The sequence below is a fragment of the Rhipicephalus microplus genome, chromosome 4 (genome assembly GCF_043290135.1).
Source record: "Rhipicephalus microplus isolate Deutch F79 chromosome 4, USDA_Rmic, whole genome shotgun sequence".
Classification (NCBI taxonomy): Eukaryota; Metazoa; Arthropoda; class Arachnida; order Ixodida; family Ixodidae; genus Rhipicephalus; species Rhipicephalus microplus.
The window spans coordinates 109106845-109395202 of record NC_134703.1 but is presented as its reverse complement, the minus strand read 5'-3'; the positions used below and the strand labels follow the sequence as shown (position 1 = coordinate 109395202).

At 45.4% G+C, this 288358-nt stretch overlaps 7 protein-coding genes across 10 annotated transcripts; 2 read left to right on the top strand and 5 right to left on the bottom strand.

Moving 5' to 3' along the window:
• Positions 1 to 23125: 23125 nt before the first annotated feature.
• LOC142813977 (disintegrin and metalloproteinase domain-containing protein 10 homolog) lies at positions 23126 to 33939 on the bottom strand. The gene is made up of 4 exons (XM_075891942.1): positions 33786 to 33939; positions 32281 to 32483; positions 24324 to 24455; positions 23126 to 23331 (listed from the first exon to the last, which is right to left on the bottom strand). Exons 1-4 carry the CDS (start codon positions 33856 to 33858, stop codon positions 23314 to 23316), a joined length of 426 nt encoding a protein of 141 aa, XP_075748057.1. The 5' UTR covers positions 33859 to 33939; the 3' UTR covers positions 23126 to 23313.
• A 7666-nt stretch (positions 33940 to 41605) lies between these two features.
• Positions 41606 to 60799, bottom strand: LOC119185355 (disintegrin and metalloproteinase domain-containing protein 10). The gene is made up of 10 exons (XM_075893147.1): positions 60727 to 60799; positions 56009 to 56159; positions 52894 to 53015; positions 51653 to 51909; positions 49096 to 49428; positions 47685 to 47871; positions 45668 to 45855; positions 43578 to 43767; positions 42690 to 42846; positions 41606 to 41639 (listed from the first exon to the last, which is right to left on the bottom strand). Exons 1-10 carry the CDS (start codon positions 60797 to 60799, stop codon positions 41606 to 41608), a joined length of 1692 nt encoding a protein of 563 aa, XP_075749262.1.
• Positions 60800 to 72207: 11408 nt separating this feature from the next.
• Positions 72208 to 76304, bottom strand: LOC119172266 (histone H4 transcription factor). The gene has a single exon (XM_037423311.2). The coding sequence runs from the start codon at positions 76218 to 76220 to the stop codon at positions 74754 to 74756; it is 1467 nt and encodes a 488-aa protein (XP_037279208.2). The 5' UTR covers positions 76221 to 76304; the 3' UTR covers positions 72208 to 74753.
• Positions 76305 to 77340: 1036 nt separating this feature from the next.
• Positions 77341 to 102943, bottom strand: LOC119184930 (uncharacterized). Of its 2 annotated transcripts, XM_075893486.1 has the most exons (11): positions 102607 to 102943; positions 102453 to 102515; positions 101575 to 101703; positions 98553 to 98720; positions 97107 to 97237; positions 95036 to 95101; positions 92022 to 92064; positions 88406 to 88672; positions 86681 to 86788; positions 83523 to 83800; positions 77341 to 82268 (listed from the first exon to the last, which is right to left on the bottom strand). In XM_075893486.1, exons 1-11 carry the CDS (start codon positions 102688 to 102690, stop codon positions 81989 to 81991), a joined length of 1617 nt encoding a protein of 538 aa, XP_075749601.1. In that variant the 5' UTR covers positions 102691 to 102943; the 3' UTR covers positions 77341 to 81988. The 2 variants fall into 2 exon arrangements, with proteins under 2 accessions (XP_075749601.1, XP_075749602.1); XM_075893487.1 differs by lacking the exon at positions 95036 to 95101.
• Positions 102944 to 103186: 243 nt separating this feature from the next.
• Positions 103187 to 127840, top strand: LOC142814568 (PTB domain-containing engulfment adapter protein 1-like). Of its 3 annotated transcripts, none has more exons than XM_075893488.1 (13): positions 103187 to 103343; positions 110523 to 110653; positions 111104 to 111121; positions 112321 to 112385; positions 112964 to 113035; positions 113122 to 113220; positions 114122 to 114259; positions 117945 to 118061; positions 118970 to 119089; positions 119774 to 119878; positions 122108 to 122258; positions 124135 to 124310; positions 125635 to 127840. In XM_075893488.1, the coding sequence occupies exons 2-13, from the start codon at positions 110593 to 110595 to the stop codon at positions 125719 to 125721; spliced, it is 1209 nt and encodes a 402-aa protein (XP_075749603.1). In that variant the 5' UTR covers positions 103187 to 103343; positions 110523 to 110592; the 3' UTR covers positions 125722 to 127840. The 3 variants fall into 3 exon arrangements, with proteins under 3 accessions (XP_075749603.1, XP_075749605.1, XP_075749604.1); XM_075893489.1 differs by lacking the exon at positions 103187 to 103343 and adding an exon at positions 109131 to 109264; XM_075893490.1 differs by lacking the exon at positions 111104 to 111121.
• A 1662-nt stretch (positions 127841 to 129502) lies between these two features.
• Positions 129503 to 192750, bottom strand: LOC119172816 (CRISP/Allergen/PR-1). Its single transcript, XM_075893146.1, has 10 exons — positions 192596 to 192750; positions 164511 to 164660; positions 162599 to 162818; positions 153385 to 153472; positions 149305 to 149474; positions 146857 to 146954; positions 143450 to 143601; positions 141335 to 141472; positions 138524 to 138801; positions 129503 to 130218 (listed from the first exon to the last, which is right to left on the bottom strand). The coding sequence occupies exons 1-10, from the start codon at positions 192748 to 192750 to the stop codon at positions 130132 to 130134; spliced, it is 1536 nt and encodes a 511-aa protein (XP_075749261.1). The 3' UTR covers positions 129503 to 130131.
• Positions 192651 to 268703, top strand: LOC119172815 (trypsin-like serine protease domain-containing protein masquerade). Its single transcript, XM_075893485.1, has 8 exons — positions 192651 to 192836; positions 193543 to 194799; positions 196746 to 197414; positions 203307 to 203455; positions 219332 to 219423; positions 223683 to 223960; positions 225387 to 225541; positions 268231 to 268703. The coding sequence occupies exons 1-8, from the start codon at positions 192764 to 192766 to the stop codon at positions 268396 to 268398; spliced, it is 2841 nt and encodes a 946-aa protein (XP_075749600.1). The 5' UTR covers positions 192651 to 192763; the 3' UTR covers positions 268399 to 268703.
• The last annotated feature ends 19655 nt before the right edge of the window (positions 268704 to 288358 follow it).

Below are 288358 nucleotides of genomic sequence, written 5' to 3'. Positions count from 1 at the left end.
TGGTTAATTAAAATGTAATTATTGTGCATATCTGAGGTACCATAACAACACGTCGAAGTTTTGTATGTGTGGCTTTATACTAGAGAAGGCACACACAAGTAATTCTAAGGATCGTAGTGTACATCCCGCTGCGCTGATAGTGCAACGCGACGCTCGAAAAGGTAAGTGCTTCCAACGCTTTGCTGAGACGACACGGTGGTGGCGCCTGCCCGCCGCTTTGCGTTCTACACCTTATCTCAACTCCGAGACAAGCGCGCATCTTTCTCCGCGGGCGCGCACGCCTTCCTTCGTTTTCGAACTGCCAGATGGCACTAGTATCTAACGTGCCTCGATGTGCTCGTTCGCCTCCGCTACACGCTCGAGGCACTAACGCAGCGCCTCCAGAATACCATTCAACAATTTTCTTGCACAGAACATCAAATAAATGTTTTGTTCGCTCTCTCCAGACGCGAGACTATCGTTTTTCGACGACATATGCAGTGTAACATGCCGATTCGGGGCCAATTTTTTATATGTTTGGAAACCGTGTTACACGCACCGTCGACGCAGGGACGTACTTGTAGCGATGCTGCGATGTCGCTACAAGCACCTCAGTATGTCGACAGCACCTACCGCTGTCGCCGTTTACATACGTTGCCGTTGCCGTTTTGAACATAATAAGCTGTGGTCTACTTCAAGTGATAGCAATCCAGCAATATCGCTTAGCAGTGCACCGTGATTCCCGATAAGCGACGTCCTGATGGGCAGCGCGAGCGGCCTTCGGTCTCCCCATGTCGGTGTCTTCACACTCGAAATATTGGCGGCCGGCTTAAACAGTGTCACTGAAAAAATTTGTGTTACCACACCGGCGTTCACGGGCTGAAATTTCAGCACGATATTGAAACATCATACTGAGCTGCTCAATGATGTAACTACACAGCTTTACATCAGTCGAACTTGTAAGCTAAACAATTGCATAGCGGTATATACATGTACCGAATAGGCCTAGCAACCTGGAACGCCTTTTCATATTTGCCCCGAACGACGCAAGACACTCACAAAAGTGTTTTTCTGGCTGCCAATCCCTTTCAATTGACCTCTGATGATGCCCATAGAGAAATTGACCATGCTAATCATCGCCGATCTGTGCAGAGGAGAGCGGGCCAGTCTGCGGCAACGGAATCGTCGAGGGTGTTGAGGAATGCGACTGCGGCTACAGCGAAGCCGAGTGCCACGATCCATGCTGCTACGCGCGCCGCAACAGCGTCAACGCCAAGGGGTGCACGCTAAGGCCCGGCAAACAGTGCAGGTGAGAGGTCCAACTTCGGGATGGACCACTCCGAATTGTGGTACACATTTGACGCCGAAGCTTTCCAGACTTTACGGGTCTACCACGCTAGCGTGCAAAACTCGGCGGATGGCGGAAGGAGGGACGTGATGCGCGTTCAGCCTAATTCTTGGAATTGATTAGAGCAAGAGAAAGAGTTTCTATAGTTCTGTGTTTTTTATGTCATGTTCGTTCCGCGGCATTCTGACGTGTTCGCGGTCTCAATAGAAAAAACTTGAATATTGCTACCGTTGTGCTTGCGAAAGTTCCGCTTGTAATAGTAATCGCACGAGCGATGTAGCATAGGTTGTCAGTATAATTGTCAGAGAGGTTCCTTTTTTGTGTTACGAGCAACTAATGGAACCAACAACAGGCGGTACAATTTTTTTTGGAGGGAGGGGGGGGTATGTTCATTGTAGCGATTTTTTTATAAGTTGAAAGATATTACAGAGTACGAAAAATTACCCTTTTTATCTGTAGAGTCCGAGCCCACAAGCTTCGAATTACGCGTTCAGTTGGTCGGCCACCACCGCCTCTTGCAAAGATGACAAGCCATGTGACTCCTGAAAAAAAAGAAGAAAAGAATATTCCCACTCGCCGCCTGGAGTTTGAATGGCGCTGGTTCACACTCCCAAGTATTAAAAAGACACTGAAGTCAAATAACAATTTACGTCAGAGTGAAACCTTGATTGATTGATATGTGAGGTTTAACGTCCCAAAACCACTATATGATTATGAGAGACGCCGTAGTGGAGGGCTCCGGAAATGTAGACCACCTGGGGTTCTTTAACGTCCACCCAAATCTGAGCACACGGGCCTCAGAGTGAAACCTTAATGTACGACATCTAAAACGACAATAATATCAACAACAGTGCCCCATTTACCGAGAAATTAAAGTAAATTCACAAGAACACAAGCGCCGCAGTAGGACATTTTCAAAATCATCTTGATGACATCAGACGGACTGCCAACAATTATACACTAGTAATCAATGTAACTGCACTAAATAAAGAACCTTCCATACATGAAGAGACGCAATAAAATGCTGCTTGTTCGTTTCTGTTTGATTCATGAAAAAAAGAACCACCGGACTTTACTGTGGGGAATGGCGCGAGTGGTTCAAAAATTCAATTTTCACGTGATTATACAGGACAGGTAATGTCATCTAGCGGGGCGCAGTTGAAACAAAAACGTCTGCAATCTCGAAGCCATTGGCGAGAAATTGATCAATGGCCGTCGCTGCTGCTGTGACTCCAGCTGCTTTCGGTCTGCTGCTACTAGCGCAGTAAAGCCGGACAACGTTTTGCACGGCAATAGTAACGTGAATCGGTCCGCTCGGTCCGTTTCTTGAGGCGGGTAATTTGAAGTGCGCTAACCTGGTGCGGACTACCAAAACAGGATTTTATTTCAAAATAGTCCCTCCCTTGGCATAAAAGTAACACTACGAGGTTTCTGGACGCTATTTCAACAATCAACGTCGACTTAATAATTGTATTTTGTGTCCTTTTAAGCAGACATGAATACTACAAGGGTAGGACCTTCATTGTAGCACAAAATAGAGCATTGGACGGGTAATTCGAAATTTATGTGGTCTATCGCACCGAGAAGGGTAAATTTTCGTTGACCATTCTTTTTTTTTCAACTTAAGTGAGCGCCATGAGCACATTTACAATACTGATAAGAAACCTAAAACAGTGATCCTGTACTTTCTTCGGCTTCATCATTTGTATGCTTAATTCGTTATTTAGGAATGGTAGGATAACTTGCAAATGCGAAACGCCATCTTATTTTATAACTTCAGCTCATCACTGCAGTTCATCTTCTCTTTATTTTGGTTTGCCCACGTGTTCTTTGTAGCCCTACTACCGGGCCCTGTTGCGACAAGGATTGCAAGCTGGTGCCGACGACGACGATGTGCGCGCCCGAGACGGAGTGCCGCGAGAAGGCCATGTGCACGTATCCTCTTTGTGATTGATTGATCTGTGGAGTTTAACGTCCCAAAAACACTCTATGATTATGAGAGACGCCGTAGTGGAGGGCTCCGGAAATTTAGACCAGCTGGGGTTTATCCTCTTTGTGGACTGGCGCCGCTTAAGTTCACTCACGTGATACTTCTGTCTAACTTACTGAATGTGGTGTAACACCCGCTCTGTCAATTCAGCTGTTAAAGTACCACGCTTGTAAGCTCGAGGCTGCAATTCTACTTATCAGGGCAGCCACATTTTCAATGTGGGTCGTATGCAAAAGCCAGCGTGTGCATGGTCAATTTTTATGAAAGGGAACACGCGAGCGCGTTGTCTGCGTGCTCTGGAGTCTGCTTGCAGTGCGTTCATATGGGAGTGAGAGCAACTAAAACCTCTATTCACGTCATCTAGTGGACAGAAAAAACCCCTACCGGTCCTCCTTGGTGATATAGAACCGGTGGCAAGATTGCGACCCCTTTCACAGCAATTACGCGAGCCCGGTCACTTGCGATATCGTGATCGTTGGCGGGGTAACTCTCGAGAGCGCAATTTCAAAGGCCTGTGGGTGTTTTAAATTGTCATAGTTCGTACGGGAATCGAGCAGATAGCTAGCCCTCGATGAAGCGCGTACTGTTCCCAGCCTTGACATGACATGCAGAAGCAACAATGCCAGCTGTCCACCTGGGAAGCCCAAAAGCAACAACACCGTCTGCCACAAGGGTTCCCAAGTGTGCGTCAGTGGAGAGTGCACTGGCTCAGTGTGTATCAAGTACGGCTTGAAGGGTTGCACCCTCGTCGGATCGCAATACAGCGCTGACCAGCAGTGCTTGGTGGCCTGTGAAACGGAAGATGGTAGGCCTGTATACATACTGTATATATAATCCAGTGTATATATTTATTTATTTATTTATTTATTTATTTATTTAATAACGCCAGTTGTATCGTGAATCAGACACGACGCACGTATTGTCTTCGGCCTCGTGATAAAAAAATAATTGTTTACTGACACATAATAAAACACACGCCACACAAGCTACTAAATGCCACACAGACCAAACTGCTCGAATATCTCTCCTCAACGTCGCCGTCTTTCTTTACTGTCCACAGAAGGGCACGCGCATTTCCAACACACGGAGAACCAAGGGGCCCGAAGAGCCGGTAAGGAAGAAGGCTGTGCTACTTCCTTCTCCTTCTCAGCCCACGCTTCGGGCGCCGGGCCTAGTGTTCTCCGTGCGTCGCATCCAACTAACGATACCACTAGCGTTAAAGGGCTCGTTTCGCTGAAACTACGGCATCACTGGTAGTGAGTGAAAAATCACCATCTTACGTACTTTAGAAAAATCAAGAACAATGCAAATAAAATATAATTTTAAAAATTGGCAGCATATCCTCGGGATGAATGTTGGAGAGTGGGGCGAAGCTAGGTCCGCACGCCGCTGCCGCGCCGCTTGGGCCTCCCATTCTCGTACGCCGGGATCTTGTCGGCGCCACTGCGCAGCTTCACGGCACGCTTCTGCCTCGTGTGCTCGCACATCGGGGTTCCGTCTTCAAACGCGAGCTGCCGCCGCCTTGTGTGCACGCCGCTCTGCAGCCTTGTCCATCCGCCGACTTTCTAAAGGCGCGCGCGCACCAGAACGGCTTTTAATTACTGCACTGCGCCCCCTAACATACGGTGCCGCCGACAAACACGCGAACGTCTTCGTGTGACGTCATTCCTATTTTCCCGCGTGCTCGCACATCGGGGTTCCGACCTCGAGCGCGAGCCGCCGCCGCCTTGCGAGTATCATACTATTTATCGGCAAACCGTGAATCATTCAAAGTAACACCAGAGCGGGAGGGTGGAATCCCGACTATGTTGTTAATAGCATGAAAACCACGTCGCAGCAAAAATACTTTTATCTGTGCTCAGAGTACCCCCCCTAAATCATTCTAATTGGTGATAGGAGGGGGATAACAAGCACTGAAGAGAGGGGTGTGCTGACACAGGCTTTAGCTGGAGGGGGCGATCGTTTCCATCGCCTCTTTTCTGGATTCACCGCTGGCCTATTCCCTCAGGAACACGTAGTGGGTGCATAGCAAGTTCGGAAAGGTTTCATGCAATATGTTTGAAGTACGAACTAGGAACAGCATATCGCTATCGCGTTCAACTCCTAAAGGCGAAGCTTTAGGGTCTCCAATTTTTAGTAAGTGTAGCGATGGCATGACATCACATGACAACACCCATCTCCCTCCTCCCCCTTCTACCAACTTATGTTGCGAATGCAGTTTAGGGACACTCCAGGCGAAAATTCAATGATGTCGTAGTGGTGTTCCGTGAAAGGATTAAGTGTGAGAGTATCTGAACGCTCCATGCAAGTGGCCCGCCATGGAATCGAGAGATTGCATGCTGGCGTAGTATTGCACTAACGTAGCTGGAAGAAGTTTCGGGAGGAGCCTCCCTGGTGTACGCGGGTAGTTCCTGCGCTGTGCACGGAGGCAGTTTTGCAGGTGCCGTGCCAGTTGGCACGTGATCCTAAAGAGCGGGGGCGAGGTTGGACTGGGCGGAGCCCACAACTGCTCCGTAAAAAAGCTTCACGTTGCTCGCGATTCGGCGTAGGCCTTGCTTTGACATCATTCAGAGGGTGCTAAGCTGGCCTCAACACAGGCGGCACTGCTGATTTTTGTTACTCCACTGGTGCCCCATCACTAGTCACAAAATTCATAATACTCGAGCTTTACGCTAAATATGTTACCAAATCAACACTTTTTTTTGCCACATCACCTTGACGGCAATCTAACATTTTTGAGCAGTCTTGTTGCTTCTGTTATGACTGCAAATCTGAGCTCACTATACTATAAACACGTGCTCGAGTATAAACATTTTTTCTTATTGTTTTCAAAGTAGAAAAATTGATCACGTTATTGTACATTTGTCAAAGATAAGGAGCACAATATAAAGACTTCAGAGTTGTAAAATACAACAGTGACAACACATGAGTGTCCGCCGTGATGGTGCTGCTGTTGCAGCGCGCAGATGGTGATCCGAAGGTTGCAGGTTCGAACGCGGTCTTGGCGGTCGTGTTTAGATGTCAGAGCACGTTAAAGAACACCACACGATCGAAAATTTTTCGAGCCCTCTGCTTAGGCATGCCTCATAATCTTTTTGTGCTTGTGACTAATTTTAAATCTACAGATATTTTTTACAACGCAAGAGCTTAAGTTTTGTATTTATGCTATCCAGTCTTTGGCCTTATTCCGCACTAGTTACCAGCACGTGATACTAAGATTAGACATCTATTGTGGTCCACCACGGCAGTGATTTCAAATGTATTTTTCAGGAACTTCGTAATTGCGCTTGCTGGGAGTAGTTAGTGCTACATGGAACTTATTTCTATCAGGTCGGGCGTGCGGCCAGTACTGTGAGAACTGCGTCGTCTGAATGCGTGAATTAACTTCCGCCTTCTTAAAACGGAGCTGCTCTTTTAATCGAGCTGCAAATTACATCCACAGGAAAGTGCAGGGAGGCATGCCGACACGCCAAAATGAAGGCGGTCTGTGGCGTCAAGATGTTGCCAGGTGCCATCTGCGACGGCACCCGTGGTTTCTGCGACGTCTTCCAGAAGTGTCGCCGCTCCGACGAGCAAGGGCCGCTCACAAGGCTGGAGCAGGCGCTATTCGGTGGCAAGACAATCAATACTGTCACGGGCTACATAAATGTGAGTGAAACTGCGCGTAAATTTCGACTCGAATTCGTTAGAAATCCCATCAATATATTTCACAACACTTAAGTTCATGAGCTGATTCACCTTCCCAACATAACATCCTGTTGGCTAAGACGAATAACGAAGAACACTTGCAGACAAGAGATCGAATTCGTAATGCTTTTATTTCGTACTCTTTGACATCGATGGGTCGCTGTCGCTTATCTATGTAGCAGTGTCATGATCACACTCTAAGAAAAAAAGTGGGTGTGTCTCTCTTTGAATAGTCCGGATATTCACGTAAATGACACTCTAAAGAAGCACGTCAACGCTACAGTAGGTCACATGACTCTCAGCACACAGTATAATGACCCCGAAAGAGAGTTGACGCAACTCCTTAAAGAGAGTAATATACGTAGTAAGCTAGAACACTCAAGAAATAGCCAGAGGGCTATTTATTTTTATTTTCAGAGTGTACATGAAACTCTCCTCTTCAAAGATTGTTATCGCAAAAGCTCCGTGAAAACTGCAGTTCGTTTCTTGCCGTCGTGGTCACACCGACCCCGTGCTTCGCGTGTATGGAAGTTCCAGTACATCCTTTCGGCCCCCGCGTCGTTCGTGGTGGCCGCATGGCAAGCGCACCGTATACAAATCACTCCAGTGTCAGAGGAGATGGCGTGATTATAAGCGCATCAGAGGAAGCAGATGAGCGCGCTTCTCCTTCAAGACTTGCATAATGACACGGGAGTGTCATTATGACAGCACTAAATCACCTGGAAGACTATCAAGCAGTGCTACACGAGATGATTAAAAAAATACTCGTGCCGAGTATTTCTGTTCTTTAGTATTGAAATGTAACATGAATACCGATGAACACGCTGTTAAAACCGGCATTTGCTGTGGGCTATACACGCGATCAACTGATTTCACTGCGCTCAGACCACTTCGGAGCGCGCAAACTATGGTAACGACAGGCCACCAAAAAGTGCGGAGCATTGATTGGTCCACCGCTTTCTAATGAATTATGCACGCCTCTTCCGAAGAAATAAGAAACGAGAGGGGAAAAAATACGATGTGCAGGCAGGGCACTGAAGGCGGAAAAAAAAAAGACTCGGAATCGGTTGGCGCAGACCCGTACCCTGAAATTTTCGTTTTGTTTTGTTTTGGGGGAAAAGGGTGGCGCTTGCTAAAGGCCCAGGAAAATACACGAGTTCAAGAAAAGACTGAGTAACCAATAAGCACCTGCGACAGCTAGCGCCCCGGGCGTTGACAGTGCTCCTTCGGAACTATAACGACAAGGGCGTGGTACCACAAGCCTGGAAGCACTCGGAGGTGACCATGGTACCCAAGCCAAACAAGCCATTCTCGATTGCGAATCTTCGTACCATTTCCCTTAGGTCTTGCACTGGGGAACTGTTTGAGCACAAGGTAAACGAGCGGCTCACCATACACCTCGAACACAATGGTCATTACCCGAGCACCATGTTCGGCTTCCGCTAAGTGCTTAGCACACAAGACGTCCTCTTGCAGATAAAGGAAGATATTGTGCTCCGCTTGAGCAAGCACAGTAAGTCATCAGTTCTAGCTCCGGACGTAAAGGGTGCATTTGACAATGTGAGCCACGAAGCCATTCTGCGTAACCTCGCTAGCGTCGATCAAAAACACACGACAGCGCCACGTCCCAGACTTTTTTGTCGAGGTGAAAGAAGCATCAGGCAAGTTTCACTTAGTCTCCTAGCGGTTCCTTTGCTGCCATCACTCTCGAGTGAGATAGGCGCATATTTATTTATTAATCGTTTCTAAGACAGTGTGATATATTTTCTGCTACTTATAGGAAGCAGTTCAAACGAAGTGGGGCCAAGCCGCACCTTGTCCGTGTAATAAGAGCCAAGAAAAAATACGCTTGATCACAGCTAATGGAAAGCCTAAAACAGAAAAAAAATCGGCAGATCCTACATACCTGAGAAATCGACGTTATGCGAAGCATGCGGAGAGAAGATAACCGTGTTGTAATATTTTTACTGACGACACGGTTATGAAATGAAGCTTGATTGATTGATTGATTGATATGTGGGGTTTAACATCCCGAAACCACTATATGATTATGAGAGATGCCGTAGTGGAGGGCTCCGGAAATTTAGACCACCTGGGGTTCTTCAACTTGCACCCAAACCTGAGCACACGGGCCTACAACATTTCCGCCTCCATCGGAAATGCAGCCGCCACAGCCGGGATTCGAACCCGCGCCCTGCGGGTCAGCAGCCGAGTACCTTAGCCACTAGACCACCACGGCGGGGTAGAAATGAAGCCTAATATATTTACAAATGTTGCACGCAAAGACACACGCTGAAGGGTTGCAGATATTTATGTAATCATTTTGCACTGGTGCAACGATTCCATCACGAACATCAGCATTAGCAACACCAGAAGCGATAAGCTTGTAGGAAGCGGAAGTGCTCGTGAGAATGGTAGACCTGGACGCTGCCACATAAATCAATTTAAGCAGATGCCACCTAACTACAATTGACGATAAGCCCTCGTGGCGGCTGTATCATAGGAGTACACATGTAATGTTTATAAATTATGATAGCCAGCACTGCAACGCCAAGTCATGTTTCACGAACATCGGGGTCTATTCGAAAAGTAGTTACGAGAACTGGCGTGGCTCGGAGGGAATACTTGATAGCCACGCAAAATGCTGTGGTTTGGTTCCTTTTTGGCCCATCACGTTTATTTTTTGCATTCATCGGGCCCATGCTGCCATTGTCATCTCTTTAATAAAGCGCCACTCACCAGTTTCTCAAAAATACAAAAAAAACGAGCGCAAATTTCTCTCCTGATAATTTTTGTCCTTTTTGAGCACTTCTGTGACGGAAACAGTAGTTCCCGCAACGTCGATAGCGTAAATGCTGTCGATTGGTTCATATACGCTAAATTTCAAATGTGTTTTGTCTTCTGCACTGTTTTGCCATGCAGCTGCCCATCTGTTCTTCCTTGACGCGCAGGAATATTGTAGTGGTATTGCAGGGTGGTCAGTAGTTCTTTAACACCGACACTCTGATTATCCATGCGTGTTCTCGCCGTTCCTGGAACACTCACCTGTGGCACATACCCGCATACCAGTGTAACACACGCACCCGCGAGATTGTGCCACTGTCAGGCGGAAAGCGTTTGACGTAATACAAGACTGTATTGTGACATCATTCATGTCTTGACCAGCGCTTCATGTTCATCAAACCATCTTACCCAGCCATACTATTTTGGTTCACGCCAAGTTAAGGGGGTGACCACGAAAGCACAAAGAGAGAAGCGGCTAGATAGACATATACGCATATAGACAGCAAAAGTGCTTGCAGTACGCAAAAAAATGCTTCGCATTTAAAAAAGGTGCAGAGTTCGTCGCAGGGTCTATTAAAGTTGCATGAAACAGCCAACGAGGACGAGAAGAATACGCAATCTTGACTTGTATTATTCAGAAACGTTGCCTGTAAAACCCTGAGAAGCCATAGGTCGGTCAACGCTCACGCCGTACCTTTCAAATCGAACTCGCCTGCACGTCTGTGACTGGCGTTCCTTCGAGGGCCGCATTTGTTTGCGTTCGTGGGTACCAGGATTTCGAGTTTTTTGCATTTTTTGCACGGCGATTCTAGTGTGAGCTTTAAGGTTCAGTGTTTCACTTCCTCCTTGCCTGCACTCACGTCCGTCCTGCGCAGGCGCATCCGTTCCTGTCGATAGTGTACTTTCTCATAGTCGTGGCATTCATGGTGCTGTTCTTCCGGTGCTTCTCGGTTCACACGCCGAGCAACAACCCGCACAAGCCGAGCAGGAAGTTCAGGGAGACCCTGCGGAACCCGAGGAGTTTCTTCGTAAGTAAACTTTGGTAGGCAGTATTGCAGGTTAATGGCGAGCGCTCCGGGACAGTACTGTACACGCATAGTTTAACATCATGCGCATGGGAGCAACGCTGCGATGATACCGAGAGACAACGCAGCTTTATGTAGCGAGGCGGCTACATGACAGCTTTGTTCTCTTTAAGTAATGCCGAAACTTGTAAAAAACAGTGCGTACTCGTGTATACAGAAAGATATGCCAGGGGGTCCTAGTAATCATGGCCAGTTGTAGGTCCCTAGTAACGTGTTTTAGGACGCAACCAACTCGCCCTTAATTGCTGACTTATTACTAAATGCGTAAGTTATTAATAAGGTCTTACAGACAACCATGCCAAGGAAAGTATAGGCGATGTTATGACAAGTTATTGTAATGTAAATGTTAAGAAAGAAAAGTCTACAAAAATATAAATTGCCGCGGGCAAGGACCATACCTGCGACCTCCGAATAACGCATCCGATGCTCTACCAACTGAGCTACCACGGCGGTTAACATCCCTCCACAATATGAGGTAATAAACGGTAGCTATCTCCCCATCTACTTTATGGGGTATTGTTACTCTATAAAGTGAACAGGGGGTTAGCCACCGTGGCAGCTCAGTTGGTAGAGCATCGGGCGCGTTATTCGAAGCTCGCAGGTTTGTTCTTTGCTCATGCCACGTTATCTTTTCTTCTTTTTTCCATAGCGTTTACATTACAATAACCTCTAATAACATCCTCTATACATTCCTTAACCAATTGTCTGTTATATATTATTAATATTATGTCCAACAAAAGAAAAACGAGCCCTTGAATGCACACTTCTTTTTTAAATGCGTAGTTTATTATATGAGACACCACTGAAGAACAATCTGCGTTCCTGTTTTTTTCGTTTCTCCCATTTTCTTGAACAGTGAGTCGGCAATTGGAATGCACAACCTTAACTCTCAAGATATTGTACTCTTCCAGACGAGGGAGTGTCTTTAAGCAAAGAACCGCCAACTCTATTTGGAGCATGAAGGCATGCTTTATTGCGACTGTTGTTTCATTCTTGTCCGTTACATTTTTTTTGTTATTTTAGCACAGCGTTTTTGTTATTGATATTTTGAATGGTAGTGTAGCAATCCTGCTAAAATCCCAGCAATACCTTTTTGCTACGCAGTTTCTTACGAAAACGCCAGCAGGTTGCTTTCGCCCAACGTATTTTCGGGAACTAATGTTACTCGCTGCAGAGCTCAGACTGCCACATTTCGTTGCTTCACGTGAGCTCACAGGCTTCAGATCCTTATTATGACGTCAAGTGCTTTATGGCGCATGGAGAACCCCAAAAAGCCATAATTTATCCGAGGTTCTTTGACTATGGCTTACAATTGTGCCACTTTCCCACATATCGCTGCGTATAGTGGAAGTCGCCATGCACTGTCAGGGCAATGATGCGTCAGATTACTGGGGTGATTGATCAAAAACGAGTGTGGGAAGATTTCTGCCTCTACTTGCAGTTACCGAAAGTTTTCTACACGCCTCAAATTGAACCTCAACGACGACATAAGTAAGATATTTTTCAAGATGGCATGCTTTTTGGACTTTCCATATCTCTCGCAGATGAAACCATGAAGTTACTCAGCGTGGAAGCCCTTCCGCGTCCATGGACTACTGCCACACGTATGGCTACCTGGCGGTGCAATCTGTGTCGCGTCGCCTTTGGCTGTGACGCCCCATTTTTTATTGTCTGCTTCGAAAAAACATATACGTTTGTTATGCTTATTTCAAATAATCGTCAAATACATGCCTTAGGAGCATTACTTGAGCAGTGTCAGTCTGCTGACGGCATTTCGTGGTGATTGCCGCTTGCGTCTAACTTTGACCATCTTAATATCTTGTGTGCGTTATTGTCTACGTAAATTCTACTCACTGGACGCCTCGGATAAGCTGAGCTTCTGTTATAAGTTTAAGGCAGCTTTGCGTCGATGCGTGAAGTACCGCGTTACCATGTCGGTTAGAATCTATGCGTAAACTGATGCGGCTTGCTTGCAAATTTTTCACGCTCTTTTACGCGCATATATATATATATATATATATATATATATATATATATATATATATATATATATATATATATATATATATATATCCACACGGTTGAGCTTTGATTGAGGCCTGCCCAACACGATGTTCTAAGACTATGTTGTGTCGTTATCCTTTCAGGGCATCGTACGCTCAACTATGTAGTCATGCGTCTATGCGGGACGGCCACCGCTTGCTTATGTTTTTAAAGACTATAGTCTTTTTTGGGGAGCTTAGATGCAACAATTTTGGTTTGGCTTTGTCTGTTTGTCCACTCTTAACGCTAACCGGGTATTCTAAGCGGCACCAGCCGATACCCCAAACGGTCAACCCCATTCGCAGCGCTCACCAATGTTGCTCAAGGTTCAGCGTTCATTCTTGTGTGATTGTCAATTAAAAAGCAATTATAACGCATATATGAGCCACCATAACAACACCTATATATTCTGCATGTACGTATTTTAATAGAGCAGACATACATATGTAATTCTAAGGACCATAGCATTTATCACGCTGCGCTGACCATGAAACGTTTGCACGAAAAGGCGAGTGCTTCCAACGTTTTGCTTAGATGACACGGTGGTGGCACCTACCCGTCGCCTTGCGTTCTACACCTTATCACCTCTGATCACCTTCTCAGGGCCACGCGCTTCGTATTCCAAAAAAAAACTGCCAGATGGCACTCATGTCTCACGTATGACGTGACTTGATGTGCTCGTTCGCCTCCGCTGCACACTCGAGGCACTCTAACGCAGCGCCTCTAGAATAGCATTCACCGATTTTCTTGCGAGAACATGAAAGGAATGTTTTGTTCACTCTCTCCACACGCACGACTATCATCTTTCAGAGGACGTTTGCAGATTGACTTGCAGATGCGAGGCCATTTTTTTATTTATTTGCGTGCGTTTTTCTTGCTATTCAGTCAGCGTTGGTTCCAAGATGTGTTAAAAAAGTTTGTATAATAAGCTCAAGCACGTCCGTACTGGTCGATGTTTTTTTTGTTATATCAAATGAACCAATGTAGGGACAGAGAGAGGTCGAGAGAACGAGAAAATGATCGTGCCACTGATTCGAATACTAAGCACGAGCAGGGAGTGGCAAAAAAGAATCTGCTATAAAGATTAAGAAAGAGAGAAAGAGAAAAAGATGACCCCGTATCTCCTTGTGATCTACAAATGTCGTCGAAAGACGATAGTCTTGCGTGTGGAGAGAGTAAACAAAACATTTATTTCATGTTCTGCGCAAGCAGATCGGTGAATGGCATTTCGGAAGCGCTGCGTTAGAGTGCCTCGAGCGTTCAGAAGAGGCGAACGAGCGCACCGAGTCACGTCACTCGTGAGACATGAGCGCCATCTGGCAGTTTTTTTTTTCTGAAAATAAAGCGCATGTCTCTGAGACGGGCGTGCGCGCTTGTCTCGGAGGTGATAAGGAGTAGAACGCAAGGCGACGGCTAGGTGCCACCACCGTGTCATCTTAGCAAAACGTTGGAAGCACTCACCTTTCCGTGCAAGCGTTGCATGGTCAGCGCAGCATGAAAAGCGCTATGGTCCTTAGAATTAACTATGTGTGCCTTTTCGAGTAAAAGACGAACATGCAGAATATATACGTGTTGTCGTGATACCTCAGATATGCGCAATAATTGTTTTTATTTGACAATCGCACACGTATGAACGCTGAACCTTGAGCAACATTGGTGGGCGCTGCGGATAAGGTCAGTCGTTCGAGGTATCGGCTGGTGCTGTTTAGAGTACCCGGTTCACGGTAACGGTGGACAAACAGACGATTGTACAGACAGACAGACAGACAGACAGACAGACAGACAGACAGACAGACCAAAGTTTTTGCGTCGAAGGTCCCCAAGAAAGACTATCGGCTTTAAAATAGAGAATCAAGGAAGGTTGCCCATATCTGTGGTCACTTCATGTTTGGCACCACTAGTATGAAGCTGTTTTTCTTTTAACGCGATAGTAATTAAAGAGCTCGTTTAGCAGATATTTCGGTGTTGCCGTTGGAATCGGCGGCGGCGTCGTTGCTTGTGAGGGAAAAATCATCGTATGCATAATCAAATCTAGAACAATTCAAACGAAATATTCTAGAAAATCCTAGGTCAGAGTGGAGATCTATCCCCACTTTGCGTGGCAAGAGGGCGTTTTCCCACAAAGCAACGTGTCTGCTTGGAACTGCAGTGAAATAACTTTTTCTGCTTGTAAATGCAGCGAAAGTAGCATACTTCACAACCATGCACAAGCATCCTGTATACGTGCATCGCAATACAACATGTAATATCGTAGTAATAATGCGTGGTACCCGCGTATATTGCAATCAGGCGCCAACACACCTTAATATGATGACTTCATGGTTTAAAGTGGGCCACCCACTACAAACCTGAAGTCCACGTAGTGGGTGCATAGCAAGCTCGAAAAGATTTAACACGCACAATTTCCCATGGTTTAAAGCATGTTACCCATTACATTGCATGCAGCCGTATGCGAAATCTTCACTGGCAGAAGCTATTTTGAACGCAGTACACACTATAGGATATCACTATCGCGTTCGACTCTCGAAGGCGAAGTTTTAGGGTCTCCCAATTTTTTTTCTCTTCTTATTGAACATTTCCGCCTACAAATTTTGTCTTCATCTGACCATCATGATTAAAGCTCGTCCTATATTGACCTGGTTTAAATTGTGAACAGTGCACGCGGTAAGGACTACATAGCATCAGGCAATGAATTTGCTGAAGGCTAATGGGCAAAGTGTACGAGAAACTGCACCGGCATACAAGTAGAGGATGATAAAGTTGATGAAGAAAGTGATGTGCATGAGATAAAGCTAGAGTAGAAGGCAATAATTACCGAGTTATTACGTGGACGCTTTCTGTCGCGACAATGGAGAAAAACGCTAAAACATATGGCGCCAGGGTTGTGTATTATTACTGAGCAGAAGTGTAAAATCGCCAGGCACAATATTACTGTACTATTTACCGAGTGGGTGACTGGCCACCCTTTACAAAAGGTTCTTTATTAGTTCATTGTAATACCACCGGCTCCACAATAGACAGCTTCTTGGGTGCACACATTGCCTAGTGGTTGCCCGCTGCGAGGAGGGTACTTCGCTGCGTCGTGAAGTGGTGATGAGTTATGATGTATTCGGCACTTTGCGGCTGTGTTTGCACTAGGCATAAAGTTGATAGCGGGCTCTCAGGCCTCTCTTCAAGCTTAGGCTGTAACTCTGCTGCGTGTTCCGCGCAGGCCTGGCAATTTGTGGTGTGCTTGGCAATTTCAAGGCTATGATAAATTGTCTTGAATAAGGCTTGAACTATTAAATGAAAAGGTGAAACCCATACAACATGTCCATTTTATGCGTGCAAAAAAGCGCCACAGGGATGCGGCATGCCCCAATGCTCGACGCGGGCCAACTGAAAATCAATGAGTTGTCAGTGGGCAAAAAACGCGAGTGCTGAGAAGATGGGCCACATTCCATTATCCTCTGGTCCAATAAACCTGAGGAATTGAGAGCATGGGTGGCAAACGCCAAAGGAGATTTCTATACAAGCGTAGCCAACAACTCGTACCCTTTGGCAATTACTCTATTGACAAACACCCAGGACGAACGCTTCTGCTTCGCCTGGTAATCATGTGTACGGAGGACTTGGAGGCTTATTATTATTATTATTATTATTATTATTATTATTATTATTATTATTATTATTATTATTATTATTATTATTATTATTATTATTATTATTATTATTATTATTATTATTATTATTATTATTTGCTCTGTGAACGAACCAAACAGCTGCCCTAAGTGTAACCTACTTGGGGCAGCCCCACTTCTTTCACTGCATACCGTGATACACAGAGTTCCCTATAGTTCCATGCCGCGATAGAAGTCTCCCACATCAACTACCCGAGTCATCCCCACTTCCCACGACCGGTGTCTTTCTTGCTGTCACGGTGTCTTACGCCGTGCTTGCTGTACCAACACAATCATTATCATCAGCAGCAGCAAAAGAATGGGGCTCTCGAGCGTAATTCACCGCGTGCTCTCGAGACAGAAGAAGAACTGAATCGAGTGGTTCGAGATGAACGCCCGTCTCGCGTCTGCTTCTGGCGGCAAAAGATCCAGTCGTGGATACAAGAGCGGACTCGGCTTCTCTGGTAAGCGCCGTGTTACGCATTCACTGGCGAGAGATGCCTTGCGTGGCAACTGTAGTGTCATGGTTTAAGTACCGGTTTCGGAAGCGGTTGGCTGGCCCCTAGAGGGCATTGTACTTATGTGTATATAGCGATGCTTGTGTCATATAAAGAGTGTTTTCCGCCCGGGTCTCGGCTGTGCCACATTCTCCTCCTTCCCGGCCCGCGCTTCGGGCGCCGGGCCTCTCGTCCGACGCACGATACAACAGCAACCTTAATCCTCGACTATAGGGTATCTGGTGGTGGCAATCACGGGTCAGCGCTCTTGTGCATTAGTGTAAACATGTGTCTTGTGCATATATAAGTGCTCTAGCGCCTTAGTGCATAGCTAATGTAAAGATGCGTTTCGTCGTTCTGACGCTGCGAGTGTCAGAGGCCACGTAGAAAGAAACGTGTTATTGAGATCTGCTCCGCCAGGTGCCGTAAGTAGAAGTGTTCATCTTAAAGCTGAACATTTTGACAGAGGTGCTTACCTGCATGGTTGGGATAATTGACTTAAAAAGAGCTTCGACAAAAAAAAGTGTGGGGAAAGGGAGGAGTTATTTTTCGACCCTACGGAATCATCTCTATTCCTTCTTCGGGAAGGTGTGGAGGTGTAGAGTGAACCTTTAACTTCTTTTACAAATGATGAAAATAAGTGTCATCTCAAATACAGGATAACCCGTCTTCTGTGCAAGAAAAAAAAACAGTGATACCCTAGACTGTCTTTGTCTAATGTCGTATAAGCACTATCCAGTATTGCAGTATTCAATAGTATGAACCAACTAACTTCCGTTTACGTAGGACTGACGCAGTATGTCGCTATGGCTCCTTTTGTGGCTTTAAAAAGACAACCAATTTCACGTTGGGGCTAGCTCTCTTTACGTTACAGTTGCGCGAGTCCCTTAAAATGCTCAATGTATGCCCTTAAACTGTTCTATTATGAGCTTTTTTACCATTCGCTACGTGCAAAGAACAAATTACCTGAACGCATTGCATTCTGGAATGCATTACGCTGCATGAACTTCAAAAGGTGGTGATATATCATAGAATTATTGGTACAATCTGTCGCTTACAGGAGCGTGCCTTGGTATTAGGACGTGTCTAAGTAGGTGTCAAAATTTACATCAGGTATTTCGCACTATGTGCATTCCCATGACAACGCAATGCATTTTGTAGCTAACGGGAACCAGCAGAAGTGCTCTACTTTATTGGTTGATTTTTGTGTAGATTGTTGCAGTTTTCCTGATTGGCATTGTTGACTGCGCGGCAGTATGAAGTCAGTTGCCCATCAAGGCAAAACTGTACGGTGCCACATAAACGGACATTGCTAAAAACGTGCGCATGATTTGAAAAATTGCTGTGGAGCTGCTGAAAAATCCAATTATTATACATGGCACTATTGTATTTTATCTTGCACGACTGTTTGTTTCCATAATGCTCAAACAGTTCCATGTTTCATTACATACTGACCAGGAGGAAAATCGATAGTAACGTCGAATAACACCTCTGTGCAGGCCTTTTCAGCAGTGCGCAAGATACCGTCGAAGATTCGACGTGGAAGCCAATACTGTGCTTGGGCATCACGTTCCTGCTTGTAGGTATAACCATCGTCGTCATGCTGTTAACGGGAGAAAAGTCCTTGGAGACGCTTCGTCACTGCAAGCGCCTGATGTGCACGGACCCGTACGAAGCTCTGGAAAGCCTTCTGAACTACACCGTAAAACCTTGCGATGACATGCACGCCCACGTATGCAGCCGGTGGACCGGCCACACCGAGCACGTGGGCTTCCTCCAAGAGTCCTTCGACCTTTACCTCACCAAGATGCACGCCATATTCGAGACCTCGGACGTCAATGTCATTGGCGAAGGGCTCAGTGACGGCTTGCGGATCGGCGGCGCCTTATTCACTCAGTGTCTCGCTGCCATAAAAGGAAAGAAAGTGATTCGGAAGGACGACATGGATTACATTACGCGGACTATCCTCCTGACCCGAATAATTGACAGCAAGACGACGCAGGATGCCTTAAGGGAGGGCACGGAAATCTCGTTCACATACGGCCTAAACGGCTTGCTTACGCTGCGTCCTCAGCGCCTGGACAACGACGCGGTGATGTACGCATTTCCGGGAAGCACAGTGAAGACGTACTTACCAGCGAGCGCGGACGTCAAGCAGTGCGTCAGCCATCTACTCGCCTCCATGACCATTGTGACGGACGTGCAGACGCTCACGACTACGGTATTGTCCCTGGATCGTGCCGTCGCAGCTCATTTTCGTCGTGCGAGATCCTTGCACAAGAAAATACCCGCTAAGCGACTTCGGGAAGAGTTCCCCACCCTGGAGGCATTAGTCGCGAATCCCATGGAACGTCTGATCAAGATGTGCAGCTTGAGCAAAGGGTATCTGCTCGTCCGCGACTACGAAAACCTAATGACATTCCTTCATATTCTCACTCAGTCTTCTGGCTTGGACATCTCCTGGTACCTCGTGGTCCAAATGCTGGTGGACCTGCTGCTTTTCGACTACGTGGCGAGATACAAGCTGAGCGACAAGTGGCAGGCATTGCGCACCTGCTCCTTAGCCGTGAACAAGGCCGTGTCCAACGTCTGGTCATCACTGAGCAGGCAGCTGATGTTGAACAAGACGAACCACGACCCTATCGCCAACCTCTTAGACAGCGTAAGGATGGAGCTGGCCGCCAACAGCAGCTACATGCACGAGTACCTGAGCGGCAAAGCCTTTTTAGCATTGCAGGAAGTCGTCAGAAATATTTCGTTTGTCTCTAATAGCGAGCTGCTCCAACTGCAACGCAAGCTAGTCCTGGGAACCGCTTTGTTGATGCCGTCCAATCATAGCTTCGTGCGCTCCTACGTAGACGTTAAACAACAAACGCGCACCGCATCGCTGACGTGGCCGCCTGGCGTCGTCTGGGACATCGCCGCACTTCTGGAGATGGAAATGACTCCGCTGTACAGGGAGGAAATGAACTCCGTGTTCCTGTCTACTGCCCTCGAAATGCCTGATGTCTTCTACGCCGATGATATGGATCACCTGTTAAACTACGGCGTGCTAGGGGCTGCGTTGGTGAGAGAGCTGGTTCTAGCCGTCACTCCGGGATCGCAGCTGGACACGGCTGACCTGCTTTGGTCGTCAGAGGCGGCCGGGCAACTCCTCGAACGATTAGCGTGCTACGCGGATGCAAGCGTACACCATCATGAGCCTAACACGACTGACATTAGGATGGAACTCTTTCCTTGGGTGGCGAGCGTCAAGGTTGCGTACGGTGCTCTAAAGAGAAACTTCGGGATTGCGCGGCTCGGCGATTTAACGTGGAAAATGATTCAGAGGCAGTTCTTCCTTCGCTTTTGCCTGGCGGCTTGCCATTCGCCGAGTGCTGCGGTGCTAAGTGCTCGCCACAAGCGCATTTGGCCTCTCTCCGGGAATGCCGCGTTTATGGAAGCATTCGACTGCCCAGACTCGTCACCAATGTCACGTCACCCATGTCAAGCAGCCATACCGTCACCTTGGTGACCAATCGTCATCTCTTACGCTTGCTTTGTTTTATCTGCATTCTATATTTTTTTCTTCATATTGTTGTTCTACCCGATAGGCTTGAATGACCAACTAGCAATTCTATTTTCCGAACTTAATACACCTGAACGTTTTTATTCTCAGACATTAATTTGCGCCTGGAGGCGCCTAAATGTATTTTAATACCAGCCTAAATGGCTGCATACATGTGATCTCCCTTGCGGCAGAAGACGCAAAGCAAGAAGCATGCAGCATGTAATTGCGTTGTTTCGCGTAAAACTTAGAGCGGTCTATATATAGTATGTGTATTTCCTAACCAACATGTTTATAGTAATCGCCGGAAAAGCACGCGTACGCCGTACGTTGATATCCAATGAGCGACCATAGCACCTCTGTAGCGGCGTTGTTGGGGAACTGCTGTCTGTGGTTGCACGTGCTTCTTGACTCTCGTTGCGGTAGGGCTTGCAGACAGAGAAAAAATATATATTTGTGAGGAGACGTCTATGTGTATACATGACCTCAAGATACGATGTATTTCTCAAACACATTGGAGACAGCACTATGTGCTTATCAATGTGCTGCGAGCACATTTCGTAGCCTGCTTTTTTTTCGAATCCGTTTGGCTGTAGGACCTAAGAAGAATGACGATTACTGAGTATGTACCGTCAAATGGACTAACTCCTAAACAAGAAGCTGTGGCTAGTAATATTATCTTGAGGACCCCTTGTCTCATACTCGGTACTAATCAAACTAGATTAATTATCTTTGCTGTTTAGTTACTATTGTGACCTTGAAAGGAAAATTACGAAGCTATTGCAATTCAAACCTCAAAGGAGAAAACAAACGAGGCCGTGGAAAAAGCCTAGAAGTACAGAAGTGCACTTGTTTTCCTCTGAGCATGGCATAAATGAAATGCAGGGGTTCGCCTGAGTAGCGAGTGAAACTCTTTACAGCGAAAGCTGCTATGAGATCACAACTCGGGTCACGCCCAGCGCCGTAGTTGTCCGCTGCCTCCGGCAGGCGCCGCCGCCGGTGTCCGTAACCTAATACCAATGGCCCAGTGGGGCTCGAATCCGGGTCCACTGTGTACCAGCGCAGTATTCTATCACTGAGCCACGCCGCTGCTTGGGACTTGTTGGCAAACTTGCCTTATGCGGGCTTCATGTCGGGAAAACAATCTCGTTAATACGACTTAAAAAGCGTTTTAAAATGGCGAGAGAACAAGCAGTCATCGCACAATGCGAATAGCGTAACGAGTGGCTCTTTCAATGTTCCAACCCATTACAAAAGCTTGTTTTTTGTTCTGCTATTAGTTAGCTGTGGCGCATACCTACTTCAGCCATGTTTCCTCATTGTCGTCATCCACCGCAGAAACATTGGCACGAAATTGCTCGCAATAGTTTAGTGGATACCACGCTTCTCAGAAGAATGATGAAAATAGCATAGCGAATGCTGGCCTACTACCCTCGAATTTCTATAATTACTGCCGTAGTGTGCATCAAGCAAGTCTGCTTGCAGCGGTTACCCAATGAGTGTTTAGAAAAGGCTGCAAAAGGCCACTTTTCTAGCTTTCGCTGTGGCTGTTCTGCGCCTTCCACGCAGGCATGGCGTTTTTTTTTATTATCATTTTTGGTAATCGAACATTACTAGATGGTATACATGATTGGTATACTGATTTGCTGTGCCAGTTATCAGTAATAATCGGAAGAAAGTTGCTGAGCCCCCGCTCCCTTTTTTTAGTGTGTGTTTGGCATAACATAACACCAACGAACAATGAAGCTGGGTAAAATGGAGGGCACATTACGTTTCACTGTAGTACTATATTAGCATTTTACAGATGCAAGTGGACTTTTTCATTATTAAAGCGGATGAAAAATCAACTTTACTATTTAGGCAATATTCGGCAGATATACACCTTCGGAATGAATGTTCAGCGAAGCATGCGGATGGATAATGAGTGTGTTTTATTTTTCTTTTATTGGGCGAGACGTCATGAAGACAGAGTAAAAAATATATTTGTGGGGAGACGTCTATCTGAATACATGACCCCCCTTTTTATGTATTAATCCACGTACATGCATATATGCTAAACAGCCACATAGCTTTTGAATGCGAATATTTTCTTAGCGAACTTAGCGAGCGAACTTGGCGAGCGTTACTTCCGGCTACGCAACTGGTTTCCAACTATCGTACTGTGTGTACTGCAAGTGCAATTGCAAAGGGGCTGCTACACCTCCATTAGTATAATTACGGTATTTTTATTCTAGTTTTCATTACGGCATGAAGTCGCGTTGTTTTGCTGTTTTCTTGCGATAGCAATTATAAGGACACTCTCAGCTTGATTCGGCTGCCGGCGTCACCGTCATTCACCGTATATGTATACGTATTTGTATATATGAAAATGCAAGAAAGAAAAAAGTCACAGCTTTGCCGCAAAGTCGAAGCAATGAATGGTGACTTTTAAGTGATACCCAACAGTGCAATATTTACGTATGCTCACATGCAAGCTTCCAGATCGTGGTTTGAACAGTTCAACCAATAACGCTTCAATCGTACGTATGTTTATTACAACATTCGAAATCAGAAAACCACACATAGACCCTCCGAAAACACAGCGCGTGGTAGTAATGTTTGCGAATATTCTGTCGCCAGCGATTGTCGGCCGGCATCACTGCTCCGGGGGGTACGATTCCGTGGTTCTGAGCACCGACCTGGCCCGTCCGCGTCTCACATTCGTCGCGGACTCTGCAAGATGTAGGCAAGCACGTGAGAGGACGCGATGTTGAGGTGGCGCACTGAGTGTTGCACACGTCCACGCGCATTGCTGTCAGCAGGTGTTTTTTTTTAGTTTTTATGAACAAGTGCGTGCATTCTGAGGAAGAAAAAAAACCGATTTATTATGTGCAGACGCGTCACTGCGGATGTTTCTACTGCTTTCAACATAAGTGTTTTCCCTGAACGTTCGAATACCTCACCTGATCTTTATAGATTACATTGGGACAAAACTTGTCATATAACACAGTTTTGGCTTAGTCTCCATAAAGTTTGAAGACAGCATCCCCGAGCGTTCATCAGGTTCTAATTGAGCAGTTGGGCATGATGACGCAAAAGGATAGCCGCACTAAAACATAATGAAAAGATTCGGCTTGTTTGAGTGATTACACGGCTATATACACAGGTATGGACACAAACAGGGCAGTGAAAGAAGGGTCGGATGTCCCTTCCCCCCTCCTGAAGGGGGTGCTATGTTTGCTCCTTTCTACTCATTCGGGCCTATACTGACATTGTTCATAGTGCAAGGTTATAGTGACGCAGGTTATTGGAAACAATGGCAGCCGAGAACCCTCCCCGCTGCATAACGAAAGCTGCGTACTTCCAGACTTTAACCCAGTAAAGTATAATTCAAAGAACAGGTCTTTGTAGCAAGAACGTTACTGCTTCATTTTTTATTATTCTGCTTCTACTGCGAAGCTTTCTTTCTTCATGACTCTACGCTTCCCGTCTACGATTTTAGCTCCCTGTATAAGGTCAGTTTCCTCCATAGTTCGACTTGCCGAAGGGTAACATATACTCGGCGCTTCATGCAACTTTAACCAAACTTTAAAATTAAAGAGGCGTAACAGTAACAAACGAAACAAATAAGCGTCACTTATACACCTGTAATGGTTTTCAGGAATTTAGAGAGCACAGTGCGGAGTGGTTATCCTGTGATGACAATATATAAAATGTAGGCTTACGAAGGCTTTCAGACGGTTGGCCTGTGGTCTCAGCGGGTGGCTGCTCGGCGTGTGCACGGCGAAGCAGTGGAAGAACAGCGCCATGAGGGCCACGAACAGGAGCAGGTACACTACAGACATGAACGGGTGCGACTGCGAGGCAAAACGAAGCAGCAGCTGGTATCGTCTCACAGTCCTGCAATCACCTGCAACGTACACTGCACAGCACCTTATTATTCAATTAGGCGAGAGCATACAGACCCATTCCATGTTTGTAAACAGCGGTATGTGCCGTCGACATACTGAGGCACTTGTAGTAACGTCGCGGAGCGCAGACTCCGCCCATCCTGAAGCTCGACACCGCCCTAACGATCATGTGACAACTGGCACAGCAGCTAAAAAGCTGCCTCTGAGCACAACGAGTCGAAGAGCCTCTACCTGAACACGCGGGACGTGCGACAAGCTCCCCTCATGCAGTTGTAGGGTGCGTTAAAAACACCAGACAGTCGAAATTTTCAAAGCCAGAAGCCCACCACTACGACGTCTCTCATAATCGTATCGTGGTTGTGGGTCATCAAACTAGTGATATTAATATTAACGTTTTGTGCATCACGACTCTCTGACGAGAATATACAGACCTCCTAAATAATTTCGCATGTCTCCTTACAGGGAGTCATATGTAAAAGGCAGTCATATTTCGCAAAAGAAAGAGTCAAATGATTTTTTGTTTTAGACTGCACGTGAGCAGTATTGACATAGACTCAAGTCACTCTCGGTCCATCGCCACGCATCTGCGAGTAACCTGCACACCTGTACAAAACAGCCAGCCGCCGCAGGCGAAATACCGGAAGTCGCAACCTTCACAGATCAGCTTTGTTGTTGTCCGGAGCCAACACAGTCCGTTGCGAGTTGTTTCGTGGACATTACTAGTGGTCATCTGCCACCAAAACTACTAGATTTGACGTGCTGAATGTTCGAAAAGTATGCCACGAAACATTCTTTGAAGAATGAACCAAGAGTTCCAGCCTCTGATGAACATAGATGTTTAGCAAATATCTCACCATCGCGATAGACCCAATAGCCTAGCAGAAGTAGCAAGTCGGCAGAATTCATTTGTAGAACAAAGTTTAGACATCAAATTTATTATGCAACTGCGCTTAATCCATGCAATGCAGAAGAACGCTGGTGATTGGTCCACCAAGGTTCGATCTATACGAGCTTTACAGGATAACACTTTGTCGCGAATAATTGAGAAATGATAAACTATGAGCAGTCTGCTTGCTGTATGAACACGCCGATGGAAGTGCTCCTTGTTCCGCAGCGCCAGAACAAGAAACCAAACGCTATAGGTAATAAATTCGCAAACGTCGCTCATGAAAAGACTACGCATGTTGACAGCGAGTGACCAAGAACCATCGAACGCCAACTGGACAGATTGACAAGAACTCGTGGACTCGGGGATTAGCACGCGCTTTATCGTTTGCCCAGATCCGTTATCAGAGCGGCATGGGCTGTCTGCTTACGGCGCATGCCCGATTCGCTACGTCACTGGCCACGATGTCGTCAAAAACGAGTGCCCCAGATAAATTTTCGCCGGTTACTGCAAGAGTGCCCGACCTTAAGGAGAGGAAGCTGTAGGCTGGGTGTGTCTGAGGCCGTCATTTTGAATTGAGCTTAACTAGTATTTATTCACCATGTTTTGCGTAAGTGTGTCCACAATTACGTGCTTGACAACCTCGTCGTCTATGAATTCAGCCATGTCAGCTCGTGTTCGACGGATACGACGCTTCATATGGTACGTGGCCGGTGAGTCTAGATCGACATACCGCCACCACTTTTTTCTTCTCTGGTTCTTCTGAGGCACGCAATTATTGTCGTTTTCTCGCTCATCGAAACTCCCATATTGCCCGCTTGAGCGCTGCCGGAAACCTCGTCGAATTCTCATTTTTTTATTAACAGAGAATCACCACAAAAACGCGCATTAGGGTTTAGTTGCAATACGAATAATATCGGGGGTTTTACGTCCCAAAACCACGATACGATTATGCGACACGCCGTAGTGGAGGGCTCCGGGGATTCTGACCATCTGATTTTTTTATTATTTTTTTTCATGTGTGCCCCGCCGCGGTGGCTTTGTGGCTAGGATACTCGGCTGCTGACCCGCAGGTCACGGTATCAAATCCCGGCTGCGGCGGCTGCGTTTTCAATGGAGGCGGAAACGCTGTAGACTTGTGTTCTCAGATTCGGGTGCACGTTAAAGAACGCAGTTGGTCGAAATATCCGGAGCCGTCCACTACGGCGCCTCTCATAATCATATGGTGGTTTAGGGAAATTAAACCCCAGATATAATTATCATTTCTTTACGTGCACTGCCATCGCAAATTACATGGGCCTCTTTTAAAAGCATGGTGTCCTAACAGTTGAAAATATCTTTAATAAAATGTTGGCGACTGTTATGTACTGTTATGTATGTACGGTTTGAGCGCCGATATATTTAGGAATGTTTATATCATAGAAAACAATAAACGTAAGCTTTTCGAAGAACCACCTACTACAGTAACAAAATTTGGACCAGCTACACAAGATAAAAACCAGCACAGCTCATTTTTTTTTGTTTTTAAATTCAAACAGCGCGGCCACCACCATAGTGAATGAAAGTTCATCATCAGCAATTTTTTTAATGTATGCTCAACTACTCGGGCTTCGAATATGATACGACTATTCTTTTTTTTATTCTTCTGCATAGTTTTTGTGCATGTCTTAAAAATGCACATGTCTTAAATTCTTTAAATCCAGACATGGTCATGTTAAAAAATTTTAACTGCTGTTCAACAGCCGTATTTGCATTTAAATGCTTTTTTGTACGTGTCTTAAGAGTGTCTTTACAAGTGTTTATTTCTTTTTTCCCCGCTCTTTTTGTTGTATATCTGTGCCTATTATACTTTCGCTGAATTGAATTTATGAATTTATGCTCTACATAGATGGCCCACCATGTTGGTCTAGTGGCTAAGGTACTCCGCTGCTGACCCGCAGGTAGCGGGATCGAATCCCGGCTGCGGCGGCTGCATTTTTGATGGAGGTGGAAATGTTGTAGGCCCGTGTGCTCAGATTTGGGTGCACGTCAAAGAACCCCAGGTGGTCGAAATTTCCGGATCCCTCCACTACGGCGTCTCTCACATAAATATGAGGGTTTTGGGACGGTAAACCTCACATATCAATCAATCAATTATGCTCTACATAGATGTACATACATACTGGATGTTGTGCACTATTGCGGGCAGGGCAGAAGTCTGCGCGCTGTCAGGCATTCAGTTGCCTTTTCACCACCCCTTTACAATCAACGGCTGTATAGGTGATGTATGTTATCAGTCATGAATAAACTTTAAACTTTATATACCAGTACGCCTCATTGAAATGTGACTGCAGCGGCCGGCATCTAAACCGCGACCTTCGTTTCAGCAGGCGAGCTCCATAAGCGCTGATACACCGCGGCGGACAGTCGTAAAACGAAGCATGCCGTCGCTGTTCTGAGACCACAATGGCCACATTTCGCTCAACTGGCTCGATCCTAGTTGGCACATGGATGAAATCCAGATTGAGCCAACTCTGCCGGCTGATTCTGTGTCTTACTGCTGTGAATTTTCCTGGTATGAGCATTTTACGGTGTGGTAGAAATGTTCCCGCCGAGTAACTGGGCAACTGCTTATAAGAGCTAGCTATGAACTCTGGCCACAGCTACTGCTACAGCGTCCACACGATTTTAGGGGCGAGGCACTTTGTGGTTACACAATGTCCGGTCGTTGTTGTTGAGGCTTACCTCGCCATTGTTCCTAGTTGAAGCGCAAGTGCGAAACATCTGTGTGCAAAAGCGTAGATCTCTATGATCTTCGCTTCAGCCTTTTTTTGACTACCTTTATTCCGGACACTTAAAAGCAAGCCTTAATATATCAAATTATGTACAGACTTACTTGTATGGTATCCTAACTATACTATCTAATATAAATATTTATTTTAGTTTTTTCTTTCACTTTTGTATAGTTGTGTAAAGTTTGCTCATTATTTTTTTAAATCTGTATTTCTGTATAGTACTTAGTCTTCCGTCAAAAAATTCTCATGGTATCAGTTTTTTACACGTATTTTATCTTACTATGGGAGAATTGGTGTTGACGTTAACGTGTTATGTTAAAGTATGTGTCAATATCTGCTATATTTTTAAATTTGAATTTTGTGTCCTACTTTCTCTAAAAAGAAGTAAATATGTATCTTTTTGTTCCACTGTATCTGAGTGAATGTATGGATGAAGGGACTTTAGTCAGAGAGAGGTAATCTGCCTTTACTCTCTTCAACCTAGGCAATCTTCTTTTTTTGTCTGAATAAACATTGAATGAATGAATGAATTAAAAATTATTATTTATTAATGAACACCATTTACTGTAGTTTTTTAAAAAGATAGAAGACCACAACACCATAAAAACACCAACATTCAACCCCCCATCAGCCAAGCCATAAAGCGAAAGGTTAAGAGGAATAGGAAGCCAGAAGGAAACAGAAGAATAAATAAAATCAGAACAAGATAAAGAGCCACAACATCATCAAAGCGGCAAAGTGGCGGCGTCAACATGTCAACAAACTGAAATATCTGCGAACAAAAAATTACCAAAAGGTGGCAAACCAGAAAAAACTAAATAAAAGGTCACAACGTCGTAAAGTCTCCTGCATTGAACCACACATCATTTAAAGCAAATGACAAAACAGGTCGTTAACAAGAATAAATAAAAGGTAGTTGACTAGCACTCAATGCAAGGCCACGATTCAAGATCCCATGCGCAATGCTTGGCTTACCACCACATAAGTAAACCCTTTTCTCTTCTACCTTAGGACGGCTTGATTGCGACAAATGTTACAGCCTTCGTCATTCGGTATTTTTCATCATCAGCGTCGAAGAACGGGACGGCTTTAAGCTTTCCTATAGTAAAGTGCTTATAGTACTCTAAATCATTACTCACTTTTTCTAAACATACGGCTTGAGGCCCTTCAATAGTAGAGTACGCCGTACTCTAAATTGTTTACTGTTTTGTCTAACCACAATGGCTTTATGCTCTCCCATAGTAGAGCGCCATGTACTCTAAATCATGAAACACTTTTAAATGCGAAGCATTCTTAGCGAACTTTGGCGACATTGAGTGTATCTATCTATCTAGCCGCCTACGACCTATAGCTCTCCTGGCCGTTCCGATAATGATATCGATACTATGACGATATTATGACGATATGACCAGCATGAGTGACTAGTGATAACATGAAAATCATGACATTTATATCATAATTTTTATGATTTGCATTCAGCGGTCTTGCTGCTCTTCCGGTGGTTTCGTTCACTTGACATGCTACAAAACTTGTATGGTATGAGATGGCTGCATGGCGAACACAAGTGACAAACCCTAACGTGTAAATTATGACATGCATGTAATGAAAGCCATGAGTCATGACTACACGCCACGCTCATGGTGCGCGTGCGGTCGTTTCACTAGCTTCACATATACTGAATTAGGTAATACGTGACGTGAATGCACGGCGAACGTATATGACTGGTGCAAACATGATAATCATGAGATGCGTGCCATTTTAGTACATGACAGCATACCACGCTCATGAAGCGCTCGCGGCCGTGTCGCTAGCCTCACAAATACCAAATTTGGTACTACGTGACGTGAATGAATGACGAAGGTAAATTACATGTCCAAGCATTATAATCACGATATGCATGTCATGTGAAACATGACTACATGCTACGATCATGGCACATTCGTGGCCGTTTCTCTAGCTCTACATATAGCAAATTTGGTGTCCCGTGACGGTAATAGACGACGAAGGCAAAAAACACGTCCAAACATGATAGTCATGATAGGGAAGTCAATTATGGCTTAATTTACGTCTGCCTCGTAACGTTCCGCAGATTTAAAAGTGGCATATCAACCTTCCTCAATCGTGCTTCACATATAATTGATTCCGACAGTACGTGGGATCTGCAATTTTTTTCTAAACAGACAGACTGGAACGGCTTTCGGCTCTCCCATAGTAGAGTACCTGTAATGTTCTGAATTGTCAAACAGTGCTTCTGTACAGACTTCAACGCAATTCAACCAACGGCGCTCCTATATCACACCACTCATACGAAGCCGGTACGCGAATTGCTCAGGAACGCACTCACAGCTTTCAATTGACGTGGCGCACAGAGATCCTTAAACTACCAACGCAACGTAGCAGGAGATGAGGCGGCGAGATTGCTTTTGTGTGCAACCTGCTACAATGCGATAAAAGGTGTTCGAAATGTTACTGGGGTCTGTGCCAGAGGTAAGACAGAACCTGCGCGCAATGTACAGACGTTATTGCCACGGCGTCATGAACCCGGATTTCGCGCTTGCTGGCGCCACAACACCGTGGTGCTCTAGTTCCGTTCTGGTCATCTGATAGACGCCAGAGCGAGCGTTTTATGTGCGAATTCGACCCTGCCTTCCAGGTAACATTAAAGCAATGTTGTGAGATTCAACGTGGGGCCATTTCGAACCATTCTGTCATTATCATGGCGAGCCGTAAATCACATGGCACATAGCCGTTCTCTATCAGCAAACAGTCAATTCTAGGAGCGCATGAGGAAGGTTTCGCTTCGTACATTTTTCTTCGTCTTAGCATAATACTAGCAAATGTGGCCTATTTAAGCACAATAGTCATTCCCGCGCTTTATATGATTGTGCACGTTGAGAGGAACAAAACTTGATTTTGAGCGAAGGGGCATAAAAGGGGGCACTCCGGAGTAAGTTGGTTGGGACCCTTGAGTCCAGGGCCCCGCTGGCTTGAGCCGTTCGTTTAACTTTACTCAGAAGTGATCTAGGGCCAAGCTGGCGATTTGTGCCTCCCACTGGTCTGAATTTCCTACAATAGTGTTCAGGCTATAAAAGAGGAGTTCAAATTCTACGTGTGATATAAAGTTGGCAAACCACCACACCACCGACAAGAAACAACAAGAGCTTAATTTGGGCGAGTTGGTTCAGCGTGGTTATGCTCCAGTAACAGCGCTACAACTTCAGGAAGGGAGTTCAGCCCTCTTTTCTGTGCCTTTTTTGTCTCTTCCTGAATTTTTCGCGCTTTTACTAGAACATAACCACTGACAAGAAGTTGTGGTACTTGATCATGGCGTGCATCCGAAATCTGAGCGTATTATTATATATGAGCATGAAACTAAGTGCCTAATAATTAGGCTCAATATCCAGAACACTCACAGAGTGCCTTAAGCATTCGCATATGGTGACTCGACGGCAAGCGCCGTCTTCCTCTTCTCATCAGTGGATTGTATTGATTCCCCTTGCCCCCCTTCGAAAACGTCCTGCACTCAAGACTCCAGGAATGAGGGCATTCTTAGCTTTTTGCATCTCACCTGGTTTGGCATTGCCTCCGTGATCAGCACACCTTTGTTCAAGTGATTTATATGTGGTGTTTAACGTCCCAAAACCACCGTATGATTACGAGAGACGCCGTAAAAGAGGGCTCCGGAAATTTCAACCGCCTGGGGTTCTTTAACGTGCCTTTGTTCAAGAGATTAGATGATAATGAGGTGACGTATTTTGGCGATCTGTGACATATTGTGCTGTCACGTGACGGCTTCATCACGGGATCACGTTATTTGCACCACTATATTGTTTGCGCGGGCACCAAGGGACACCGGCGGGGAGTTCCCACATTTGAAGAGACACCAACGGTTTCTGCCTTAAAAGTTTAACTACGTATTCATTCTTCGTGCTTCGTGTACATATACTTCATGGGCCAAACACGCTCAATCACAAATTTTAAATGTTCACTGATCGTCGGCATACAGAGGTTTCATCATTAATGATCCGCGCGATTTCGCGCTGTTATAGAATAGCCCGAGGCATGTGAACACATAGCATACATAACTTAACAAGCACAAAAGCTGGCTCACCCTAATATATTCTTCGACAGACTTATAGGTTTTAGGCGCAAACAGCGCATCCTCAAGTTTCGTCAGCGATCCGAGCTCGTCCGAGTAGCGACACTTCTGGAAGATGTCGCAGTAGCCATGTCCATCACAAACGGAGCCCGGTGGCATCTTGGCCCCGCAAAGCGACTTCATGGCGGGATAGTGGCAAGCGTCGTTACACTTTCCTACAGACAGCGCAGAGACACATTGCATCAACATTGTGTACAACGAAACCTGCATGCACAGTTCTGTTACAATGCATGAAAGTAAACGTCGGGTAGATTCTCACTAAGGGCGCGAAAACCGAATTGTTCGTTCACCCTGGCCTAAATAATTTGAATTACTTTTAAATGCCAAGCATTTCTTAGCGAACGTCAGTGACTTTGAGCGTATCTATCTATCTATCTATCTATCTATCTATCTATCTATCTATCTATCTGTTATCTATCTATCTATCTATCTATCTATCTAGCCGCCTACGACTTTAGCTCTTCTGGCCGTTTCTATGACGATATGGATATTAAAATTGGTATGACATAACATGACTGTATGACGTCCATAAGGGACAAGTCATAACATGAAAATTATGACATGTATGTCATAAATGTCATGATTTACATTGCATGGTCTTGCTGCTCTTGTGGTGGTTTCGTTCACATGACATATTGCAAGACTGATATGGTATGACCATATGGTATGATATGGTATGACCATATGGTATGATATGGTATGACCACTGCATGGCGAACAGACCCTAACGTGGAAATCATGACATGCATGTCATGTAAGTCATGACTACAGGCCACGCTCATGGCGCGCTCGTAGTCATTTTGCTAGCTTCAAATATACCAAATTTGGTTTACGGGACGTGAATGGATTACGAAGGCGTATGACTGGTGCAAAGATAATCACGAGATGCGTGTCATGTAAGAACATAACTACATGCCACGCTCACGATGCGCTCACAGCTGTTTAATTTGCTTCACATATACCAAATTTGGCATTACGGAACGCGAAGGAACGACGAAGGTAAATGACACGTCCAAACACTATAATTATGACATGCGTGTAATGTCAAACATGACTTCCTGCTACGCTCATAGTGCGCTCGTGGTCGTTTCGCTAGCTCCACATATACCGAATTCGGTATGAGTAGATGTGAATAGACGACGAAGGTAAATGGCATGCCCAAACATAATTATCGTGACATGCGTGTCACGTAAAACATGACTACATGTCACGCTCTTAGCGTGCTCGCAGCCGCTTTGCTAGTTCCATAATACCGAATTTGGTATTACTGGACGCGAATAGACGACAAAGGTAAATTGCACGTCTAAACATGATAATTATGACATGAAAGTCATGTATGGCATAATTTACAGCCGCCTTCCTTATCCATGCTTCACATATTATCGATTCCCACTGTACGTGAGGTCCGCCGATTTTTCATCATAGAAAGCAAGAAATGAGTCATTTCTTTGCCGTACCTTCGTACTCGCAGGCGATGCGGCACTTCTCGTCGACCGTGTACTGATTTCCCGTAAGGAAGCACGGCCACATGCCGTATTTGAGGCAAATCGAGCCGACACATTCGCCTGCGATGCACACCCGCGTGCCGCTGTTGCAAACGGTGTTGTTAGGCTTCGCTTTCCCCTCGGGGCAGGAGGCATTGAGGCCACTGACCATCTTGTGAAGGATCGTAGCTCCGTAATGACCCGCGGGCTTTTTAAATGCGTAGCAGCTATCAAAGCTCAATCTGGTGTGCGTACCCACCTTTACTGCGCACGCACAACAGTCGCCCTAAGTATTGCCAGAACATTCTCACGCGCTAGCGCGTTCTGGTGTGCGTAAGCGCCTTTTCTGTGCATGCACAACAGCTGGCCTATAAGCATTGCCAGAACTTCCTCACGCGCTACCGCGTTCTGGTGTGTGTAAGTGCCCTTTCCACGCACGCACAACAGTCGGCCTAAGTATTGCCAGAACATGCTCACGCGCTAGCGCGTTCTGGTGTGCGTAAGCGCCTTTTCTGTGCATGCACAACAGCTGGCCTATAAGCATTGCCAGAACTTCCTCACGTGCTACCGCGTTCTGGTGTGTGTAAGTGCCATTTCCACGCACGCACAACAGTCGGTCTAAGTATTGCCAGAACATGCTCACGCGCTAGCGCGTTCTGGTGTGCGTAAGCGCCTTTTCTGTGCATGCACAACAGCTGGCCTATAAGCATTGCCAGAACTTCCTCACGCGCTACCGCATTCTGGTGTGTGTAAGTGCCCTTTCCACGCACGCACAACAGTCGGCCAAAGCATTTCCAGAACAAACTCACGTGCTAGCGCGTTCTGGAGTGTGTAACTGCCCTTTATGTGCACGCACAACAGTCAGCCTAAGCATCGCCAGAACTAACGTTCTAACGCGTTCTGATGTGAGTAAGTGCCTTTTCTGCGCATGCACAACAGCTGGCCTAAGCATATTCAGAACGTACTCACGCGTAAGCGTATTCCCGCCTACGTGAGGGGCTGAGTAAGACGTTGTGGCCTCTCCCCTTACACTATCTCAGCAATCATACGATTGCGACGGGGAACGAGCTTCTGCAGACGCGCGATGAACCAACGCGTCGTTTGCACGCGCTAGCGTGTTTAGGTCTGCGTAAGTGGCTGCTTGAGAAGTCGTAGTCTCTCCATCTTACACTCGCCGCAATCACATGGTGTGGTAAGGGAACGAAATGGGGCAGACATGCGATCAACGCACGCGCTCCCGCGTCGCGTGGAGATGAACCCGCCTGGCGTGCTTCAGCAAGAGTTCAAGACGAGTGACAGCAACTCAAACTACAGTGAATACATGGTGTTCTCCTCTTGCGATGACGCGTTAATACCGCGCTATGTACCCGTGGTGAACGTAACTTCAAAGGGACACTAAAGGCAAATGTTAAGTCAACGTTGATTGTTGAAATGGCGGTCCAAAAACCTCGCAGTGTTACTTTTGTGCCAAGAAAGTGCTTATTCTGAATTAAAATCACGTTTTAGTAGTCCGCATCGGAATAGCGAACTTTCACTTACTCGCCCAAACGGAACGACTCACGTCACTGTTGCCATGCACGACGTTGCCCGGATTTACAGCATTGCCACCGACACTAGTAATAGCAAAGCGAAAGTAGTGGAAGCCACAGCAGCGACAACGGTCATTGAACAATGGTCTCTCGAGGTACAGCGGTGTGGCGAAAAGCTTGTGCACTCATCTCGCCCTTGCTGCTCAATCACAAGTTAACGTTCTCGGACTTTTCATAAAATTTCCTGCTTCAACTTTGCGATTGGAATGCGTCAACAACGTAGTGTCTATTCCCGTAGGACGGTTTCAATGGTAAATCATCAACTGCGAAGACGTACGTTTAGCACAGAACAAAAGATTAAAAGAAGCGACCATTGGCCAGAATGTGTCGTGCTAGACGTTTTCCGTGCTGGCTGTACTCGTTATTCCGAGCGTTTTCGTCCGTTTGTTGATTTATTTCATTCAAATGCATCTAATACCTCCGTAAGATGTGTATAGATTAACTTAAGACGTTACTGCAATACGTTTATTGTATTAGGTCTTACATGGATGTATTGAGAATTTGGTCATGCTAATTCTCTGTCCTTTTGTTTTTCATTTTGCGTATTCTACATATTCATGAGCACGTAGCCATGCTCCAATGGAACACCCAATTTCAGCGGAGTGTTTTCACACCGAACAATGCTATGCTATGCCCGTTAAGAAATTTAAATGAGGTAGTAAGTCAAGGTAATTAAATGCATGTAAATTAATTGTGACTATACCAGTTGCACAAACTAATGCATTCAAAAGTGTACAGCAGGTATTGGCGTTCCAGTGGTACAAGGAGTGTAACATCCCGGCGGAATTGAAATGCACACATAACAAAGGATACGAGCACAACGCCTCTCCTCGGCATTCCGTTGCAGGATGACAGGGCGTGATGGAGGTATGCAGGTTACAGTGGTTGTCGCAGCATGGTCCCTGCGATGGACTGTGAGGCAGAAAGCGTGCATTGAAAAAAAATGACGTCGACAAATTAAACCGCGGCGAGCACAGCGACGGATTTGTTCTCGCGTGCGTATGTGTACCGCTTTCCGACACCTCCCTCCCTCTCTCTCTCTTCTCCCTCTATCAATAAATATATATATATATATATATATATATATATATATATATATATATATATATATATATATATATATATATATATATATATATATAGTCTCTTGAAATTTGGCGCGAATTGAGTTGGGTATACGGTGTCTGCAGCCAGTTTATTCTGCCCTATTATTTTTCAAATACGACATTTAAAATTGCATGGGCGTTAGAATGAAGTACGCAACAGAAGCAGTAATAAAGACGAGGTTTCGTATCTGGCAATTGAAAACACACCTCGGACCCACTTCATGTGCCGTTTCAAGGACATCCTTTTACTGGTGGAAGAGTGCAAATATAAAAAATAACGTCGCCTGTCATTTTTGAGGCTTTTGAGAAGATGTGGGCCTGAAGATTGTATGGAATTTGTGACCCTGTACGGATTTTCAAGTTGGCATTATATTTTACTGAGTTATGTCTTGTCGCTGCAAATTCGCAATGATGAACACGTTAATGAATGATTAGGAATCAGTGTTGTACGCGTGGGGTTCATTGAGGCACTGCGCCATCAAGCTGTGGTGTATAAGTTGGTAACTTTGTGAAAATTTCGTTTCTTACAAATGAGTTTCTTGTGCTTCGAATGGCAGTCTGCGCAATAACATTGCTGGGAGCTACACTATGCCGCCATGAAACGCACATCAGCGGAGCAATTAGCTCGAGCACTATCGGTGCCAAATGAAGTGTGAGCAGCGGACTGAGAGCACGGCCAGTACAAGTCATCTGCTGCCGCCATCTGATATGGGCGGACGAAGCCGGTCGTTCATAGTTTGGCGTTTGTTCCCTTTTGATTTGACTCCTGGAGCACCTCCTCTGTGGTTTTCACCAAGATGCATCGCACTGTTTCCCTGGCTAAAGCGGCTGTCAACCGCGTGCAGGAAGCGAGTCACCCGTAGCTTCTCGACAAGAACTTTCAGGTGTTTTTCACAAAGGAAACGCGGTTAAACTTCAACTTCCACGTCGATGTCTTGAAGTGTTTTTTGTGCGGGCGCCAAATGCGGTCGGGGAACTCGACCTACAGACAGCGAATCTGTGACCTTGGCCGATTGCCTCTGCTTACGCGTCAAGCACTTGCATCGGAATCCTGCTGTGCCCACGTTATTGATTGATTGATTGATATGTGGGGTTTAACGTCCCAAAACCACTATATGATTATGAGAGACGCCGTAGTGGAGGGCTCCGGAAATTTAGACCACCTGGGGTTCTTTAACGTGCACCCAAATCTGAGCACACGGGCCTGCAACATTTCCGCCTCCATCGGAAATGCAGCTGCCGCAGCCGGGATTCGAACCCGCGCCCTGCGGGTGTGCCCACGTTATATCCGTCACCTTGGGACAATTTTATTGAAATATACAAGTACGTGTTATAGATGTGCTTTTGTTCGCGTTTACCTTGAACGCGGCGATGGCGTAGTGGTTAGAGCATCCGCCTCGCATGCAAGAGGTCCGTGGTTCAAATCCCGGTACCGCGCAGTTCCCAACCGGATTAAAAAAAAAAAAATCCGCGTGTTGATGGAACTGCAGTAAGAGGCCTGGGGTGCGGCCTCACCGGCAAACACCGCCGAGAACGCACTCCCTCACCAGAGAAGGATTGGCCACCCTGGTGCAGTATCTGGCCACTACCTCCCACATGCTTACGTCAAATAACTCACGGCCCTCAGTCCCCAGCAGCTGCGAAGCAACTGACCACGGCGGCGGTCAGATCTGCAACGCAGCAGAGGGTGCTAAGAATCTCTGGATCCGGACAGGCCGCCATTGGAACCTGAACTTGGCAACGTTTAACGCTAGAACCTTATCTAGTGAGGGAAGTCTAGCTGTACTATTCGAGGAGCTAGAGGGTGTTAAATGGGATATAATAGGGCTCAGTGAGGTTAGGAGGACAGATGAGGCCTATACGATGCTACAGAATGGGCACGTCCTTTGCTACAGGGGCTTGGCAGACAGAAAAGAACTGGGAGTGGGGTTCCTAATTCACAGAAACATAGCTGGCAACATAGAGGAATACTATAGCATTAATGAAAGGGTGGTAGGTATCGTAATTAAACTGAATAAAAGATACAAGATGAAGGTAGTACAGGCTTACGCGCCTACATCCAGCCATGATGACGCTTCAGTTGAAAGCTTCTATGAAGACGTGGAATCGGCAATGAGTAAGGTAAAAACACAGTATACTATAGTGATGGGCGACTTTAATGCAAAGGTAGGGAAGAAGCAGGCTGGAGACCAGGCGGTAGGAGATTATGGCATCGGTACTAGAAATGCCAGAGGAGAGCTACTAGTAGAATTCGCAGAACGCAATAATTTACGGATTTTGAATACCTTCTACCGAAAACGAGAAAACCGCAAGTGGACATGGAGGAGCCCTAATGGCAAGAATAAGAACGAAATAGACTTTATAATGAGTGCACACCCTGGAATCGTGCAGGATGTGGAAGTGATTGGCAAGGTACGATGCAGTGACCATAGAATGGTACGGTCTCGAATTCGCCTAGACTTGAAGAAGGAACGACAGAAACTGATACGCAAGAAGCCAATCAATCAGCTAGCACTGAGAGGGAAAGTACAGGAATTCAGAGTGTCGCTGCAGAACAGGTACTCGGCTCTTAGTGAGGAAACGAACTTTAGCGTAGATACAATGAATGATAATCTGACGAGTATAATTACGGAGTGTGCAGTGGAAGTTGGAGGCAGGGTAGTTAGACAGGACACTGGCAAGCTTTCCCAGGAAACGAAGAACCTAATTAAGAAGCGTCAAATCATGAAAGTGTCAAGTGCAACAGACAAAATAGAACTGGCAGAGCTTTCGAAGTTGATCAATAGACGTAAGGTATGCGATGTAAGAAGGTATAACATGGAGAGAATTGAACACGCTCTGAAAAACGGAGGAAGTGTCAAAGCATTGAAGAGGAAACTTGGGATAGGCAAAAGTCGGATGTATGCACTAAGGGGCAAAGAAGGCAAAATAACTACCAATATGGATAGGATAGTTAAAATAGCAGAGGAGTTTTACAGAGATCTGTACAGTAGTCGAGACAACCACGACCATAATACTATAAGAACTTGCAGTAACCCAGATTACACCCCACCAGTAATGATAGAAGAAGTCAGAAAGCTTTGGAGAGCATGCAAAGGGGCAAAGCTGCTGGTGATGATCAGGTAACATCAGATCTGCTGAAAGATGGAGGACAGATTGTGTTAGAAAAACTAGCCACCCTGTTTACGAGGTGTCTCTTGACGGGAAGAGTACCAGAGTCTTGGAAGAACGCTAACATCATCTTAATACATAAGAAAGGAGATGACAAGGACTTGAAGAATTACAGGCCGATCAGCTTGCTCTCTGTAGTATACAAGCTATTTACAAAGGTAATTGCTAACAGAGTAAAGAAAACATTAGAATTCAATCAACCAAAGGAACAAGCAGGATTTCGAACAGGCTACTCAACAATTGACCACATTCATACTATCAATCAGGTAATAGAGAAATGCTCAGAGTATAACCAACCACTATACATAGCCTTCATAGATTACGAGAAGGCGTTTGATTCAGTAGAAATATCAGCCGTCATGCAGACACTGCGGAATCAGGGCGTAGATGAAGTATATATAAACATTCTGGAAGAAATCTACAGGGGATCAACTGCTACCATAGTGCTTCATAAAGAAAGCAACAGAATACCAATCAAGAAGGGTGTAAGGCAGGGGGACACAATTTCCCCAATGCTATTTACCGCGTGCTTACAGGAGGTTTTCAGAAGCCTAGAATGGGAACAGTTAGGGATAAGAGTCAATGGAGAATACCTTAGTAACCTGCGCTTCGCCGATGACATTGCATTGCTGAGTAACTCGGGGGACGAATTGCAACTCATGATTACGGAGTTAGACAAGGAGAGCAGAAAGGTGGGTCTTAAAATTAATCTGCAGAAAACGAAAGTAATGTACAACAACCTCGGCAAGGAGCAGCGCTTCGAGATAGGTAATAGTGCACTTGAAGTTGTAAAAGACTATGTCTACTTAGGGCAGGTAATAACCGCAGAACCGAACCACGAGATTGAAGTAACTAGAAGAATAAGAATGGGTTGGAGCACATTCGGCAAGCACTCTCAAATTATGACAGGTAGATTGCCACTATCCCTCAAGAGGAAGGTATATAACAGCTGTATCTTGCCGGTACTTAGCTACGGAGCAGAAACCTGGAGACTTACAAAGAGAGTTCAGCTTAAATTGAGGACGACGCAGCGAGCAATGGAAAGAAAAATGGTAGGTGTAACCTTAAGAGACAAGAAGAGAGCAGAGTGGATTAGGGAACAAACGGGGGTTAAGGATATCATAGCTGAAATCAAGAAGAAGAAATGGACATGGGCAGGGCATGTAGCGCGTAGACAGGATAACCGCTGGTCATTGAGGGTAACTGACTGGATTCCCAGAGAAGGGAAGCGGGTTAGGGGGAGACAGAAGGTTAGGTGGGCAGATGAGATTAAGAAGTTTGCGGGTATAAATTGGCAGCACCAAGCACAGGACCGGGTTAACTGGCGGAGCATGGGAGAGGCCTTTGTCCTGCAGTGGACGTAGTCAGGCTGATGATGATGATGATGATGATGACCTTGAACGCACAACCAGCGCAAGCAATGCCTCCTACGCCTGCAACGTTAGCAGCTATGCGAGCAAAGAGCGGATAAGATAGCTATGCTCCAATGTCCATGCATAAAAGTTACCCCCGTCTGTATCGCAATTTATCCGTCTGAGTCCATTTTGCCCCGGAACACACCGGATTGTGCGCGCTTGCTTTTTTCGGTAATACAGCAGTCATAGCCGCTCCCGTGACCAAGTCATTTAGAAATTCACGTCCTCGGTGCTGTCGACAGCTATTTCAGAGCTGATTGACATCTAAGAAACTAAAACATAGGCCGGCATTCCATACTTATCGGGCAGATTCGATTACTTTTTCTTTTTTTTTCTTCTTCCTTCATTCTTTCCTTACTTATATCCTTTAATTCCACTACCCATCCTCGAGCCGACCTGTTGAGGTGTCATCGTAAAGATAGACAATTACGGGCGGCACTTCTCTCTTTCTTTTTTTTACATAGTCACATAGTAATACTTATCGGGCAGAAAGTCCTATCTAAAATTGCCTATCATTGCTCAAGGGCATTTTTTGACGCCCCGGAACTGCAAGTGAAATGACATTATACAACATGTTTTTATAGATTGTGAAAGCTGATGTCCAGGAGAATAAGTGGGGAGAGCTCAAAAAATATTAAAAATGTTTTTTAATTGCCATCAGAAGTTCCCTTTGCATGCTCTGGAAGTTAGCGCAATCATATATATTTATTGCAGAGTGTTAATAACACGCTTTGGCAGTTTTATAAGTAAGCATGTTGAGAAAGTTGGGCGGAAAATAACTGACCTTAAGCACAAATACGTCTATATTGTTGATTTACTGTGCTTCTAAAAAGATATCACAGCAAAACTAGCAAAAACTAATTGCGAATCTCTTCTTTCCACTCATCGGGCAGCAATATATGAAATTCTGAAAGAAATTCCAAGAGGTCGACCAGCCAAGTTTTGATCGACCTTTACGTGGAATTACCCTATAATGGGTTGGTTGTGACTTCCTTTGTTTCATGGTTTATGCGACAAATAGCACTCGTCTCGTTACCACTGTCTCACTCTTCCTGGCTGTGCAATCCCTACATTCGCTCGCCGCGTCTTTGCTTATCGGTGACATGTCATAACTTCACGTGACCGTCTACCTGACCTGCAGCATCCGTACATGCACAGTATGCCAAGTAAGGGTAGACCTCAAGCGGCCCTCGCGAGCTTTTTAAACATGTATGGGAATGGGTTGATCTCAAAAACAATGTCATGCTTGCTTTTGCGTGTTCCTACACTGCAATTGTTAAATTGCATGGTTGCCTTTGGGTATCCCGGCATTGCAGTTTGAGGATCGAAGAACCCAAGAACCACTATTCGATTTTACGAGCTTCCATATCTAACAATCCGCGCATGGTCATCAATTTGTTAAATCGTGTTTTAACTTTACGTAGTTTCTGGTTTTCCAGCTTCGCCGTCATGTCGTTTCCGATCGGCGCAACGATGTGCATATGTTAGCACCGATGGCGCCTTACGGTCAGACAAATGCGGGTATGTTCCTTTTCACATGGGCAACAGACTGGAAAACACTGACGGTAGCAACACCGTTCTCCGACGTATTCATACCTGCAAGCAGCGCCTGGCTTGAGGGTGCACCCTCGAGCCTTGACGCTGTTTTTGCGAGCGTAGCAGCACTTTTCTTGGCACTGGGACTCGGTGTAGCCGCAATCACACTGCTCCTCTCCTTCGACCAAGTTGTTGCCACAGATCGGTCCGCTGTCAGCTGTGCGAGAATTGAGATGGAATGTGGGAGAAAGTTTACGAGCAGTCTCTCTAGCATATTCTTTTGTGCTACGAGAATAATATTCACTTCACAGCTATCCATCGGTTACCAGCTGTGACCTGCATGTGGAGAAAACCATTGAGTTTCCTAAAATTCAACTACAGGAGACTCTGGCGCTGCTATCGCTGAACTACCATAGGAATAATAGGTAGTGCACAAATATGCGTAGTTTTCATGCTTGCGACTTCGAACACGCTTGAGGCCTTGTTCATTGCTGTGATGCGGACCGTAGTGAACTTCATGACCTGATTTGATTTGCTGAGCTTAAAAGGTTAAGGTGGTGAAGTGCAACTGCTGAACATTGGCGATTTTCACCTTGTGACAAAGCGGCTCCAGATCACGAGATGCCAAACGGAGTCGAAAGAATGAAGATTAGACAATTCCGTGTACTGCCCAACATTCCCATGCTGTCTGAAGCACCAAGCTCCCGTAGACACTAGCGCCACAGTTCCCTCTAGTGTATTTATAGGAAACACTATAGACGATATCTTAAAACTGCTCTGAGTTTCAAGACGTATTCGATATTTGGAACGGGTTGTAAAACACTGGGTCTGTTTAAGCCGGGCGTAAGGCGCAATTCGTGTACTAGAAAAACCGCGCAGAATGATGACATTTTTGATCCGCCGAAACTATGACATCGTCTAAGGCGAGGTGATCTTTGAGAGCCTTGCCTTCGAAGCAGTTCTCCCGCTTGCTGGTGCCCTGCAGCATGGGCGTGATGACGTTGCTGATGTTTGAGATGCTGCACGGCGAGAAGTGGTGGTTGTTGGGAAGGGTGCCTTTCGTGGTCTGCCAGTACATGATGTAGGTACCAGCGTTCTTGTCCTTCGGAACGCACGGACTGCTATCTGGTTCGTCGTGCTGCGGGGCAAGCACATTCGGCAACGAACGAGGATCGCTCTATACGTGTTTTGCGATTCAAACAGTTATTAAGGTGGAGCCCTTTGATGCCTCATCAAAGGTGAATAGTGGCCGTCGGTGCCCTGCACCATCGGCGTCAACACAAGTAATGCAAAAAGAAATTATCATCATGTGGCGACATCACCGTGTGACGTCGTCATGACGTCAGAGATTGCGAAAATTTGTGAACTCATCGTAACGTCACAATGGCATCACATAACGTCACGTCGCATGATGACGTCTTCACAAGACATCACCGGTTGGTCAGAGGTAGGCCAATCACAGAGGCAGTACAATACCAGGTGATATCCAGAAAACTTGCAATTCCTGCGATCCTGGAGGTGGTGCAAAAGTAGGTTACGCGCAGAAAGCTATTGCAGAAAGCAGATTGGTGAGTGAAGAAGAAGGGACTTTCGTATTACAATTGTTCTAATAAGCGAATAAATAAGGAAACATGTGCAGTTTTTGTAGGTCCGTGTTTTGAAGACAGTACGTCACCACTGGCATGAACGAGCCAAAACGTAGCACACTTGCCTTTGCATTCGGAGAGTAGCGGGTTGCATTGGTCTCCGAACGTCAGCTATTTCAGCTGACCGAGACGTGTGTTGTCGCGCGAGTAGTTTGTGAGTGTTTGATGATCTAAATGCTTTGGTATAGAGCTTTGAAAGGACAGCCCTATTCTACTGCTGCATCTGCTGGATGTTACATATCGTGCTTGACTCGGCATAGTAAAGCATAATGCGTGGTGTGTAGCTGCCTTCTATAGCAATATGCACCTTGCTTCACCGTACAGTAACGCACCATCTCTCACTATTGAGCGAAGCATCGTGGTATTTGCCAGTGCTGCGTAACATACTTAGGAAACGCTTATATATAATACTATGCAAGACTACGTTAGATTGATTCTTGTACTACGTGAATCTCAACAAAAGTGAGCATTGGCATTTGCGCGCGTTGCTGGACAGACGCACGTAAGAGACAGCACTAATTCACCCGTTCACCCAAAGACAGCATGCTGAATGGCACTCACATAGCGGCACAGCTAGTGTGTGCACAATTCTATTCCTCGTCCGTGAAAAGTTGCAGATTTTCAACAATCGGAACGTTTCGTTCCATTTATTTGAGATTTTTTTGTGTGCGCTTGCCTTCGAGCACAGCTTGAGACAAAAATAAGATATCAAATATCCAAGAATGTGGATGCAGTAATAACTACAGAACACAGAGCCTTCAGCATATGTATTAGAAGTGTGTGTGTGTGGGGGGGGGGGGTAGCGGTGCTACACTTCTTTTCCCACACGAAGGAAGGCGAAAAGTTTGCCCCATGCTTTCACGGAGTTTAACGTGTCCCGTGACTACTTAAAAAATTCGGATTATGGCCACGCAGAGTTCTGGCCATAATGACGGCCAAAGACATCCAGTTATGCATGCCAAGAACTGCTCACTCCAACATTTACTCCCGGAAAGTCATCAGGGTCGAACGGCAAGCTGCTGCGAAAAGCACGCCATCGTTTTATTTTCATTTAGTTTTTCTAATATATATTATTTACGAGGGAAGTTGTCTTTTGGACTCGACCAACGTGGGAGGGGGAGCGGCGCACTGTGATGGACGTTCACGACAACCTATACCGTGCGCACGCCTGGGTTTAGTTCAAAGATCCTCGAAAACGCGGATGTCAACTAAAACAAAGTGAAACGTAAAAGCAAAGCGTTGATAATCATCAGACCACGTGTCAAACAGAAGCACGTACCCTACGCACACGCTGCGTTTGTATTGTCCGGGGAAAAAAGGGGGTGACAATCATCAACTCCTTGCCATGCGTGAAACATGAATCTCCCTCGCCATTCAATGCGGCGCACTCACGGGGGATCCGAAATTGTGTCCCATCTCGTGGCAGAAGGCGGTTTCGCTCACTACGCGGGCCACGTGGTCGCCGTAGTTGAGGAACGAGATGATGCCCGTGTTGAGGCTGAGCCTGGACAGCCCGAACTTTGTACCCGACTTGTCCCTCGGCACCAGTCGGTTCTTGTCGCACACGCCCATGGTGCTGGCTGTGGAAGAGAGTGCACTAACTTCACAGTTGAGGTCATCACGTGCCGCAGCTGCATAACACGACTTTCGCATTTCAGGCACTACTTAATTAGTATACCTTTAACGCTACGACAGATTGTGGAGGAAAAAACCTCTGTGAAGACAGCAAGGTCCAATTTTCTCAAGACTGTTCAATAATATCGTTCCAGCTGTATTCTCAAGTGCATGAAAACGCGTACACAGTTAACTCAACTCTGTGACACGCACATGATATAAACGCGTCGTCTATGTCTTCTTCTCCTAAGTTCAGTCTATGCTTGCCTCTTAACTAGTGCCCAAGTATAGTTTGCAGTGCAGCAAATATTGCGATTCGCACAAGCAAGCAAGTAACGCACTGTCCCCTTCTGGTTGTTGGCAATGACGTAGCATAAAATGTCATCAAAAGAAGCTTGCTCATCATGCATTCGTTTAGCTGTATTTATTATTCCGTGCAGCGCATGTTCCACTCTCCGCTGTCCCTGTAAAGGTTCGAGATGCCAGAGTCTGCAGGTGAGAGGAAGTCGCAAGCTTTGAAAACTACAAGTTTAATGGTGTTGCTTGAGTTTCACCGCTCCCTCGGTGTATTTGGGGCCTGGAAATAAATAGATTGTAAAGGTCAGGTGACCGCTCTCTAATTCTTTTTATTAGTGCCTCCAGAGGGATATACTAATAATGGAAGGAATTATTTCCGAGCAGTTTCCGAGCAGCCGACGTTTCTCAAAGCGGTTACATAAATGTGTTGCTTCTCGATATACTCTGAGTAAATTCTGTCCTTACGCTTCTCATTTTCTAACTCAATAAATGCTATACACAATGATCAAAATTTTCCTCAAGTAGCATGCTTTTTTATTATTACTTGAAACGTCATTACTTTATTACTGTTGGTTTGCACATATGCATATAGACGTCGGTAGAACTCGTTGTTGGTCTAGCGTGTGATACCAACGCTAATCAAAAGAAGCGTTAGTGATCCCTCCATTAGTGTACGCAGTGGAGAGAAAGCGTTCTTCGGCTGCGCACGTGTAATCACGAATTTCAATCTTGCCTCATACGCATTGTCTCTTGTTTTCTGCAATTTATTTGGTAATTCTGCCTATGATTAAACGGTACGTGTTTGCACGAATCCGCGTATTCTTCCTTGTGAGCATTCTTTTATGTATTTCATGTTGTTTCACAACATATTTCTTTCAGGTGTATAGCTTTGCGCTCTGTTTTCGATAATAATGGACATGAAACTAAACCGCAGTTTTTCCTGAATGTTTTCACCCTTGAAGAAACACTGCAGAGAAAGACATCATTTTTCTACATTTGGCGAATTATTCTCTCACAATACCGAAAACTCCACGCTGGACGCGGGAAAACGCGCGAGAAGAAAAAGCGGGTTACGACGCAATCTTCACGTTTCCGCGCCAGTTACCCTGACGTTATAAATTTTCACGTTGTGTATAATAGGGCATACGTAGTTCCTTATCAGTAAACATTAAGTACATTGATCTCGGAGAGAGCCACCGCCTCCTCTATACTATACAGGCACCGGCTTAACATACAAAGTTTCGGGAAGCTTCTTAGTCAGTGTGGCCAAAGCGTGAAGAAACACTTCAAAACGCTTGGCGTCACCATCGGAGATCTCGGCAAAAGTTTAACAGTGATACTTTCAATAGTAATTTTCTCATCTGTTAATAAGCCTATGGTAGCGACTTCAACGACACTAGAGTATAATTTATCAGTCGTAACTAATTATTGTTTTACTTTGGTGTCCCTTTAAACGGAATTCCATTTGTAGTAATGGCGCGGGAGAACAAGGACTGACCGGTCGCATTGGCCACGTAGGCCAAACCAAGGACGCCATTGGCGAAGTCTCGATAGGTCCACGTGAACGCCAGGCAGTAGTCGTCGTAGTTGGCGGTCCGCGCTGTGGTAAGCAGCAGCAGGGCCGCGTCCATGTTCTCCTGACAGAAATCGGTGGCCTTGTTCGCACAGCTATTGCTATCGTTGATCTGCGGCAGTCATGGCGGCCATTTTAGTGGAGTTGACCAGTACCCGCATACCCGTAAATATTTACCGATGGGACAATGGGGTAAGCTTGCAGACTTGCTGAGGAGGTGGCAAATCTCTGTTTGGCTAGTTGATGCTTTTGTGGTTTTTGGTATGTTCGCATAACATGGTAATCACTCATATGCCACAATATTAATTATTGATAGCGGGGCTATAGAGAAGCACGCAGAAAAAAAATGAACAAGGACATTCTTTCTACGTCCTTGTCAAGTCACATGAAGTCACTATGAGAAAAATAAATGTTCTCATTTGTCCATTTTTTCAGTTATTGCACTTTTTGTTGTTGTTTTTGTTGTTTACATTTGTCAACTCTTCCATGCATTGTCAGTTGAATTAGTGTGTAAGCCATAGGGTGCCCCTCTTTTTTTCGCTTGCGCAGCCTGAATATAACTTTGTTGAGATCTAATCATGCGACCGAGATCTAATCATACGACAGTGCATGTTCTACCGATGCAATGCACTGAAACGGTTCATTGAATTAAACGTGCGCTGCGGCGTTATAAGAATATATTTATAACATGAAAGCATTCTTTTGAGTGACATCGTCTTACGCAGCCGCTTCTTTGAGAGAAAAGCCCTGCAACACTTTTTCAGCATGATCGGGAAAAGCTGTCGATGTAGTCTATATAGGTAGGTATAGGTATAGGAAAAACCTGAGCCAAACAATATAGCGCAGCACGCAGCCTGAAATTAACCATTTTTATAAACGTAAGCTAGAAATCGCTTCCTTTTCTCTCAACAAACCATGCTGCAAACTAAAAGTCCACGGTCATAGGCTGCTTTAAGCATCCTGCGCCTTATGCAACAGCGCGACCACCGAGGTATGTCTGCACGTGACTCGGAGTGGTATCAAAGTAAAAAAATATAAAACTGTGAAAGTGATTAAGGTCACGACGCGCGCTAACGAATGAGCGTAGTTCTGGCCATGTGTCATCCCCTCTCCCCTGCGTAGCTTTCAGCGATCTCGCTATCACGTTGAGAAAAGGCGCTTCAAGCGTGCGGCAAATCCCTGTAGACCCTCTCGTCCTGACTGTTTCTCAATTTTTTTGCCGCTCTCAATTCGTGATGCAATAGGTTCTCTTAATGAACGCATTCAATGAAGAATTGGAAAAGTCTGGCAGAGCCCCTTTAAGGTGGTACATAGACACATACAGAGGGCGCGGTACCTGGACTTTGTGCACGACGAAACTGACGTCGTGAATTCCGTGGAAGTCCGTGCGTCGGTAGAGCTCGGAAGCGCGAGCCACGTGACCCGCGATCAGCGTGGAGATGCGCTCGCGCGTGCGCACATCGTCGCCGTCCAGTTCCAGGTACTTCTTGTACAGCAGATGGTCGATGGCGATGTGCAGGCCGCAGACTCGCAATGTCGGTGCGCTGTCCTTCACAAGGCTGGCCACGCTGCCAACGTTTTCCGTGTTGGGGTACAGCTCCTCAGATTCGTGCTCTTCTAAAAGTTTCCTATTCGTCCAATGCTCACTCCTGGTACTGCGCTGCGTTTCCTGGATGTTAACGTGGGAAAGACATCATGCAATGGACAGTGCTTCCAAGAATTGGAGGACATTTTGTAAATTTCAAGGCGTATTAGGCGAAAGCATACGTCCATTCAACCTAATGTGCGGTATTTTTTTTTACTCTCTCTCTCAGCAATCATGTGATGACTAGCGGCACATAGCAATAGTTGCACCACTACAGCTGAGGCCTCTACCCCTTACTCTCTCTCATATGTAAGGAGTATACAGGGCACAGATGTTGCTATACGCCGCTGTGTCATCACGTGATTGCTGAAACAGTGTGAGAAGGAGAGGCTAAAGCAGACGCCGTTCCAGGGCCCGAACGGACGGACGCGAGTATGAGATATGAAAGGCTCCCGCCTTAATACGTTACGCTGGCACAAACATCCACAATCTCATTCGAATATATAGCATATGCTTCTTGTTTGCTATTTATCACCACACATCTTTCCACCCTTGCATCCCCTTTGTTTGTGTGTTTATTTATTTATTTATTTATTTATTTATTTATTTATTTATTTATTTATTTATTTATCTGTCTGTCTGTCTGCCTACCTGTCTGTCTGTCTGTCTGTCTGTCTGTCTGTCTGTCTGTCTGTCTGTCTGTCTGTCTGTCTGTCTGTCTGTCTGTCTGTCTGTCTGTCTGTCTGTCTGTCTGTCTGTCTGTCTGTCTGTCTGTCTGTCTGTCTTTCTGTTTTTCAGCTTGCCCCTCGTGTATTGTACCTCATGAATAACAGATCTCGAGTCATTCGCCTGCTCATTGAAAGCGAAAGCGTCGCACACTTCACAAGGATACGGACGGGAGCGAAGGTGTATTCAAGAACCAAAACGTGGCTGCCGATTCAAGCCTCAGTCGGGTCAGCTACACCGACCGTCCCGGAAAGGCGCTGGTCGTGGGTTCAATTCCGGGGCCTTGGCGAATTTATCTTGAAGCAGTCAGTGGCTTTCCTTTCGGAGAAATCCGAATGGATTTCCTTGCGGCTTCACAAACGGGTGGTTGTCATTCATCCCTTTCATAACCCTTTCGCCAACTAGCAAGTTTCTGCAATATTAATTTCTAATATCCTCGTTTAGCATGTGAAATTTCACATAGAATGTGCGTCTAGAACTAACAGATGTGCACTAGCAAGGCAGTAGGTAATTACATACACTCTAACTCACATTGGTGCAAAATGTATTTGAAATCTAATGCAGCAGTAACCAGCGCAAGAATTCTTAAAACACAGTTGTCACACAGCGACTGCTAAAGCTGATGATGTAAGCGAAGTCCGTGACATGACCGCATCGGGGGAAAGGCGCGCTGGCACTCCTTTCCAATCTGGCCGTGATACCGCCTCCTAAAATATTGGTTGTGGTGATTTCCATTGTTACCACGACTTCAATGGTTACCGTGGATAAAGTCCGCAGATCATCTCTGACTAAACAAAAAAGATTGCCTCACTGGTGCACTCGGCAATGTTCTCTGATGGTGAAATCAGCGGCCGCCTGGCTCGCGACGTCAGTCTGGAGAACGCACTTCATTAGGGCAGGCTTGCGTGCATCCGCTCTTAAGCAGGAAAAACCACGTACGTCTATAGTTGTAACCGAATATAGTTAATCTTCTTATGTAACAGATCTGCTGCGACACCAAGAGTTGTTGACGTAACTGTCAGCAACTGGCAAGTTGTCAGCAGACTTTCTAAAGTTGTAAACTGCCATAGTTGCTCCTAACGGGGCCACTAGGAAGAAAGCTGTTTCCTTGGCTGATTTCTGGAGGACTCGAGAAGCATCGACACTGATTAGCTGAATGAATAAAATCTGATCTGAATGCCTATTCCGAAATGTAGGGCTTTTGTTCCACTCTTTTGTTTCAACAGATTATGACCGCATGTGTCGCTTCATGAAAAGACTGAGGGAGACCAGTTATGTCTGTGTGTTTCATGGACATATTCAGTGGACCAAGTCACGCCTGCGCTGTCCGGGCCGATAGCGAACGGTAATTTATCTTAGAAGTAACTGCTTACTGCTCTACCATAGTTCAAGTATTCAAAATAGTTAAACATTTTTGCAGAACAACCAAATTACTTGACTTTTCTTCGTTCAGACGTGTAGGACGGCTTTATGCCCTCCCATAGTAGAGTACGAAGTACTTTAAATTGTAAAACACTTCTCCAAAACTCAAAAATTAATGCGCGAATGAATAACGATGTTTCATAGTACATATATCTTGTACCCGTGATGACGGCCTTTCGGCTAGCTCGGTAGAAGCCGCAAGCTCCTGCATCCAACGCGAGGTCTCGCTGTTGACGCCGCACCATCCTGCGTCGGGCATTCTGGCGTCTTTGGCGGCGTACATCACGGAGTGGAAGGGCGTGCGCCGTGCGAAGAACTTGTGCGCCCCTTCGACGTAGAAGCGACCCCAGCGGGACTGGATGGAACCTTCGAAGACGCCGTCGTGCAGGCCACCGTATACCCGACTGGAGGGATCGCCTGCAAATCCAAGGAGAGAACTGAAGGCGTGTCACCTATCTCCGTAGCTTCCGTTGTAAGTCTAAAGATTGCATCCAATACACAAAGAAACCAACATTATTACGTGTTTTTCACGTTCAATTGTAGTTTGACGTGTACTTTACGGTAATAATGAGCCACATGATCAGGCAAAGCCATTGGGAGAAAACTTTGAACCAAGTGAATCTATACGTCGTGGTGTTCACCCCTTCGCATTATGTGAATTCTTTCCTGTGGGTGAAGTTTATTAAACGCGAATTCTTGTTTTGCTAACCAAGTGCGTCGATTCCTTGTTGTAGTACACCTACGGTTTGCATTCTTAAACAACTCTATTTTTTTTTGTTCTTTTACTGTGCGCTGTTTATTGGTTTCCTTTATCGTATTCATATAAGCCCCGAAGTTTTTGCTATTTTTAAGTATGTTGTGTTAAAAATCTAACCCACTCTCCTCTATGGTGCCTTGGGGCCGGAGGGTACGGAAATAACTAAATATACAAATACACAAATAATTATAAATAAATAAATAAATAAATAAATAAATAAACGCACTTGGGCTGTTTCTGACTATATAACCGCCTACATCTTGATGCTCTCGTACAGTCACCCCCCTTGTGGTATAACCTATATACCGGAATTGGCATAAGAGGGCGTGTGTGAAGATGAACTTCTGTCAGCGTTCACCCCCTTCTACTGGGAAACCTTGCGCAAACCTATATGTATGTCAATTTTTCTTTACAATTGAAGTAAATGCAAAATACATAAGTGTTATATTCAAGGCAAGCTTACGAGCACAAAATTCAATTAGCAAAATTTGTATATTAGATGTTGTAGCCTAAGTCAACGGAATAAAAAAGGAGAAAGTGTGCGTTTAGCTTGCGTAGTTGTCAGCCGCATGACAACCAGTGAAGCGGTACTTGCGAGAGACGAACGAACGTCGATAATAAAGACCGCGGTTGGGTTTTTATACCAATCAGTTCGCCGCTGTAGATGTGACCTATGTCCGGCTTCACTCGACCGCGGCTCGAAGTCTCGAACACGAGGTCCTTGTGAAAGGCGGACGCATCTGGCCTCAGCTTCAGATGAAACAACCTGCAAAACGAAGATATTTCTTCGCAAAACAACGCTTCCCCGTGAAACATCGCTGAAACGAGCCCAGCGATCCCACAAAACACGCATCGCATCTTCACGTCGAAGGAGAGTCTGTTATGAGGGCAAAGGCTTAAAAGCGAGAAATGACCCTGGGCGGTGGCGCCCCGCGGCGGTGGTGTATAGTGGCTAAGGTACTCGTCCGCTGACCCGCAGGTCGCGGGATCGAATCTCGGCTGCGGCGGCTACATTTTCTATTGCGGCGAAAATTTTTGTACGTTCGTGTGCCCAGATATGGGTGCACGTTAAATAATCACAGGTTATCAAAATTTCCGGATCTCTCCACTACGCCATCTCTCATAATTATGTGGTGGTTTTGGGACGTTAAACCCCACATATCAATCAATAAACCATGGACGGAGGCGTCGACACGAGTGATGCAAAATGTCATCGCGTGATGGCATCACACTATGACGTCGTCATAATGTCACACGTACCGACATTTGTAACCTCATCGCGACATTGTCGTGCCGTCCCTGTGTCAGTACATGACATGGCCACTTGGACAAACATGGGCTGATAACGGAGGCAACTGCAAAACCACGCGAGACGGATAAGCTTTCAGTTGCTCCCACGTCGGAAGCAGGGATAAAGGATTTTGTGTGTGGAAAGCTTTCAGGCGGGACAACAGTCGACTCAGATGAAAAATAAGAAAATAGCTATCGGTAAACAGGAAGGTGGGCCACAGCGGCGTAGTTCATTGTTTCTGACTGTGGTGGCGACAGTCGACCAACTCCTACAGTGACTACTGAATCTCATTGCGGTGATATCGTAAATAGAAGCCAATACTGAGGTTTCGGAGAATGGAATAACTTCACCTCCTCCAAGGCGACTGCCTAGATTGTCTCGCATGGGTGGCTAGTGTCTTGTGCTTAAGTAGCTTTCTAGTATGGTGGAACTATACACTCAAAGCTGTTAGCAAACACTTAGCGTAACACTTCAAGAATGCAGTGGCAATGTCTTCAAAGCTGAGCGTCAAAACATATAGGCAACGTCAAAGTTTAAAGTTGCCTATCGAGCTCAAACAAAATTAACACAGATTTTATAGGAGACGGCTTAGCTGGCTGCTCCTGCTAAATAGTGGCTCAGAATTATTCGACATAAGAGCGTATTTATCTGAAGGTCACACGTTCTGTCACTACCAGTGGGAAGTTGCATTTCCATTACTTCACTTTCTTCAAATGTGCATGCCGATTATACTACAATGCATTTAGATCAGTACAATTAACGTGCCATACACCTTCCTTCACTTCATGGTCCGCTGGTTTTTGTTAATTTTCGATAAAAACAAAAAGTCAAGCCCTCTAAATTGCCTTTTTTCATCTATTTATCAGTAGATTGTGCTTTAAAGAAGAATACGCTTTCTAGAATCAAACCCGTGACATTTTTTCTAAGGATTATCGACACAGCCACTTCTTCACATTCATGGTATGTAAAAACAAAATGTGGCTGGTCCTCCTATATATAAGTCGGTATAACACGAAAGTTAAACGTGTATTTACAGAACATTTATTGTGCACTATTTCAGCAACGGCAACAAATTTCAAAGCGTATTTTAAACGAAATATATTTTTGAACGTCACTTCCGTGGCGGAAGTACGTCCGCGGAGTCATGGGGCACCCCGGCATAAAACGTTTTCGTGTTGAAGAACAGCTTAACAAACAAAATAATGTTTTTGTCTTGAAGCTCTAGTGACGGCCTTTATACGCACCAGCTTCAAATGAATCCGCGCTCACTTGTGCAAAAAATACGTAGAAATTGACGCCTTTCTTTGAAACACTCGTCAATGATGCAAGCGTTATCACTCAGTGCTTTCAGACCATTGCATTTGGCCATGGTGGTCTAGTGGCTTAGGAACTTAGCTGCTGTCCTGCAAGTCACGGGATAAAATACCAGTCGTGGCGGCCGCATTATCGATGGAGGCGAAAATGCTTCAGGCCCGTGTTCTTAGATTTGGGTGCACGTTAAAGAACCACAGGTGGTCGAAATTTTCTATGGCTCCCACTACGGCGTCTCTGGTAATCATATGGTGGTTTTGGGACATTCAACGCCAATAATTTTTATTATACCGCATTGCACCGTAATTAACGCTTTCTTCTCGAGCGTATTGTACAACTGACAAAAATTTATATATCATCATCGATTGGCATGTGAAGCTAGGAAGGAATTTACCATACTGACATAGATGCAATGTTACAACTCTTTCTGCACCAGAACTGAACATCGCGGCCAAGTTTTTTTTTTTTTCATTCACTATTTAACTTTTCCCACCATAACTATTTCGTTGACAGTGCTTCTCGATGCAATCTCAAATTTGTTATATAGCACAGGACTCGGCAACCTTTTTAGGCGAAAGGCCAAGTTGCAGGGAGTTGACACAGCGACGGGCTTCACAGCAAATTGAGGAGGGTCGGAGGCTTTTCAAACGAACAGAAAATTTAGACGAATGTACATTAACAAACAACACTGGATTAATTTCATGTTTATTTTCATAAAGCATATGTTCCAATCAAACATGGGTTACAAGCGAAAACATCATGTTAGGTCAAAAGTGCTATCTTGGCTAATAAAGGAAGCCACGGCCCTGAGCTGTAACATGCAACTCCTTCCCCGCTGTTTTCGCGCTGATGTATAACATGAACCAACTGGCCCTTCAAGGTACCCTTGAATCAACCGTTTACTGAACCCGTATTCTAGAACGCCCCTTCACTCAATACTTCACCTTCACTTGAGAATTCCGATGGGAGCGCCGTCTGTAGGCAGGGAAAGTCACTGAATATCAGCGATAATCTACGGCGATTCTTGAGTAGCGTAGCGCCACTTTCAGCCGCGCAGCGGCGCAGTGCTCAACTCTCTCGAGTGAAGGGAGAAAGTCGAGTTGAGGGGCGTTTGTGAATACGGGAGTGAGTCTTCGCGTTTCGTTGTATCTCCTTGCCTGTCGAATCCTTGGAAGCGGAAGTAAACGATGTCGTGCTGCGAGCTGCTGCCACCCAGGGATCTCCTGACGCGAACGTGTTCCCTGTGCACCCGCCGTGGCTCGTACGACAGGGGCTCGAAGTGGCGCACGTAACGGTTCAGGCGACGCGCTGCAAATGCACCCGAATCCGCGCTTATCAACCTCACTCCGGTATAAATCTTTTAATGACGATAGTCCTTCTTGGGCACCTTCGACGGCAAAATTTTAGTCTGTCTGTCTGTCTGTCTGTCTGTCTGTCTGTCTGTCTGTCTGTCTGTCTGTCCATTTGTCTGTTTGTTCCCCATAACGATACCTCAAACGGCACCAAACGGCCAACCCCTTCCTCAGCGTCCACCAATATTGCTCAAGGTTTAGAGTTCATAGTTGTACGATTGTCAATTAAAAAGCAAATATTGCGCATATCTGAGGCGTTATAACTACACGTCTATGTTCTTTCTGTCTGCCTTTATACTAGAAGAGGCACACAGAAGTAATTCTAAGGGCTGTAGCGTTTATCGCGCTGCACTGACAGTGCAACGCGACGCTCAAGAAGGTGTTTCCAACGCTTTGCTACGACGACATGGTGGTCGCACCTGCCTGTCGCTTTGCATTCTACACCTTATCACCTCCGAGACTGGCGCGCATCTTTCTCCGCGGTCGCGCACGCCTTCGTTTTCGAAGATAACTGCCAGATTGTGCTCGTGTCTAACGTGCCTAGATGCGCTTGTTCGTCTCCGCTACACGCTCGAGGCACTCTAACGCAGCGCCTTCAGAATACCATTCACCTATTTTCTTGCGCAGAACATCAATTAAACGTTTTATTCACTCTCTCCAGGCGCAAGGCTATCGTCTTTCGACGACATCTACAGAGTAAAATGTAGATTTGGGCCAATTTTTTACAGCGAAAGATCACAATAAGGGTTACGTGCGGTGCCATATGTCCGCTGCCGCTGGTGCCCGTTACCACTATTGCACGAAATAAAAAAAAACTTCGCGAATAAACACACCAAGGACACAGCAGGATTCGAACCCGGCTTCCCTGCGTGCCTGCCTACTGTTGTACCACAGAGCCACACCGTTGCAAACTTTCCTTAGGCAGACATAATATCGTTAAAGGAATTGCGTTAGTATGAATAATAAAGCGCTTTAGAACAGCAAAGAAACAACCAGGTGTCACAGAATGCGAATTTCGTGACGAGTTGGTCGTCCAATTATTGCAAACCAAAAAAAATTATAAGAAGGAACGAAAACAAAGTGGAAGCATTTCCCTTAATAGGATTAAACGATTTTGCCCCCCTCTCCCGTTTATGTTGTTTTTTTTAAGTGTTATCGTTTTTGGAGCCTATAGAGAACATGTGTTCTCCGAAAATTATATGGCTGTTAGGGTTTATGTGGTCGCCAGCGATAATGGTGTGTCATGTGTAGCACTGTTACGTATGAGCCTCAAAGAAAGGCATATTTCTTCCAGAGTTTCGTTAATCTGGAAGTACAAGGTAGCTTGTAAAGAGAGTAAAACGGCACACAAAGATCACCCCCGCATGTAGAATTCGTGACAGCACAGCATATATTTTTTTCTTTAGATTACAGATTGAAACAGACCGATACCAATACTGTATTCCAGAGAAACTCGCATGGTCCTGCCTTCATACGCCTAAGACAACTCGGTTGTGCAAGCCATCTTATTTATCTTCTCGACCGATGTATTAATCCGCCTGCATGTGATCGTGCAAGTGTCTTGCATTTTTTAGATGTGAAAGCATCTTATACTCGCGCCTTGTAGTGCGCCGTCCGCGCCGTCCGCACCGCTTCTCGAACATACGACAGCTGACGCGCGCGCATGCGCCGTCGCGCCGTCGCCCACCATCTGTGCCGCGCGCGCTTCTCCTTCGAGAACATTCGACAGCTGACAGCGCATGCGCCGTCGCGCCGTCGCCATCTGTGCCGCGCGCGCGCTTCTCCTTCGAGAACATTCGACAGCTGACAGCGCATGCGCCGTCGCGCTGTATATATACTCAAGGTCGGCGCTCGCTCGCTCAGTTGCCGCTCGTCGGTTGGTTTGTACGGCGCGTCGACGTCCAAGGTCGCGGTGAAATGAATTCCAACGAATCCACAAACACAATGATCGACGTCCCTTCGACCAGCGCCGCCCTTTCGCATACGTGTGTACGTGTTCACTCATTTAACACCCCCTCCTACAACCACGTTAACCAATTTAGCCATCGACCCAAGTAAGTCGCAATTTAACACCCCATTTCACAACCACGTTAACCAATTTAGCCATCGACCCAAGTAAGTCGCACTTTAACACCCCGTTAACCAATTATATGCTCCGCATCCTCCTCAGTGTTCCCCCGAGGGAAGCTGCGGCCATTTTTTTTCACTTTGTTATTATTTTTTTCTTACTTTCTTAATTTCAGGGAAGCATCTTAATTTCTATTCTACATAACACACTCTTCAAACTACAATGCGATTGCCTAGTTCTTCGACCTTATTAGCTACGGCAAAGCCTATATTGCACTAAATTTTCAGAAAATGAAAAAAAAGGGGTCTCTATATTCATTAGCCTAAGATCGCGTCTCTGTCGTGCCGTAGCCGGGACGTTACAGCCCCGCTCACAGCGGCTTTGTGAACTCTTGCTGACGGTCGAACGTGCAATATCACAATACATGGCGCGGTATTTACCATCGCAGAAAAAAAATTCAATTCCTTAATGAAAGATACCACCGGAGCAGCTAAACGTCCTCGCGCCGACGTGACTAAAGTTCGAGCAACGATTAAGCCATGTCGCACTGTAATGCTAAATGGAGCAATTAAAGTCGACCTCAGCCTCACCGCAAATCATCTTAATTCATCCACATCGCTGAATCGTTCTGTTCAAATATTTAGCTACACTTCGTTTATCTTTTTTTTCTGTCATTCTGTTTCTTAATTGCGCTATCCTTATCATTTTCAATAAAACATAGGTTCGAGATGCAATTTCATAAAACACAGACTATAATTATCGTTTTGTGAGTTCTTGTTCCCGTACTTTTTATATACGCACAGTTACTAGCCCTGCGTAGAACAGTTTGTGACTGTCCAAGCAGCAAGTTAACATTCCTGTTCGTTTTCAACGTTGTCTCAATATTATGTAAATCATATAGATAAAATACAATCGCACGGGCCAATAATGCGCGCTGGGGAAATTCTGCTTTCCTTATAGATAAGACGTGCACCTACCTCATTTCTATGTAACTCTACCAGACCTACGTATCGCCGATATAAGCCGGATCAAGAACGTTCGAGTTCTAATATTTGTATCTTTGGAATAAATGTAAAACTTTTGTGTGCCACAAGAAACGAACCATGCGTGCTTCGTTTAGTACAGCTCACAGTATAGCAGAATGAGGCCGTGTCAAACGATGGTTACGACGCGAATGGCGCCGCACAAAAATTTCAGGGCTAAATAAAAAAACCAATCTTAGTTCTACAAATTGTGAAATCTGCAGAAACAGCTGAGCTACGATTCTCCTGCTTTTTCCTTGCGATTTCTTGCTATTCTCTGATTTTTTTGTAAATCTGTACGGGTACCTGTGATTAAAGTATTTGTAGAGTTGATATGCACGGAAAATAACGTGTGGCAGCTCCTGCTACATCAAACCTTGTCAGTGACTTCAGGCCCTATATCTACGCTTTAGCCAGTCTTGCCCGTTTTGAGTGTGCGGCTACCGCTTCATCTGCAACCTAAAAACCCTATATGAAACAAGTTACTGCAACCAAAGGGGTTTTGCAAAAATTGCTAGAGTGGAAGCTCCCGCAATGCTCTCCCAGCAGTAGTGAAGCCAGCTTTTGCCCTCCGAAGGTCTCGGAAACATGCTGTTTTCTGGTAGTGCCCACTTAGATATCAAGTGGCTTTGATTTGTTGGTCTGAATGCTACGTTAATTATAGTAGAAAAGACAGTTGCTTCCGAAGAAATAATCCGCATAGACTATAGTATCGGTGACTTAATCCCCAATAAAATTTGCTTTAAATTTAACGTTTACGAAAGAAACTAGTAACACAAGGACGCAGTTTGAGCACTATCTTACCCTAAAAGGTTGTCACGTTAAACTCGTTGGGCGTGTGAGACAAGAGGCCTTCCTTCGACGATGGCACACACGTTTCTTTAAAGCAAGAGAGGGACAACTAAGGTTTCCAATTGTCCCCTACTAGCCATGCACCCACTCTAGTACGCATGCATAAGCGTTATCCTGTAAAATGTGATTAACTTGATTCATTTTAATTTTCCTTTGACTTGTAACATTTGGATACCCAGTGATTAATTAGATTTTGGTGCTCATTTGTAAGATGTATACACTGTATTTGCTTGTTTTCGATGTTTTGTTTGTGTACGTACAAGTGTACAATGAACTTCCCTTTCTAAATCGCCGAATGTCAACGGCTCATCATGCCCCTAGTAAGATGGATGCCACAACCGCCATCAAACGGTTGGCATGGCTTCAATTGTGGGCAAGAATGTGCACTCCAGCAGTTTTTTTAAACCTCCTTGACTGCAGCCGAGGAAATTACGCCATCTATGGGCGTATCTGAGAACCGTAGCGTGGCATGCGTAGCGCACACCTGTCTGCCATCAGGCCCAGCTCTAGAGCAGCTACGCAGTTAAAAAAGTAATATTTCGTCTTCTAAAACGCTTATCGTGCATTGCCGTCCCACATACCGTCAACAAAGCCCTGGGAACAGGTCAGTAGAAGCAGCAGCAGAAGCAGTCTACCACAAGGTGTGGCCGCCATCTTGTTGTTCTTCGCACGCTCCACGCTGCACCTTTTCTTCGTTGGTCCTGTGTTGGTGGCTCATATCCACTATTGGGGATGGGCCAAATAAAGCATATAGTCCTAACTAGAGAGGTGACAAATGTGAAATATTCGTTGAGCCAGTGCAGAATAGCAGAACCAGATGCTGATATCTGTTGACCCTCTTGGCATCTTTGTACGAGTACATCTGTTTCACAGAACCTAAGAAAAAAAAGTCCTACAATCTCCTTGAGCTGAATGATGAAGGAGGAGCTTGCTTGGAACCTAGACGACTGAATAATTATTTTTTCTTCGAATTTGAATTTTTTTCTTCATTACATTAACGGCTGATTTAATGGCCACTTGGTGGGTGCTATCCACAACATATAGGTACAAACAAGCAAGCAAGAAACTCATTGGAAGAACCTGTGAATCCTCCTTACTAGTCCTTCACCATAATATAAAGACGTGACATGTTGTTATAATGGTGATTTCATATACACATATATACACAAGATGTCATCATTTACATATCGATGCAACTGTATACAAGGATTACGTTACTGATTACAAAGCTGTGTGACGTGTTTTTTTCTTTGAAAATTACAATTGTGAGGTCGGTGAAGTATGCGGCGCGGGCATCTTGAATTAGAGATTGCAGGTGAAGTTGGAGAGAGATGTGTCAATACAGGTTCGGAGTCGGGGTTCTCCTGCCGCCTCTGCTTTGAGGGCTGTCACTTCAGGGTCCGTCTGTCGATGCGCCTTCTTCGCAGCACAAAGTGCACATAATGCTTTAAAGATGTGTAGTGGGTACCTCGCTATTTAGCAGAATGACAAATGGCATAGTTACAATGTGCTTCCCTACTTCATTAACGTTATGATGGGCGTGTAGTTGGTACACTGCGCTGTCGCGTGTCTAACCTACAAGCCAAGGGACATGCCCCCCGAGCATTAGAAGCTTGGTGAGCGAGCTTCCAAAATCTCCTCAATTGCTTTTATATGCTTTATATCTCCTCGATAAAAACATAAGTTGTTCGACAGTTGTTCGCTAGCTTCCCCGTTACACCATCCAAGAAAGGCTTTCTTTCATTTTAACATGATAACGTTGAAGAGCTCGTTTCACAGAAATTACGGCATCCGCGTTGGAGTCGTTTGTTGCGAGCGAAAAGTCATCTTGTGCGTGACAGAACAAAAATGAGAAAGCTGCTAAAAAATAATATATATATTCAGGTCAGAGTGCGGATCGAATCCTGGCTGGCTGCGTGGAAAGCAAGTGTTGTACCACAAAGACATGGTACTTATTTAAACCGTTTAACAAGGGTTCTTCGCAGCGCACGCCCTCCCTATAATATGTCAGTAAATGCGTCCGACTTCACGCCCCTTCCCTATTATGTCAATGCGTGGGGCTGTGTTTGCGCACCCCCCATAGCAGGTGACTATGGGAGCGACCGCCTTCTTAACCCAGAGCCGTATATTCCCTTTGGCCTTAGCCCCCTCCCGTGCACACGCCTATTATTGAGAGGGGAGTCACCTTCGGAGGCCTCCACCACGTACAGACGCGTCCACTGTTAAAGAGAACACCTGCGTGCACCGCATGTTTAGATTTCCCTATCTTACAGAAGCACAGTGGCTTTTATTTGCGTAAGATTATTTGTGGTTTAGAGCACTGGCTCCTCATGACAGAATAGTGGAGTGCTTGAAGACTGTTTGCTTAGCCATTTGCTGTTACGGGGCTGAAAATATTGTCGCGGGTTATAAAATGCATGGAGTTTATTTAGGCACACGGAGAGTAGAACTCGTTGAGACGCTCTCAAAAGAGGGTCGCTAAGATTGTCGTCTTCTTCCCTCGCCTGCGCTGCGCCTCTCTGACACTGGCACAGGATGCAATATCCCAGCAGGTTTGACAGGTGCTACCCGCTGACAATCAATGCATGTTCGGACGTAATGTTTCACCTCTGCTGCGATTCTTGACCAGTAGTATTTTTCTTTGACGCGTGCCAGTGTTCTTGTGAAACCGAGGTGACCTGTAGTGGCTTCGTCATGGCAGGCTTGTAAAATTTCGCTGCGGAGAGTTTCAGGAACTACCAGCAGATAGCTTCTACCTGTTGGTGAGAAATTCTTTTTGTGGAGAAATCCGTCCCGTAAACAGAATGATAAGTTCATCGAAAACACTCTCGGCGCATTGGTGGCTCGTCCATTCAAGAATTCTATAAGCGAGTTGAGCTCCCGGTCATCTTGTTGTTGCCGAGAAATAATAGCCGCATCAACAACTCCTAAAACACCTCGAAATTTGTCATCCTCTGTAGCCGGGGATTCAATCGGTGACCGTGATAAGCAGTCAGCGTCTAAGTGTTGCCTTCCGGACTTGTAAATTACGGCCATGTCGTACTCTTGGAGCCGTAAGCTCTATCGTCCCAAACGTCCAGATGGGTCTTTCATGTTGGTCAACCAACAAAGAGAGAGGTGGTCGCTTACGACTTGGAAAGCGTCGTCGCTATCTCGCAGCTAGACGCAGCTATGCACGCGGCAATATTGATGGTGTTCATTCGAGTGCTCTATGACCCATAGTGCGCGTACCAGTGAAGCATAGCGGCTGCTACACATTTGTTTTGCAGGTGCTTGTGCAGCACATGTGTGTGAGAAAGCCAGCGAGAGCAGATGATCAGCACGACGTGCGTCACAGCCTTGTGTGGCCACGTGAGCAAGCTACACTGTTACGTCACCGCCCGATTCGGCGCCCAAAAACCAAAAACTGTCGACATATAAAAGGCGATACTAATTTATTTAGCGAAAAAAATTATTCTTGGTTGCTCGTTTCATGCTTCCTGGACATATAAGAAAAGTCTGCAGAAAGGAACGCGCAGGCCATAAAAATTGTGGCACTGCCCGTTAAGTTAGCAATGAGGAGGTGTTTTAAAGGTCCACCCATCACAAAGCGCTCCGACATACTGAATCATCAGCTGCGGAACCATTAGCAAATTGAACAGGTTCGTAGGTTCACGTGTTGCCCTACGGACGTGTAGTGGGCCCTTCGCTCATTACCAAAAATGGTTATTATGGCTATAGTGAACTAGAAGCAACACCTGTGCTTGCAGTAGGCGCTCAATGATATTTTGAAATGGTCTATGTTATGATCACAGTCATTTGTTTCCTTGGAGGACGACGACGAAGTGATTCTCTCACAGAACGCTTGTGCCCGTGTCTCAGTATTTTCAGTTTGTTTTCCTGGAAATCCTGGGAGCTGCCGCTCCCTCCTTTGCGGTGATGCTTCAGAACACACCTGAGAATGTTCCAGGCGTGCAACCATCGCGCCGGGCTTCGTCGTCCAGGAAGCGTAGCAACGCGTCGAGCGACACGGACAGCGAGGCAACCGATTTGTACTCGGACGGCTTTGAGTCATCGGATGATGACTTCGCGGTCGTCATGAATCGATCTTCAAAACGAAGACTGCTGTGGACGGCATCGTCGGCAAGTGTTTCCACCGTTAAGACTGCACCACAGCGGTGGCCGCACACCATGCTGTTCATGCCCGAAGACCCTGCATCTAACTTGCGACTCCTCAACAGGCAAGTTCTTTCTGTGCTTCTCGAGGAAACCGCGCCGAAGGAGATCAGAGACGTGAGGATCAATGCACGGAAGAATGTCCTTGCTGTAGACGTTATGCACCGTAGCGCACTGCAAAGCCTTCGGCCCATAACAGAAATCGGCAACGTGAAAGTTCGGCCAATGGTCGCTACAGGTTGTAATGGCACTGTAGGCGTCATTTATGATGTGCATCTTTCCATCTCAGCTAATGACCTGCCAATACTAATAAAGCCAGCGACTGAAGGCACCCGCATCACGCACATTACCAGACTCGGCAACTCACGCTGCTCGAGGCTCGTGTTCGAGGGAGGCAGCCTTCCCTCGTATGTCAAAGTTGGCCATGTTCGCCACTCAGTGCGTCCATACATACCGAAGCCACTGCAATGCTACAAGTGCTTCAAGATGGGACACGCAAAAGGTGTCTGTGAGAACCAAGTTGTGTGTCCACGGTGCGCTGAGTCTCACTCAAAAGACGCCTGCGGTGCCACCGTGTTACGATGTCCAAACTGCCACGGCGCTGATGAGGCCTCATCCAAAGATTGCCCGCGGGTGCGAAACGAGCACGCGGTACTCAGGCGTAGGGTGCGGGACGATTCAACGCACAGGGAAGCTGCCGTTACACTATACGCCGACGACGGCGTCGTGGGCGAAGACCATCACGGAAAAACTGCTCTACCGATAGAGCGATGTCATCCTCTATAAAGAGGCTGACCCACAAACACCGAGCTCACTGAAGACGGATACTGTCAAACAGAAGAAAGGGACAGCAGTCGCACTTTCCGAACAGTGGCCCTCACTTCCACGAAGTCAACCTACTTCGGAGCTGCATCAAATCCCACCACCCTCGACGAACCCTCAAACCAGTGATGCGATGAATGAAGACCAAGTATAAGCTTGCTGCAATTGCTGATGAGTACCATGCGTGTCCTACTGAGTAATATGATGACTTCGGCTGCGCAGACCGCACTGCATGTGCTGGACACCCTGGGTCCGGTGCTTGCAGCTCTAAGGTAAAACCATGGCCAGCGAGGCACCGTCGTTTCGAGCGGAAGTCAAGAATGCATCTGTCTTTCAGTGGAACGCCAGAGGACTGAAGTCGAGCATGTCTGACTTTAGACAGTTTGTATTTGTGAACCGCTTCCCCATGCTCGTGATTTGTGAGCCCAACCTGTGTGCTTCAATCAAGCTGTCAGGATATGAGTGCTTTCTATCCTCCACTCACAGAGACTGCAGCAAAGTTATTGTATTCATGCGCCATGACCTCACTTACGTTCACCACAGAGTCTCGCCTGATGAAGGGAATCAGTATGTGTGCCTTACTGTGAAGAAGGTTGCTTTCACGATTATCGGAGCTTACTTATCTCCATCAAGCCGCCTTGACTGCGAGCGCTTACGCGGTATTCTGACATCGACTCCAAGGCCATGGGTGATCACTGGCGACTTCAATGCCCACCATTTCCTATGGGGAAGCTCCAGGGACAACTCTAGAGGAAGAAAATTGGTGTCCTTAGCCTCGGAGTACGAACTCTGCGTTTGTCACGATGGGAGCCCTACATATTTACCCGGATCAGCCTATAGCAGCTGCCTGGACCTTACATTGGTTTCTCACTCATTTACCAGGAAAGTGCACTGGTTTTCGGATCTGGAAACGCGGGGCAGCGACCATATACCAACTTACCTGTGTATAGAAGGTTTCACCAGCTCCAAGTCCTCAAGAGGCCTCAAATACACCGATTGGCCAAAATTTAAAGTGTTAATGGAAGACTGCTGTACCAACGGCTCATCATATAACCTAGAAAACTCGATAAAGAATGTCCTGCAGAATACCACGCATACACATTTGACTAGTCACAAGCGCACCGATTTCGACATCGAGCTTGAGAAACTTCGCGCAATACGCCGTCGTGCAGAACGAAGGTACCGACGGACAAAGTGCATGGATGATTTGAGGCTGGCTAGACGCATTCGAAAGAGAAACAAACTGGCTAGGCGACGTTGGACATCCTTTTGCGAGTCGTTGGATCCACGAAAGCCCCTATCACTGATATGGCGAACTGTCCGGGGTCTTAGCACAACCTTGGGTCAGCGACACCCGTTTACATCTCTGGTACTTCACTTTCGATGCAGAGAGATTGACGTCACAGAATCTTTCTGTAGAAGAATTGCCGGTGATACCAATTTCACAGTATCGAGAACGGGAGCATTTGACAACCCACCGCCCTCACGTGATCCCCGTATGGAATGTCAGTTTTCTATGGATGAGCTAGAGGTGGCACTGGCACTGTGCAGACGTTCTTCAGCACCCGGACCTGACGGCATTACCTATCGTGCCTTTTGTAATCTTGGAGACGAAGCTCGGAAGGCACTCTTACGCCTATACAACGACTCCTGGCAGACTGGTACGGTTCCCCAGGCATGGAAGTCAAGTCGCCTCATTCCACTTCTAAAGGCTGGTAAATCTCCTTTGGATATTGCCTCATACCGTCCTATTGCACTTGCCAGCTGTGTGGGAAACACGATGGAACGAATGATTCTAACACAAATGGAGTGGTATTTAGAGCACTACGAAATCTATCCAGTATTCATGACCAGATTCAGGCGCGGCCATTCGTCAATCGACAACATTGTTGATCTGGTGACATATGTTCAACACCAGAAAGCCTGTAAGAGACTGTGCGCCGCCCTGTTTCTAGACGTTAAGGGGACTTATGACAATGTCACCCATGAAGCCATCCTTAGTGCTTTGGAAACAGTAGGTCTTGGTGGCAAGATATATATGTGGGTGTACAGCTGCTTACAGCTGAGATCATTTTACGTGATGACAGCGAATGGCACAACACCTGATTATTACAGCAGCCGAGGAGTTCCTCAAGGAGGAGTGCTAAGCCCTACACTTTTCAACCTAACTCTCATTGGTGTAGTCGAGCAGCTACCTAGCACTGTAGAACTTTCTGTCTATGCTGATGACATCTGCATTTGGACATCAGGTGTGACAAGGCCTCAGCTTGGCGCCCGCCTTCAGAAGGCTGCTACAACGACGTCATGCTACCTTCGTAAACAAGGCCTTGAGGTGTCCTGTGGAAAATGTGCAGTGGCGTTCGCGCGGAAACCAATGTCTGCTTACAGCATATCGATTAATGAAGAATACATATCGTTCAGCAGAAGCCACAGGTTCTTGGGAGTCGTAGTAGATAGAAACCTGTCGTGGACTCGACATGTGAACTATGTGAAGAAGCGGCTGATCGCAACATGCCACATGTTCAAATTCCTTGCAGGAAAGAATTGGGGAGTGCCCATACCATCCATGCTACAACTGTACAGAGTGCTGTTTATCGGATTCTTACGGTACAGCTTACCTGCAATATCTAACACCGGCAAGACCAACCTGTGCGCAATTCAGAGCATTCAAGCCCAAGCACTTAAGATATGCCTTGGATTACCCCGCAGTGCTTCAACGGCTGAAACCATTGCCATCGCTCAAGATCACTCGATAAAGACGCATATTATTACCGAGACAATGCGCATGCACCTCAGGCATTATGCCAGGACCCCTTCTCACCACCTGGCGAGCCTAGTTGCCGAAAGGCCCCGCACGACATACGGCACTATTGTCTACAAGCATCGTTCATCGTTTACTGAGACATACGCACCTGCATCAAAGCCACTGCTTCATCCTTGGAGCTTGAGCCGGCCGCGAGTTCACTTAATGGTTCCAGGAATGAGGAGAAAATCGGACTTACCGACACATGCCCTGAAACAACTGAGTCTATTCCTACTGGAACAAAACTACAGTAACCACGTGCACATTTACACGGATGGCTCTACTACACCGTCTAGTTCAGGTGGAGCAGTGGTTATACCATCACAAGGGGTAACTCGGTGTTTTAAGACTTCACATGTGACAACGTCAACGACGGCAGAACTCGAGGCTCTGCGCAATGCACTGGAACTCATCAATTCAGAAGAAAGATAAATGGGCTGTGTTTTCTGACTCAAAACCAGCGTTACAGTGCCTGATATCAGTTCTCCGACGCGGATTCCACGACCAGTTGACCTACCAAACCGTGAAACTTCACCACCTTTCAATACAAAAAGGCCATGACATCGTCTTTCAGTGGTTACCTGGGCATTGTGGTATAGGCGGCAATGATTCTGCGGATCATGCTGCTCGCACGTCACATAAAGAAGCGAACAGCGTTCCGATTCCGCTTTCAAGAGCGGATGCGGCGAGGCAGATTCGTCAACTGGCCCGCAGTCTCACACTGACTGAGTGGAACACACCAAGCATACGACGTACAAGACTGCACGAGCTCGACCCTTCACTACAACTCCGGCCTCCACCCGGCCTACATCGACGTGCAGCTTCGCTTCTCTATCACCTTTGGCTGGGAGTTGCTTTCACGAAAGCCTATACCACATTAATCGGAATTACTGACAGTGCGGCGTGCGATGCTTGCGGCACCGACGAAAATATCGAACACCTGCTGTGCCATTGTCCCCGATTTGCCTCAGGTAGACAAGTACTTGCCAACGCAATGCAGCGACTGGATGATCGGCCTTTTTCTGTGCAGGTGCTATTACAGCAACGTCCACATGCCTCGACAGCCCACAAGGCAGTGAAAGCCCTGCTGTGTTTCCTGAGAAAGACAGCTAGGCTTGTGTGAACGCCTTTGACATGCGGTAGAGTTCTACACGCTGCAGTGAAATTACTGTCAGTCTCTCCCCCACCTTTTTTCTTTTCCCTCTCTTCCCTCTTTCTTGTCCCCTTCCCTAATCCCCCAGTGTAGGGTAGCCAACCGGATGTCTTTCTGGTTAACCTCCCTGCCTTCTCCCTTTTGTTGCTTCCTCCTCCATTCGTTTCCTTACGACACGGTTGGCATGTACCGTGAATCGAAGCAGGCTAGCAGTAGGTTCAGAAGGCGATGCGCATCATTCCTGATTGCGCCATCGCGATCTCCTCTTGAAGGCGAAGCATCCTCTAATTTTTTATTTATCCTTTTTACATGCCATTGGTACGTGGCTTGTGTTTATAGCCAGTGATTCTGCGAGAACTATCGCCTAGAGCAGTTGTGGATGTCTGGAAGCCGTTGTGGGCACGCACATGTTCAAGAATTATTGACAGCATTCATTAGCCTTTACAAAGATCTTTACAATATGTAATATGGCTTAGTAAAAATAAAATAATAATTTGAATCCAATTTAGCAAAGAAGAAGACGAAACAAAGTGATGTATCGTTAACGACTTAGCGGAGGGGAAAAAAGGCCACAACTTTGCCGCAAAGACAAAGCAATGAACGCGATATCAACTAATTGGAAGGCCACGCGCAGAATTGCCAGCAGATCGAAACATGCCCCACATTTCTCCCGCATAAATGACGCATGAAACGTACCCTCAGGTACAGATGAACGCGAATAAGGGACTCAGTTGTTACTTCATTGTGTCTGAAAAGCGCGCTTTTTTTCGCAAACAGTGAAACGATTGCAGTGATCTTTGTGCGCCCGGTAAATGAAACAGAATCGTAGCCAAAGACCAGCCAAAGATCTTTAACACCGTGAGATAAGGGCGCGAGAGTGAGCGTCGACTGCCTGCTTTTCGTGGGGCAAAGTGCACGTGGGAGATGGTAGCACGCGCCGCCGCGTCGTGACGATGTTGCTACGCGCGCTCATTGCGCCATCTTGCTCGTAATGCTGAAAGCACGATAGTTCCCCCCACCCGAGATGCCCGTCAGTAGCGGTAAGTTGTATATATAAATAGCGTGCCATTTGAACGTTGAAGGACGTGCTCCTCGGTGGCTCAGTGGTTAGTTAACGCCTTGCACGCACGATTCAGAGGTCCCAAGTTAGATTCCGTGCGCCGGAGTCTTTTTCTGGATTTTTTTTTCTTCCTTGCATTTTAATATTGTTACACGACATCGGCAACGAAGGAGCATCATAGACGACGAAGATGATGAAAGCGACCGTGCTCGTGTTGTTGTTGCTCTTGGGCCACCATCTTGGCTGCAGCTGCCTCTCCCTGTATATTTTGTAAATATATTTATTTCATTCATTTTCTCACCCCCGTGACAATATATACTGATACATATACGGTGAGTGACGGTGACGCCCACACCGACGGTAAAATCCAGCCGAGAGTGTCCAATAATTGTTATCGCAATAATATGTAAAAGTGTGCTTCGAATTATATTTCACGATCTGTAACTCCTGTAGCTGTGTCCATTGGTCTAGTCTTGTATGTGTACGTAACATACAAATTATCAAAATGGGACAAGTCTCCCCCCCCCAAAAAAAATTAATTATATGCCTTTGACATGGGAAATATTGGATAGGCCACCAAGCAATCACATTATACGCTCGCGGCACTCTGTGCTTATGCTGGCGCCGTGCAAAGAACAACAGTTTCATCACACATGTGCTATAATATGTATTCGCTACATTATGGAAAGCTTTTGAGCGCGTACACAACAAACAAGAATGTAAGATATGAAGACAAAAAAGCGCTTGTTTTATTACCTCACGTCTTTGTTTTCTGTGAGCGCGTTCTGAAGCTTGCCATAATGAATTCCAACCAACTCGCTCAGTTTGTGCACTTCTGCATTTTAAATATATTCACTTTTCACGGTGTTAAGGAACTGCATATCCAACATTTAGTGAGCGACCGCTATGTACCGATCATGAAATGTGACGAATGGAAGTTTGTGGCGTCAACGTACACGAAATGCAGTTTTCTTCTGTGCTCTCTCTACAGCTGCGGAGCTGTTCGCGTACGATGAAAATTTAGTTATTTCACAAAAGATTTTGTTTTCCACTGATTTATTGTGGAGCGCGGTGCATTGCACTTAGTGCACGACGCAGCATTTTTCCAACTTTGCAGTCCAGCTGGTCGTTATATAAAACATTGCACAGGTATTGGTTAAAGCTGAGGTCTGGATGTGACTGCATACCATTAGTTAATTAGAGAGAGGGAACACTCTGAGGAAACAACTGTGGCGCGAAAGTACAAAGGCTGATGCATGCTGACGTCACTGCCTCGGCAGTGTACGTATTAACAGTGGAGCCCTTAAATCTCGACGTTTGGTAAATGTGTTCCAGTATTCTCATTCACTATAATGTTAGACCATGCATAGTGAACAGAAACTGTCATTATAGTCCTCTAACATTTGTTGTATTACTCAGCTGGGGCACGCTCTTCGTCCTCTGCCTAAGGCCTTGCTAAATAAGGCTAATTTCAATTAAGAACACCTTAAATAAGCACTCACTAATTATGACCGAGCTAATTTATCATTCACGCAGTCAAGACAACATTTGGACAATAAATATAGTTCGACACTCCACATATAGCAAAGCCTTGCAATGCCCAGCCGAACCCATCAACAGCTTTGTCGTTGCTAGGTTTGGCGGTGTTAGTGGGTTCGCGTTCTTGCATGCATGCATGCGTGTGTGAATGAGAAAATGCCAAGTTGTGCCAGGTTCCAACAGAAGCTAGGTTGGCCACACACTCTGCTGTTAGTCCAGCCTTGCACCACTATTGCAAGCGGACTCCCACATTTTGGGGAGGTGGGTGAGGACTCACTAGTAGTTATCCCAGCTTAGGGGGACGATGGTGGCACCCAAGTAGTCGTCATTGAAAAGGTGTCGGTGTTTGCAAAAATTAGCATCCAACTGTATCCCAATGTTTGGCTGTCTACCATCAAACACTTCTACATCGCCACTCACTGGCAACACTCCCCTTGACTGGAGTGGCTAGAATATACTGGCCAGTATATTCAAAGCCCATAACTTCGGCAAATAAGGTCCTCAATGAGATGTGACATAACACAAGCAGCTTGAAAACTCTGAATTTGTCACAGTGTATTTATCTCACTTTGCCTGCTTCACTGGTTATAGCAGGTGCAGTAGGTACTCTAGTCAGAAATGTTTACAGCTTTTCACAATTTCCTGTAATGGGTGCACAGTTGCCTTGTGCTAAATCATGCCTGCCGAACTGCACATTGCACAATGATGACAAAACATGGAGTTCAGATAGCTGTATGAGGAACAAAAACATATAACATTTCTGTCTTCTTAATGTCTTCCGTTGCAATAATGTTAAAACAAGGTGGCTTGCCTTCATCTTGGCAGCTCTGACAAATTCAAGAAAGAACAGGCTTCATTCTCAACCCATCGGTACATCACATTTCCTTTGCTCCATTGCTGTTGATTGCCTCAAATCCACACCTTCCTGCAATCTCTCTAGTTAGGACTTATTAATTCCACCAATTACATTAAATTGATCATGAAATCACTAAATTAGTAGCAAATAAAGCTGAAGAAATCTTCAGCTTATTACAAATGTGGTTTCAAAATAAAATTTGCATTTTCATCTAAATTTCTTTGCTTTCCCATATATAACACAGTTTCTACAATACTCAGTAATAAATAACATTGACCACTGGATCACATTCCCAATTTCAAGTCAAGTAGCCTAGCTTAAACAAACCAATGATGGCAACTCTTAGAAAAGTGCAGGAGACACTGACCGGCCATCATCTTGACAACTTCCAGTATTCTTTTATTAGTTTATGCTTGCCAAAGAGCACATCATTGCTGCCTTTAGCAACTAGTAATTTATGGGATGAAAAAGCCAGGTGCCAGAAAAGACAACTAAAAGGAAGCTCACAACCACACAAGTGAAAGCCAGGAAAAGTATAGACACAACAGTGAACAGATAGATTGCTTGGGAGAATTATTTGGATATTTAGTGTGAGCCAGGTGGGTCATATAACGTGTGAGACAAACAAGTTGTAGTCTATTGAATCAGTCGTGAAGGGAAAATGAACATAAATGAAGTTGCAGATGGGTGGAGATAAAACTCTCTAGCAAGCAGTGTTTTGAGCCCCTTTGACAAAGCGACTTGTCACCAGAACGAAGAACCGTGCAAGTTTCATTACTGCCTGCATTAGGCCAACTGCTTTGACAGAATAAGACCAAGTCTTCCAGAATAAACATTAGCTTTAGAGACATTTCCTTGAACAATAGTAGATGACTTTGTCTTTATTTATCTGTCAATAACATTCTCATTTAAATTCACATGTGTTTGATACCGTACAAGGACACTTAAGGCCAACCTACATGGAGCAAACATTACTGGCACACTTTTGGCCAGGTACCTTTGTCATACTGCACATATATGCCATAAAAAATAGGCAGGAGTCTCCAAAATTTCAGTCTTTTTATGGCTGTAAGCCATATATATGCATTGCGTCCTGATTAGGACATCCCACCCGCTTGCATTTGCCACTTTGGGTGGGCAGCTAGAAATATCACGACCAGCTTGATCAGCAGAGAACAGCTTTATCTCAGCTGCCAGCCTCCAGGCTAATGCTTTTTGCCAGAAACATGTGCCAAGTGGGTCTGCCTTTTGAGGTCACTTCTGGCTTGATTATGATGACAAACTTTGATGTTGCACAGAGAATACCTTTATTATTATATTTAGAACATGTGGGACTTACAGCCTGCTTTCATTGGAGGGGGGCTTTCGCATGGCAGTGACCCATACAATATTTGTGTTTAGTATGCTTACAGAGTAGTGAAGACCTGCCCCCTCTCCCCTAATTTTTCAAAGCCCTGAGAGCACTACAGTGGCATGTTCTTTTCCACACTACTCGATTCAGTTTCTTCCAAGCTAAACAACCAGCACAATGAGAGGGCTTAAGAGTCCTTACATGGCGATTTACTTCACTGATTTAGCTCACTCTTACGAGTTCTGGGCACATAGGCGACAAGTCCTTCCACACCTGTTAGAAAAATGGGAAAGGTGCCGATGCCAGATGTGCCATCATGAAAGCTGGACTAAGTTTGATCTACCTGATGACCACTCACTGTCAAGTGGGCATTATCCTCAAGGTACACCTAAGTTTTGTCAGCTCCGAACAGGGAATTTGGTTGCTGAACAGGGAAACCAGCACTAGCCAATTGAGATATTGCACAATTGTTTGAAAAACCAAGACTAAAACAGGGAGATGAAAAGTAACCAGGAAGGCTTGGGGCAGCCATTTTAAGAACCATTTATAAACACCAAACTAGTTAAGCTGCTACTACTGCCAACCATATAAATTCCTGCCATATTTTTTTTGTTGAAGAACCTCTACTACCTTGAGAACAGTAGTGCAGTAATTACGGAAAGCACTTGTGTTATGTGAATCATTATGATAATTTACAACAAACTAGCTCACCAGTACCCCCTCTACTACCACTGCCAAGCATACATTTTGGCTCCATCTTTGTTCCCAAAGAGCCTCTATTAATGCAAAAAGCTACAAGCATAACAGTATCAAATTGTGACTTTCAAACATGTCTAAACATTCCAAGTTGAATATACTTCTTGGAAATGCTAATCCTCGCTACCAACTGACAGTGCAATTGACTGCATGGGCACATCTGACCCATTTGAACCATTCTCACTGAATTCACTTTGGTGTGCTTGCATGCCCTGAGCAAGTTCAAAGGGCCGCTCAGCCAACACCTCCGCCACCTGAACGACGGTAGAGCCATCTTCGTTTGTCTGTACAATCTGTACCAACTTCACTGGCCGCTCCGACACTTCGCCCGTCACTGCAGCAGCAAGGACTTGGGGTTCCGACAGAGTGCTCGCCGTGTCCGCATTCATTTCTCCTGGAATCTCCGCGCTGGCTTCAGCAAGGTCGAGACTCTCATAACGAACAGTCTGCACCGTGAAAATGTTGTCCTTGTTGCAGCAATAATTGAAGCGCATGTGACCAGACGGCCACTTGAAGCGGTGCTGAGAGACCAGATGGCGCGACAGCGAGTTTCCCTTGGTGTACTGCTTCTGGCAGATGTGACACATGTAGATGCCTTTGGGACACTTGAGGTGTTCATCACGCACGTGGTTACGCAGAAAGTGGGTGCTACGCTCGACGAAGTCGCAACCAGCGTAAGGACACGCGAGGCTCTTGTTGGAATGCATTATTTGTATGTGCTTTCTCAGGTCGCACTGCTGCTTGGCCGCGTAGTCGCACTGGTCGCAGGCGTACGGGCGAAGCGACGTGTGACGCCACTGCATGTGGTTCTTGACAGCCGACGGCGTCGGGCAGGTCATGTCGCAGAGAGGGCACTTGTACTGGTTCACGTGATGCCGCATGTGGTCGCGCAGGAGGCGCTCCGAACTGAAGCTGCGGCTGCAGTAGATGCAATTGTGGCCAGAGCGCTCGTCCTGGCGCTCGAAGTGGTCCAGCAGCTTGGTGCGAGACCAGAACACGCCGCCGCAGTTTGGACACGCCAGCCTCTTTTCCTGCGTGTGCGTGCGAACATGCTCCTTCAATTTGTGCACCGTCGCAAAGGTCGCGTCGCAGGAACTCCAACCGCAGGGCGCCTTTTTCGAAGGTCGCACCCCGTCGCACACCTCCTCGGCGTGACAATCGACGTGTGCGTAGAAGGCTTCCGGGTTTTCAAAGCAATCGTCGCAGTCCGTCCACTGGCACCGGTACTTGTCGGGTGTGTCTGGGATCATGTTGCGAGAGCTCTTATCCATGAGGCAGCGCACAGTTGGCGCGTCTTGTCTGTCCAAAAGATTCTGCCCGAAGCACTTGATTTTGGTATGGAAAGCATGATAGAACACATGAGTGCGTAGCTCGGACGTGCCACTCAGCGTTTCAGCGCACTCTGTCCAAGGACACTGGTTTGTTTCCACAAAGGTCAGGTCATCGTTCAAGTGTTTCCTTACGTGCTGGTATAACAGCGGGCTGTCGTCGCACAAATAGTCGCACTGGTCCCACTCGCAGCGAAGCTGCAGCTTCTCTTTCTTAAAAGCGATAGTAGTCGTCGCCTTTTTGCGTATCATTGCCACTCAGAAGGAATACGAAACGACGAGACGGGATCACGTTCGATAAACCCTGCGAGACTTTTCCCACCAATTTTGATCCCGGTCATCGTCTACGGCTTGACTTGCATTGAATTGGCTCAAAGTGACAATTAACAAAAACAATGCAAATATTTTTTACACGTTTGTGTAAACTTCTAAAAAAAGTAAATAAAGAGTGATGTCAAGTACAGGTTTGTAACGTGCCTAGATTGATATCAATGCTTTTATTTCATATCATTATTTGCAACTTGTCAAGGTAGTTGATGGGGTTTCGGTTTCGTTTCCTGTGCACTGCACATGGCTGTAAATGCTTGATTGGCTTTTTATTATATATTATTGAATCTTTTCTCATGAGTATATGAAGCCTCTCCCTAAAAACGAGACGAAATGCTCTCACAGTGTGTTGGTTTCAACCATGTTTTCAACGCACGCTTTTTTCCACGGAGGAAGTCCTCCGTGCTTTTTTCTGACCAGAAGACATAGATAGCAAGCGATCATAGGCGGTCAGCCAATGTGGTAGTAGCCTGTAGTTGTTATACTCACCAATAACTTCAGCTGTCGCTATGCGCCTATGGCAAAGAAGGCGTCACTTGGAGTACGAATCCAGCACAGTGCGGAATAATCTATGTATCCTGGCCACTTCCCCATGTTACGCACGAGCCACACCTTTATTGGCTTGCAAAAAAAATAATAAGTGCTGCATTTTCTTTGACTGCATCCGCTGTTTCTGTTTTAGACATATCTCTGCGTAATTAACTAAGATGGATCTGCGAAGAAAAGACTGGCAGCAACCTCTTTTTTTTTTTTTTTGCCTTCCATGCAGCCTCGGTGAGCCAAGCCACTGCCAATACCGAAGTATGTTTTAATAACGTTTTTTAAACCAGTGTAAACTTGCTCCACTGCCTCTTGCCAGGTCAATCGGTACGTTCCTCTGCGCGGGCATTCTTTCTTTCTAGGAAAGAGAGAAATGGGGGAGGAGGGGGTGCAGCTTGGCATCTACCCCCCCCCCCCCCCCTAATATAAATGTTATAAATGATGTCCACGCCTCTTAGTTCTAAGTGGTGCCTGTTCCACAAAGCAAAAGGTACCACTCACTGCAGAATTTTCACTCCTCTGTTTATTCATTGCACATGAAGCAACACACAAGTCAGTTTTCCATATGTAGCATACATATGTGGTAAGCCTTTTATATCCCTCCAACATGAGAAAAATTAAAATCACTTGCACGTTCAATTGAGGTCATAAATTCGATGTATACCTGTTGGGATGAAAGGAGAAGAGTGCCCCTTCACCAAAAGCATGGAGTAGTGAGGGCAGCTTTCACAATGTTTTTTTTTAGAATCAACCAAATATTGCAAGTGTCCCATAACCACAGATAACAGCACACCAAAGAAACATAATATTGCACCCATGTAATGTTTAAAAACCAGGCAGAACACAGAATGCTGCATAAAAAATTGCTCACAGAAGGCAATGCAACAATAACTTTAATTGCATTCAACTTTCTTGACTAGACTGAAACTGTAGCAACAATACTGTGCCTTGTTTGCAATGGTCAGAATCAGCAACTATAACACTGCTGGTCAAAAAAAAGGTACATTCACAGGAATGTGCAGAGTAATTGAGGTACAAAAACACGGTCAGGCTAAACAGTATAACACAGGTAAACAGGAATCGCAGCAGGGTGATCATTACATCCAATGTCATTCCATTTATCTGTGCTTGGCCACAATTCAACAATTTAACAAACATTTCTCTACCCATTTCACAATGCAGCACCGGAAAACATAGCAAAGAAACAAAGCCACATGTCCGGGTTCTATTTTGCTTTTTTACGCTTTCTTGCAACATAGTTTGAAACAGTTGACTTGATCACCCAATTCAGTTTATCATAATTTTTTGCTTATATGTCTGTTTTCTAATGTGAACAATAAAAAAAATTTATTGATATCAACTACACCTCAACAGTTAATTAGGAGGCCTAAATACCATCTTTTTGAATGAGTCAGAAATACAGTACTTTATGGTTACCTCTTCAAATCACTTGATACAAGTGATATTTGGACAACAGTACATAACTGAGACAATTAGGAGAAACGCTACTGATTACTAAGCCCCAGTTATTTGCAGTTATTTCGTTCTCCTGCAGTTATTTTCGTCCAATAAAAGGGTTCCTTGAAGTGTATGCAAGAACGGCTCAATATCACACGCACCAAACGCAACAAGGCTAGGTATCACTGTTTTTACACAGCTCTGTCAATTCTCAGGCACAAAAATTTTCTTTAGCAAGTTTTAAATGCTTATAATATTGTAAGAGTGATTTTCCTAAATCCCCTTTTTTTCTGTTACTTTTGTTTTATTATAGGAAGAAGTTGCGAATCTCTAGCAAAATGTCTGAAAGTGCGACACAGAGGAAAAAATAATAGGCAATTTACTGCTTTATTCCTACAGTTTCAGTGATGCGTGAACGAAAATTCAGCTATGTCTCAGGGCACTACAACGGCTTCCTCAAGTAACCATGGACACTACAGATATATCAGGTATCTTTGAGTTTACGACAATGTCCGCAACAATGTACTAGGGTAAGCATATTTCACATAACATATTCAAGTTGGATATGTGCACATATTTAGCCAAAAAAAATTTATTAGCACATGACAACTTGATAAGTTGTCCATGCACTTTTATCTGCTACCAAGCAGCTACTCTTAATTAAATCACATTAGGCATTGGGATGCCTATAAGAAGAATATTATTTTTACAAACACATTTCTATGCCGAATAAACAAAAGCTGTTCATCGTTCTATTGCTCGGTCACGATGTTAATGACGTAAGACGATAAAAAATTTAAACGTAGAAAAAATGATTTTCCTCGACGGTGCTGAATTTCGAACACAAGACTTTAAGCTTCAGCAGTGAATGCCCCAATTACTGGGCTACACCACACACTCAAAGAATGTCACTCTAGGTGAACCATACAAATACGGTGTACCCACAGTGCAAAACCTAGTGCAATAATAAAATTACCCGTGGAGCAAATGTTAAAGAAATAATACTTTCTATGAAGGCTTTGTTGAATTTTGTGGAAGTGGAATAAAGGTCCTCTCAACGGTATGTAGTGCCATATGTGGAGTGTTCTGCACATTAGGAAAACTCAGGCTGAAAATCTAATGCCAAACTCGTGTTTCAGTGATGGCAGGATGTACTTTCTGCAGGATTGCTCCAAGTGCTGAAAAACACTAGTCAGAAGATGAAAAACTCCACACCGCTCTAGAGAAGGCCGGAACCTATAATAGCACGTATTAGAACTGGGTCCGCAGCAGAGTTGCTCATGTAGAATGGCTGCATTTTGCGAACTGGGAAAGAAAAGATTTGTGCACGTTCACTTTATATAAAACACGATATTATTGTGTATGCAAAGCTGTTACAGTCAGGCCACAAATGTGTAAACCACTCAAGACAATAGCGCGAGAATTCAGAAAATTTGGGAAGTTGTCAAACGCATGATATAACCCAATGTGGCTAAGATAGACCACAATGACAATTATCCTTTCACTGACACGTAAATTTCCTACAATTTTTACCGTTCGTTCACCTTCTGAGAATATGAATTCATGAGAAAATAAGGGGTTGCATGCAAGCATATAAGTATTAGTATGTAGTATGTAGTATTAGTATCTGTAGAGGAGCTTATACTTTGATTTGCAATGTGCTTCGATAGCCATTGTTATGTCTACGTTTTTATACGTCTACTATTCCTACAAGGGCATACAATCTATGAAAATATCAGTTGGACATCCAGCACACATGTAACCCTGTGATGGGTCAATGATATCTGAGTAGGATATTTCTGAGTTGTCCATGGTTACTTCGGTCAATGTGGTGAGAGCTACTTTATTCATAACCACTCTTGATAAATCTGCACACACACTAACAAATGCACTCATTACTGATAAGAGCATTACCACTGTTCACTTCAATAGCAAAGATAAACTTGGTAGGCACTGGCCAGTGAAATCTCAAGCGACTCAAGCACAGAGGCTGTCACACCTCAGCAAGAGCAGCAAACGCTTAGTGATGTCACCTAAGTGATCGTAGCAACTAAAAATGTCCAATAAGACCAACTACACAGCTGTCACGGTGTGAGCTAACAACGACCAACCCTAATTGCCAGCGAGAAGTTGTGAATTCCAGATGAGCACTATAAATCCTGCAGACGTTACAGTGGCCACAAAAGCTCATATGCATCACTTTCGTTAATGAAGGAGTACTGACACAAAAGTTTGAAGGTAAGATAACTTGGAGATACAGATTCGTGTAGACTCACATACACTGTCTAAAATAGATCAATGGCCAATAAAGCCAAGAACATGTTTAGAATCAATTTCAAAGCCTATGCTACGCGACTGAATGCAAAGCAAAAGAACCTTGCAATAGTGACGTTAACTTGGTTTTAACGTAAGCAGTCAGCCATGCACCTTACACGTGTTTTGTGCCACAGCTGTCATGCACGAGCATATGCTTACATATGCAGACACACACACAGAGTCCCACCTTTTCTAAAGCTCTCTGAAACTGAAACTTCGACTGTGCATTTGTTCAACCGTCGGAATTTCATGTTCGGACAAGCTAGGGTTTTAGTTTTGAGAAGCAGGTATAATTAGCAACTTATTGCAGCAGAAAAAGTAACATGCAAAACTTTTGTGTCAATACTCCTTCAAAAAACCACACCAACAACTCGTTACTTGCCTGGTTACATCACAGAAATCCAGAAAACTAAGGACACCATGTTGACCTCTGCTAGAAGAAAGCGCATGGTACAAATTTTTCCTCATGACAACATATTTCATGTATTCATGCACGTAGAAATAATACCTGAAAGAAAACAAGGTGTCACTTGTGATGGTAGTGTTTTAGCAAACACAAAGGGAGTGCTCAGACATATGGAATGTTTGGCTTGTTTTGGAAGTAGTCCGACTTAAAATGCAAGCAAGGGTTTTTTTTTAAACCAATGACATACCCAGGTCTCCACAAAAAGCGCCCATTCTTTCTAATGAACTACGCACTGACGTTTACTATAATGCACCATCACAAAAAAACAAAGAGAATGGGAATTTAAAAAAGAAAGCAATGCTGGCATGGTTCAATTTCACTTAAAAAATTTAATGAATAATGAAGGTGAAAATGTTCACATTGTGTGCAATTATGTGGACTAGAACAAACATAGCTGCATTATAGTAATTTAATTATACTAATGTATCAGATATAGCACCTTGCAGGTTCTTTTGATACAGGCTAAACCATTGCAAAGGCAGAACAACAGTCACTATGTAAACATCATTCAGCTTGCTAAGCATTATGTCTGTTTACGTTGTCTGAGAAAAGTCGATCTGGAGCCAGTGGTTTTTGAAAAGTTCCTGCATGCAATATCACTGCAGTAGTGCTATTTTTCTCTAGGTAATGCAGTACAACGTAGCCCTGCGATTCCTGAACAATTCGGTGCACTCGGAATGCAAGGTTGGACACAAAGAGAAAGGCCAACAGGTTGTACTGAAATAATGTGTCTGACCGTAGTTACAAGGACTTTCACCGGTACGCTGTACAAGGGGTGGCCACAAAGACTCAGCAGCGTCCCCACATCGCATCAATTTCGCACACTGTTCACTGCATACAACGCCACTGCCAACCTCCCACTTTAACATACATAAACAGTAACATTCATTGGCCTGTCTTTGAACAGGCATCCCTACAAGTTCGATGAGTCCCTGCATGAGTTCAGCACCTCTTGGTAGTCTTGTTCGAGCACACGGTCTAGCAAAAGGCAGTCGATCTGCCGGTCGTCGAGAGTACCGCCGGTGCCTGTGCTTAGGAGGCTGTCCGTGTCGGAGCCTTCCTCGACTGTTTGAAGCCGCTGGGAAGTGCCGTCCAGAGTGAGTCTTCGTGCTGCTTTCGCCAATGATGCCTCAATGTCCAGCGCAACAACTGGTGAAAGATCTTCAAGCGTGGCGAGAGGAACCCCAGGGGCACTGCGTCGGCAGAATACACGAGTCACTCGATATCGGTAAGGATGCAAAGTGAGTCCTTTATTCAGCCAGCTAACGGAGAGGACTGTCCCTTAAACTTGACAAAACATCAAGAAAAAATTTTACTAGAAGTCCATTGTCAGATAACCATACTGGTTTCTCTATACCAAGTTGCAACCATAAACATAATAATTCATGGTCCCTCCAATAAGTATATAAAAAGACAGAGCACTGGCAGCCCATGAAAGAAACTGTAAGTTGTTCTTATAAGCATACAGCTGTGGCGCAGAGACTGCTACACAATGAGGCAAGCTTCTACTTGTGTGGCAGCTTGGGCTAGTTGGTATGGCATGACGATAGTTATAGCGCGAGAACAAAACGTGTGTCGTCGTTTTGTTCTCCCGCTATAACTATCATCTTGTACTGGTCTTTCAGTTTCCCGACTGCATGCTTTCCCCTTAAGGCAACTAAATTCTCTATTCTTAGACAGGAAGAAAGGCAGTCAATAGCACTGAGGTATGAAACTTTTGCATACCATTTTCTATCTTGATCAATTCTTTAATGAAATCTGATCGCACTACTTCAACACATCAAGTCATGTCTGGCATTAGAGGTACTCACACGAAAGTTTTCATTTCTTGTTTTTTTGTGTCAAACGAAAAACCAAGCTCTCAAAAGCTTCAAAAATGTAGCGCTGTGCGCGAGTGCACCCTTTAAAAGCAATTACAGAAGGCTTTCTAAAAGCTAGTTTCGGTTCCTACTATACAGTGACGTCACAATACAGTACAAACTTCCCATCGCATGTTTGTGCAAGATATGGTGACGTGTCCATGACTGCACCACCCTGTGGCTTCGTTGGTGATGCACCAACAGTCAATTTAAAAGTTTTGGTGATGCACAAAAGCCCATCATGGAAGTTTCGGTACCTATGTGATCAAAACTAGGCAGACTGCACTGTGAAGTTACCGGAATTACTAGTACTGTAGCCTGACGTCATGTTAGTGTTGATGCGGTAAGTGTGCCATAAAAATTGACCTCAATATCAAAATCAAATATCTTATATGCATTTTCTGAGCATCATACTTTATAAGATCTGTCTCTGTATATAGGAACTTTGAATGGTAGAGTAAACTTGGCTTCGAAAAAAGGTGTCAGTACCCCTTTAACAGCCAGCATGGCGCAATCAGTGAACAGAACTGTTACTGGAGTCTGCTGCACTTCCTTATACACATGTCCTGTGCTGGTTAAATTACTTACCCATTGTTGTTTGAAGCTGCTGTAGTTAGATCGAGCACAATCTCTTCATTGCCGTTGCACTGTGTGGTGTCTGGGAACATACGGTCTATCACCGCGGCAACCAGCTGCTTTAACGTCGGCACGGCATACTGCTGAACCTTTGCACACTTCTCTTCTGCGACTTGCGATTGAAGAGTCTTGCCCGTGAACACTCGGTCGACAAGCGATGAAACAAGTCCTCTGTGCTGACTAGTTGGTGGCGGCGACGATGGGTACCTCACGTGAGCTTGACGGCCTTCCTGTGTGAAAGTGAAAACCAATATGTAACATAAGACTACGCACGAAAATGCCTATAAGCCATAGCAATGCAATACTCCCCACCACGTCATGAGCTACAGAAGATTCTGCGTAAATCAGAATTTCCGAAACAGGAAAATGAAACACCTGCCTCTATTACGGTTCCTATTACAGACCATGAACAAAATGACCAATATAGCAAATGGACCTAAATTATTGGGAAGAAGGTAAAAGGCAATTGTCTCCCTGTGTCACCTCCTTTATAGTATTTTAGCACAATGTTTATTTGCATTAAGAGGCCAAAGTGCTTATGGTTCATTATAAAGTGTGCATGAACCGGCTAGCCCGGCAACAAGTACTATTAGGAGCCTCTGATGTGTTGTATTTTTGTGCGTGCTAGGCAACACACAAGACACGCTTCCGCAATTGTAATAACAAAATTCATATCTTTCCGTAACCAGAACCACCAGCAATGTCTAGTTCTTTAAAAAAATCCCAACTGGTAGGACAGGCTCCGCCAGTTGTGCTTTTTTAAGGAACTCAATGCTAATTCATTTTCACATTAAGTAGGCAATTGAAGAAAATCATTCACAAAATGAAAAAAATGTTCCCGTACAATTAAGCATTGCTTGCTCCGAGTGATTACATGCGTGATAGTTTTTGTCGGAGAAACATAATCACATTTAAATAGTGAGACAGGCATGCATGGCGGTATACTGACCCAGAATTTGCTAAGTCTTCACAAGAACAATCCTGTGCAATTAAAGGTGCAATTGTGTCAAAAAAAAAAAAAAAACATCCCTAGTTTCTGTACACTAGTAGTCTTCCCTAGCCTCCATTACTGCTAAAGCTGATCTCATCAATGTTAAGAAAGTGTTCAACGAGATGTAAAAATCCCGCTTCTCTCTGTAATGCATCATGGACACAGAGAGATTAGGCAATAAAATTAATAAATGATATAAGGAATAGCAGCCACATGCCTACTTAGTTATGCGAGAGGGTTCCTTAATAAACATCATTTCATATTGAACAGATTCAATGGCACTTAGATCTCTGTCACCAAGTTTTGCTGACATTACTACTTTTGTATAAATACAATCAAATCTCAAACAAACCTCAATACAACAAAGTTTGCAATGTGATGAACATTTCTTTGTCACCTCCCCCCCTTCTTTTTGTTTAGGGGCAAAGCTCCTTATGACGTTTGTAACCACCGGTGGCACATACCCATTGTCGGAGTGCATCCTCGATGTATGTAGTAAGTAGTCACCTCTCGTTTAGTTCTTAATATGTCCGCTAGATGGTGGCACTTGTATATAATCAATATATGATGAAAATATCCGAGATGGTGGTACTTGGAGTGTTCGCCAGATGGACGGATGCACAGACAGACAGACAGACAGAGGCACGGACGCTTCGCCCCACTTATCATCATTCAGTCTGTGGATATGCTGTAATTTTTTTTTTCTTCCACTGAAAGTCATGTATATTTCTCTCAATATAACAAAACAGTTATCTCTGACAGATGTAATACAACAGATCTTTGGAGTGTGCTAGAAGAAACAAGAATATTTGGGCAAATATGCTTGTCTTTACAGGTAATGACAAGAATATTTGGGCAAATATTCTTGTCTTTACAGGTAATGAGAAATTGTAATGTATTTAAAAGCTACTTCAGTGCAGACAGCTACGAGAAAATTTTTCAAAGCAGTGCTGCGATGCAGAAAGCACACTTGCTATCAGTGTACAGTAGACTCCCTTTAAGACAAATTCGAAAGGACCAGTATAATTTGTTCGTTTTATCAGGAGTTCACTTTATCAGAAGTGCCCCCAAAAACCAAATGCTAACATGGCAAGTGTGCCTAGATATGTTGCTTGAAAACACTGGAGTATACTTACAGTGGGCAGGAAAAGAACAAGAAAAAGCATTTATTTGGCTCGGCTTAATAAAAACTATGCTTTCAAGTAGAGTATTTGAAATACACCAATCTAATGAGTACTCGATTTTACTAGTTCATAATATGCTCATGAATAAATTGCTATCCCATTTTAACAGTGGAACTGTAGCATGACTCTGTTTTCACGATTAGAAGAAGATTAAAGGAGACAAGCTCAAGTAAACTGACTTTCTTTTTTTCATTTTGCTTTCTCTTGTTCGCCTGAATGCCCCCATCAAGACTAATGTTTGTTGCGCAGAATTCCCGTCGTTGTCGGTTGCTGCGACAGTTCATCTTAACAGAAAAGGCGTGTTACGCAGTTCGTCTTAAGCAGATTTTATTTGCACTGAGTCTAAGGAAAACCAAACAAACATTCCCGAGTTGTTCGTCTTAAGCAGGAATTCGTTTTGACAGAGTTCTTCTCAGAGGGAGTTCACTGTATTTTACTACATGGGATGGCGACAAGTGTATCTATCAGAGGCTTCTGTGTTTCGCTTATTACAACAAAATTTCCCATGGTAAACTTTAGGGTTAATTAAAGGTGAAAAGTGCTGAGATAATATCAAATGTAGAAGGACTTCAAGATTTTAGGAATGTATAAATTCATTAGCACAGCTGGAATACCAAATCAACAACACAAGAAACTTACCAAAATCCAGTTTGACCTGAACATGATGAAGTAGGATGTCTGCAAAAAGTTCAACTCTCATAGACTACGCTTATAAGCATTCAAACTTGTGTACAGTTTCTGATCATCATCATCTTTATTATTTTTTTTTGCAGCCATAAAGATTATCATCCTGTGGCTTTTTCTTCAATACATAGTCACCATTCCCTTTTGATAGGTGTATTGTAGCACAGCCTTTCCTTCAAAGACCTAAACTTGTTTAAGGTATCTGTACAAACGCAAATATGAACAAGCACAGGTGAAGCATGGAATGTTACCTCAGAAAGCGCTCTTCGAATGGCCGCTGGATGCCTTTGAATTCTTCTAGGCTCCGGCAATCTCTTATACGTCTCTTCACAGCAGATATCCTCATATATTTTTAACATCTGCAACAAGCCAAGTGGCACCATGTTTATCGGCGAGCTTCTAAAGTGAGTGGTGGAGCTTTATTAACACACACATATACAGAAAAGAACAAACATGCTCTGATTGTGCATACCATTATTGCAATAGGGATTTATTATGCATTTTTATGGGGAGATGTCAAAAGACTGATGTATCCAGTACAATATAAATACACGGCACGGCAATCGGCATCACAATAGCAAATATCATATGGCGACTCGGGAACCAATCCATTCTCCCATTCTTCATCCCCTAAATGAGCGGCACATAGCATTACCCTCCAAGGTTGGAAGCGCCAACTTGGTGCACTTTAGCGAAGACGGTAGTTAGAATGTTCACTCTACAGAGAAATCAGCGATGTTTGATATACATGTAAGGCATCAGACAGACTATGTGAACGATGATGGTGTAGGATTAAGTCCATGGAGGCGAAGACAGTGGTACGATTTCACAAGTCCCATCAGTCGCTTGGCAGCCCCAGTTCCTAGTGCATTTCAATCCTGGCGACATTGTTACTGAATCATCGAAACTAGTGAATTTTAGGAATAGCACATTTAAATGGCTTCACGTACCTAAAGTTTTGAACCCTCCTTGCATTCTTAAAACTACAACTCCCCACTGTCGTCTTCTAGGTCTAACTGCTAGACAGAGAAAATCAGCTCGTCATGTAGTATTCGTCGCAGGCCGTTTCAGGTGTCTATGTATTCTAGCACTGCACTTGCCAAGAGGCTGGCGGGAAAACAGGATTCAAGCCCCAATTAACTAATGTTTTTCATTTCATTTAGCACATGAATAAAACAAAAAATGGAACCAGAATTTAGGATTATCAGAAGCTAGACGTACACTACTGGTCATGTCCAAGCAGATATCTAGCTAGAGAATGCAATGAACAAGTATGGGCATTTCTTTATGCTTGCCCACTAAAACTTGATTACTTGATCATGATTTTGTCTATGACAGCCATGGCAAAGTCACCCAAAGTTTTTCACTCAAACCTAATTACACTGAAACCTCACTTTAACGGAATTGCATCTTACTCTAAAATAAGTTTGTGGTATATAAAAATTCGTTATAATGGTGTATTCCAAACACGATATATATTAGAAGACTATTCTTCAGTTATTTCTTTATAACAAAAATTTGGCTACATATGGGTCTGATATACTGGCCATATCACTTATGAACTACCCGAAGTGGCACACACACATTTAGGAAAGAAGAAGTAGGTTTATTTGATGTTCTGGTAATTAATTAAATCATACATTTTAACTTTAAGTAACATTGCATCAAAGACCACCAAAATTATTACAAATATTTTTGTTTCTCTGGAGATTATCTTTTTCGCATATTCTTCGCCCTTTTTGTCTGCTCTGTCTTTCTCCTTTTATTATTTATTTATTTATTTATTTTGTTTCACAAATTTTACTGCCGCATGCCTCGTGCCCGGTTCCCCGTGGTGGGTTGTCATTCTTCCGGGAATCATCATCTGGAGCAGATGTCAACTTCTCGTTTTCAGTCTTGTTTCACCCGCAACAATACTGAGGTTTGAGTGCATTGACAGCAGTCGGAATTAAACATGCGTGACCTTGCGCCCTTACCTCCGAACTAGATAGGCTAGAAGATTTCACTAGCCGCTGCGGGAACCCATCACCCAGCGCATGAGCAAAGCTGTCGTCTCTGCTACCACGGCCACAGCAGTCATCGCTGCTGAGCAGACTGCTGCCACTGCTGCTGCTGTTTGGCATCAGAAGCCGGTTTTGATGCATCTGGTCACTGATTTGCTCCAAGTTGTGCAGGGCCTCAGTGTACGAGAACTTGACCCTCATGACGTCCTCTTCCATGTGGAAGACGCGCTTCTTTTGCTCCTGCAATGGACAACATAGGGTAATTGAAGGGGGGGGGGGGGCAATATTGTAAAAGATGAAAAGAAGAGAAAAGTGAGCGCCGCAACTGTCTGCAGCTAAGTGCGACACCTCAACAGTAGCTCACGACTGAATGGGTTAAGGAGGGATTTAAGAAGATAGAGTGAGAGGTAAAGATCGAGAAATGAAAAAAATTAGGATACGGTCGAAGGAGTCCCAGGACAAGGCTAGAGCTGCCCGGCGTCAGGAGTTCATGAATGGCGGGCTGTCAAAGGAGTCCCAGGACAAGGCGCCGATTGGCTAGAGCTGCCCGGCATCAGGAGTTCATGGATGGCGGGGCGATCGGTGAGGGCTACGCTGGCGTAGGAGATGACGACGACAGTACCGTTCAGCACAGAATCCACCAAGCGAGTTCGTAGATAAGATGAATCAATACTAAAGTGCTAAAGTGTCATTAGCATGCATTATATTTTCAGTTCCGATTGTTTGATTGATTTGTGGGGTTTAACCTCCCAAAACCACCATATGATTATGAGAGATGCCGTAGTGGAGGGCTCCAGAAATTTCGACCACCTGGGCTTCTTTAACGTGCACCCAAATCTGAGTACACAGGCCTACAACATTTCCGCCTCCATCAAAAATGCAGCCGTCGCAGCCGGGATTCGATCCCGCAACCCGCATGTCAGCAGCAGAGTACCTTAGCCACTAGACCACCAAGGCGGGGCAGATTTTCAGTTTTACATGCGCAGTTGTTACTAAGGGAATCGCACAATTCTCGGATAGCAGTGGAGGCAATGTACGGCAATGTGAATGTTGTCAAACAATAGCAAAAGATCAGTCAGCAGCCACACCAGCGAGTCATCAGAAAGAACATTCTTGTCAGAGCAGCCAATGCAGGCAAAATAACATGCGATTGGTGCAGTGAAGACTACAGAAGCACAAGACTAGGACTAACTTAGCATCTGAAAGTACTTGGCAAAATTCACGTGGTGCTGTGCTGATACTCAGGACTTCCAAAAAGCATGGAAAACAAAATATAACCCATCCCAGAAAAAACATGGGAAAGGCACAATCTTCATGACATGCAAAACACTGCCAAAGGTGCCAAAAAGAAGGATCCAGAAGATGCCAAGAAAAAGGAGAGACAGAGCCAAGAAAATTTGTGCCCCAAATTTTCCTTAAACTGATGCCGGTCACACATATGAGAGCAGAAATTTATGGCTGTTCTATATATATTTGATGATATTATTCTGTAATTGAACCATACAATATTAACCTAGCCCTCTAAAAAAATAACCCCACCAGGTAATTCAATTGCAAAGTTCTCGATTCCACGTAGCACATAGAAACACAAGCATCAATTAATGCTGGACTGTATGGTGTAGACCATGGGTTCTCAAACGAAGGTTGGTGAAACCCAAGTGTTACATGAAGGACATGTTGGGATTTCGCAGGCAGCTAGAATGAATGCTGTATGCATCCGTATTACCCCCATTAGCAACTAGTGTTGTACATTATTGTGGCCAGGGCAGGGGTCCGTGCTCTGTCAGGCGTTCAGTTGCGTTTTCATTACCCCTTCCCATCCAACCACTTGATAAATCAATGTTGTATGTTTTCGATTATGAATAAACTTCAAACTTCAAGTTTATTTATTTGAAAAAGCTAACTTGCATTGGATTAGACATGCATTTAACGAAGGCATCCCAGGCAGCATCTACACATCAAATGTCTGTGAGTAGAAAAAAAAAAAAAAAAGGTGGTCACAGCACTAAGCACTCGTCACCTAGTGTGCACCATGAAACTTGCATGATTTGCAGAACCGTAGTGACAGGACGCATGAAAAACTGGTAATCCATACTCGAGAGTGTTCAAACCAGTTTAACAACAATAACGGGCGCATCAGCGATTTATTTGCGGATCACAGCAAGTCGGCGATCAGCCAGCACTTTTCATACCTTGTGATTCGCTACTGCACTATGTTGGTTTCGTAACCAAAATGCGCAGCAAGCACTTTTATACGCTTATGACTGTGGGCTACACGGGCATGGAAGCTTTGCTTTACAACCAGTGTGTCAGTCCACGAGCATCTCGTTGTGCAAATGGCATGCCTCTTTCTTTATTTATTTTTCACAAAAAAAATTAAGGCCTTTGTACGTCCAGCCCTTCGTTTGTGTGAATATATTGCTTGTGCTGCGCGGTGCCTGAAGCATGTAGTGTGTGGTCAGCGGGCGCTAAACGACTTGTAGAGCAGTGCAGGGGCATATTGCAAGTCTATGTAGTATTATCGGGAGTTCCAAGTTCTACGCCAACAGCGATGACCTTCAATATTCAAGAAAACAAAACACGCCAATGTGGGCTATGCTAATACTGTGGTTGCGCGTGTAAGAGGCGTTATCACCTGCCCACTCCCCGCTATCGACTGTCTCCATGCTCAGAAATAGTTAGCAGTTTCGTGGCACTCTAGAACAGCTGTTGAGAATCGCCAGGGCTAGATAGTTTGGGGACCTATGGGGTAGACTGTTGGTACACTGAAATTCAGTTGGAATGGGCAATGAATTGCAAGAACAATATATTGCAGTAACTAAACGCAACGCATTGTTCTACAAGATGAACATACTACAGGTACACATAAACAATGTCATGTAGCTAACTCAGTTGAAACTCTACAAACACCGCTCTAGCCGATACAGTAAACAACCAAGAATTATTGAGAATTTTATTTTTATTTTCTTCCCTCAGAATTCCTTTAAGTGAATTCTGCAAAAGAAGACGTAAATATAAAGCAAACTTAGTTTCAGTTATAGTTCTACAACGAGCAAATGATTGACCTCTGACCTTGGAACATTCGCATTGTGTTATTGAGTCCCTCACACTCGGTGCGTATTGTGCTAACCTCGGCAACAATTAGTACTTTCGCTCAAATCTAGCATTTACCTATTATTTCAAAATTACATCAATGAGTATAAATTAACTCTTTATTTCTACTAATCTGGCAATATTATAGAAAGAATTAACTTCAGACATTGTTACGAGAGAAACAAGCAAATCTTCAGTAATAGGTTAAATGGACAACAAATTATATGCTTCCTAAAAATAACTGTATCCAACACACTTTTCTGCCGCATGCCACAAAAATCATGCACATGCAAACATATGTAAGTCTATATATTCAAGTCAAGCATGTAAGTCAATGGCAACTTTATTAATGAGGATACAGATCAACTTACTATTGCAAGCATTTGTAAAGCAAGCTTCACTTGGATTTTTTTTTAATTTGAAGAAGAACCCATGCAAAACCATTTGTTGAAAACATAACGAGACAGTTACTACATCTAAGAGGTGCTAAACTTACCTCAAGAGCTTCATTTAGCTGAGCCTTCATCTCAAAGTATGGCCTGTAAGCGATCAAGCACACAAACATTCTCCCACCCGTTCTGTCACTCTTGCATAGAGACCGTTAGACCACCGTGAGAAGCTAATCGAATGCTGAAGCATCTGGTGATAAAACACCTCAAAGACTCGCACATCGAAGAGACACTAAAGAGCAAAATGATTTTTGGCGTATCAGTAAATTACAATTTACACCACTCTTACTGCGACATGACACTTGGCAAGAAAGAAAACGCGCAAAAAAAAAAAATGCGGGTGGCGACGCCACCTCGAGATTTCTGCACCAAAAACAGTGAAGTAAGAAATTTTGATGACGTCTACCGAGTTTCACGCAGCTTCCAATCGATTAACACGAAATACATTATCATCCGTGGGTGCCACAGACTTAACATGCGAAGTTTCAGAAAACTTCATCAAGCCGATGCCACGAAAATACCAAAACTACATTGTGAAATTTCGAACGTCAAGCGCGAAGAATTTGGCACAAAATTTAAAAATTGAACTTCTACCTTGATTTTTACCACTAATAATTACCTTATGATAATTAAACATGCGACATTTGAGTTCTCAGAGCACAGTTTGTAAATCTAAACCAACTCATTGTTCCAGTTTAGTGTCCCTTTAAGCAAGAAGCAATGGTACACATGCAGAAAATGTGAACTCTATTATTATGCAGGTTCCAAAAAAAAAAAATCCTCGAGTATAACTGGTAGTACATATAATAACACAGAACTGATTTAGTGAGTGCAGTGATGACTATACATACACGTGATAATTATTTCAATTAGTAATAATTTTAGCCACCAGATACAATCACATTACGGCACTTGTGTGGTGTTAAGTTATTCAGGCATTGACCAAAAGCAGTGGCATGTATCTGTGTCCATAACAACATGTGCGCCCACATTTAGTGAAAATGATGCAACAGAAATTCACACAACATTGACTCCAGTTTTGCTTTACTATGTGCTAACAATATCTATGCATTTTCCCCCTGCTTACTGACACCTCCAGTGCATTCTAACCATTCTGACTATGTTTCTGGACAATGGATGCATGATTTCTAAGTGAAACATAGTTGTCTGGTACATGCTATATCTGTATAATTTTTAAATGTGCAATGTTTGAAGTTGCACAAAAGCAATGTTTTGCTGTGTGCCATTTTATACACAGCTCAAAGTAGAATAATTTTTCGCACTTGGGTATAGTGCTCAATGATCGACAAGAGGTTATGTGCTATTTATAAGATGTGGTGCTCCCACAAATGTGGAGTAAAACAACACTACGTGCGTACATACAGGGCTCTGCTTACTTTTTGCAAAAGTTCCACAGGTAATCGCATATTTTGAGATTTAAGCACTAGTGATTTTTACTTCAGTTTTCCAATCACTAAGAGCTTTCCCAGTGTGAACTTACTAGGTTGAGCTAATTAACCACTTTTTGTTAATTATGGGTGAATTACCACATGTCAACCAACACCACAGCGTCACCACCACTGATGGAATCAACAGACTTTCCAAATGACGGTTTCTAAATACAGTGGAGCCCCGATTACTATACGACTTTCAGGGGACCATGCAAGACTGTCGTATAATCCGGGCATCGTATAATCATAAAACCAAGATTACAGGCAGTGACACTCAGCCTTGCCTAGAAAACGGGTACAGGCCACCTGATAAGCCCACGGCACAACTTTGTGCCATGACATCATTACTTAGTTGAAGGAGACATGAGTGAATCTTTATTCTCAACCTTAAAAAATTGAATCCAACGGGCATCTTTCCACCAATAAATGGAGTCCGAGAATTGCCTGCACGCGAAAACGAAAATGAAACCGCGTTGCCAACTGCTTCCCGTCAGAAGAGTCAGACACAGTGTCACCATAACACAGTCATCGCTATCACATAATGGGGACGGACCACGAGTTCACACAGAATGCGTTCGTGCGATTCGTGCATTACTGAGCTGTGCGTGTTGTAATTTGTTGCCTTGTGAATTGCAACTCCTGGTGTCTCGCTCGTACTATGACATTGACCTCGAGTATGAGCGTTGATGGAAGCAATTTTGCACAATGAAAACAGCTGCGTCACGCCCTTATGCGAGAGCCTGTGACGGCGAGTGCAACAAAGGCAGAAGATCAGCTGTACGTTGACCAGGAAAGTTTTTTACAGACTGGAAACGTGAAAATATCAGCTTTTCGGCCGGCTGAAGCTACCTTGTATGGATGGAGCTTGACGAGGTAACGACCCCGGATACGTACGCACGCGATCAATGCATATGCGTGTGAACTTCCAGAAGAATAAATTTTCTATTCTAAAAGACATCCATTACTCCCGACTTTTATACTTTTCTAATCGCCAACCTAGGATAACGCTAGTTCATATTAGGCACTTGCGAATATTTGGTCGACGTTTGACCCGAGTAAAGGCATTTTTTTTCTTTCGGGGGGAATCTGAAAGTCATTGTGAGATGCAGGCCTAGCGTAAAACTACGTCGTATAACCAAGGTTTTTAATACATTGTTCCTATGGCGATTTTGCTGACACCAAACTGATTCGTCGTGGAACTGGGGGATATTGAATTGAAGTTCCAAACAAGGCCCAAATTTCAGCCCCTTAGAAATCAATTATTTGAGACAGTGAGATTCTGCTACATTGAAAACAACCTTCAGTGCTGTACTTCAATTACATGAACATAGACATTGTGTATTGCACAGCATCACTTGCATTCAATTTCCTATCAACCACAGTGTTAGTGAAAGCAAGCAATAAACGGGCCAAGAAGCCAAAACAACTTCTTATGCAAGAAGGAGCATGCTTAGGCTACACAAAACAAGCAAGACTCGAAAAGGTAACCAAGGCTGGTTATCCAGGATGAAAAATTCGTGAAAAGAAACTGCAACAGGACTTCACGACAAAATAGTGGGGACGAAAGTAAAAGCACACGTGTATAAAATATGTAAGGCTGGGGTACTCACAGCAACTGAAGTTCATGCTGGTTTGCTAAATTGTTAAGTTGCAGCAAACTTCTGCGTGCTGACAGACTAAGAGGTTGAAGGGGAAGGGTGAAAGGGAGGGGAAGAAAACAAAAAAGTATGGCAATTGCCAAACTTATAGAGCATTCCTAGAAAAAAAAAACAAATAAATAAGGCAAACCATAGTGTGAACATACCGGGCCATCTATCTATCAGAATAGAAATGGACTCTATGAAAATTTCCTGTTGCAGATAGTGCAATTTCCGTCACGTCAACAGTTTCAATGCTTGAAAAGGCAGAAACCAGTTGCGAGATCAACCGCAGAGTGATATCAGCTGGTAAATGCAACTTCATCATTAACTGGGTATAATTCGAGACATCAAGGCGTTTTGCTACTGCTCTAGAAGAATGATTTTTGAAACCCACCGCTATGCGAAGGATTTCAGCTACGTTATTATTGCTTTGCTGCTTCACAAATTTAATTTTGCAGTTCGCATACATGCCTAGCACAATACCTCTATTTAGTAACTCAGGGATGACAATAGGGCAGCGCAACAGGGCAGCGGTCGTCTATATATATGTGTTGGTTTGTAGTAGTAACGTCGCGGCGCTAGGCTCCGCCCAGTCGTACCAGCCAAAAGCGCGCTACCATCCTGTGTGATCATGCGACATTTGGCGCAGCGGATGCGAAAGCTGCCTGTGAGCACTTCGCGTGGATGCTTCCCTTTTAACCTACCTTTCAACCCATAAAAATTCTTTTATTATTGAATACGTGCATGTTTCGTACAGGTATTAATATATTTTTATTTCTCGCAAAGCCACGGCTCAGGAGGGCTAGGGTCATAGTCATGATTTCAAAACTGCATTTGTTTTCGACGTGTGACAGCCCGCAGGTAAAATACACGTTAGGCCCGCCTGATGTCATTCGTTGTACATGACATTAGATTTGCCATGTGACAGGGGTACAAGTCTATTTCTCAAAGACTAGATAACCCGGTATTAGTAACACACCACTTCAAGCCATATATGACACCCATATGAGGAATGGCCTTACAGCATGCAGTGAACAAGCATGACATTCCCTCGACATTACACATGACGACTTGCAGGCATTCCTCCATTCTATGCAACTGAACACATCAAAATATTTGTGTATCGGTGGATGTTACTATGACTATAATTTAAAATCCTGCTGCAACTAGGGAGCAAGGTTGGGGTTACAAAGCAACAAGTTAATACCGCATGAATGAAATTCGAGGGGACACAATGGGATCTCCCCTCTATGTTTTCATGGCTACAGTGGACATAAAGCCTCTGTCTTAATCAGCCAACCGTGTGCGCTAGCCCAAATAGGCTGAGTCACCATACTTGAGTGAAAAGACACCATTACAAAAAATGTAACAGGAACTCAGCTAAAGATGTTCCTCAATACCCTCGACTATATCTGCAATAAGGATCTAACAAATGAATGATCAGCTAATGGAACCACGATGTATTGAGCTCAATGCCCTTCGAAGCTGAATGGCAGAAAAATGTGAAATTCCAGAAACCAAATTCATTTTAGCATATTATTTGTAGTTGTTCATAAAGCTTTAAGGTGTTCGAAATGATGTTTGGAGTGTAAAAGGTAATTGTGAAAAAACTTTTATTTACACAGCACCGCTTAGGACAAGAACAATAACATCATGACAAAAAATTAGCACCTTTTTCACATAGATATTGTCATTTACAGGTCATCTCAAAATAAAAATATGCCAAGTAATTCTTTGCAGGACTTGTTACATAAACAGGAGCCTTGCAATTCTCTGAGCAAGGTCGGGAACATTGCGAATAGTGACTACAAGTCTTTTCACTGGAAAAGTTAGCAATTTTCATGGCCCTCTGTGTAAATGAAACAAAATAGAATATGATAATAAGAGCCTTGCAGTGCCTTTGTGACTTCCCTATTCATTACTCCTTCAATGCCCATAGCTGAGCCACTAGTTCAATGCAGAATGGTGTCTGCAGTGCTGTAGAAATGCCTTCCCAGTCCCCGTTTTCAGCGACAAAAGATAAGCAGTTCAGAAGCCCTACCTGGCCTTGACGATAGACTTTTTAATAGCATGGTGTAGATCAAGCACTGTTTGTTGCTGGCCTTTACAGGCGTGCCATAGTCGACCCTGCTCAGCCCCACTCAGCACCCGCTCACGTTCGGCCTCGTTCACCTGCACCAATAAAACAGCTCTATGCATTCCATCATTCAATGCGAACATTGAGCTACTTCTAAATCCTTTGTAGCTTTACGCTAAAGCAGAAGTGGGTGTCAGTTTTCCCTTCCCTGAAACCCGCTCCTTATTTTCGGCCTCTGAAAAATCAATTTTCCAGTGGTACCTTGTTCAGTAAAGAGGCAGTAATATATATGTTGACTCTCGTGAATTCAAACTCGAAGGGACCTCTGAACTTTGTTTGAATTATCAAGAAGTTTTAATCATTAGAAGTTCTCAGACAATGACTCTGGGTGAGGTGTCACCACACATTATGATTATGCATTAATTTTATCCTATTTAAAAATTTTATAAGTGCTTTTAAACCCTAACTGCGCGCAATGAACAGAAAGCAGAGGTGCAAGGTCCACAAGGTTATAGGCTATTTACTGCCGATCAGACCTTTTAAAGAAATCGTGAGTTGCCAACTGCTTCTTTGCTATAGGTAGGTGCCTTCAGCACAAAGCCATCTATACCAGTTGAGAAGCATCACGGTTTACCATGCGTGTGTTTTGTTTGAAACATTTGTTTACTAGCAAAGCCTTTTTCCTTTAAGGCCTGACATACCTATTTTTAATTTTTAGACTGTTTGAATTATATAGGTACGCAAATTTTTAAACAATAGTGGGAAAGCAGCAGATATTTTGTGGTATAAAACTGCAAAAAGTATGAATTAACCAAACAATGAAGTTTGAATTAGGAGGCTTTTAAATACATTGAAGGAATAAAGGGCCAACAAAAAATTAATTTTGTTTGAATTACTCGAAAGCATGAATTATCAAACCTGTAATTAATTAATGGCATCTCCTAAACCCTTCAAGCTTTGTGGCTGGCACAGGAAGCACTACTTATCGTCAGGCTGTGATGATATTGGACCCACACATACACAGGTTTGTTTACTTGATAGCATGGTTTGTTTACTTGTTTATTTTACTAATATTTAAACAATTATTTCACTTTATTAGTCACTAATTGGTAGCAATATCTCAAATGAATAAGGGGGATTACATAAAAGTGAGGATAGACAGAAGTCCACTAGGTACAGGGGTAATAAATTCCTCGAGTTTACTTGGCTCAGTAGTGTGCACAGTGTCAGTAAGCAAGTTGTTCGACACTCTTGCTGTGTGAAGAAAAATTTATTAGAACCGGGATTGGTGTGGCAGTTTACAGTAGCTGCGCAGTTACTGCCAAATTTAACACAAGCATCAAAGCACGTTGATATAACACAGTGCAAGATCAGAAGCAAGGACAGCGAAGCTGACAACGGTGCACTAACCCGGACAGTAGCCTGGTTGAGCATTTCCTGAAACATCGGGTCCAGAGAACCTTGGGTCCCCTGGCGCCGTAGGCCTTCCTCCGCCAGTGCAACCATCTGACGAGCAGTGCAATGGGCCAACGTCGCCCGTTCGTGCCGCAGAGAAGCCTTGCGTGCTGCGTCTTCAAGCTGCGCAAGCCATTCATAACACCGGTTGCAATATCGCATGAAATCGCTTTTCCACAAAAAAGCTGATGACGAAATGGTTTGACGGTGCCATTCTGCATGTCACGATATCTCACTGTTGAGCCACATCATGTTCCACCGGGGAACTGTATAACTAAGGGAAACGTGAAGGACGCAAAATACGCCCTGCTCTCTTTTGAGTGGCTGGAACTTAAAAGAGCGCACAACACAGCACTTGTCCTGTGCTGTGCGCGCTCTTCAATATCCTGCACCAAATTTGCGCTCTTATGCTTAGCTCCCAGTACTCAATGCACAAGCGTTCTTTTGCATTCTGCCTTTCACCTACAGAATTTTATTTTTTTATTTATTTAAAAATACCTTATAGGCTCTATTACGGAGCATAGAGTAAGGGGGGTACATAGGAAAGAATGCTAGTGGGTGATACTTCTGCCACAATACAAAGCAACTACAAAGCAAAGCAACTACAGAGCAACTAATAACTAATAAAAATACAAAGCAAGTAATAACATTGGAACTAATAACAGTGGTTGCACAAATGTCAAAGAGGGGCTTCAAGCAACAACAAGAATTTCCCAGCTGCAAAAAAGCACAAAGAATAAAAACAGAATTCAAGGAGGTTATACAATGCTATTGAGATAGATGTATCATTAACTGCTCGCGAAAATTTTCGTGATTAGTTAAATTGACAATGACGTTGGGTAGGTCATTCCAGAGTGCTATGGCACGAGGCAAAGCCGATGAATTGAATGATTTTGTTTTTCCAAAGATGCGTGTGATGCTTCGCTGATTGTGAAGTCGTTTAGACATGTGCAATGGTGCCGTTAGTGGGAAGAGTGGTGGCCTGGATGCGTGAATATATTTATGAAGCAAAGACAGGAGGGCAACTGTGCGCCGTATGTCTAGATGCTTTAATGAAAGGTCATGTTTTATTTGTGTGACGCTCGAGGGGCGACTGTAAATAAGTGAAATGAAACGTGCCGCCCTGTTTTGCACAGCTTCTAGCTGGTTAATGAGATAGGCTTGGAAGGGGGACCATATGGGTGATGCAAATTCCAGCTGTGGGCGAACAAAGGTTAAGTAAGCTTGTTTGCGGACGTTATTTGGCGCGTTTCGTAGGTTTCGACGTAAGTATCCCAGTGTTCTTGATTCGTTTGCAGATATGTAGGTTACATGTGCCGCCCAAGTAAGATTAGAAGTGAAATGAACGCCGAGGTACTTATACAAAGACGACCGTGACACGTTGGAATTATTTATGGAGTAATCAAATTCAACAGTTAATTTTTTTCGACTAAAGGATATTACCTTACATTTTGATAAATTTAAAGTCATTTGCCATGCACCACACCAGTTGTTAATAAGATTAAGGTCTTTTTGGAGAGCAAGGTGGTTATTGGTACTAGTTATAGAACGGTTTAGAATGCAATCCTCAGCAAAAAGCCGTATTGACAAAGAAATATTAGTTGGAAGATCATTAATGTAGATTAGAAAAAGTAGTGGCCCCAAGACGCTACCCTGAGGCACTCCGGAGGTGACATCGGAAATTGGAGAGGAAGAGGTATTAACCAGAGTGAACTGCTTTCGAAAAAACAAAAAGTTACAGATCCACGATAAGGTTAGCGAATCTAAACGAAGTTCTGTTAATTTTGAAATCAGACGGGAATGAGGTATGCAGTCGAATGCTTTAGAAAAATCTAGGAAAATGCAGTCGGTTTGTAAATTATTATCCATATTGAAGTGAAGATCAGTGGTAAATTCCAGTAATTGGGTGTCGCAAGAAAAACCTCGCCTAAATCCATGCTGATTCTCAAAAAAGAAGTTATTGGTTTCCAAATGACAATAAATGTGCGAAGAAATGATATGCTCAAGCATCTTGCAGCAAATGCATGTTAATGATATGGGGCGATAATTTTCTGGTGAGTATCTATTGCCACTTTTAAATAAGGGAACTACTTTACCTATTTTCCAATCAGCCAGCAGTTGTCCTGTTGATAAAGATTGCATGAAGATGTGGTACAGGATATTACTTGAGCATAATGACGTGCTTTTGAGCACCTTACAAAAAATGTTATCAATGCCTGAAAAAGTTGATAATTTAAGTTTTTCAATAAGATTCGCAATCCCTTCAGTGCTGACGGCAATATGTTCCATGAATGTATAATCAAACTCGGGAACTTCGGGCACTCTGGAATGATCTTCACACGTGAACACAGATGAAAAAAAGGAGTTCAACACTGAAGCGCTATCTACATCTGATAGACGCATGTGGTTAGCATCTTGTATACTGACAGATGTGGTAGCATTGTGAGGGGAAATTACTTGCCAGAATTTGACCTACACAAATAAGAATCGATCCCACAACAATCGCAAAATAATGTTATTGTCACTGAATTGCAGCACTACATTAGTGGGCAATTCATCAGTGATTTGGTCAGTCTTGTAATTGCACATAGATTGTGCCTTTTTGCAGGACAATACACAACTAGCTTTCACCATTATAATGATTTACTGTTCTATTAGTCAGTTGCAGCACAAAATGTGACACTCCAAATGGCTGCATTATATTTTGTAGTTAGTTAGGTCCCTGAACTTAGATGAATGAATGCTATAGCTTACCATGCTTTCCGACGCTTGCCTCCGTTAGTAAAGGGTGAAATACAGATCTTTTTTATAACTGAACTATACTGCTCAGATGCGCAATGCATAGCTCTCAATCACCTCATGTTTGCAAAGCAGGCCCCATGCGTAAGCATGTTTTCACAACCATCCCATCAGTCTACACAGCAACTGCAATAAACTTGACATTGCAAATTGTAGTTTGAAAGTGTGCCAACCTCACCTCTTTCGCTTTCATTCTAGCCTCGTAATAAGGCCGCGCTTTTTCCACATGGTTTCCCAGCTTTTTGGCAAGTTGGTTAATTTTTTGTGACGACTCCGAGAGAAGCAGGCGAAAATTGGATCTTGCTTCCTGCAGCGCGTAGAGGAAACGTAACAGTGGTGATGATGGCAAATATAGAACATACCAACGAATAAGAATGGCATAAGACATTGTGTTGCGAGTCAATCACCATTCAACTTACACACATTTTATGCATACTTTATCAGGTCCAGTAAATTCGTTTAGTCAGGATTGTCATGCACACAGATGTACAGAGCAAGAGTGCCTTGTGCACGGAAAACCTAAGGGGTACACCTGTTGTAATAACTATGCCTACAAGGGTCTCGCCCCGACGAAAATGTATATGTGTACATCTTCCAATTGTTAACTGCAGATTAACCTAGGTCAAGTGGAAAGGGCACTTGCACAAAAGAAGTAGACTGCCTCTGAGTTTGTTTGTAAGGACATGTAAACACAAAAATGAACTTTGAGATTAACAGTGAGTTGTCGGGACTATTTCCTTACCCTTTATCGACAGTTTCTCTTTCAGAAACCCAAGATCATACGTTCATGCCTTTGATCGCGGGTTACAGGCCCGGTTCCTAAAACTATGCGGTCAGGGTATCAGTGTGCCTGTCGCTGCGAACAAGAATTCTTCGGAACAATGAAAGCGTACTCGTTGAAACAACTCCTCCATGGCTCCACAGCTTGCCTCAATATGCGTGCACTTGACGTAGATCAGTCAACGCGGAAATTCACACCATTTTAAACATACCCGTATCATCACGTAAACAGCGGCGTTTGGCTTGTTAGAAGAAACTCTAGCGGGAAGTACTCACATCAAGTTCGATTTCCAGCTTGTTTATAAGCTCGGTAGCCGTGTTCAGGCGTTCCAGTTCAAACTGCAAAGCGAAAGTAACTCAGCACCGCGTGCTCGGGCATCCGGGCTGACAATGTCAAACCGTCATTGACATCTGCGTGGATTATACTCACCTGGACACGTTGATCGAGTGGTTCCCGATCATCTTGATCGCTGCTGTCCGGCAAAGATCCTTCGTCCGAGAACGCGGTGGACATATCGATTTTTGGGTTGGTCCCTCCGCACGCACGAGTTCAGTCACGATCAAGCACAACGCGGCGGCGATCAATCAGCAGTAAAGCACGGATGACATTTCTAACGCGGAAGAAAAGACGCTCGTCCACGTTGCCATGTATACATCGCTCTCCTTACGTTTCTTGAATGTTTTGGTGACGACGCTGACTTTCCGGAGCCATCGCGGTGACCCGCTATCTGCCGATGCGCCTGCCTGTTACCTTTAAACATGGCCGACACAATCCTGCTACTGGACGTAACGCAGCTGCAAAGCATGAGGTAAAAAGCGAATACCTTGTATATAATAAGTTTTTGAAGTAACTATTACTATTTGATCACAAATAAACCTCAGCATAAATTTTATATTTTTGTTGATGTAAAGATTGATGTAAATTTGTGGAATAAACGTGTTATGCATGGCGCTAGCAAACGTCCTGCTTCTGATATTTTGTAAACGTGTAAAGCCACATGACCACATCTCTCTCCCTCAACAACATTCAGAGCTCCGAGGAGAGATCCCCGCAGCTGGGAAGCCCTGTTGGGAGCGGACTACTGTGGGCGTCATGGGCGAACTTTGTTTCTGTTTTGGATGCCAATGGTGAATGCTGTCATGTTGGAGAGGCGCTTCTGAATGCAGGTAAGTGCGCAGCCTTTCTTGGTTTTTTGCTTCCCAACAACATTAAAAGTGTCGAACGGAGGCGTTTGCACTCGCCATTGGGTTGCATCGCCCCAGCCCTCTGCCAGGTAGCTTTGTTTGTTTTTCCTTGTGCGTAATTTTCATTAGAGACGCTCTTCCTCGCTCGCGAAATGGATTTGGTAAGCCTAATAATTGAGAAAAGCGTGTCGTGCGTGCATACTGGACTTCGTTATTCGCTGCCGCACACCCGTTCAAGGGAAGGCGCCGACTTTAGGGTCGTCTTGCGAGTTGCTGCGAACCGATTCCGGCGACTTGTAGGGAGGAAGTGGGGGGGAGTGTGCTACGGAGCTCGTATAGACTCGCTGCAGGCAGGTAGTAGACTCGGCATGCGTCAGTATTTGGCCTTCAGATGCTGTTTCCAAGAGGCGGCGTGTTATGCAACTGTTCGCGGACACCCTATTCTCTACGTGCGCAGCAGAATGTACCGGCGGTCGTCGTCGCACGCTGCTGTCTCTTGTCGGGAGCTAGCTTTGGCATTATTCCCTTTTTGTTCGTTTTGTTTTTCTTTCCTGTCCGCTTCTTTCAGCGCTGACCTGAGCGCTGAAGCGTTTACGCGCGGCGCGCCGGGTGCACCGTCATTTCGTGAGAAATGGGACTGCAGCTGCGGTGTGTCTGACCCAGCCGTAGAACGAGCCCGCATGTCCGGGCAAAACGCGCGGTTTCTGTCGGGACGTGGTGCACCGCCACCGCGTCAACTTGTGGTCAGCTGACGGCCGGTCGCGCGCTTTCGACTCTTCGCCAACGCCGCAGCGTGGCTGCGCACACATCAAATTCGTAAACTGTGTGTCTTGACAGCTGCCGCAATCTCGTGTGCTTCTCCGTTCGCGTGTGTTTTTTCTTGCGGCCGTACCCGGAATTTGACCAGCTGGGGCGAGCCCCGATTCCTGCAGCGGCGACATGCAAGAAACTTGTCGCCTCGCCACTCATGATTGAAGGGAAGTCGCGACCTGACGTTCGGGCGGCCTTCGGGCAAGGCGTTCATCGCTGCCACTAGACGCTATTGTGTGCCGTCGTCGCCGGCCCTTGCCGTTAACGTCGACCTCTCTTTAACTCGTCGACCTGTTTTATTGATGCATTGTTCTTCCATCACGTTCTTCTTCCTTGCCGGGGCGGGGACAACTATGCGGCTCGCCTCACTGACTAGCTGGCACGCGGTCTCAAATTGCCGTGACGTCTCCTTCGGTGAAAAGAGCGATCGCCTGGAATATCGCTGGGTTGTGCTATGAGGAAGGCTTCGTCACATGAGCTCCTCCATTCGGAATCGAGTCTGTGCGCACCATTGAGCGGTCGAGGAAAGTTTATATTCGAGTGCGAGCGCAAATAGCTGTGATGCTCTCGTGTAAGCAAAGTTCAAGCTTGCAGCAGCGACCCGCGAAGCTAACGAGTCTGCGCGTGATAAATTGTTTGCAGTTGTCGGCAGCTCCAAGCGAAATAGTGTTTAAAAACACAGCGCAAACAACGGCAGGAAGAAAGGAAGAGACAGGACAGTCTCTGTCCTGTCTCTTCCTTTCTTCCTGCCGTTGTTTGCGCTGTGTTTTTAATCATGTATTTGAACCAACTCGCCCAAGCTTTAACCTTAGCGAAATAGTGTGCATTGTATTGCATGCGCGAGCGAAACTTGCAAGGAAGAAATCGGTTCTTGCCACAGAAAGTCAATCATGTGCTACTCCATTGCTAGGTTGTGTGTAGCTTCAAATATTTGTGAAACCCTTTTACATCTGGTTACCATGCTCCCATTGCCACTGGTTTGACATGCTTTGTTTTTGTTTCATGTGTCTAAGCTCCAGTGATTTCTCTGCTTTCCAGCCAGTGTGAGCTATCTCTAAAGCACCGCGATAAGAAAACAATTGGCATTGTCAAGCACGAGTACATGTTGCTAGTCAACCCAAGCTTTTTGTGCACACTTTAGTTATTACATGCAAGGACAGATGATCGTCCCATTCATTAAGCAGTTGTAGCTTCAAGGTATTTATACGGTGTGCCTTGATGTTATCGGAAAAAGTACATGCGTGGTATTCGGGAAAACACCTCTGATAGTACAGGAATGTATGCAATAATGGTCAATGTATGTGCATCACACAGCACTTGGTATTTCTCTAAATATACGGGAAATAACCCTAGCACAATCTTCACAACCAAACACGTGCTGAAATATCTCGTGAGAGAAATATGTTTGCACGTTCATTGATGCACTTGAGCAGATTTCCTTACTTACATGGTGCAAAGGTCTGTTCCTATAGAGTTTTCGAATAGGAACCCCAAAAGTTTAGGGCCCCAAAGCCCTTTGCACATGCACGCATTGGGTCAAGCAGGAGCGAGGAGTTTTCGAATAGGGTCTGCGGGCACTTTGGGTACTCGCCCAATTCTTGGTCATGTCACTTTAGTGAGTGGGTGCCATCCCGTTTGTCTGATGCAAAGCTTTTGGGGCAGGCTGTGGGGCTCCTGCTAAATTCGAGAAACAGCTGCCCCAACCCAAAATCCATAGGCCATTTCGGTTTTGCGCATGCGCAGTGGCCTTGGCGCTATTTCTTTAGGGCCCCGAAATTCGAAAACTCCCTGTGATAGAAAGGTTGAACACATGAGATGTCGTTACAAAGTTGTCCCAGACTTGTGGGGCTTCTATTCGAAAACTCTCTATTGTAGAAAGGTTGCACACATGAGGTGTCATTAGAAAGTTTCATGGGAAATATCAGTCTTGTTATGCAGTGTGGTAGCAGTGATAATTGGGCAAAAATAATTATAGAAACATAGGCAGGTCCAATAGGGTATCGCTGTATAATATTTCGGGATCTAGAAATGTAGAACAAACTTGAAAGAATTCATTCTTTATGATACAGTATTGGTTAATACTTCTACGAGTGCATAGTTTTTTATGTAGGTCGGTAGTTGTAGAAGGCGGTTCTTAGATTTTTAAGGATAAAAACTTTTGAGTATGTGATTGTTTTCATGCATCAATTTTTAATATAGACTCGGAAAGCGACTTGAATAGAGTCTAAAAATTTCTTTCCTCTGCAGCCCATAGTTTCTGCATCCTGCTTTCTCTCTTTACCCCTACCTGGCAGTGTGTGTGATAGCCGGCCGCCTCTCTAGCTCCATTAGAAGCCAGTGCCAAGCATTACCCGTGGCCGTCACGTCTGATAATGGCGTTCTCCTCGCTCCTACCCGCTTCGTGCGTCTTCCGGATTTTCTCTTTCCTCAACTTTTTGTGCAACTCTTGTTTTCACTTACGGCCGAGGTGGGAGCAGGTCAGGAAGCTCCTTTGCCAACCTTGAGCAAGCAGACACGCTCTCCGCTAAATTTCATGCGCCTTGGCAAACTTGAGGCCGTCCTTGAAAAAAGAAAAAAAAGTTTTGTAATTTCTTGCACATTCGAGTAAAGGATATGGCTGGAATCGCAAGTGGGAAGCTTTCACTTGAGGCGAGATATGGCACTCATTCAGTTGGCCTCTGATGTCTTCATCTTTATTTTATTGCACATTTTTTATTTCTAAATCATGGAGTCATTTCCTTTTTATTTATAAATATTTGAATTAGTGTAAAAAAATAATACGAGAATCGTGTCTGGAGTCTGCGTTTACAAGTAATGTTCTTACATTTAGCATAATATGATTCTCCGCATGCACTGAAAGCGTGCGAGTTTTTGCATGTCAGCATGTCACGTTGAATTATTACAGAATTCTTCGGTTGCTTGTTTGTTAGTACCAAGTTCCATTTATAAATTGTATATGATTCAAGTTGTTAACCATATTTAAGCAGATATAGGTGTATATAAATATTCATTTACATACAGAAATAAAAGCGCAAGAAAATAACTCAACAATAGCCTTTTTCTCTTCCTCTCCTGACTATAAAACAAGCAGTCAATGGCATTATATAATTTTTGTTGCAAAATATATTGTAAGCTGTAGCTGGATTAAAACTCCTGTGGTATGTTCTATAAATATTTACCAAATTGAAATTTCATTACCAGCAATGACAAGGACTATTTTGTTTGGTTGTTGTAATTACTTTAGTCTTCAAATTAATTGGGCAATTCAATATATTTAACATTATTCACTTCTTTTGTGAGGTAATAATAATTTAGTAGTTGCCACCCAGCCCCCTTTTTTTCTGGCTACTTCAAACACACAGAAGTGGCTTCATGCCGTAAGGTACTTCTTTTATGGAGGAGGCCAAACATAAAATTTTCTCCAAGCTGTGTGTGGGTGTGTCTCACTTAGCTGGGGCCATAGTTCAACTACTCACTAGCTGTTTTTTTCTTATTTGCTTCAGCGCTGCACACTTTTCATGTTTATAACTCGGAACTGTGGCAGTCTTCGTAAACTCACACTATTCTCGAGCAGTAAGTTTAGGGCAGTCACCTCTGGAGAGTCTTTGTTTGAGACATTTGGCACGACTTGAACACATCCGCATCACAGTACAGCGACTGTGCTGGCACGACTCCAAGCACGTAGTCCTAGCAAGGCGCCAAGAATGCTGGTGCCCATAGACGCACCTGGAACTGGTTGCATGAGATGTTGCGAAAGTGACATATCCACTAAACTTATTGCCAGAGAAAACTGCCTCCTGTTAGGAGGCTGAGTAGGATTGACTTTTCTGTAGTGTGTTTAGTTAGCAATGCCGTGTTTGTCTTACCATGCAGTTGCTACTTCAATTCAGAATTTTAATTGTGCAGCAGCCAGAAATAAAGATTGCAAATATGTCACATTGTTACTTTCACAAATAAAAAAATATTGCTAAAAGAAAGCGGATAGCAATATGGTTGTTAATGCATCATGCATGCACTACTCATGTAGGTCAATCCAAAAAGTATTTCGATAGGGGTGGGGGGGGGGGGCTATAATTTCTTGTCATTGACTCATAGTTGTGCGACAATAAAGTAACACTATATATCTTGGTCATTTCCAAAGATCTCTATGAAAATGTATAATACCCAGGTCCTATATTAAATCACATTTATCTGAATCATCTTTACAGTTTTCTAAGATCCATTATCAGGGGTAAAAGTGCTGCGACAATTGCACCATCGTGTTCTAATCGGACCTGCTGCACCAGGCTGTGCATAAACGGCAATTTCTGCGAGAATTGTCGATTAGAAGGGTGAATCCAAGCAACACTGAGCGTTGGCTACGTAAAGGACGCAGCCGCATCCATATCCAGTGTTTGATCACGTTGAAATTCGGCTCATTCCTAAGGTTTGCTAGTGCTTCGTGGTTTTCCCGCTGAATTGGTGGCACCAACATGAGTCATGTTTAACCATCTAGTAATCCAGTGAAACCTCGATAATTTGTACTAGTTGGGAACGCTGCACGGTCATGAACTAAATGATCGTGCTCGTGTACAAGTGCAAAGGAGCATTTCCTGATGGGTCCCATCACCACCAATGGACAAATACAGTACCACAGCAGATGTTGCCCAAAGTACCCACCAAAATACTTTTCCTTTTTTCTTTTTTGCCAAAGGGCAGAAAAGATGATAGGCTGGCAGTCTTGCACGATTGTTCTACAGCGTGCAGAGGCGATGCCAATTATTGAGATAGCAACAGAACGAACCCCATCGGCGTTCCGTGATACATATGTGCACTTTTCTACCGCAATCTGATCATCATCATCAGCCTGACTACGTCCACTGCAGGACAAAGGCCTCTCCCATGTTCCGCCAGTTAACTCTGTCCTGTGCTTGTTGCTGCCAATTTATACCTGCAAACTTCTTAATCTCATCTGCCCACCTAACCTTCTGTCTCCCACTAACCTGCTTGTCTTCTCTGGGAATCCAGTTAGTTACCCTTATAATCTGATAATAAGGGACAACTGAAAGTTTCATTGAAGCACGGAGTGGTCGTGTGGACTCGATCGAATTTGGGTAAGTTGCGTGCAGTGGAGCGCCCGTGCCATCACTGCATCGTACGCACGGTTTTGCAGTGTGAATTGTTTCGTCCCCACTCCACTCTAAACCAGGCCCAGAATAGCAGTGTAGTGTGTTGATTTAGTGTGGGAATAACAAATTTCTTTCAAGTGGAGTGTACTGCGAGTATAAGCGGTTATGAAAACAAGAGATAAGGATCGCTTATTCCTTGTTTTTTTGAGTTCTCTGTTAACTAAGCTGGGATATTTAATGATGAGAACACGTGCGCACACACTCGCACACACACTTTGAGGGTGGCAAGTCTGGTAAGTTCATTAGTACTGAATTCATGGGGAAAATTCGGAGTTTTTTTACCAGAAATAATTCTGATTGGCGATAGTGTTTCACCCTAAAAGCTGCTCCAAAACTGAATTGCATTGCTCCAAAACACACTTTTTGGTGCTCAGAAACTGCTCCAAAACACTAAAGTCCACTTCCACCCCTGATTCTCCATATTTCATGCTGCTTTCATTAAGTTATGCTGCCTGTATGTAGTACAAGCTTGTTTTGAGGAGGGCTGGCTTATCGGCATGCATTATCTTGTAGCACTGCACTTGGCACTTCACACTTGAAGTGTTAGATGTCAGGATTTCTCGGTTGGCTACAACACCTGACTGTTCCTTGATGGCAGCTATATGTTTTTAAAACTCTTGCTAACTCTACTGGTTTGTCAAGGTTAAAGTTCAAAAGCCTCTGCACATATTCTGTTGTCAAGCCATGCGTTTCGAACCCTCCGGCTAGTTTAATTCTGCTTTGATTGAGCCAAATGCCGCTTAATGTATTTGATTTCTGAAGAAAGGTTGTTTCTATGAGAGCACTTCAACAGCACTCAACTAAACGTGTTGCTCCTATGAAACCTTTCACTGTTCAGTATACAGCTTAGTCTTTTTCACAGCTAGAAACGGAAGGTACAGTGAAATATATTGGACCACCGCACTGCTTATCTTCTTTATTTGGAGATGAGACCACATATGTGCTACTGGGAAAACATGCTGTGGACCAGTATATGTTAATGGGGTTCTCATGGCAACCTTGAAGGTGTACTTATGCATTGGCTTCCAAATTTTTTATATCTAGAAGACGTAGCTGTCTATGCATCTTTTTACTCCTGTGATCCATTTTAACTGTGCTGAGCATGTAAAATATCAGGATTCCAACTTACCCAAGGGAGTGCCGCATTAACATTTGCTTTCCTTCTTTTTTTTTCTTTGGTCAGGTGGCATCTCACCCTTCCAAGAGCTGTCTTGTTGGTACTGTTCTTGTGCATGTAAATATAATCACTCATCATGATCAAGCAGTCTTCCTTCCTCAAGTGGGCCCAAAACAACAAGAACTCCGTCAAAAGCAGTAAGTACATGGGAGCAGTCATTGAAGGGTGCAGATTAATGCAAAGTGTTAAATTTTACGTTTCTTCGACTTTATTCTTCTCCAGTGGAACTTTACTTTTAATGTTTTTTATGGGGTTAGTGTAAACCTACAGTGTGTGTTATGATGAAATGGTGGTTCAGTTGCATGCGTCTGCATAGCTTAATTTTTGTATGAACCTTGTGGTAAACAATTTTGACAGAGGATTCGGGGATACAGTCGTAAATTGGGGAAGTGTTATTTTATTAGAACAGAATAAAAACGTCTCGGCTGAACTTTGTGACATTTGTCGCTGCGAAAATGTCGGCCTGAAGTGTTAAGCAGCACAGTTCAAGAAGCAGTGTAGTGCATGCTCTTGTATTCTCGTACATATTGCTGTACATTTTCATACATTGTCACATATTCTTTTATGTATTCTTGCATGACTTGCAGAAAGCGAAGATGAACCCGGTAAGTGTCTCCCCAACATATTGAGCTGGTGTTAATAAGGCGATAGCTTAGAGCAACATTATGAGACCAACATTGAAAACAAGGAATGTATAGGGGACAAAATTTTCATTATTTAACTGTAGTGTAGTAATTGCGACACTGGTGGAAAGCAAGTTGACAGTAAACAACTTTGTTGCATGTTGGGATTTGAACCTGCTACCTTTGGATAGTGCGTCGGCCTCCCATCCACTTTGTTGGGAGTGTTAGCCAAAGGTTGTTGGTTTCAACCCTACTGCCAGCAAAGTTGTTTCTGCCGTCACATGATATGATTATTATTTATGTAATATTACAATTACTATGCTACAGACTACAAATATGGTCTCAAGTACTTTCCTTGGCCTTATTGTCTATTGGTTTAATCAGGTGGGGCTTAACCAACAAGTGAGTCCTTGATTCATTTTTTTTTCATTCATTCATAGATTAGAGCAGTGTGATTTTTTTCCATGTGATTAAAAAAAAGTGTTAGCGTGCAAAGACATCATACATAGAGCTCAAAATTGGCTTTGTCCAATCTCATATTTTGTGAAAGATGGCCAATCTGAGAAAGATATTTCGACAATTTCTAAGCAGTTGAATAATGTGAAATCGAAGGGAACACCAAATATATAAGGCCACAGTTAGCACTGAATTATTTTTGAACAGCCATATTGCATTGCTGACCTCAAATGCTCACAATGGTAATGCTCTTCCCATGGGTCTATTGTGGTGAACTCTGGCCATGGTGGCCTCCATGTTGACAAAGTTGTGAGCATGCCCATCTTAATCATGCGCCAAACAGTAACCAGTAATTTCTTGAAGTATAAATGTTCATATCTCACAACATATGAAGGTGCTACTGTTCAGGGTGTCATAGATTTTTCACAATAGCCAGGGCTTTCTTCAGTCTTAAGATTAAAAAATCAAAAAGCAGCATAGCTAACCTTGGGAACACTGTGTACAAATGCTTCCAACTTAATAGTGTTGTGCTGTTCCTGGCAAGACTTCTCTACTGACTGTTCAGAATTTCATGGTTGGCAGCATATGAAATTATGGCGACATTTCTGTTTTAGCCATGCTTTGCTCTTATATTAACTATTATTCAGAAAGCGTTGCTCTATAAAGCTGATTGTGGGACCGAAAATTTGGTTTTATGGGTCATCATTGTGCCCCATCTATTGTAGGTGGCCGTAGATGGATCCATCCAGCAGATGCTCTGCAGAAAGGACATGTTGCGTATCTGGTCAAGGTACGTTGACATCTCACAACACATTATGTTTATTAGGGGAAAATTCAAGATTTTTTTTTTTTACTGCATTGTTTGTGTATTTAGGAGAATTACGGTATTGACAGGCAATGCGACACTGAAGTCCGGCATTATGGTATACCTCATAGCTCCTTTTGTGTGTGTGTGTGTGTGATGCTCAAATGCATCATTATTTTACTGCAACCCTGAAATTCGTTTTTGCGAATCTCTGCTGTGAATATCAGATCTTTGTTTAGAAGGTAGTCTGACTGTAACTAGGGTGAAATCCTAGAAACAATAATTTAGGCATGAATTATCTCCTATCTAGTTTTCATAAAACTATTGTAACACATTGCTTGGCTGCCATCTTATTGTCAGTTATATTTACTGAGAAATTACCTTGAAGACTCGCGTTATACTCAAGTCTACTGCAGTAGTTAGTCTTTAGCAATTTTCAACTGTGCCACGGCACTTTTTTGATAACATCTTGTCTTCGCATCAGCATCATGTTTACAAGGAATTCATACACTGTCTTTGTACAAAGCAGTGCCTTTTGAACAGTGCCTCGCTTCATGTTGCAGTTTCTCGGCTTCACTGAAGTGGAACAGTCCAAAGGCATTGAAGTTGTTCGAGAGGGAATACGCAAGCTTAAGGTATGCACATTTGACATGCAATGCAGTTTGCAGTGTAATGAAGCCTGTTGCTGCTAAGGCCTTGACGACATGACTCTCGTTCGCAGTTTAATCAGCAGCTGAAGAGGTCTGAAGGTGGCAAGGTACCGAAGGTGGAGCTGACGATTTCAGTCGATGGTGTTGCCGTGCAAGATCCCAAAACAAAGGTTGGTTTTTGTTTGTTTCCTAAAGCATGTTTGGGGCTGTAGCAATACCATCCACCAATCTAGCTTAACATCGTGGATATTTGTGAATATGCTGTCATGTTTGGCCGTGATGCACAAACGAACTGTCAGAATTTACATTAATACTAATATGTTTTGCTCAGTTTTCAGTTATGTTCTTTTTTCTCTTGTCATCTTCGTCAATGCCAGTGTTAGTGTTAATGAACTTCGATAGTAAAGTAGCCTACCTGCAAGCAGTAAATGCACTTTGAGGACACCTTTGTTAGATGTCCTTATTCTGGAGGCCTGAAGCTTTTTTGGTGTCATTTATTTGGTTGTTGTGGTCAAGAACCAAATGCTGCGAGGAAGGAATTAGATTTTCACTTGTTATGACCATGAGCTGTGTTGAAAGCACTATTGCAACAGGCGCAGCCGAATGTTGTCTAAATGTGAGATTTCAGTTGCTTCTATGTACATGTATCTGTGCATGTCGCTGTGACGGCTGCTATTCACATTACGGGATGAATGCAGCTGCCTAGTGCAGTCAACTTTGATCAAATTACATTGTTTTCCAATAACTTGTGAAAAGCGTGTAAAATTGGCCTATACAAAGACAGAGTGAGGAACCTCCAATCAAAATGGGTAAACGGTAAAATGTTGAGCATTTCCTGAAAAACATTGATTTCCCGTCGAAATCATTGGGACAGCCATGGGTAATGCAGTAGTTTTCAGCTGTTCACTTCATACTTCGGCAGTAAATGCTGAAAGACTAGTCAGATATTTTTGTCTAGAAGATTAGCCTGAGTGGTAACTTGATTATGCCTGCCACCTTGCTTGATGGTGCTGCTGTGCAGAGTACGTACTTTTTTTTTGTGCATTGAGCTAGTTGGCATTTATGTTGCAGAGGATATTTCACCAGCACCCGCTGCATCGTATCTCCTACTGCGCGGATGACAAAACTGACAAGAAGTCATTCAGCTTCATTGCCAAGGAGTCGGATGGTGAACGGCACTCGTGCTTCGTGTTCTCCAGCGAAAAGTTGGTGCGTAGCGCTTCGATTATTGCTGTTGTGAAAACTGTTTGTAGAGGTGCATGAGAGTGTTTCCCTTTCTCAGATCTGCCATGGCTCATAAACTGCATTAGCACTCCGTAATTTTTTTTTGCGCAAATATCTGTAATCTCTAGGATACACAATGTATTATCATAAACGTTAGAGGCAAGCCACCTTGAGGGGACCCTCAAGGCAAAACGTACAAGCAACTGAAGAAAACTTAAACTTAATGCAGATGTCTAATGTAATGTTAGATCTGGAAAAAAAAATAACTGAACGTTACTCCTGTCTGTCAAGTCCTATTTCTTGGTACACATCTGTCTTTGCAATTGTCTCCAGCCATGACTGTTGCATTTTAGTTACGGTGACGTGTAAAGAATACCGGGGGCCTTGATTTACGTTCACATTGCAGAAAGCCATGCAGTTTCAATTGATCAGGACTCTATCACTACTGCATGCCTCGTAATCGTACTCGGACTTTAGCATTTAAAATCCTAGCGGTTATTAGTCTTAATTGTTTCTTTGACAAACACCATCTTTGTTCTTGCGACATCACTGAGTCAACTTGTCTGTGTGCATTTACATGATCAGCTGCTTGAATTTCAGCCCAGATTGGGAGAGCTGTGATGTATAAGTAAGCATGATAATTGTGTGAAACTTTTGCAATGGTAATGAAAAAATTGTCTACAACGCATTTAAGTTGTATAAGTTGTACAGTTTTACCATAGTTCCTCAATTTCTGATCACGAAACTGCTGCCTCAGTTTAATGCAGTGCCACTAGGGACACCACGATAAAGAAATGTCCATCTAGTGGACTGGCTGCTGCAGGCGACTCTTGTAGTATATTTTTTTTGTTCGCTGCGTCACAGCCAAAATACGAGCTGCTTTTCGACAATATTTACATTTTATTTTGGCATAGATACTATACGAGTAACACTTCGCACTTTCAGAATGTTTCCGAGCCGAAGACAAGGCACATAGAAAAAGTAAACAATGTTACCGTAATTACTCGAATGTAACGCGCACCTTTTTTCCGGTTAAGCGAGTTCATAAATCGCATGCGCGTTAGAATCGAGTACGAACAAAAAAATTACGGTCAATCTATTGCCATCGGCAAATCCAAAATGGCCGCCTCCTATGTGCGTCGGCATGGCGCGTCGGCCATTTCAGCCTATGTGTTTCCCATGTGCGGCACTTTACACGTACGTGTGCTGAGGAGTTCGTCATCTAGTAGTGCATTAGCATCGACAGCGTGGAAGGGCCGACTCCAAAAACTCGAGTGCACCACGATGCCGCTTTTAAAAGAAAAGTCATCGCGTGTGCAGAAACGGGCGGGAATCGGGCCGCATCGCGGTCGTTCGGAGTTCCCGAAACGTGCGTGCGGGACCGGCGGAAACAAAAGCAGAAGATTGTCGACAGCAAAGCTTCACGCAAAGGCTTCAGTGGCCCACAGCAGGGTCGCTTTCCGCAAATTAAAGAGCTGCTCGGCGAGTATGGGCTTGAGCAGCGAGCGGCACAGGGGCCCCTGACGACAGAACTGCTCCAAGTGCGGGCTATGCAATCTTAGAAAAAGGTCTAATGCGGAGCCAGTTCAAAGCGAGCAGGTGCTGGCTAACTAACTTTATAAAGAGCAAAGGCTTTTCCTTTCGAAGGGGAACATGCATATGCGAAAAGTTTTGCGGTGGACTACGATGAAAAACTTCAGTTTTCAGAGGTTCGTTCTAAACTTGCGGCGCAACAACGGCTGCCTGCTTGGGCAAATCGGGAATGCCGATCAGACGCCTCTTTATTTCGACATGCCTGGCACCACAACCGTCGAGAAGAAGGGGGCGAAGCAAGTTCGCGTGCTGACATCGGTCCATGATAAAACTACAGTGATGGCAATACTCTGTTACACGTCAGATGGGCACAAGCTTCGCCTGTACCTCATATTTAAATGGAACACGCTCCCGAAAGGAGTCGTTTTTTCGAGTGGTGTGGTGCTGGCCAGCGAGAAAAATGGGTGCGCGTTGCAATCGATGTCTTACGTTTTTTTTTTTTTTTTCGCACTGGAAATCGTGTGCGCGTTACAATCGAGGGCGCGGTAGAATCGAGTAAATACGGTAAGTGTAGCTGGCAGCTCAGTGTGTCAGTAGATGACGTGCATATACCTTTTAGCTACTGTAAAACTTCTCTTTAGTTGGCCCAACATACAAAAAAGATACATGACAGTGATCTATTGTATAAAGAATAACGTATAACTAACGTTTATATTAAATTGACAACCTGAGCTCAAGGTCAAGAACTGGTATTTCCGAAACTTCAAATTGCACACGTGGCAATCGCGCAGTGATGATAGACTATTTTTGCGCAAAAAGAAATGTTTTAGGGCGTGCGTTTGCTCTTGCAGATATCCACCTGTGTGAAACAGACAAACCGGTAGATCATAACCACCAATGAAATGATTTCTTGAAGGCAACTGTCGTTTTCAGGCCTCAAAAACCTGGCTAGTTTTCATGCTTATCAGTCAAATGGTGGGACACAGTTTTCTAATTCGTCTTTTGTTGTCAACATCCCGAATGTAAACTGAATGGAATACTGTCCCCTGTGATTCTGTATTGTGCTTATTAGTTTATATCTTGCACAAGCAGGGTGACAAGAACTGACGCACGATTGCATTCCATTTTGTACTTCTTTATCAAACCAGGACACTTGATAGAATTTTAACTGCAATATTTCTTTTAAGTGAAGCTGTGCAAATGTCTATGATAGGGATATAACGGACTATTTTCACTTTCATTCAGCACTAGGTTTCTGTGGAGTTCAAAAGACATCTTAAAGGGGTGTTGATTCTGAAATCATGCTTTCTTTTTGTTGTTATTGTTATTACAATGAGTAGCTAATGGCCCGCTTACCTCTGCTGGAACACATAATGGCTCACGAGGTCAAGTGGTTTTCAAACTGCGGCCATGACTCCAGATTTGTAATGCATGCTGGCAGGCCGCCCGGAACACGCAAGTAACGGCGTTAGGCCTGATGCACGGCTTCTCTCTCGGCAACGATACAGTGTCACCATTTATCGTGGAATCATGCACATAATTTTCAATGAATAAAAGTTCCTTCGCACACACATTCACATACTTTGAATCAATGCTGAAGTCGTTCTTTTCGTGCCGCGTTGAGCCTCACTTCGAGTTTTTTTTTAACTTTCTATGAACACCTGGCATGCAAAAAGATTTTTTTTTAGTACTGCCCTTACACGGCTCCTTGGTACGGAGCAGCTGAACGGCATCATCACGCAAATGTGCAGCTTCAGCTTTATAATAACTGAACTTGACCCTTATCCAAGGACGCAGGGTACACGTGCAAACTTTCAGCCTGCACCAGCTGCATGTGCGGTCTCCGCAGAATCAAACCAAAGAGGCAAAACGTGGCCTCTAAACAATTGCGGTGCCGCGATGTCGCAACTTCCCATGCCATGTCAAGCTCCCTCATAGCGTGATTGCGAAGTTTCATGACCAGAAAGAGTATTGAAAGGCTACGGTATTACCGGGCTGCTTGACAAAATGATTCTAATGCATTGTATCTACATAATATTCTGAGTAGCATGCTGTTCATTATATATGTACAGCTTTCTTTTAGGTTGTAATGTAATCAGAGCCTCAATCGTTGTTATTGTTACCTCATTCCCTGCAGGCTGAAGAAATCACGCTGACCATAGGACAGGCATTCGACTTGGCCTACAGGAAGTTTCTTGAAACCTCAGGCAGAGACCTTGAGATGAGGAAACAGTTCATGATTCTCCAAAAAAGAGTGGGTATTTGTTCCTTCCTTATATTTATTTCTGGTAGGAGTGATTACTGCTGTTGCCAATTCAGAAACGCAAGCGCATCTGTTCTATATCTGCACCTCGTAGCCCATATTCCCATGACGACTCCTTTTTATTGCTTGCTTTTGCCTACTGAGGCAACTCTTTTGTTGCACATCTACTGCATTGCGAGTGATGAAGTAGCCCTTATAAAACTTCGCCCTCAAGTTTTGAAGAGCCCGCGACATTTCAAGGACTCCTACATTGTCGGGTCATCCATTCATGGGGCGAAATGCACTTGGATCGTCACCATCCTCACACTGTTTTACGTCCACTCAAGGATGAAGGCCCCGTCTAGTAATTTCTAATCCAACCTGTCTTGTATGTATGCCTGCAAACTTGGCAGATTTCATCACACCACCTAAATCTGCCATCTTCAGCTAGATTCTCCATCTGTTTGTACCCTCTCTTTTGTTCTTACAGGCCTCTGTTAAGTGAACCATGCTTCATACCAAGTTCTAGGTACTCGCTGCAGTGCATATTTTGTGTAACATGTTCGCTAAACTGTAGTTTCTGAAAGGAAAACTACGTGGTTGATTAGTGTGCTATGGCGCTCAAATCGACGAGTCTTGAGCATCAGTTGTGCAAATGTTTTGTTCTGTTATCTATGTCATCTGGACAGCTAGGTAATGTGAAGACGTGCATTGCAGTAAAGCCTCACAGAGCACTCATTGACTTTGAGTTAGTTTCTTAGTTTCCTTTTTCTTTGTGTGTGTGTGTTAGTGTTTGTGTGTTTGGGGGGGGGGGAACCAAAGCCATATGTACACTCATCGCGACTTAGAGTACAGTCGCTGCATTTCTTGGCATATGTGCATTTGTTAATGTGACCTTGCTTCGTGTGCTTTGTTTAAAGGTACAAGATCTAGAAGAAGAAAACAGTCGACTGCGCAAGTACCTTCGTGACGGCGATTACTCGCATGGGGACGGTGTTGCCTCCCATACAGAAACAAACAACCACAAGCCAAAGGCTAAGGTAGGGCTTCTCACTTTTGCTTGTTTGCTTGAGCGTAAGGTTGGCGCATGTATTTGTTTGAGAAAGTGCTTGGAAACTTAAGCTGTCTTAGTTTCAAATGTAATGAAAAGTAGGTCAGTGAGAAAATTGAGTTTGGTTGTGAGTTTGGTTGTATTGCATGAACTGTTTTTTGTCTGGCACTCATTCCTTCGTGTCAGACAGTCGTGGTGCTTATTGCTATGTGTACACCAAGGATAATGCAAACTAGTATGAGGCCAAACTTATCAGCCTTAACTAGCCTCATGTTTCATAACTCATCTTAGCCCATCTCAGTGGCCTAGTCATAATGAAGCTGGCCCAAAGGTCACTGGTTCGAATGCTGGCGATGCGTCTGGAAAAAATTTCTGAAGTCCTCCATTACAGTCTTTCACTATCACATTGTGGTTTTAGGATGTTGAGCATCAACAATTGCTATTATAATAAATAATAATGCATATGCTTGCCAGTACGCATTTAAACTGTCTGACTCCTGGAATTAAAGAGGGACAAGTTGAGATTCCACTGTTTCAATGAACGACAGCAGTTTAGTTGCAGGTGGGTCAGATTTTGCATATAGTACACCAGCACAATTTTCAACGCTTACGAAATGCCACTTGCCCATTGTCATTGGTATGAGTTTCTCCGCTAACTTGATAACGACCACAGGTTCGAGCAATCTCAACAAATGGTACCAGCAAGCCCAGCTCAAGTAACGTGGTCCCAGAGCCTCTGCCACCTCCTGTTCCTCCCCGGGGTTCTGACCACGGCCAGGTGAGACCGCTTTCTGTTTCTGTGCCAACTACAGCAGTTGCATGCGGCCAGCATTTACGTAATCTTTCAGCTAATGGTTAATCAGTCTTGCCGTGAAAATCGTTGGGATGATGCCAGCATCGACTTTTGGGTTAAAAATTATGTAGGCTGTGTTAAGCGATGTGTCGCAGTGACTGTGTAAAATGTGGCTACGCTGGCAAGTGCAGTGCCATGTGTGCACTCTCTTGAGGCATGTGTCAGCAACGGTTTCAGGCAGGGGGGTAAAATGCATAAAGCTGACACAGTGGTCGTCCGCTTGGCAAATGGAGAAGCGGAAAGCTGAAAAGGAGAAATTGACAATATTGTACAAAAATATATTGCAATTCATATGCAAATAGAGAGGCAGAAAGCTCAAAAGGAGGAATTGACAATATTGTACAAAAATAGACTGCAATTCATGTTTAGTTTCAGTGCGCATGTCATGGAGTTCCAATCAAACAGATTACAAGTGTAAATCTCATTTTAGGTCAAACCTGCCATCTCGGCCTTCACATAGGCAGATATATCGGAAGTAGTAGAGGAGGCTGCGATGTTATGCCGGGAGCCACGGGATACTGCTTAGTGAGCCGCACGTTTCCGTATCCTGCCCTAAGGGGTACGGAACAAAACTTCTGCCATGGAGATTTTTAGCCCAAAGGAAACCTGAAATGCTGAAGGGAGTGTACGCAGCATTATTTTCAGGCAGGAAGTTAAGAAGAATGGACACACTTTTTAGAAACTATTGCACCTGAGCAGCTGGACCGTGGGCTAGAAGTGGCATTGCCTTCACAAGCAACCGGTGTGCCAAACATACTTATGGCTGTCAACACATATATGACACTTGTACAGTTGTGTAGGCACAGCCGATGGGAGCACACAAAGCTAGAATGTTTTGTTTGCTATTTCTACCGCTGACCCACATAATGCTATGGCTCTCAGTGCATCAATCTACGGTACCTTGCTTGCGAAATTCTCTGAAATTCAATGTGTAAGCATGCATGAAAAAATTGCAGCATAGGAGAACTTATTTTAATTTTGATGTTTGCCTTACTTTTTAAAATTTTTAGTTTCTATGCCTTTAAGAAGGGAAAATCGACAGCCACCTGTTTTAACACGAAGCCACAAGAAAATCCATATGAATTTCTGCAAAAGAAATCTGTGTGGATTTTTTTCTTGTGTTCATGCCACACAGGTTGTAGTCAACTTTCCTTTTTTAATCCTTATGCTACCTTGTGGGAGTCTGCAAAACTGATTTGCAGTATCCCTTCAACTGTCGTATTTTGATGAAAGTAAAAGTGGAGCACACTTTGCTTACTTTAGTTAAGTGGCTCTTAGCAACATTGGCAGTCAGAATTACTTGGAAGCCATCTACAATGGACTCTTGCGTCCTGTTACACAGCTGTAAGATTTGAAGGCTATTAACCTCCATCGATCAGTTCTGTAATCAGTAGCTTCACTATCATGGTGTGTGTGGCGCAAATTCTTTTTGTGGTCTGTTACCACTTCCTGTGGTTGAGCCTAAGAGAGTATAACCAAGGATAAGGCCATTGGTTTCGAAAATGCGCAAAAATCTTAATAGAAACTAAAACCATAGTAGCTGCATAATACCAAACTACTCACTGTAGAACACAGCAGGGAACGTTAAGTGCTGGCTGACACTATGAGATGCCAAGAACAATCTCGACCAGGCTACTGGACGCACAGCTTCTGCCCGTAGCGCAACTGCCGCTGCTTTGCCTGCCAGCACTGGAATCCGCAAGTCTTGAGCCGGCGTCCACCAACCATTTCTGCGGTCTCCTCGTGCAGGAACGCAATGACAGGAGGCTCCAGCTTGTTGTACTCCTTGGAGGCTCAGTACGCTAATTGACTGCTCGTCTTCAACGCATGGACCTTTGATCTAGTTGCCATGTATCCTTGAACTCTCTTGAGCTTCAGCTTTTTCTGCCCTTTGGGTGGAGTTCTTTTTTTCGAGGACACCCGAGTTCTCCTGGTTGTAACCGATTGGCTCTTGGAGGCTCCGTGTAGTTTTCGGATTGGATACCTTTTCTGTAATTTTTCCAGTGTTGTGCCCCATGTCCTCGCGCTCCATGTTGTTCAATGTTGTGCACATTTCACGTATGTGCCCTCTTTGAATGCGCACTACACGCATCACACATGGGCATCCAGGAGTGTGAAGTCCAGATTTTCTTTCTTGCTTTGGCTTTCACGCAGCCTTCACAAGACCTTCTTGGGCTGACGGTGCCAACTGTTGGCACACGCCTTGAAAACTTGTCCATGGATGACCTGGAAGACTTCAATCCAAGAGCAGAGACTGAGCCTGTACAAGCCAAAACTAACGGGTGTTCAGAAGCGTCCACCAATGGTGAGTTCTCTCGAAGCCGTACTTAAGAACGAAACCTTGACGCTTTGCAATAGTGTTGTGTTCTGAATGTGTCCGTGTATCTTTCACTTCCAAATGAAAGAAGACAGCTCAGAAGACTGAGTAAGTAAAGACACACGTGAGCTTCACATTATTGTCGCTTTCAAGACTGCACTTCACACACTGCAATGTGCTTGAACTGCTTTAGTGAATTGTACAGGGGCATATTTCCTGGAGAGTGGCATCAGATGCTTAGAGGGGCAACTCAGTGGTGTGTGTTTTGGGAGGCAACTATAATACTGCTGCAGGTAGTGTTCTGTTTGTGGAATGGTGATGTTATGCAGAACATCTAAGCTTTGCCAGAACTCCTTGTGGCTTCAAAAAGTCCATTGTAGTTTTTGCTTTTGAAACATGGGCTATGGCTCTGTGGCTAGCAGAGATGGCAGTGCAGATGGATGACTTTGCTTAATGGTGCATTCCGGAGAGCAGTGTTTTCGATGGGTGAACGAGAAAGACTTGGAACATGACCGTGCCTACTGCAGTCGCACCGCTCACACCATTGAAGCGCTCGCCACTTGACTGACCAGTAGTTTTTTTTTTTTTCTGCTTATTTTTTTTTTTTCGCTCTTGTGGCAGCAGTAGCGAATTGCATTACTTGTTTCATTGTTTCTTGCTTTTCTTGCTTTTAGTATGAAATGATTAAAATGGCACTACAGCTTTGTGAAGGTAAATCTCTCACAGCAGCATTTCATTGACTGCAAGCTGTGAAGTCTGCACTCGGATGTTACCTATGTTTTGAAGGTGAATTCACTGCCAGGTTTTCTAAGTTCTACTTCACACTACTCATTTTTTATTCAGTGTGATGTTAGAACACCTAATTATAATTACAAAAAAAGGAAACAAAGTAAGTGAGTGTTTTTTTTTTTTTCAAAGAATAGTCAACTTGAATATTGAGTGGCATCTTCCCAATTCTCTACTGGCAAAAGAAAAAAAAAAGCATGTCTATAAATTTTCCCTAACAAAGAATTTCTTTATTTTGCTTAATTTTGCTGCATTCTTAAAATACAGAAATTCTTTGCCCTTGCCGTGTCTTCAGTACAAGTGGCATTATTAGAATTATTATTTTGAAGTGTAATTCATGATGATAATGGGCAGCGTTGAGTCATACTTACGTCGCTTATAAAAAAAAATGGCTGGAAGGGGAAGACAGAAGCTTGTAATGAAAAGAATCCGTAAATTGGTTGTGTGCTCGAGCCGACATATAGACAAGTGGACTACTCTTCTAGGCTTCAAGTCTAGTTTTAGCCTTGAAAAAAAGTTTATTTGTCGAAATGTCGGCCTGGTCACGGCTTTTTTTTACATCGCTTATAGTCGTATGACTCTTCGTTTTGTTTGTTGTCGTCGTCAAGCCTGTTGTTGTCACCACTTCAAAATATTTCGAATCAACATGCCAGTGTGCAATGGTGTTGTTTTAATGAAACCATAGTAGTTGGTATCGCATCTTTCAAGTTCGTATTAATTCAAACAAAAGCGACATCACGCATCTAAACTTCCAGTGATAATATCGTATGCACAGTCGCTCGAGACAATCTAGTCACTCATTGATATTTGCTCCAATGCAATTCATTGATAAGTCATCCATCCATAGTGGACTGGCAAAAGATTGCTTAAGACACTGTAAATAGAAGCATGAGCACAGTACTTAGATTTAGGCTCTTGTTGAAAAACCCCTCATGGTCAAAATTAGTTTGGCAAATCCCATTCCGCCAACCACTTTGTGATCATCTTGTGGTTTCAGCTCATAAAACTCCAGATTTTGTGTGTTCTCTCCACGAGAACAGTTTTTGACACAGCTGGTGCATTGGTGTGGTGAATGCAGGTACGTTGGACACGCCGTCCAGTGTTGCCGCCGCCAAGGACCTCTTTGGTGCAGAGCCGTTTTCGCCAACAAAAGAGGAAGACCCCTTTGGCATGGGTGACTTCTCGGACAACCTTGGAGGTCAAGAGCTGGAGAATGCGATTGGCATAATTGACCGCAGGCTTAACGAAATGAAGGTGTGTTCTGCTCTCCGAAGCGGTACCGCTGGTCGTGCTGTTTCATGTCCGTTTTGCAACACCCGTAGGTATGATTGTAGTGCAGCCCCCCTGCGGTGGTCTAGTGGCTAAGGTACTCTGCTGCTGACCCGCAGGTCGCGGGATCGAATCCCGGCTGCGGCGGCTGCATTTTCGATGGAGGCGGAAATGTTGTTGACCTGTGTGCTCAGATTTGGGTGCACGTTAAAGAACCCCAAGTGGTCGAAATTTCCGGAGTTCTCCACTACGGCGTCTCTCATAATCATAGCGTGGTTTTGGGATGTTAAACCCCACAAGTCAATCAATCAATCATGATTATAGTGCAGTTTTAAACAGTCGCTCACCAGGTCAAGTAAGAAAATTTCATTGGGCACTGCAACTTGTTGTGTGCCCAGTGAGAAGCATTCTGCCATAAGAACTTTTCAAATCTGTTCACCAAGAGCTGAGATGACCACTATTTCGACGCAGCACAAACTGCAATGCAAAGAGGCGAGCTTGCAACTCCTGCTACTTTCCCAGTGTAGCTTTTGCAAGCCAAATGCCCTCCCTGCTCTCATTGGCATCAGAGCCAGAGGATCACATGACGCATGCGTGCGAACATGTCATGCGCACGCAGTCACGTGTGTGCGACATGCCCGAGCATGAGTGTTGTGTTATGTGCTGAATTCTCTGTGGTCTACTGCCTGTTCCTGCGGGATGGAACTAGCAGTGTGCACTTGTTTGGAGAGGATGGCACAGATCCTGGATTAACACACCCAAACGCATGGCTGGGAAATGGTGTCTTACAATACACCAAAAACGCGCCAATTGTCTGGGCTGGCACTTGCACAGCGCGGGAACAGCGAGAACACCAATGCGTCTGAAATGGAGGGAGATTAGGTTAGTTTCATCCCGCTGCAATTTGAGTAAAATACAAATTAATAAAAATTGCACACATTCCACTTGTGTGTTTTATTGTTTTGCTCAATATTGATTCATCAATTGAAGCAGCAGATTACACAATTTAAGCACGTCGCCTCGAATAATTTGGTGTCGGTGCTACTGTGTGCATTATGAAAGCTATGATAGGGCTCTTCCTTGCAAGTCATCTCCATCTAGGGGTGCATGCCCCGAGCCCGAGAGGTGAAGAATGAGTGAGGTTCAGCTTGAATTTTGCAGCACGTAGCGTTGGAAATTTAGCTGACGTGATCATGAGCGCCCAGTGTATGTATTGTGCTCATCAGCTCGAAGTGGTCAGACCTTTGAAGGGCCCTTTAAGCTTCTCAGTTTTGCAAGTCATATGTACAGTCACTTCCTCTCATTTCAGGATGGTTTCAGCCGAGGACTCTCCTTTGGAAAGGATGATTTTCTTCTTGAACAGTTGGACCCTTTGGGAAGCAAGCCACTTGCCTGAATTGATGAGTGTGAAAATTGAGTCAGCAATGTTATTGTGCCCCACACTTCTTTCCTTTTCTTTTGTTTTTTAATCTAAGCTGTTTTAAGCTGAATATTGAATTTTCAGGTTTCTCTTTCTCATTTTCTCCACGTAATTTTGTCATATTTAGTATCGGTAGTGAGGCACAACACAGCAGAAGCAAGTTGCGTGTGCAGAGAATGGACCACACATATACGCCCAAGCCTACTTTCGTTTCATTCGTTGTTTTAGACGTGTTTGTTGTAAGAGGCTCACATAATCTCTGGGTGTTTGCATATTTTTCAGTGCTTTCCATCTTCATTCCACAGTTCTTGAAAACTGCTTTGACCAAACCAAACAACTAGCATTTCTTTTCTCCTGTATGTGTGAATGATGCACAGTGCTTCTTTACCGCTACTTTTGCACTTCACCTAGAGGACAGCGTATGGGTGCACATATACATTTTTTTAACTGTCTCAAAAGGCTAGTCTTCATGATGAAAGCCTTTTGGTGTATTCTTTTTTAAAAGCTTTTTTTTTTTAAACTCGCTTTATACGCAAGGTTCCTTTTTTTTTTCACTTGCTGCAAATGTTGAGTGTGTTGCCTGAGAGGCTGTGCAGTTGGATGTGCATATAACCAACCTTGACTATAGAAAAGTATTTTAGCCTGTTGGCCTCGTCCAACACTGGTTTCACCGTGCAAGCAGAGCCAAGCATTAGAGCTGTGATTGTTTTCCTCCTTTTTTTTTACTTTTTTATTGCTTTCTTTCCTTCCTCTAGCACAAGATTATAAGCTGATAACATATCTAGGCACGCGTCTGTTAAGGCTTACCACCACTGTATAGGAAGCCATGCGCCGCTTTTTTCATTCATCTCGAAGTGTCTTAACAGATGTCATGCCTGAAATGAATGTAGCTAGGTCTTGTTCCAATAACTTCCTACCGCAATGACCAATACATTTTGAAAGATACCGGAGGGAGGAGGTGTAGCTTCACGTATGCCGATATCTGGGAGGGTGTCTGTCACCTCTTAATAGCAATAACGCAGGTTTATGTAAGCCATGTCCAGTGTACACGTCCTGTCATCCACTTCAAAAGGCAATTGTTGCGTGCTCCTAGCATAGACTTCTTGTGTATAAGCCTACGTTGTGCTGTGTTATGATAAGATAAATACTGGACAAAAGTGGCTTGAAAGGGAAAAAAAAAAACTGCACGTCAGAAAAAAAACTGCATGCAGGCAGCATCATGGTTTACGTCCACTACCATTTCGTCTTGGGTCTTTTTGAACACCCAACCCAACGGTATCCAATAATTTTTAATCTGCCATCTTCGAAGACTACTGACCAGCTCTACACCCGAGACTTCCACTCGGGTTTAATTAATGCTCTTAGTTACATAATAAGTACGATGGCCTGCGTGCTTAATAAGGCTACGTTGAATTGTGCAAGTTTGGCATTTAAAAGCGCTGCCTCATTTTTCAACTTCCAAGTAGGAGCCCTGTGATGTGGAACATCAGAAAGGCAATGCTCTGAATAGGTTTGTATAATAAGCTGCGTACAGGTCTTAAGCCATTGGGGCTGATACTTATGGCCCAGAACCTAAATCTTTTAAGGCCTGAGCAGTTACAAGGCCAAAATAAGCTTGATAGGATTGTAAAGCTTTAAATTACTTTGGTGGTTACAGCTCTTCCGCTACCGGTTGATATAAGGACCGACAGACAGTGTGCCAAGTTTCAAAGATTTTTTATATAGAGCCGGATTAGAGCTGTCAAATGTATTTGTTATTGGTGTTAAGGTGTCGTGAGAGTGGTTTTCGTAAATGGTCGTTCTTCTCCACATGCTATGCAATTTGACGGTGACATGACGGTAGTGTGTTGAAGGTATAGCGCCTGAAGGTTTTTTTGAAGAACATGCCAGTTCACTGTGAGCCTTCGTTGGAAATGTTCTGAATTCTTGAATCTCTGCTTGTGTCTGTAGCAAAAGTTGTTGCAGGCAGTTGTCATGAGTATCTCTCAGATCTACTCTCATTGGCACCCAGAAGAAAGCACCATGTAAGAAATGTTGGTTCAAAGATGTGTAATGTGACATTGTTTGTTGACAATAAAGCTGTTTTTTTCTTTCATTTCTAAATTTAATAGCGATGATAGTCAAATATGCTCAGTATTTGTTGCATGTCTAGGTGTACATTGATGGCATCTTCAATTGCCCTTCTGCCCTTGCATCAAAGATTGATAAGGTCGTTCTACTACCTCAGTTTACTGTAACTGTGAATAGATACTCCAATAATCGTTCTCTATGCAGGGATTAACCCTTTAAACGTTTCACATGGAAACAGCTAGTTTTTGCTCAACTGTCGTCAAATCATTTTGTACATGTGGCTCGTTCACTTGATAGCATTTCCTCATTATCATTTTAAACTAGTTTCCAAGCTTGTTTATGTGTTGCTTAGCAAGTGGCTGCACTTGCTTGGCAGGGTTTCATTAACAATTATTTTACTTTCTTTACGAGACTTTCATTTAGAAAATGGCATCCAGTGAAAGTGACGGGTGCATTGCTCGTGCATCGTTAAGAAACATTTCGTCATCGTCAACCCAGACAGCAGATACTTGGATACTGAAGTTTACTTTGATTTTGGAAGTGAGAGAGATAGTGATGACACTATAATCAGTAGTTCATCAGACGAGGACTGCCCCCTGGTGGTTACGGCACTTGACTGCTAATCTGAAGGTCGCAGGATCGAACCCCGAATGCCGCGGCTGCATTTTCAGTGGAGGCCGCTAACCCTAAAGTCGCAGGATCGAATCCTAGCTGCAGCAGCTGCATTTTCGATAGAGGCGAAAATGCTGTAGGCCTGTGTGCTCAGATTAACTCAAGTAAATTATGTGTAGCATTTTGATACATGTATACCGATAGGTGGTATTCAGATTTACCTCTTAGTTTTTTTGCCCATAACATAGTTGACAAGCATATTTCTCCATATATCAGTTCTACTGCACTATATTTGAAGAGCGTATCTTTGTCAGTGCATTTCATGGCGTTTACACGAATGAAGACTTGGTGCTACACAGTGCATTCTTTGGACACTAATCTTGAATATATGCATCATTACTTTCAGTGCTGTTAAATTATTTAAGGCAGATGGCAGAAACGCTGCTGTTCTGTTCCTAAATTTTTTTGTATTTTAGTAATTATAGGAATTGATGCTTTGTGCTTGAATCCACCGCGTGTGCACGGTGCACATCAGCAAGACTTGGTTTTTAGACTGTGTATTTACCATGCGAGGACACATGCAGGAAAGGAGAAAAGACACTGCGCTTACAATACGAAGTTTATTTTCTTGACTGCAGAAAGTACGAGTCTCTATATAAAAAAACTGGGGAACTTCATTACGTTCTGTAATGGTTAAAATACAGTGGCCCAAATCGTTCAACTGTCGTGCGCAAAAGTGACTTGTGTGTCTGTACCATATGATGTTAGGAAAGTACAAAAAATTGTTGTGTGCATGTTGTAAGTGGGCATGCACTTGCCCTCACCATTTTTGTAACAGAGTTCAGTGTTATGGTGAAGATAAACAGAAAAAAATTGCTGCTCAAGAACGTTAGTATGTACTATATAATATTTTGGCAACTGTACGTATTCTTTGTGTGGGTGGCATCATTTCATATTAGAACTGCGTGATATATATTTCTGCATGAAAAATTTGTGCATCTACGTAGTGTCTTAAGCCGCGGCGTATAAATATGCCTGGAAGTTCAGCTCCAGAACTTATGAAAAGTTCGTTCACTTCGCTCCGTGACAAACATTCGCGTATACTGTAATCGTGTGCCACACTGGTTAACACTATTCATGTGCCTTAATACACATCCGAATCGAAATGGGGTATCTGTATATCGGTTTATAAATTGTCTGAAACATACACATATCCACACAAAAAAAATCTCAACTTGATTACATACTGTCATAGTTAAGGTACGTATTCCTTGTGCGAGTGGGAACATTTCAAATTACATTAGGAGATTGCCCTGTATACGCGTATCTACATTTGAAATCGCCTCAACATACATACACCTCGAAGTTCATGTTGGAAACATGACTTGAACGTTACATGTGTAAGTTGCGTTCGTTTGGCAGTTGATAGACTCTCTTAAGTGCTCTAATCGTTTCGTGCCAGACAGGTGAATGTATGAATGTAGAACACAAATTTTGTTGAAGTCGAATTAAGGCATGTGTATCTAATCTCCGGGCCACCTCTGAAACATCGTCGTTTGGTTTGGCACACAAGCAACGTACAGGTCGCCAATCATGTTTGCATCATTATTCATTAGCGGAAATCCACCACCAACACGGGTTCAGTTAAAGCACGGCGTCGGGCATGAAAGCGTTCCGTTTGTCTTGGAGTTGCAGAGCCGCCGTTCAGCAGGGTTTCCTGGCGAGTAGGACATCGGTCAGGTCGAAGTACTGCGGTGCACTGCTTGCACCAGCCTTCAGCAGCAGCGTTAGCTGAAAGCAACAATAACCGTTTTGGTCCACCTTACGAACGTGGATGGGTTCGGGTCAAGAACAATGCATGATACTCCATCCTAAGGCCACTGCCGCACCACTGCTATTTAAAGGGACCTACAACACTTTTTGAGCAAGGCTTCCGTGAACACAAAACCCAAATATAGCTCGGTACGGGGCCTGGAATTTACAATAAATTCTCAAAGTCGCCTAGAAACCGCTGTCTTCTCTAGGCAAACACCGCTACAGACTCTAAAATCACTGCGTCGCAGGCCAAGTATTAGCCATTGGCTGAACTGAGCATGGTGCATTTGGTCGTTACTGGGGCCACCGCGGGAGTCTGCGGCCCATCAAAATGCTACTGTCAAGATGTAAACACTGCAATTAACTTGTTGCCCCGCCGCAGTGGTATAGTGGCTAAGGTACTCGGCTGCTGACCCGCCCGCAGGTCGCGGGATCGAATCCCGGCTGCGGTGGCTGCATTTCCGATAGAGGCGGAAATGTTGTAGGCCCGTGTGCTCAGATTTGGGTGCACGTTAAAGAACCCCAGGTGGTCGAAATTGCCGGAGCCCTCCACTACGGCGTCTCTCATAATCATAGCATGGTTTTGGGACGTTAAACCCCACAAATCAATCAATCAAATCAATCAACTTGTTCTTGTTAGCAGTGCCGGCTACGTTCCTCAACATCTCCCCAAGGCTTTGGCTGGCTTCGGTCCTGTGGGCAGAGCCACACCTGTATTACCAGGTTGCACCATATACCCTTAATTTTCTTATTCAGCTAATTTTGTTCGAAGTCTTTGGAACTGATTAGGCGTCAGGGAAAGTATTCGCTATATTTATGAAGGAGTGTGAGGTCCTTTTAACTCGTTTATTTTACTACCTCGACATTGCGAAAATCTCGTGCTCTAAATAGGGACAAGCTATCCCATTGTGCTCGTTGCTAATCCGAAGGACTTCAAAAGCAGGGCCTGCAGAGAAGCCTTGGCTGTGATTCGGTGTTCTACCCCGCAGTGCAACAATGCACGGAGTTTTTTTTTTTTTTCGTGCATTTTCCTTTATCAAGAATCTGTTGGTGACCATATTGTTTATGCTTAGTCGGATCTACTATATACCAAATGACAGTTCTTTGTTTTACGAGTACCAAATGATATTCCCGAAAAAAGAGACGCGTTGAAACGGATTTACAATTAGGAGCATCGCGCATCAAAAGTATATTTGAACAAATAAACTTGATTTCTATGTACTTGATTCAAACTTTGTAATAATTAGTTGATGCACACATGTTCGCACGCTGTCACGTGTCCACAACTACCCCATCCGTGCTTGGCGCCATTGTGCTTGCCAGTGAGAACTGATCTGACGGCGCTGGTTATTGATGAGGAGAGTATGAAGCGCGTTGTACATTTTCTTGGTATAATTTCGCGGGTCATCGAAAGACGAGTTTGCGCGTATTGAGTGCACTTTTGAAAAATGCGTAGTTGTACAGTGTGTTTCAGAAATTTCAAACACAATAGCTTTGAAGAGCTCGTTTGGCAGAAATTCCGGTATCGGCGTGGGCGTGGTTGGTTGCAAGGAATATGCAAATAAATAATAAAGGGATCCTGGTCCGAATGAGGATCGAGCTCGGGCTGTCTGCGTGCCTCAAAATTTGTTGAAACTCCTTGGGAAAAAATATATATGAATGTCATGTGGAGGAAAAGTCTCCTTAACGCATAGATTGCGTGGCAGAAGCGTAGAAACGCGCCAGGCATCAAAAGATTTGAATCGAGCAACAAGGGGGTGTTTTAAATGACAACTCATTACAAAGCGCTCAGACGTATTTAATCATCAACAGCAACAGAAGCATGAACAAAGTGAACAGCTTCGTAGATTCGCGTGTGGTCCTACGGAGGTGTAGCGGGCCCTTCGCTGATTAGCTAGAGGATTGATTGTGGCGTAGTAGGCACACAACTGTACTTGCAATATGCATTCGATGATACTTGGAAACGGCCAATGTTACGCGCGCAATCGTTCGTTCCGGCATGGTGGAAACATGCACCGAAAACCGAAGCAGTTCAGAAGGCTATGCGCATAAGGCCCAATTACGCTATCGCGACTTACCCCCGTATTCACAAACGCTCCTCGACTCGACTTTTCACCCTTCACTTGACAGAGTTGAGCAGTGCGTCACTACTCGGCTGAAAATGACGCTGCACTACTCAAGAATCGCAGCAGATTTTGCTTGGTATGCAGTGACTTGCCGTTCTTTGAGATGGCGCTCCCTTCGGCTTTCTCAAGTGAAGGTGAAGCGTTGAGTGAAGGGACGTTCTCTAGCGTTTTACAATTTTTGTATGAACATGCCTCATTACTAAAGTTTACTATTCACAACCGCCCAAGAACTGTGCATGAAGATAGAAGTGGCGTTTGCTTGTCTCTTTCTATTGTTCGTCACTTGTTTACACGCTCGGATTTTAATCCTGAACGACTATAAAGGAGATCTCCACACATAAAAAAATTTGCGGGTATAGTTGGAGGCAGTACTGGCATGACGAGTTAAGCGTGTGACTGGTAGCTATAGTGAAAAACTCGAGATTACTTTTGTGCGCAATATTTTTCGCGTTGTAATTTTGCCGCCAATTATGACGACTTGGTGACGGTCATGCTGGATGACGCTAGCGACATCGTGGCGCGTGGCTGTATGATTATTGTGATTGCAGTATGACGTGGCGATATAGTTTTCTACGTCTCTGACGCCACAGTTGATAAGGTAACTAACTCTAAGTACACGACAGGAAATCGTTAAAGAAAAGCAAGAAAGACAGCCACGATAAATTAAGCTACAATGGTAGGGGAAAATTGCTTGGAGATTTGCAAAGACAGCAAATATGGAATCGGGAAAGGCAGCTTTGATAATACTAATGACACTGCCTCGTGACACGAGCCGGCGGCGTTAAAAAAAAAGTATTACGCAAGCTTCGGACTGGGGGTGTTGCAAGCCTGAAGAAAATGCAGATGTGGGCAGTCTTTGTTTCCCTTCAGTTTTCTTTTTCCTTACTCCTATCTTTCTCTTTCTTCATTTTTTTCTGTCTTTGTCTGTTTATTTCCTCCTCTCGTGTAATCCGTTTCTTTGTCTCTCTTGCTCTTTTTATGTTTATTGCTATTCTTTTGCTTTCTCTCTCTCTCTTTATATCGCTCTTGCATCCTTTGTTGTTGTTCTTTTTTTTTCAATTTTTATACGTGGTTTAACTTCGCTACACCAAGCCACGACAGCGCGGGCCCCTAACGTGCTCAGCACTTATTATCATCAAAGCGCTTGGACAACAACAGTAAGACTGCTGCTTCGCGCGAGCGTGCACTTAAATGCATGCTATGCTAGTCGTGGTTTCGACTGTGTTGCACGAAGCCACGACGACGGCATATGACCGTGTATTCGACAGCCCGGCAAGTGCTCCGCGTGTAAAACGTACAGGAAGAGAAACACGGAGAGAAAGTTGCAGCTAAGTGGCAGAAACTGGGAATCGTAAAGGTCGTGAAGCACAAACGAAATGACAGAGCTGCGACCAGAATGAAAAGGTTTAAAATATCTTTTAAAAGACACAGTTTCGCCAAAAGGGTGAAGCAATGAATGCGATAGCAACATATTCGAATGTTTTACGAAGCAAGATCTGCATTTTTATGAGCAATAATCATTGAAGTAAACATGCGCTTGCTAAGTAACCCATGTTTTCTGCGGCGCGGCACTTGTAGATGACCACAACAAGGCTTGTGCGTAGTGACGGCGTTGATACACGAAGTGAGGCTGGCAGTCAACTCATTTAGATGCGCACACACGTAATTCTACAAAACGCTGGTGTAAGAGAACACGGCCGCTCAAGGTACACTATTGGCACCGTTTTTTTCGTGTTGAGTGCGCAACCCGTAGATGCTCCCGCCTTCTGTGAGGGCACAAGCCGCGTGCTCATCGTGAGCACGTTGGCGTGCTCACGAGCTAAGCGCGCGCGCAGACGACCCCGGCCGGAAAAAAAGATGTTCGCTCCCCAGAAAGAGTAGGCTAGCGCATCCTTCCTCGTGTATGTATTATATACATATACATATACGTGAATGACGGCGGCGACGACGACGGCAAAAACCAGCAGAGACTGTCCATATAATTGCTATCGCAATAAAAGACGCCTCGGCTACCGGATGGTATCCATCCACAGTACTAACTGTTTTCATTTTGGTCGGCGCATTTCATTTGTGCTTCATGCTTCTTTCTGACAAGACGCTGCTTCTTCAAACCATAGTTTTCATTATAGCTAAGGTTCATAAGGGACAGAAAACGCAGTCAAAGACGGAAGAGTATTAGGTGTGGTAATGAAAATGAGACTCAATTCAGTCGGCATAAAATGTAATAAGCTCGTGCAGGACAGGCTGAATTAGGAAATGACTGGGGGCTGCATTCGTCCTGTACTTGGTATAGAACTGGCTGGTGATGATTCTGGTAATTATGACAAAAATTATGGATCGTGAGGCCAAGACTGGGAAAAATTCTGCATCTGAAAACGCTTCGTGTTTTAAGCTGGTGGAAGTGTCAGAGGGTCAGTGTTCAAGATGAAAAAAACAACAAGAAAACAATGAGGCATCCACAGTACTGAGGAAAAACATGGGGCCAAAAGTGGTGCCGAGATCGTTAGAGGCCTCTATAATATTCGATGTACGATGTGAAAAGAAATGATGTAATAAAAAACAATATAATCTATATATAAATAGAAGAAATGCTAAACCACAATTGATGTTGCAGTAGTAGTGAAGAACTAGACCCATTGACTAAACCAGGCTATAAGTCACTGTAATTGCTACTTTCTTTCAAAATGCTGGTTATTAGAGCCACCGTAGTCTGCCTGATTTCAAAGTAGTTACTAAAAATCATGGTCATCGAATATACACGTAATCAGGTAATGATTAGGTATAAGCGTTTTCAGAACAGATTCCATTTCAAACTTGCTGGTGAGCTCGCGGAAGCATTAAAAAAAACTGTTTCTACCTCTAGTTCACACAACAAGCTTCTGTCGTGGGCATTACTTTATAGAGTTGGCTTCGAAGCCAAAATAATATTTAATCATTTCAGGACCGATTCGAAGATTACCAATACTTCTACGTTATTGAGCACAGAATCATTCGCGTGAGTAGAGCAACCTTGGCGCTTATTTATTGTGACGTGTAGCTAGCGCAGTTTACTTTGACTTGCAGTTAGCAACAGTCGCGTTGGAACTTTTTTCTATACGGCCGCATCAAGTTTGAGGCACACGGGATGGCAGTCAGCTTTCCCATAAGAGTACCAAGTACTGCAGTGAGAGGTGGTAAAGTACCTGACTGAGGTAATTCTCCATATTGTCACGGTTGAGAGGGAGTTCTATGATAGGGTACTAGTTGAGCCAATTGAGTCTGAAACCAGGCATCAAGGGAAGGTTATTTCAACTCCTCTAACATCATCGGAAAGCTGTCTCGGAATGTTGCTTACCCTAAGGTGATTCTTATCAGGGGCGAAGCTCCTAAAGCCGTGGGTCTATCCATGCTAGTGTGAGTGACAGATAGCCGGACGGACAGAAACATGGTCTTAAACATGGACGCACGAACGGACAGGCAGATGGATAGACGGATGGACAGAAGAACGGATGGAAGCGTGGATGGACAGACAGGCGGACAGATGAACGGACTCACGGGCGGGCGGACAGAAGCATACACTGAGAGACAGAGGGACGGACGGATGGAAGAAAGAACGAACGGATGGACAGAAGCACGGACGGACGGATGCTTCATCCCACTAATCATCGTCACTTGCGAATATTCTGTGATTTTTCTTTATTTTAGGGGCCAAGCTCTTTAGGATGTGGATGGTTCCCTTCTCCGTATGTAACCACCTCTAGTTTATGACTTAATAGATGACGTTGGCCCCGCCGCGGTGGTCTAGTGGCTAAGGTACTCGGCTGCTGCATTTCCGATGGAGGCGGAAATGTCGTAAGCCCGTGTGCTCAGATTTGGGTGCACGTTAAAGAACCCCATGTGGTCGAAATTTCCGAAGCCCTCCACTATGGCGTCTCTCATAATCATATCGTGGTTTTGTGACGTTAAATCCCACAAATCAATCAATAGATAACGTTGTGGGCTAATGTCCTTCGGAATAATATAACTATAGATGGCGTTAGTGGTTTTCACAGCATATCCATTGAGTGAATGATGATGAGTGGGGCGAAGCATGCGTCTGTTCATCCGTGTGTCCAACCGTCCGTGCGTCCATGCTTCTGTCTGTCTATCCATGCGTGCGTCCATCCATTCGTGCGTGCGTGCGTCCGCGCTTCCGTCCATCCGTCCGTCTGTCTGTCCGTCCGTATGTTCGTTCTTGCTTCCGTCAGTCCGTGCGCCCGTTCATGCGTCCGTCAGTTCGTCCGTCGGTGTGTGCATCCGTGCCTCCGTCTGTCCGTCCATACACACGCGGACGGATGCACGGGTGGAAGAGCGAACGGACTGACGGACGCACGCAATGATGGACAGGCGGAAGCAATAATGAATGGACGGGCGGAAGCATGGACACACGGACGGACGCTTCACCCCACTCATCATCATTCACTCCGTGGGTATGCTGTGATTGTTTTTTTCTTACGCCCAGTTTTAGTTTCCTATGGCATGAAGGGAGGGGTCGTCTCCGCTGTCGACGTCTACTGTTTGTTAGGCTAACTGTTGCCTTTATCACTTTTAGCGGAATGGTGGTGAGTAAAGCTCTATCATCTTAGGGATGTGTGTCAAGAGATGGTGTTTCAAATAAACAACTTCACCGTACAGGTCCACGTTTGTGTCTCTGGTTTTCTATAAGAAACCTGGGTGTGTTGGTAAACTTCGTCGGCGATTCTGACACCGCTGCTGAGCCAAACAATACTTCAGGCAGTTACCACGAACATTTAAGTCATAATATGCATTGTATGGACCGGGGGCTAGTGGTGGGATTTACTCGATTTTCGTGGCGCATACCCGTTTATAATGCATCATGGCTGCGACATGACGCGCCGACAAACCGAGACTCTAAGGTGCCACAAAAAGTCGCAGTTTCGCCGCAATGGAAACGCAATGAGTGCGATAGCAACAAATCAGAGTGCTATGGCAGATAGCTATAGGTGCTTTAAGATCCGATCTGGCGTAGCTCTATAAGACGCTGGCGTAAACGTTGTATCTGCAAGCGAAGTGGTTTACATTGCTGCCCCCCTCCACCGGCACCCCTTCATGCTCCTTCACCCGATGAAGTACGCCGGCGCATTTCCTCTCTGCTCTATCCGCGCCCGTTGGTAAAGCACCAGAACATACTGAGCGCTGTGTGATGTTATTGATTCGGACTTTATACGAAACACGACGGTGATGTTAAATTTGCGCCCCGGTGTGTAAATAATTCCTATCACAATAAAAAAATCCCAGTTTCACTGCAAGGGTGAAGAGTGAAGGAGATAGCATCAACTTTCGGTTCTAACATGGCTCTGTTTATACAAAGTAAGGCTGGCAGCTAACTGTTTTGAATCCGATCTCACGTAACCATATAAAGCACTGATGTAATAGAATAGGTACGCCCACTCCATGGAGAGTTGCAGTTTTCTTAGTGTTTTCGCGTTCAGAGCACAGCACGTGGAAGGTCGCAGCACGCCTTCTGATGATCGCGGCGAGAGAGAGCGTGCAATGGGTAGTGACCGTGCCCTTCTGGAGATCTAGGTTCCCTGTTTCTGCTAGCGTGACACCTCCCCTCCTCCCCCCGCGCTCTATCATGCTCCTTCGAAACGGGTGGGGCGTATCCTCTCCGCTTGAGCAGCAATAAATGGCATTCTTCACATGTGGGATGGTGATACGCCCTCGATGCGACGGAGATGGGTCGGCTCGTTTCATCTCCAGCCGTGTTCGTCGTCCTTGATCGCTCAATTTTATGCTTATTTATCTATTTTTTATTTAATATACAATACTGTAGCCCTTAATTGGGTCCATGTGGAAGGGCAGTACATAAACACATACGTTTATGAGTGAAGTCAGAAAGAAACGACAAAAAACCCATTGATCAACCATACAATGTGTGGGGTTTTGTTATTGAGTTGGACTTTACACGGAACATTACGGAAACGCCTAAAACCCGCCGAAATAATCATGTGATTGGGAACCCAATATAATCTTGTACAGATAGCTGAAATGGCGAAATGTCCACAAGAGAGAATATGGCCTTCAGCCACCCATTACTGCGGGAACGACATCAATAAAGATGTGCGCCGCAGTTGAATGTCAACACATGGGCGTAGGACGGCTAGCTCGCTTACCTGCACCCGGATGGGACGGGTGATGGTTATGCTGTACGGCGTCCAGTGCGAGTAGTGGCGGGTCAGCGCGCTGCTCTTGATCACGTTCCGGTCGAGCACTGAGAGTCGCACGTGCAGCTCGGAAGAGCCGCCCGCGCCTTCGCGGAAGGGACCCTTGCGGAACCGGAAGCGTAGACACGCCGAGGCCTCCGTGTCGTTCTCCGGCACCTCCAGAACTCGGTCCAGACTCACAGCCGCTGATTCGTTAGGACTCACGGTCGTGGTCAAGTAGCCACCGCCTGTAGTTATTTGCGGTAATAAGCATCAGTGGTAGCATGATCGTCAGTACAGAAGGGAATGCATCATGGCCAAGGAGGTGGACTATTTATTTATTTATTTATTTATTTATTTATTTATTTATTTATTTACATTGACGTGATTTGAAGCTACAACGAAAACACCAGGGTCATTGAAAGAGGCCACAGTATAAAGTGGTGGTAGCAGAGTTCAATGATGAACTGCAATTGGACCGTCTACTTAAGGCTTGATGCAGTGGACATTTTGGTTATCTCGTCTTATTCACTCCTGAAAGGTATGTCACGTTGCCGACACTGTCGTGCTGATTAGTTTTGATGACTGAACAAGAAGTTATGGGCAGTAACAGCGCACAAACTCACGGGATGAAGAGAGGAGACACAAATAAGCGCTGTTAACATGCGGAAGGGTTCGTATTGGGCAAACAGGGCGTTGTCTCTATGTACGACTAAAAGAACACTCCGGAACCTTCAAGACCAGCACGTACGCGAATTTGCCTTCACACTGCCACACGTGTAAGTGCACGCCCTTGTTCAATGAAGCGACCGTGCTCTTCAAACATAGCGATCAGGCCACAAGAGAACTAGTGGAAGCATTTTATATCAAAAAAGAAGGGAAGTCCTGCATTAGTCAGACATCAATATCTTCACATGAAAAAGAAGAAAGCCTAATCAGTAGCATGCCTGTTTGAATGGAATTCGTCGTGCCTGCGCAGTTACCCGTAGCGTAAAATTATTAATGACGTCGACATGGTACTTCGCTGGCACCTCTGCGCATGTTCTGTGTTTCTTAATCTTATATGTTCAGATAATTTGTATATTTCTATAAATTTCTCAGTTGAGAGTCAACGCTTATTTGTGTCTCTTCTCTTCGTCCCGTGAGTTTGTGCGCTGTTACTGCCCATAATGTATCACCAACTAGCCCAACTATCACTCCAGCTTCTGATTAAGAAGCTGTGTCCTTGTTGCGATATGGGGGCACACAAAGAGACTGGCGCCTCAGTGCAGCGTATATGTAACGAACGCACAGACCACACAAGTTCCTAAAAGCATTTAAAACGTTCGATTCTTGAAACGCCCGCTCTAAATCTTGTTGAATGGCAATCTCTACGTAAGATCGTGTTTCGCATTCGTCGCTATGGATCGAGTGGCGCTGATAAACACGGCTAGGAAAGTACGTTATGCGTTCATGAATTCCAAGTATTTTGTTCCTAAAACCATGTAAGAGTGGAAACCAGCTGTACGTCTTCATTTTAACCACTGAATACACCACCACGTTCAACAAGACCGTGTCGTGTAGTTGCCTGCACACAGCATTAGTTGATCCTTGCTTTCTCTTTTTTTCATAGTGCGCAGCTGCTGTGTAACGCTTGTCAGTTGATGTTAAAGTTCACTTTTTTCTTTGTAGTTTTCATTTTTTTCCTCTCTGTGATACCCTATTAAACCGAAATAGCGTATTAGCATCAAATTCAGTCTGTGAAAATGGGTGCACTTTGGAACATCAGTCACTACGATGTACAAAGCGAATACTGCAAATTTAGAATCAAGTTTTTCTTCCGCTAATTTCACCTCTATTTTTCGCGCTATTACACGCAATTCATCGCAACGCGAACTTCACCTACAACTATGCTCTCAGAAAAATTATTTTTCTTACAGTGTGCCTGCAACGAACTCTATCGTTTGGCAAGGCTGACTTTGCAGCAATAAGAGTGCATGTGCAAGGAAGCCCACTTCAAGTGTTCCTTTTTTGCATGACATTTATGTACAAGCTTATCTACACACAAGTCATGGTTGAAAGTTTTATATGCAATTTTATCCATGTACGTATCATCATTCGTTTTTTTTTAATTCATTCTGCTATATTAACTCTGCGCACTGGAGGGAATCTGCATTCCGCAGTTGACGTCAGACGTGCACAGCAGAGGCAATGGCGTTTGGTATTCGTGTCGCACTACAAGTGGTTGCCCGTGAAGGCTTTCGTCATCTGAGATGCAGTAAAATTAGCTATTATATGACCAAAAACAAGAAAAAAATAGTGCTTTGTGAAACGTGGCGCTTGCAAATTACCATAACACGTACGATCAATAATATACACTCGAAGAACAAATAATTGAATGAATTAAAGCGTGTGGCGTGTGTATTTGGTCTCATAATAATAACGATGTTTGTTGGTTCACTGCATATTCTGGGCTAACTGTTTTTTAGTATTGGCTACACTATCGCAGTGATATTAAACCCTCTCCTCCTACCCGGATAGTTTTTCTATACACATGCACGCATGCAGACGCGCGCACGAAGGTACAGAGGGGGTGATTAATCGAACCCCTCTCCCAAACGAAAAATTCTGCCTACGCCCCTCGTTGGCTACTGTTCATGGCTATGCGCTTTTATAATACAACGCTATGAAATCATACGTGTGTACCACTGTACCTTTTCCACAATGTGACAGTTCCCCATAGGAAAAAGTTGCCATTAAAAAAAGATTCGTACATGACCCTTTCAAATGTGGCCGGCTTACCACCTATTAGGCGACGCACTTGAAAACTGCCGTAGGGCTCCTCCTTTATGGGACAGTCGAGGCTAGGCTCGTGGAAGTTGCAGTAGAAAATGGTGCCCGTCGGTAGCGCCACTTTAGGACCAGCTGATGTCTCTGACTCTGCGAAGTGGAGAAATATAGAATAAAGGTAGGGATATTAAGCAGGGCCGAGCATGATTCTCCTCTGAGGAAGGGGAAACAAGTGTTAGAAGGAGAGAAAGGACACTGTTGCCATTGACGCAACTATAGCTTCACACTGTCTGACTCTGCAGACATTAAGGAGAAAACATCAGCGCCAACCTGGACGGATCACAAGGAATAGATGATACAAGCACTGGCGATGTGGTTTTGTCTTCCATTCTTTGTGGTCCGTCCCTGTTTGCACCCTAATGTTCACGTCTTTTTCGCATTGATGTCTCCAGAAGCTTTCTGTTGGCCCTTGCCAACCAACTAGGCCCAACCGAAGTTCTCTGAAGACATTAATACGAGAAAGATATTAAATAGACCGCTTAAATAACCTTCGTACGCGACGACGCCATTGTGATGTGACGCTGCGAAAAAAGAAAGAAAACGTCCTTGTACTGATTTTCACAAAAATATCTTACACAAGAAGTGTTTCTGAGAAAAAAATATTCTAGACAATTAAGAGATATCTTGTTACCTAAAGAACATGTCGAAAGGCTGGGACTGTTAATGAATACAATACTTTGTGTTTGTAGGGCCCAGTCCTATGGCGGATTACAACGTTGGTTAGTGTCCGCTACACTGCAGTGCGCTAGTTATTTTTCTCGATTCACCCGCACGATTTCCGGATTCCTATATTGTAAGAAAGCCAATAAAATGCTTCAAAATAGTACGAGCGTCCGAATGCAACAACTAAGGCTATGCAGTATTTTAAAAAAGAAAAAAAAGAAAACACAACTCTGAAATAATTCGCTATTGTAGCCAACCTGCGGTGTTCCTTCATCACGCTTCTCACCCTGCCAGGGTAATGTTTCAGCTCTGATAGAAAAACAAAACAAACTAGGAGCATCTAATTATTGCGAAACTCGCGCCTACCGTGAAAACCCTTATGACCTTCGCCTGCATGTAGGGCACGCTATGATCGTGCACGCGCTTATAAGGTATATTCTCAGAACAGATTTAAAATTGAGGAAGCCGGGTAAACAATAAAAAATTAAGTATTGGATTGGTGACTTGCGAATGATTGTCAGCGTGGAGATCTGTCTGGTCTTGCCTCCGGCTTGACTGATTCATGATGCCTGGGTCGAAATCTCTGGATCCCTCCACTATGGCGTCTCTCATAATCACATGATGGTTTTAGAACGTTAAACCCCACATATCAATCAATAATCATGATGCCTGAACAAGTCGCATCTGCTTATGTCGTCCTAAAATTACAAAAGAACCCCACTTCTCTGAAATACGAGAAATAAAACGCTGTCGTATACGTACGTTACCCACAAGCATAATCACCGCGAATTCTGGCGTTTGTACCGCAGCGTGATGTTAAAATGTAAATGAAAAACTCGCAAAGACACAGTGCCGTTCTAGGAGGAAGTGTATAGGCTAATCCTCCTGTCCTATAACCGTCATCACCACGTTCGCATCTGTCATGGACGTAATGTGCCGAGATCTGAGATCCACAGATTTTCCTAGTATGAGAAACAGTCGTCGCGAAATTTAAGCGCGCTTGCACAAAATGTAAGAACATGGCGTAGGACATAGTGTAGGTACTCAAGCACAAGGAATTCACAATCTTGAATTCCCCACGAGGTTTTCATCTGCTTTTTATGTTTTGCACTTTTTTAATAACTCACGGCTCACTTCGCGCATGCTCAGTGAAGACTGTTGATGCTCATAATTTTGTTCTGCAAGTTGCCAAAATAAATATTTGAATTAAGGCATGCCTGTTTCCTACACTGCCCTTGTTTTTTTTTGTGAAACTTCGTGATTAATAGGAACCTATTGCCCGACTTTCAGATATATACAGAAGGTGCTTCTCGCGAAAACGTGCTTGAGCTGGCGTCAAGCAGCTGACACCGAATCGTCACTTCGATAAACGGTCTTGCGTGCAAATGGGTTATGCTTACTTACTGCACAAAGAGCTCAATGATGCCGACTCGTTGCGCCCTCCGAACAAGAAGTGGCCGCTGCTGCTGCTGCTGTTGCCTACGCACCTGGTTCCGGGTTCGCATCGCGAGCATGGCTCTCCCGGAAGATACACGCGGCTGTCCAAGTAGTTGCCGCTGCGGATTTCCGCCAATGGTCATTACAGCAAAACGTGCAGTGCACAATGTTTTTATTATCATCACCCCCAGCCTGTTTAGGTCCACTGACGGCCAAAGGTTTTGTACCAGTGATCTCTAGTTTACACTATCATGCGGGAGCCGATTCTGTGTTTTGTACTGCGAATTTATTATTTTCGCCACTGCACCTAACTCTCGGCCTTTAACGACTGAGTTTTTGACCCCTTGGTAGCCATTTTGTCCCTCTTACTCTCCACCGGTTATCTGTTCTATGCTCTACGTGCCCAGCCTAGGTCCATTGCTTTCGCTTGATGTCAACTATAGGTAATTAACGCTTTTTTGTTCCCTGACCAATTCTGCCGTCCTCCGATCTCATAATGTTCTTCAAGTGTACAGTCACTCCAACTACCACTTTTGACATGTTGGGCTAAAACGGAGAATATAACAAAGCAAATAGAGAAAAAAGTTGAGCAACGCGCAGTGAACAGAACATCGAGTTACGAAATACGCCAAAAGAAATTGTGAACACAAACTAAGAAACATCAAACTGATGGGGACTTAATTGTGTCCTATTCAAGGGTGTGTCTTGGTTACATTATGTAAGTGTTACTATTTAATGCACTTAGCAGTAATATTTCGGTTGCAATCAGCCAAATTATGTTATATGTAATTCAGCAATTTATTATAGTACCTTTACCAACTCATTTGAGCTTTTTAGACGTAACACATTTAGCAGTCTTGCGACGTTAGGAATGAGACCTCTCTTAAGCACAAATACTTATTTGTGGCACTATCCTCTGTCAATATAGTTTAGAAGCAAAGGTCATACGTTGTGTCGTCCTGCTCTGAAAACACACGCATTCTCGGTGCTATGAGTGGCTTTACACGCCTAAGGTGTCTTTAAGCTCTGGGTATGACGCGATGATCAGGTTACTTCTGCAGCTTACAGCATGTGGTGTACATCCTGAACAAATGTTCAGAGTTTATCATATGCTGTGACCTTCTTATTAATTTTTTGCTGCGAGTGTCTCATAAAAAAACTCAAGTGTAGTTATTGGAAACTTGTAATGGCTGTAAGCTCTTAAAGTCCCTTTTCGTTTTATTTATAATAAAATTTATTTGTAGTAGAGACACGTCCCCTTCAGCCCTTCTGGAAAGTTCTAACCAAGAAACCTTAGAGCGCAGGTGCGGCTGTGGAAGACTGAAAATATTTTATCCGATCTATCAGAATAGCCCAAAAATTGATAGAGGCAAATATATTCAACCATCGAAATCATGAACAACAAGGTCGCACCATTGCAAGAAAGTTCAAGAATTTTCATGTAAAACAACTATACTTTCCAAGAATCATTCTTTCATCAAACAGTACGTAGTTGGAACGCGCTGCCCTATGAAGCTGCATCATCCACAACTGTTTCACCTTTCATGAATGCGATAGCGAATGTGCCTTCCAGTCCTTCATTGCTTTGTTATCGTTAATATTAATATTGGTATTGGTACTGCATCTAAATTCTGTGTGTATGACTTGTATTGCTTTTTTATGTTAAGCGCTAGCTCGTTTGTTTGTCACTTTGTGCACACTTGTTACTCTTTGCTCATTGTGTCCATTTCTCATTTTGTTCGTTCACGCCCATTGTTTTGCTGCATCAGTCGCTCGTGCCTTCTTTTTAGGCAAAACTCGCTCACACTGTCAAAAAGGGGCAAAACGTGTTACATTGACTCATGTTTTCAATGTTTCTAAGTTAGAAATATTTTTTTTCCTCAACGCATTATTTTTGTTACAAGTCAATCCTGTTGTTTTGTTGCATTTTAAAATGTAATACAAAAAGCATATGTATGTACCCACTCCTGCCTATGACTTCGCTTAGAAGTCTGCAGTATTGACTAAATAAATAACTAAATAAATAAATAAATAAATAAATAAATAAGCTTCTCCAGCCAAATGCATTTGTTTCCTAATTTATTTGAAAACAAAAGTGATTGACCATGTTGAACTAACTTTGCGATAATGTTTAGTGTGCTCATGTGTACGTGCGTTCATGTGCAATTCTTGCGTATAAGTATGGCGCCATTTCGCCATAGCGCCTGATTCACGATTAAACTCGGTAAAGAAGCTTTGCTATCCAGCGATAGCAAATACTCTGACTCACTCAGGCTGTTGTCGTATGGCGCAGCTTGTGGTAAGCTACATGTATATGAGTCTATAGTACGGAATCTACACTCAGAGATATCGGAAATGTACAAGCGCTAACTTCGAACTATAACTCTAAAGGGACACGAGAGATAGAGAGAAAGAAAATTCTGATATCATTAAACTACACTCTCACGACTGATATCATCACGCTGGTCGCGAGGAGACGCTGGGTAAACGAGAAAACGCGCAAAGAGAAAATGCTGGTGGCGCCTCCACCTCGATATGCCCGCACTAAATGCCGTTACGTCCTATATTTTGATGGCGGCTCCTCAATACTACTCTGTTTATAAACAGAATAACTGTTGTACATATGTTTCGGATTGGGCCAGAGACTTCACATGCCAAGAATTATGAAATTTAGTTTATCCAAGATCGTCTAAATAAAAGAAAACTCTCTCTCTCTCTCTCTCGCTATATATATATATATATATATATATATATATATATACTGCAGTCTCCAACGTCACAAGTGGCAGATTCGGCGCGAATTTTAAGAATAAATTTCCACCTTGATTTTCTCCTTTGTTTATTAACAAACCTATGCCGATAAAATAAGTTACATTGGAGTTCTCGGCGTACAATTTATTGTTTCTCTTTAGTGTCCTTTTGATACCAGGTGATGGGAATATACGAAGTAATATTATAAAAGAAGAAACATGTCTAATTACTGCACTTAATCACTAGGCCCTATCACTATGTCTAATCACCTGGTCATACCATACCAGCCACACATCGTTTTCCCACGATGAAGGGCATATACAAACTTGAGAATCTTGGCAGGTTTGAGGTCACAGTTCATATGTAAAGAGCTGTGTGTGTGTGTGTGCGCGCGCGTGTCTGTGTGTGTGCGTGTGCGTGTGCGTGCGCACGTGTGTGTCTGTATGTGTGTGTGTGTGTGTGTGTGTGTGTGTGTGTGAGAGAGAGAGAGAGAAAAGAAGCAAAGGAGAAATACGTAAAATAAAGTATCCGCCGTGAAATGCGCGGAAGAACACGCGCTCACTCAGCAAGACGCAATTAAGCAATCTGCGTTCGCGTTGGACGAATCGAGCCGGAGCACTCACGCTGGACCGTAGTTACACACGTAGGACTGCACGAACCAGCGTCCTCTTGTGAACAGCGAATAGCCGCAGCCGATGGCCCACGTCTTGGCCCACACCATCTGGTTTGAAGCACACAGAAAACATTTCAATACGTAATTTGTGATGATAATGTAATAAGTAAGATTTATAAATGAAAATTTGGACAAGAAGACAGTCAACTTCAAACCCTCTCTGAATGAGAAAACGAAAAAAATAATGTCCCTCAGATTTTAAAAGGGTTCGCAGCTGCCAAAAATCTATAATTCTCGCCACGATGTATAGATATTGCGGAAGCATGGTTAAACGATCATTTAGCTGCTCTAACATTCAGTGGCACTCACCGCACGGTGCTCCCAGCTTGGGTCCCTGGCGTACTCTCCGTACTAACCTGTACTCTCCGGGCTAACTTTCTGTGTGTTTAGAAAAAGTGTTTGACAATTTCGAGTACTTCGCACTCGGCTACTGGACAGCAGTGAGCCGTCCCGAGTACAGATAACTGATTACAGCACAAGCAACGACAAACTGTTTTGTGCTCAACCTGCAGGACAGACGCCATGGCAGATAGGCAGTTAAGTTCCACACATTAGCTACGGGAAATGCTTCCAAACGCAAGCGTTGACCCTTTTGGTTACCCTCTTTGTGCTTCTAATACTTTTACCGAACCTTGCTCTTGATATCGGCAATGTTTCTTTTATTTTAGCGCATGTCTGCTTGACATATACGCAATTTTTTTTCCTTAAAATTGGCTATGTTTTATAAAATAGATAGGTTGGCTAATTTTAGCTAATGTCGGCTAGCATTTGGTACTCTTTGTTAACGTTGCTCTCTGGGTGAGTTGAGTGAGTGAGTGAGTGAGTAAAATATTTATTGAGAATGTACGGTGGTATTTATCGGGGTGGGACTACACGCACCCCAGCCTGGGTGACGGCATCGAATCCTTGGACACGGACGGCTTCCTGGGCGTGCCGGTGCCGTTAAACAATTGCGAACGTGTTGCTTGATACTGATTAACATCGACCAAGTGTTGGCCGTCACAGTAACTTAGTGGTTATGATGGTGCGCTAGGCACACGGGTGCGAGTTTGAATACCGACCATGGTGGCTGGGATTAGATGGGTGCCAACTGTATACGAATAAACAACCCCGTGCTTGGAGTCGTCCAGTGCGTCAATGAAACTCAAGAGGTCGAAATTCATCCGGCGCTCCCGATCATGGCGTGCCTGATAAATATATCGGGGTTTGGGCACGTACAACACTAAATGCTGTCCTCATTCGTAAGAGCCTGATTGCTTTCATTCATTTTCAGTATAAATATTGGTTTGTCCAGCGAGTTTTATCTTTTGTAACGAGGGCTGTGGACATGGAGCTCGAGTATAGGAAGAAGAAGAAGGCGTACTGTGATCGCAGGCTTGCATTCAGTTAGCTCTTGCGCTAAATAATGCTCTCGTTCGCCGAGTCGACCCCTGCTTGTTCAACAACCCGTTTCACTTTATTTACTTTATTTAGTTTACTCTCGAGCCCAGTCACTACCTGAAGGCGAAAGGAAAGTGTCATAGCTTGCGCAGGTGTTGCGTGTTTGGAGCTGGCCAGCTGCCGACAAAGTCACGGCGAGCAAACCGTGGCGTCAATCACACAATGATGATTGTTAGCGTTTAACGTCTCAAAGTCGAAGGACACTTAGTAAATTCCATAGTGCGTCCCGCGAACGCCTGTGCCCATTGAGACAGGAGTCGGTCTGAAGAGAACGTGGTGCGTGCGTCCACCTCCTTGCATGATTGGACGCGCAGGGCACAGCAACTATACGCAAGCGATAACGTATAGTCCGGCGTGACCGGCGTCCATTGGCGCTCCCTGACAGACACTTGGCACCCTGCCAGGGCGCAGACAAAAGGACGGACGTGAGCATGGGACATTGTGAAGGCTTTTTAAAACCACCATATGATTATGAGAGACGCCGTGATGAAGGACTGCACAAATTTAGACCACCTGAGGTTCTTTAACGTACTCCTCAATCTAAGCAAACAGGCCGCAAGCATTTTCGCCTCCAACGAAAATATGGCCGCCGCGGCAGGGATTCGATCCCGTGACCTGCGGGTCAGCAGCGGAGCACAATAACCACGACACCATCAAGGCGGGTAACCATACGACAGGAAGACACTTAGTTGTATATTTCTTGGTCAATGCGGTTGCTGAAGCAAAATATCTTAAACCTAAAAACGTCTCAAAATCTGGTCTAAAGTGGGCTCAAATAACAAAATTAGCAGCGTATCGTGACAACATAGGAATGTTAGTTTAAAGAACACAATGTCCACTTTGTCCCAACTGCATACGATACTGTTTCAAAAGGCACTCTAAAACTAATAAAGCCATTGTATACGTTGTCGCAGATAAGATGGCACGTTATTGGCGCATGAATGAGCAGGTGACGTGCCTGGCTGAATGTGCCGTAGTACTGGCGGTAGACGTAGGGCGAGATGGCGGCCGGAGGAAACTGCTTGACGCCATTGTACCAGTAGGCGATGGTCGATCGCCAGTAGACCGGCGGGATCGTCTGGGTGCGAATCTTGTAGTTGCAGATATTTTGGCCCACCGTGAAACTCTCTGGTAATTGAATAGGAATGCGAGTGGTTGAACAATAAAGTGCAGTTGTAAGATTGCTGGATTTTTTTTCGAATGCATACAAATTGGTCAAATTGTCTTCTTTGATTTTTTTCTCCGATATTTGCGGAAAGATTTAGGTGGCACAAATAAAGGCTATCAGTTTGCGCAAAGAAATAAATAAAAAGAACACCTTAGCAGACAATATGACAACAACTTGTAATGCAGAAGAACGAATTGGTTGTGTTCGTTATGCAATAACATGCTATAGAGTAAGCAGGAAACAAAAACTTGGAGTACGCTTGAGCTTCGCCTTCAGAAGTGGGGCACGTTCGCATCCCTGTCTCAATTATTATGCCTGGCTTTGCTTTTCGGGCACCCATAGTAGAGTAGATGTTAGTCGTGAAATATAGATGTGCCGAAGTGTATGTGCCCTGTTACTGGAATGGTATGAAGGCTTTGTGTTCTGTACACGCTGTAAATAAATTTTTTCTAAACACCAAGTACACAAAATTGTTAACCACTTTTTCTGAGCACACAACATTGAGGCCCACGGGACGGCTTTAAGCTCGCCAATAGTAGAGTACCCTGTACTCTAAATCGTTAGCCACTTTTTCTGCCCCCCCCCCCCCCACAACCCATTGAGCGGGACGGCTCAGTGCTCTCCCATAGTTGAGTACAAAGTACTCGAAATTGTTAAACATTTTTTTCTAAACACACAACCCATAGTAGAGTACCGAGTATACTCTGAATCGTGAACCAATTATTCTAAACACACAGCTATCCCATAGTAGAGTAACGCGTACTCTAAATCGTTTAGCACTTTTTTTCTAAACACACAGGACCCTATACATACTAAACTCCCATGGGACAGACTAATTACGGGATAGCTTCCTGCGCTCTCTTAGTGTAGAGTACGATGTACTTTAAGTCACTACGCATTTTTTTTCTAAACACTCGGTCTCAATGGAATGTACGTCCCTACTATATTTTTAGTGATGTCCTTTTCTAACTAGGACAGCTTCCTGTTATCCTATATTACAGTAGTGCGTACTCTAAATCGTTAAACATTTATTCTAAACACATCTCAGCCATGCCCTAAGGAAGGAATGTCTGTGCACGTAAGGTTGGCCATTTCACACGATCCTATAGTGCATGCAAGTACAGTGGCGAAGTTCACACTATGCCATTGTTTTTTTTTTTTGTCCGATTTCGCGAAGTGTACAACTTCCATGTGGTGACACGTGAACCTGCGCAGCTGCACTCTCTTTTGATGGCGTTCCTGATTATGATGAAAAACTGCACTTGTGTGATTTGTAATTGATGGGTCTTTAAACCAACCACTCGTAGAGCAATTAAGACGTGGCTGCGCTGTTCTCACGAGATAATTACATGCGTTAGGGGCACTTAGCATCATTAAATGACGTTCGTACGCATCTTTTCTTTTCTTTTCTTTTCAGAGCAGCTTCAAGTACGTGCATGGCTCTGGGGTAGAACGCCGTCTCGCCACGCGTAAGTCCTGGTTTCGATTCCCACTCGAACAGAAATTATTTTTTATTTGTGTATTTGCGAATCTAGAATTTTTTGCTGACTGACAACGCTAAATTTGCGCTCGCCACCAACCGCCACCAACAGTGCCGACATGGACGCCGACACCTGAATTTCTGTGAAACAAGTTCTTTAATGCTATCGCGTTAATAAATGGACATAACATTTCACGCTCAATACAAAATTATTGATGGGCAGCTTTGCCGCCATGTTTATCACCTTCGCCCGCGAAATTCGGTCAGTGTCAGATATTTTCCACAACTTAAGTCGTAGAAAATAGCAAACACTTCCGTAAAAATGAAATCGAAAAGATGGTGTCCTAAAGTAACTTTACTGCTTAGATAGCTTCTTCACCCTAAGCACCGATTTTGGGGCTAGCAAATTGGAAACACTTGCACACGTGTTCTCGATTAAAAAAAATTGTTAAAGGCTTTCTCACCCAGCATCCCTGCAAATAATGATTGCATAATTTGAACTGCGAGCCGTCATCCATATAAAGCTGTTAGAAGCAGAAAATTTCAAATTGCTTGGTTATTGGTCAAGTTAGGAGCAATAACAAGTCGTCTTGTAGAAAGTATTGGAGGAAAAACAGCTTTACAGTAACGTATGCTGTCGGGCTAGTTGGTGTGTAGGTGTGTAAAACATCGTTGGCGCAAACTTGAAAGTCCACGAAAGAAGAGACACGGAAAAGCGACATGGTGTGCTTTTCCGTGTCTCTTCTTTCGTCTTCTTTCATGTTTTCGCCAACCATATTTTACACAGCTATACAGTGCTAGGAGAGACAAGATGAAAGTCTGGCCTGTAAATTCCTGTCTGCACCTGCTATTTTTCTGTTCACACCTTTACAATATGTTCCAACAACTGGCCTTGCACAGCAACATCTCAAGCCCCATGCTGTCGTCATGCTTGTATGAGGCGAGCTTCACTGAGAAAGTGGACACTGCGTCCCTTCGTCGCAGTCAGCATCCGCAACCGTCACGGGTAGCGTTCAATGACATCACGAGGGGTGTATATTACGTATATATGTGGGCTCGTTTCGTTACGCAGCTGCTTCTTCTCCAAGCGTGTCTTTCTAAAGAGAGAGTGATAGAAGTCGCGTGGCCTTCTGCTTTGAATTTTGAACCTTATCGCGCCACAAGTGTCAAACGTTGTGTCAAGCATTGTGTATAAACGACCGCCCCCTACCTAGCTACATGGCATGCTCTTTGGTTTGCAATGCGCAAACCTGGCGAGGAATGTTTTAATGTGTGAAAAGCTCTTGAGCAAATTGTCCGAACGCTTCGTTTCGTTCTCGCAACGATGTATACGGATGATCTTGCTTGAGTGCCTGTATGTTCTCGCTCGAGTACTTGGATGCCTAATTTAAATAACCACATCGCCTCGTGTAAGTGCCAAAACAACAACACTAAAGCTTTAGGTCGAAGGTCACTCGAAGGCGGCCGACAATGGTAACTAATAGCATGAAAGAGTGTGATTGTAAGCCTGTTGGTAATTGATAATTACCAGAGGTAACCACAAAATCAAACGGAGCACAACCGCTTCGTGTTGTGCCTTTCTGTGTCTTGTGTGCTTTTGTTGTTGCGTTTTATGTTTAAGAAACTCAGAGGACGTTTGAGCTTTACGTTGAAGAAAAGAACGCGGCAGCGTAATGCGGCCCCGAGCGTATCGCTTTCTCGGCCGCTCGCCTGGCTTCGGTTCTTTGTTCTCCAACCATGACGTAAGGAAACGAACGACTGTGCGCGTAGCATTAGTCGTTTCAGGCTATCTTAGAACGTCTATTGCAGGTACAACTGTTCAGTGCCCGCTGCGTCATAGCTGTTCTTTTGCGAATAAGCGAATGACCCTATGTGCGTCCATAAGCCAACACACGAACATACATTTGAGCGCTTTGTAATGGACTGGACACTCACTCATTGTGGAATTAACGTGTTTTGACTCCTGGCGCGATTCGACGCGTCTGCCACGTGCGTGATTGCATATTATAATATTATATTATTGTACATTATTATTATATTACGTGCGTTAGGAGATTTGTTCTGCTACGTGACATCCAGTGTTTTTTTTTCTTTTTCGGTCCGTTACCGGCAGTAGCGTGGCTCTGTGATAAATACCTGCTTGCTACGCAGAAGGCCTAGCTTCGATATTCACTCAAACCACAGTTTTTTGTTTTTTATTTTATTTGTTTCGCTCAATTTTTCAGCCACGGACAAAATGGTGATTTCTCGCTCATTATCAACGACGCCGACACTGTTGCCGACCCCTACGCCGGAATTCCTGCGAAGGGAGCTCTTTAACGGTACCAAATGCCACGGCAGTCACGGCCGTCGTGATATAGTTGGGACAGTTTTCTATATGAACAGCTCACCAACACGTCTGCAGTCCGCGCAGTCCGGCTTGATGGCGCACATGCTGGCCAACTTCTGTGCCACGGTCGCCAACTCGTCGTTCCACTCCTAGAACACACGTATAAAAGTACTGTGGCAAATTTTCTATGAGGAACTACCACAGTGTACCAAACACATAACGAAACTACCTCAGTATACCAAACACATAACGGAATGAGGCAGAGACGTACAGTAATCTGCAGAGGTGACGTGCTGGATGGGTATTGTGTAGTGGAGTAGATGTAACAAGTGGTATGTGCCTGTTGGTGGTATACCACTTGGTGATACACCACTTGGTGATACACCACTTGGTGGTATACCAGTTGATGCACCTGCTCCAATACACGCGTATTTATTTATTTATTTATTTATTTATTTATTTATTTATTTATTTATTTATTTATTTATTTATTTATTTATTTATTTATTTATTTATTTAGCTTTATTCACCTTAATGTTAGGGTGATTGGCATTACGCAGGGGATGAGTTGTAATAAAAAAGTGACTGAACAAAAGGCAGTAAGTACTGCAAATTTATATTAATGAAGCTCTTTATTACACACTCGTATACACACGATTGGAAAAATTCACGGGGTTGTCACACATTTTGACGGCGTCGGCTAGGTTCTACAAAATTCATGATCCGTAAAAACGAAGCACATTGTTGCTCGGCCCAGAAGCAAAAAAATGTAACATTACTTGGGGTAAATTACTTATCGATTAATGATAAAACTTTGGCGGTAAAAGCATTAAGGTGTTGAACATTTCGTTTGGGACTGTTCTCTCCCTTCCACGTGTTATACTATTGTTATGATATCAGCCTTATCAATGTTATTGGCTCTTATCAGTTCCTATCAGTATAATCTCTCCACATCACCTTGCCTTCGTGCATAGAGTTTCATACAGTATTAACTAGAAAGGAATCTAGCGCTGTGATCGTGTACCTCTATCGGAATTATGGGAAGTACAGGCTTCGGATTGGATAGGGTTATCTAGCGAACTGCCTACAGACGTTTTTTTTTTTTTTGCAGTGTCAGCTTCGTTCGTCGTGCAGCGCCGGTAGTGGGGTGTGGTGAAAAGGGCTGAAGCAGTGCTTTTTTTTTTTTTGTTCTAAGAGGCTGACGACCAGTAGATCTTCTGATTTGCTGTGACGTTGGGGCTTTACGAGTCGTATTTGACAGGTTAAACAAAGCGTTGTTCACTCCCCACTTCGCATAATGTAGCCAGTGCAAAATATTGCTTCGAGTTCGTTTTTCGCAAGCACGTCTTGCCTAAACTGATTTTCAATCGACTACAAACCGATGCTGAAACTAAGTGGACGCACTGTCACGCTTTGCTGATTCGGCTTCACAACAAAACTAGAGGTGCGTTGAGGGCAGACCACTGGGACCACTTGGATAGACGCTGTTATGCCAGCGAGTCCTCGTCAAACGTCCGTGCCTCTGAAAAAGGCAATCTGGGTCAAGGCCAGCCCGCAGTCTGCCTGGCGCGAACAACTCAACGGCGTAAACACGCGCGGCGCTTCTCTGGCCCACGTGCAGTGAGTCCGCGGCACACGTGACAGCGAGCCGGCGTCCTCGTGTCTGGTGGTCTGACGCATGGCGCGGCGACCCCATTGGAGGAATCTGCCCTGACGACCAGCGGCGCTTCTGATTGGACATTTTGGTTGGACCCGGTGTAAATAAAAGAAGCCCTGCGGCGCGTCGCGATCGGCCGTCCTATGGGAGAGGAGGCCCCGTGTCGGAGAGCCGACATGTGTGTGAGTCGGCGGTCTTAGGCGAAAAGCTGACCTATGTGTTAGAGAGGAGAGCTCGGCTCTTCGAGTCTCTGTCGGCCCCAGTGCCGAAATTGTAACGCTTCTGTATATATGCTGTACATAAACCTTGTTTAACTCACCGTCGTCTCGTCCGCTCGTCTTATCAGCTCTGCGCAGAAGCAGTCGCGAGCTGAGAAACATACGCTACCAAACGGCTGGTGACCTTCCCGGCGGAGTTGAAAGCAGTGGCGCCTTCGGGACCGTGTTGGCGTCGCCGTCTTTCGCAACAGTGGAGGTCAGCGGTGGGATTTCGGAGGTGGCTTCGCAACAGTGGTGGCTTCGGCGGGATCGGCCCGTCGTTCGCAACAGTGGTGGCATCGGTGGCAGCGTTCGCAACAGTGGTTGGCAGCTGCGGGATCGGCCGGCGTCAGCGACATCGATGCGGTGAGTGCCTGATGTTTTCCCCTCAGTTCACCAGACTACTCTAGCTCAGGTTGTAGTAGTTTAGAGAAAGGCTGTGTGAAGCATTGAAGTGAGCTTTGATCGTTTCAAGCCAAGTCGAAGCGCTTTGAAACCGAAGTTAATGCAGAGGGGGTAAACACAGGAGAGTGAAAAATTGCTTGCGCGTCTTGCTAGTTGACTTATAGTGGGTACGGCAAGTAAATTGTTAACAGGGGCAAACAGCAAGAGGCTAGTGTGAACGATGGAGAACCTTAAAGTGAAGGAACTCATCGAAATTTGTGAGGAACTCGGCATTACTTTGGGCCGTGCGAAACGAAAGCAAGCGATCCTTGAGATCATGAAGGATGAGGGAGTGTCGGCTGAGGAAGTCGATGAGGCCTGGGTGGATATTAAAGCACGCCGTGAGGAGGCTGAAAGGCGAGAAGTAGAAGCTCGCGAACGTGAAGAAGCTGAAAGGCGTGAACGTCGCGAGCGCGAGGAGGCCGAGAGACAGGAGCGCCTTGAGATGAAACGACTAGAATTGGCAATCCTACAGTGTTCGCAGGCGCCTAGCGTAGCTTCTCCAACAGTTCAGATCAGCGGTTTTAGAATTAGGGACCAATTGCCACCGTTCGTAGTAGGCGAGGACATGGCGAAGTATCTCGTCAAGTTTGAACACGTCTGTGAGCGAAACGCTTTGGAGCGGTCTCTTTGGGCGCGGAACCTGTTAGCTCTTCTTCCCGGCGAAGTGTCCGACGCGATAACTTGCTTGTCGAGAGAAGCGTTTGAGAGCTATGACGAGGTTAAAGAAGTGCTCTTAAGACGTTATAAGTTGTCACCCGAGGCTTTCAGGCAAAGGTTCCGGTATGCTGAAAAGGGGAATGAGTCACACGTTGACTTCGCGTTTCGTCTTAAAGCCGATTTGATTGAATGGCTCAAGGGCGAAGGTGTGTATGACGACCGCGATAAAGTGGTGGAATGCGTTGCATTGGAGCAATTCTACCGCTGCATCGACGATAATGTCAGGCTTTGGCTGCAGGACAGACTTGGTGAAGTACGGTTAAACAAGGCAGCTGAGTTAGCTGAGGAGTATTATACTCGCCGAAAGTTGCATAGCAGGGCAGTGCGCGTTGAAAAGGATGAAAGAAAAGAGGGCTTTTCAAAGAAACCTGATCAACGGAAACCCGCTCCGCACCGTAATTTCAAAAAGGACCCGTCTCTTACGAAGGACACTGTAGAGGAAGGGAAAACAGAAGCGGAAAAATCGAGTGAGGTTTCTACCACACAGGCATTTGAATCGGAAAACAAACGGAAGCCGCTAATCTGCTACAACTGCAAAAAGGAAGGACACATCGCGAGAAACTGTCAGGAAAAGTTTGCCTTCGCAACAATCCGAGAATCAGAAAAAAAACATGCGGTTGTTGGAGCCGTATCTCCAAGAAATTAGGGTGAATGAGAAAACGTGCCGAGCACTTAGAGACTCAGCGGCAACCATGGACGTTGTCCATCCTTCATTGGTGTCTCCGGATGACTTCACAGGAGAATGCGCGTGGATCAGGCAAGTCGCCGAGGAGCAGAGTGTTCGCTTACCAATTGCCACGGTTGTCATTGAAGGCCCGTTCGGTAAGCTTCGCACTGAAGCGGCTGTGTCTGCCGCGCTAAATGATCGTTTTCCTTATCTTTTCTCCAACAACTCAGAGCAGCTTCTCAAAGCGCAGGGCAAATCGTTCTTCCCCAACTTTGCGTGCATGGCCCTCACGCGATCGCAAGCGCGGAAGCTATCGCGGCAGCTTGATCTGGTTCAATGCGGTGAACTCTCAAGTGACCTTGTCGGCGGGTCGACGGAACCCCAGAAAGGAAATTTTCCGCATGAGTCATGTGAGCAGTCACGCGAACGGCCCGTCGCGGAAACGGCCAGCGCGGTATGCGTGGGGGGAGACGACATGGCGCCATTGAGTCAGAGCGAGAGGGTTGCAACGCTCTCGCCTGTAGCGGAAAGTTGGAGCGAGCTGCCGAGAGTTGATCGAGAGACGCTCATTCGAGAGCAGCGTGAGGATCTCTCGATTGAAGCGCCAGTGGAAAGCCAAATTGAAGCGCTAGTGGAAAGCCACAAAAACGCGGCACAAGTGCTGTCGAAGGAGCACTACGAGAAATCTGTGAAGAAGCGCGCTTTTGAAGTTGATAATCAGGTAATGCTGCTGCAGCCGTTCAAAAAGATCAAGCTTGAGGTTGATTGGGAAGGGCCCGCCAAAGTATTATCGAAGCCTTGCGATACAAATTATGAAGTGAAATTAGGAAGGCGGCCGGACAAAATTTACAACTTGATGAAACCCAATGTTCAACATCAAGCGGTCGTAAATCAGCTGTTGAATGCTTCAGAGGAAGAGGGAGCAGAAATTTGGAGTTCTAGTGATGTAATCAAAGGGGGATCGAAAGTAATCTGGGAACAGTTGAACCTAGAGCCTAGCTTAAGTGAAGGAGGACCTGAGAAAGAGGACCTGAGAAAGATTGGTTCCGAGTTTGGAGACGTGTTTTCGGACCGCCCCGGAAACACGAGGGTGATCGAACACGACATCGAGCTAAGCGGTGAGGAGTCAATCCGTAGCAAGCCGTATCGTTGTTCCCCTGTGCAACGTCGCAAGTGTGAGCCGCTCTTGGTGCCGCATAGGTATCGTCGCCTAAAAGTGGCCAGTTACTAAGGTGGAGCATGTTGCTCCACAGCGCAACTTTGACGTGCGCTAAAGAAAAGGGGGAAAGCTAAACGCTAATGCAGGTGCATTGAGCAGTGCGTTCTAGCTAGTACCTTCTCAACCTTTCGGTTTCTGGCTGGCGATTCGGGGCAAAATTTTGACCTCATCACGACCTGGGCTGAGCGCTCTCGTTCAATGTGATCTCAAGGGGCCAACTTTATGTGGTATTCGAATTCGTTACGTTGTTGTACGTGGGAAAAAAATTGAGTTGTCATTTTAAGGGTCTTTTGTCCCACATGTGCCTCTTGATGTAGAGGGAACAAAATTCCGATATACACGTAGATAGGTATATGTTGTACTATACTTTGTCTGGTGTTCTGTCGGGTGACCGAGGGCACTTGCTTGTGTCGTGTGTTGTCTGTTGTCGAACCGTTCTTAGCAAGTTGCAGAACCATCGACAAGTGCTGAAACCGAAGATGGTCAGAAGAGACGAGTGAAGCTGGTCGACAAGTTGTGGTGAAAAACCAGTGGAGCTGGAATCCGTCGTCAAGAATGGGATGTGTTCCCGAAACGGTCTGGAGCTGTATTCTCCCCAGGGCCCTGGAGGCGAACCTGGAGGGACTTGGCGAACGAGCGCACCTGACATCCGAGCCCCGTGGAAGCAGCTCGTCTTTCCGGTGCATTGTCTGGCGGCGGGGGTGCTGTTATGCCAGCGAGTCCTCGTCAAACGTCCGTGCCTCTGAAAAAGGCAATCTGGGTCAAGGCCAGCCCGCAGTCTGCCTGGCGCGAACAACTCAACGGCGTAAACACGCGCGGCGCTTCTCTGGCCCACGTGCAGTGAGTCCGCGGCGCACGTGACAGCGAGCCGGCGTCCTCGTGTCTGGTGGTCTGACGCATGGCGTGGCGACCCCATTGGAGGAATCTGCCCTGACGACCAGCGGCGCTTCTGATTGGACATTTTGGTTGGACCCGGTGTAAATAAAAGAAGCCCTGCGGCGCGTCGCGATCGGCCGTCCTATGGGAGAGGAGGCCCCGTGTCGGAGAGCCGACATGTGTGTGAGTCGGCGGTCTTAGGCGAAAAGCTGACCTATGTGTTAGAGAGGAGAGCTCGGCTCTTCGAGTCTCTGTCGGCCCCAGTGCCGAAATTGTAACGCTTCTGTATATATGCTGTACATAAACCTTGTTTAACTCACCGTCGTCTCGTCCGCTCGTCTTATCAGCTCTGCGCAGAAGCAGTCGCGAGCTGAGAAACATACACTACCAAACGGCTGGTGACCTTCCCGGCGGAGTTGAAAGCAGTGGCGCCTTCGGGACCGTGTTGGCGTCGCCGTCTTTCGCAACAGTGGAGGTCAGCGGTGGGATTTCGGAGGTGGCTTCGCAACAGTGGTGGCTTCGGCGGGATCGGCCCGTCGTTCGCAACAACGCACTATAGCGTCGGAGAGGACGAAACGATAAGTGTTTATCTCTTAATACTGTATTGTTATTTCCATAAATGATAATTCATACTTTCGAGATGAAAACTAGCATGTTTGTTTTCAAGTGTTGCAAAAAATTATTCATTAAATCTTGACGCCATATCTGCAACGCAATGGCAGAGCAATGCATATTCTGATGGTTGAATTTGCCCAGGTTTTACTTTTGTCGCGCGGTCACAAAACCTTTTTGCAATAAAATTTGCGTACAAATAAATGAAGCAGATTTCAGTTAAAACAAAGTTCATATCATTTTGTTTTACACTCGGGAAAAGAATCACCGCGAATCTCAAAAGCGTAATCCACCCGAAGCAGATCCGAAGCCGGGGTACAAGCGCTGCTGAAGGAGCCCGCGTAGACACTAGCGCCAGATTCACCTCTAGGTATTATTGTATGATACTCTATGCCTTCATGCTTTTACACCCACTTGACCCCATATGCCTTTGTTTTAAGCTACAGTCGGGCTTATAGTATCCATTCATACCAAAAATAGTTCTGCAACGCATAGAGCAGCGCGCTTGTTTCGCATGGATGTAACTCGGCGTTCACCGTTTACGCTCCCCACGCGAAAAATTGTGCCCGTCGAAGACGGTGGACACAACACGCGTTAATTTTCCCTATAATCAGGCAGTGTCGTTCAATAACTATAGCATGCGCGAATAAGCAACCTTAGCCCAAGTTCGACGTACAATCAGTCATGCCGGTGTTGTACCGTGCAGGGAATTTTTCCTTGTCCGGGGAATTTCGGCCTGTTGTTTTGATCCAAAGAGAAAAGGGGATTATTCGTGATATTGCAGAGAATTTTAACCATGGTGAAATTCTTCTATGCCGACCAATAATTAGCAGTCACATTGCACCGTCATCTGCTGTAATTGGTCCTGGCGCATGCACCACGAAAGCATTGTTTCTGATATTCACGCGGGGCGGTTTATTTGGCTCACTATTGGTTTTACACTTGAAGCCCACAATGTGCAGTGTACTAACAGTACATTAGTTATTTAGGAACGCTTTTGTTGTGCGGCAGTGGAAGGGCTAGTGGTGATTTCAAAAGTCACCAGTACGTGAGACACGTGTGCCTTACGCACAGTATGTGTGTGCGTGGTTTGGGGGGTGGAAATTAGTACAGTTGTGCAGGAAAATACGCTAGGAATCGTCAGCATTTGCGGGGGGAAATCCCTGAAAGAAGGAATTCTCATGTCCCTGAATAGGAATTCTTCGTCGTAGTACTGAACATCACTGAGTCATGCTCCTCTGGCTGTCACACCGCTTTCTTTGGTCCCACTCCCACCGTTAACTACTACAGCTACCACAGACATCCATGGCCACAGAGACATGTTTAATTATTAAGCAATTATTATTTATGAACATTAATCGACGCTGCCTCTATCGGCGTTGAGAGGTGAGGGAAGGAGGAGTGTAGTAGAGGAGGGGGTGCACATGGGGTTGTAAACGCACCAGGTAGGGATGCCTAGATGAGAGAGAGAGGGGAGTGAGCTAGCAGACGCTGCTTGCCTGAGCGTTGCGAGAGGAGGAGGGCCCGCGCATGCGCGGTAGGGACCGGTCACGCCACACACCGGACTTAGCTCGAGCATAAGACGCTTCGCATCTAATAGTCGCCAATTGTTGGGGTTCACCATCCCATGGTTATGAGGGACGTCGTATAGTAGAGGGCTCTGGAAATTCCGACCACCTGCATATTTTTATGTGCCCTTATACCAAAGTACACGAGCCCCAAGCACATGTGCCTTCACTGAAATTGGGGCCACCGCAGCCGGGATTCGATCCCACGACCTTTGGGTAAGCAATCGAGCACAGTAACCACCAGACCACCGCGGCGGGCGCTAAACTGTAAACGGCTGGGAAGCTTAGTCAAGCTTACAAGGTGTTTTTTCTTCACATGTCCTCTGGTTCCAAAAGTGGCAAAGAACGTGATTGATGGATGGATTGATTGATTTATTGGTTGATTGATTTTGTACCCCAAACATGTGTTGTCGACGCCACCGAACGGTCATGTTTTGCGTCTCATGAGGTATATAAGCGAGTCGCGTTCAAATGCCAAGTCCCAGGAAATAAATCACGCGTCACGCGGATAAAACGAAGATACCTCTTGAAATATATGATGTTACACTTACATGAGCGCACAGAGACCTGGGCACGAAATTTTAGAACAAACCGTCAACCTTCAATGTTCTGTTATTTTGAATTATTAAGGACCCTATAATTGCTGTATTAGTGACCGTGAATATACCAGTTTGAACTGATTCCTTATTTCATTTCGTCAAGCCTTTTGAGTCGAGAACAACGTTGAAGCTGCCGTGTTCGTCTGCTATGCCGTGTTCGTCTGCTGACCTGGCGGCCGCGTTTTGGATGAAAGCAAAAATGCCTGAAGCTCGTGTGCTATCATCTTGGTGCACCTCCAAGAGCCCCAAGTGGTCGAAACTCCTGACGCCATCCACTGCGTCGTCCCTCATAATCATATCGTAGTTTTAGAACCATAAACCCTTAGAATTATTAAAGCTGCTAAGACAAAATGGGAGCTAAAATTTCAAAAGTAAAAAACTATGACGTTCGTCATCAAACCTAAAATTCATCAGATCTATATTTCCTTCATATTATCTGACCCCCACCCACCGAAACAAGCAAAAGTGAGAACTTTGTTACATCGGGCGGGACGTTGATTCAATAGACTTCGTTACAGCAATGTTTTCCACGAGTGAGACATTGTACGGCTACGCGTCAGCGAATGTAAAGTATCTCGATAAATGGAGAACTTTGTCGATTCGGGTGGCGGCGTTTATTCGAGGTTCGACCTGGCGTCAACGAGCGATCGTCTCACCAGATACATCATGTTCGCGGCGGCAGGTAACCCGCTGGCGGCCTCGGCTCCCGAGGCGAGGCGGTTGCGGAAGGCGTTGTGCTCGTCCAGGATGAGCTGCCGGTCAGCCTCAGAGACGCCTTCGCGCAGAGGGTGGCACGACTTCGGGGGCCGCACGCACTGCGTGTGTCTCCGGCTGTAGCGCCGGTACAGGTCCGGGCAGGCCGCTGCGTCGACCTCTCTGCACCGATGCGCATGGGATAAAATTCGTATACCTAAACACGGCATGCAGCCTCGAATATGACGCGGGGCTCATAAATATATCACGTCTCACACAAGTCTTGGTGAAAAAAAAAATACAGTCCTCTTATAGAAACGTTTGCTTCAGTGACATATCGTTAAAAATCGACTATTCCTAGAATTTATGTCCACGTATTTCACCCTGTTATTTAGCTTAAAAAACTGCGGTGATTTTTGAGTGTTTTATTGTTTCGTTCTGCAGCATATTGTTGGTTGTATCAGCGGAAAACAACAGAAACAAATGAAAGAAGTTGACAGGACGTTGTCCTGTAATGTGAGCGTCTGTCCTGTCAAGTTCATTTCTTCTATTCCTGCTTTATTCAGTCATACAATCCACAATAAGTTGCACTCACTAACTCAGCATGTCACCATATTGACTTCGTTGTGCAGCGCTGTGGAATAACAACAGCAAATTTTGGAGGGATTCTTATAGAATGCCGACCTTGCACTGCCTTGCCTAATGAAGTCATAGTGACTGCACACGGCATTGCATATTCAGAAATATCGACGGTATGTAGTTGTAATGATGTACAGTACCATACACTGTTATAGGGAACACTCGAACGATCCCCCTTCGTATTACTTACCTTCTAAAGGCAAGTGGATGTGGTAGGATTGTTTATGCATGGCGCTGTTCTTTCAAAATGAGTTGAAACTGTCAACCACTACTATTCTTATGCGAATAATCGCATAAGACTAGTAGTGATTGAATAGTAGTGGTACCAAAAGCAAAATTCAAAGATTCTCTGCACGCAAGTGTTCCCTTTAACAGTGGAGCCGTCTGTACATTACAGCACGGCCGGTCTGGGAGCGCGCGCCTCCAGACAGGCCGTGTTTATAGTAATATGAGCCGCAAGCGCCACAACTGCCCCATTTCTTCTTACCACACTTCGCGCATGTAAGTTTCAGGTTCAGTCGCGCTGACTTGAAACACGAGAGCATGTAGCCTCACGAGTTCAGAGATTGCGCATTGTTTCCACAACCCCATATTTCCATGTTTCTTTCACTTGGGTGGGATACCGTATATGAAAATAATATTTAGCTGTGGGAATAAAATCAAGTTGAAGCCATGTGCAACCACGCGTTGCAAGTCATATCGAGCGCACCTGCGTGCGCGGCTCACAAAATGAAACCTACTCGGCTACGAATACCAGCATTCTACGTGTGAAGTTTAGATGAGCCCAGGGTGAACTAGCAGAACGAAGGTATTGATACACGATTTAATGACTGTTCTAAGTGCAGCACTTTAAATTGTGGCGCAGTTAACAAATAATCGCCGTCATTGTGACTTTACGATAATTACTAAGAACTTCTTTGAATAGAAAACGCTTGAATAACTTCACGGGAACACCTCTCTTTTAAAGGCGGAACTGTTTATGATGACCGCAGTCTCATCTATCGTAGACGAAAGAAGATTCATCATCCTAAACCGGCACGCGTTCTCTTCGTCCTCTTCTTCTTCTTCTGCACTCATTTATTGCATCTTCATCTTCCACTGCACTCAATGCACTGCTGCACTCACCAAACGAACAGACGCACAGTACCCATTTGTATCATTCTGATACGTGACCCGGAAGTAAAGCTGTTCGCACTTTGTGCACCGTACTGGGGAGCGCGTCTGTGTGAGCCGTACCCGTCGGAACTCGGCAGCAAGAGGGAGACCAGGCCGGCCACATTTGTCGCGTCCGCCGCCAGAGAGAAGGTCGACGCAACGCAGAGCCACACCGCAGCCCACGCAGCCACTGGACACCACAGCCTAGCGGGAAGAGCGTCACCTCGGTGCCTGCGATAAGAAGTGAATAGTACAGCTGGTGGCGAACCAGAATCCACCTTTTAAGGGCAAAGCTCCTTATAGCGGCACCCGTTCGTCCCCCGTAGTATGTAACAAGTATAACATTTTGACCTCCAAGGTGGTGTCGGTGAGAGACTCCTGTGCGTTGTTGAACAATAAAAAATAGTGCTCAATGTACATGTCAATGGCTGCTAATGGGGAATGAGAGACAGGAGCATTCGGCTTTTAGTTAACGCGCAGGCTGCAATCACCATTAGCAGCCATTGGCATGTACATTGAGCACTATCTGACAAGAAAGGGTTGATACGTCATACTCGCTGGACGTAACCTCCTTGGTTTTCGGAAAGTTTAGCGAGCGTTCGGCCGCAGTGCCATGAATACAGTGAACTAGTATATACCATGAACTCGAGGTGGTTAAAGGTGGGAAGTGGAACCGAAGCGCAAGCCGTAAGAAAGTGTGCGTGTGCCACCTCTCGTTTAGTCCTTGGAATGTCCGCTGGATGGCGGTGCTTCTATATGGGGAATATATGATGAAAAGATGCGAGATGGTGGTATTGGAGTGTTGAATAGATGGACGAACGGACACATAGACAGATGCATGGATGGACGCATGAACGGACGCAGGGGCGGCTGCATGGACGAACGCAGGGACGGACGCACGAACAGACGCACGCACGGACGGGCTGATGGACGCATGGACGGTCACACTGACGGACGCATGGACGGACGGAAGCAAGAACGAATGGACGGACGAATTCTTCGCCCCACTCTCCATCATTCACTACGTGGATATGCTGCCATTTTTTTTTCCTGCGTTGCGCTGTAGTGCAGTACTGGAAAATGTACGGTGCTGGACTATCCTGCACTGCACTTTTAGGCAGCACCACGCATTGCATTACAGGGCAGTACATGGTACTGGGAATGGTAGTCTGCCATGCGTGTGGACTACCAGCGATGGAAAAGAAAATGATAGGTGTAACCTTAAGAGACAAGAACAGGGCAGAGTGGGTCAGGGAACAAACCGCGTGGTTAAAGACATCCTAGTTGAAATCAGGAAGAAGAAATGGACATGGGCCGGGCACGTAGGCGGGATAACCGCTGGTCATTTAGGGTTAAGACATCCTAGTTGAAATCAGGAAGAAGAAATGGACATGGGCCGGGCACGTAGGCGGGATAACCGCTGGTCATTTAGGGTTACTGACTGGATTTCCAAAGAAGACAAACGCATGAAAAGGAGACATTAAGTTAGGTGAGCTGATCAGATTAAAAAGTCCGCAGCTATAACGTGGCAACGGAAAGCACAAGACCGGGTTGATTGGCGGATCATGGAAGAGACCTTTGCCCTGAAGTGGGCGTAGTTAGGATGCTGCTGCTGCTGCTGCTGCTGATGCTGCTGCTGCTGCTGCTGCTGCTGCTGATGATGATGATGATTATGATGATGATGATGATGATGATGATCACCTTGAAGCGGCTCTTCATTTGTGTTTCTCTTTTATTCGTCAAGTTCTGTTCTACTCGAACTATGACTCGAAACAGTGGTTATTCCATTTCTCCTAAGGTCTGATTCAATATACATAATTCTTCTACTACTTCCGAGGGTTTCCACCGTTGCGTTCTGACGCGCGGAAGAGTTCGCCAGCGTGACCGTGACCAAGTCCCGACGCGCGACGGGACAGAATACGAATAGGCCTCCGATGACGTACGTGCGGGTGTATTACAAGCGTCGGAGCACGAAACAACTGCGCCCACGTTCGAATCGCACCGGGAGGACGCCGCCGTAGTCGCGGCAGGCTCGCGTGAACGACTCACGGACGTTCGGAAAATGCCGGGTGGGCATTTTCCGAATGGAAACCGAGCGCGGCCGAAAGAAACGGTTTCCCGAAGAAAGCGTGGCGCACACACGGTCTAGCCGCGATGCCGGCGGAGTGCGTGATAGTGCGTTATCGTGTTGTTGTTGTTCTGCTGTCCTGCCTCTTCTTCGGTTACGTGTGGCCGCTTCCCTTCCCGACTCCCTATGGACTGCCAGAGAAATCGAGAGAGAGAGAGAGAAAGCTTGGCTGCGTGTACCACGGTGAATGCGGGCAACTGAGGCACTGCGGCTGCCTCGGCGTCCTTGTGTTTGTTTTCTGTTTGCAAACCGTGTTGTGGTCCTCGGACCGGAAACCGGAGCCTCCGGCTGGCCCACCCAAGAGAGATGCAGTCTTGCCTTACATATTCACGAGTTATCGCACGAAGGGCACACTCTGAAAGTTAGTTTTAAAGACATGTGTTTGTTTCTATTAGCGTTCAAAACGGTATAAACTTCGTGGGCCGTCAGAAAGTTCCTCAAACTTAATGACGAAGCAAACGGGTTACATGTTCTATTTCCAACTATTACAGTCGGTTGTTCGGAGTGCTTGTATGAGTTATTGCGATCCATTTGAAAAAAAATAGTATCATGCTTTGCCATAGATATTTTACGCCTTTCCAACACATCTGAAAAGCACAGAACATTGCGTAAAAAAACAATGAAAAATTGTTTTCAGCAGGAGTGCTTTAAACGAGATGCAAAAATTTCATGTCTCTGAAAATCGCGGTTGAGTGTTGCTGCCCCCTTGCCCAGTGACCTTCTAACTAAGTTCTAATTATTATTGTGTCACAAAAATAAAAGCACTCGTATAATGAATCAATCATATGTAGTACCACATACAAAACCACAACGTATATGCTGCTGAATGAATCTGATAAGCCAACCCCCAGCGTATATGTTCAGTAATATAGGATTCATATTTACGCCTTTTTCAAGAAGAAGCCACCCCAAATATTCACGTACAATGTTTTCTTGCAATCACATTTTCTACTAATTTTCTACGGAAACATTTTGGCTACGTTTTTCTGGTTCGTTCTTCGTTCCTCAGAGTCTCTATTCTCATATTGCATTGCTATCTACGCTTGCAACGACTCTATCTATATCCATCTATTTCTCGTTTTAATCTCATAAGTACTTTAAATTTATCTTGATTTTATTGCTTAACCTCACCACCTATTGTAGTAGGTGCATGTGCTCTACGGATTCTTTTAAGCATAACCTGGCGTTCCCTGAGGAGTCTTTCTGTTGCAATGCCTCATCGTTATCACGGGTTTTCGCCTCTGTTTTTGTTCTCAACTATTGACGACTCGGGATCTAAAGCATTTCCCTCTGTGTTATCATATAATTTACCGTTTGGTACTTTTGTTATCGAACTTGTAAATTTGCATGCTTTTTTTTAGTCATCATTCGTACGCAGGGCACCTTCTGTGTTTTCCTCTCTTTTTTGCCGATGACTTCTATGTGTATATTTATAATTTCAATTAGTCTGTACTTCTCTACGAACTCTTTTTATCACTACCCCTCGCTCTTTTCTTTTTTGCACGAAATGAATTTTGAGCCACAATGAACCCGCTATTGTCCTTCTGTGCCAAGTGTTGGTATACGTCAAGCCAAATCGGGCGCCCCCACGGCTCTTCAGTCCCGGGTGAACATCCTCATTTTTTTTTCCTTTTTTAGCCCCCTCGTACAATTTCTTCTGAATTATCTATTATTCATTCGTCAGCGGCTGCATGTCATCGTCATTTACGTCCTTGTGCTCGATAACAACCCATCAATTTTTTTTGCCTACATAGTCCTAGGCTCTCATAACCAGTTGACATACCTATGTAAGTTTGTTTTGAGCTATAGAAATCTGTATGCACGATATGGTCATGTCTTCGGTTGTTGATTTCTTGCATTCCTCTGGCCTCACTTGTGTAGTGTCCGACAAGGAAGGGTTCTTCGTGGTTCTGACTCGTGGTTTGTTTTCCGAGAAAGGAAGCGTGGCTATTGCCAAGAATTTTCGCGAAGTGTCGCACAACCCTTCCAAGGTAAAAAAACAAGCAGTGGAACTGCTCAAAAGCCTAAGTTTAGATAAACTGGTCATTAAGGTAAAGAAAGAAATGGGTGATAATCTAGATGTTTTCTTTACCGCTAAGACCCATAAGCCCGACATTCCCTTCCGTACCATAGTTTCTGAAAGGAACACTTGGCTTCAAATAGTGTCCCGATATCTTCAAAAGAACCTTGAATCTCTTGTTGTGGATGACCCTTTTCAAGTGGCCAGTTCGGATTGGCTCGTAGATTTTCTTAGGAACAACGACTCGGTAGGCTTAAGGGCATTTAGCCTCGACATCGAGGATCTTTACTACTCCTTACCGCAAGCCCCTCTTCTGCAGAGTGTAAAGGAGTGTATTGGGATTCAAGAGGACGAACATGAGTTCACCTCTCGTTCAGGTGTGTCAGTTGAGGGGTTCCTCGAGGTACTGAGGTGTTACCTGGAAGCGACACTCGTCACATGGAAAGGGAAAGTATTTGCTCAGAAATCTGGCGTATGTATCGGTTCTTGTGTCGCGCCTATTCTGAGCACAATATTTTTGGCAAAGGTGGACAGGGCTATACAGGGTAGTCTTTTTGATCTGGCAATCAAAGTGTTTCGTTATGTTGACGATTACTTGGTTTTCGTGGACAGGTGTGATTTTATCAGAAAAATGATTAATGTAACGAAGGTGTTCAGGGAGCAAGGGCACGGTTTGACGTTCACGTGTGAGGTGCCCCGGAACGATGCTTTGCAGTATTTAGACCTCCAGTTAGCTTTTAGCCCTGATAGTTTATGCTGGCGATATAAACCAAGGTCTCAAAAGGGCTTGCTCGACTACCAGTCTGGTCACTCCAGACTTGTAAAGAACGGAATAGCCAGCTCCTGTATCCGGTCTGCCATCTCAAAGTCATGCCCGCACTTGATGCGACAAAGCATGTGGGAACAAGCAGTTAAGTTGCGGCAGGCAGGGTACCCTGATGCTGTTATAGCCGCTGTTAGTGAAAGGTTGCTTAAAACCATAAGAGCAGGTGGTAAACTGGCGCCGACGGATCGATGCAAAGGGAGCAGGCCTTTCTCGGTAATCCCTTATATTCACGGAGTGTCCCACCGGTTTAAGAGAGTGGCGGCACGCTTTGGCGTCAACGTGGTGTTTTCAGCCAAAAGTAAACTGAAGGAAATTTGCCCGAGACTGCAGCACCGTGAAAATAAAAATAGTGGTAAAAAAGGCAAGTGCACAATGAGACATGGCATTCGTTTCGTGTCTTGTGTAAAGGGGGTGGTATACGAGACGCCCTTTTCGTGCGGACACGTTTACGTGGGCCAATCTGGGCGGTGTCTCAATATCCGTCTACGCGAGCACCATAGCTCTTTGAAAGGCACACCGTCATCCCACTTGGCATTACATTGCCGTCAGTGTGGCTGCACACCAATGTTCGAAAAAACAGCTGTGCTATTTCGTCACAGAGAGCAGCTAACCCGAGAATTAGTTGAGGCCTGCATCATCCGAAAACATGGCGATAAGTGCGTGAGTCAACCGTCTGTGCTCCTTCACGATAAAGAATTTTCATTCCTGATGAGCACGTTTTCATAGTTTCACCGAGTTAAGCCTGCGCAGTTGATGTTTTTTCGTTTGTAGGGTTTTTCGGGGGGCTGTTAAGTTTTTCTAAGTTTTCTTGGTTCCAGTTACTCATGCGCGTTTACCTGTTTATTTCCTGATAATACATTTCTTGTTTTTGTATGACATTGTTTAAAAAAAGAAGGCGTGAGATTTCTGAGATTTGAGTTCGTATATATTCATGTGTGTTTCCTAATAAACTTGGTTTGAAGTTAGCGCTCGTGTTGTCTACTGTTTCTTTCTTTTGTCTCTGTGTTTTTTTGGCGCTAAGATTTCGTAGTCATGTATGCACCAAGTTAGCGCGAATATATCTCACTCTGAAGGTCTTAATCTGAGACGTTCGACCACAGCACACTTGATTTTTTTCCAACCATTCGATAGCACCAATTTTATCCCTTACATTGCTGTTCTGCACCAAACAGGTTTTACCGTAATGATAGCCTGCACGAGTTTGTTGTATTCCCACTTTCACTTAGAACAACATTCACCTTGCTTTCGCGCAAACGGCTCGGAATGATGTTAGTTAGCAGTGTATCACCTTTCGGACCTACCTATTCTATTTGGTGCAACCGGATTTTCAGTAAACTATTACTGTGTTAAATTTTAAACTATCTTAACACTCTGAACCACTAGAGGGTAGCGCACGCCCTCTTCCGTGTGCTACTACATTCAACTGCACAATCTGACTCGTGGCCACCGAGATTAGCTCCAGCAACACTGCACGTTTCTGGATCTATTTTTAGAGGCCGAGTCTGGCTCGAATACGAAGCAATGCACGCTCGACTGTTACGCTGGTACGATTGTCGCATGACCACGTCAAAACCACCCGAGTTTCATCTACTATACGCTAACATATAATAATGCACAATATCTAGAGGTTCCTGTTGCGACGTACATTACACGATTATATATATATATATATATATATATATATATATATATATATATATATATATATATATATATATATATATATATATATATATATGAGTGTGTGTGTGTGTTTTCGAAACGCATCATTTTGTATTTTTCTCCTCCTTCCCCCAAAGAGATATTACAATCGTGTAATGTACGTCGCAACAGGAACCTCTAGATATAGCTGTCCCACACTTGAGTACATAGTAGTGATGCAGAACTGTTGATGGTACTACCGATAGTGGAGTCACTATCCAACTATCAATGGTGAAAGAAATTCGGCAGGTCCCACGTATACCTGAGAATCGGCGTTATGCGAAACATGCGGAGGGAAGGTGACCGTATTGCATTTTTTTTATTGAGAGACACGTCATTAAATGACGCTAAAAACATGTTCAAATGTTGCATGCATAGAAATATGTTGAAGAGTTGCGGGTGTTTCATGTAAACAGTTGTTTGCACTTGCGCAACGATGCCAACTGGAACATGCGTATTAGCAACACCAGAAGCTGATATGAAGCGCTGATGCTCACGGGATGCTGGCCCTGGACACTGCTAGATAAATAAACTTCAGCGCATGGCAACTAACCACAATTGAAATTAATCCGACGTGACGGCTGCATCAAATATGTGCATATGTAATGTTTATAGAATTGCGTAGGCAGAACTGCTACCACCATTGACGTTTCACGAAGATTATCGTATATTTGAAAAGTAGGTCCGAGGCCTGGTGTAGCTCTTTGGTACAATGCTTCATTGCCACGCAGAATGCTTGAGTTTGATTCTAGCTTGAACCCTGACATTTATTCTTTGCATTCGTCAGGTCGACGCTATAGCGATGTCGGGTGTTTCTTATCGCTCGCTCGTTAAAATTGTCCATGTGTGTGGTCGTCGTTGCTGAGTAAACACTAAGTGTCAATCACCTGTGACATATACCCGCATACCAGCGGCACATACCCACCCGTGGGTATGTGCCAAATGTCTTGCGGGAAGTGTTTGACGACGTACGCGACGGGATTGTGACATTATTCATGTTTGGACCAGCTCATCATATTCGTCAAACCATCTTACCCTCCCATGCTGATTTTGGTTCTCGCCAAGTTAAGGGGGTGATCACGAGAGCACCCGAACGTAAGTGGCTAGATAGATAGATATATAGATATGCTCAAAGTCGCCAAGTTCACTAAGAAATGCTTCACACTTAAAATATAACTATCGAGAGTGCTATCGGTGATAAGTTTAATAGTACTTTCTATATCTCAAAACCAACTGCGCGAAATCACTGCGGCCTATGCTGCGATTCTCATGTGCACGGTGCACGAGGAGGAGGCCGAATGGCAAAAAAGTTGACATGCTTGTGCTCCTTTCCCAGAATCCTTGGCGAACAGCCCCACCGCGGTGGTCTATAGTTGTTATGGCACTAGATTGCTAAACCAAAGGTCGCGGGACCGAATCCCGGCAGCGGCGGCTGCATTTTCGATTGAGGCAAAAACGCTGTAGGTCCGTGTGCTCTGATTTGGGTGCACGTGAAAGAACCCCGGGTGGTAGAAATTTTCGGAACCCTCCACTACGGCATCTATCATAATCATATGGTGATTTCGGGACGTTAAAATCTCCATGTTAATCCTTGGCAAAAAGATCACAATTAGTCTGAATCGTTCAGCTGCACAGGAAAGGAAACCGTTTAATGTGATGGAACTGCGTGGCTTCTAATTTGTAACGCATTCAGAGATTTCCAAATAAAAAATGAGCTGTTAGTTTCTTAATTGCGTAACGTAAAAACGTTCGTTTGGAATACGACTTTGTTGACGGACATTCCGTCAACAATGGCGTTTTCACGGCTGAAATAGTTTATTTCTTGCGCCGAACATTATTCGTAAATACCAAACTGAGTACTCCTGATAGTAGGCTATCGCAAATTATTTGGTAATATATATCCGACCATCAAGAGCATAATTATTCAAAGTGCTTTTGGTAGTAATATGAGCCGTCATACCACCGCTAAGACTATCGATGGCCCTGTCGATTGCGCTGTCGATAACACTGTCGATAGTAGTGATAGTTAATTTTGACTAACCTAAAAGAAAACTAACGATGTTATCAATTATCAATGTACCGTTAGTTTCACGTCACGAGCACACAGTCCTCAAAACTTTACTCTACACAATTCGGCTTTAATTCTTAACTTTTCTCAAATTTTCGGGGGAACAGCTTGTTCCTCTCCCATAGCGTAAAGTATGAGGTAGCGCTCTACATTAATAAACAATCTACAGTACGAGCAGTGTTCTTTGGATTGTTCATTCTGAACACAATCTGGCCTCCTGCACTATCGATTTTGTTGGGGGGACAGCTTCATAAGCTATAGTGCAGCACAGTTACTCTAAATCGTGTACTTCCTTTTTCTGCGTTTGTGTGCTCCTCTCAACAACGCTGTCATTCCGTACTACGGGCAGCTTGGCGCTCTCCCGTATTACTGCACGTAGTGCTCAATGCCTCCTTCATTTCTTTAAGACATATATAGACAGCCTATAGCAGCTTCGTAGTGCACTTTGCAGTACTTTAAGTATAGTTTCAACAGCGAAACGCTTCATAGTCGATGCCTTGAATTTTCGAGGGGCGTCGCGGATAAGAAACGGGAAGGGGCCACTACTCACGTCTCCCAGCACTCGCCACTACGCCCATTACTACTCCCGCAGGTGCTGCCACTTCATTCACTCACTTCATCCTGCTTCACTCAATGCACTATATTCCCCTTAATTCAAATCTTGGTCCCGCTTCACTTTAAGATCTAAAATGATTGGCGAAGCAAAGACTTAATCTCAGCTAACAGCTTCGCTATTTCATCAGTGTCCGCTATGCGCACTGGTTCAATTTTTCCTGCCTTTTCGATGGCCAGTTTGAGTCACAATCTTGCATGTGGAGTAACAGACAACGAAGACATCGAAATCACTTAAGAAGGAAAATGTACTGACAAACACCACACATACACGCATACTTGCTTGCTTGGTTGCTGGATATTTGTTCAAAGCAATAAGAGGCGACCTGCGTTCTGCAGTTAAACTGCCTAATGACTCAACCCGTGAAAACTGTTTCTGACGTGCGTGTGCAACAGCTTTCTGCTCAGTCAACTAGCCCTTATACACCACACCTTCTCTAGCAGTGGCGTTTTTCATCGTTGCAGCGAAACAATATTATCGCTTCCAAAATAACGTCTTTATTACAAAGCACATAGCGCGAGGCTTCGGAGCAATTCTGATCCCCTTCAAGGTTCGTAAACTTGTACCTAAACTTTAAGCACGCTAGTGTTTTTTCATTCCTCTTATCCCTCTACTGAAATGTGGCAACCGTGGCCGAGAATTGAACCCATGACCTCGAGCTTAGGCGCCCTTTTTCCGGCCATGTTTCTCCCAGTGCTCTTTCCTGTCCATGTTTCTTCCTTCCGTAGTTACGCTGTAACTACTCGTTTTCTTGCGTTGTGCAAGTTTATATTAGGAGCCCAACATTTTAGGCGTTAAGATACCGCGGCGGGTACTTGCAGGCGTCCACGGTGAGGGCTCATTGCAGCGTGCCGAACTCATTCAAGATATTGCGCCGAGCCCAACGCTGCCAACGCTCACAACTTGGCCGACCCGTTTAATCTAGCTGGCATGAAGCATCGCGCAACCGCTACACCATTCAACGTTTCCAAGCGTTAACTTAACCCTCACAAGCGAGATAATACATCAGTGCATCATGTCTCTTTCTTTCTCTCTTTCTTTCTTTCTTTCTTTCTTTCATTCTTTCCCTCTTTCTTTCTTTCCCTCTTTCTCTCTTTCTTTCTCTTTCTTTCGTTTTTATTTGTTTGTTTGTGCACTCGAGCTCTGACGTTTAATGCGCTGTTTGTGGCAGGGTTGAATGAAGGGCAAGAGTTCCAAGGCTAAGAAGCCAAATAAAATAAACGCAAATCTATTTGCTTTACAAAAAAGTCTAAAAGAAAGAAAGCCCAGGATCAGTAATAATTTTTTCACTTGTTTTCTTTTTATTAAACATATCATCACAGATCTATCGGTGAACTCAATGCGGTAGTCCACGATCTGGCGTCAGTCGTGTGTCGTTCTCGGCTGACAGTATGTATCACTTTCACGCTTTCTGGCTGCGGTTCAGTTTCCAAGTTGCCGCCGGAGTCCGCTGGCGCCAAGCTACCTTGACCCTTACACGAAAGGCAGACTATTCTTCATTTTTTTATTTCTCTTAGTTGGCCAGCTTGAATGTCTGTATCCCCGCACAACTCAGTGCGAACCTATTCGCAATCAAGCAAGCGTTAAGTTGTTACCCATAGAAGACCAGTTGCAGCCAACGCCTACCGGTTCACACGAGTTGTTAACGGGTCGTGTCCAGCAGTCCGTGAAACAAGATGCGTAAAAAGAAAATACGTAGATGTAATAGAAAAGTACCACGTTTTGATAACGTCACTGTCCATTACACTGAATTGAATCAATAAAGCTTCTGTATATTTCGGAGATGGCCCCAGCGTGTATCGATCAGTATTCGCTGAAGTGTCATGGACAGTTTCAAGGTCACAAGCGTTGTACCGCAAAAAGCTTCCGGTCACCTCATTTACCAGCTTCAACGTCGAAGCTGAAAGCACGTTTTCAAGTTCTCTTCAAGAGTAAGAAAGTTTCTCTTTCGTTTTCACATAAAAGGAACGTGCATAAAGTACAGCGGAATGTTTTATCATTTTTATGTAGCTCAAAAGAACATTTATTTGAATATATTTTTCCAAATATGAGAAAAAAACCGTAGAAAATCAGCAGACTACTTTTTAAAGCTCTTGATGTCTACTGATGCTGTGAAGGCACATCAGTAGGCGAAACTGGGTGTCAGCTAGGGGCTGTGTTTGTAAACATTTATAGGCACGCTTCTCGTCACATTCGTGAGTCCCATGGGCTCCAAGTGATGACTGCCACTGGTGGCAACTTTGCACCAAATGGGCTATCTCTGCGACTCCGTCTGGCGATGACAACCTGAAGTTGGTTCCATGGGTGCTTTCTGGCGACTTGTGAACTTCTATGTTCGGCGTATTAAATAGCAATTTTTTTCTGTTGCTAGCGGATAAAATACTGTATCTCTAAGCTCTTCCGCTGTGTCAGTCCATGCGTGGCGCCTTTTCTCACACACAGTGGTGCGCATAGAGGCACCTCAACGTAACGCGCGGCGCAGCTGCTAATGGAGCAGCGAAATTGCGTGCGTGTTGGCAGACGCAAGGCTCGTACACTGCTCACACTGGCCGCCACGTATGCTGATACTGCACGCAAATAAGTTTCTAATTACGATGCGCAGTGCGGGTTCTAGTGTTCATTTCACACACACACACACACAAAAACAGACGTCCACTATAAAATGTAGTCGGGCTATTCACCTTCAAATGAATTTCGCTATTTGAAGCGGGATTGGCATTATGTGAATTCTACTAATCAAATTTTGTCACTGGCTTCAAAAAAATTCTGCTTCAATGTTTAAACTGCTTCTTTCTTGTTGGCTTGAATGCTCTAATATATCTAACTGTATCGGGCAGAAAATCTGTAAATTTTACATTAAATAAATACAGGTACACTGAATTCATAAAATGTATAAGTGTTGGCGGTAATGCTTTACAAGTAATGGCATCACCAATAACGCGTTACTTTTTGGGGCAACCTAGTAACGTACTCGCTCCCATTTCGAAACCATAACAGGTTAGGTACCTACGTAAACATTTTGTCGGTAACGTGAGTTGTCAGGTTAATAGCTACTTTTTTTTCGATTATCCAGAGAATTTAAAAAAAAGCCCTCCTATAATCATAGGCGCCACCACTTCAAAGCTCTTCCGAATGTTCTTTTGTCGCAGCGGTGGACTGCTGCCGCCCCGCCAGGTGGCAAGAGCATACCATGCGATGCGTCTCTTGAACGCCTATTTCGCACAGGTTGCGTATTCGTTAGTAAAAGAGGCAATCTGTTCGATGACAGCTTTAAAATGCAGCTGTATATTTGCGGAAACACTTTCTTTCTGGTTCTAAGCCGCTCAAGCATTTCTTTGACAATCTGACATCTGTATCGTTAATAAAAGCACACTTTGAAAATATGATATGGGATGATATCTCATTTTGTGTTTATTGTGACACTGAGAAAAAAAAATGGCAGCATATCCACGGAGTGAATGATGGAGAGTGGGGCGAAGCATTCGTCCGTACATGCGTCCGTCTGTGTGACCGTCCATGCGTCTGTTTGTGCGCCCGTCCCTGCGTTCTTTCATGCATCCGCCCCTGCGTCCGTTCATGCGTCCATCCATGCATCTGTTTGTGTGTCCGTTCGTTCATCTATTCAACACTCCAAGTCCCACCATCTCGCATCTTTTTATCATATATTCCCCATATAGAAGCACCGCCATCCAGCGGACATTCCAAGGACTAAACGAGAGGTGGCACACGCACACTTTCTTACGGCCTGCGCTTTGGGTCCACTTCCCACCTTTAACCACCTCGAGTTCCCCATTACTTTGTCTGTCATTCCCCATTAGCAGCCATTGGTATGTACATTGAGCACTATTTTTTATTGTTAAACAACACACAGAAGAAACCTCTCACTGGCACCACCTTGGAGGTCAAGTGTTATACCTATTTCGGGTATGTGCCACTGGTGGTTACATACGAGGGACGCCCAAGCCACGCCATAAGGAGCTTCGCCCCTAAAATCGCTTTACCAAACTTAGATGCCCTCACATCACAGGCGGCTTTATGTCACTATAATCTTGCCACGGTACGACAGATTCGTGCAAGTTATTCTTGTTAAATCACTACTTGGCGTAAAATTGTCGTTTGGGCCAATTGTTTTAAGTGAAATGCAAACAATCAGCTTGATAATTCCTGCAGAGAAAATGCGACGATTAAAACTGCTGACCATGGAGTGATGGCAGAAGTAACGTGGTTACTTTTTATCGGTAACTGTAACGGTAAACGCGCTGCCCTTTTTAAGAGATAACGTAGGGCAGGAAGGCGTTCTTTTTTTTTCTTAGCGTAACGAGTTACGTATTCCTTTACCGTGATGAGTTTTACTGGTGTAATGAGGTCGTAATGAAGCAGTACTGTGCGGTAAAACAGGGACAGGTGGCACAGCATCAGCGAAGGCGACACAGGTTCTCGTGCAATCATAGCGCGGGCTTTTCCTCGTCCTTTTTCACACACGCATACCAGTTTGGCCATCTTCTTTTCTACATTACCGCTGAGGTGAAGTGTAGCCATCCTGGTAAATCGAGGAGAAGGTAGAATGTGGGGGTCGTAGTGGGGCTCGAGAAGGTCGACGTGTAAGGTCTTACGTCCTCGACGGCATCAGTCTGACGAATGTGTGAGAGGCTTGACGATGTCTTTGACCTGCGAGGGGGGCATCAATGACACTGTACCGACCATTATATGACGCCAGAAGTTTAGAGGAAAGAATGTGGTAGGTACCCACAGCCAAACAAGGGAGTCAGCTGGACACTATAGCAACTGGGTGGTGAAAGTCCTCAATATGCGTCTTTTGTTGACCTTGAATTTCACTTGTCAGAGAACGAGCCAACTGACAGCAGTATTCGGCATATTTGGCGACTACAGAAGTTGGAGTGCGCTCAGAGGCACCAAGTCGGTGCGGCAGTATGGTGTTCATTGGATGGGAATCTTCGCGGCCGTTCGAGAGAAATAACGGGGAAAATCTGCTCGTTGCTTGCATCGCGGTGTTGCATGCGAACGTAGAAAGCGGCAGTACAGTGCCACAGTTGGTGTGGTCGGAGGAGGTATACATTCTCAACATGTCACCGAGTGTGCGGTTGAACCGCTTGGTGAGATCATTTGTCTGTGGATGGTATAGGTGGAATATATCTTGTGAACGATGTTTCATTCAGCGAGGAAGTCTTGGACGACCCCCGGCATGAACACGTTACCCCCTACCACTGAGGAGTTCCCGCGAAGCGCCATGGCGTATAGAACAAAGCTGCTAAGAATGAAAAATGCGACTTCGTGGGTGGTCGCTGCCAGGAGAGCTGCAGTCTCAGCGTAGCAGATGATCGACGCCGACAATAATTCATCCGTTTCCAGAACCATACGAGAGGGTGCCGTGGAGTTCACTACCAACGTGGTCAAATGGGCAATCCTGGAATTAGAGCGGCTGCAACGTGCAAGCAAGGTGCCGCGGAGGTGTTTTGCCTTATTGACATGTGATGCAAGACTGAACAAGCGATACATTCCTCGCCATTAAATCGCTGACGCAGCCTTGCATATGTTTTCAGGACGCCAGCGTGTGCACTTTGGGGATCTGCATGGACACCCGCGCAGATGTCAGAGCGCATATGACTAGGGACAGCAAGGAGTCACCTCCGACCGTCTAGCATGTATAGTTTCTGTGGTACAAAATCTTGTCTCGCACGGAAAGTGGACTGCTTGGAGGCGTAGCACTCTCGTCGAAAGGACAGCCGGTGAATTGGTAAGGTAGTTGAGCAACAAGGCAAGGTATGTCATTACGCTGCTCCGAGAACATGTCAGGTGGTGCTGAGTGGTGACAAGAGGGTGACAGAGAAGCCTCAACTGGTGTTGTTGGCGAGCGGTATAGAGCATCGGCATTCGCATGCTTGCGTCTTGAACGGTATACAACATGAATGTCATATTGACAATATCACATTCCTGCAAGGGAAGTGCCCAACGATCTAGACGTCCCAACGGGTATTTGAAGGTAGAAAGCCAACACAGAGCTTGGTGGTCTGTAACCACGTTGAAACAATGGCCGTAAAGGCATGGGCGAAGCTTCGTAAATGCCCAGATTATCACCCAACTTATCACCGAGCTTAAATTAGTCTGTGTCACAGACTAATTTAATTCAACCTTCTTGAGAACACGGCTCGTTTAAGCAACAACTTATTCACCTTGGGTGTCTTTCAGTTGTGCGCAATTGCACCAAGACCAACGCCACTTGCACTGGTGTAAATTTTTATTGGAGCAGCGGATATAGTTGTGGTTATTGATGTTATGTCGTAAATAAGGAGGACCGTATGTTAACACAATGCAAGGCTGGCAAAGGTGGCACAGGCTGACTGGTTGGTTGGTTAGTTGTTCCTTAGAGCCCTTGCGCAACACCACGGTGATCGGCCATGAAGCGGACTCTAGTGCAATCACAGCGCGGGTCTTTTCTCGTCCTCTTTCACGGGCCTATACCCATCAGTGCATCTGCTCCACTACATTACTTTTTAGGGACGAAGCTCCTTAAGGCGTGGGTCGGTCGTCACCTGTATGTATGCATGTATGTAGTAACCAAGAAGGTTTTAAAAAAATTGCTGATGCGGAAATTTTTGCGCAGAAGTGAATCCGGGCCTATATATTGAAAGACGGCGGCTGTGGCGGCCACCTTACTAGGGGGCATGATAAATTACCACTGTTCAGGCGGAGCGTTTTCCTCGTACGCTTGACGAGTTCAATGTGGAAACATTTTCGGGTCGCATAGCACTCCAACTGCGTCTTAGCGTTACTATTTTTCCTTACTAAACGCCTCTAGTAGGAGGCAAAGTTCATTGGAGAGTCAGCCACTCATACTTATTTCTGTGTGTTCATTCGTCAGTGGTAACTAACCATCTTTTAAGATAAAATTAACGCAATGTTTACACTAACATATCAAAGCAACTTGATTTCAAAGTGGGCCCCCGCCACGGTGGTCTAGTGGCTAAGGTACTCGGCTGCTGAACCGCATGTCGCGGGATCAAATCCCGGCTGCGACGGCTGCATTTTCGATGGAGGCGAAAATGATGTAGGCCCATGTGCTCACATTTAGATGCACGGTAAAGAATACCAGATGGTTGAAATTTCCAGAGCCCTCCACTACGGCATCTCTCATAATCATATGGTGGTCATGGGACGTGAAACCCCACATATAAATCAATAATTTTAAAGTCGGCACTACCAGCAAAGATCTTGTTTCCAAAATCTTAACAGAGCAAAAGCTGGCTTCACTTTTGCTGACAAGGCTGCAGGAGCTTCCACTCCAACAATTCTTAAACCTCCTTGGTAGGACAATAGTATGTGTTTCGAAAAGTGTCTGGCGATATCGAGCATACTGTGTACTTAACTGTGAGGTGTCCCAAAAGATACTGTCATGAAATGCAACAAGCGTAACCTGGGTGAGCACATCATGTTTAGAAAGAATATGAATGATTACAAAGGGTTTAGATTATTTGGTTAACGATTTAGGGTATTACACAACTACATATAAAGAATGATATAAGCACAACGGCCTCTGTTTAGAAAAAAAAGCGCAGCATATTGTCACGGGGTCGTGACGTGGACAAATGGAGCACACTGCGAGTCGAATAATAAATTGTTTATTTGGGTGAACCTGTGCGCAGTAAACGGAAAGTTGGGCTACAGTAGCAGTCTTGGACTGATAGTGGTGAATGGAGCGTCGGCCGTCGATCAAGAACTCACAAGCGCGCTGGCGGCGGCGTAGGTTCCAGAATAATCTGTACAGTTCGCGGAGTGGGCGTGATCTTATCGAAACGATCTACTACAGTCCTGAAGCTTCTCGAAAACTGCAGGCGCGGTTTGTCCTGAGAATTGTGTAGTGTATTGGGGTGATAACAAAACCTGAGGAATAGAACGTGGCATTGCCCCCCTCTGAAAAAGGCATCGTTTCGATTCTCTGATTAAAGATGAATGTACAACAATAATGCAAGAAAGCACAATGAATAAATTACGATACAGCAATATTACAAAAACACTGTTTCAGTTTGTTAACGCGCATGAAACGGCTTGAGGCGCACGACATGGACGACTTCAGGTCGCGATCGGCGTCGTTGTGAGTCTGTGATGCCGTCGGGGACAACCTCGTAATCAAGTGGGCTGAGACGTCGAACCACCCTGTACGGTCCGAAGTACCGTCGCATAAGCTTTTCACTGAGTCCACGTCGGCGTATCGGCGTCCACACCCAAACACGTTCACCGGGCTGGTATTCCACGAAGCGTCGTCGGAGAATGTAACGGCGGCTGTCGGTCGTCTGTTGATTCTTGATACGGAGACGCGCGAGTTGTCGGGCTTCTTCGGCACCTTGAAGGTACTCACTCACATCGAGGTTTCCTTCGTCGGTGACGTTGGGTGACATGGCATCGAGCTTCGTTGCCGGGCTCCTTCCGTAGACCAATTTGTATGGAGATATCTGCGTCGTCTCCTGTACCGCCGTGTTGTATGCGAAGGTCATGTACGGAAGAATGGCGTCCTACGTCTTGTGTTCGACATCGACGTACATTGCTAGCATGTCGGCGATTGTCTTGTTTAGCCGCTCGGTGAGGCCGTTGGTCTGTGGGTGGTACGCTGTCGTCCTGCGGTGGTTTGTCTGGCTGTATGCCAAGATCGCTTGAGTTAGGTCAGCAGTAAATGCCGTTCCCCTGTCGGTGATAAGGACCTCCGGGGCGCCGTGACGTAGGACGATATTTTTGACGAAGAACTTAGCTACCTCGGATGCACTGCCTTTGGGCAGAGCTTTTGTCTCGGCGTAGCGGGTGAGGTAGTCGGTAGCTACCACGATCCACTTGTTTCCGAAAGCCGACGTCAGGAACGGCCCCAGTAGGTCCATACCAATCTGCTGGAATGGTCGGCGAAGTGGTTCAATTGGCTGCAGAAGTCCCGCTGACCTTGACGGTGGTGTCTTGCGTCGCTGACAGTCCCGGCATGTCCTGACATAACGAGTGACGTCGGCGGCAAGACGTGGCCAATAGCACCTTTCTTGTATCCTCACGAGCGTGCGAGAAACACCGAGGTGCCCTGCCGTCGGATCGTCGTGCAGGGCCTGCAGGAGTTCTGGTCGCAGAGCTGAAGGCACCACAAGGAGGTACTTGGCTCGAAGCGATGAAAAGTTTTTCTTTTGGAGAAGACCGTTTCGCAGGAAGAACGACGCAAGTGCGCGCTTGAATACCTTCGGGACTTCGGCGGTCCTGCCTTCGAGGTATTCTATTAGGGCCTTAAGTTCCGGGTCGGCCCGCTGTCGTTCAACGAAGTCGTCGGCAGTTATTGTTCCCAAGAAGTAGTCGTCATTCGGGTCGTCGGGCGGTGGTTGGTCGACAGGCGCACGAGAGAGACAGTCGGCGTCGGAGTGTTTCTTGCCGGACTTGTAAACGACGGTAATATCACATCATATCATAATATAACAAAACTTGAGGAATGGAACATGCAATATCCACGGAGTGAATGATGATGAGCGGGGCTAAGCTGCGAAGGGCTTTATCGGTAAACTGTGAGTCATCCGCTGGCCGCGTCTGAATGTCCGTTCGCCTGTCCGCCTGCATGTACATATGTTTGTCCGTCTGTCTGTCTGTATGTCCGTCTGTAAGTATGTCCATCTGTATGTATGTCCGTCCATCTAGCGAACACTCCAACTACCGCAATCTCGCATCTTTTCATCATATATTCATCATATACAAGCGCGGCCATCCAGTGGACATTCCAAGAACTAAAACGAGAGGTGGTTACTACATGCAGGAGACACACAACCCACGCTTTAAGGAGCTTTTCCGCTAAGTGTTTTATTGATTTAAAATATTTAGTACGTCTTCATGTACACAGGTGACGCTGGTCTGACTTTATGGGCTTAGAAAACGTGTCTGACAGCACTTGATACTCTACTATGGGAGAACAGAAAGCCGACCAAGTCTGTGTTTAGAAAAAAGTGGTTGACAATTTAGAGTACTGGGTACTATACCATGGGAGAGCGGGAAGCCGTTCTTTGGGCCTCAGACTTGAATTACAGGACACTCACACGGGTACGCTCAATAGGTGTGCAATAACGACAAATGCGAAGCAAAATACACTACGGCATAGCAGAAGCCCACCAGTGCTTACTGAAATGACCGTGTACTTCTCAACAAACTATCAGAGTAGTTCTCTTGTAGAGGCCACACGCAACACAACAATAACTGCGCATTCTGTATAGCACACATTTCCTTTACCTGCAAATGTAAAGAGAAACGCTTCGCACGTTAAGATAAGTTATAAACATGCTATTATAGCGGCACATTGCTGGCTAGAGCTTAGGACAAGACGTTTCATAGGACAAAAAGCCAGTAAGCGCGCTGCTGTGCGTTGAAAAGGTTTAGCCAATCCAATTGATAACTTCGTCTATGCATCAAATAAGGGTGAGGAGGAAAGAACACTCATGAGCGCTGTGGACAAGTGAAATGCGTTCGTGCACAGTCAGCATGGTTTGTCTCTCTGTGTTGCAGTCCTTTGTCACCACGGTCGTCCTGTAGTTAAGGTGCCCGACTCTGTCTATTGATGTGTTTAGAGCAATTAGCACTGCTCGTTAACTCCAGCAGTGTTTGTTGTATTTCAGTAGAGTTCTGTACATACTCCCTACATGAAGCACATTTCGTAACTCTTGTAGCAGCTTTTAGCACCCTCATATTCTGATCAATTTTTAGCGGAAAGAGACGTTACTGCTCTTACATTGAGGAGGCGGGGGGAATGGGCGGCTACGATTTTTAAAGAGGAAAATCGAAAAGTGAGCCCCGCCACTGTCTTCATCCGAGCGCGACAACTCAGCAGTAGCTCATGAGGGAATGGAAGAAAGAGGGATTAAAATAGATTAAGAGAGGTAAAGATTCAGAGAAAAGTAAAAGATTTGGCGCTTGTTATAGAAGTCCGTGAAGAGGGCCCTGATCGGCAAAGCGGTCTTCGAAGAGGGGACATCGCGGACGATACAACGGTCTGGCACTAAATCCAGCAAGCGACTCACTTTGCCCTCAAATCGACACTCAACTGAGTGCCTGGTGTTTACCAAAGTGCCAGATTGTTTTCTCGCTAGGTGCTCAACTTCATAACAGTTTAAGGGCTCTAACCCACCTCTGAAAATACGAAGAACGTGCGCGTTATTCTCTCCCCGCGTCACCTGTCCTTGCGACGCAATTCGTGACGCCAGCTGTTGGCTCTCGTGACGTAAGAATGAAATGAGCTCTCGATTGGTCAATATAAGAGAGGTGTGTTGTAGATTGACGCCTACCATGCTTTTCCATGTCGATGCAATTAAGTTCTGCCTTGTCTGGCATGACCGTGATACGCAATAAACCAAATTCACCTCGTTTTCTACGTTTCTGACCGCGAGGGTGATAGCGTGTGTACATATATGTAGTCAAAAGCGCTAAATGTTGACTGGCTCAGCGCTCACTGCTTCTTTTTCATGTAAATAAGTGACGAGAAGAAGATAGCGCTTGTACAAAAGGTAGTGAAAGCGATAAAAGAAGTACTGCCTCGCCTTTGAAGTGCGTGTCTTGGGGGCCCTTTAGGCAACGGTTACGTTCTATATACGATGTTTGTGTCACTATCACCACTAAATTCTCTATTGTTATGTTATTGCGTGTAATGTACTCAATGAGGCAGAGTCGTTGCAGCCTCAATGCTGTAGAGATTGTCATGCACCGGCGTAAATTGTTGAATGAAAAAAAAGAAATCGCTAGCGTTTCCGAAGACAGATGTGAGATGCCAACTTTCTTAAAGACAAGATTTGTTGACTTCCGAGCGGATTAGGCCACAAATCAACAACAGTGCAATAAACGAACGAAAAAAAATCAGATTTATCGCTTGTCAGTTCGTTTTGTATGTCAACTGACCCTGAACTTGATACAAACCGGGATACACCCTTGGCTATCGCAAACATCAACAGACAACAAACAGGGAACTCGGCCAGCTGGACTTTTACCCGAAATGGGTTTTTTTACGCGAGGCTCAATCAACAGGGAAAAGTGAGAGCCTGGGAGCTACACAACGAAGTCAGTCACGGCTGGTGCCAATCGCGATGACAGTTGTTGGCGTTTAGGTTCAGCGCACGCGATTAGATTGTCGGTCTCTCACGCAGACTCCTAAACTTGGGAAGTCTCTACGATAGTATGCTACACGATGATACCACGACTCGGCATCAAGTGGCTGTGGTATCGCTGAGCAAATCTGGAATTTTGCAGCGGCGGCTGGGAAGAGCAGACCATTTGTCTTCCTCAAGTGAACCATACGTAACATATGGGCTCAGTGTAGTGACTTGGTGTAGGAGATATATGACATGCATGCTGCAGCTGGGACACAAGTTCAGAGGAGCATGGAGGTTTCATGTGACAATAAATAATTCAAGAGGAAGTGTGTGTGTCACCACTGTTGTGACAAGAAGACAAGTTTTCGTTTGTGATAAAATGACTCTAGCGGCATTTTCTCTTAAACGATTTCTCATTCTGCTTCGCAGCGTGACGTCACGAACTTCGATTTCCGGCCACAGCACTTGGACAGACAGACAGACAGACAGACAGACAGACAGACAGACAGACAGACAGACAGGCAGGCAGGCAGGCAGGCAGGCAGGCAGGCAGGCAGGCAGGCAGGCAGGCAGGCAGGCAGGCAGGCAGGCAGGCAGATAGATAGATAGATAGATAGATAGATAGATAGATAGATAGATAGATAGATAGATAGATAGATAGATAGATAGATAGATAGATAGATAGATAGATAGATAGATAGATAGATAGATAGATAGATAGATAGATAGATAGATAGATAGATAGATAGATAGATAGATAGATAGATAGATAGATAGATAGATAGATAGATAGATAGATAGATAGATAGATAGATAGATAGATAGATAGATAGATAGATAGATAGATATTGTTTGATTATGACTATATGCAAATAAGTACAATTACCGTGCACTAAAATGGCTGTGAATTGACGCCAAGTGGTCGAAGCAACCAGCTATCGAACGCTAAGTCTATAGCAGACTTGTACACGGTACAGAGATGAACGTCATAACTAATTCCAACAACAGCCTCACAATTGTAAGCGGTAAATTGTCAAAATGTAACCGATTACTCAGATTACTTTCATTGAACGTTTGTGTGCTAAGCACATGACATAGTCATGTCTAAAATAGAACGGCTCCCACATAGAACCATTTACTAGTTTACGGTGCCGTGTATCGTACGAGCAAACGCCGATAAGCGGCTCCTATTACAGCTCTGACAGGGCAGTTTTGACTAATTACGTGAAGTCCGCAACCGGAATAAATACCCACGTGAAGGATTGGGATCTATATGGACTTCTGTCACGTACGGTAATATACGGCGTGTTTGAGAAAAAAAAAACGCCACTTTTTAGAGGTTCCCACGTGTTCGACCCCGCCGGGACAAACCGGGTTGCGAGATACCGAACTACGGTCAAGCGCACTGCAGGTGTCCGAGACTAGTACACCTGCCTAGAACGCGCTGTATCATACGCGCTTCGTTAATCTTACCCTTACACGAACGTTCGCAACACACGCAACGAAATGAGATTAATCTTTAGGCTTACCCCTGGCGGCGGCTCATGCTCCTTATCTTCGTCTTCGTTGCGGAGACAGAGTCAGTAAATCATTGCACGTCGAATCCTGGCTCCTTTTCACACTGTACTCTGTTTCCATCGTATTTCTTAGGTCGTTAAAAAAAGGTTGGCGACCTGAGTATTGCTGCCTAAGCTTGTTTTTATTTCTTGACTGGAACCCTTCCGCATTGCGTAAAGAAGTCTTTTTCTTTTAGTAGCGAAGCTCCTTAGAGCGTGGGCTGAGCGTCCCATTGTAATCGTATGTAGTCGCCTCTCGCTAGTTCTTGAACTGGCCGCAGAGGGTGGTACTTTTACATATAACGGAGACCGACATGGGGATAATTGGCATAATTAAAAAGACCGCACTAGAGATCTACCGTACTTTCAAGCAGGAAATTGCCAAGGAAAGGATCTGTGATAATACTCGGGGTAGTTACTGTTTGATGCCAGGACGGGAGTATTGCGAATCAAAACTTATCGGGTCAAATACGAAGGGGTAGACACGATATGCAGTGAGTGTGGAGAGGAGGACGAAACTGCCGAACGCCTGATAATGTTCTGTGAAGGGCACCCTATAGTACCGGATGATGGCGCAGAGTTTTCAAAGCATGGGGGTTTAGGGACAGCGAGGGCAAAATAGACTTTGAGCGGGTAGAAATAACCAGAACGAGGTTATCTGATTGGCGGCTAAAATCAAAGCACGAGTGAAAATTAAATCCTTTACTACAAGGTACCAGTCCTCAACTTCACTATTTAAAGGAAAAAAAGATAAATCTGCTTGTTGGTTCACTAAGTATTACGGCTAGGTGGCTAGGAGGCCCGATCTAAAGGGTACAACCTTATCAATACATCCATCCATCCATCGAAATGCATATACGCCGAAAAATTCAAAGGGTACAATACGAGAGGATGTTACTTCCAGCATGATAAATAATAAAAATCACAGCATAATTATGAAGTGAATGATGATGAGTGGGGTGAAGTGTCCGCCATTCCGTCCGTGCTTCCGGTCGTCCGTTCTTTCTTGCTTCCGTCCATACGTGCGTCCATCCGTTCATCCTTGCGTCCGTTCGTGCGTTCCTTCATCCGTCCGTCCGTGCGTTCGCCCATGCGTTCGTCTATGCGTCCGTCTGTCTGAGCGTCAGTGTGTGCACCCGCCCGTGCACCCACCCGTGCGTCCGCCCACGCACCCATCCATGCGTCCGTCCGTCCATCGGTCCGTCCGTGCGTTCCTCCATGCGTTCGTCTATGCGTCCGTCTGTCTGAGCGTCCGTCTGTGCACCCGCTCGTGCGTCCACCCACGCGCCCATCCATGCGTCCGTCTGTCCTCTCGTGCGTCTATCCGTGCGTCCGTTCGTCCCTGCGTTCGTCCATGCATCCATCCGGCCATCTGTGCATCCAACCGTGCTTCCTCTGTGCGTCTGCGCGTCCGCGCGTTCGTCCGGCCGTCCGTCCGCTTCGCCCAACTCGTCATCATTCACCTCGTTGATATGCTGTGACTTCTTTATATTGTACAAGGCTCTTTTAGTGTGAAGGTGACAGTTAAGCTCCACCTCTCAGGGGCCATCTGAATGAGTGTATAAGATTCATAGAACATGTGCACTGAACTTCAATTAAGATAAGAAAATGTATTTTCATCACAGTTAATTTCGCCGTCGATGCGGCATAAACAAGCCTTCTATCTATGGATGGGGCATATGTACCCCCTGTCAGCTTGCCAGGTTTTTGAGTAAATACTACTATACACACATACCAAGAGGTACTGTTGTTTACAAGGATAGGGAAGTATTATTTTCTAAATACGCGTTTGGTACTCTGTTAACTAAACTGCTGCCCTTTTTAACTAGCTGTAATGCTCACAACAGACTAGACGGCCACAACACTTCGTGTATGGGCCGAGGTGGACAATATGGCGTGGTTAATTACGAAGTAATATTAAGTGCGAAGTATTTTCTTTGCGTACTGCAAGCACTTCTGGCGTCTATATATCTATCTATCTATCTATAAAACCGCCTACGTCTCGGTGCTCTGGCAATTGGGGCAAACAAAAATTAGTATGGTAAGGTAAGAAATTGACGAATACGACTCGCTGGTCATGACATAAATAAGGTCACACAACCCGTCGTGTAGGTCGTCAAACACTTCCCGCCAGATAGTGGCACATACCCGCGGGCGAGTAAAGGAAAGATAGCAAGAGGGAAATGAAGGTAGTTTGGTTGATATGTGGGGTTTGACGTCATAAGACCACCATATGATTATGAGAGACGATGTAGTGGAGGGCTCCGGAAATTTCGAACACCTGGGGTTCTTTAGCGTGCACCCAAATCTTGGCACACGGGCCTATAGCACTTTCGCCTCCATCGAAAGTGCAGCCGCCGCAGCCGGGATTTGATCCCGCCACCTGTGTGTAAGCAGCCGAGTACCTTAGCCACTAGACCACCACGGCGGGGCAGCAAATAATGATAGAAAGTAGTAGGAATGAAAGAAAGAAGAAAAAAGAAGGGAAGAAAGATAGAAAGAAAGAAGTAAAGATAAAAGGAAAGATACAAGAAAAGAAAGAAAGGAGAAGGAAAGGAAGAAAGAAGAGAAAAGAGAAAGATAGAAATAGGAAAGAAAGAAGTAAAGGTACATATAAAGAAAGAAGGAAGCAAAAAAAAGAAGAAAGGGAAGAAAAATGACAAGAAAGGATGAAACAAGGAAATAGGAAAAAAATATAAAAAATAGCAAAAAAAGATAAAAGGAACAAAAGAAAGATACTAAGATAGAAGGAAAGTGCGAAAGAAGGAAAGAAAGAAAAAAGGAAAGATAGAGAAAAGAGAAAATGTAAAGAAGGCAATAAGGCATGAAAGAAAGAAAGAAAGAAAGAAAGAAAGAAAGAAAGAAAGAAATAGATAGATAGATAGATAGATAGATAGATAGATAGATAGATAGATAGATAGATAGATAGATAGATAGATAGATAGATAGATAGATAGATAGATAGATAGATAGATAGATAGAAGAAAGAAAGGAAGAATGAAAGGAACAAAAAAGAAAAATGATTTGGACCAGAGGACAAAGCAAGTGCTATCTTTTCGTTTCGCTCTTCGCGCTGTTGTATCTTAGATAATAAATCAACCGCTGCATCGACGTATGTTCCTATGTTTGCTCAGAAAAAGGCGTTTGGTGCGATAACACTGTGCTATCGCATGACATTAACAAAGTCTAGTTCTTGACAATATCAAGTGTAGGTTAAAAAAACTTGCCGTTAAGTTGTTGCCATCAGCTGCTGAAAAGTTTTTGAGTTCGCCAATGATGCCCAGTAGTCATTATTATTTCATCTGATGAGGTAGCTCAGGGAATGCCGGACTCGAGATTAAGCTACTATTAAATTAAAAAAAAACAGATGCGCTACAATTGTGACTATAAATGACGCTTCTTCGGGCAGTTTTGTTTAATCAAATGCGCCCTTTCATGATCTTTCTCAATTTACCGAAAAATATCGAACCGTATCTAATGGGACATCATAGTTTCATAGATGATCTTGAATGTCGAAAGTCAGTGCTTGGTTCTCAAAGGTCGGTTTAGCTATTTTTACTCATTTGAAACAGCCGCAGGAATCATTCCTGCCCGTGTTGTTGTGAACGCTTCTAACACGGCCCTCGTGTAAGGAAGCACTGCAGCCACACATGACCGCGGACGGCGTGACTCTTCTGATGTCTTTCTCACGACTGCGTCATTGCTTCGTGCCCCAGCAAAAGAATACGTCATTAAGGAAGGTGTGGGTTGAAGGAACAATGCGGAAGAAAAGCTATACGTACACAAAACTGACCATCAATTTTTTCGCTGCATCCACCGTATGATCAAGCGCATCCGTTTTATTCTTAAAAACGACATCTCTATTACAGTTACGCTGCCAAAAAATTGATGTGGGTATGAATCTTTGAAGGCCTTTGTTGTTCCGACTTCAATTATCAAACGATTCCCCTCCCAATCTCAATGAAGCAGCACACGAGGCGGCGTGAGAACTCTCCAACCGCGCCTCCCCGGGGATGCGTTCTACCGGTGAAGGGGATAACCGGGAAATTCTTACAACATATAATGAGCTCACTAAACGTTTCTACCTGTCTAGAAGGATTTTCCCTCCAACTCAGAAAAATCTAACCCGGCCCCAAGCACTTACATTAAGGCTTTTGCAAACGCAGATGTACCCTACTTTGAAAATGTTACACATCATGTACCCTGACCTATACCCAAGTAATCTTTGTCCACATTGTGGGGAAATAGCTTCATTAGAACACATGCTCTGGCAGTGCACCAAATTCGCTCATATATCGAACATCACCTCTGCCAGATGGGAGGCGGCAATCCGCAGCTCGTGCTTGGCAGATCAGCTCTGGGCTGTCCACCAAGCCCGCGAGGCAGCTGAGGAGCTTGGCATCTCAGTACCCACGTGGGAGCTGCCCGCAACACAGTGATCTGTGTTTTGGAGGACCAAATAAAAGTTTATCCAATCCAATATCAAAAGTTGGTAAGAAATTTTCTTCTTCTTTTTCTTCTTCTTCTTCTTCTTCTTCTTGTTGTTCTTCTTCTTCTTCTTCTTCTTCTTCTTCTTCTTCTTCTTCTTCTCAGGAGTTCGTGCCGAATGACGTAACTGACTGAATTACATAGACACATAGATACGTAGAATTACATATTCTGCGTAAGTACTGGCTTTAAGCTCGGTGGGCAAGGACGTCCGAAATGGGAATCATCCACACCGTTTTCTAGTTCACGCAGCGTTATCCGTGCAGGGCGGGCAACGTAACGAGGAGGGGTGGTTTGGCGGAAGGGCGATGGGGAGGAGCAAATTTCACCTCCTCAAGAGTAACGGTGCGAGCCCCTTGGGGGGCTTTTTCGTCTGGCCGACTCTTGTCCAGTGCCGGCCGCAGGTGTTGCTGAACGGCCGTCCTTGGCCGTGACCTTCTCGTGCTTGGAAAGTGCATGATCCGGCTGACCTGGAAACGGACAGACGCATACCTCTCCTTCTCTTCCTCCTCTTCAAACTCCCCCTCCTTCCCCCCGGGGCGCTCTGCCGACCCAGGGAGCGACGACCTCGCCCGAACTGGTTTCCGGAAGCAGCGGTTCCTATCCCTCCCCCGCCCCGCCCTCCCCTACCTCTAGTCACCGCAGTTTTTTTCGCGTGTACGCACGTGAACCAGCGACGCGCCACTACCAGCTCTCGGCTCTCAGCTGCTGTCCCGACGCTTCTAACGCATCCGGCTGCAGTGCTGCGCGCCAATCGCAGCAGCGGTCGCTGCATCACGACGCTGTCGAGGTGTCTCGGCAGGACTCGGTCACTCGCCATCCTTCCAGCAAAGATGTTCGTACTTCCGTTGGTTCTCCTGGCGACCACTCGTATTCAAGCACAGGACACGTCTGCCATACTCTCGGGTAAGGGGACCGCTTGAGATCTTAGCATGAAAGGTCGCCATACTAAGTCAGTCGTGAGAAAATCCGGCTCCACTTGTCAACTGTGCACTTAAAACAAGACCCCTATTCTTCAACCATATGAAGAAGTATCATGAATGCGAAACTAAGCACTAACTACGCTGTCTTTTACCGCATGCTTTGGGACATTCATGTCCGGCGCGTCTTTCGGTGTACTATAGCAGCCGGTACGCTTCGATTGTCACAATGTGTGATGATTCAGCAAAGCCTGGGCCAACTTATTAAATATATACATACAAAATATTATGGCTTAAGGACAAGTCTGTGTTGCAACAAAACATCTAATGTTTGCCTAGGCAATGAATTCATGTTTATATGTCATGGCTGAGACAATGTTTTGTTTTCTCCGCTTGACTCGTCAACGAACCTAGCGATAAATTCAAATGATCTGACTTGCCTCACAATTACAACAGAACTGAGCATCGTAGCTTAACAAAATACGTTGCTGGGCCAGTTGGTTCATAATTTCTCATGAATGGATAGCACTATATCGAACAAGACAAAGGCGACACACTGAAGCCGACTTTTCTCAGAATGAAGCGTGCGTTTTGTCACTGGCATTTGAGGAACGATTCACGCTTTGAGCGTGTGCATAAATAGTACTTCTGACATTAACATCGGCATTTTATGCGTTCTCGTTTGCTGCCAGGAATATTGGGTTCCCTTACATCCACAAGCAAAGCTCGTGGGTGTCCAGGAGAATGCGTGCACGCCATCACCGCCCTCTTGTGCGACCAAGTAGTGGACGAAATTCAGTGCGGAGCCAGCTATTTGCGTTGTTGCGTGCCCAAGGAGTTTAGCCTGGGTGGCACTGCAGTGGAGACCTCGGCACCCTTAGCCGAAGACGAAATGGCTCCTGCTACTTCACCTGCTACTGCAGTTGACGAAGACAGCAACGCGACCGTTCCCACACCCCTCCCTCCTGTAACTCCAGCAGTGGAAGCACCGCCACAGCAGCAGCAGCAGCGGCTGTCGTCAACACCACCACCACTACCGCCGCCCACGCAGGTTCCGACGCAGCGTGATGTGTGTACCGGTGTCTGCGTCGGTAACGGACTGTCCCAGTATTGTCACCGCGTTCTGTCTTCGCCATCCTGTGGTCCTGACGCCGTGTGCTGCACTTCCGCGGACGGTCCCCCTCAGGCTGAGCAACCACAGGATGGCGTACTTCAGCAGCAGCAACAGCAGCACCAGCAGCCAGATCACTCTCCATCCCACGATGCAGTCCAGGAAGCGAAGCTCCCAGAATGCCCCGGATCGTGCGTGTCCCCGCTTCTCAGCATCCTCTGCGACCACGTGTCTCCGGTTCACTCGTGCCCGACGGGTGGTTCTTGCTGCATCAGCGCGGCCGCTACGACCACCGAGCCTCCCATACCGGCCTGCGACGGCCGCTGTCTTCCCCCATTTTTGAGCGGCGTTTGCCAGAAGCCCGCGCAGCTCCTGCTTCGCACCACGACATGTCCCAGTGGCACCATCTGCTGCTCGCAGCCCGAACGCGGCCAGAGACCCGGAAACGGGTTTTTCGCGCAACAGCAAGGGGTTCCCATGCGACAGCAGAGACCAGCAGTGCAGCAGCAAAGACCCTTCGGTGCCATAATACCACAGGAACGTCCGTACCAGAACCACCCGCAGGCCCATGACCAGCTGAATGCAGTAATACCCGTCGATCAGGCCATGATAGATCAGATAGCCCTGGATGGTGGTGATAGAGTGCACCGGCGACCACAGCACGAGCATGTCGCACCTCCGCAGCAAGGCCGACCGGATGGTACACGCAGAGAGCCTTCTCAGCAGCCCCCGCAGGGACCACCACAAGGTGGACTTCGGCCGGTCAAACAAGGACTTGGCCCTCCGAAGCGATTGAGGCCGTCCCAACACCACCCTCCTGGGTCTATGCAACGCCCCGGTAAGTGTGACGCCTATTCTGATATTACCTAGTGCCCGTGGTATCTTTTTTTAATGCGAAGCTTTTCATTGCGAACTGAAAGAACATTTAGCATCTATCTATCTATCTATCTATCTATCTATCTATCTATCTATTATCTATCTATCTATCTGGCTGCTTACGTCTGGATGCTCTCGTGATGAACCCCTTAACTTGTCGTGAACCGAAATCAGTATGGGAGGGTAAGATGGTCTGACGAATATAACGCACTGGTCAAGACACATTACCAGCACGTACGTCGTCGAACACTTCCTGCCAAACGGTGGCACATACCAGTGTGTAGATATGTCCGACTGGTATGCGGGTATGCGTAACGGGTTGTCTACCCAGGAATGATGAGGCCACACTTGGGCAATTCTAACATGTGAACGTTAAGAAATACCTTAAATCGGCAACGTTGACCCGACGAATGCAAAGAATAAATGTCAGGATCCCAGCAGAAATCAAACCCAAGCATTGTGCGTAGAAATCAAGCATTTTACCACAGAGCCATGCCAGGCCTCGGAACTACTTTTAAAATGTACCCTAATGTTCGTGAAACGTCAATAGCGGTTGCAGTGGTGCACGCTATTAAACTTTATAAACATTACATATGTACTCCCTTGATACAGCCGTCACGTCGGGTTAACGTCAATTTTAGTTAGATGCCTTACGCTGAAATTGATTTATGAAACAGTGTCCAGGGATACCAGCGCTTCATATCACCTTTTCACTTCTGGTTATGCTAATACTCACGTTCTCACTGGCATCGTTGCGCAAGCGCAAACAACTCGTTATATAAACATCTGCAACTCTATAACATATGCCTGCGCGTGCAACGTCTATACATATACTTAGCGTCATTTCATAAAAATTGCACCATGATCCCCTTCCCAATAAAATAATTACAACATGACCCCCTTCCCTCCGCATGCTTCGCATGACGTCAATTCTCAACGTACGTGGGATTTGCCGATTTTTTTTTTTCAGTAGACATAAAGCCTAAATATGGCAAAATATAGAAAAATTCATGTGTTTCTCTGATCAATCTTGACTTTATTCATTGATCGACTACCTTAACTAGTGAATTCTTTAAGGTTGTTTTTTTCTGGAATACTTCAACACGCTGTTTTCATCACTTAAATGGTCAAAATTAGGATCAAGCTAGCTCATAACCCCTACCGGTGCTAGTGAACACGTAATGTCCACTAACATTATTACGTGATGCATCCTTCATTCAACACATTGAGACGCAAGGAATACTTACAGCAGCTATATAAACTAAAGAAGCCCCATAAAAGGAGGACGTAATGTTGGGCATGTTAAATAAAGACGATGGTCGCTCCTACGAAGGACGGTACCACAGCAAGATAGGTGAGACAATGATAGTAGAACCCAGCAAAGAAAAACAATTTCTACTCATTACCTGTTTTCGAATAATCACATGTAATCTGTACATGTATCGAAGTTTGTAATTTGTTCCTCAAAATTAGTGCCAATTGCGCTTCTTTTGTGGATGTATATTGCGAGAAGCAACAATGTGTGAGCATGTTCACAAGCCTGTAACCAAAATTCAAAGAAGTACAAGCAAACGAGAACGCCAAACACAAAACAGAAACAAAACATAGAAAGCTGACTGCCTTTTGTTCGTTCCCGAGTTTCGGTGACATAACTAATGCAGTGAGAACAGAGGGATGAGATCCAGACATGGACGTCTGGCTGAACCGAAGTTATAGAATTAACTCCTCGAGCTAACGCACAAGGTTATGCTAGTGCTCCATTTTTTGTTTGCCTTATTCGAAAACGCACTGATATGCATTGTAAACGATGCCAACTGCGTGACATGTGTTGGCATCTGCATGACACCTAGCTCACACATCATTCACTACATTAAGCGGAAGCAACGAAGCAGCGCACTCTCTTTGCAGGACCCAGGCCTCCCAGTCCCAGCAGCATGGACTTTCAAGGGGACAACCAACAGGGTCCACCCCAGATCGGCTTGGCTAACGACGCGTCTAACCAGCCGATCCTGAGGCCCTTGAGGCCCTCCAGCTCCGAAGAGAGACCGGGAGGCGGGGAGTCCAATGCCCTTGCCGCTGCGCCACATCTACAACATCAACAGCAGCAACAACATCAGCACCACCAACATCAAAGAGCTCCTCCATGCCCGGGCAACTGCATTTCGAGTTACCTGCGTTTCGCCTGCTTTGGCGAGAACGCCATTCATCCGAGACTTCTGTGTCCACAGGAAGGTCTGGTGTGTTGTGCTAACGTGGCCCAAGTGCAGAGGATGGCCGAGGAAGCCGCGGCCGCCTCTCCAACTGTCAACGAAGACCAGCTGAGGCCGGATAATCCCCCACCCCCTCCGTCGCCGCCGTCGGAACCGCCACCACGGGCAGCCTTAAACCCCGACCCGGGTTCTCGACCACAGCTATCGCCACCACGGCAGGTGGCGCGACCCGAGGCTCAGCAGCCGCCTGAAATCCAGCAGAGACCCAAGCCCGTAGCCACTGCTCCCCCGAGGAAGATGCTTCAACAGCCGAGCTTCTTGCTCCAAGACGCCGAGATCGCGACCGCATTGCCTTCCAGCACAACGAGTAAGTCGCGCGTCTCTTTGTACTCTAACGCTTCGCACGTGCGTGATTTTCGTGTTCGTTTCTTTCGAACGTTTCTGACTCGCCGAAATCGTATTCCTAACGCATAGCCTGAAATGATATCCGAGGAATTCAAAACCAGGCTGTCATGAACTGTTTGGGATATGGCGTAGGGTATTCGCAGAATCACTCGATTCCATCGATGTAGTTAAGAAAGTCTTTTATATGCACAGTGAGAGGTGATGCCTTTCTCAAAATCGAGCTTCCCCATTTATTGCTATCGTGCTTCCTGATGCTTCTTCTTCTTGTATTGGTCTGGCAGTGCTTGCGATAAAACTTTACAATACTATTAAAGAACAAGTGCACTACAGTCCATCGTACATTGAGAGCTTGAGTTTCATTACTTCACACAGTCCATGCGAGTTGTCTTTTTTTCACTTCGCGTTTTTATAAATTAGTATCTAAGTAAGAGTAGGAGGAAGATGAGGTGGAGCAAGAAAAGAAATGCAAAAGGAAGACAGAAAGGTTAACAGGAGAAGTGTTCGGTTAATCGTCTACCCTACGCAGACGGAATGGGAACGGGGAATTGAAAGACGAGGGAAAGAGATCAGGGAAGGAAAGAAGCAAATGAGCAGTAAACGCGTTGACATGTGTGTGTGGGATCTCACCATCAGTCAAAGCGTTCGCACAAGTTACAGACTTCGAGTAATGTTGCAGATACAAGGACGAGTGTGAAGACGTTGAGTTCCATATATTTACTATGTATCATTCATCCTTGCTGTTTTTCCCACCATTGTTTCGCCCACATATGTGTGGCACACATCTGTGAAAACCAAGCAAGAATTTTGTAAATCCTTCTTGGTAACAACCAAGCTACACAGTTATCTGCCAATAATTATGTTTAGCCAAGTAGCCCCGCCGCGGTGGTCTAGCGGCTAAGGTACTCGGCTGCTGACCCGCAGGGCGCGGGTTCGAATCCCGGCTGCGGCGGCTGCATTTCCGATGGAGGCGGAAATGTTGTAGGCCCGTGTGCTCAGATTTGGGTGCACGTTAAAGAACCCCAGGTGGTCTAAATTTCCGGAGCCCTCCACTACGGCGTCTCTCATAATCATATAGTGGTTTTGGGACGTTAAACCCCATATATCAATCAATCAATTATGTTTAGCCAAGTAAGCTTGTCAACCACTCCCTTCTTACATCCTGTCTCTAGGCCCTACATGTGCATTGCGCTCTTTGTTTAGCTGTTTCTCAACTCTCCATAAGCGAAGTTCTTTAATCCTCCTTGGACGGAACCCCCTTTGACGCTGGAACGTAACACCGAACAATATTGTATACGCTGAAGACCTTGTGCCGTTGTAAATGACTCAGATGTGGTCGTTCCACTTTCCCTGACAAGCAGTTAGACGCGACAGTTACTAGGTTTTCAAGCCTGCTTTGGTGTCTATGGCAAGACTTCCTTTTTTTGTTTCTTTTTTTCTTTATTTTGGGCCGGTTCATGCGATGTAGACGCCACGTGACTACATTCACACACCTAGAGGAAAGGGAGGGGATTGTTGCTGGAGAAGGAAGCAGGAAGGTGTCCTCCCTTCCCCGCCTACCATTTAGTTAACAGAGCGCGCAGCGTGCCGCTAGTGGGCGTCGAAGAGAGCGCGCGTGCCAAGGGCAGGAGGGGACCCAGTTGTGGCCACGCTTTGCATAACCTGGTGACACAACGCTCGACAAGAAAAAGAAAAGCGCACTCCCGCCTCCTTCTCGACATAGTGACCCGATTTGGGCGAGCACCATTGCGAATCGCGTATAAAGAGTCAGAAATTAGAGTAGTCAGTTCCGATACAGGATGTACTTAATTTTTTTCGCGCGCTTCATAAGGCCGGAACTGTAAAAGGATGCATCACTTCCACGCGCAAGGTAATACGAAAACCAGCATTTCATGATGGTAGTAGATACACATACGCGAGCATGGATATGTATGTGAAACAAGGATGTTGAGAAAAGCAGATTACAAAAAACTGGTTATCTTCAAGTCTTAGTTTTAGGGTTTGTTTTTTTTGCGTTTTCCTGCTTTCAAGCAAATAGCTTGGCTCGGGCATTTCAAGTTCCGATGAAAACAAAAGAGGGAGAGAAAGAGCACCCATAGAAAGGATGCATGAAGGGGCAGTCGATATCAACTGAAGCTATCCGGGGATATGAGGTGAAAAAGAGCGACGCTTAAGACCGGTGATTTTGTGTTTGGTGGTACCTAATAAGCTTGTTTTAACAGTATAAAAACATTGTATACAAATGTCACTGTTACGAGTGTTTGCTGATAAGCTGTGTGCTTTCCGTAGTATCCTTGCTGCTGCTGAAAGACAGCTTTCGGCCCGTCGATTATGTGCAATGCTTTAGGTACATACGCTGTGTGCATGCGCAGTTGCTGGCGGACCTGGTTGAGCGCTGGCACTTGTTCATGTGCATTCTATTACATATCGTTTATTGCTACAGCTCAAACTACCTTTGAAAAATCACATTGGTACAACTAGCTCTGCAGCAGAACAAATGACTCGTTTCGGCGCCTTTGCGGTACACCTGGCTGAACTTGTAACAGAATACGTTTCACGTCTTCGGTGCCGCATATAGGAAATGTTCTACAGGACACGTGTTTTGGCTGCGTCTGAAGTCACTGCCATAGTTTAGTTACCTAGTAAATTTAGGAAACACATGTTCTAAAAAAAACATTTGCTTCGTGTACTATGTGCCAGATGTAATAAGAATGCCTATAGCCTACGGTTGCTGATTATTCCTTCTCTCGGGCAGTGCTCTTATATTGGCTCTTCCTATATTTTGCGTCTTCCTTGATGCTCTTATGGCTCGCGTACGCTGTGTTTTTTCTCAGTAATTAAATCTAAATATCTAATTTGTTCAGTTCGTAATCGCGCGATCGTTTCTATATAGGCATTATCTTTCCCCTTTTGTGACTTTGTTACTGCCACGTTCGCAATTTTACATAAAAAAATGTGACCTCTTCTTACACTACTGCGACAACAATGATATCGGCACACCACACGCATTTTTGCCGTCAGCATCGCCGTAAGGTTTCATGTAAAGTCCTGATCGATATAACAACCTACAATTCGTCGTTGTAAGTTCTATGTGCGCGTAAAAGCACGCGATGGCAACCGATGATCGCGGCTCTAGCGGAGATTAATCGCACCGGATTTCATTAATAGCGGGACTAGGCTCAGTGGAAGGCTGCGTGGGGGTTCCGGCAGAAGCTGCATAGTTTGAACGTCGCATCGCTATTGTGCAGCTCATTTTGGGCATGAAAAAAAAAGAAAATAGGAAGTAGTAAAGAAGTAAATGGCGGCAACAGGATTATTATGGTCTACGCTACTTTCCACCTTTGCTGTTCTCTCCTTCCTTCATGCTCAAGTTGAGCGGCGCTGTATCAATTTAAGGGACATTACCACCAACACCTTGGCTAATCTTCAGTATTTGTACTCGGAACAGTCGGGAATTGTTGTCGCTCGTGTCCTATCTTGACATAGATTGGCAGACAGCTCATGCCTTTGTACACTCCGGTCCACGTCTGTGTAGAGGGCGTGAGCAGCCAACTTTATATTGTTCTGTAAAGGGCTTCACCCTGTAGTTCAGGTTGATGGCGCAGAGTTTTTCAAAGCACTGGGGCTTAGGGACAGTGAGGGCAAAATAGACTTGAAGCGGGTAGAATTAACTATAAAGAAGTTATCTGATTGGTGGCTAAAGTCAAGACACGAGTGAAAATTGAACCCTTCGCTGCAAAGTACGAATCCTCAACCTCGCTATTTAAGGAAAAAAATAAATCTAGTTTTTGGTTCATTAAGTATTACGGCTTGGTGGCGCAAGCCACCGCCCGATCTAAAGGGTACAACCATTTCTATCCATCCGTCCATCCATCCTTTGAGGTGACACCTTGTGGCAGCTGCGGGCCCTTACGTGGTGTGCCCCAGCCCATGCGCGACCTTACGGACGTGCTGACCTTCTTTGCACAAGTAACGAGGTAGAAAAGTGCGCTTGTGTAAAGGGGCCTTGATACCCGAATTTCGATCATAATTTGTGTTCCGTGTGTCCATCCTTAAGTATTCACAAGTAAGCTAGCAAAATTCGAGCGCATTTGGTACAGCACCTAATTTGCTGTCTCAGGCAGCTTGCATGCAAGCTGCCTGAGAGTCGGGCAACACTGGCGCACTCACGAGCCATGACGTAATAAGCAGCTGGCCGTGCGAGCGCCTGCATTTCGGCGAACGATATGTTTTCGCGGCCAGCGGGGCGTGAAATCGAGGTATTTGAGCTTTCTTCCACTTGTCACTGAAATTGAGTGGTTAACATCGGCTGAAACTGTGGTAGGAGACGACGGCACCACTGCTTGTTTCACGGGAGTCACAGGCGCCAAGGCAAAGTGATGGTCGTCGGCGGTGGACGGGATTTACAGTCGGTAACTTCTAGGGCCTGTTTCGCAATGAAATATTTTTTACGGCCCACTTTTGATATCTGTATAGGCATAATAGACCCTCTGCTTCTAGTTTTCCCTCGAAACCTCAAATTTTTGTGTGACCGTGTCATGACACCTTCAATTCAAGTCGCACGTTTCCTGAGGGCGCGTGTTACCAGTCAAAATGCGTCGTCTTTTGGAATTGAGATGCCGAAAGGGCCCGAGGTAACGTGCTTCTTGGATTAAACAAGCACGCCTTTCCACGCTGTCACTAGCGTAAAGCATATAAGCATGCCTCCTAATTCGAGCACGCTCTTGGGCATCCACGTCAGAGCCCGAAACTGCCGCATTCCACTTCGTTGCTATCGCACGCATTGCTTCCCCCAAGTCACTTTCTTTATCTTCGCTGTTTTAAAACTACAATCTACACGCATTCCGAGGACTTTTACTGCACTCGCTTTGCACATGACTATGTTACGCCTCTCTTAAATATTTATACGGTTAATGTTATTCATTTTTAAGGGTAGGTGGTTTATTGTGCCAAACGTTTTTTTTTTCGTGGCTCAAAAAATACAGGGACTTTCAAAAGGTATACATAGTACACTCTTATTTGTTCAAATTCAACGTCCTGAAACCACCATATGATTTTGAGAGACGCCGTAAGGGAGGGCTCCTGAAATTTCGACCACCTGGGGTTCTTTAACGTGCCCCTAAATACGTGCTAGGAGCTACAAGCATTTTCGCCTCCATCAAAAATGCGGGCGGGGTTCAATGTCGCCACCTGTGGGTCAGCAGCTGAGTGCCTTACCCACTAGACCACTGTGGGGAGTAACTAATACACTCTTTAGAAAAATAAGTTTGGGAAAGGCAAGTAACCGACGACACCAACAGACACGGATACGGTGTTTCTTCCTCTCTCCGTTCATCTGTTTACTCAATCCAAGATATTTATTAGCCGGCGTTTGCGCATTTAATCTGTGAACGCCGGTTCACAGATGAAATCTTCATCCATTTAATAGGGAGGCACGGAACGTAACGATGGCAAACAACGTGGCTTCAGGCACTGTCCGTTAGGTTTATTGTACCAGCTGTCGACTAAACAAGTAAAGATTACAGCAAACTCTTTGTCACGCTTTTTTGTTTGACAATCACAGATACTTTTTTTCTGTCCATGACGTCGTTGATGTGGTGTCTATGCTTGGCCAGGGATATAAAAATGGTTGTTTCTCTACACGTTACTTTTTTTTAATCGTTCAGTCGTCACTGAGATTTGCATGGCTTCTCCTATACAACTGTGATTCGCGCAGGTAGCCTTGTAGACAATCCTTGGAAAGCGTCCAGGAGGTTGGAAAGTATTCTCCTTCGACAAACCATCGATGGATTTACTACTTCTGACTGCGCAAGCACGGATGTGTCTGTGTTTTCATGATCATTCTTACCCATTTCAGGGGCCCCTTCTGTAGCGAAGGGCCGCCGCCCACCACGCCCTTCGACGTGCGGAGTGAAAGGGGGCGGGTCAGGTTCCGCGCCCGACCGACGTCATGCAGCAAGGATCACGGGGGGCAAGGACTCTGTTCCAGGAGAGTGGTGCTGGCAAGTGAGTAAAGTTTGGTTGCGTTGATGCGTTTGTGTTAAAAGTCATCTTGGGATGGTACCAGCACCAAACTTCGGACTGCTTTGGTTCCGCGAAGTGGAAGGGGAAAAGGCGTGGCTTCTCAAGGCCGGTACAAGAACTAATGAAAATGACCAGGACAAGAGCTTACAGTATCAGCAACTTAAGAAGCTGCGTAATCAATGATCGATATGTGGGGTTTAACGTCCCAAAACCACCATATGATTATGAGAGACTCCGTAACGGAGGACTCCGGAAATTTCGACCACGTGGGGTTCTTTAACGTGCACCCAAATCTGAGCACACGGCCTAAAACATTTCCGCCTCCATCGGAAATTCAGCTGCCGCAGCTGCGTAATCAAGGAGCGCGACTAGTACGGCTTGCGTCTGAGGCTCACATTGATGATAGTGGTTATCTGCTGAAAAACTATTATCTTGAGAGTGTAACAATGAACTCTTTTATAGGTACAAAAAGAAGCAACACGATCATCCGTGTACTGGTAAAATGCTGTTTCACAATCCCGTAAACACCATTTTTACCGAGAGACGACACTTCGTAAACAAAAAAAAAATAATGCGCGAAAAAGAATCGCAGATGGAAACGCCACCTTGAAATTCCCGCACGAAACGCCATTATTTCATAAATTTTGAAGGCGTCTACTGCGTCTCACGTAGCCGATAATCAATAAAATAGAACTGCATTATCATATGCGAGTGCCATAAACCTAGTACACGAAGTTTCCGAAAATGCGAACTATACATTTTAAAATTCGTTACGTCATGCACAGAAATTTTGGCGCGATTAGAAAATGAAACTTCAAACGAATTTCTCCGCTATTAAGAAACATATGATTGGGAAACTTGTGTGATTAGAGTCCACAGAGTGTACTTTATCAATTTAAGACAAACTCGTTGTTTCTCTTTTGTGTCCCTTTATTATTATATTATAATACAATGATTATCAACGTGGCAGCCTTGTCCGGGTGAGATATACAAAAGGGAAAACCCGCAATGGTGATCTAGTGGCTAAAGCACTCGGCTGCTGACCCACATGTCGTGGGATCGATTCCTGGGCGCGGCGGCCGTATTTTCGATGGAGGCGAAATCGCTTGAGGCGCGTGTGATTTAGGTGCGCGTCAAAGAAGCCCAGGTCATCGAAATTTCCGGAGTCCTCCACTACGGCGTTTTTCATAATATAAGAATTTGGGGGCGCTAAACCCCGATAATTATTATTTTATTATTACAAAAGAATAATGCGTGTGTGAGAGAGAAATAGATACGGGCAAATCCAGCTGCGTGAGACAAATACTCTTCATAATTGTTGTATGCGTTATGCGCAAGTAACAGTTACAATGACGGAGCATAAGACTTCAAGGGCTTTTACTTTTTCTCGCCTCGTTTGCAACAAGGAAGTATTACCCGAAAGTCACTTGTGTTTCAGGGCTGACAAATTTGTAGAAAATCTATTCACTCGATTGGCAAGGAAATAAGCAAGGGTCGAGCAGCTCTAAGTGATCACTGCAGATTTCATTGTGCTTGACGCAATCTGTCTGAAATACTTCTGGTCAAAAGAGTTAACTTGTCTTAGCTGTTCCCCTATATGGTTCAGCTTTCGCATCTGTCCGTTTGCATCGTTTCTGTCGTCTCACATCTTCTGTCCAGTGGTGTTTAATTTTCAAGCGAAGCTATTCATGACTCACAAATATCGGTGCGTGTATGATACACAAAAAAAAATATATGCTCGTGAGCGCAGGCGTGACTTCGAACATGAGCCGGTCACGTATGCGTATTGGTATACCGATAGCCTATAGGGTTGTCAGCGATAAGCTGCTTCTGATATGGTGCAGTCTTATCTGTTGTCGTCACTTGTCATTTATAAAACTTGTCGATCCCCGTGCACTCATTGTCGCCTGCATATGACCGCCGTCATGACCTGCAGCAACTGAAGCGTTGCGCTGCTAAGCACTTGGGTGAAGGCCCACTTATAAGAATGGGTGAAGGAAACGGTTAGGAGGGAGCGTTGCGCTATGTGAAAAAAAGAAAGAAAGAAAGACAGAAAGACAGAAAGAAAGAAAGGAGGAGAGAAAGAAAACGTAGCTGAAGAAGGAAATAAAGAAAAAGGAAACAAAGAACTAAAAAAGGAAAGAAATAAAGGAGGAAACAAAGAAAAAGAAAGAATGAAAGAAGGAAAGAAAGCAATAAGAAAAGTGAGAAAGAGAGAAGGAAGTAAACAACGAAATACAGAAAGAACTCAAGAAAAAAAAACAGGCTGGGAAGAAAGAGAGAAAAAGAGAAGTAGGTCAGCCGCTTAAGCACAAATCTTTGATCGCCCCTATTATCTCGATATGATTAGGGCCCTGGATTTTTCTAAACCTTTCGATTAAATGGAGCCATCCCAAATATTCGCAAGCACTGCCACTGCCCTGTATATAGGCCCTGTTGAGCACATGCCTATTGTTTCGCGAACAGTAACCTTTGAAAGCGATGAGAGTTACATCCCGCCTACAGAAAAAGTAAACTGATCTCTGTGGTTGTTGAGCCAAATTTGAGCATTTCTTTTTTTGTTTTTGCAAATCAGTCGTTCAGACGCAATGAAGAGCTTGCGAATGTCAAACGGGATCTAGCAAATTGTCCTCTGCGAAGATCTTTAGGAGCTCATAGCCTCACAATGTCTGAACGTCAGAGTAAGATTACTTCTTATCGCCTTCTTTAAGGAGTCCTGTAACGAAAACGTGCGATCTATGTTTACTACGTGTTTCACGCTCGACCGTTGAGAGAAGATAAAAACGAGTGTATGTGAAAATCAAGAACGCCAATTAGGAGAACTTTCGATAAGCGTCCGCTACGCTCAGAAAAAAACCTTCGGTGGATTGGTCTTTGAAGAGCGAAAAATACAACACAGCGATAAAGTCAAGATTCTTGAGGAATGAATAATTTTATAAGATTGTCTTCTTCGTTCGTTTAATTGCTTTGAGAATGCCTGTTTGACGTCATTTTACATTGCTTTAAATAGCATGCGCGGATGTATTTGTGTGTGCATTCATTTCTATTTTTTGGAATATATCTGCCAGGTATCAAAACAACCTGCCCAAGTGAACCACTTGTTCGATAGCGAAGGATTTGCCAGTGCAATGCTTCTTCTTTGCCAAAAGCTTGTTCTATTACATCAATAGAGCAACAAATGTAAACAAACATTAATGACGTTAACCACCGTAGTTTTCAGCTCACATTGTTACAATGTTAATACACTTGTACTGTTTATTCAAAATGGTACAATATGCTTGAGTAGTTGTTACAGCACAATTTTCTTTTAATTTTGGAGGCTCTTGTTCACTTGCAGAGAGTGTTAATGATGACCTCGTGAAAGGGCATGCACCAAAACGGAGATTGCTCAGGACACAAGTTTCAAAAGCGACATACATTAAATATTTCAATAGCACCACCGTAAGAATCTTCATGCTTTGTAACCATTACATTTTTTGTGCGTGTGACTGCATTAACAAAAATGCCTGTGGCATTTGCAGAACTTCATACATTCGGTCAGAAAATAGTAATCACCGATGTCGCTTATAAATATTAAGATCTCTGTTACACAGAGATAAAGGTATGCAGATGTGACTGATCTCGACAAGAAAGGTGGATCTATTGCATGCTTAGACGAGATGCGCAACAACCGCAGGGTTAATGCCACCTCACTTCATGACGAGACGAGAGGCAGCCCTTGTGAGGCATACCCAAATTCACTTTGCAATCACATTCAGCGCAACATACAAGGCAAGGACAAGTTTTCTGCCCGTGTGACCTGCGGTGGATTCCCGAATAACGCCTACCTTCTGTGGGATTGTGCGGTCACGGGCGAGAGGCTCGGACTTATAGCTACCAGTGTAAGACCTCCGACACTAGAGAAATGGCTGGTGGTCTCGCTCCCAAGGCATGATAAGGACATTGGTCAAACAATTCATACTTCAAGGCCCGTCTGATGGCTATAGACCTGTAGCGGCGAGAGAAGAGGAGACGTGAGATGACGTCGAAGGCGGCCGATGGGGCCGAGCCGATCTCGCCACTTTATTGCAGGCCTGAAGCGGAGCCGCGGTGGCTGTCCACGTCCAGACCGCCAGGCCAGAAGCTCGTTCTAATTCTCGCGCAGCTCGAGCTAGCATCAGCTGCACGAGAGGCGCAGCGCAGTGATGAAGAAATGATGATGGTGATGATGGCACTACAGGGCTCCCCCCCTAGCGCTTTGCGCGATTTGAAGGCATATGAAAAAAAGAAAGAGGGCGACAAATGCTATGTACATGAACGGCAGTCCATAAAGTGTTCCTTTGGCAAGTCCAGTTTGTCAACGTTTATAGGCCATCGGTAAGCAGTGTGTCTCTGGTGGGCGACTCTGGGAGTTGCGCAGAGGACGCACGAGGAAGTGCCGGGTCGCTGTGCTGGCCAACAAGCGGGTCTCACGGTGACCTGGTCGGACAGGCCGAGAGTGGACCGTGTGTCGCGAGGTCTTGACAGGATGGTGGGTGACAATGTTGGCGCTGGGTGCACAGGACACTATACTGCCGCCTGTCGAGATTAGAGGTCCCGACAGGGCGCCATGATGGTGGTGGTGGTGGTGGTGATAGTGGGCATGCGCCAGTATCTGCGGCTGGGTGAACGTCGGTATCTGCACCAAGGATTGGTGCTGGTCTGTCTGGAACGCACCCAGTGTGGGCTGGGCCAGCATGGTCTGCGTGGGCAGCATGGCCTGCAGCTGTTGCAGCGTCAGTGGCTGTCCCGGGACTATGGCAAACGAGGGGGGCGACATCATGCGTGGCGGTGCCAGAAAGATGTTGGGCCTTGGCCCCAGGTTCTGTGGAATGACAAGCGTCGGGGTGCCAGGCGGTCCTGGATGTCCCCCATGGGGCCTGAGCCCCGTCTGAGGTCCCAGGGTCAAGCCCGTGGCATGGGGTGGCCGCAGGGCCAGCTGGACCCCCTGTATCTGTCCCAGAGAGCTCTGGGTCTGCCCCAGTGCGCCTTGTATCAGAATCGGGCTGTGGCCCAGGGCCGGAATGTCCTGGTTCAGCAGGAAAGTGCCGTGCGCAGGTCCAGCCGGAAACATGCCCGGCTGCGCTGCCGCGGGGTTCCCGATGAGCAGCGGACTCCCCGTGTTGAGCCCCATCGCGGCTCCGCGCTGCACCGTGGTCGCAGGGTGCGGCGCCGGTACAGGCGCGGGCCACGTTGTGGCCTTGTGCTGGGCCGCCCGGGGAGACTGGGACCGGGTGGTCGCCGCTGTCGAAGGCGTCGTCATGTTCGCGCTGCCGCTCGACAGCTTGGGCAGGATCTGTGGCTGTTTCGGCTGGATGAGCCGGCGGTCACCAGAGGTGCGAGGACTGGGGCTGGCCGAAACTACCTGTGCGACGCCGGGTCTCGACGCAGGTGCCTGCTGCGGCGCCACGGGCAGAGGGGCGACGGTGGCAGTTGCTTTGGTGGTTGCCGATGTCGACGCCGACGATGAGGGTAGGCTCTGGCTCCACGAAGGCACGGCGCTGGGGCCCGTCGTAGACCACGAAACAGAGACAGGGGCAGGGAGCGGGGACGCCCAGTGCTGTCGGCTGCTGGCCGGGTAGGTGCAAGTGGAATGTGGCGAGGCACCCGGCAAGCCATTGCTGGCACCAGTGGCAGGTGGCGGAGCGGCAGGGGGCACCGTCGAGGAGCTGACCAGCAGCTGCGGCGAGGAGGAGGCCGAGACGTTTGAGCTGGTGGTCGCGGAAACGGCGAGGGCCACGGTGTCACGTGCCGTCGCTTGCTCTGCGTGCGCTTGCGTGCGTACCTTGCTCTGCGACACCGGGGAAACCTGCCTGGTGCGGGTAAACGGAAGCGGACGGTATGTGTTGCCGCTGCGGGCGAGCACTGCAGTGCAGAGGGCATCGTAAGGCTGCGGGCTGGTGCTTGAAGTGGCAGCGAGATGGCGCAACTCTACCGGTAGGGCGTCGAGAAGAATGGCGTGCATCAGCAGCTGGTCCGTGATGCCATTCACCGCAAGAACGGCATCGAGCTGCATAAACCATACCTTGGGGTAAGTTGATTGGTACGGCGGCACTGGTGGGCAGAGTTGCGGGAACATGGCCGCGGGCCGCTCGGCGAAGGGCGTGTTCTCCGGGTCACCAATGTCACGTCCGGGTCACCAATATCACGTCCGGGTCACCAATGTAGCGGCGAGAGAAGAGGAGACGTGAGATGACGTCGAAGGCGGCCGATGGGGCCGAGCCGATCTCGCCACTTTATTGCAGGCCTGAAGCGGAGCCGCGGTGGCTGTCCACGTCCAGACCGCCAGGCCAGAAGCTCGTTCTAATTCTCGCGCAGCTCGAGCTAGCATCAGCTGCACGAGAGGCGCAGCGCAGTGATGAAGAAATGATGATGGTGATGATGGCACTACAGACCTACCTTTTTTATGGCGAAAGTCTTAGATGTATCATCAAACGGAAAGTTTGATTAACAACGGAGACCGTCCCACGGGGCCGGATACGAGTAATGCGAAAAATCTTCGCGTCAGGACGTCAGAATATTACACCAACATGATGTCGCAGATCGCAAACACTTGTGACGTCATCATGGCGCCACGGGGCTTGACGTCATGTCACGTGAAACGACACGATGCCATCGTAGTGCCCTTACTTGGGCGTTGAAAAAAAATCGAAGAGTGCGTGACCTCAAGAGAAGAAAATGAAGACGGCGTCTCGCAGTGGAACGTGAAGCCGTTTTTTTTTAGATGCGGAGCATCTAATACTCGAGGCTTGTAGTGCGGCGCCGTCCGCAAGCTTCCTCCTCCTTCTTCCACCATCTGTGCATCCCTTCCTCCTCTACACACCGCGCGCGCTTCACTCCTCCACCATCTGTGCACCCTTCCTCCTCTACACACCGCGTGCGCTTCTCCTCTTCACGAACATTCGCTAGCTGTATAATGTAGCGAGCATGCGCCGTCACGCTTCGAGAACATCGGCAGCTGACGCGCGCGCATGCGCCGTTACGCTTCGAGAACATCGGCAGCTGACGCGCGCGCATGCGCCGTTGCGCTTCTCCCCCTTCTCGAACATTCGACAGCTGACAGTGCATGCGCCGTCGCGCTGTATATATACTCAAGGTCGGCGCTCGCTCGCTCAGTTGCCGCTCGTCGGTTGGTTTGTACGGCGCGTCGACGTCCAAGGTCACGGTGAAATGAATTCCAACGAATCCACAAACACAATGATCGACGTCCCTTCGACCAGCGCCGCCCTTTCGCATACGTGTGTACGTGTTCACTCATTTAACACCCCCTCCTACAACCACGTTAACCAATTTAGCCATCGACCCAAGTAAGTCGCAATTTAACACCCCATTTCACAACCACGTTAACCAATTTAGCCATCGACCCAAGTAAGTCGCACTTTAACACCCCGTTAACCAATTATATGCTCCGCATCCTCCTCAGTGTTCCCCCGAGGGAAGCTGCGGGCAATTTTTTGGCCAAGAATACGAAAAAAATTGGCAGATTCCCCGTACAGTGGGAACAGATTATATGCGAAGCATGAATAAGAAAGGTTCACATGTCGCTTTAAAACCAGCCCAACGTTCCGAGGTGGAGGTAAACGATGCCGTACATGACTTCTGTGTCATGATTATCATGTTTGGATGCGTCGTTCACCTTCGTCATCTATTCACGTCACGTGATACCAAATTTAGTATATGTGGAGCTGGCAAAATGGCCGTGAGCACGTTATTAGCGTGGTATGCTGTCATGTTCTTACATGACACGCGTGTCAGGATTATAATTTTCGCACTAGTCATATATTTGATCCTCCATTGATGTCAAGTACCACCAAATGTGGTATATGTGGAGCTAGTACAACGGCTGCGAGTGCATCATGAAGGGCCCAATATACCCCAATGTAGCGTTGCCACGTGCGCACGCTGGGCACAGCGACGCTACGTTAGCAGAATGCGAGCACTCTATATTTTGACGCCAGGTGCGACCGGCGCGGCCCGACGGCGACCGGCGCGAAATTCGCGCAAATTCGTTACCCAGACAACACTGCGTCTCTCTCTTTTCGTGACGAAGGTACGCTGGACGCGCTGAAACGTGCATGCGTCAAAGCAACGCAGCGCGGCGCACGCCTGCAAGTATGTGGCAAAACCGCTGTCTGGATGGATGGATGGATGGATGGATGGATGGATGGATGGATGGATGGATGGATGGATGGATGGATGGATGGACGGACGGACGGACGGACGGACGGACGGACGGACGGACGGACGGACCGTCGCTGAAGTTTGCTAAGAAATGCTTCGTATTTAAAAGGTTAAACTGGGCCGGTTTAAACAGACCTTAGCAACAACATTCGTGAGACTACGAAGACAGCACAACGAGTTTAAAATGTGTTTAAAGCGTTTAACAATTTAGAGTACTTGGTACTCTACTATGGGAGAGCATAAAACCATCCCATGCGCCTCACGCTCTATAGTGTGTGTTTAGAAAAAATTGGTTAACGATTTAGAGTACTAGGTACTCTACTATGGAAGAGCATAAAGCCGTCCCGTAACTGCAGTTTGTTTAGGGATTTTCAGTTGTTAAAGATTTAGAGTACTTGGTACTCTACAATGGGAGAGCCTAAAGCCGTCCCGTACGTTTACACGGCTTTAAGAAGGGGGGGGGGTAGAAAAAGGGGGTAACGATTTAGAGCACAGAGTACTCTACTATGGGAGAGCTTAAAGCCATCCCGAACCGTCAGGAAGACGAGGACAACAGAGAAATGCTTATGAGCATCTTGAGACGAAGCACGTTGCTCGGGTGAAGAGAGATCGTCCTTTAGGGCAATAACGGTGTCCCAAGTTTTTCTGAAGAAAAATAAGTGTGTAATAGCTTTAGTCATTCACATCAATGCTCTAGTAAATGCTGAAATTAATGCTACTGCACGCAACAGAGAACTTTTTATTTATTTTAACCAGATAGCCACCGTGTTAGTGCTTATATCTGTTTTCTGCGCTTGAAAACGGTCTTTTTCTTGCACTGTGCGCATTGGTTATATACATGTATTCTGCACTGTACACGAAAGCCCAAGAAACCTTCAGTCACTCAGTCGATTACTGACTCTACGGATGTTGTGTGTGGTTTACAGGGAAAAAATCACAGCATATCCACGTAGTGAACGCTGATGATTGGGGCCGAGCGTCCATCCGTCCATCCATCCGTCCATGTGTCCATCCGTGCGTCCGCCCGTCCATGTGTTTGTTCATCTCTGTCTGTCTGTCTGTCTGTCTGTCTGTCTGTCTGTCTGTCTGTCTGTCTGTCTGTCTGTCTGTCTGTCTGTCTGTCTGTCTGTCTGTCACTCACAGTAGCGCCACCTGCTGAGTGATTCATACAACTAGGTGGTTACGAACCGGTCACAGACAGACATGCATGGACAGCCACGGCTTTAGGAGCTTCACCCCTAGTATTTGAAATATTGTGTCAGTCACAGGCACCAAACTGCTGAAAAGGAGCGAACTAGTCGCTAAGGTTTCCGTTTCCCACCTATCGTACTAGGCTGCGCCGGTGCACGAAACCAGAAACCACCCAGGACCTGTGTTTGTAAACAGCAAAATGGACCTAAAAGGGTGGTTTAATGTGTAAGTTCTTTTGGCTTCCTACCATGTCCACCTCCGTTCGCCTACCCGTGGGTCTCCAACGTAACACATGTTTTGTCCCTTGTGTCCTGTAACGGTGTTACAGTGTTGCGTGCGTAATAGCACTACATGCTGCACAGAGTGCATGCGCAGAGCTTTTGCTGATACGCGCTTTGGGAAGCCTGGCTTATGCCTGCGTACGAAAAGCCGTTATGGAAGCAGACTTGTGACCTGGTGATCGCTAATATTTGACGTATGCATGTGGGAGGTAGTGGCCAAATACTGCACCAGGGTGGCCAGTCCTCTATGGAACCTGAACTTGGCAGCGTTTAACGCTGGAACCTTATCTAGTGAGGGAAGTCTAGCTGTACTATTCGAGGAGCTAGAGGGTGTTAAATAGGATATAATAGGGCTCAGTGAGGTTAGGAGGACAGATGAGGCCTGTACGGAGCTACAGAAGGGACACGTCCTTTGCTATCGGTGCTTGGCTGACAGAAGAGAACTGGGAGTGGGGTTCCTAATTCACAGAAACATAGCTGGTAACATACATGAATACTACAGCATTAATGAAAGGGTGTTAGGTATCGTAATCAAACTGAATAAAAGATACAAGATGAAGGTGGTACAGGCCTACGCGCCTTCATCCAGCCATGATGACGCTTCAGTTGAAAGCTTCTATGAAGACGTGGAATCGGCAATGAGTAAAGTAAAAACACAGTATACTATACTGATGGGAAACTTTAATGCAAAGGTAGGGAAGAAGCAGGCTGGAGACCAGGCAGTAGGAGATTATGGCATCGGTACTAGAAACGCCAGAGGAGGGCTACTAGTAGAATTCGCAGAACGCAAAAATTTACGGATTTTGAATACCTTCTACCGAAAACGAGGAAACCACTAGTGGACAAGAAGGAGCCCTAATAGCGAAAATAAGAACGAAATAGACTTCACAATGAGTGCACACCCAGGCATCGTGCAGGATGTGGAAGTGGTCAGCAAGGTACGATGCAGTGACCATAGAATGGTACGGTCTCAAATTCGCCTAGACTTGAGAAAGGAACGACAGAAACTTATACGCAAGAAGCGAATCAATGAGCTAGCACTGAGAGGGAAAGTACAGGAATTCAGAGTCTCGCTTCAGAACAGGTACTCTGCTCTTCGTGAGGAAACCAACCTTAGCGTATATGCAATGAATGATAGTCTGACGAGTATCATTTCGGAGTGTGCAGTGGAAGTTGGAGGCAGGATAGTTAGACAGGACACAGGCAAGCTTTCCCAGGAAACAAAGAATCTCATTAAGAAACGTCAAATCATGAAAGTCTCAAGTACAACAGACAAAATAGAACTGCATGGCAGAGTTTTTGATGTTGATTAATAGGCGTAAAGTATGCGATGTAAGAAGGTATAAGATGGAGAGAATTGAACACACTCTGAAAAACGGAGGAAGCGTCAAAGCAGTGAAGAGGAAATTCGGGATAGGAAAAAATTGGATGTATGCACTAAGGGACAAAGAAGGCAAAATAACTACCAATATAGATAGGATAGTTAAAATAGCGGAAGAGTTTTACAGAGATCTGTACAGTAGCTGGGACAACCACGACTTTAATACTATAAGAACTAGCAGTAACCCAGATGACATTCCACCAGTAATGATAGAAGTCAGAAAAGCTTAGGAGAGCATGCAAAGAGGCAAAGCTGCTGGTGAGGATTAGGTAACATCAGATCTGCTGAAAGATAAATGACAGATAGTGTTAGAAACACTAGCCACTTTGTTTACGAGGATTCTCCTGACGGGAAGAGTACCAGAGTTTTGGAAGAACGCTAACATCATCTTAATACATAAAAAAAGGAGATGACAAGGACTCGAAGAATTACAGGCCGATCAGCTTGCCCTCTGTAGTATACAAGCTATTTACAAAGATAATTGCTAACAGAGTAAAGAAAACATTAGTATTCAATCAACCAAAGAAGAAGGATTTCGAACAGGCCACTCAACAATCAACCACATTCATACTATCAATCAGGTAATAGAGAAATGCTCAGAATATAACCAACCACTATACATAGCCTTCATAAATTACAAGAAGACGTTTGATTCAGTAGAAATATCAGCCGTCATGCAGACACTGCGGAATCAGGGCGTAGATGAAGTATATATAAACATCCTGGAAGAAATCTACAGGGGATCAACTGCTATCATAGTAATTCATAAAGAAAGCAACAGAATACCAATCAAGAAGGGGGTAAGGCAGGGGGACACAATCTCTTCAATGCTATTTACCGCGTGCTTACAGGAGGTTTTCAGAAGCCTAGAATGGGAACAGTTAGGGATAAGAGTTAATGGAGAGTACCTTAGTAACCTGTGCTTCGCCGATGACATTACATTGCTGAGTAACTCAGGGGATGAATTGCAGCTCATGATTACGGAATTACACAAGGAGAGCAGAAAGGTGGGTCTTAAAATTAATCTGCAGAAAACGAAAGTAATGTATAGCAACCTCGGAAAAGAGCAGCGCTTCAGATAGGTAATAGTGCACTTCAAGTTGTAAAAGACTATGTCTACTTAGGGTAGGTAATAACCGCGGAGCCGAACCACGAGAATGAAGTAAATAGAAGAATAAGGATGGGGTGGAGCACATTTGGCAAGTACTCTCAAGTTATGACAGGTAGATTGCCACTATCCCTCAAGAGGAAGGTATATAACAGTTGTATCTTGCCAGTACTTAGCTACGGAGCAGAAACCTGGAGACTTACAAAGAGGGTTCAGCTTAAATTGAGGACGACGCCGCAAGCAATGGAAAGAAAAATGGTAGGTGTAACCTTAAGAGACAAGAAGAGAGTAGAGAGGATTAGGGAACAAACGAGGGTTAAGGATATCACAGTTTAAATCAAGAAGAGGAAATGGACATCGGCCGGGCATGCAGTGCGTAGACAGGAAAACCACTGGTCATTAAAGGCAACTAACTGGATTCCAAGAGAAGCAAGCGGCTTAAGGGGAGACAGAAGGTTAGGTGGGCAGATGATATTAAGAAGTTTGCGGGTATAAATTGGCAGCAGCAAGCACAAGACCGGGTTAACTGGCGGAACATGAAAGAGGCCTTTGTCTTGCAGAGGACGTAGTCAGGCTGCTGCTGCTGCTGCTGCTGCTGCTGCTGCTGATGATGATGATGATGATGATGATGATGATGATCGCGAATATTGGCTAGAAGAGGAGAACAGGAACAACAACAACAAGAGAGAAGGCAGGGAGGTTAACCAGGCACATGCCAAGTTTGCTACCATACGCTGGGAGAATGGGAAGGGGGAGTATAAAGATTAGAGAAAAAGGACAGAGAAGAGAAAGAGAAGAAAAAAGGATTGTCAGGCAATGGGCTGACCCGTATGCAGCGGTGGCACTACACAAAAGTTAAAGGTGTTCACATAGGCCTGTAGCGCAAGGCCTGTAGCGCATAAGCGCAAGATGGCTTTGACTGTCTTTTGAGCTGACGAAAGACGAGGACGGTACTCAGTAGCATCTGCATACAGAGTAGCCGGTCGTCTAATTGTCGCAACGCGTCAGAAAGCTTGTCTTTCACAGGCCAAATCGAGGGCAACGGCTCAGCAGATGGTTGATGTCTTCTTCGGTGCCGCAGACGTCGCATTCCGCACTGTTAGTTGATATGCTTTTGAGGGTTGTATATGCTTTTGTGAAGGCAACCCCCTACCAAATGCGACAATGAAGCGAAGCTTCACGTCGACGAATTCCGGATGGAGGTTGAAGTTTCAGTCGAAGGTTCATTTGGTGGAGTCTCGTATGTCTTATGCTTGAGGTGTTCCACTCCAGCAGACACAGCGGGGTGGCTGAACGATGGCGAATACCGATTAGTGTCGATTTCATATTCATAGCTGTTACCATACGCCGTATGAGTGACGTGATTACAAATAATGCTTACGCGCTCTCTTGTACGAAGCAAATACTAAGCCTCGCGCAATATATGCACTAAAGAGGGACGCCGTTCAGCACAGCCAGTGAGGGTTTGTAGTAAGTCTCCTGGGGCGGTTGAAGAAAATTTTTCACCGTATTCGTACATGGAAGTGGGTGTCCCAGCGAAGCGGCTTAGTACACCACACTGAGGCGACACAGAATTTTGGCGCATAGCCAATCACACACCTTGCAGATAAACCTGAAATGCCTGTCTAGGAGGACCTTTTTGAATTCAGCCTGCGCTCTTTTAAAGTTTTTTGTTTGAGGAGCATGGCATCTGCGTTCTTTTTTTTCTTTTTTTTCTTTAAGCTCAGCGAAGTTCCTTAGGCCTCATGGTGTTAGGCCCGCACTCCGATGTCGCCGTCGAAGATCCCTGTGCCAAGAAAGCGCGCCGAGCGGCAGATGGCTGCAGCTGCACCGCGCGTGTTGCCTACTCACCCGTTTTGTTGTTACCGCCAGGGAGCGCAGCAGATGCTCTTGAAAGCCAGCAGCGAGATCAGGCGCATAGTCGTTTAGGTCCTGTTTTCAAGGAGATTCGCTCATCGGTTCTATTCATACACAGAACTGCTATAGTATTTTTTTTAGGGGGCGAATCTCCTTAAACTCGAGGCTTGTCCATTGGCGTTGTGTGCCCAAAGCCGTCGCTGACGGTGGCACTCATGGCGATGAATAACAAGCGCGTTTCAGACCACACATACCAGTACTGCATGACCAATAAACAGTGTATATAAGTGTGCATCGCTTGGTACTCATTTACATGCGTGAGCAGTCACTGCGATGGGCGATTTGCGGTAATACCGAACGATCCTACTGCATAGCCCAGTCAACCTCATTCACTTCTAGGATATGCAGAGATTTTTTGTGTGTTTTGAAAAAGTGGTTAACGATTTAGAGTAGTAGGTACTCTACTATGGGAGAGCAGGGGCGAAGCTCCTTATAGCGGCACCCGTTCGTCCCTCATAGCCGTTGTAGTGTGTAACAAGTATGACATTTTGACCTGCAAGGTGGTGCCGGTGAGAGATTTCTTCTGTGCGTTGTTGAACAATAAAAAATAGTGCTCAATGTACATGCCAATGGCTGCCAAGGGGGAATGAGAGACAGGAGCATTCGGCTTTTAGTTAACGCGCACGCTGCGATCCCCATTAGCAGCCATTGTCATGTACGTTGAGCACTATTTGACAAAAAAAAAAGGGTTGCTACGTTATACTCGCTGGGTGTAACCTCCTTAGTTTTAGAAAGGTTTAGCGAGCGTTGAGCCGCAGTGCCATGAATACAATGAACTAGTATATACCATGAAGGAACTCGAGGTAGTTAAAGGTGGGAAGTAGATACGAAGCACTAGCCGTAAGAAAGTAAAAGCCTAATTCTTCTGTCTCTCATTTCTCATTAGCAGCCATTGGCATGTACAACGAGCACTATCTGACAGGAAAAGGTTGCTACGTTATACTCGCTGGGCGTAACCTCCTTTGTTTTAGAAAGGTTTAGCGAGCGTTGGGCCACAGTGCCATGAATACAGTGAACTAGTATGTACCATGAACTCGAGGTGGTTAAAGGTGGGAAGTAGACCCGAAGCGCAAGCCGTACGAAAGTGTGCGTGTGCCACCCCTCGTTTAGTCCTTGGAATGTCCACTGAATGGCGGTGCTTCCATATGGGGAATATATGATAAAAAGATGCGAGATGGTGGGACTTAGAGTGTTCAATAGGTGGACGAACGGACTCCCAGACAGATGCATGGATGGACGCATGAACAGACGCAGGGGCGGAAGCATGGACGAACACAGGGACGGACGCACGAAAAGACGCACGCACGGACGGGCGGATGGACGCATGGACGGTCACACAGACGGACGCATGGACTGACGGAAGCAAGCACGAATGGACGGACGAATGCTTCGCCCCACTCTCCATCATTCACTCCGTGGATATGCTGCCAATGTTTTTTTTTTCGCCGCATTCTTTATTTCGAGAAATCTGTCGTATTTTCTCGCTTTCCGCACGATGTGTTTGGCGTTTCTTGCCTGCTGTCAATCTGTACATGCTTCATTTTTACGTGATCAGGGTTGAGTGGTCCGGTTTCTTAAATTTGATATCTGGGGTTTAACGTCCCAAAACCACTATATGATTATGAAAATTTCTTAAATTTGTCTGATGCATATGCTTTCAGTGGTGCCCTGTAAAAAAATAAATACATGGTAACAACCTAGCCACATGCAGCTTCTCTATGAAATCAGAGTACGCCGCCAACGCAACAACAGAATTGATTTTTTTTTTTCATCCTTCGCAGGCGGCCCTGATAAACTCACAGAACCAGTACCTTTGCGGAGGAGCTCTGATCGGCACCCAATGGGTTCTAACGGCAGCACACTGCGTGACTAGGTAAGTACGGCAAGCTTGGCAAGGAGTCTTCCCCACACTCGCAACTCATTTTCGGAAAGCTCACATTGCTGGCTGCATCTGTTGATGGTTGACAGCTTATGGTGTGCTGACGTGGAGTGTCAGTGGCGGGTTATTTTCGCCATGCAGCGGCGGCCACATTCCGTTGGAATTCGTATATGCTAGTGTGATCCCAGTCATGGTTTGCTCCGAGTGTGGTCCAAATTATTTTCAAGTTTTCAAGTTATGCGCTGTACATAATGCATTAGAGGGCTTCCTGCTGTAAGACTCCCTCTTGCATAATATAACAAAACACCGCGTGTGAATTGCAGAAACCATGGTTGCTGCTTCGCTTCTATGGCTTAATTTTAAGATAAAAAAATTGGTGCCGTATCTGCATGTAATCTAGAAATGTCGTCGCTTTGCCCGCATAGGAAAGCGATAACTGTAGCACATCATGTCTAGGAGGTCAACACCACCCATCGACATGTTGTACTGAGGCACTACAGCGGGGCACTCAAAGGGAATATGGGTCTTCTGCCTTTTATCCCATCTTTTTACGGTTGTCGTTGGTTCGACACCAACACAATTGGAGATGAGTGTCACTGGCCTGTTGTCAAACCATTTTACGACCACCATGTCTTGCTCACCGCAAGATGCCACACAGGAGTCCAATGTGCCACGGCCTTCTTTTTTCATTTCTTTCTCACTCATCAACTCGCATGATTGCAGTCTGTTTTCTCTCACGGTTCCAATGTAGGAAATTTTCCTACGTGTTAGCTCAGTGACCAAATGAGGACTTGAAAAAAAGTTATCAGCAACAACGAGGTTGTGGTCGTGGCCAGGGAGACTTGAGCACAACTGGATCACAACTCCTGACCCAAGACCGAGTTCATATCCACTTTGATCACCATAAAAACCCTTGCTAGAAGCTGGATGCACGTCAAAGTCATAGCAGAGCCCAGACTCTCCTGCTCGGGCCCAAACCTTGAGACCCCACTTGCACTTTGGCTTGTTTGGCAGGTACTGTCATATAGGGGACCTTCCACGGAATGGAATCAAAATCTCATCAATGCACGTCTTCTTTTCCTGTGGAATCTTCAACATGTTTTCCCGCAGTTCTGAAAGCCAAGGGCGCACTTTCCAGCATTTGTCTTGCATAGTTTGTTCAGTCGCAGTATCATTCTCGACAAAGTGCAAATGACTTGTTATTTTCTCGAATCGGTTCCGAGACATAACTTGTGCCACAAGCTCGTACCTGCTTCCCTGTTCCCAGTACGCACGTACCCTGTGCATATCCACCGGGCCCATACGGAAAAACATTCCAAGCACAGATGTGAGTTCTTCAACTGTCAAGCCGAGAGTTGTTCCATTTTTCTGCACGTAGTACTTGTTTGTTTCTTCAACTACGTGTGACTACATCGTTCTGGACACAAACAAATCGAAAAGCTGCTTTGCTGTGAGAGGCTCACAAGGAGGCAAAGGGAAGTCATTCTCGAAACAGCTTTTTGACTTTTCAAATGATGTTTTCTTCCATGTGTAGCGCTTCTTCGCATATGTCGCTTTCAAGCCTGTTGTCGGGGTCTGGGCGGGAACTTCATCCTCGGGCTCCGTGGAAGCACTTTCTTCATCACTGCTTCCGTCAGCAAGCGCCTCATGCTCTTCGTCGGTGCTGCTGTACTCGGATATGTCACTCTGGTTGCAGTCGATGTGGCGAAGCAAGTTGTCATCTCCAAGAAAACGCTTTTTTCGTGTTCTCGGCAACCCGTAAAATGTAGAAGACGTAATTCCAGCCTGCAATAACAATAGAACAAATTAAATCAATTGTATAAAAGCGAAAAGTCGCAATTCTTGCGTTTTCCTACGGAAAATGGCACTTACACACTACTATTCTCAAGAAAACTGTCACGTTGCATATATGCAACAGTGGTTCACAGGGGCACTACTGCCCGCCGTTGCATATCTGCAACGTGCTAAAAACAGAAAATATTGCGCTTCAAATAACGTCCGAGGTGCGAAACCACGCATACCGGAAAGATAACGAACATATCTGCTCTACACTTAGGCATCATGGAGTCGCTGTCTGAAAGATTTTATTAGTTATTTCAAAAGAAACAGCCTCCCGCCGGCAAGGAGGACGCCATTTTGTAGACAGTGCTCTGCGCGCAACGCTGCCCCCAGTGGTGAAATTTTGAACTTCCGAGATCAAGAAATAACTAATTCAGAGAGTAGCGTCAACTTTTCGCTATTATCTTGAGAAGCGCGCTATTTGTAGGTAGATGAACTTTGTGTTGCATATATGCAACACGGGGCATTAATGGGTTAATACGAATAGCATTTCTACTACTGACCGTCTGGTAATGTGACCTGTGACGCCTCACGCACGCGCTGATGTGCTCGAGTCGTCAACTCTGGGCATATGTAACACTGAAAAGCTTTATGGGATGATTGATTGATTGATATGTGGGGATTAACGTCCCAAAACCACCATATGATTATGAGAGACGCCGTAGTGGAGGGCTCCGGAAATTTCGACCACCTGGGGTTCTTTAACGTGCACCCAAATCTGAGCACACGGGCCTACAACATTTCCGCCTCCATCGGAAATGCAGCCACCGCAGCAGGGATTTGAACCCGCGACCTGCGGGTCAGCAGCCGAGTACCTTAGTTACTAGACCACCGCGGCGGGGCCAAGCTTTATGGGAGAGCCTTAGGTAGCATTCTTAAAGAAATTCGTTCAAAAATGCCCTCGCATAGCTTCTTTGGTGTCCAGTAGTGTATATTTTACTCTATCTTTTATACTGTAATACTGAATTTTCTATGTCTCGCACTGTCTTATTGTTTGTTTACAAGTAACTGTGGCGCTAAGATAGTTCAGCCACCACGAGAATCATGCTAGCACATATTTAGCATTGTCTAATCTTCGATCTCACAGCATTGAATTCAGGTTGGGTCTTGCTTATTGTTGTGTCTTGGCTTTGCCTCGGCTAAAAGAATACCTCGTTGTGAACTTCGTGAGATCATTTGGATTCGCGAGCCTGAAAATTCTAAGGCTGCGAACTGCGGCTTTTGTTTTATTTGTTTTTCGCCGACATTCATTAACTTCAACTCGTGAAAAATGGGTTGCAGACCACTTGGAGCCTCCCCCCCCCAAAAAAAAACAAACGAAGTGAAAGGGGAAAAGAAGAGAAAAGTGCCGCGTCATAACCGTCTATCGCGCATAGGCAGACACATCAACAACACGACACAGGGGATGGAATAATGAGAATAAAAGATAGATTGGGAATAAATATAATCAGAAAAAAAAGGAGCTGGGTATCATTTGGTCCGCCTCCCTCAGCACACGTCCGTACAGCCACATCGCGCAGTTAACTGGAAAAGCCATCGAGGAGGTCGGGGAAAATATTCACCGAAGAAGCCATAGTGGGCCAAAGGTGCTTAAAGAACAAACCTTAGGCAAATCTATGTTCTACTCATCATTTCATCAAAGAAATATATCTAAAAAAATCTAAAGAGTCATGCGTTGCAGCGCCCGAAGAAACTATAGTGCCAAAGTTCCCTCGAGCGTTTTGTGAGAAAACTTTATCTTTAGCACCGCATGCTTGCCCCGCCACGGTGGTCTCGTGGCTAAGGTACTCGGCTGCCGATTCGCAGGTCGCGGGATCACACCCCGGCTGTGGCAGCTGCATATCCTATGGAGGCGGAAATGTTGTAGGCCCGTGTGCTCAGATTTGGGTGCACGTTAAAGAACCCCAGGTGGTATAAATTTCCGGAGCCCTTCAGTACGGCGTCTCTCATAATCATATGGTGGTTTTGGGACGTTAAACCCCACAAATCATCAATCATCATCAGCAGAACCACATGTTTTTATTGCTTTAGACGACATACCTTTTCTTTTAAAGTTTGGGTTAATTGAATGAGGTGTGTTCGCCGTCGTCAGTCTCGACCCACCGCGGTGGTCTAGTGGTTATTGGGCTTGATTGCTGACCCAGAGGTCGTGGGATCGAATGCCAGCTCCGGCAGCCCATGTTTTCGATGGAGGTGAAAATGCTCGAGGTCCGTGTGCCTATAAGATTTTGGTTCACGCTGAAGAATCCCCAAATGGTCGAATTTTTTTAGCCCTCCACTACGGCATCTCTCATAATCATGTGGTCGTTTTGGGACGTTAGAGTCCAACAATTAGTATTATTCGTTAGTCTTTGGTGTTACGCTACCTAAGTAAACGACTGAGTTAGCTAACGTTTGTTGCGGTGCTGGCGCAGCCTGGTGCGCAACGGGGAGCCCGTGTTCGTCCGCGTCGGCGACCACGACCTGGGCAGCGAGCGGGCGCACCCGGGAGCGCAGACGCGCCGCGTGGCCACCACCTACATCCACCACAACCACAACGGCCAGACGCTGGACAACGACATCGCGCTGCTCAAACTCCAGGGCGCCGTGCAGCTCAACCCGCGCACCTGCCTCGTGTGCCTGCCCGCCCGTGGTGCGGCGCCCACTCCCGGGGATCGGTGCACCGTCACTGGATACGGCTACCTGGGAGAAGGTACGCTAGTCCGTAGAGTTTCTCGAAATTAACTAGAGGGCACTCTGGCGCTGCGATCGTTCAGCGGCCATGGCAATGATGGGTAGTACACACATTTGCCTAGTCTTTGTACTTGCAAGCGGCGAATCGTACTTGCGGCTCCGTTTATTGCTGTGTTTCGATTTTGTTTTGAAAGAATGATTCAACCCTTTTAAACTTCGTGACCCAATTTGGAAAGGTAATTAAGAAAAATAGGGTGGTGAAGCGCAATCGCTGAACATTTGCCGACTTTTGTTTCGTGAGAAAACAGCTTCAAGCCACACGAACATACACGGAGACAAAAGCAGGCCAAAAGTACGAAGTTTAGACAAATGTGTGTACTACCCATCATTCCCGTGATCGCTGAAGCGCCGTGCATTGCAGCTCCCATAGACACTAGCGCCAGAGTTCCCTCTAGTGTATATTGGGAAACTCTACGCGCTATAGTCGACCTGCCTATATTTCTGTCCGAGCTCACGCGTTACTAGGGTCATTTAGCAAGTTACGGAAATACGGCGCGCAAATACCCGTTCCTCATTTCTCGGTCGTTGACCTTTTACGAAGGCACCCCAAGAACACAAAAGCTCAAAAATTACTGTGGGGTTGTCACACCTCATTGTTGCCTGTCAACCTACTCATTGTTAGCGAGGGACCTGTCACCTGAAGGACGCATTGTCACTGGAGAGGCGTCACGCTACCGTACTGCCTCACCATATTTACCTGCCGTATTTCCGTAACTTGATAAAAGACCTAACTTTGCAAGCACTGGCGTATAGCCGGGTCAAGGTGGTTGGGGTGGTGCACACACGCAAACATACGCACGAAAGGGTGAGTATATGACTCCCCTCCCCTCACGACCCTGACAAATGTTTCTAACTACGCCCCAACTCGTGGGGAACATTAACCTCACTTAGTTTTAAAATTGATAGGAAAAAATAACGAATGATACGAATAAAATGCCGGATAATGTTACAGTTGTTTCCAGGCCTGATCAGCCGCACTTTAAACACAAAGTAAACCTTGTGGCGGGCGCTTTTCTTATATACTTCGTTCATAATTATACAATGTAATTTCTTTTCTCTATTCCTTTCTTTCTCTCCTCTACTCTCTTTTACAATTATTTATAGGCCGGGCAGCGGGCTGGCTCGCTCACAAGTTGTCCACATACGCCACACATTGCTTAAAATGACAAAAGCTCGTTTCCATTCTAGTCCTGTAGGCCACAAGCGCTTACAGCGCATGCGCTTATAAATTTATTTCCTGCGGTCAGACAAATGCTCATTCACTCAAAGCAAGACAGCATATACACTAGCTAGGCAATCTGTGCTGAACATACGTGAACAGCTGATATAAGAGCAGAACAATTATTTTAAAAAGCATTTTGGTTTCCGCGTATCGTTTGCGTCAGGCGGACCGATTGCGCTGCGGGTTCGTGAAGCTGTGCTGCCCGTCGTCGAGGACCGCGACTGCACGGCCAAAATCAACGCGGTGACGGAGAAGCAGTTCCTGATGCCGGCCAGCTCGTACTGCGCCGGTGGTGAGAAGGGCGACGACGCCTGCCAGGTGAGCCCATGCGTTCCGCGCATCGCGTGCTGTCCATTGCTCTGCAAGGTATACAGCAACGTCACTAGTTTATTCGAGTAACTTTGGGGTGAACAGTCTTCATCCGAGCGCGAATCTTTGTGTAAGTTGGGTTTCATTGCACTGTCTAACAGTACGTCACGGTGGAACAGTGACTTCGGTGCTACGGTGAGCTACAAGGAACCTGCGACCCGAAGGTTGCGGGTTCGATATTAGCTGTGGTGGTCACATTTTGTTTGAGGTGAAATGGTAATGGAGGCAGAAATGTTGTTGGCCCGTGTGCTCAGATTTGGGTGCACGTTAATGAACCCCAGGTGGTCTAAATTTCCGGAGCCCTCCACTACGTCGTCTCTCATAATCATATAGTGGTTTTGGGACATTAAACCCCACATACCAATCAATGAGGTGAAATGGTAGAGACCCGTGTACGATGCGATTTCAGTGCAAAGAAAGAACACCAGATGGTCGTAATTTCCGGTGCCCTCCATTACAGCATCTATAATAATCATATCATGGCTACAGAACGTAAAACCTAATATATTAGTATTAATAATATTCTTATTATTATTTTGAAAAAGGACAAGAAAGGAGCACAGACAAGCGCTGATTTTCATGGAAACAAGCTCTTAGCGTGGTTGCGTTAAAGGAACAAGAAAAATATCGAAAGCATCTGAAGCAGTACGCCCTAAAGATAGATATGTTAGTATCTCTAACCCACCCTAAATAAAATTGACTTTTTATCATTCAGATAATTCACGCGCGTCTCTGGCGGGGATGCTGACGTCGGGGGGATAATAGCACATCTTCAGTAGTCACGTGTGTTTTGGGTGCCACGATATGTGTCAATAGTGCAAACTAAAAATAATTTGTAACTCGGCACCTATTGTCATCCGTCTTTCTTTGTATTTGACTATACTTCAGCTCCGTTTTCTCTTTCACGGGTAAACCAAGAACTGAGGCAAAGTGTTGCGTCAATACAGTGATCACTTAATTGTGATTTTTTTCCTACGTCTCTGTGGAGATTGTTTTCTGTGTCTCACGACCCCGCACTGTATACGCTCTTAGCGGGGGGGGGGGCTATATTTGACGCTTTCGCGCCTTGTGCTGTAGCATGGCATATTAGGCTACCACTTGGCCGGGTGCTTTATAATGTAGGATCACTTTTAATGCGTTTAATAGCGTTAAAGGACTCGTTTAGCAGAAATTCCGTCTGTCTGTCTGTCTGTCTGTCTGTCTGTCTGTCTGTCTGTCTGTCTGTCTGTCTGTCTGTCTGTCTGTCTGTCTGTCCACCAGTCCGTGTGTCTGTCTGTCTGTCCACCAGTCCGTGTGTCCGTCTGTCCGCGCATGCATACGATCGCGTTCGAGAATGTAGACGGCGCGCGGCTAACACCAACGAGACGCAAGCCAACGAAACCTAGCGCAAACGTCTCCAACGAGCATGCCGGTCTGCTTCGTCCATGCCTCACGAACGATCCACCACGTACCATGACTATCCAGGAGACTGAGGGAGACACTCCTTCTTCGTGTTCCCAGGCACTACCAGCAATGGCGCGGCAGCCAATTGGAGAGTAGAAATACAGCACGATCTACAATATCCTCACTCAACTTCTGTTAGTATGTACGTCTATGCGTGGTCAATTATAATGTTCGAGAGATACTGCCTTCCTTTTTCGTCATCTCTTCTTCTCTCGGTTACGCCACACCAGGACAAGATTAGACTAAGAGGAGCTTCGCCCCTAAAAACTGATGTCACAAGCGTTCACCCGACGAACGCAAAGAAGAAATATCAGCGTCCCAAGAGTAGTCGAACCGAAGAATTCTGCGTGGTAATCGAGTATTGTACCGTAGCGTCCCCTTAGGTCCAGAAACTTCTTTGTAGAAGGACCTTATGCGGGCGTAATGTTGGTGAAAAGTCAATGATGGTTGCCGAGCTGGCTATTAAATGCGAAGCATTTCTTTGTGTGGTGCGGGCACTTTGAGCATCTATCTAGGTATATTTCTATCTAGTCGCCTACGTCTGGGTTATAGTGAACTAGAATTTCTAGTTCACTATAGTCCGGGTTTTCTCGCAATCACCCCCTTGACATGGGATTAACCCCGGACAGGTATAAAACTGTCAACGGATGTGTCGTGTTCCGACATAGAATACAGATCGGTGTCTTCAGTGTCTCTGGAGGAGCCAACTCGCGTCCTTGTGGTTGACGGGTGTGAGGATTTCTGACCAGGCGGGCCTCTGGCATGCTCCGCAGGGTTCTCTATTATGTCAAGTTATATGGCGCTAACTTGCCCCCCCCCTTCTTATGGGTCTAGGGGAGGGTGACCACCACCCTCCCCTGCTCACGTCTATGCTGACTGGCTCAATACGATCTACACACAGAATGACGGACGGCTTGGTTGGTTAATCATGACAAAAACATTGCTTCAAGAGTGGACACGAGGGGAAAACAAAACACGATAAATACGTTGGATGTTCTTTAAAATTTTTATTGTAAAAGTACAGCTGGTTTTGTAAACAATGCGACGAGAGTAAACCACCTGTCATCTTTAATTACTGAGTGGTAGCTGATGCGAAAATACTTTTCCACAACTGTAGCTACATTTAAACTGAAATTGTTAACCAACCTTTAATCACCATAATTGAGAATATGGTAGGGCGTCCTTTGATAGGCATGTTCATTACTGTGATATCCAATAAAATTACCTGTGATCTCAGATATTCATAATCAGTTGCAGGCCCCAATACCGCAACCGAAAGCCCCGTGCATGAAATAAAGCTGAAGAGTGAGAAAAAAGGGACCAACTGCGAACTGCGCGAAGAAGATAAGCACCAAACATCGCATGCAATAGCAAGGCGATCCGCTGGTGTAAGTGAGACAACTTGCCGTTTCAAACCACGAGATACTGTCTCGGGGCCCTTTCATCCTACGTTTATCGCTTCTTCGTCACGGGAAAGTGCAGTCTGATGCAACACAGCGGCCGGCTTTCCCTCACGCCCGGTACACTCGTTTGCGAAATCGGGGTGTTAGAAGTGCGCTTAATCTTCTTCCATATCTTGATTTGATTAAAAGAAACTGCCCTTAAGTTTATATTTAGGTTAATCAAGGAGTGTTCCTAGTTAACGCTTTTGAGCTTACAATGGTAACCATGAAGTTTGTGCACCTCGATGTGGAGTTCGCTTTTTTGCTGTCACAGCATTTTTATGTAAATACTGTAGCCTTATTTATTTTTAGTGAATAATACGAGACGCTGACGAAGCAGCCAAAAAAGCAAGCTACAGCGTTAGTGGTAGCGAAACGATCAGAGGTCGCGGTGGATTCAAGCTGCTTGACACCCGCCGCTCTTCGACGCTCTCTTCGTGACGTTTTGACTTTTGCTGAAGGCGACGTCTCATTAAACCACGTGACAATTTATTTATGACTAACTAAAGGACCATGATGAGGGCCAAGAAAGGAGGTGCTTAGGGAAGACAAATTGCAGCAATATAACAAGAAGGAAAGCAAAGTTAGAGGTATTGAACTAATTAAAAAGGCCCTGCAACACTCTCAGCGTGGTCCGAAAAAGCTGCCGATTGGTTGTAGAGGCTTTTGAGAACACACGAGCCAGATACTATAGTGCAGCACGCGGACGAAAATTCACAAGAAATTCTCATTCGGGTAAATATCGCTTCCTCTTATCTCAATAAATGACGCTACATGCTCAAAATATCGCTTCGTCACAGGCCGAGCATTAGCCATTGGCTGATTTGAGCATGGCGCGCTCTGTGGTTACTGGGACCGCCACGGGAGGCCACGACTTGTCCACGCGGGTGCGCGAGATCGCACTGAAAAGCCGCGCATTCAAGGAAGAGAAAAGGTGCTCAAGGTCACGAGGCGTGTATGACGTATTTTCTTTCCCCGTGCCATCCTTCCCTACTCACCTTCCAGTGTTTTCTTTCGAATGAGAGAAGAGATAATGCGATCTCGGCGTGCAACAAATCTTTTGGTGTCATCCATTGGCAGATTCGGAGCCCTTCCGCTAATACTTTTTTTGCTCCATACGGAGCAAGTCCATTCCATTTGCAGATTGAGAGCGCTCCCTGTATGTTTCATTGGCAGATCTGGAGCAGCTCTGTCGCGAGATCCACTCCACGGAGCAACTTTTTCTGCTCCGTGAAAATCGGTGGATTCGGCCGGAAGTCGCAAGCGCCCCATGCCTTGAAACGGTGCCGACTTCGAGCGCGCTAACGGATGGCGCTCGCAACAGTTGCGCCTCGCGCCGGAGCTCACGTTTTGCTAGCGTGGCGTCGCTGTGCGCAGCGTGTCCACTCAAGTGATAGAGACGCGCATATCGCGTTCCATGCTGATCCTGCCACTTGACCCAGAGGGAGCGCGTGTGTTCCATTGGCAGATTTATCCTGTTGCCCTCCGCCAAAGTGGAGTGCTCCGGCGCAGAGTTCGTCGGCCACTCCGAATCTGCCAAACGATGACACCATTTGTAACTGCGCTCGTGCTACACAGATTCTTAAAACTGATGCGGCCATAAATTCTTGTGGCTATAAGCTCCTTTAGTGAATCCATTTCATGGTTACTTGGAAAAGTGTTGCAGTGTACCTTTAAAGGGGCCCTGAAACACTTTTTTGAGTAACCAGAGAATTAATTCACTGGAAAAGCGTATTACCTAACAAATTGAACGCCTCAAAACTGTGAAAAATCCGGCCAGTACGAGTGGAGTTACAAATATTTCTCACACGCTCCAATCACATTCTCTCTTTTGCGTCCCCACGAAAGTGCTGGAAGCTTAGCAGGGAGGGATGGGAGGGGCAAACAAAAAACGTCACTCGCGCCTCGTGACATTGAGCATTTTTTTAAAGAATACGCGGCTTTCTCAGTGCGATCGCGCGCGCACGCGTGGACTAGTGACGGCCTCTCGCGGCTGCCTCTGTAACAACCGAGCGCGTCATGTTCATATCAGTCAATGCTGGTAGATGGGCTTACTGGGCTTAGTTCCGTGATTTGTCGAGAGAAGAGAAAGCTATTTTTGGCTGACTTTGATAATTTATTGTGAATTCTAGGCCGCGTGCTGCGCTTTAATATTTGGCTCGTGTCTGTTCGGGAGCCTCTACTACCTATCGGCAGCGTTTTCTGGCCATGCTCAAAAAGTGTTGCAGGGCCCCTTAAAGGGGAGCAAAACAAACGCTGTCAATATAACAGCATGTACAGGTTGAGAAGCAGAAAAACAAGAAATTGTGTGTTGTGAAATCAACACAACATATATAAGAAGCGTTCACGCTGAACCAGAAGAAATATTTGTAAATGAAGAATATAGATATACACGCATAACATACAAAAACTACTGATAAATTATTAACTCACGTCTTGCGAAAAGTGGACCGGCCTTAGATAATTAAGGTGATGATATCGTCCTAACTGTTTCCCATTAGCCGCCTTCTCAAAATGTCTGAAATTTCTAGACCTCAAGATATTCGCATGCATTCCGCCTGCACAATGCGCAATACGAGTACATTGCTAAAAGGATCAACAACATATAACCGGGCTGTCTCCCGCCGCGAAAACTCGTACAGGAGCGCGCTCCGGTGGACAACCAGCGTCAGTGGTCGCTGCATTGAAAGACACCGCATATGATTGCGCATGGTTGGCCGAGCGTTGTGGGCGTTACGCGGGTTGCTGCTGATCCGATGGAGGACGGTGTGCACGGAGGAGGGAGGAAAAGAGACACCTGAATCAATGCTCGAAGATGCGGCTTTGCCGTCTCGTCCAGAAGTTTTGAAAAACTACGAAGACTAAATAGGTTTTGACGTGCTGGAAATGCTTTCCAAACTCTTAGTTTTACTTCCACTAAACGTGAAAAGGCGTTTTTTGTGACATCAGTTACGGGGACCGTCCAAGCAAAATTCAGCCGTCGCCGTGCTGTTCTGCTTAATGTACAGAGTCGGCTGTTCATACTAACCGTCATTCGTTTTGTAGGCCTCCCTCAATAAATACATATATTTACTTCGTCTTCCGCCGCTTTCCTTGCTGCCCCTCTCGTGAAAATGGCGACGCTCCGACTGTGATATCGGAGTTTGAGAGCGTGTATGCAGTGCGTTTACTGGAAACGTGTTTTTATCGGTGCTTAAATCACTTATAGGACGGCTCTTTAAAAGCATTTAAACAAATTGTCTGTGTTAGTAAAAAGATACATTGCAAGCTGATAGAATAAATGAATGACTCTACAGAACGCCATTTGTTGGGGGGCTGACGACGCGGGGGGAAGACGCGATGTTCGAGGTTGGTACGTAATGCATTTTCGAAACCTTCGCTCCGCGGAAATGACTTAAAGACAAAAAAATACTTCGATACATTTGACGTAATGAGTGTATATTGGCGCACTTGGAGGATACGGCGGCAATAAGAGATGAACTTCTATTTTCATTTGCGGCAATAATGTTACCGTTTCATCGCGAAATTAGGAATGATGACGTTCTTAAACAATACTGTATCAGTGGAGACTCATCAACTTTTATTCTTTATCGTAGAACTCTCATGGCCGTTTTCCTTATTTCGTGCGAGTACGTGAAACGCCAGCGTGTCATTGACACGGCTAATGAGTCATACCCAAGACTCCTTAGTAAACAGCAACTAATTTCTAGCAATACCAGACAAATGTCGCTGTTCAATCGTGGTGTTATTATTATTATTATTATTATTATTATTATTATTATTATTATTATTATTATTATTATTATTATTATTATTATTATTTACTATTGTGCTTCAATGCTACACCCTGTCCAGCGTTAAATCAGTGTGAGGCAGAACAGGCGTGTGCCCAATGGTTCTTCGCAGCATGTTTCTTTACAATATTAATTGTTGGTGTTTTACGTCCCAAAACCGGAATATGATTATCACAGATGCTTTCTAGGGGGGGGGGGGGTCTCGGAAATTTCGACCATCTGGAGTTCTTTTACGAGCGCCTAAATCTAACCACGCACGTCTCCCGCATTTCACATTCGTCGAAATACGGTCCACGCCACCGGGATTCGATCCCGCAACCTTCCGATCAGCAGCCGAGCCCCATTGCCACTAAGGCCACCACAGCAGGCTTAACGTCTTTCTTCGGCGTGTACACGCGCAGGCACAAACTTTCGATTTTAGCCAATGCCGTGGAAAAGTTCGAGACGTGCTTGAAAAGCACGCCACTTGCGAAATGGTAGGGGAAAGGAGGGGAAGTGATTATAAATAAAAAGAAGAGGAAAGTGAGCCCCGTAACTGTCGCTCAGGATAAGGACACCTCAACAGTAGCTCACGAGGGATGGGGGTAGAGAAGGGAATAAAAGTATAGGATTAAAAGATAGTGAGATAGCAAGAGAGGAAGGAGAGAGTGAGGCGCAGGGACAGGGAACGACGGAAGTAAAGAGAAGACAGGACAGATGGACACGGTTGCAGGAGTCTGAGGACGGGGCACCACTGGCGAGAGCTCTTGTCAGCGACAGGAGATGGCGTAGGGCTAATCCAGTCGGCCAGAGCTACGCTGTCGTCGTCGTCGGGGAGCGGCGGCAGGAGGTGGCGTAGGACCAACCCAGTCGGCAGAGCTGCGCTGTCGTCGGAGATCGCGAGGGCAGAACCGGTCGGCACGGAATCCAGCGAACGAGTCGTGCTCGTGGACTGTGCGATGCCATTGTACGTTAAAGAACGCCAGATCGTCGAAATTTCTGGAGCCCTCCACTACGGCGTCTCTCATAATCATCTCGTGTTTTTGGAACGTAAAAACCCAGATACTATTAAAGCACACCACTTCCTCTTTCCTTTATAAAAGCTGTGATTGCCAGAGCTGAAAAACGAATGTCAACTCTTCTGGAAGCCGACGGTCCGTATGGCGGAGCGTTTGTTTCCGTGTCAGCCTACGCTTCCATTTTGCAGCCCTGCCATCGCTTTCGGTGCGTGCACAGACAGGCGTAGACGTTTATGGAAGCCACGCGCGGTCTTTGCGGGGACCTCGGAGCGAGGCTCGCGTTCGCGAGATTGTCGTGGGCGAGGGAACGACGCCGGCGAGGACGTGACGGAAATGAAGCCGCGCTCGAGCATCCCAGCGTGTCCTTCGTTTCACGCGGCACCGTCGAAGTCGGCCTTGTTAAAGCACACGTGTCGCGCGTGGGTTTAACAAGGCCGACTTCGGATATCGGAGTTGTTGCGTTCGGCGCTCCCGTTTCTCTCATAGACGCGCTGCGACGGGGCTTTCGCGTCACGACCGTTGCCGTGTCAATACAGCGCCGGCCGGCCGATGACAGTTCGCATCGTCTCGCTCTCGCTTTGAAAAGGAGCCCTCTCTTCTTCCGACACACCTTCAGCCCAACTCTCGCTTACCGCATCTACCTTCCTGTCAGGTATCCTCCGCACCTTCCGTCTCTTCCTCTCCGGTTCCCCTGTGTACGGGAATATTTTCGTTAACTCTCTCCCCCACTTCTTCTTCTCTGTTTTTATCCATGTGTAACACGTTAATGCCGTGCAATTCACCTTAGTTCGACTGTGATGCTCGTATGTGCTTGTCTGAGAGAGTGATAGCTGTTGTTTCGCCTCGGCAAGGTCTGCGTACAGCGAATTATACGTATATATACGCACACTGCCTCTCACAATTATCTCCGTTTGCCGGCCCAATTATCGCGCGCGGCTCACCTTTAAATGCACCTAAAGTGGTTGGTGGCTGTTGGGGACGTCATGGTCTTGCGACAGAAAACGCGGGCGTGGAGACGCCGACGACGACACTTTTTTTTCGTACGTCTATGACGCGTGAAGTCTCCATAAAGGAACCTCCACCCTTTGCGTCGACGGCGTCGTGGCCAACACGTGATGACACGAAGCTTGTTTTGCTCAGCGATGAGCGTCATTGGGTCAATTTGTACTTTCCCGCGAGCAACTCCGGAGACTCTGGCACGTGCTGAAAAAGAAATTCGCATACAAGAGCCACTATAGAGACCCAGCCTCCCTGGGTTACGGGAATTGTCCTGTGAGTGCTGCTGATGACGAACGGGTGACTAGAGTAAATAAATAATGCAGCCTAGTGCGAAAGTGCCCGCGTATAGAGATAGAGAGAGAAGTGAACGATTATTTTTGAAACAGTGCCTCGAGCAATGCCCGGTGTCACCCTGAGGTGGGAGGGCTCCTAATTCCAGGAACCCTTTGGCTTCTACTGCCCTCTTGGCCCTGGCGACGAGTTGTTGTTGGTCTTCCAGGTCCTCGAGGGCGAGCTTCGCCTCCTACGTTTCGGTTAGGTCTTCATTTGTCCGTCCTGCTTCATTATCAGTCGTGTGTTGTTGCAGATTACGTCTGGCAATACACTGGCAAGAAGCAGGTGTGCCATGGTGTTATATAAATATTTCTAAAGCTTCCATACTTGAATCAATAATGACATGACCTTCTATGGTTCAGGCGCAACATAGACGTACGCTGTCACCCGCTGTCGCGCGCGCCATACATCGTATCTTTAGATAGAATCAGCAGATACCAATCACCAGTTCTAATCAGCATTTGTGCTATTTCACGTTCGAGGTTCTTATCGCAAAGTTTGCGTTGAAGCCACAGACAACAAGAAATACTTTTACTCACTACAACAGCCACGTTTGCTTGAACCATGCAGCTGCTACAGGATTTCCCGCTCAATTTAATCCAAGCGCCAGCCAAATTAATCTAGGCGCCAGTCAATTTAATCCAGCCGCCACTGAAATTAATCCAGGTGCCATTTATTTTAATCCAAGTGCCACTGAAATTAATCCAACCGCCAGCCGATTTAATCCGGACGCCAGTGAATTTAATCCTGATGACATTGTGACTTCAAAACGACCCAGAATTTTCGGGAATGCGTGGAGTGAATAGCTTAGGAGTGAATTTAACAGGGAAAAGCCATGAATGAGTCACTAGTGACACAATGCGACTCGCGCGACTTTATCACGCCTATCACTCGCGTAAGCACTATTCACACCTTCGACATACATATCAAAGGAAAAGCCGTCCACACAGTAATAACTTGATAATTATTAACCAGGCCAAGGATCTCATCACGAGTGACTTAGGTGACGTCCTCACGCATATCACCCACGCACGCACTGTCTTAACCTTCCGTCATACATATCAAATGAAACGTCTTTCAAAGGGCGGGATCTTGATACCTAAAACTCGGCCAAGTCACCTGATAACCAGTTCCTCAGGGGACGTCATCACAAATATCACCCGCACACGTAATTTACTCGCCTACCGACATGCATACCAAAACGAAACGTCTTTGAGAGAGCGATAACGTGTTACCTATGACTCGGCCAACTGACTTGATCACTTGAGATTTAGGTGACGTCATCACGCCTATCACCCACGCACGCAATGTCTAACCTGCCATCATGTATACCAAACGAAACGTCTTCGAGAGTCTAATAAATTGAACGCTGTCAATCGGTAGAGTGACGTGATCACTAGTGACTCGTGTGACGTCATCGCGTTTGACAGCCACGCACGCAGCGTCTAACCTGAGTTCATACATATCAAATGAAACGTGTTTGAGAGAGTAATAACTTGAACGCTGTCACAAGGCCCTGTGACGTCATCACTAGTGACTGGCGTGACGTCATCTCGCCTAAGACTCACGCAAGCACTCTATAATGTGCCTTCATGCATATCAAACAAAACGTCTTTGAAAGGGTAATAACTTGAATGCTGGCACTAGGCCGCGTGACGTCATCACTAGTGACTCACGTGACGTCATTACGCCTATCACACGCACACGCAGTGTCCAAACCTGTCTTCATGCATATCAAACGAAATGTCTTTGAGAGAGTAATAACTTGAACGCTGTCACAAGGCCCAGTGACGTCATCACTAGTGACTGGCGTGACGTCAGCACGCCTATCACACACGCACGCAGTGTCCAAACCTGTCTTCATGCATATCAAACGAAATGTCTTTGAGAGAGTAATAACTTGAACGCTGTCACAAGGCCCAGTGACGTCATCACTAGTGACTGGCGTGACGTCATCATGCCTGACACCCACGCACGCGGTGTCCAAACCTGTCTTCATGCATATCAAACGAAATGTCTTTGAGAGAGTAATAACTTGAACGCTGTCACAAGGCCCAGTGACGTCATCACTAGTGACTGGCGTGACGTCATCATGCCTGACACCCACGCAAGCACTCTGTAACCTGCCTTCATGCATATCAAACGAAACGTCTTAGAGAGAGTAATAACTTGAATGCTCTCACTAGGCCTAGCGACGTGAATACTAGTGACTCATGTGACGTCATCACGTCTATCACACACGCACGCGCTGTCCTAACCTGTTTTAATGCATATCGAACGAAACGTCTGTGAGAGAGCAATAATGTTATACTTATGACTCGGCCAACCGACTTGATCACTATTGACTCACGTGACGTCATCACGACTAACAGTCATGCAAGCACTCTCTAACGTGCTTTCATGAATATCAAACGAAACGTCATTGAGAGAACATTAACTTGAAGGCCGTTGCAGGCAGCGTCTGCTAGTAAAAAACTAACTTCTCGCGCTGCACAGCCGTTCACCAGTTAACCGGTATACGTAGGCACCAGATCGCGCGTTTCGAATTCAGTCAAAGGCGTCTTTACATAGCTTTTGTTTGACTTGACGCTTTTCTTGACTCGTGTAGATGCGATGGAAGCAACAGTACCTTCAAGCAGCAGTGTGGTACAACCCAACAACAGTGTCACATCGCTCGTTGAGGGCAGCGCTTCTCCTTCATTCAATAAATAGAAATAATGAAGTCGAAATGACAATTAAGCATTTTACAAACCATACTCAATTACGCAACATTCAACCGATACCCTCACCTCCCTGCGACACGTTTACTCCAGCTCGTCGTGTGGGTAGATGTACGCGTCTTTTTTGTTGCTTCTTGTGTTTCGTAGAATGCCTTGAAAATGCGGGCAGCCAGGCCGCAATACTGTGAACGGACAGGCGTTCTACACTAAACATGCACGCTTATTCCAAGCACACTAACCTATAAGAAACGGCGTGGCGTAGAATGTAGAAAGGAAGGCACGAGTCAGCCACCGCATTGAATGGCGCATCAGCAAATGGCCAGTTGCAAATAGCAATAGTATGTATCTCAAGTATGGGGACTGCCCTCTATTACAACGGATTTGTTTCACAGGATAACCAGATGAAATAATTGTTGAGCCGAAGGAGTGGTAGACAAATCTTTTTGTAGCAAGCTTTGGAGCAGGCAGACCGTGCGTCTTATGCTTGATTAAGGATATACAGTGTTATGACTATAGCCGAATTATATGCAAACGCCTGTTTCGTTTCTTGTGCTCATATCGTGTCATTTTGACACGTGAGCACAAATTAGAGGGCGAGGAGAGCTTTTATAGTGCTTTTATAGTGCCTATATATACCTATTTCGGGCGTAGTAGCCTCAATTCGTATAGGTGCCTGTAAATGTCTGTTTTCAAAATCGATGCCTATATAAACGCTATTTAACCTGAAATTTTGCTTTCAAGTACCACTGAGCCCGGTATTCATGTTACCGGGCAAAATATAGGTTTCGGGACACTGTGTGGTGCAAACTACTCTTTCTTTCACGAGTTACATTTAGAACTGTCAAACTCAGAAGGCATTTTAGCCAAGAGGGAGGTAGACTAGCCTCTACACATGTATACCATCCATGTCGCGTCGTCTGCTCAGCCTCTTTCCAGTGTGCGCTCAGATGCGTAGGGAGCAGGAGGTGCCTCTGTGCAGCGGCAGGAAGATGAAGAATGAATGCGAAACTGTGGAGAGTCATCAGGGGAAGTAAGGAAGTAGAGTGCAGATAAAAAAAAGCAATATCTATGTAGTTTTTGTTTTTTGTTTGTAATTTACATGTGGTGCTTCACTGGGTCACCTGAAAATATTTATTTAGGCAGTGGAAAATGTTACCTGCCCAATGAAAAGGTTTGTGTCACTAGAAATTTTAATTTGATCATTAGAAGTGGCGAAAGCATAATCTCAGGAGGTGAGCTTGAAACCTTCGCCGCTAACTCTAAGAAGACTTCGTAAGTCCAATTCCTTCCCCGCTATTGGTATGAAATTCACTCGGAGCTGGAGCATCACACGACGTGCATGAGCACGTCATGCGCGCGTAACCTACACTCGCATGAGATGCCCATGTCAGCCCGTGTGTGCAAGCGGTGTTCTGCCGTCTCGATGTTCTTTTGTATTGTACTGCGAGTTTTTGTGGGATGGATCCCTATCTGCGCGCACGTTTGGAGAGGCTGGCTTGGATAACGTATCCTTACCCCGATACACAGCGTCACACCGCTGCATCTTCTGCTAGGGACGATACACCAAAACCACGCCCAGCGTTGTGAATGCTGGCCCCGACACAATGCGCAAACTGCGAGAACACCAACGCAAACAAAATGGAGGCACCTTAGTCTGGCGTCTCTCTCGATATGAAATTAAATAAATAAGGCGAATAGATTTCGCCTGTGTGTTCTAACATTTTTGTAAACTTTCATGCTTCTATTTAGGCAACAGTTTGTACAAATTACACACGTTGTCTCAAATAGTTCTCGCAGTGTCACGTACTACTTTGACATAGGCAGGACCATTCTATCACCTTCACCATGTTGGGGCGCACGCCCATGAGATGAAGGTGAAGCCGTGTTCAGTTTGGCCTATCACCTCTTTATGCCACGCGTAGTACTGGAAATCTTGGTAAATGAGATCTTGAGCGCTCAGTGCATTCATTCCTTTACGCTTCTCAAAACTCTTAAGTTTGTGTAACGACCCTTAAAGTGTTCACAGACAGAAGAAAAATTGAGCCTGTGTGGTTAGGCCAAGTTAATTCGCCGCAAAAAAAATCCTTCTGGCGCCTGGCACTCTGACTATTTGCGCATGTATAGCCCTTCTTAGCTATGGCACACAGAAAGAGACCCAGAAGCATATTTCTACGATGGTGCACACTTAACTGACCATGCTGAACTAGAAATGGAGAGACCGTATTCTGCGAACCCCGCGGAAAAACGCATGTTTATGCTAAATCATTACCAGTTTATACATTTATAAACTAGAACAGTTTTGCTTGCTTTCATGTCGTAGAGACAGATACCACACCTGTTTATTGGAAAATTTGAGTTTTGTCAAAGATTCTTCTGCCTATATTCACAATTTTGGAAGCCTGAAAGAGTGTTTTGGCCACCTATTATTGGTGCCTAAATCCCGGTTTTTCAGTGCCTATAGAGCTGGCCTCTATAGTTACGACCTACCTGACATGTTTTCGCAACGCCGAAGCAAAGATGATGCCCGTTTAAAACATCTACCGTACCTCAAGAAAAAAATTGCTGTTCTGATAACGTCGAGCTCGTCAAATTGGTTATGAAATGGGTGATGAAAGAGAACTGGGGCAAGTCCGTGAGAAACAAAATTTATTATTATACAGGCAAAGCAATTTTCATAAACACGCACCCATAGATGTGCTGCAGAGCAGTGTTCTACATATCAAGGCAGTCGAGGGCAGCTTGTACAAAAGTGTAATTGTGCCTATCATAAGCGGCACAGTCCACACGCTGGATGTGCTGCATAGAGCGCCCCGCGGCCTCAACCAGCAGAGCACGGCGATGTTCTTTCTTGGAGATCCCTTCCGGTGTCGTGAGGAGATCATCCCTCCGCTCGCTTAGGAATCCCTTTACACCTGCCTTGAACTTTGAGAAGAGCTCCTCAATCGTATTGAAGAAAGGGCTGTATGGCGGTAGCCACTTGACTGTGTGGTCGCTTGCCGCGAGGACAGCCTGTGCGGCGCGGCGGTGCGCTGGTGCGTTGTCAAACAGGAACACTGCCTGTATTCCTGGTTCCTGCTGTGAAACTTTACTCGACACTTTTGCAAGAAAGTCGTTGAAGACAGCCCAGTAGACCTTGTCGGCAATTGTCCAGTGGAGAAGGCCATTTGCTGACATGCAGGCTATAACATTTACATTCGCCCCTTTCGCACTAGTTGACAAACGGCATGCTGGAGGCATGACGTCACTGGGCCTTGTGACAGCGTTCAAGTTATTACTCTCTCAAAGACGTTTCGTTTGATATGCATGAAGGCAGGTTACAGAGTGCTTGCGTGGGTGTCAGGCATGATGACGTCACGCCAGTCACATGTGATGACGTCACCGGGCCTTGTGACAGCGTTCAAGTTATTACTCTCTCAAAGACGTTTCGTTTGATATGCATGAAGGCAGGTTACAGAGTGCTTGCGTGGGTGTCAGGCATGATGACGTCACGCCAGTCACTAGTGATGACGTCACTGGGCCTTGTGACAGCGTTCAAGTTATTACTCTCTCAAAGACATTTCGTTTGATATGCATGAAGACAGGTTTGGACACCACGTGCGTGTGTGATAGGCGTGATGACGTCACGGCAGTCACTAGTGATGACGTCACTGGGCCTTGTGACAGCGTTCAAGTTATTACTCTCTCAAAGACGTTTCGTTTGATATGCATGAAGGCAGGTTACAGAGTGCTTGCGTGGGTGTCAGGCATGATGACGTCACGCCAGTCACTAGTGATGACGTCACTGGGCCTTGTGACAGCGTTCAAGTTATTACTCTTTCAAAAACATTTCGTTTGATATACATGAAGACAGGTTTGGACACCGCGTGCGTGGGTGTCAGGCATGATGACGTCACGCTAGTCACTAGTGATGACGTCACTGGGCCTTGTGACAGCGTTCAAGTTATTACTCTCTCAAAGACATTTCGTTTGATATGCATGAAGACAGGTTTGGACACTGCGTGTGCGTGTGATAGGCGTAATGACGTCGCGTGAGTCACTAGTGATGACGTCACGCGGCCTAGTGCCAGCATTCAAGTTATTACCCTTTCAAAGACGTTTTGTTTGATATGCATGAAGGCACATTATAGAGTGCTTGCGTGAGTCTTAGGCGAGATGACGTCACGCCAGTCACTAGTGATGACGTCACTGGGCCTTGTGACAGCGTTCAAGTTATTACTCTCTCAAACACGTTTCATTTGATATGTATGAACTCAGGTTAGACGCTGCGTGCGTGGCTGTCAAACGCGATGACGTCACACGAGTCACTAGTGATCACGTCACTCTACCGATTGACAGCGTTCAATTTATTAGACTCTCGAAGACGTTTCGTTTGGTATACATGATGGCAGGTTAGACATTGCGTGCGTGGGTGATAGGCGTGATGACGTCACCTAAATCTCAAGTGATCAAGTCAGTTGGCCGAGTCATAGGTAACACGTTATCGCTCTCTCAAAGACGTTTCGTTTTGGTATGCATGTCGGTAGGCGAGTAAATTACGTGTGCGGGTGATATTTGTGATGACGTCCCCTGAGGAACTGGTTATCAGGTGACTTGGCCAAGTTTTAGGTATCAAGATTCCGCCCTTTCAAAGACGTTTCATTTTATATGTATGACGGAAGGTTAAGACAGTGCGTGCGTGGGTGATATGCGTGAGGACGTCACCTAAATCACTCGTGATGAGATCATTGGCCTGGTTAATAATTATCAAGTTATTACTGTGTGGACGGCTTTTCCTTTGATATGCATGTCTAAGGTGTGAATAGTGCTTACGCGGGTGATAGGCGTGATAAAGTCGCGCGAGTCGCATTGTGTCACTAGTGACTCATTCATGGCTTTTCCCTGTTAAATTCACTCCAAAGCTATTCACTCCACGCATTCCCGAAAATTCTTGGTCGTTTTGAAGTCACAATGTCATCAGGATTAAATTCACTGGCGTCCGGATTAAATCGGCTGGCGGTTGGATTAATTTCAGTGGCACTTGGATTAAAATGAATGGCACCTGGATTAATTTCAGTGGCGGCTGGATTAAATTGACTGGCGCCTAGATTAATTTGGCTGGCGCTTGGATTAAATTGAGCGGGAAAACCTGTAGTTTTCTTCGCATAACATTCCTATTCATTTCTATTGCATTCAGTGCTACACCCTTGCTGAAAGCCTGTGTCGTTTTATTACATGTTTTGTTGCATCTGTTTCACCTTCCTGCATACTCCCAACATACGCACTTCATAATACGGATGCAGTGAGAAAAGATAACGGAGTAAAGAGGTGCTTACAGCATGTCTGTAAACTTCGTGACATTTTCGTTCGCATGGAACGTTATACTACATGCTCACAACAAAAAACACGAATATTCCGTTATCTCGGGACAATGCGTGCTAAGGTTGCTTGTGTTATATAAGGTCAAGTTACCGACTGCAAAGATAATTCTAGTTCCTAGCACCAACAGTAAACACAATGACTAAACTGCTGACCTACTGAAAAAGAACAATATGTAAATGTTTGACTTCGTACAACCAGATTCTTGTTGAAAACCGGTGTCACAATACTTAGCAAGATCGGGAAAAAAATTCGGCAGAACCCACGTACCACGAAATTGACGTTATGCAAAGCATGCGGAGGGAAGGTGACTGTGTTGCAATTTTTTTTATTGAGTGACATGTCATGAAATGACAATAAATATATGTACAAATGTTGCACGCACAGACATATGTCGAACTGTTGCAAATGTTTATATAACCATTTGTTTGCACTTGCGCTACGATGCCAACTGGAACATGCGTATTAGCAACACCAAAAGCTAATATGAAACACTGATGCTCACGAAGATGCTGGCCCTGGACACAGCTACATAAATCAATTTCAGTGCATGGCACCTAACCACAATTGACGTTAACCCGACGTGACGGCTGTGTCAGGTGTACATAAGTAATGTTTATAAAATTGGGTAGGCAGCACCGCAACCACTATTGACGTTTCATGAATATTAGCGTCTATTGAAAAGTATACAGTTCCGAGACCTGGCGTAGTTCTGTGGCAGAATGCTTCATTGTCACGCAGAATGCTTTGGTTTGATTTCAGCTGGAACCCTGACATTTATTCTATGCGTTCGTTTGGTCAACGCTACCGATGTAGGGTATTCTAAACGCTCGTGCGTTAAACTTGCCTATCAGTGTTGTCGTTGTTCCTGGGTGGATACTAAGTGCTAATCACCATTTGGCACATACCCGCATACCAGCGGCACATACCCGCCCATAGGTATGTGCCACTGTCTTGCGTGTTTGACGATGTACGCGAGGGAATTGTGGCATTATTCATGTCTTGGCCAGCACGTCATATTCGTCAAACCATCCTACCACACCATGCTAATTTGGTTCACGCCATGGAGGTGACCACGAGAGCACCAAAACGTGCAGACAGACGGACAGACAGACGGACGGACGGACGGACGGACGGACGGATGATGGACGGACGATAGACGGACAGACGATAGAGGGACAGACGATAGACGATAGATAGACGGACGGACGATAGACGATAGATAGACGGACGGACGATAGACGACAGATAGACGATAGAGAGACGATAGACGACAGATAGACGATAGAGAGACGATAGACGATAGATAGATGATAGAGAGACGATAGACGATAGACGATAGACGATAGATAGATAGATAGATAGATAGATAGATAGATATAGATAGATAGATAGATAGATAGATAGATAGACAGACAGACAGACAGACAGACAGACAGACAGACAGACAGACAGACAGACAGACAGACAGACAGACAGACAGACAGACAGACAGACAGACAGACAGACGGACGGACGGACGGACGGATAGACGGACAGACGGATAGACGGATAGATAGATAGACAGACGGATAGATAGACGGATAGACAGACGGATAGACAGACGGATAGACAGACGGATAGACAGACGGATAGACAGACGGATAGACAGACGGATAGATAGACGGATAGACAGACGGATAGATAGACGGATAGATAGACGGATAGATAGACGGATAGATAGACGGATAGACAGACGGATAGATAGACGGATAGATAGACGGATAGATAGACGGATAGACAGACGGATAGACAGACGGATAGATAGACGGATAGACAGACGGATAGATAGACGGATAGACAGACGGATAGACAGACGGATAGATAGACGGATAGATAGACGGATAGACAGACGGATAGACAGACGGATAGATAGACGGATAGATAGACGGATAGATAGACGGATAGATAGATGGATAGATAGATGGATAGATAGATGGATAGATAGATGGATAGATAGATGGATAGATGGATAGATGGATAGATGGATAGATAGATAGATGGATAGATGGATAGATGGATAGATGGATAGATGGATAGATGGATAGATGGATAGATGGATAGATAGATAGATAGATAGATAGATGGATAGATAGATGGATAGATAGATGGATAGATAGATAGATAGATAGATAGATAGATAGATAGATAGATAGATAGATAGATAGATAGATAGATAGATAGATAGATAGATAGATAGATAGATAGATAGATAGATAGACTCGAAGTCGCTGAAGTTTGCTAAGAAATGCTTTGTATTTGAAAGGTTAAGCTGTGCCGGTTTAAACAGACCTTAGCAACAATATTCGTGAGTCTACGAAGACAGCACAACGAGTTTAAAATGGGTTTAAAGCGTTGGATGGATGGATGGATGGATGGATGGATGGATGGACGGACGGACGGACGGACGGACGGATGAATGGATGGATAATGCTCATAGTCACCAGAGTTCGTTAAGAAATGCTTCGCGTTTAAAAAACAGAACCAAGCGGAGAAGGAAACCTGACTCATACGAGCAATCTGCATGATGCATCGCAAAGAAGGATGCTGTACTGTTCTTTTTAAAAAAAGTTTGATAAAAGCAACACAACGTCATCTGCGATCTCTGGTGTTAAACTTCATGGTCACTTGTTAGCTTTGTAAATGCTTGGCCCTCCGTGTCTTTGATGGTAGATAAGTTGAGGGTGGACTGTGGCGCCCCAAGACACGTATCAGGCGAAGTGGACAGGAGAGGATCACTGTTCTCAGTAGAGTAGGCTGCAAAACGCGAGACCAGCCCAAATCAGACTATTTCGTAGTTGTGATTCTAAAATTATTACATGCAGCCACTGGCTATACAAAAAAGGTGTATTTTGCGATTTTGTTTATTTTTTCCCTGTGTCTCCGCACTGCAAAGCAAGTAGTTACATTACATTACAACTGAACTATTTACATTACAACATGCAATGTGTCTGGTGTATCCGAGCGATGCAAGAAGCAGATGCCGCTGCCGAAACAATGGTACGCGATACACACAGCTGCGCCTGCTGCTTCTGGACAATCGCAATCTTCTAGGGCAACGAATCACGATTCGCTAGAGTGACGCTGAGCTGCGTGCCAATAACGGTACGAAAGACCTTCTTTTGGAAGAGACAAACACTAAAAAGTGGCTGAAGATCCACGAAGTGAATGTTGATAGAGTGAAGGCTCCATTGATGAAATGATAACGGCATAAGGAATGTTTATGAAAATGTTTTAAAGCAGCACTGACATCAAGTTTAAAGATCAAGATGTGCCCATTATTCGATCACATGGTATGCATAGGTCTTCTTCGCCAAATTTCAAGGGCGTCCGTCGCGTCGAAGTTACTTTATTTCGACGTCAAACAGCGTAGAAAATCTAAGGAGGAAAAAAACGAAAAATGGACTGTCCTGTGACATCGACACTAGTGCAATGTGTTCGGTTTAATACATCCCACAAATACCATCCTGAGTGATGATACGCTAGTAACGATGACGTCGACGATCTCCGAGTGTGTTCGGAGCCGAGGCCGTATGCGATTTTCTAAAGGCAACAAAACGATTAGAATGTTAAGCCGAGGCATAAGTTCACTTTATTTCAAACCATATTAGCCTGTTCGTTCTTTGTACTACCTCTATTTTATTTCTAATCTATCGTTTACCAATTGGTTCTTTGTTTAAACATCGTTATCTAAATAAACAGGGTGGTAAAACAACTCCACCTCACAAATGAGGCACCGTCCGTTTCATGGCCGATCCCCCGTGGTGGGTTGCGCCAGGACTCTGAGGAACAACCAACCAACCGACTCCCAGTCATACTCTCACTAGTGGCTCACCTTGCTGTGTTGAAGCGTTCGTGCGATTCATCGTGTCGCATCGACTGATTTGCGTTGTGCTCCACTGCGTGTGAGTACGATCATTCAGAGCGACAATTCGTGCCAGAATGTCGGGGAACCACTGCGTAGTGAGAACCTGGACGTCGAGGCGCAGAAAAAGCGGGAAGTGCGTGGCGTTTCATGCCTTTCCAAGTCACGAACCTCAACGCAGCCAGTGGGTCGACTTCGTACGCGCCATTGGACAGAGGGACGGACGCCGCGAAGAACAGCCGCATTTGCTCCCTTCACTTTGCGGCGAGCTGCTACAGGGTAAATCCTGTGTTGGCGAACTAGTTGGGGTTCACTGGTAGTACGAGGGCTCTTCTCGAGAACGGGGCTATTCCAGCCGTATTCCCTGCTGCAGCTGAAAGCAGCGATTCACTCGCCAAACGTCCGTGACATGAGGTGCATAGTTGGTGTTCCTGAGCTCCGACAGTACTGCCGGGACTGATAAATACATTGCATTTAACGCGGAGCTTGTCTAGTTAGGATCATCGCGAATCGCGGCGATACCCAATTCCAGGTCACTGTCATCATCACTTGCCGATGTTGACCGCAACGACGGCGAGGACAAAGATGTTAACGACAGAGGCATGTCTACGCCTTCAGAGACACAGCTGGACTGGCTCTATGTGCGCTCCTAGCAGACGAAACGCCAGTGTGATGTCGCCATTTTTTGTGAAAGCGACATCAGCTGTGCAGCGGCCTCGACGAGGCCGTGGAGAAGTTTTGCAAGCAGTACAATTTGGTGGGCTTTGCAGCCATTTTGAACCAAGTTTCATAGCGAATATAATAATCAATATTACAGATACTCATTCGTCACTCGCATGCATTTTAGGTCGCGAATCGCTATAGGGGGTCGATAGCTACTCCTTGACGCAAAAATCTTGACTTGAGTAAATGTGATGTCAGTGCTCATTGAAACTATGTGCGCGCTATATGTACGCTCTGTAGACAATATTGCGTATGTATGTTACAGCCTTGCGCATCCATTAGGGACGACGGCGAGCCTGGACGACAATGATCGGACAACGTGAGCGCCTAAGAAGCTTCGCTCCTTAAAATTCGAAGCATATACACGGAGTTAACAATGATGAGTGGAGCGAAGAGTTCGTCTGTCTGTCTGTCTGCCTGTCTGTCTGCCTGTCTGTCTGTCTGTCTGTCTGTCTGTCTGTCTGTCTGTCTTTCTGTCTGTCTGTCTGTCGTTCTGTCTGTCTGTCTGTCGTTCTGTCTGTCTGTCTGTCTGTCTGTCTGTCTGTCTGTCTGTCTGTCTGTCTGTCGTTCTGTCTGTCTGTCGTTCTGTCTGTCTGTCGTTCTGTCTGTCTGTCGTTCTGTCTGTCTGTCGTTCTGTCTGTCTGTCGTTCTGTCTGTCTGTCGTTCTGTCTGTCTGTCGTTCTGTCTGTCTGTCTGTCTGTCTGTCTGTCTGTCTGTCTGTCTGTCTGTCTGTCTGTCGTTCTGTCTGTCTGTCTGTCGTTCTGTCTTTCTGTCGTTCTGTCTGTCGTTCTGTCTGTCTGTCTGTCTGTCGTTCTGTCTGTCTGTCTGTCTGTCGTTCTGTCTGTCTGTCTGTCTGTCTGTCTGTCTGTATGTCTGTCTGTCTGTCTGTATGTCTGTATGTCTGTCTGTCTGTCTGTCTGTCTGTCTGTCTGTCTGTCTGTCTGTCTGTCTGTCTGTCTGTCTGTCTGTCTGTCTGTCTGTCTGTCGTTCTGTCTGTCTGTCTGTCTGTCTGTCTGTCTGTCTGTCTGTCTGTCTGTCTGTCTGTCTGTCTGTCTGTCTGTCGTTCTGTCTGTCGTTCTGTCTGTCGTTCTGTCTGTCTGTCTGTCTGTCTGTCTGTCTGTCTGTCTGTCTGTCTGTCTGTCTGTCTGTCTGTCTGTCTGTCTGTCTGTCTGTCTGTCTGTCTGTCTGTCCGTAAGGACATACACACAAAACGCAATCTGTGAGAAATTCTCGAAACTAACTAGTGACTACGAGGGAACGACCCACACCCTAAAGAGCTTCGCCCCTAATATCAGGATTGTGGCTGATGATGCAGTGGTGCCTCATCGTTCGGCTCAGCAAGCGATATAACGTTTCATTTGGGATTGCTTTCTGTTAGCCGTCAGAGAAAAGAGCAGTCGCGATTAGAAGCACTTTTTCCGCAAGGACAGTGGTACATTTTTACTTTCTTTTTCTTAGGTTTTCACCATCAGTAGCTACGCTTAGCGTTGAAGGAAAAAGGCCTTCAAAACATGGAGTGAAAATTAGGGAGCTTTTACGCTTCACCTTTAAGAGTTGAACGCGATATCCTGCCCTAGTACATACTTAAAACACGTTGCGCATACGTTTTACTGAAAGGATTAAATTGCGAATTACTACAATGTAATCGATAAAATTGTAAGTGGCTTGTGTCAGTGAAGCATTCGCATATGGCTGCATGCTGTATAACTGGTAGCATGCTTTAAACCATGGGAAATCACGCACGTGAAATTATTTCGAACTTGTTTCATATGCACCCACCAGATGGTCATAATAGAATACGTGCACTAATGCGTGTGTCTTTTGAAATGAGGGGCTGGCTTTAAACCACGAAGTTAATATGATAAGCGGAAGCTTTGAAGGCCGATGGCAATGTAGGCTTTTACCCCGCAATATGACTGCAATAGTAAATGTTGTATTTTGAAGCCTGTATACAGGACGCGTGTGTTTGTAAACCATGAAAGTTATTTTCGATGCATTTCCAAGCAGATGCGTAGGTGTGTAGTATAGAACACCCGCTTGCCACGCAAACGACCCGAGTTCGACTTCGCCCCGCCGTGGTGGTCTAGTGGCTAAGGCACTCGGCTGCTGACCCGCAGGTCGTGGGATCAAATCCCGGCTTTGGCGGCTGCATTTCCTAGGGAGGCGGAAATGTTGTAGGCCCGTGTGCTCAGGTTGGGATGCACGTTAAAGAACGCCAGGATGTTGAAATTTCCGGAGTTCTCCACTACGGCATCTCTCATAATCATATGGTGGTTTTGGGACGTTAAACCCCACATATCTATCTATCGGAGTTCGACTTCCACTTGGACCCAGAATTTTTCATTATTTCTTTCACTTGCATCTTTCTCAATTTTTCGGTCATGCACAAGACGATAATTTTTTGCTCACAGCCGACTACGTCGATACAGACACTAAAGCCAGAATTTATGTGAAACGAGCTCTTTAACGCTATCGCGTTTATACAGCTGGGCTAAAGTTACCGCGTGTGCATCGTGGAATAAGCTATAGGAACGTAGTAATAGACACAAAATAAGGAACGCCGACAGCATAAAAGGCGTCTCATTTATCTTGTGTCCTTGTCTGCGTGTCTAACTTTCTCTCCGATGAAGCCCTCAAATCATTCAACATTGTCACATCGCATCATCTGCATTATCTTCGTCCTTATCAAATCGAGACCGGGATCACTGGTCAGGGCGACGTTTGCTGGCTGTTGGGCCACACTTCTTGGCGTCCCAGAGAGACAGCCCTGAACCGCGCAGTTGGGAAAAGAAAACTCCCTTGACGCGTCTTGATTCACGATTTAGGCCCTACAGGGCCGCAATGAATGTAGAAGGAGAGAAGGGATTCAATAAAACCCCGTAACGTCGAGTTGGCAATAGCTGCGCGCTTGAGTAACACGCTACTGAGATTGACAGCTGCGTGAAGAAAGCTGACCTTGAACCATTTCCGTCTGCTGGTGATACATGGCGCCAAACACATCTGCTCGCCTTACCTTTCTGTGTTATGATAGAAACTACCATGATAGAAGGAGGAAATAAGATTTCCGCGCTCCGCTTAATAAATAATAATAATAATAATAATAATAATAATAATAATAATAATAATGGTGATGATGATGATGATGATGATGTCTGAGGTTTTACTGCCGAAAACCACGATAGGATTATGAGAGACACCGTATAGTAAAGGGCCTTTACCGTTTCGCCTCCATCGAAAAATGCGACTGCCACGGTTGTTGTCGAACCTGCGACGTTCGGGTCAGCAACGGAGCAGCAGGCACTGTTCCACCTAGATGGACTGCTCACTAATACATTTGCGCATGCTCCCGTGTGCTACACCAAATGCGCAACATAAAAAAAATGGCAGCATATCCACGGAGTGAATGATGGATAGTGGGGAGAAAACATCCGTCCGTCTATTCGTTCTTGCTTCCGTCCATCCATGCGTGCGTCTGTGTGGCCGCCCGTGCGTCCGTCCATGCATCTGTCTGTGTGTCCGTTCGTCCACCTATTCAACACTCCAAGTACCACCATCTCGCATGTTTTCATCATATATTCCTCATATAGAAGCACCGCCATCCAGCGGACATTCCAAGGACCGAACGAGAGAAGGCACACGCACACTTTCTTACGGCTTGCGCTTCGTGTCTACTTCCCACCTTTAACCACCTCGAGTTCATGGTACATACTAGTTCACTGCATTTATGGCACTGCGGCCCAACGCTCGCTAAACCTTTCTAAAACCCAGGAGGTTATGCCCAGCGAGTATAACGTAACAACCCTTTCTTGTCAGATATTGCTCAATGTACATGCCAATGGCTGCTAAGGGGGAATGAGAGACAGGAGAATTCGGCTTTTAGTTAACGTGCACGCTGCGAATTTTTTATTGTTCAACAACGCACAGAAGAAATCTCTCACCGGCACCACCTTGGAGGTCAAAATGTAAGACTGGTTACACACTAAGACTACTACTACTACTACGAGGGACGAACGGATGCCGCTTTAACCCTTTCGGCCCTGGCGGTGTCAATTGACACCACACGAGAAATGGTACCGCCACGCCGAGAAATCGAAACAAAAACTCGCAATTTTCTGCCCAATGTGAAGTCTTGGCCCATGCACCTACTACCATAGACATCAGTATTCTCGTGTTTTATTGAACACCGAATGGACAACGAAGAAGAAGCAGCGGCGACATCATGGCGAACGCGGAGCCTGGTGAGTTCCGATTTTCTGCGATTGTAGCTACATAATTCTTTTTGATTATGCGCCCAGTTTTTTGTATGTTGTGCCTTAGTAGTACGTTAGTTGGAAGACGTTTGAGTTTTTTTTGTTTGCATGTGCAGCATTTTTGCGGTGGCATGCTTTTGTCATGTACGATTTTGACACCGTCAGGGCTCAACGGTTGCAAATGGCGGTGTCCGAGTCGATTGTGGGGCGTGTTTTTGACGAGCGATATCTGAACGAATGCTGACGCGGTATGTTAATTAACCTGTTTTGTTTTATGTTCGCAGGGGCAGGTATACCTGTGACTTTGTTGTATTCGTGTCACCGAACCCGTTCCACACGGCTACAAGCAACAACGGACGCGCTGTTTGAGGAGCTCGACAACGGCAACCTATCCGACGTAGACGAGGAATTTGATGAATCAGACGACGAGAGTGTGGTGCCTTGTGCTCCTGATGAAGATCCAGTGGAGAGCGACACTGAAAGCTCCGATGACGAGGGTGCACTGAACACATCTGGCGGCTGGAGACAATAATTATTCAAGGCGCCAGACTTTTTTTTTGACAACTACTTTACGTCCCTGCCACTGCTCCGTGTAATGCTGGGTAAAAAAATATGTGCTGCCGGCACTATAAGATCGAACAGGTGTGAAAAGTGCCCCTTGTAGACTGAAAAAGTACTGAAAAAAAGCGGCCGCGGTTCTTCAGACTGCGTGGTCAGCGCTGATGGAAATATAGCGATAACAAGGTGGATGGATAGCAGGACTGTGACCCTTGCGTCCAACTTTATTGCTATCGAGGACGAAGATAGCGTTCGTCGTTGGAACAAAGCGGAAAAGTGTTACGTGGACGTGAAGCGACCAGCAGTCACCATTGCATACAACCACAGCATGGGCGGTGTCGATAAAGTAGACTTCCTGATTTCCCTTTATCGGACTACCATTCGCTCTCAAAATTGGACGTTGAGAATGACGTTTCATATTATGAACCTCGCGGTGGTGAACGCTTGGCTTGAGTACAGACGTGATGCAGACAAACAGAACCTCCCTAAGCAGCTTGACCTGCTCGACTTCACTCAAAGAGTCATTGAGGGCCTGCCAGCAGCTGGGTCGAAGCCAGCGGCACCTAAGAGGGGAAGGCCTTCACTGTCACCATTGCAGGTTTCAAAACACCCGAGGATGGCAGAAAACAGACCTATCGAGGATGTAAGGTTTGATCAGCTGGGACATTTCCCACTTCACGACAAAACGAGGGAAAGAAGTTGCAAGATGGAAGGCTCCACAGGAAAAACCCGCCTAATGTGCGAGAAATGCAAGGTTCACCTGTGCATACCAAATCAAGAAATTGTTTCAGGGCTTTCCATATGCGTGTATAACATCTATATTTCATCTATTTGATCACTTCGGCGATTTTGAATTGCCCAATGTCTTTTTCAATAAAGCTGCCACATATTTCACTTTGCAACCATTGAGCCCTGATGTACGTTTGTGACACCATACTTCTATCTCCGTAACCAGTGGCGCTATGAAGATGAAATTTTATGGAGGTGTTATTTATGTTCTGACCATGAAAAAAATGCATTTAAAAAAATCTGCAACTAAAACAAAAAAGTCAGGGCTGAAAGAGTTAAGGAGCTTTTGTCTAAACGTGTTTTTGCTGTTCATCGGTGTCTTTACCGCGTGTGTCCGTGGTAAGTGTCAGAGAAGAATTATGTATTTGATTGCTTGTCATTGATTGATATGTGGGGTTTAACGTCCCAAAACCACTCTATGATTATGAGAGACGCCGTAGTGGAGGGCTCCGGAAATTTAGACCACCTGGGGTTCTTTAACGTGCACCCAAATCTGAGCACACGGGCCTACAACATTTCCGCCTCCATCGGAAATGCAGCCGCCGCAGCCGGGATTCGAACCCGCGCCCTGCGGGTCAGCAGCCGAGTGCCTTAGCCACTAGACCACCGCGGCGGGGCTTGATTACTTGTCAGAAGTGCAATAAACTTCCCTTTGTTTGCTCCTACAACGTAATAAATTTTTTCTAAACAAAACCACACATAGCGGACAGCAGGTCTATCGGTATGCATATATAATGCAAGCTAATTGTGGTAACACGACAAAAGTGCATGTAGAGCTGCACACAGACACGTGAAAGATTTTTTTTTTGAATGAGCAGTGAACTGCAACCATAAAGGTTTCTACTTGACCAATTTTCTCGTGGCGTTCGAATGCATCTCGTATTAGGGAGCTAAGCGACTGATTTTACTTTTCATTAATATTCAAAGCTCCTGTCCCACTCAGGTCTTCCCAAGTATATTATTAAGAAAAATAGCGAAATGAACAGCAAAAAGAATGTGCATACACATACCTATGTATTACCATATACTTCGACACCACGAGAAGGTTTGAATCTGCAAGTACTTTCAAATCATTTTCAATCAACTATGCGCCATAAGATGTTATCGTTTGCCAGTCCATGCTGTGATGTCATACAAAATCTAACATGAAGGCACTTCACGAAAAGTTTAATTGATAAAGCGGTTGCTTGGGCGTGTTCGTACGACATCGCGAAAGAAAGACAGCGTGAAAAACGAGAAACGAAAGAGGCCACAGACAGAGCGCCCTGTCAATGTCCTTCTTCGTCTCCCGTTTTTCGCGGTTTCTTTTTCAGTCGGCTAAAAATTGATTTCTCTTTTCTCGCCAAATTATGATACAAGCTCGAAAATCACTCGTCACAGTCATTGTATCAGCCATTGGCTGATTTGAGCGTAGGGAGCTTGGTCGTTACTTGGGCCGTCTCGGGAGGCGCGACTTGTTCACGCGCACGCACGCGATCGCACTGAAAAGCAGCGTATTAAAAAAAGATTAAAAGAGCTCGCGGTCACGAGGTGCACGTGACCTTTTTTTTTTGTTTGTGGCATCGTTACTGCTTACGTTCCGGCGCTTTCGTCGGGACGAGAGAAGAGAGAATGCAGTTGCAGTGCGTGACGAATCTAGTCCGCACGTACTAGACGAATTGTAAAAACTTTTGCGGTGGTGAATTTGTGAGGCAATAAGCTCCTTTAGTGAGTCCATTCTATGGCTACCTAGAACAGTGTTGCAGGGCTTTTTTAAGAATAGTGCCTATCCATGATGTGATCTGTTTCTATCTCCACATCTTCTTCTTTCTAGTCCCTTCCCGCACACCAAGTCATAGAGAAAGACCAAGTATATGGGGAAAACCGGGTATTTGTTTTAGCTCCCTTCATTTCTTTCATGTGTTTTACCACTTTTTTACGCATTTAAGAGTGGCCGTGCAGTAATGGCGTAACCGGCGTGCAATGATTCCCATTAACGGCCATATTACACACGAATCGTGGCAGCACATGGAACTCACCAAGAATTTATCATTGTCAGCCTGACTACGCCCACCGCTGCCTGTAAGCGAAACATGTATAAATATACCGAAATAAATCTGCAGTTGCTGCACAGCCGCCATAGTCATCCATAAAGAAGGCGATAACATTCCAACAATCGAGGGTGTAAGGCAGCTAGATACGGTCTCTTCCATTCTGTTCCCCGCGTGCTTACAAGAGGTTTTCAGAGGCCTGGTTTGGGAGCAGCTAGGGTTATGGGTTAATGGAGCATGCCTTAGTAACCTCAGGAATTGAGAACTACAAAATGGCTTGAAAGGCTCCACGGTTTTACTTGCACGTGTTACCGGAACGCACGAACCGCAGATATGCAAGAGCTGCACGTGAGACACCTGCTAGGCGCCTTTCCTCCCGTCACTATTAGCGCAAAAACGTGGGCTTGATGCATAGTGGGAAGTTTGGATGGCTGACTATGCATCAACTCCCATATGTTAGTAACCGCGCACGTCACGACGTGACAGTGAGGCCGTGTAAGCTAAGCCGTGCATATGTCCTAACAGTCCTATGCGCGTTGTCCGGACGCCTTCTACGTCTTCTCTTGGCGATGTGGTCGTACATGAGACACCTCACTGTTCATGTTTCGAGCGTGACAAAGGTTTGCATCTGTCTTTATAATGTTCAAGGAATTAGAATAAGACGCGTGTGATGCTGGCGGGCAAAGTAGAAATGTGCACATGAGTCTTGTGTCTTCGGGGGCAGCGACGCTTATGAAATATCCATGTGGCAACACCCGGTCCAGAGGGGCGAAGTTTTGGTGGCATGACTTGCTGATCCATTGCGCATGCCATCGCCCGCCCTGTGCGTCGCGCGAGGTCGACGCCACGAAGGGCCGGGGTGGCACCGTATCTGGCCGAGGAGGCGACCTCGATCTTATCTTGACACGCCGGCTGCTCTGACTCTCGAATGCCAGCGGCGCAGAACTACCCGCATGCGCAGTGTCCGTGCGAGGTTCGATAATCTGCTGCGTGGTGTTCGTGAGAACGAAACCCACTAAGCAAAGTGAAGCCTTTGGACGCACGTGCATGGAGATTGCAAATAGACCAGCGCCAAAGTGCGGAAAATATGCCGTCTTCACGCCCCGCCGCGGTGGTCTAGTGGCTAAGGTGCTCGGCTGCTGACGCGCAGGTGGTCCCGGCAGCGGCGGCTGCATTTCCGATGGAGGCGGAAATGTTGTAGGCCCATGTGCTCAGATTTGGGTGCACGTTAAACAACCCCAGGTGGTCGAAATTTTTTGAGCCCTCCATTACGGCGTCTCTCATAATCATATGGTGGTTTCGGGACGTTAAACCCCATATATCAATCAATTATGCCGTCTTCACGAATGCAGCACAAAGAAGGAAAGAAGACTCGTACGGTATCTCACAAAGAAAGTATCGCCATTAATGATGCTAATGAAATAAATGATGACCTTGCTGCGAGGATCATACGAGTAACCAACACCTTTTAGGCGTGGTAGCTCTACCACCTGAGCGAACCGAGAGAAGATGTCACGTGACAGTGGCACGGATTAATTTGTCTTCAATTACAAAACTTCTTTTGCTTTCTTCGAATAAACACATTTGCTTCGTTTTGTATATAACTTTTACTTATTCTACGACTGATTACATAGTTTGTCCCATGTCTATGACAATGTCCATCATGGGTAATGATGTATCCTTCGAATTAATTTGGCAACAAGTGCAGTTGGAGGTGTAACATTAATTAAAAGTTATTAACGTCTTTGTGCACTCTTCCTTTTTAGTTACACCAACTACATTCTTGCGAGGTTCCTTGTTTTCCCGTGATCACGCGACCTGTTTTTAGCAAACTACGCCAGCACATAGTCCTCAAAGATCGCTTGGTTGTGAGAAAAGCACGCCGCAATGTACGACACCAGTGCGACAAATACATTTTAAGGGGCGCATACAAATAGTATTTCAAGATTAGAGAATAACAATTTATCGTTTTGGACATATTGCTAGTGCGACGCGTCGAAAGAAAGAAAGGAAGAAAGGAAGAAAGGAAGAAAGGAAGGGAGGAAGAGAGGAAGAGAGGAAGGAAGGAAGAGAGGATGGAAGGAAGAGAGGATGGAAGGGAGGAAGGAAGGGAGGAAGGAAGGGAGGAAGGGAGGGAGGAGTCAGGTGAAGATGGAAGATTGCGATGAAAAATTCGCAAACGGGGAGTCTATGTTAGAGTCGACATTTCGAAAAGTGGGCGTGTCATCTTCAAGGTTGCAGCCGTGCGACTTGTGCGACGACTGCCGCTCAAAACACCATGAGCGTGCACCGTGTAGAGCACAGAAAAAGGTCGTGGTATATAACCGCAGCCAACAAGACCTTGTCATCTTGCTTCTGTAACGAGAAATACGCGATGTCCAAAGGGGATCTGAGGAGGAAATGAGAGATACGAGAAGAGCTAAATGCGTTGCATACAATAAAGCATGCGAAAAAAGCACGTAGGGTGGTTGGCCAGCTGGCGATAAAGATTACGCATTCGAACTGCAACACCCGCTACCTTTGAAACGGATAACACAGACTTACGTGTGTGTGTGTGTGTGTGTGTGTGTGTGTGTGTGTGTGTGTGTGTGTGTGTGTGTGTGTGTGTGTGTGTGTGTGTGTGTGTGTGTGTGTGTGTGTGTGTGTTTTACTGGTACTTTTGAAATTAATAACAAACTAAAAACGCGCGTGTGTGTGTGTGTGTGTGTGTGTGTGCACGCGCGCGCGCGTGTGTACTTAAGCGTGCCTGTAACCTCTCTAATATATGACTGATCTTTGAAGAAAATAAAAGAAACAAGCCTCCACAACAAGGGGAGGTCGTAGAACGAAAAATGTGTCGCTAGAGCAGGCGTATTGACGAGCGTACTTGCCTTTGTCGGGGCAGTGAGAACTATATCGAACTGACTAAGGCTATTAGTCTTGCGGCCCTGATGCAGACAAGTGGCCTTGCCGAAACGTGAGCTCCAGGGACATTTCCGGTTAAAAAACTTCGCATCAGTAGGGGCGAAAAAAAAATGTAAGGCTGAACTTATACACCCGAGGCATGTCTTTTGGCTTTGATGCTCAGAGAGTGAGTCTCAATTACTTTGTGATGAATTTATCTCTTAGTAAAGCACGCTGCAAATTAATACAGATATTTCCATATGATTCTCGTTTTCGAAGTTGCGTATAGTTTTATTCGTTGTGTTTGATAACGATACTAAGTAGTGAATGATCTCAAGGTTTAATATGTAAAACAACGCTCGACTTTTTTTGGTTTTTGTTTTTCGCGGTAGTCTAGCGGTTACCGTGCTCGGCCGCTGACCCGAAAGACGCGCTTTTGGTCCCGACCGCGGCGGTCGTATTTCGGTGGAAGTGCAGCACTAGAGGTACGCGTACTGCGTGTTGTCTGTGCACATTAAGAGCCCTATAGGAGGTCAAGATTACCCAGAGCCCTCCGCTACAGCGCCACTCGCAGACTGAATATCTTCGAGACATCATATCTCGCAAGCCAACCAACCATTGTTTCCTGCGTAAAAACTTCGCCATACGCATGACCTGGGATGAATCGCTTTTCTGCGGGTGGTATCTTTATGACTGCGCGCAACCCCAAAGACTGCTCTTTGCGCCAGAGTAATTCTATGGGACCATTGAAATCATCGAAGATGCAAACTACAAGCGTTGTTGCTCGTTTTTTTTTTGTCCTTCCATCTATTACTTCCTCTTCTGCTCTTCTTCCTCCTTCTTTCTTGACAGTATATATATGAATTTTGTTACGTGTAGGAATGTATTTGCAGTAAAATTTATATATTTGTATATTATTATACAGTTGTATATTAAGTTGAGTGAGCTGTTTTCAGAGCTGTATAATAATTAAGAGTGAGGCTCTACTAAAGTCATTATATATCGGATGCTCATATCAATTGCTTCAACACGGCTTATCATTGATGTATTCTCTTTTTTTTCGTCCTTCTTCCTTTCTTTATTGCTGATATATTAATAGCAAAAATACAGCTACAACGGCAGCTATAGCAAAGGATTATGAGTTTTGCTGTAACAACAATTCGCTGCAGATGATGTGCCTCGATCCGTAAGTGTTGACGTCGTGAGCCGTCGCAGTAGCGGCCAGTGCATACAGAGCACGAGCGATATTCTATTCTTCCTTCGTCGGAATGCGGCTATAACTTCCGGGGTCGAACCTATTACATCCTCATCAGCAGCGGAATGTCATAGCTACTGCCTGACTGTGACAGTAGCCATAGTATAGTGTCCCGGTTGCACTTACCCCACCAATGGCAACTCCCTAGGTTCTACAGTGTCTCTACCCATGTCAGGCAGCGTGCCCATTCGTGGCGCCCCAATCCACAATTTCACTGCGACACGCTTGCTCTTCACTTGTACAAGCCCAAATTTCAGCTGTCCTCGTCACCTCCGTGCGACAGACTCGATCGAGCCTGGACGACCACCCGACCTTGATTGCTGGACCCGCAGACCGTTCCATCGCTTACTGAACGTCAGTATTCATGCATGAAGCAAAGTTGTACGTGTATTTATGATATGACGCAGTACTATGCCTTAGGGTATGCTTGCGAATTAAAAAAAAGGTAACAGTTGCACATTCAGTGAACGGTATCTAGTTCTGTGGTCGCAATAGCATAGCGCCTTCCGCGGCCCACAGGACTCCAGTGTAAGACACCGGAATATCATCTCCGGTGACGGGATGAACCCCGCTCAAGGTTCACTGATTAGAGCTGATAGGACGAGGCGATAAGAAGCTGAAAGCTTTGTTTGGGCGCTCCGCCCACGCAGTCTCGCCGTCATAAAAACGCGTGACCCTGTGCTTGCGGAACTCGTCCCCCCTTGAGATGCCAAAATATGCGCGTGGCCGCTGTGCTATCTTCTACAAACTGCACCGCTCACTAGTTACGGGGCCACTGGGCTGCTCGGTAGGTGTGTGCGAATACTTGATTCCTTGAATTCAAGCCGTAGAGTATGAGCTGTTCGAATTGGATTTCCATTCAATAATTCGCTCTATGTGACTGCTAGTTGTTCCTTTTCAAATTGAACGAACAACAGAGTTACAGGGTATTTAAAAGAGGAAAATCAATGTGTCGTATAACTGTTTCGAATTACATTCTTCATAGCCAAGGGTAATGTGGAGGCATCATTTCAACAGCGAGCACATGGAGCAGACATCCTAAAACGACTTCTGTAGCCATTGAAGGAAACAAACAAGCAAAAAAACGATAAAATAACGTGGTTTATGTACGTACATCTGTTGTCTCGATTTATATAATTTATTAGTTGCTCACTTTATCACGTTCTTAACCCTTTACGACAGACATGCTCCAATACTGCCTCTCTATCTCTCTCATTATGTCGTCGCATAAGGTATACGTGCATGACATTAGGAGTTTTGAATAATGGCCACTAGAGCCACACTTTTATGGATTGATTACAAAGCAACACGTCTCTATCCTTTTTTATATGATATATGGAAAAACGTTGACGCACAAGTACAGCGCCGGCTACTCATTGGTCCTTTAGTGAATGTTTAACACACATGCTAAAGGGAAAATTAATCAGAGCAGTACATGCGAAATAAAACACACGAGCACACATGTTTCTATGCTTACACTTATTCGCACATTAAGAAACTCAGGTGGTCGAAACTATTCCATATCCCTCCACTCTAAATGTTCCTTCACATTAGCGACAATAACTGGTTGCACGACCAAACTAGTCGCAAATGCTTGCGCGTAGCTGATTTGGTCGCAAAGCGACTACTTTGGCTCAGTAGCGCGACTGCAGTCCCGAACCATTCAACCAATCAAACGTGCAGGAATAGGATAGTGCTTCGTTTTAAGGGGCAATGGCAGTGCAAGCAAACGTGAATCATGTGTGACAGCGGGCGCAAGTCGCACGTAGGTGTGAACGTCAATCACATTCAGTCGCCTGCTCGGTCACCAGACCCTCAAACAGTCACGTGACCTGGGGGTAGTCGTAGGTGTGAGCGAGCTTTGACGTCTTCCACCCGATCAGTGACACCTTTCAGGCGTGATTCCTCATCCAAACTTTTCCGTATGTATTACGTTACACGTATAAAGAGGGGCGATATGCACGTGATTGGCAGGTCTCCAGCCGAGCCGCTTACGTCTTCGCCTTCTGCAGAGTGATGTCTTTGTATCTTGTGTGTACCGAGCTGTCACCGAGCAAAACGTTTCCGCCGCGTTATCTCTTAACGTCCCCGACGAGCTGTACCGTCTCGTTGGGAGCTAGACGGCTTGGCGGCAGCTTCACATCTTCCCTGTCGAGTGCTCCGCATTGATATACCTTCTGTAATAGTCATGTGGCGCACGATCTCGATTATATCGAAGATCAGGGAAAATGAAACCGTGTTGGTAGCTTATCTCATAAGTGGCCACAGCATGAGGACGATGGAGGCCCGGTTACGAGCGGCTGCTTCCTAAATTGGTGTTTGTTGAGACAGACGAGTGATACAGCGCATGCAGGGTCACTGGGTGGCAAGTGTAACTGACTGTGATGTTTTGTTTGTACAAACTGTAGCTCTCTCTCTTCTTTTCGTTTTTACTTTCTCGTGTTTCACGCTAGCACTCCTCTTGTGGGTTAGCATAATACATTTTTCGGGAGAAAAAACTTTAATAAATCCTTCTAATCTAATGGTGATGTCGTATACCGAACAATACTGATGGACTGTGCAATTGTGTGTCTCTTTGTGTGAGTGTGTCCATCTCTTTGCTTACACCAATAGCTTTTGAACATCCCCGTCCCTTCTCCAAGAGTACCATATCATATTGAATATTCTAACCTGGTTAAAATCACAGCCTTTCTACCCTTCTTCTCTTTCTGCGAACGAGCCTCACAGAATGGAGACCATGCTTGTGACCATGAAAGTGTGAATGCACCCTCCGTCGTAAACTAGCTACTTCTGTTTATACTGGTATAGTGATACTTGCGAATGTATTCAGTAAACATTTCCAATGGTACCGATGTGCTGCGTCTACACACACATCAGTCAAGTGCGTAGTAACCTGCTACCAAAGAAATAGAGAGTAAATAGGGATAAAAACGATGCCGATCTAAAACACCATGAAAATGACAAAAGGTATTAGTGAATAAAAATTGTTTTCTTTAATTTTTTTTCATTCAACGTCTCCAAGCTAGGTAATTGTATCATGTCGAAATAGGCATCTCGAATGTCTCGAATGCGGCTACGACGACGTCTCATGTTAAAAAAAAGTGCGTGCTTTTTCTTCGCATCTGGGAACCACCATATCCCATGCTTTACATATACTATCTTTGCTTGTGACAAAATCTCGTGCTTCTTTTTAAACTTACTCGGTACAATATAAAGAGTCTATGGACAAAACTCAACACAATAATTTCGTACTATTTTCTGCCTACCCAACGATATATGGTCAGTGCACGTTTTCAGATAATTTACAAATAAATAAAAACAAGCAGCAGGGAAGGCATTCATAATGATATAATGAACCAGTTTCAAGTTAAAATAACTTAAAAGTAAACAACGCTCCCACTTTCTCATAGTTCTAAACGGAGGGAAAGATAACGCAGGTACCTGCTGATTGTCACCCCTGCCCAAGATAGGCCGCTTTTACAACTGCTCATATCTTCTTCAAAAGAGAGTGTACAAATGAAGCTACACATATGTGACGCGCAGCCAATAAAGCGCACCATAATAAATGTCTTGCGGCAGAATCAGCTGTCGAGATAACATTGAGAACCAATGCTATTGCTCTGCATAACACGCTCGTTGCCAATAAACGAGCTTGGTTGTTCACTTATTGGCGCTGTTACGTTTGATCACTTATTTTTCAGTTCATTTCAGTTATTAGTACAGAAAAAGGAACAGTATACAAAGTATATATACAAGAGGAGGTCCGAAAGCACAAGGCTGCAGGGGGACCTCCTGTTCAAAATGAGATTACAAAATTTACTCAATTAGCAGTAGCAGTGAAAACAGAGAAATGAGTGAATTGATAAAACCAACACTAACTAAGTAACAAGAAAAAAGAAGAGTGGAATAAACAATATAACGAGATAAAAACATCTAGTAGTTTATAAAGTACGAATACAATTGTTTTTTAAATGTGCCAATAGTCGAGCATTGCTTGATGTGAGATAGCAATGAATTCCATAATGATAATGCTGAGAAATATGCAGTGTGGAGACCAAAATTAGTGCGGATAGTAGGTAGTAGAAAATTTCCATTTGAAGCGAATCTAGTACGGTTTAAGTTAGACAAAGCATTAGGATAAAAGACGCTTGATGGGACAAGGAGGTGCAAGGACTTGAACAGCAAGATAATGAGGTGATATTTGAATAAACTAACAGTAAAAAGTGTTTCGAAGTTACGAAGTAATGATGATGCACTAGAACGATATGAACTGAAAGTCATTAGTCTGATGGCTTGGTTTTGTATGTGCTGAATGGGAGATAAGTGGGTGAGGTATGTATTTCCCCAAGTGGTGATCCAATAATTAATATGGCTGTGAATAAAAGCATAATATAACTTGATTAGAGTTGAAATGTTAAAGTAGTAACGTGCTCTGATTAGAATCCTGACACCAAATGCTAGTTTTTTGCGCAAATGAATAACATGATTAGAGTATTTTAGGTTGCTGTCGAGAACGATTCCTAAGAAAGAGCATTCATTGTCAGGGTTAATGAGTGAGCCATTTACTTTAATAGAAATTTGGGAGGGAAGAACTTTGTTAGCTGAGTGGAATATCATGAACCTAGTTTTCTTAGGGTTAATACTGAGAGAATTCGTGAGACACCAGCTTAAGATGTTATTTAGATCTTTTTGTAATTTTAGCGTTAAAGAGTCAATTGGTTTACCAGTGGCAAGTATTGTAGTGTCATCGGCATAAAGAAAAGGCAGAGAGTTAGTAACTGAGAGGGGAAGGTCATTCATGTAAATTAAAAATAAAAGCGGGCCAAGAATGGACCATTGAGGAACACCCTGATTAGTAGTAAGAAAGTCTGATAAAGTAGAGCGAACATAAACAGCCTGCTGTCTATTACGGAGGTAACTTATAATGAGTGTAAGGGCAGGTCCAACAATACCAATGGTCGTGAGTTTGGTTTCCAGGATGCTGTGATTAAGTGAGTCGAAAGCTTTGGTTAGGTCAATGAACAATGCTCCAGCTAATTCACCAAAATCAATAGCTTTTTTAATCTTATCAGTGAAAGTTAACAATGTAAGATTAGTCGAGAAAGCAGGTTGAAAACCAAACTGACTAGGAGTTAAAATGGAAAACTTAGACAAGTAATTAGTTATACGTTTCTCAATACACTTTTCTATTATTTTACTAAAAGATGATAGGATAGCTATGGGGCGATAATTAGACATGAAAGTTCTCTCGCCTTTTTTGAACACTGGTATTATTTTGGCCTGTTTTAGTTGTGATGGGAATATACCTGTCTTGAATATTAGATTGATAATGCGGGATAGAGGGACGGCAATATGGTTGGCAATTAGCTTAATGTAGGACGAGTGAATTCCGTCCAGTCCAGGAGAGGTTACTTTAAGATTATGAATAATGCTGATAATTTCGTTAGGGTCTGTTGGGAAGAGGTAGAAAGATTGTGAAGAGCGGACTTGAGATTTATTGGATGATGGGGGTGTACTAGAAGCTTGTTTACAGTAAAATGAGTTGAATTCATTCGCAATGTCAATTGGCTGATCTAAGACACGGTCAGCAATTTGAAGCTCAGTGATAGTTAATCCAGACGTGTTCTTGTTTAGAAAGGAGACTTAATAGCTGTAGTGCGAGATGAGCGGGTTGGCTCGTGGGAGCAGCTGACGCGAGATCTTCCCTGCGTTGCATGCCTTTGGGGCTTCGAGATATGCGCCGGCTCTTTCGTCAGCTTATTAGTGTCGAGGAGGCCGCGTAAAATAACCCCCTGGGCATTTGCTTGAAAAAAAGCTCTACAGGGCACAGTGGGAACGGTGACATTTCGAGCACTTCATGAACTATGGGCAAAGAGAAAAAAAAAACAAGTGTTGCCACGAACCTTATGCGTGTTATAATTCCGAGACGACGGACGACTAAGTTAGCGAAATTTGCAAGGGCAACCGCTTCACAAATATCAAGGGAATTGTGATTGACGAAGCACCGCCAATAAATCAAGCCTCATGGCGTAATCAAAGTGCCGGGAGCCTTTTCTCACTGCATCTTGTTCCCTCTTGACTCAACTCTGTCATAATGCTGACAGCGCTTTCTAATTGCTTAAGGTATTGGTCAAAGGAAGCTTTATTCAACTAATATAAAAATCACTAGAGACACTGATACACTAAAAAGTTAAAAATCGCGTCACTATAATTTACGCAAACGTTATACGCCATTTTACACATACTTCAATAATACTCTGTGCGCTGCTACAAAACTATAGAAAAATAAACAAATTACCTTTCAAAAACTGAAGAGATAGAAGAAAACGAAAAAAATGAAGAGGTGGGGGGGGGGAGAGGATGGCTTGTATATTTTCTTTCACACAGTACGGCGCTGCCGGAAATTCCAAATTTTTTCCGCGTAATACCAAAAACTGAGTGCGCCAGCGATTTAAAGAGGCATCAACGCCGCTTAAATCAAGCTTCTCAACAAGGTAACAAAAAACAATTCTAGAAATACGATGTAATACCGGAAATGCTGCTCCCTGTGGTTGTCAACTAGCTCCATTGACTGACAACTTTTTGTCTCTTGATCTTCACTTTCCCCTATCTCTCTCTCATTTTTATGCTACCCTTTCCCATTCCCTCAGCGTAGGGTAGCAAACCGGGCATGTGCCTGGTTAACCTCCCTGCCTTCTCTTGTTGTCCTTCCTTCCTTTCTTTCTTTCTTTCTTTCTTCCTTTCCTTTACCTTCCTCCTTTCCTTTTGTCCTTTGTAGCACCGATATCTCCAGATTAGGTACATTTTGAGCAAGCATGCCATTATTTCTTTGGAATAATAATGTAGCCATAACTCCAAAGTTGCGTGAAACAAGGTTTCATACACGCTTATTGGCGACACACTCAAATAACGTGTGCTTAGTTGTCTCCGATTGTCCACAATTAGCACACTTATCGGTTGGCACCACGTATACGATGATTACGGGAGTGATAGTTATATCGTCATCAAAACCACCATCTTTTTAACCATTGCAGGACGGAGGCCTGTAATGCTCTCCAGTTAGGCTTGTCTTTTTCTAGCTGATTTTTTTTTTGCTTACTAACCAGTTAATTTCATCGTCCTACCTATCTGTTGTCTTCGTCGGCGAGTTTTATAATAGTTTGGCCGAAAACAAAACTAAAATTCAGGCTCCCTTGCTCCACCGGCAAAATGGAGGTGGGGGACGTGTATGCCTTTCTTTCTTTCCTTCTTTCTTTCTTTCTTTCTTTCTTTCTTTCTTTCTTCCTTCCTTCCTTTCTTTCTTTCTTTTATCCCACTTTTTCTTTTCTTCCTTTTCTTTCTTTCTCGTTCTTTCTTTCTTCTCCCTTTTCTTTGATTGATTGATATGTAGGGTTTAACGTCCCAAAACCACCATATGATTATGAGAGACGCCGTAGTGGAGGGCTGCGGAAATTTAGACCACCTGGGGTTCTTTAACGTGCACCCAAATCTCAGCACACGGGCCTACAACATTTCCGCCTCCATCGGAAATGCAGCCGCCGCAGCTGGGATTCAAACCCGCGACTTGCGGGTCAGTAGCCGAGTACCATCCCTTTTCTTTATCTTTTTTTTCTTCTCTGTTTTTCTTTCTTTCTCTCTCTTTCCTTCCTTGCTTCTTTCTCTCTCTCTTTTTTTTTCTTTCAAACGCATTGCGTAATCCTTCTTCTCTACTTTTTTCATTCACGCCGTGAATTGCCCTTTCGTGCACACTTCAGTTGCTACAAGCAACAACCATGGTCATGCGTTCATTTCAATGTCATTTCAATGCCATTTCAATGACAAGCCACCTTGATTAAACGTCACATTGCCTTACATGAGACGGCGAGAAGCCCGCAATCGGGAGGCCATCAATTATTGTAAAATGGTGTATAAAAGTACGTAAGAGGCTGACGCACCTTCAAGGTTTGCTTTTTCTCTTTTTTTTCTTTGCACTGGCAGGTGCCGGGTTTTTTTTATATATATAGATTGCACATGATGCCGGAATCTCCTATATATAAGAGCTTCGCTTATTATAGGAAGCGGTAATGCTTATGAAGGAAAGGTACTCTGTCTCTGCTCCCCAATGTCATTCCACATTCTACACAGGTTAACTTAATCGTGTTTTGATGCCCTTTAGTGCCGCTTATGTTTATCAGACTGGAGGCTGTTTGTTATATTAAGTGTATCGCGCTCTCGAAGCGTTTCGCTATCGAAGTGCAGATATGAGGTGAAACGCTGGTTTGGCGGTTTCACAGACAAAACATTTTTTTTTTATCTGCGCTGATATAGACTGTTAGCACGCGACAATTTTCCAGTCACATATCCTTGACGAGATAGATCCGTTACAATTCGGTCGTCAATCAGTCAAGCAGGAGTACTGGACAACGCGAACGGCGACGCTGTAGACCTTGCGTACGCAAGAAGCGATGCGAAGTTTTCGCTCTGAGCTATTTTTACAAGACAGCGTCTGCACGAGCCTTCTTCACCTACATTATCTAATCGTATATGGCGTCCACGGTGTGGGCGAAAATTTTTGTCTCAAGTATATGCCAAAGTTTCTTTTGCTAACTACCAATTTTATTTGCATAAAACCAGGCAGGCCTGGTTAAACTGTCGTCCAGGCGGGGATGGGAACGTTATAACATTATTTCCGGAAATTCACAATTTTTCCCACACAGAAACACATGTACGGAACATATTCAAAGGGTAGCTGAACTCCCCTTCTTCCCCCGTCCCAGAAAAAAATTCTGGCTACGCCCCTGCTGTTACTGATGAGTATCTCTGGCTGCTGGCTAACTATTGTACGATGTTTGCTTGTATTAGCAATATGACGACTAATTTGTTGAATGCTGTTGCGAAGGTTTGCCACTCTTGGTTACCTACTTTTATCTAAACAATGTTGCTGTTATAAAAGACTGTTATTGGATTAGTAATTAATGGTGTAGCAATCATTACTTGTAATAATTTGTTATCACACTCAGTGTCTTCGAGTTGAAACAGCGGTCTTGGATCCATGGACTCTGGTTATCACAATGAGAAACCCGTAGAACAAGCTAGTCAGTTAATATATGAAGTGAACAAGTCGAGAGAAGAGGTTATCCTTTCAGTAAACCATGGAATCCTCGCTTTCTCCTTGCGCTCCAGGGTGACGGTGGCGGGCCCATGGTGTGCCTGGTGGACGGCTTCTACGAGTTGGCTGGCCTGGTGTCCTGGGGATTTGGCTGCGGCCGACCTGACGTGCCGGGTGTCTACGTTAAGGTGTCCGCCTTCATCGGCTGGATCAACCAGATCATCAGCGTCAACAACCTTTAGCACGTGGTCGCTACTGATGCCATATCACTGGCGTCCACCCCGGTCGCCTCAACGTGTGCGTAGGCACAGACACTCCTTTCGAACCTCCGGTACACGAGTTCCTCGGCAGAACGCGACACAGTCTTGGTGCATCTGCGTTTACGGTTGCTGACGTCAGGCCACGAGGCTCTGTTGGATGAGGATTGAGCGATCTTAGTAGCATGGTGTGCCGCTGTACGTCCAGTCTCTCTCTGTTGTCCATGTCCCTTGCCGCGCTAGAACGAAACATAAGAAATGACTTAGAACTGGCTTTGAGCGCAAAGCTACAGAATTGGGGGGGGGGGAGATGAGGTTCCTCTTTAAGGACGCGTCGCACTTTCTCTTGAAGGTCACGTGGTTATGCACCTGAGTGTTGAAACATGTTTTTTTTTTTCATTTTTTCGAAGTTTTCATTTTTCACACCGTACTTTTTTTGGAGGGGAGGACATGCGGTCAAGTTATCTGTAGTTCCAGAAAGAACACTTCTCAAAATATGAGATGCCTTCACTAGGGCTTGTGGTTGTTACCTTCAGGCGGTGGCGTAGTGGGGAGCTTGAAATTCATCCACGTTCGTTCAGGTCATTTCTCGTCCTCCTTTGAGAGTTGGATCTCAAAGCAGGACGGACGTTCACAGGAAGATGTAGGCTTGATGGTATCGAAAGTCGTCGAACAAGTATGGCAGTGGAGCCACCATTCTAAACAGGGGGTGGGAGGACATTTCTTTAGGGCAGTAACCTTTGTAGCCTTTACTAAAGAGTCCCCCTGTCGCTATAGTTCTCTCCAGTGTCGTTGCCTATTTTACCACTTCTCAACACTTTCGTATAGAGAGCGTGAAAACATTTGGGACTTTTGCACACAGTGAAAAGCTAATCTCCTCTGTTGTGTTGTTGAAATCAGTGGCCTTGTGGATTCAAGCTAGTCCCACACCAGTTGAATGATGTCGATTCTGCAGAACACATTGCAAATTGTGTATGCAACGACTCTGGTTTTCGAGAAAATGGGCTGCATTTCTTTGCGCGATTTGTTACAGTTATTAGCCAAGTTACCTCTGTTCCTGTAGTTAACTTTCGGCGTACTTCTTTTTGTCTGTATATTATAACAGAGTAGTTCTTCTTGGCTGACAGCTTTGTCACTCGGTACAGACAAGTCGCTTTGCCAATGCACCGTTACCAATTCACACACGTGAAAACAAGTGCCACCGAAGCCAATTAATTTTCTGCTGTTTTCTCAGTCACTTTTTTACCATATTCATGAATTAATGTCATTGCCAGAGGACTGCTTGGTTATAGGCAACGCATAACAATGAATAGACGTTATAAATGCGCGAGGAAGGCATTGATCTGAAAGGATATGAAAAAATTATAAACATTACTATCACACATTTCATCGATTGATGCCATTTTGTTCCAGGCATTTGTCATATGCCTTGTGTGTTTTCATATTTCATTCCATTCTGTTCGTGCATCATTTTTATTTATAATGCGCGCTAGTACAAAGCTACTTTCTATACGTGGCGCTCGATCATAAACTCTCCAGGTTTCTTTGCTGACCCAACCTTATTGTGGAAACATACCACGGAGCCAGATTCATACAATGTGTCACTGAAATGCTCCGTGTCGCCGGTGAAGTCGGAAAGCGAAGCTCAAGGTTGTTGTCTTGACATTTGAACTGTGAGTGCCCAATAAAGACAAAAATGACAAAAGAGTGTTGAAATAAAATGCGTCTTCTGTCTGTCCACTTTTTGACGACTACATTCATTACGATGACATGCTGTGACATATGCCTGGTGAGCTGCTGGGCAACACACAGCAAAGAAAAAAAAAGTACACACAAGAAAGAAAACTTTACACAACAACCAAATGGACAACTCGCCAGAGTTGTCCTTAATTATGGTCCAATAAAAAAATACCTGTCACTTTATCTCACTGCTGTCTACAGACTATATTAGGGCAATGATCACATCAGGGCACATGTGTGCTGTCACCAATGAAACGACGTCTTCCTGGAGTCTATTAGTCTTGTCACGTTATAAATAGCCAGCCGCGCGGGTTCAGTGCTTGAAGTCATCAGGGTTTCAGCTGCTCTGAGACCTCCCCACCCTGCGACCTTTATTGACCAGAAATTTGAGACTGCATGCAATTTCTTGAATGTAGGTTTTTGTGTTAAGAAAATGCAATTTCAAATTCAAATGTGTAGGCAGCCATGTTCGATGTTATATGTATGTATGTCCACTCAAAAAAGCTTGCTTGCTTCCACTTGGTGTTCAGAACTTCCTGACCGATATGTTTCGCGGTACAATGGAGGTGGAAATGTTGTAGGCCCGTGTGCTCAGATTTAGGTGCACGTTAAAGAACCCCATGTGGTCGAAATTTCCGGAGCCCTCCACTACGGCGTCTCTCAATCATATGGTGGTTTTGGGACGTTAAACCCCACATATCATCATTTTTCGCGGTAAATATAGATACTCTGTGAGATTACCTGTGAGGGCACTATATTAAAACCTCTGGTGTGTCTGCAAATGCATCCTCACACCTGAATCACCGTGCGCACTTATGTCCTTCACACGAGACCATCGAGACTGTTGAGACCTTTGGCTTTTGTACGACGATTACTAAAGAATAATGGTTTCGCCAATAGTATTACATTCGTTAGAGATGCAAACGCTTCGTTTCATTGTAAGCTCTTTCACGTCAGATACCACCGAGCACTTAGGCAGAGCGTGGAGGTCGATTTTAGGGATGAAGCGACTTAAAACCACACAACGTCCGTCTGTTAAACCCCACAAATCAATCAATCAATCACAACGTCCGTCTTTCAACCGCCGCCCGGCGTCTACAGGAGATGTAGACACCAACACATCCGTGAACAACAAAAATGTTATCAAAAGACTGTTAACCAGAATAAACGAAATGAAAGGTCACAGTGCCGTAGAAACACCGACATTTAACCACCAATCAATCAAAGCATATGACAGCGCAAAAGGTTTATCAAGAACAAAAGGCGGTTAACCAGAACAATATTGAAGACCACGATTCACGGTTCGATTTATACTGTTTCACCCCATCATCAGCATTCACTTCGTGGATACGTGGATGTTTCAGATCAATCATTAATGACATGAAAAGGCGTTGAAAAAATTACACCATCTTTCCCTAAAGGGAACCATGAGGGGATGCGAAGCAGAATTGCATGTGCACACATAGTTTCCGTGTGCGTTCAGTCGGCGTTTTCGTTACTTTGTGTGGTTTGTATTTTGTGGGGGTGGTGGTGGTGGTGGTGGTTGTGTGTTGCAAAGGCGGGGTTAGCTTGGCCTAAAAGGCCGGCAATTTTTCCGCCTGAGCATCCCTTAAATTAAAAGGGTCAGTCACCAAATGTCACACAGCCGAGTTTCTCGCCGGAAAGCCATCACGATGTGCTGCACGCTTTTCCTCGTCGCCGTAGGTCCTTCAGGAAAAAATGACATCCTCCAATGGTATTTTGTGTTACCATGACGTTGTTTGTGCCTTGTCGAGGAATTCTCGCTTGAATCATGTGGTCTCTCTGTCGGTTCCCGGCTGCCGCAGTTGCCTCAAAGACTCGGCCGCTACCCTCGCCGCCGACTCGCGCTGTCTCTCTGTATAGTGCAAGCGGTAGTTCGCCGCCGATGCTTGGCCACACGCACATTATGAATCACATGTCTGTTTCCCGAAAAATTTCAATAGACGCAAAGAATGAAAATATCGTAAATATGCATACGAAGTGACCTATGACAGAGCCCCACTTGTTGCTGAAGAGGATTTTAGTAGTGCTGTTACAGCAATACCAATAGTGGTTGTGCTGTTGGCTACCTGCTTTGATAACAATGCAATAAGTGTTATACACGTACACTATATACTATGTCTCTATACTTAAACATTTCATGTGTTGCAAGTACCGAAGCGTGCAGTTCATTCGATTAAAATTGCGTATGTATTTTAGAGTGAGTTAGCCATTGTGAAAAAAGTTCATGCGCTAGCTTTTAGGCGCCAGTGAATTCCACCATCGCTCGTGAGCCCTCAATTTGATAAACCACTCAATTAACTCAAAGGCTTACATCCACATTTCGTAACGCTTTGCTCGAAGCACAAAATCTATAGCGACGCATGAACTCGATTACCGCTATGTGTGAGATCCACCAAAGTTTTTCCCGTCGTTTTCTTTAATCGCCTACCAACGAACCTTACCTCTCACCCCCGGACACACGCACTTGTAAGAAGGTGGATGTTTCATTTGATAATTACAGGCTCGATTTGTTGGTGCCGGAAGTATATAGCGAAAAAAGAGGAAGTAGATAAGAAACATCTGGTATACTTTATTGTGCACTGACATACCACGGCGCACGGGCCTCTCGCATAATGCAGCCGCCTTGTTCGGGGTCGAACCCGTGTTCATCGGGTCAGCAGCTGATCACCGTAACCGCTACGTAACCGCTATTCACCGTAACAGTATTACGGCTATTCACCGTATGATCACCGTAACCGCTATTGCGGCAGTCTCAATATATTCCTGCTGCGTAGACAGAAAGCTCCACGCAACGATGACGCTCCTCATAGCGAGCTCGTATTATTTACAAGTCAATGAGTGGCGCCGAAAAAATGGGGAAAATATCATGCCTGTGTATTTTTCGCTAACGAAAATTAATGACATTGAGGAGCTCGGGTGAGGGCAGCCGTCTCCTGTTGGACTTGGATGATCCGATAGCGATATTTTTGTAGCTGTGGCAATTTTATTCCAAGCTGCGTCTTGAATAGTTTGCATTATGTTCGCGTACAATTGAATATCTTTCTAATCACGCCAACGCACATTGTCTAAAAAAGAAAAAGAGAACTTGCTTTGTGTCCTCATGCAAATGAACTCGTGCGAAGAAAAATTATCCCCCTACTCAGAGCTCAGCGGAACCAGTAAGTTGAAACAGTAGGCGCAAAGCATCAAAATATGTTGCTATGTGTGCATAAATTTAATTTCAATGTTTCGTTATTTTTACTTTATTTATAATATTTTTATTATTAATTTTTGTTATTCATATGCGCCCTTTTTTCCTGGCACTGCTTACTCACAGCTTGCGCCAGAATGATTGTGCCTGCGTATTTTCCAGTTTTTATTATATATTATGATCTTAATGTAACCACCATAATTGTTTGTGAGTATTTCTTTCATTTTACTCAAACACGACTGCAAAAAATATTGTTTTTGAACTGGAACCCTCGACATATCCTACCTGTATCTTCTATGCATGCTAGATATACATGCCACCAGCTTATGGCAATTTGAAGGCACTACCCTGCCCACATAGTCCCCAGATCTCTTTTTTTTTTTTTGCTCGTTTAAAATTTATCGGCGACATGTGTTCAGAACACAATGTGCTTATACCGCAACCACAATACTTGGTTTCAACGCGAAAAACTCGTCAGAGCGCGCGCTGACGAGTGAGAACGAGGCACGCTAGCGAGCGGCTGCGCCCTCTGAAGGCTGTATCGTCAACGTTTTCATCCTCACCGCCTCATTCACGACACTATTACAGTGTACCTTTCTAGAGAATGATGATAATGATGACCTAAAAGAATGTGTTCTCTGGAACGCGTTAGTCTTTGTCATCGTCGGTGGTTACGGCGAACGCCAACGCCGCCAACGGACAAACATCGACCTTAAAGAGCTTCACTTCTAATAAGTGTAGCTCTAATATAGCGGCGGTGCACAGAGCTACTCGAGGGCTTATAGATCGAGCCGCCACCGTCAACACCAACGTCGTGTGAGAAGTGGTGGTGCGAGGATCATCTCATGAATTTCAGATAACACACAACATTACAGACTGACCAGGTGCAAATTTCCGCCGCGGCACTGAAACGTCACAGCTTTGTCGCAAAGGCGAAGCAATGAACGCGATAGCAACATATTGAAAGGTGGCGCGCAGTATGGCAAGCTCACCGAAACGTGCCCCGCGTTTCTCACGCACAAATGACGCACGAAACATACTCACAGGTACAGATAAACGGGAATAAGCGTCTCAGTTGTTACTTTGCTGTGTCTAAAAAGAGTGCTTTTTTCGCAAATGGAGGCTGTGTAACGGTTGCAGTGACCTTTGTGCGCCCGGTAACAACAGAATCGTTCTGACGAAACCCAAAGGCTAGCCAAGACGTACGATTCTCCCCACTGCAAGATAAGGGCACGCGATCGAGGGTACACTCCCTTATTCTCTACGCGGGCCAAAGTACGCATGAGAGATGAGAGCCGCCGTGCGCTCACTGCGCCATCTTGCTGCTAATGCTGAAAACACAATAGCCCTCCCCGAGATGCCCGCCAACAGCGGTAAGTGGTAGATATTAATAGTTTGCCGTTTCAACGTTCAAGGTGGTACCTTTTGGTGGCTGAGTGGTTAACGCCTCGCATTCACGACGCGGAGGTCTCACGTTCGATTTCGTGCATCGGAGGCTTTATTTTGAGATTTTTTCTTTTTTACGTTTTCATATATATAGATACGTATACATATATGGTGCATGACATTGACGCCGACGCTGGTGGCGAAATCCAGCCGAGAGTGTTCATATAATTGCTATCGCAATGAAACTGAACAAAAAGCAGGTGGTCACATGGCGACAGCGGCCGACCAGAACGTTTCCAAACCCGCAGTTACCAGCTTCATTCGTCAAGCTGCAAAGTTCGCGAGGCCAGGGAAACCTTAAGGACCATACATTACGAAAGTGTGAGAGAGGCGGTGCTCCAGACGGGGACGCAGCCTCGAACCTAACGTGCTGGAAGACTGCACGGCTCACCCATGCCCTCGAGGACCAACTGTGGGCTGTCCAGCGGGTCGAGGTATAGCCGCGAAAGCTCAAGGGCTCGTGGCCATCATAGGCGAAGATATTAGCCCAAATCTCCGAATAACTCCGCTGGACTATTTAATTTCATGCGTTTCAGGCTTGAGACCATATGGCACATACCCACTCTGGAGGAGTGGCCTAGAGGAAGGAAGGAAGGAAGGAAGGAAGGAAGGAAGGAAGGAAGGAAGGAAGGAAGGAAGGAAGGAAGGAAGGAAGGAAGGAAGGTAGGTAACCTTATTTTGGTCCTGCGGAACGCGACAGGGTCACGCACCCGGCTCAGTCCACGTCGGGACCGGAAAGCCGAGCCTGCCAGCAACCTCGTGGGCCCGCTGGACCACAGAGTTCGTAGTTTTGAACTTAGTAGATTAAACTACGTTGAATGATATAGAACAAATAAATAAATAAAAATAGCACTTGATACTATATTAAATAAATGCTTTCTGAATGTGTTATTGTGTTCGAATGTATTTGCTGAATTCTAGCGCTTTTTATTTTACATGTTTTAAGTTGCTTCTTCTTCCTCCACTTCTTTTTCTAATATAGAGCTGGAGCTCTAACAAAGAGCTCTAATACAGTGTTACGGGTCCTACAAGAACGACATCCGCTCTTTGCGAGCCAGTGGTCAAATAGCTTAAATAGCCCACGCTTGAGATGCAATATTCGGTAAGCGTGTGAGAGAAGGGAGAGAGAGCTGCACATCCGAAATGACATATTAAGCTCAAAATATTGGGCACACATGGGGACGACAAGGGATGAGTAAACGTTGAAACAATCAAGCTTTTTCGACTTTAAAAGTTGCGCTTACAAGCATTTTTTTTTTCTTTTTCGCAGGAGATGGAAATCTAATCTGCATGCTTTCCCATCTGGTTGTTGTCTCTTGCGTAAGGTAATTAAAAAGTTGAACCATGTTGTTTTTTTATTCCTTTTTCCTTCACGAATGACGTGTTTGTAATATAAGTGTACCGTATGTCTACTTCGCCAACGACACTTAGCGATGCAAACCATAACGTGTCGCGTTCATTATGAAAAAAAAAACTCTGGAAATTTCGCACCGTTCCCTGTAGTGGATGCCGCTCTTACCTCCGTAAAAAATCTCGAGAACTATTTACGACCACAATTTATTAGAGAGTAATAGCAGAGTGGCTCAACGGGCCAACGAACAAGCGCAGACGCAAACTGCGCATGCGTGGCACGCTGAGTGAGGAATGAGCCACTCGCCCACTCATTTCGTCCAATCAGCGGAGCGTGCACAGCGGATCACCATATGAGCATTTTTCAGGCGAAGTCTCTGCTTGATCGACCCTCTTCAAGAGGTGGCGCAGCAATGCGTTCCGCTGTCCCCGCTCGAACAAATGAACCATTCGATGGGCTGATAATTTTCGTTTTGTCTTGCGCTCCACTGGCCGCTCCGCTCCTGCGCTGGGCTTGCTGACACGCTCAGCCACTCGTCTATTACTCTTTATTATTGGGTACGCGGGCACTGCATAATGCGCAAGAGTGCACAGGAAAGAAGCAGGGAGCACTCCCGGAGCGAAACACCTGCCTGATCTTTCGGAAGCATGAAATGAATAGAGGAAACGAAGAAAGAGGAAAGAAGCAGAAAGCTAACACTGAGACAGAACTAAGTATACGGACGCGAAAAAGAGAAAGAAAACAAGAGCCTTTGCCATATCGGAAAAAATGGGGACACTCGAATTTTTGAGTGCGCGGGCTTGATCTAATTCCTTCCTTCCTTCCTTCCTTCCTTCCTTCCTTCCTTCCTTCCTTCCTTCCTTCCTTCCTTCCTTCCTTCCTTCCTTCCTTCCTTCCTTCCTTCCTTCCTTCTTTCAAGACGCGAAATTCCCCTGTCCATTATAACGGAAAATGGACTTTTATCCGCGCGCCTAGCAGCGCAACACTTCAGTTGCTGCAGGCAACAGCAGCCATGTGCATCCACGCGAAATAAAATGTGGCAACGTTAAACGACAAAAAGCCTTGATAAAAAATCCAATTCATATAACACAATTAACTCATCACCGACAAGCTTATGGTTGAGAAATCATCAGTTATTGGAAAACGGCGCAGAGAAATATGCATGCGATCGGCGCACATTGGAGGGCCGCATTTATAAATTAGTTCGAACGTCTTTATTCTTCGACCGTGTGTATTGTAAGCAGTCATTTTATACCAGCTCCTCCAGAAGCGACAGTAAGCCATTTTCAGCAAGTCTGGCTTTTTGCTTCACGGGACGGCTTAAAGCTCTCCCATAGTAGAGTATACTATGCTCTGAATCGTTACCCACTTTCTCTACCCCCCCCCCAAGAGGGTCGAACAGTGCGTTGAGATTTGGTTGAAGAAGTGTCCCTGGACATTAGGACGACTATGCGTCCAGGTTAGTCTTTACCTTTCATTAAGTCTACTACATTTCATATTATTACATTGAACGTTCAAGGTTTTCGCAATCCCGCAAAGCAGGCCGAAGTAATTAGTGTTGCCCGTGTTGTTAAAATGTCAAGTTTTGTGCCTGCAGGAAACAAATTTCTTCTCGCTATCCGACGTGCTTGCTTTTAAACGAAAGGTCAACCTAGATTGTTATTTCTTTCTCGCTACATCTCGTTTTACGGGAGTAGACATTATTAAGTCAATCGTGCTTTATTGCGGGATCATCATGCTTTTTACGATGATGTGGGTAGGGCTCTAGCTTTAGACTGCAGCTACTTTTCTTTCAGATTAAGAATACTGTGTGTGTGGGCCATCGCAATCTGGACAGTCTAATAATTTTTTCAGATACCTGGTTGAGTTTTTTTCTTCTTGACTGTCGTAATGCCATTCTAATTGGTGACTTCAATTGCGTTCTAAATACACAAAATGATGTACAAGGTCCTGGCTGGGGCTGGTCTGCCTGGAATTCACGCAAGCTGCGACGCCTTGTTCACCACTTTTCAGTACTGGACGCACACAATGAAGTACACGCTAATGCCTTTGTTTGAACATCGCAACGCGGACGGTCCTCCAGCAGGTTCGACCGGGCTTATGTACCACGTGCGTTAGAGGCGTTTGTCTCCGATTTATGCGTTCGGCCCTTCCCACCTTCTCCTGTGTACGTATCTGATCATCGGCCTATTGTCTTGGAGCTCGAAGTTCCATTTTCTTTTTCGGAAAAGCCATGGCGTCTTGATGTGCGCGTCCTGCAGGACGCGCGCTCAAGATCATATTTGTCATGCGCAATACGTGTGTCTCTCACGGCGTCCGGTCCTGAAGATTGGGATGCGCTTAAGACGTACTGGTGCCTGCGTTGCTCAGTAGAGGGGCATTCGCTTCGTCGACGCGTTTCTGAAGAGCTTGCCGACACTGCAATGAAGTTAGGCATAACAATGAAGTTAGGCAGACGTCTTGTCCTCTGATGCGAGCTTGGCAGCGTGAACTGCGTGAACGCTTTCAGCGCTTGACAGCTGCTTCGTCCCGAGCGGCAGCAATGTGGCGTTGTAGAAACAACCCATGTGCACATCCTGAGGTGCTGCGCTATGCGAGACATTTCGTTTTTAGATGCGGAGCATCTAATACTCGAGGCTTGTAGTTCGGCGCCGTCCGCAAGCTTCCTCCTCCTTCTTCCGCCATCTGTGCATCCCTTCCTCCTCTACACACCGCGCGCGCTTCACTCCTCCACCATCTGTGCACCCTTCCTCCTCTACACACCGCGTGCGCTTCTCCTCTTCACGAACATTCGCTAGCTGTATAATGTAGCGCGCATGCGCCGTCACGCTTCGAGAACATCGGCAGCTGACGCGCGCGCATGCGCCGTCGCGCTTCGAGAACATCGGCAGCTGACGCGCGCGCATGCGCCGTTGCGCTTCTCCCCCTTCTCGAACATTCGACAGCTGACGCGCGCATGCACCGTCACCCACCATCTGTGCCGTGCGCGCTTCTCCCCTTCGAGAACATTCTACAATTCTCCTGATTCTCCAGTGGACGCGCATGCGCCGTCGCGCTTCGAGAACATTCAACAGCTGACAGTGCATGCGCCGTCGCGCTGTATATATACTTAAGGTCGGCACTCGCTCACTCAGTTGCCGCTCGTCGGTTGGTTTGTACGGCGCGTCGACGTCCAAGGTCGCGGTGAAATGAATTCCAACGAATCCACAAACACAATGATCGACGTCCCTTCGACCAGCGCCGTCCTTTCGCATACGTGTGTACGTGTTCACTCATTTAACACCCCCTCCTACAACCACGTTAACCAATTTAGCCATCGACCCAAGTAAGTCGCAATTTAACACCCCATTTCACAACCACGTTAACCAATTTAGCCATCGACCCAAGTAAGTCGCACTTTAACACCCCGTTAACCAATTATATGCTCCGCATCCTCCTCAGTGTTCCCCCGAGGGAAGCTGCGGGCAATCTTTTTTTGGGCAATCGAAGCCATCCGTCTCTATGGCAGCACATATACCACCTGCACAGCCGCTTCCTACGCGTGATCGATCTGTTTTCTTGGCTGTGCACATTACAAAGAATCGGCAGATCCCACATGCAGTGGGAATCGATGGTATGCGAAGCATTAATAAGAAATGCTGATATGTCACTTTAAAATCACCAGAACGTTACAAGATGGAGGTGAATGATGCCGTATATGACCTCCGTGTCACTATTATCATGTTTGGATGTGTCGTTTACCTTCATCTATTCACGTCACGTGATACTAAATTTAGTATATCTGGAGCTAGCGAGACGGCCACGAGCACGCTATGAGCGTGGTATGTTGTCATGACACACGTGTAAGAATTATCATGTTTGCACCAGTCATATATTTCGTCATTCATTGACGTCACGTAATATTAAATTTGGAATATGTGGAGCTAGCAAAACGACTGCGAGCGCACCATGAAGGGCCCAATATACTCCAATGTAGCGTTGACACGTGCCCACGCTGGGCGTAGTGACGCTAAGTTAGCAAAACGCGAGCACTCTATAGTCTGACGCCAGGCGCGACCAGCGTCCGTCAGCATGGCCTGATGGCAACCGGAGCGATATGCGACATGCTGAATTTCGCACCGATGCCATAGAGTAACATAACTATATGCCGATGCGTTACACAGACAACACTGCGTCTCTCTCTTTTAGTGACGGAAGGACGCCGGACGCGCTCAAACACGCATGCATCAAAGCAACGCAGCGTGGGGCGCGACTGCATGCGAGTATATGGCAGGACCGACGCCTGGCGTGGCAACACCGGCGTGACGCAACTAGATGAACGCCGGCGAGCACGCGCACCGCGTCATGTCGAAATGTATTGGAGCCTTGACTGTGGCATAGTCATTTTCTCACATGACACGCATCTCATGATTATTATGCTTGCACCAGTCACATACCTTCGTCATCCATTGGCGTCACATGCCATAATTGGCATATGTGAAGCTAGCTAAACGGCCGCGAGCGCATCATGAGTGTGGCATGTAGTCATCTCGTTACATGACACGGATGTCGTGATTAATATGTTTGGATGTGTCATTCACCTATGTTGCCCGTTCGCGTCGCGTAATACCAAGCTTTGAACATGTGAAGATAGCGAAACGGTCGCGAGCGCATCATGAGCGTAGCATGTAGTCATGTTGTTACATGACACGCATCTCATGTTAATCATGTCTGAACCAGTATCATACCTTCATCGTCCATTCGCGTACCGTATACCAAATTTGGTACATGTGACGGCCGCAAGCGCATCATGAGCGTGACATGTATTCATGTTGTTACAGGACACGCATGTCATGATTTTATGTTAGGGTCTGTCGCTTGTGTTCGCAATGCAATCATGTCATACCATACTGGTTTTACAACACGCCATGTGAACGAAACCACCGCAAGAGCTGCAGGACCATGAAATGTAAATCATGAAATTCATGACGTACATGTCATGATTTTCATGTTATGACTAGTCCAATATGTTCTTCGTACAGTCATGTTATGCCATACCAAGTTTGGCATCGATACCATTATCGAAACAACCAGGGGAGCTAAAAGTCGTAGGGGGCTAGATAGATAGATAGATAGATAGATAGATAGATAGATAGATAGATAGATAGATAGATAGATAGATAGACAAGCTCAAAGTCGCCGAAGTTCGTTAAGAAATGCTTCGCATTTAAAAGCTTCAGCGTGAGGTGCAGCACACGTGACAGAAAATGTAGCTTGAAGTAGATAATAAAACTACTACCTGCACAGCCACTTCCTACGCGTGATCCATCTGTTTTTTTTTTGTTTTGTTTTTTTGGCGCATTTCGAAGCAATGTCGTGTTCGGCCATGCGGACAAACTGCGATGAAATATTGCCAATGCTTAGAGGTTTGCCCCGTATTCTTCAACAAGCTGCTGATGGCCTGCACATCCCTCCGTCGGCTGAAGAGATAAAGGTGGCACTGAAATCTGTGAAACGTGGAACGGCCCCTGAGCCAGACGCTTTTCCTGTTGAGTTTTATTTGACATTTTTGGAATGAGATTGGTGATACCTTTACTGCGGTTATCTGGCGATGTTACGAGGACAGTGTCTTTACATCCAGTTTTCGAGATGGACGCACTGTGCTTATCCCAAAAGGTGATGCTTCCTCTGTTAATCCTGAAGATTGGAGACCTTCACACTCCTCAACGTATATAAGATATTTGCGACGGTAATCGTTCAACGTTTGAGGATTCTGTTGAACGCCCTGATGGGTCATCACCAGGCTTCATCCGTGCCTGGACGACAAATGCACAACTTGTCATTTACCACACGCGATATCATAACCTATACTCTCTCGCGGTCTGCGCGTGGTTGTCACAGGTCCCGTTAATTTGGGAGGCGATCGCCGGGCTAATTCCAAGGGCCGAAGTATCGGCCCCCCGAACCGCACCACGAAAGCGTGGACAATTTAGAAGTGGTCCTATTTGGCGCGCCAGCGGACGCTGGCTGTGGCCCAAAGAACAAGTCAGAGCGGAGAGTTGATAAACAAAACAAAATTATATTCTCAATTATGGCAGATCAAAACGATACACAAGTATGCACACTCAACAATAGTTGAATACAATATGTCACCAATCAAACAATGTACTACACAGTACAATCAGCCACACTCGAAACAACGGACACAGACAACAATACGCACTACAATGCAGTCGCATGCATCGAACAACCAAGACACTTAAAGACTAAAGAGTTAGAAAACTTATTCAGTACAAAGTTCTTGGAACAAAAGTCTGAATTATACTCTTCCGAGAATAACTCACTTAAAGTCCAGCGCTGTTGTTGTTCCGCTGCCCCCGAAGTTTCGCTTCCAGGAAACCTCGCGTCTTCAATATGCCGCTCTCCAAGCTCCAAACTTCTTCGCCGGTAACACGTCGGCTTCACACACGCAGCTCTTGCCACGCGTCTTCGCTTTATAGCGGTAGACACACACTCCTGCCTGTAGCTCGAGTCTTCACCCCTCAGGTGGAAATCCTCTTCTTCTCCTCCTTTGTCACGGAAGACAAAAGGCTTCGCCGACAAGGCGGAACACCCTACGCACTCTGGCGCATACTTTTTTCTTCTCCTGCTTTGTCACTAAGGACAAAACCTTCACCGACAGACGCGGCGGAATAACCCCACGCACACTGGCGCTAACTTCCTTCCTCTCCTGTTTTCCCATCTCTGCTGCTCGGTTAAATACCTTCCGCGCGAGATTCCAGAAAATTCTCATCATTTCGTCGGTGCGATACGCAGCGAAGGCTGAGGAAAGTGCGAGACGGTACGAGGGCCGTCCGCGACAGATGACGCAACCCTGCATCACCACGCCCCTTTTCATCGAGAACTTTCTAGGGCTTGCTCGACCGCCGATGTGATGAGATTCGTCAGCGAACCTACGCTTCCGAGGGGAGAGGGACGCGTGCCCGGGGAGTCTTTGGATGCTTGTTCTCTTTTTTTATCGTCGACCTCGAGGCGTCTCTCCGGCGCTTCGTCGCGAGAATGCGGCGCGCCCTTCTTTGAGCGCTCGTTTTGTGACAGTGGTATCCTTGTGTCTTTGGACCGGGAAAAAGCATTTCACCGTCTAGAGCACGCGTATATCTTTAATGTGTTCACAGCCTTTGGCTTTCCTCATTCGTTTGTGAAAATAATCATAAATACCTACACTTGTCTAAAAAGCACACTAGTTCTGGATGGCTGGGAAAGTGTCGTCTTTTCCATTACACGTGGGGTCCATCAGGGATGTTCATTGTCTCCTGTGCTGTTTGTCCTCAGCCTTGAGCCATATTTGCATGCTCTTGACGCGGATTCACGACTCCGGGATCTTGCGCTTCCTGTTAGCAGTGTCGTGAAAGTCACAGCTTTCGCTGACGACGTAACTTTGTACCTTTCAAATGGAGATAGGCTTTCACGTAGCCTACGTGTATTTTTCCAGTATGGCGACATTTCAGGTGCAGCGTTGAACATCTCCGAACCCCGGTATTTCTTCATTGACTCTCCAAACATCAGACTTAGCACCGTTTTTTCTATTCAGCTGGCCGCGTTCCTTCGTTTATACAACCACTACGGCATTTGTGAAACAGTTTTGTTAAACGCTCTCGAAGAAGTAAAACTAAAAATTCAAGACGCACAGGATTTTGGCTTCCCGCTTCTTGAGCGGAGGTACCTTGCGCAGACTGTATTTTGCGGTCGCATTTGGTATGCCTTTCTCACGTCGTGCAACCGTCTTTACATATCGTGTGAACACTGCAGTCGGATTTGTGTTCCTTTTTTTTTCTTGGTCAGGCGGCACTGCGATGACACTGGAACAGCAGCGTTCTCAGGGAGGCATTGCTTTCCCTTCAATGCCATACGCTGTCAGCTGCTGGCACTGCGCTTCCTTTTGAGCATAGTGCATGGGGAGAAATCTCCTACACGAACGCTTGCTGGGTACTTTCTGGGTACTCACCTTCGGTATTTCATGCCCAATGTGCACTTTAACAGGTGGCCACAGTCAATAACAATTCCTGCGTTTTATGCAACAACTGTTGCATTTTTCACCATGTCCAGTCTACCTGTCCTGGCATAGATGTGTTGAACAACTATATAGTTTAGACAGCTGCTGCATTGTTGCTTCCGTTGCTTACCCCAGCCCGCCATGCTCGCTCTAGTCGGATGTCTTGGATTGGAGCACGTAACGGCTTCTTTTCTGCCTGGACACCTCCGGGTCTTCATGTGGTGCCTGGGATGGGTGTGCTTCCGACTCTCGACCACCTCGAAAGGTGGAGAATGGTCCAGTCAGCAACATGTCCTAACTGCTCCCTTCGGGAAACAAATAGGCATTTTCCGAGGCATTGTGTAATTGCTCGTGTCTTCTGGAGAGCCGTATATGCTGGATTTCGCTGCCTCAGAGTAAATCGCTTCGCCTCTTCTGGGCGTTGTTCCCGGGGCCACTTCGCTTGTCTTCTCAGTGTTGCTGGTTGTTTGTGCCTCTGGCGCAACCGATGCGAGGCGGTTGCAGCGGGCCGCCGCCGCCGCGCGTTCTTCCCGATTCTAGAGCGATGGTACTCGGAGCTGCTGTCTGTTTTGTCGGAGGAGCTCTTCTTCTTCGGTGAAGAGGAATTCCTTCGGCACTGGTCTTGCCCTTCTGCTTTGGTCTATGACGGACGAGTGAAACTTTTTTTTCAGCTGGCCTGGTTTTGGTAGGCTGATGTGTCGATGCGATGGCAGAAATGACATGCCAACATGTAAATGTGCGAACGTACATATTTATGTTTTATTTGTGCCTCTTCTTTACCTTGCGATATTCATATGTGTATCTGTCCTTTTCTGACGCATTTTTGTGTGGCTGTGTTTGTGTGAACCATCGAATGTACATGTTCCATCCACGTCTTCTCATATCCATGTTCATGTAATGGAAGTCTGTTTTGTCATCATCGTTATTGTATGTCTAAGAAAAAAATGTTCTGGGGAAATGTCATTGACGTCTGTGACAATAAATGTTTCTAAACAGGTCCACGGGACGGCTTCTTACTATTCCATTGTAGATTACCAAGTACACTAAATCGTTAACAACTTTCCCTAAACACACATGATTGTGCCCACCTGGCGATGCAAGCCTGGTTGTTGTCAATGCGGCCTCATCAAGTGTGAGCCCCAAAGAATGGCTTTCAGCTCTCCTATAGAAGAGTACCGAGGGTGTTTGTTCACAGTTAAGCTTTATGATTTTTTTTTACTTAGGCGCTCAAAAACACGTGAGAACCACTTGTGCAAATAAGTTAAGCGGCCAGGGGGACAAAAAGTTAGATGATAATTGTCGCTGTCAGCAGCTCAATTAAAACAAATATAACAATTAACTTTTTTCTGGTTGCGGCAAATTGACATGTTTATATTGAAAAATGTAGGCAATTTTGTTTGTACATAGTTTCAGTTGGCCCTGCCACGGTGGTCTAGTGGCTAAGGTATACTCGGCTGCTGAACCGGAGGTCGCGGGATTGAATCCCAGCTGTGGCAGCTGCATTTCTGATGGAGGCGGAAATGCTGTAGGCCCCTGTGCTCAGATTTGGCAGCACGTTAAAGAACTCCAGGTGGTCAAAATTTCCGGAGCCCTCCACTACGGTGTCTCTCATTATCATATCGTGGTTTTGGGGCGTTAAACCCTACATATCAATCAATGAACAGTTTCAATTGGACGTTTCTTTCTAGCATGCCTGTGCTCTGTGATATCCGGCCCCAAAGTTTAATTTTCTTTCGCATGATTACGCATGCAAGAGGGTGAGAGTCCACTCAAAACTCCTCTCTAAAGTGATGCATCTGTTGCGTGTGGTTGTTAGTGTGTGTAGAAGACGCTAACTAAACACCACACGCTAACGTACACAAGATGCAAGCTTCGCTTTCCGGCGTCCTCTCCAACGCACATAAACAAACTGAAAGAGTGTTCACTCGGTGTGCGCTCGAACGTTGCGAGCGGTGGAGGGGGTGAAGCAAAAGAGAGGCGACACGGGGCGAGCACGTCCCAGGCGATGGAGAGAGTGACCTCACCACGCACTACAAGGGAAGGTGCCACCCACTAGGCACCGCCCCAACACTTGCGGCGCGTTGGCATGGAGACACGGACGGACAGCGTTACGCAGGCTAGTCATGAAGCTGCTTCGCATCTAATAAACAAAAGCTCCTTGCCGGAAAAGTTCCGTAGGTGTCAATGTATCACTTCCACATGCATAACGACTGAACACACTTTACTTCCTTTCTCAAATTGGGCTGTAACCTGTACTACCGCTTCTCATGTTCGTATCTGTAATAAACTACGGCAAACAGGTATACTATGCCTTCAGGATATAAGCTCTCACAAGGTGACTTGAATACGACAGAGCAGCTTTCCAGCCGCAGTGTTTACGTACGCGTAGCTCGGTTCAATTATTCGATCCCTACCGCTTCTTAGTGAGGGCGATTGAGTTCACTGTACGCCTCACACTACGTATCTTCTGTTGTTTTTTAATGCGGAGAGAGAAAGAGAGGGGAATCAGGAAAGCAGAGATGTAATGGGCACTGTTTTCTACCTCCCTTCGTGAGGACATGGCTCTGTGAAGCAGTAAAGATGGAAGATCTTGGAAGGATAGAGTAGAGCGGCAATTGAGTATCTCGTCAGCGCAAGCGAGAGCACGAAGCCAAATATTTCGTCTATAGACCACGATTTATTGGGATGCACCTACTTAAACACTCACTGCTAATAAAGGATGCGTGCCGTCCTCCTGGTGGCGAATGCAAGTTCCCTTGTCGTAATGTACTTTGGCTCCTTTCCCACTGGTTCTATCACAGCTGCTTCATGCCTATAGATTCCTGTGGATGCCTGTCTTATATGTGATCTATACCTACTGTTTTACTCGCGAACACAGGAGTGTGCAAGGTTCTTCATTCAATGCCCCCCTCCCCTTCTTTCCGATCCCCCTCTCTCCTGACGATGGCCTTACGAATCAGAACGCATTGCAAAGAGCAGGTGGGAAAGGGGGGGGGGTCTTTTTCTTTGCGAATCTTTTTTGCACTGCACTCGTCAGCTTGTGCGAGGTATGCACGCCGGAGGCCTCGCCTCCACCCTCCTCCTCCGAGCACACCGCTATGATCGCAAACCTCAATTTTGCGCTAAATCAAGGTACAGACAACAGTATAACGGCAGAAGGAATACTGTGATCACGTGCACAATTATGCAAACCAGCCGGAATATCAACTCTCGATCCTCAAACATGGGCGTTGCACGGCGAAACCTGGCAGCGAGCGCGGGAAATCATGCGAGATTTCCCGCAGAGAAGAAAACGAAGCGAAAACAGAAAGACTAGCTCTGCGCGCGTCGCTTCAGCGGCTTCCTTTCAGCCAATGGCGACCAAAGTGGGACATCCCGAGGCGCGAATGCGCTGCGTTGTTGCGAAAAAGCGGCGCCTCTGCATGCGCGGGGTCCCGGACTTCCTGGCACACGCGTCATGGACACAAAGAGCAAATACAAAATAATGCAGCTAAAATTGTGTGTACCACAAAGAAAGCTATTTCACTTTTCTCTCCCGTCTCCCTCTTTTACACGATGGGCTTTCGTTCGTTTCGTGCGTAATAGTTACATCACGGGAAGGCGGGATCTCAGAGGAGGCTCAAGTAGCATTTTCACAAGGTTGACACAAATAATCCTGGGACGCTCCTCCATCGTTTCAAACACGCATGCGCGTGCTGACACCCTGAGATTTTTTGAAAATTTCGCAAGCGCACAAAACTTCCCCGGGGCCTGTGCAATAATAAATCAGTCACTAGGATGCAATTTACAACGCCTTCCACGTTTCCCCCCTTCGTATTAACTATTGCTTAATTTGCCGATCATTATGTAAACCGTAACACGCAAATAGTGATAACTTAGTTCTATCAACATACACAATTTTGGTATGTCTTCTAGTCCCAGAGCTGTCACGCTTTCTTATTTTTTATTTTACTTCATTCTTTAAATACTGCCACTCATTTTAAGAGGGGGGGGGGGGTTGTGGTCATGACTGTATCTTCTAGCAGAAAAAAAAATTCTTCATAACACGAGTACATTTAGTGTGCGCTCACAGTGGTTTCACTCATTTGTTCTAATTGGTGATAGGAAGTGGACTACAAGCACTGAAAAGAAGGGAAAGGTGCTGACGCCGAATTTTTGGAGG

Excerpts from the sequence above, each read along its gene's own strand:
- LOC119184930 (XM_075893486.1), bottom strand. The coding sequence starts at position 102,690 with ATGTCCACCGCGTTCTCGGACGAAGGATCTTTGCCGGACAGCAGCGAT. Across the intron at positions 101,704-102,452 it reads AGCTGGAAATCGAACTTGAT|GAAGCAAGATCCAATTTTCG; the intron begins GTGAGTACTTCC and ends TACGCGCTGCAG. Across the intron at positions 92,065-95,035 it reads CAGCATGAACTTCAGTTGCT|GCCATACTTTGAGATGAAGG; the intron begins GTGAGTACCCCA and ends GATCGCTTACAG.
- LOC119172266 (XM_037423311.2), bottom strand. The coding sequence starts at position 76,220 with ATGATACGCAAAAAGGCGACGACTACTATCGCTTTTAAGAAAGAGAAG.
- LOC142814568 (XM_075893488.1), top strand. The coding sequence starts at position 110,593 with ATGATCAAGCAGTCTTCCTTCCTCAAGTGGGCCCAAAACAACAAGAAC. Across the intron at positions 113,221-114,121 it reads TGCAAGATCCCAAAACAAAG|AGGATATTTCACCAGCACCC; the intron begins GTTGGTTTTTGT and ends TTTATGTTGCAG. Across the intron at positions 118,062-118,969 it reads TCATGATTCTCCAAAAAAGA|GTACAAGATCTAGAAGAAGA; the intron begins GTGGGTATTTGT and ends CTTTGTTTAAAG.
- LOC119185355 (XM_075893147.1), bottom strand. The coding sequence starts at position 60,799 with ATGGCGGCCACACCTTGTGGTAGACTGCTTCTGCTGCTGCTTCTACTG. Across the intron at positions 56,160-60,726 it reads TTCCCAGGGCTTTGTTGACG|CGCGTCGCCTGAACCGTTAC; the intron begins GTATGTGGGACG and ends GTGCATTTGCAG. Across the intron at positions 49,429-51,652 it reads CCGAAAGGCCGTCATCACGG|GAAACGCAGCGCAGTACCAG; the intron begins GTACAAGATATA and ends GTTAACATCCAG.
- LOC142813977 (XM_075891942.1), bottom strand. The coding sequence starts at position 33,858 with ATGTGGCCGTGCTTCCTTACGGGAAATCAGTACACGGTCGACGAGAAG. Across the intron at positions 32,484-33,785 it reads CATCGCCTGCGAGTACGAAG|GAAAGTGTAACGACGCTTGC; the intron begins GTACGGCAAAGA and ends CGCTGTCTGTAG. Across the intron at positions 24,456-32,280 it reads CTGTCGAAGAATATATTAGG|TCGCACCCGTTCATGTCTGT; the intron begins GTGAGCCAGCTT and ends TTTGCCTCGCAG.
- LOC119172816 (XM_075893146.1), bottom strand. The coding sequence starts at position 192,750 with ATGGCGAGTGACCGAGTCCTGCCGAGACACCTCGACAGCGTCGTGATG. Across the intron at positions 162,819-164,510 it reads TTGCTGCCGAGTTCCGACGG|AGAGGTCGACGCAGCGGCCT; the intron begins GTACGGCTCACA and ends GCATCGGTGCAG. Across the intron at positions 130,219-138,523 it reads CCCGTCCCATCCGGGTGCAG|CTAACGCTGCTGCTGAAGGC; the intron begins GTAAGCGAGCTA and ends TGTTGCTTTCAG.
- LOC119172815 (XM_075893485.1), top strand. The coding sequence starts at position 192,764 with ATGTTCGTACTTCCGTTGGTTCTCCTGGCGACCACTCGTATTCAAGCA. Across the intron at positions 197,415-203,306 it reads ATTGCCTTCCAGCACAACGA|GGGCCCCTTCTGTAGCGAAG; the intron begins GTAAGTCGCGCG and ends TACCCATTTCAG. Across the intron at positions 223,961-225,386 it reads ATACGGCTACCTGGGAGAAG|GCGGACCGATTGCGCTGCGG; the intron begins GTACGCTAGTCC and ends CGTTTGCGTCAG.